Raw genomic sequence first — 286,971 nt, forward strand, 5'->3', positions numbered from 1 at the left:
TGACCCCAGAGGTGGTACAAGTGATGAAATCCCGAATACCAAATTCATTTGTCCCATTAACAATCACTGACTGTTTAGTAGTCTTCAATAATTTGCACACTTTGCAATTTCGACATGGGAAAAAGCCACATATGTGTCAGCCAATGCGCTGCCTAGGATTTTTTAACTGATTATAATAAGGTATTGATGGGGCTTTGGCATTCCCCAAATTGTGGGTTTTTCTAAAAATAAATCTGGGATTAAACGGGATTAGGTCACCGATGATTTTATCATCCCTTAGTAAATCCCAGTGTTTCCGAACAATTTTTTTAAAAATGTGTGCATTAGCGTTATATTGGACAATGATAGGGATATCATTCAAAGTATCAAATTCTTCACTGTCTTTCTTACCACCATTAATTAGGTCATTTCGTGACTTTGAAGTTGCCAACTGTCCAGCATTTAAAAGGTGATTTATATCGTACCCCTTATTTAAAAAATTAGTGGTTAATAGATCCACCTCCACCTCAAAGTCTTTTAGGCGTGAACAGTTTCTAAATGCATGGGTAATCTGGCTATTTGGCACATTTGAAAGCCAGCTGGGAAGATGACAGCTGTCCTTGGAAATATAATTGTACGAGTCAGTAGGCTTCCGGTACGTACAACTATGAATGATATCGTCTTTTATAAAAATTTCCAAATCAAGAAAATTAACGCTCTCGGGATTTTTAATTTCTTACATATTGTTTTTTCCTTCCCTTATTCCTAGAGTCATAACTTTTTACTTTTCTGTCAACATAGCAATATGAAGACTTGTTTTTTTGCAGGAATTTTTAGCTTTTAATTTCTCATTAATTTTAACATTCAATCTACTGAAAAACTGAAAAACAAATCCAAAGCTTAAAAATTGTGACAATAATGCAATTTCTCCATTTTGTTGTGTGTTATGATTTCACAGACTTTATTCTGTGATTACAATTAGTGTAATTCTTCAAATCACTCTAATTACAGTGATGTCAAAGTAGCATAGGATTTTCTTTCATTTAAATGAAGAAAACAATATTAAGGTTTTTAAAAAAAGGGTTTTCATTGCCATTTTCAAAAACATTTTAAATTTTCAGTCTTTAGAGCTGTGCGAGGGTTTATTTCTTTTGTGGATAGCTCTTGATTTTATTCTAATCAGTTTGGGCTAGGAATGGTATTTTTATGGGATTTGTTTTAAAAAAACTGTAATTCTGTTATTTCAATTTTACAATGAACATTTACAGATGCTGCAATATCAAATATGTTTTGTTTTATTTATTTATTTTTAACTTGAAACTTGAGAAAAGTAACTTGATTCAATCTATTTATGCCTTTTTTATGTATTTTTAAGCATTTTTTATTTTTTACTTTTATATTTTTAGTCCTATTAGGGTTTACAAACCTGTGATCATCAGATCGCTCATAATGTATACGACAATGTCATTGTGTTGTAACTTATAGTGAAAATCTCAGTTTCATAGGGAGCTTTGCTGAGATTCATAGAAGGCAATGAATGGAGCCTTCAGCAGACCCTCATCTGCTATTGCAACCCATTTTTGCCTTGCCATTTTATTGTAGGGGGCTGATTGGAGTCGGCGAGCATGAGCCCTAGCAGACATTACTCTTAAATTTCACTGGCAGTGATTGACAAAGAGGAAATATTGGAGCCAAATATGTTTTATCCAAGCTGCTGTTAGGCAATGAAGATCCAGATGGAAGCAAAATAATAAAGGTTTTTCATTCTATGCATTTCAAAGTCAATCCAGACTTCTTCATCAGGACACAAAGCGCATATACAGACAGGTGAACATATTTATACACATAGGAAAGCAAGAAAAAAAAGGCACCAAAGAGACATCTGACTAGTGATGAGCGAATTTGTTCACAAAATTATTGCCAAACATTAATTCGGCACAAATATGGCACATTCACATTCATGATCGGAAACACGAGCAAAAATTTTTAAAATCGGATAAATCAGTAACATTCACTAAAAATGGATTGGATTTTGCATTGCCACAAAAGTATTTCCAGCACTTTAGTAACAATAATGGTGGTGTATCATGAGCGTTTGACATGTGTTTGACGAGGGGGGAGGATTGCAGACCTCAGAGGTGCGGCGTTCATGTAAATAGTTTTTTTTTCCTTACTTTATGTGTGCACATTGAGGTTAGCCAATTAGGGAGCTGGAAACACCAAAATTGTCCTGACATACAAATTGTGTCATTGGCTGCTAAAATCATATGTTCCTTTCCAGATAAAGAGCAGACATCTTGTTTTAGTGCCATTTTAACACTGCTCCGGACACTGGCACTGTTACCAAGATTTTAGCTAATTATTTAGGTGGATGTATATCAGTCAGATGTAGCTATCTAATGTGCAGGGTGGCTGTTAAATTTACCTTCCAGCATTTTTTGTTACTGAGGTCCACAGACAAAGCCAGCAGGGCACATGTCCTAAAAATGTGTTGTGCACTGCTTCTATTGTGCTACATGCATGAGTAGTTCTCTAACATTGATTGGAGTAATCCGTGGGATAAAACCCTATTTGCACTTTTTTGATTCCTATTATTCTACTATGCATGAGTATAGCATTCTAAGTAATATTTTTTCATTAGCTAAGTGTGAAACAGCCTGCAGTATCCCACCTTGTCATTTAGTGATGTGGTGACATGAAACTGTCTGCAGACCTAAGGCACATAAAAAATATAATTTTTCATTTGGAAAAGGTTAGACAGCCCGATGTACCACACTTTGTCATTTTGTTGGGTTGAAATTAACCTAGAGGCCCTGATCCAGAGGCCACCCAAAAATTCTAGCGTTCCAAACGTCATACAGTAGGAATCCTGACCTCAAGATAGTTTGCAGCATCTAGTGTATTATGGAGGCCAGATACAGAGGCCACAAAACATTCTTCTGTTCCTAGTGTCATACAGTAGGGGACCTGACATTAAAATAGCTTATAGCATTTACTGTGTTATAGATGTCTGACCCAGAGGAAACCAAAAAATTCTTCTGTTCCTAGTATCATACAGTAGCAGACCTGAATTTAAAATAGTTTGCAGCATCTAGTGTGTTATAGAGGACGGATCCAGAGGCCTCAAAAAATTCTTTGGCTCCTAGTGTCATACAGTAGGAGACCTGACTTTCAAATAGTTTGCAGCATCTAGTGTGTTGTAGAGGCCTTATCCAGAGGCCACCAAAAATTGTTGTATTCCTAACGCCATACAGTAAGGGACATCTGACTTTCAAATTGTTTGTAGCATATCTTCTTTGTCATACAGGCCTCATCCACACTCAAACAATTCTTTCTTCTGTGACTAACACGATACAACGCGCCATATATCACAATGGAATTTACTATTGTTGAAATTCATCTGTTTGCAGAGATGGTGTGGAGTTTAAAATCGAATTTTTTGTTGTTATTACTGTGCTCCTACCACAATATCTGAACAACATGATTGTGTACGTGTGGTAGGTAGTAATGTTTGTTAAAGCATTAGTGAACCTACGTCACATCATATGCAAAGACAACTGACAATGTCTGTTACTGGATGGGCTAATCCACTACCTTTCTTTGGCAGATGCACAGCGGTACACCTTGTTCATGAGGCCCAGAAAGAGCATGTGCTCAAGTGCATGGCAAACGCAGCTTAAAGTAGCCTCTGCTCCTCTTCCTCTACCTCAACATCACACCCAGTACACTCCAGAGGGATGGCACCCACATTCCTCTTGCTTCCTCCCGTATTCCAACTATCTAACTGTATGTAATAATCATAGGGGATAACTCAGGAGACTCTTTGCGTGGAACAAGACAACTACAGGACACAGTTTTATAAGTGGTAAAGTCTATATTATCACACAGTGATTCAAACAGGTGCAGAGAGAAACTCAAGTCCACAACACTTGGTGCAAATATCAAATGCAGCTCAGCAGTCTATAGGAAACTTCAGAGGAAAATGCAATCACACAGAATGTCTATGAAGCACAATTATTCTTGAGGATACTTGACACAAATAAGTCCTTGCTTAGTCCACAACACAGATAGATATGCTTATAAGGCAGATAAATAATATCTTAGCTCAACCAGGGAGGTCTGGGTAATAGTTTCAGGTTCTTGCAGAGCAGAAACAGCTTACATGTCCAGCAAATGCAGATGGAAGCAAACACGAGCAGCAGATGAAGGAGGATTCCAGGAACTGGTGTATTCAGCAGGAACTCAGGGTAGAGTAGCAGGATAACCCCACAGGTTCACAGGAGCAGGTATATAGCCAGGGAGTCACCAGAGGTCAGGAGCTGGATGCAAGGCAGAATACTCTAGCACAGACTGAAGGCTGGGGTGGAGTTTTATAGCAGGAAGACACAGTGCACATGAGACCAAAGACGCCATCTTGGAAAAGGGCAGTAATGCACAAAAAGGTAATGAAAAATGTTCAGAGTCCTGACACTGTACAACTGACTATGGAAAAACAGATGAGTGAGTCTGAAGAGAATCAGATATCTGAGGCCCACGTGGACTGTACAGTGCAGTCAGGGCAGGAAGCGGAGAAGGGTGACTCCAAGGGCGAGGAATGTAATAACACAGAGGATGATTATGAGGTGTTAGATCTCAGTTGGCATGAAAATAGGGGTACACAGCTGAGTAGGTCATCTGAAGAAGACAAGGTTAAGTTGTGCCATATGTTGCAGACATGTAGTGATACAGCCATAACGAGCGATGCATCCTCAGCCACAACTGTGGCTGAGACCAGCAGCATTCGTGGGTCTGCAGCTTGCAGGAGTGGCAAGGGTTGCGGAGCCCAGGCCTTTTTGACACTGCAAAGGATGAGCCAACTCACGTAATCTGACAACTTTGCAAAAAAACCTGATTAGAGGTAAAAAGTGCGATAATTTGACTACTACATGTATGAACCTTCACATGCATAATCAACATGTGTTACTCTTGGAATCCCACTGCGCTAAAATGCAGACCAGTGGACCTCAACAACGAGTTGCCCCATCAATCACATCTGCTGCTTCTTCCTTCTCCTCTGTTACCGTGCAAACTATTGAGATGCAGGTCTTCGACTACAGAAGCTCGGTTCTTTACCTGCTCCAGTCGCACCGACTGAGTGCCCACCATCACCTGTAACAGAAGCAGATATGCCTGTTGTTTTTGACTGATCTCAGAGAATGAGCACTCTATATCTTTTTCAACCCACCGTAACATTTTCAACTGCAGCTCTCTCATGGTCCAGCAGATTGTCTGGTTCACCATACTCTGCCCTTTCTCAGCACTGCAGCTAGCCCACAGTTCCTCAGTCGTGGTCATGTAAAAGATTGAGTCCTCCTACGCATGACAAAGTTAAGAGGTTTAACTCCACCATCTCCAATCTGTTGGCCACATAAATGCTGCCTTTCTGTCTGGTAGATACAGTTTCCGAAAGCTGATGAACGTCACAGTACCCCATTACCAATTGCCCAGTTGCCATTATTTTTCTAAGAAAGCTGTGCCTGCGCTACACAATCACCCGTTCCTTGACTAAGGGCATTATATCTCGCTGACTGGGCACTGGGTAATTCTGGCAGCTGTGGGGGCAGGCGCTGCTCCACAATTCTTGGAATCCCCAAGCCTCTACATTTACCATTTCCTACACTTCTTCTGCCTCCTCCTCTATCTCCTCTATGGCCTCCACCTGCACCCTTAACCTCTGCATTAATGAGGCATGCATTCCAGCAGTGCATAATAAATCCTGAACACCTCCGTATTGCACATTTAGGGCTCACCACAATCAGGTAGTATTAAAATTGATATGCCTTGGAGATCACAGTCATACAGCGGAAGAGTTGTGGACAGCTCTTCAGGCTGAGTTTGATTAATAAATAAACAATAGTCCAGAGGGCGCTGCACAAATAACTGAAACCAATTGCAGCAAATATAAGGATGAAAACCACTCAGTTCATCCGTAGAATACTGTAAACAATATAGAAATAAATATAAAAATATTTGCGCTAAAAATTCCAGTAAAATAAAATGAATAGGGACATAACACCGTGTAGAACTTAAAAAAATCCTGCCATAGGTGCAGAAAAAGTATTACCTCCGTCTTTAGTGCTGTATATGGGTGATATCTCCTGAATCACCCATATACAGCACTAAAGACGGAGGTAATACTTTTTCTGCACCTATGGCAGGATTTTTTAAGTTCTATACGGTGTTATGTCTCTATTCATTTTATTTTACTGGAATTTTTAGCGCAAATATTTTTATATTTATTTCTATACTGAGTTTGATTAATGGCTGTCTCCATTGAACCTGCATCAAGGGAAAGCCATGTCCGATAATGGTGTGAACCTGCTGGCAGCCCTACGGCGAGGCAAGCTCACACACGTGCCTTGCATTCCTCACATCCTCAACCTGGTACGGGGTTTTCTCCACCACTATTCTGGCCTAGGTGAGCTGCTCCAGAAAGTACATTAGCTGTGTGCTCATTTCTGCCATTTGCAGCCCTTAGGTCATCGACTTGCATCGATACAGAGGTCTTTGTCCATGCCAGTTAACAGGTTGATATCCGATGTGCTGACAACGTGGAATTCCACTCTGCACATGTTGAAACGACTGTGGCAGGAGCAACGAGCCCTGATTCAATATATCATGTTGTATGGCCTGAGCCAACGCAGTACGGACGTGGTGCAGATCATGTTTACAGAGTGGGCACAGATAAAGGACCTCTGCACCCTTCTGCACAGTTTTGAAATGGCTACTAAGATGGTTAGTGCTGATGATGCCATCATCAGCATCACTATTTGGGTCATCTATATGCTGAAGCAGTCTTTGAATAGCCGGCAGAAGGACATAGCGGTCCTATAAGAAGAGGAGGAAGCAGAGGAGGATGAGGAGAAGATAACATTGTCTCTATGTTCCAGACTGTTGTCATGCAGGTGGGCGCCAAGGGTGGGTGGAGTACTGCGATCAATGGAGGCTGGTGATGCTGTTGATAACAGACAAACTGTTATCAAAGGCGCAAGATCCGAGGAACAAATGGAGGAAGAGGTTATGGGTAAGCAACTGTCAGATGAAGAGGATAATCCTCCACTCTCTGCTGTTCATGGTTGACGGTAGGGGAGGGAAGAAACAAGCCTAAGGCTACGTTCACATTAGCGTTAAGCTAATGTGCGTCGGGTTTGCGTCGGCGACGCAGCGGCGACGCATGCGTCATGCGCCCCCTATACTTAACATGGGGGACGCATGCGTTTTTTTTTGTTGCGTTGTGCCACACATGCGTCTTTTTTGCCGCAAGCGTCGGACCAAGAAAACGCAACAAGTTGCATTTTTCTTGCGTCCGATTTTCGGCAAAAACCGACGCATGCGTCGCAAAACGCAGCGTTTTTGCGTGCGTTTTGCCGCGTTTTTGCGTGCGTTGTGCGTTGCGTCGCCGACGCAGCGGCGCACAACGCTAGTGTGAACTTAGCCTAATTGTTACCCAGCCACCAACACAGCATGGGCTTGGACCTCATGGTAGCAGCAGCAGTGGTGGAAGTGGAAGAAGCTATTTCTGAGTCCTTTGACACTTTTTTTAGACCAGCTCATCGCTCATGCACCAGCACAACAGAAGTCCAAGTCTTACATGCGGTGAATGAATGGAGAGGATGGTATAGGAGTATCTAGAACTGAATATCAATACCATCAGGGAGGGTTGGACCCTTTCACATTTTGGTCTTCCAAAATGGATGAGTGGCCTGAGCTCACCTCACACGCCTTGGAAGTTTTATCGTTCCCAGCAGCCTGAGTTCTCTCGGAACGTATCTTCAGGGCTGCTGGTGGTGTCCCCTGAAAGTGTAGACCACCTAACTTTCATTAAGATGAAAAGTCATGGATCTCGAAGGACTTTTGCATCCCAATCGCAGACTGTACAGATATTGCATTTTTTTGTGTGATGCATTAATGTCACATAACTGCACTCTGTAATATCTTTAGTGTGGCTTCTGTGCCTGCTGTGGCTGCTGCTGATGTTAACACAAATTTGTGGAAATATGAACAATCATGATTGGTCTACATCTGTCGGGTTGGCTGTAGTTGAAAGACGTGTTGGTCCCAATCATACTATTTTTCTTCTTGTGACAGTTAGTCCACTTTGGTGGTGTCAGGCCCTCATTTTTTAAAACGTGAACACTGCTGGTTGGATTTCCATCTGCTGGATTGGGTGAAGTGGAAGACCTGTTGATTCCTATTATACTAACTATAAAGTGGTGAAATTGATTCCACTTTGGCATTGTCTGCCAATAATGTTTGGAAATGTGAACACTCCTGGATGGGAGACCATCTGATGGACTGGGTGTAGTGGAATACCTGTCCATCCCTATCATACTATTTCTAATGTGGTAAAATTGATGCCACTTTGGTATTGTCTGCCAATAATTTTTGGAAATGTGAACACTCCTGGTTGGGTATCCATCTGCTGGATTGGGTGTAGTGGAAGACCTGTTGATCCCTATTATTCTATCTATACTGTGCTGAAATTGATTCCACTTTGGCATTGTCTGCCAATAATTTTTGGAAATTTTAATACTCCTGGTTGGGTGTCCAACTGCTGCATTGTGTGTAATGGAAGACCTGTCGGTCCCTATCATACTATTTTTACTGTGGTGAAATTGATACCACTTTGGTATTGTCTGCCAAAAATTTTTGGAAATGTGAATACTCTTGGTTGGCATCCATCTGATGGATTGGGCATAGTGGAAGACCTGTCAGTCCCTATTATACTATTTCTACTGTAGTGAAATTGATACCACGTTTGTGGTGTCTGCCAGTAATTTTTGGACATGTGAACACTCCTGGTTGGGTGTTCATATGCTGGAGTAGGTGTGGTGGAAGACCTGTCTGTCCCTATTATACTATTTCTACTGTGGTGAAATTGATGCAACTTTTGAGGTGTAAGGCCATCATTTGTTTAAATATGAACACTCCTGGTTGGGTATCAATCTGCTGGATTGGGTGTAGTGGAAGACCTGTCGGTCCCTATTATACTATTTTTACTGTGGTGAAATTGATCCCACTTTGGCATTGTCTGCCAATAATTTTTGGAAATGTGAACACTCCTAGTTGGGTGTCCATCTGCTGGATTGAGTGTAGAGGAAGACCCATCAGTCCATATTATGCTATCTATACTGTGGTGAAATTGATGCTATTTTGATATTGTCTGTGAAAAATATTTGTAAATGTAACACTCCTGGCTGTGTCTCCTTCATGAGTGTTGCTTGTAGCAGTGGGCCTCCTGAGACTGTCAGACCTCCATTTCCTTGGACTCAACTACCCTAAAATTACTCTGACAATGGTAGTCTATAAAACTGATATTTGTGCCACCTGAGGGTGACTCAGCATGAAAGCAGGTAGAGGTGTTACAATTGATATCATGGCTCCTAGCAAAGGAGGCCTACACCGATCCCCTCACCCACCTGTTATGGTCTGGTGATTAAGGAGTGACATGCGACTAGCTCTGGGCAGGTGGTAACTATACCGACCGCAGTTCCTGATCTTAACACAGACACTAGCAGTAGCCGTGGGATGTTCCTGTCACTCCCTGGACACCTCGTCACAGCCGAAGATCTAGCTACCCCTAAAGGTAGAAGCAGGAAAGCTATCTTGCCTCAGAGAAAATCCCCAAAGGATAGGACAGCCCCCCACAAATAATGACTGTGAGAGGAGAAGGAAATGACGTACGTAGTATGAAACAAGATTTAGCAAAGGAGGCCACTACTAGCTAGAAAGAATTAGTACAGGACAGAACACTGTGCGGTCAGTAATAAAAACTAGAAAAAGTCCACTGCAGAGAAATGCAAAAATCTCCACACCTGACTAAAGGTGTGGAGGGCAAACTCTGCTGCCCAGAGCTTCCAGCTTAGTTGACTAGATACATACTGATAAGCTGGACAAATGAGAAAAACATAGAAAGTGCTAAACCACAAAGTCCACAACAAGTGAACTGCAAGAAGACAAGCAAGGACTTAGCTTTGCTGAAATGGTCAGAGTGACAAAGAAATCCTCAGAGAGCCATGACTCCAAGCTCAACAATTGACAACTGGCATTGAATTAGGGAAAAGGCCAGACTAATATAGCACAGCCAGAAAGACGATCAGTGAAAACAGCTGCTGATGCTAAATCCAAGAAGCAGCCATACCACTCAAAACCACAGGAGGGAGCCCAAGAGCAGAACTCACAAAAATGCTACTTATAACCACCGGAGGGAGCCCAAGAGCGGAATTCACAACAGTACCCCCCCCTTGAGGAGGGGTCACCGAACCCTCACCAGAGCCCCCAGGCCGATCAGGACGAGCCAAATGAAAAGCACGAACCAAATCGGCGGCATGGACATCGGAGGCAACCACCCAGGAATTATCCTCCTGGCCATAACCCTTCCACTTGACAAGATACTGAAGCCTCCACCTCAACCAACACCGGGGCAGGAGGATCAACAGATGGAACGGGTACCACATATCTCCGCAACAAAGATCTATGGAAAACATTGTGGATGGCAAAAGAGGCTGGAAGGGCCAAACGAAAAGACACTGGATTGATAATCTCAGAAATCTTATAAGGACCAATAAACCAAGGCTTGAACTTAGGGGAAGAAACCTTCATAGGAACATGACGAGAGGATAACCAGACCAAATCCCCCACACGAAGCCGAGGACCAACACACCGACGGCGGTTAGCAAAACGCTGAGCCTTTTCCTGAGACAACGTCAAATTGTCTACCACATGAGTGTAAATCTGCTGCAACCTGTCCATCACAGAATCCACACCAGGACAATCAGAAGGCTCAACCTGCCCTGAAGAAAAACGAGGATGGAAACCAAAATTACAAAAGAAAGGCGAAACCAAAGTAGCCGAACTGGCCCGATTATTAAGGGCAAACTCGGCCAACGGCAAGAAAGCCACCCAATCATCCTGATCAGCAGACACAAAGCATCTCAAATAGGTTTCCAAGGTTTGGTTAGTTCGCTCAGTTTGGCCATTTGTCTGAGGATGGAACGCCTAAGAAAAAGACAAATTAATGCCCATCTTAGCACAAAAGGCCCGCCAAAACCTGGAAACAAACTGGGAACCTTTGTCAGACACAATATTCTCTGGAATGCCATGCAAACGAACCACATGCTGAAAAAATAATGGAACCAAATCAGAGGAGGAAGGCAATTTAGGCAAAGGTACCAAATGGACCATTTTAGAAAACCGGTCACAAACCACCCAGATAACAGACATCCTCTGGGACACAGGTAGATCCGAAATAAAATCCATGGAAATATGCGTCCAAGGCCTCTCCGGGACAGGCAAAGGCAAAAGCAACCCACTAGCGCGGGGACAGCAAGGCTTAGCCCGGGCACAAGTCCCACAGGACTGCACAAAAGAATGCACATCCCGCAACAAGGAAGGCCACCAAAAGGACCTAGCAACCAAATCTCTGGTACCAAAAATCCCAGGATGACCAGCCAACACAGAACAATGGACCTCAGAAATTACCTTACTTGTCCATCTATCAGGAACAAACAGCTTCCCCACAGGACAGCGGTCAGGTTTATCAGCCTGAAATTCCTGAAGCGCCCGCCGCAAATCAGGGGAGATGGCAGACAGAATCACCCCTTCCCTAAGAATGCCAACCGGCTCAAGGACTCCAGGAGAATCAGGCAAAAAACTCCTAGAGAGGGCATCCGCTTTAACATTCTTAGATCCTGGAAGATATGAGACCACAAAATCAAAATGGGAGAAAAACAGGGACCACCGAGCCTGTCTAGGGTTCAGCCACTTGGCCGACTCGAGGTAAATCAGATTCTTATGATCGGTCAAGACCACAATGCGGTGCTTGGGTCCCTCAAGCCAATGTCGCCACTCCTCAAATGCCCACTTCATAGCCAACAACTCCCGATTGCCGACATCATAATTGCGTTCCGCAGGCGAAAACTTTCGGGAAAAGAAGGCACATGGCTTCATCAAGGAACCATCAGAATTCTTCTGTGACAAAACGGCCCCTGCCCCAATCTCAGAAGCGTCAACCTCAACCTGAAAAGGAAGAGAAACATCCGGCTGACGCAAGACAGGGGCAGAAGTAAATCGGCATTTAAGCTCCTGAAAGGCCTCAACAGCCTCAGAGGACCAATTAGTCACATCAGTGCCTTTCTTCGTCAAATCGGTCAGGGGTTTAACCACACTAGAGAAGTTGGCAATGAATTGGCGATAAAAATTAGCAAAGCCCAAAAATTTCTGAAGGCTCTTCACAGATGTGGGTTGAATCCAGTCATGAATGGCTTGGACCTTAACAGGATCCATTTCTATAGACGACGGAGAAAAAATAAACCCCAAAAAAGAGACCTTCTGAACTCCAAATAGGCACTTAGACCCCTTCACAAATAGAGCATTATCACGAAGGATCTGGAATACCATCCTGATCTGCTTCACATGAGACTCCCAATCATTGGAAAAAATCAAAATATCATCCAAATACACAATCAAGAATTTATCAAGATAATTGCGGAAAATATCATGCATAAAGGACTGAAATACAGAAGGAGCATTAGAAAGCCCGAAAGGCATCACCAGGTATTCAAAATGGCCTTCGGGCGTATTAAATGCAGTTTTCCATTCGTCACCCTGTTTAATACGAACAAGATTATATGCCCCTCGAAGGTCAATCTTGGTAAACCAACTAGCCTCATTAATCCGAGCAAACAAATGAGAGAGCAAAGGTAAAGGGTATTGGAATTTGACCGTGATCTTATTAAGAAGGCGATAATCAATACAGGGTCTCAAGGAGCCATCCTTCTTGGCAACTAAAAAGAATCCCGCTCCCAATGGTGACGAAGACGGACGAATATGCCCCTTCTCTAAAGACTCCTTTACATAGCTCTGCATGGCGGTATGTTCAGGCACAGACAGGTTGAAAAGTCGGCCCTTAGGGAACTTACAGCCAGGAATCAAGTCAATAGCACAATCACAGTCCCTATGTGGAGGAAGGGAACTGGACTTGGGCTCATCAAATACATCCTGGAAATCTGACAAAAATTCAGGAACATCAGAAGAGGGGGAAGTGGAAATTGACATTAAAGGAACGTCACTATGTACCCCTTGACAACCCCAACTAGTCACAGACATGGATTTCCAATCCAGCACTGGATTGTGTACTTGTAACCATGGAAAACCCAGTACAACAACATCATGTAAATTATGCAACACCAGAAAACGGCAAACTTCCTAATGTGCTGGAGCCATGCACATAGTCAGCTGAGTCCAATACTGAGGTTTATTCTTGGCCAGCGGTGTAGCATCAATACCCCTTAAGGGTATGGGACTCTGCAAAGGCTGCAAAGAAAAACCACAGCGCCTAGCGAATTCTAAGTCCATTAAGTTCAGAGCAGCGCCCGAATCCACAAATGCCATGACAGAAAAAGATGACAATGAGCAAATCAGGGTCACAGACAGGGGAAACTTAGGCTGCACAGTACTAATGGTAACAGATCTAGCGACCCTCTTAATACGCTTAGGGCAATCAGAAATAGCATGAGCAGAATCCCCACAGTAAAAACACAGCCCATTCTGACGTCTGTATCCCCTCTGTTCCGCTCTAGTCAAAATCCTATCACATTGCATGGGCTCAGGACTCTGCTCCGAGGACGCTGCCATATGGTGCACCACTTTGCGTTCGCGCAGGCGCCGATCAATCTGAATGGCCAGAGACATAGATTCGCTCAAACCAACAGGCGTGGGAAACCCCACCATAACATCTTTAAGGGCTTCAGAAAGACCCTTTTTGAAAATTGCTGCCAGAGTGTCCTCATTCCATTTAGTGAGCACAGACCATTTTCTAAATTTCTGGCAGTATAATTCTGCCGCTTCCTGACCCTGACACAGGGCCAACAGTGTTTTCTCAGCATGCTCTACAGAGTTAGGTTCGTCATACAATAATCCAAGCGATTGAAAAAATGCATCTACATTAAGCAATGCCGGATCCCCTGACTCAAGGGAGAATGCCCAGTCCTGAGGGTCACCACGTAGCAGAGAAATAACTATTTTTACTTGCTGAATGGGGTCACCAGAGGAACGGGGGTTCAGAGCAAAAAACAATTTGCAGTTATTTTTAAAGTTCAAAAACTTAGATCTATCCCCGTAAAACAAATCTGGAGTAGGAATTCTAGGCTCTAAGGCCAGAGTCTGAACAACATAATCTTGAATACTCTGTACTCTTGCAGCAAGCTGATCCACATGAGAAAACAACCCCTGAACATCCATGCCCGCATCCAAATCCTGAATCACCCAGAGATTAAGAGGAAGGAAAAAGACAAAACAGACTAAATAAAAAAATGGCTCAGAACTCTTTTTCTTTTCCTTCTTTTGAGATGCATTCAGCTCATTTTTGGCCAGTTGTACTGTTATGGTCTGGTGATTAAGGAGCGACATGCGACTAGCTCTGGCCAGGTGGTAACTATACCGACCGCAGTTCCTGATCTTAACACAGACACTAGCAGTAGCCGTGGGATGCTCCTGTCACTCCCTGGACACCTCGTCACAGCCGGAGATCTAGCTACCCCTAAAGGTAGAAGCAGGAAAGCTATCTTGCCTCAGAGAAAATCCCCAAAGGATAGGACAGACCCCCACAAATAATGACTGTGAGAGGAGAAGGAAATGACATACGTAGTATGAAACAAGATTTAGCAAAGGAGGCCACTACTAGCTAGAAAGAATTAGTACAGGACAGAACACTGTGCGGTCAGTAATAAAAACTAGAAAAAGTCCACTGCAGAGAAATGCAAAAATCTCCACACCTGACTAAAGGTGTGGAGGGCAAACTCTGCTGCCCAGAGCTTCCAGTTTAGCTGACTAGATACATACTGATAAGCTGGACAAATGAGCAAAACATAGAAAGTGCTAAACAACAAAGTCCACAACAAGTGAACTGCAAAAAGACAAGCAAGGACTTAGCTTTGCTGAAATGGTCAGAGTGACAGGGAAATCCTCAGAGAGCCATGACTCCAAGCTCAACAATTGACAACTGGCATTGAATTAGGGAAAAGGCCAGACTAATATAGCAGAGCCAGAAAGACGATCAGTGAAAACAGCTGCTGATGCTAAATCCAAGAAGCAGCCATACCACTCAAAACCACAGGAGGGAGCCCAAGAGCAGAACTCACAAAAATGCTACTTATAACCACCGGAGGGAGCCCAAGAGCGGAATTCACAACACCCACCCTGCTTTACTGTGAAGTTCAATTGAAAGCTGTAAATGCTGCTGACCAATGACCTTTTGAGAGCAAAATGTAACAGTGACCAATCTCTGCTCATTCTTCTCAACCTCTATGCAGCTTTTGACGCTGTTGATCACCATCTCCTACTCTCTATGCTCCAATCAATAGGCAGTAAGGACACTGCTCTCCTGGTTTTCTTCCTATCTTTCTGTCCACTTCTTCAGCGTGTCATTTGCTGGCTCTATTTCTTCTCTTCTTCCTATCTCTGTAGTGGTCCCTCAGGGCTCAGTCCTTGGCTCTTCTCTTCTCTCTCTACACAGCCCCAATTGGTCAGAACATCAGCAGATTTGGCTTTCAGTATAATCTTTAAGCTGATAACACAACTATACCTGTCTTCCCCTGACCTTACCCCCAGTGTACTACAGAACACCAGTGACGGTCTGCAGTTCCCAAACATCATGTCTATCTGAAACTCAACCTTTCCAAAACTGAATTTCTTCTGCTCCCACCATCTATTGATCTTTCTAAATCTGACATCTCCCTCTATTTGGGTGGCACCACAATAATTCCCTGGCAGCAGGCTCGCTGTCTCGTTGCTATGTTTGACACCAATCTCTCCTTCATCTCCTACATAAAATCTCTCACCTACTCTTGTAGCTTGCACCTAAAGAACATCTATAGAATTTGCCTCTTTTTCACAATGGAAACATCAAAAATCCTCACTGTTGTCCGGATCCACTCCCACCTTCACTACTGCAATCGTCTATTAATTGGCCTCTCCCTCACCTGATTTATCCCTCTCCAGTCCATACTTAATGCAGCAGCCAGGGTAATCTATCTGGCTAATCGGTATTCTTACACATTCACTCTGTCCAGTCATTGCACTGGTGGCCCATACATTATAGGATCCAATTTAAACTTCTTGTTTCCACTTACAAAGCTCTCCACAGTGCGGCACCCCCTTACATCTCTTTCCTCATTTCGGTTTATCAGCTGACCCACTCGTTGCACTCTGCAAGTGACTTTCGACTAACATCCGCACAAATCCGTACCTCCCACTCCCTACTGAACAACTTCTACCGAGTTGCACCAATACTTTGGAATGCTCTACCCCTAACCACAACTTATAAAGTTTTAGGCACTCCATAAAATGCTCACTATCTCATGCAGGCTTTATCTATCTCCCATTCTCTCGAGATGGTTGGACCATCATTATAAATACACAGATACATAGGTTGAAAAATAAACCTAGGCCTATCAAGCTCAACCTTTCTCCACCAATTGTACATTTTGTCACTAATTTAACTATAACCATGCAACGTTTTAAAAAGCTGATATAGTGTCTGCCATTACTACCTCTAGTGGTAGGGCATTCTACAGTCTGACTGCTCTAACTGTAAAGAACCCTTTCCAATTTAGCTGCCGTAATCGCCTTTCTTCCACCAGCAATGAGCGCCCCCTATTTGTCAGTATGGTGTTTGAAAGTGATGTATAATAAGTCTTGTGCCAGTTTTTTGTACTGGCCACACATATATTTATACATATAAATGATATCTCCTCTGAGGTGTGTTTTTTCTAAGCTAAATGTGGATACACAGCATTGTATCTTAATTAAACAGATGCCTTTTTTTAGCAAACCAAGAAAAATAGACTGTTATCTGTATGTAGGCTTTTGAATTTATGTGTTAGGGTACTGTCACACAGTGGCACTTTGGTCGCTACGACGGCACGATCTAAGACGTTGCAGAGTTGCTTGATTATCGCTCCAGTGTCGTATACTGCGGTCACACGTTGCAATACACGGCGCTGGAGCGATAATTTCATGACATATTTGCGATGTAGAAGCCATTGGTTACTGTGCGCACATCGTATACAACCTTTGTCACACGATGCAATCATGCCGCCACAGCGGGACGCTTGACGACGAAAGAAAGTTTCAAACGATCTGCTACGAAGTACGATTCTCAGCGGGGTCCCTGATCGCAGTAGCGTGTCAGACACTGTGATATCGTATGGATATCGCTGGAACGTCACGGATCGTGCCGTCATAGCGACCAAAGTGCCACTGTGTGACAGTACCCTTAGTCAAGAAAACAGACTTTTACTTATGTAAGCCTGTACTATTGACATTTCATTATATGGAGTGCCTAATAAAAAAATCTCCAAGTATACAATAAAGGTGTCAGAACAGGCAAGATCTATTAATGGCACAAAGTCACAAAATAAATGGTCAATTATATTATCTCCACATAACATTGTACTCCCATCCTTGATGAATAGTGATGTTTACCAATATGATAATTATGCATTGTGTAGGCTAGATAGTTTGTTGACTTTAAAAACAGAGGAGGAAAAACCATGAGAATAGATTAAATAAGCAAGTAATGCTACTTGACCTCATCTCCATTCTTACCTTTTATGTCAATACTGAATGAATAACACTTTTTAAGTATAAAAAAAGGTTACATGCCTCTACAGAAAGAGAGAGATTCTTCCAAGACACTCAAACACTCAGGGGACCTCGGCCCTGATTGGAAATATACAAATCTGTTCCACTGACTATTGCTGAATCATGGATTCATTTGGAGAAAGCCAAGATTGAGACCGGCCGGTCACCTGGCTCCATGGAGATCTTTGAAGAAGCCAGGTTGTCACCCTTGGGTCAATTGGCCTTGTACCTGAATGGACTGTCATCTTCCTATGCTTGTCACAGGTGGGGTAGTCAACCCTGGGAGCTCTGAAGTATCAGCTGCCATTATCCTGGCAAATCAGCAGAAATGTAAGACTCTGTAATGTTCACCGTCTTGGAGTAATGTTTTGGGACTGTTCTATGTGTTACCTGCTTGTTTTGTGGTTTAATAAAGCATTGCCACACTGTTTTACCGTCACTCTGTGTTGCCTGAGTAGCATTATGCCTATGTTAACCCCTTTCCGACCTTTGACGCAGCGTATGCGTCATGAAAACCTGTGCCAATCCGACCTGAGACGCAGCATATGCGTTATGGTCGGATCGCGTCCCTGCAGGCCGGGTGAAAGGGTTAACTCCAATTTCACCTGACATGCAGGGACAGGGAGAGTGGTACTACAGCCCAGGGGGGTGGCTTCACCCCCCCCCCGTGGCTACGATCGCTCTGATTGGCTGTTGAAAGTGAAACAGCCAATCAGAGCAATCTGTAATATTCCACCTATGAAAATTGGTGAAATATTACAATCCAGCCATGGCCGATGCTGCAATAGCATCGGCCATGGCTGGAGACCCCGATCTGGCCCCCCCACGACTGACGGCTGCGATCTGCAGCCGCCGTCAGTGTTCCGTACCCCTCCGTCCTGTCCTAAGCACCTTCCTCTCCCCTCCGCCTCCCGCTGTCCGATCGCACCCCCCCATACTTACCTAGTCCCGGTGTCCCTCCCGGTGTCCTCGGTCTTCTCGCATGGGTGCCGCCATCTTGGAAAATGGCGGGCGCATGCGCAGTGTTCCTGCCGAATCTGTCGGCCGGCAGATTCGTTCCCTGTACATTTTGATTGCTGTGATAAGTTCTATCACAGCGATCAAAATAAAAAAACAGCAAATAACCCCCCCCCTTTATCACCCCCATAGTTAGGGACAATAATAAAATACAGAAAATATATTTATTTTTGTTTTTCCGTTAGGGTTAGGGTTGCACTTAGGGTTAGGGTTGCACTTAGGGATAGGGTTGCACTTAGGGATAGGGTTGCATTTAGGGCTAGGGTTGCACTTAGGGCTAGGGTTGCACTTAGGGCTAGGGTTGCACTTAGGGTTGCACTTAGCGTTAGGGTTGTACTTAGGGATAGGGTTGCACTTATGGTTGCACTTAGGGTTGCACTTAGGGTTAGGGTTGCACTTAGGGCTAGGGTTGCACTTAGGGTTAGAATTAGGGTTTGAATTAGGGTTAGAATTAGGGTTAGGGTTGCAATTAGGGTTAGGGTTACAATTGGGGTTAGGGTGAGCACGGTGCGGATTTGGCTGCTGATTCACAGTGGATTGGTCGCTGCGGATTTGTAGCAGTTTTCCATCACGTTTACAGTACAACGTAAACCTATGGAAAACCAAATCCGCTGTGCCCACGGTGCGGAAAATACAGCGCGGAAACTCTGCGTTGTATTTTCCACAGCATGTCAATTCTTTGTGCGGATTTCGCAGCGTTTTACACCTGCTCCATAATAGGAATCCGCAGGTGAAATCCACACAAAAAATACTGGAAATCCGCGGTAAATCCGCAGGTAAAGCGCAGTGCGTTTTACCTGCAGATTTTTCAAAAACGGTTCGAAAAATCCGCACACAAATCCGCAACCTGGGCACATAGCCTTAGGGTTTGGGTTGGAATTAGAGTTAGGGATGGAATTAGGGTTAAGACTAGGGTTAGGGGTGTGTTGGGGTTAGGGTTGTGGTTAGGGTTGGGATTAGGGTTAGGGGTGTGTTGGGGTTAGTGTTGGAGTTAGAATTGAGGGGTTTTCACTGTTTAGGCACATCAGGGGGTCTCCAAACGCGACATGACGCCACCATTGATTCCAGCCAATCTTGCGTTGAAAAAGTCAAATGGTGCTCTCTCCCTTCCTAGACCCGACGTGTGCCCAAACAGTGGTTTACCCACACATATGGGGTACCAGCATACTCAGGAGAAACTGGACAACAAATATTGGGGTCCAATTTCTCCTGTAACCCTTGGGAAAAATACAAAATTGCAGGCTAAAAAATAATTTTTGAGGAAAGAAAAATGATTTTTTATTTTCACGGCTCTGCGTTATAAACTTCTGTGAAGCACTTGGGGATTCAAAGTGCTCACCACACATCTAGATAAGTTCCTTTGGGGGTCTAGTTTCCAAAATAGGGTCACTTGTGGGGGGTTTCTACTGTTTAGGCACATCAGGGGCTCTGCAAACGCAACGTGACTCCCGCAGAGCATTCCATCAAAGTCTGCATTTCAAAACGTCACTACTTCACTTCCGAGCCCCGGCATGTGCCCAAACAGTGGTTTACCCCCACATGTGGGGTATCAGCATACTCAAGAGAAACTGGACAACAACTCTTGGGGTCAAATTTATCCTGTTACCCTTGGGAAAATAAAAAATTCTGGGCTAAAAAATTATTTTTGAGGAAAGAAAACTTAATTTTTATTTTCATGGCTCTGCATTATAAACTTCTGTGAAGCACTTGGGGGTTCAAAGTGCTCACCACACATCTAGATTAGTTCCTTGGGAGGTCTAGTTTCCAAAATGGTGTCACTTGTAGGGGAGCTCCAATGTTTAGGCACACAGGGGCTCTCCAAACGCGACATGGTGTCCGCTAACGATTGGAGATAATTTTCCATTCAAAAAGTCAAATGGTGCACCTTCCCTTCAGAGCCTTGCCGTGCGCCCAAACAGTGGTTTACCCCCACATATGAGGTATCTGCGTACTCAGGAGAAATTGCCCAACAAATTTTAGGATCCATTTTATCCTGTTACCCATGTGAAAATGAAAAAATTGAGGCTAAAAGAATTTTTTTTGTGAAAAAAAATTACTTTTTCATTTTAACGGATTAATTTGTGAAGCACCTGAGGATTTAAAGTGAGCACTGTGCATCTAGATAAGTTCCTTGGGGGGTCTAGTTTCCAAAATGGGGTCAATTGTGGGGGAGCTCCAATGTTTAGGCACACGGGGGCTCTCCAAACGTGACATGGTGTCCGCTAAAGATTGGAGCCAATTTTTCATTCAAGAATTCAAATGGCGCTCCTTCCCTTCTGAGCCCTGCCGTGCACCCAAACTGTGGTTTACCCCAACATAAGAGGTATCAGCGTACTCAGGACAAATTGGACAACTTTCGTGGTCCAGTTTCTCCTTTTACCCTTGGGAAAATAAAAAAATTGTTGCTAATAATCATTTTTGTGACTAAAAAGTTAAATGTTCATTTTTTCCTTCCATGTTGCTTCTGCTGCTGTGAAGCACCTGAAGGGTTACTAAACTTCTTGAATGTGGTTTTGAGCACCTTGAGGGGTGCAGTTTTTAGAATGGTGTCACTTTTGGGTATTTTCAGCCATATAGAACCCTCAAACTGACTTAAAATGTGAGGTGGTCCCTAAAAAAATGGTTTTGTAAATTTTGTTGTAAAAATGAGAAATCACTGATCAAATTTTAACCCTTATAACTTCCGGGCAAAAAAAAATTTGTTTCCAAAATTTTGCTGATGTAAAGTAGACATGTGGGAAATGTTATTTATTAACTATTTTGTGACACATAACTCTATGGTTTAACAATAAAAATTCAAAATGTGAAAATTGCGAAATTTTCAAAATTTTCGACAAATGTCTGTTTTTTTCACAAATAAACGCAGACATTATCGACCTAAATTTACCACTATCATGAAGCCCAATATGCCGCGAAAAAACAATCTCAGAATCGCTAGGATCCGTTTAAGCGTTCCTGAGTTATTACCTCATAAATGGACACTGGTCAGAATTGCAAAAAACGGCCAGGTCATTAAGGTCAAAATAGGCTGGGTCATTAAAGGGTTAAAACGAGAGCTGGCATTCATTGGGATGATACCTGATCCATGCAATTTCAGCTAAAGGACTGGGGCACCCACTGAGCCCCAAGTCTCCTCATTATGGTGGCAGCAGTGGGATGCTACACAACCCGGTGGAACCAGGGGAGCTGCTGGGGACTGGTGTTCTCACATACCGTCCAAGGGTCCACAACAAGGGAGGTATACAGACAGACCCAGTAGAAGATTGATGAAGTATGCACAGAAGGTTTTGGATGCTACTATGTTCAACACCATTAACTTGGTCTTAGGAAGAAGACCTGAGTGGATGTATAGCAGCAACAGGAAATGTAAACTACTGAAGCTGTGCCAGCTTGGACGAATTGAATGGCATTTAATCCAGGAAGTACGGAATGCAGAGGAAGCCATGTGTAGACAAAATGGATACCAGTTGATTCTCAAAAATGATGTGTGAAGGAGGACACGGAAGGAGGTTAGAACAATAAGATCTTTATATCATATAATGAGTGGCTCAAGCTCACTATGTGAACCAGAATTACTAAAGAGATGATATATACAAGCACTTTGGATAAATTACTGGAAATGATTTAACTGTATAGTAGATTGTGAATGATTTTCTAGATGACAAGCTTATGAACTGTTCCTTGTACTGCTTTTTTAATGTCCTTATTTCTCAGACTGTATATAATGGGGTTAATAAAAGGAGTAAACACTGTATATAGCAATGAGAGGATCTTACTTACGGTGAGTGTGAGACCCTTTGATGGGACAACATAAATGCTAAACAGAGTCCCGTAGAATATGAAGACCACAGTGAGATGGGAGCTACAGGTGGAGAAGGCTTTCTGTCTACCGGTACTAGAAGGAATCCGTAAGACTGTTACAACTATATAAGCATAAGACACTACAAAGATGGTGGCTGGAATACAGACAGATGGAGTGCCTAATAAAAAAATCTCCAAGTGTATAATAAAGGTGTCAGAACAGGCAAGATCTATCAATGGCATAAAGTCACAAAATAAATGGTCAATGATATTATCTCCACAAAAGCTAAAATTTGCTATTGTTATGGTATAAATCAAAATCGGAGAAAATCCGAACAAAAAACAAAAGATGGTCAATATCACACAATGTCCACTTGTCATGATAGATGTATAACGGAGGGGGTTACAGATGGCCACATATCGATCATAAGACATTGCAGCAAGAAGAAAGCACTCAAATGTTTCTAAGACACCAAAAATATGAGATTGAGTGATACAGTCATCAAATGTCATGATCCCCCCATTATTTAGAAGAATATGGAGCAGATTGGGGACAATATCTGAGGTCAACAGAATGTCACTAATGGACAGTTGTGAGATGAAGAAGTACATTGGAGTGTGGAGGTTCTTGCTGGTGGACACCAAGATGATGATCAGGAGATTCCCAAATATTATCATAATATAAACCATGAGGAACAAGCAGAAGAGGAAAAGTCTTTTACCATGACTAACTTGAAATCCTAAAAGTAAAAACTCTGTAACAAACGTCTTGTTGTTCTCCTGATTTTAGACCAAAAAAAGAAATGATGACAGATGTTAAAAACCAAAAAGAAATAACTTTTGTTAATAATACTAATGCTTGTCTCAATATATGATTCAGGGAAAACAATGTTACATTCAGTGTATTTTGTACTATACTTTCAGTTAACAACATTGCATTATCAAAAAGTGATGCAAAGATGTAGAATTAATCAATGAAACCTAAAATAGGAATAAATAAGTGTAACAATGTTGTACGCATGGAACGGGGTTAATTCAAGAATTCTTGTTGCTGAAAATAATTGACATAATTCTGAATGAGGTCATTTTTGCATTGTGCAAATTTCCTTTGAGATCCGCAGGAAAATAACAGAAATGTCCACAACAAAGCTGAATCTGAACGTTCCTTAAATTATACTTCTCACTATACTCATCAGCCTACTTCACAACCCTCATATCTTCCCTATCCTACAACCCCAAACAGTTAATCAAACCTTTAACTCCCTCCTCCGCCCCCCACTGCCCCCTCCAACCTCCCTCATCTCTACTGAGGACTTTGCCACACACTTTCAAAATAAGATCGACCAGACAAGGCAAGTCTTTATTGTTCAACCACCACAACCCCTTGGTATACCAGACCAATGCCCAAACCCCATAACCTCCCTATCCAACATCACTGAAGGGGGGCTTAATTGTCTCCACTCCAAATCGCACCTCACCACCTCTGTGCTCGACCCCATCCCACCTCCTCCCCAACCTCACCACCACACTTATCCCATCCCTAACCCACCTCTTCAACCTATCACTAACTTGTGGCACCTTCCCTTCTGCTTTCCAACATTCCACAATCACGCCTATCCTTAAAAAGCCAACCCTCGATCCAACTCCTATGTCCAGCTATCGCCCAATATCGCTGCTCCCATTCGCTTCCAAACTCCTGGAGCAGCATGTCCACGCTGAACTTTCCTCCCACCTCTCATTTAACTTGCTCTTTGACAATCTACAATCTGGTTTCCACCCCCATTACTCAACTGAGACAGCCCTGACCAAAATCACTAACAACCTACTTACAGTCAAAGCTAACGGACAATACTCTGTACTCCTCCTTCTAGATATGTCCTCTGCTTTCGACACAGTTGACTACTGCCTCCTACTACAGATCCTGTCCTCCTTTGGCATCAAAGACCTCGCCCTATCCTGGATCTCCTCGTACCTTTCCAACCGCACATTCAGCGTCTCCCACACTACCTTCTCATCCCACCCTCTCTCTGTTGGGAGTCCCCCAAGGCTCTGTTCTAGGACCCCTACTCTTCTCAATCTATACACTTGGCCTGGGACAACTCTAAGCCTCATGGTTTCAAGTACCACCTTTATGCTGATGACACTGAGATCTACCTTTCTGGCCCAGACGTCACCGCTTTGCTGTCCAGTATTCCTGAGTGTCTATCAGCTATATCGTCCTTCTTCTCCTCTCACTTTGTGGACAAATCTGAACGCATCATCTTTCCTCCATCCCATAGATCTTCCTTACCTATCTATCGCAATTAACGACATCACGCTTTCCTCCATACCGGAAGTCCGCTGACTCAGAGTAACCTTTGACTCTGCCCTGTCCTTCAAACCACACATCCAAGCTCTGTCCACCTCCTGTCACCTCCAGCTCAAAAATATCTCCAGAATCCATCCTTTCCTCAACTGTCAATCTACTAAAATGCTTGTGCATGCCTTCATCTTCTGCCTTGACTACTGCAACATCCTTTTCTGTGGCCTCCCTGGTAACACCCTTGCACCTCTCCAGTCCATCCTTAACTCTGCTGCCCGACTAATTCATCTCTCTCCTCGCTATTCCTCTGCTTCCCCCCTCTGCAAATCTCTTCACTGGCTCCCATTCCCTCAGCGTATCCAGTTCAAATTACTAATTCTGACCTACAAAGCCATCCATAACCTGTCTCCTCCATATATCTCTGAACTAATCTCCCGATATCTTCCCTCACATAATCTCCGGTCCACCCAAGACCTCCTTCTCTCCTCCACACTTATTCGTTCCTCATCCAACTGCCTCCAGGACTTCTGCCGAATATCCCCCATCCTCTGGCATTCTTTACCCCAACACATCCGACTATCAACCACATTCGGATCCTTCAGATGGAACCTGAAAACCCATCTCTTCAGGAAAGCCTACAGCCTGCACTGACCCCACTGCCTCCTCATCACTACCGGAGAAACTGCCTCACCAACACTGGAGCTCCTGCAACCCTCAACCTACTGTCTCCTTCCCAATAATCCTGTAGAATGTAAGCCCGCAAGGGCAGGGTCCTCACCCCTCTGTATCAGTATGTGATTGTTAGTTTGTTTACTGTAAGTGATATCTGTAACTTTTATGTAACCCCTTCTCATGTACAGCACCATGGAATCAATGGTGCTATATAAATAATAATAATAATAATAATAATAATAATAATAAAAAAGGTAACTGTACATCATTATACCCTGAGAAGGTACTTCTTCAGTAACAGTAATATATCATCTGTAGATAAAGGGTTTTTGTGTCAGATTCATGGTTTCGTAATTGCAATCATTTTTCAGATTTGTTGAACACATTTCTCTTCTTGGTCTGTTCATCTGAATCAGGTTCACAGAAATCAATGTTCAGCCATAACTGATAATCCTTTTTATATGTCTGGGAAGATTTTCAGTTGAAAAATGTTGGTCGCCAATCTGTGACTCTTATAGGTTTTTTTTTCGATCATAAAGTGCAATAAAGAATAAATTAGAAATTATCATGTAAAACAAGAGATGATAAACCTACACTGATAAGTTACCATAGCTATACATAAATAAATTGTATATGCAACCTAAATCTTATCAGATATTCATCAAATGTCATGGCCACAGATACATATTTTATCTTCTATACAGAAATTTGTCCATTTCTGCATATCTTGAATTTTGATTATCAGACACTTTTATTTCTTAAGTCTTTTCTTGATTTAATAATAAGAATAATATTTTATTTCCATATCACAAACATATTCTGCAGCACTGTACATCTAGAGGGGACTTGTACAGAGAACAAAAGACATTACAGAATAACAATAATCACATAATCAACCGATACCAAGAGGAATGAAGTTAATCTCAGGTCATTATAGCAGAGTGGAGGGCACGGGTAGGGTGGTAGGGTGAGGGGGATATAGGGTGGTGCTGAAACATCGAGTGCTTTGTCGGTGAGAGTGATACGTTTATATGAATTCTGGAGTGGATGGGTAACCATTTTGATTTTATTACACATTTGTTACTCACATTCGATATTTCTTTGTTCTTGACTTTCATCTTCACATTATTTTCCTCTAGATGCTCTAGGGAGATTGATAATAATGATAGGTAGCAGCTTACTCAGCTTCCATGTGAACCAGACACAGAAAATTGAGGATAATCTGAGAATATTTATGCATAAAATGAAGACAAGGTGCCAGGTGGAATAACTCCCTGGAGATGACTTTGTGCATGACTTATGAATCTCTAGTGTCCTGCTCAATGGAGGAATATAATAATACATTTTTAAGTCATCAGCAACTTATTAGAACAGCTCAGCAATTTTTTTAAATAAATAAAATATAAATCATATTAATTGACTTGACACGAATCGCATTAGTGCAAAGCCTCCAGTTCCCCGAAAATAGTTTGTAACACTCTGAGGTCTCTAACCCCTATCAAATTCTTCCACACAAAAACAATCTTAGTACTGACAAAGAGACCTCATAAAAGAAATGGCTGTTAATTAGGTATTAACCAACATATTTAATAACAGAGCATACTGACAGATTTCTCATGTTTAAAATTAGCAAAACAATCCAAAAAATATCCCTTAGTCTTTTGTGATCAGGCAGATCATTCTGTATTGAATGCTGACCCAAGCTGATCGTGTTGCTGTCAGAGGTAACATCATCCTGCTGTGATTGAGAGGAGTGCTGTGCTACAAATTCCAAAAATGACCTGTAGTTCTTCTCTACTACTAAATTTGCCATAAGCAGAGGTGAATTGTGAGCTGAGTTTGGTAGTAATTCGGCACAGATCGCTTTTTAATGAAAGAAGGACAAGAACAAGCTAGTTTGCTTTTCGCATGTGAGAAGGTGTTGCCACTTCACGTGCTGATAGTGAGCTGTACCCCCTATTTGTGTTGAGAGATCTGTGGCTTATTTTCTTTGCATTGCAAAAAAAATGTGCTGGCTAGACATGTGGAAAATAATTCACACACCCTATATGACTGCACATTGGACTCGCTCCACCATGACAAGAGTTTTCAGGGCCTGCAGAGCCTTCCCAACAAAAAGCAGTTATGACTTCTCCTTTCCCGATCTGACTACAGAGGTAGTAGACCTGTCTTTGCAAAAATTTTTAGATGGATATCAGCTCCACTCTTTATTGATAACATTACCAACCTTGTCCAATGATGACTTCACCTGCTTATCACCCCAATCTGCTTCTCATGTCCTGTCTTCCACAAAATCATTATCAACATGATCTCTGACTCAGCGCACAGTTGTTTCAGTGGAGGGAATATCTTTAACTCCTTCCTCTGGATTCTAACATACAGACTTTCCCTGAATGAGTGTCTCTACTAACAGAGCAGCTGCCACTAACCGGCTACTAGTGCAACGTAAAACTGCATGCATGTGGACAAAAATTGAATTAAAAGTGTGATAGGCATTGGAAAACTTCCTCTGCACAGAATGGATCTCAAGCCCTATCTTCCTCTGCGGTCTCCCACTCAGTCCAGACAGCAGTGGATGCTGTTCAGCAAAGACGTCTCGGCGTCTTGGTCAGACTCAGTCTGTGCGCATGGTCGAGCGATCTCTCCTGAAACCAAGTCCAGGATTTTCTCTACTGAGCATTGTCATGAGGCGACTTCTCATTGGTGGTCAGTCATCACATGCTCAGGTCCTGGTCTGGCTTCAGATTGGCCCGTGAGCAAGGTCCGGTCTGATTGGTAAAATCTATAAATGGATCTTTGGTGCACCCATCGGTGCACTAAGATCATTTATGTTCTGTGAGAGTGTGGAACCTAACGGTAGTGTGGACTTGTTTGCATGTGCACAGGGCAGGCCTAGAGCCTTTAGAATTCCAGCACCTCAGGAGAGGAGTTCTGTGTGTGCATGTGCTGTGTTTGAGTACACTACGGTTCACTTGCTTCAGTTAGGTAGCGAACACCTGTGAAGCTAAGGCTACTTTTACACTAGCGTTATCAGGCGTACGTCGCAATGCATCGTTTTGGAGAAAAAAAAGCATCCTGCAAAGTTGCCCGCAGGATGCATTTTTTCTCCATACACGTGCATTAGCGACGCATTGCCACACGTCGCATCCGTCGTGCGACGGATGCGTCGTGTTTTGGCGGACCGTCGGCTCAAAAAAACGTTACATGTAACTTTTTTTTGTGCGTCATGTCCGCCATTTTCGAACGTGCATGCACAGCCGAAACTCCGCCCCCTCCTCCCCGAACATTACAATGGGACAGCGGATGTGTTGAACAACTGCATCCACTGCCTCCATTGTGCATTTATTTCACAGCATGCGTCAGTACGTACCGACGCTAGTGTGAAAGTAGTCTAACAGGGTTCGTGTTTAGCATCTAAACAACTGTAGCTGTGTACTTATAACACAGCTCTGCTGCAGAGTATCTTAACTATGTGTACTTTTATTGTTTGTTGTTTTTTTTTTAGATAAAGAAATGTATTTATGGGAACAATATATTTTTTTTCTTTATTTAGGATTTTTTTTTTTTTACATATGTGAATATTTTTTTTTTACTTTACAATATTGCCCCTGGGGGGGTGGGGGGGGAGGGTGCTGAGGTCATCATGTTTTAGGGTCAGATTGCTGATCTGACACTTTGCAGAGCACTGTGTCAGATCAGCAATCTGACAGGCACTGCAGGAAGGCTTGCCGGCACTTGCTCTGAGCAGGCGCTTGCAAGCCACCTCCCTGCAGGACCGGGATACAGCCCCACGGCCATATTGGATCCAGGGCCAGAGGGAGGAGGAGGTAGGAGACCCTCGGAGCAACGCGATCACATCACGTTGCTCCAAGGGTCTCAGGGAAGCCTGCAGGGAGCCCCCTCCCTGCGCAATGCTTCCCTATACCGCAGGAACACTGTGATCATGTTTGATCGCAGTGTGCCGGGGGTTAATGTGCCGGGGCAGTCCGTGACCGCTCCTGGCACATAGTGCTGGATGTCAGCTGCAATAGTCAGCTGACACTCAGCCGTGATCGGCCGCGCTCCCCCCGTGAGCGCGGCCGATCACATATGACGTACTATCCCATCACTGGGAATTAAGTCCCAGGTCACCTCGGCGGGATAGTACATCATATGGGATTAAGGGGTTAAATACCACCATAATGTAACACTAAGCAATGTGTTAAAGTCTATGAATGACCATTTGAATCCACAGAAAATGTCTGAAGTCTTTTTTGAGTTTTAATTACCACCAAAATGTAACAGATAGCACATAACACACCATGGATGAGTATTTGAATTCAGACAAATGTTTGGGTGACAATATAGGAAATGTTTTCAAACCAACCCCTCTCCCCCCCAAAAAAAAAAAACTGGTCATTTTCAGCAGCTATATTTTTTGCAATGGACTGTGAAGATCCCAGCCCTGCCTTGAGTCTTTATTCTACCACTCTCCCTGCAACTGTCCCTAGGGTAAATGCACAATGTATCTTATAGAAACAGCAAAGCACTGGATTAGCCCTTAGGGTACCGTCTCACTATACGATTTACCAACGATCACGACCTGCGATACGACCTGGCCGTGATTGTTGGTAAGTCGTTGTGTGGTCGCTGGGGAGCTGTCACACAGACCGCTCTTCAGCGACCAACGATGCCGAGGTTCGCTGGTAACCAGGGTAAACATCGGGTTACTAAGCGCAGGGCCGCGCTTAGTAACCCGATGTTTACCGTGGTTACCAGCGTAAAAGTAAAAAAAAAAAAACGTACATACTCACCATCTGATGTCCGTCAGGTCCCTTGCCGTCTGCTTCCCGCTCTGACTGAGCCGCCGTACAGTGAGAGCAGAGTGCAGCGGTGACGTCACCGCTGTGATCTGCTCTCACTTTCCGGCCGGCAGACAGTCAGAGCGGGAAGCAGACGGCAAGGGACCTGACGGACATCAGATGGTGAGTATGTACGTTTTTTTTTTTTTTACTTTTACGCTGGTAACCACGGTAAACATCAGGTTACTAAGCGCGGCCCTGCGCTTAGTAACCCGATGTTTACCCTGGTTACAAGTGAACGCATCGCTGGATCGCTGTCACACACAACGATCCAGCGATGACAGCGGGAGATCCAGCGACGAAAGAAAGTTTCAAACGATCTGCTACGACGTACGATTCTCAGCAGGGTCCCTGATCGCTGCTGCGTGTCAGACACAGCGAGATCGTAACTATATCGCTAGAACGTCACGGATCGTGCCGTCGTAGCGATTAAAATGCCACTGTGTGACGGTACCCTTAGAAGGATTGTTAAAATGATGGTTCAGTATCAGCACCAGTATCAACGCTGGAGGACTCTGATAAGTTCAAATGTCCACACAAAGCACTAGACAAACACTCTCTCCCTCCCATACAAACTGTCCCTGAACTGTACAATGGCATCGGTTTCTGTCATTTTATAACCTCTGATGAGGTTACAGTGACAAGCAGGCAATCCCTGCATGGTTATTAGCTGTGTAAAAGGCACCAGACATGCGGGGCAGGGATTTCAGCATTACAGCGAACAGGAGGTCTGCGTTATAGCATCTAGATGGAGCCAAGCCTAGTGTTAGGTCTGGCCGTCTTTGTTCATCCATCCACCCCCTGTTTTGTTGACCAGCTGCTAATTCATCCTAAACAAGGTCTCACAATCCCTCTCACTTGACCCTCATCTGGCTGTACCTCACTACAATGACACTCTCAGAAGCCCCCTGGACCAAGTAACACCTGTTATACTCAGAAACTCCAAACACAGAGTAATAGAGCCCTGGCTCACATCGCAAACTCAATTTCTCCAGTGATGCTCTAGGAGTGCTGAACGCCTATGGAGGAAAACTCACACAGCAGAAAACTTAATTCACTTAAAATTTATGTTAAAGGGCCACTGTCACCCCCTCCAGCCGTTATAAACTAAAAGAGCCACCTTGTGCAGCAGTAATGCTGTAGTCTAACAAGGTGGCTATTTTAGTTTTTGTTTCTGTTATTCCCACAATAAATTTATTTATAATTTCGCTGAAATACCTCTCTTTGTACCTGCAGGCGGGTCTGAAGCCTCCTCTTAGAAGCGCCCAACTGCCGTCACTCATCTCTTGTGTAGATTTTTGCTGCCCCCTCAGCGCTGTTATTGTGTGAATTCCGGCGCCTGCGCTCTGCTCTTCTGCCTTGTGCAGGCGCATAGAGCATTTGCCGTCCTAGCGCTGGTGCCGGGTTCCGTTCTGCGCCTGTGCGGGCAGTGCGGCCACCCTGTTACTGAATCCCCGCCCCGCACTGTGTTATGCATTATGCACAGTGCGGGGCTGGGGTTCCTGGGCATGCGCACTGCGCTTGTCAGACGCTCCACAGGTCCCCCGCCTACCAGCGTTGTTCTTTGCGGCTGTTCCAAACGCCGGCAACGATACCTGTATATTCCTGCAACGCTGAAAGACGGGGGACCTGTGGAGCGTCTGACAAGCGCAGTGCGCATGCCCAGGAATCCCAGCCTCGCACTGTGCATAATGCATAACACAGTGCAGGGTGGGGATTCAGTAACAGGGTGGCCGCACTGCCCGCACAGGCGCAGAACGGAACCCGGCACCAGCGCTAGGACGGCAAATGCTCTATGTGCCTGCACAAGGCAGAAGAGCAGAGCGCAGGCGCCGGAATTCACACAATAATAGCGCTGAGGGGGCAGCAAAAATCTACACAAGAGATGACTGACGGCAGTTGGGCGCTTCTAAGAGGAGGCTTCAGACCCGCCTGCAGGTACAATGAGAGGTATTTCAGCGAAATTATAAATAAATTTATTGTGGGAATAACAGAAACAAAAACTAAAAGAGCCACCGTGTTAGACTGCAGCATTACTGCTGCACAAGGTGGCTCTTTTAGTTTATAACGGCTGGAGGGGGTGACAGTGGCCCTTTAAGGACCTATAACTCTGCCCTTCACCTTGCCAAACAGACCTACTACACCACCCTGACCTCCTCACTATAAAAAAAAACAAAAAAACTCTTTGAAACCTCTCACTCCCTCTTCAGTCGTAACGTGCAAGCCCCTATCACAGACATTTGTTCTGATGATCTGGCCTCACAATTTAGAGAAAATAGAGAATATCAATCAGGAAATCCGCTCTTTGCCACCAAGTGCCATGACTCCCATCCCTCCCCACATCTCCTCTGGCTGACTCTTCACATTTGATCCTGTCACAGAAGAAGTCTCCAAGCTCCTCTCTTCCTACTATATGCACTACTGACCCTATTCTCTCACACCTACTCCAATCTCTCTCTCCAGTCATCACTACTAACCTAACTAAAATTTTCAATCTCTTCCAGTATCTTCCCTTCTTCCTTCAAAAACTCAATCATTACTCCATTATTAAAAAAAAGCCTGCACATATATTTACAGACCAGTCTCAAATCTCCCCCTCATCTCTAAACTCTTGGAGTGCCTAGTCTACTCCCGCCTTACCCGTTACCTCTCCACTTGCTCTCTCAGGTCCATCACAGTCTGGTTTCTGCCCTCTACATTCTACGGAAACTGCACTCAAATTGACCAATTACCTTTTAACAGCAAAACGTAACAGTGACCGTTCTCTGCAGCTTTTAACACTGACACTGTTGACCACCATCTCCTACTCTCTATGCTCCAATCAATAGGCATTAAGGACTCTGCTCTCTCCTGGTTCTCTTCCTATCTTTCTGTCCGCTCCTTCAACATGTCATTTGCTGGCTCTATTTCTTCTCTTCTTCCTCTTACTGTAGGGGTCCCTCAGGGCTCAGTCCTTGGCTCTCTTCTTTTCTCTATCTACATGGCCCCAATTGGTCAGATCAGCAGATTTGGCTTTTAGTATAATCTTCATGCTGATGACACACAACTATACACATCATCCCCTGACATTACCCCTGCTGTACTACAGAACACCGGTGACTTTCTGCAGCTCCCAACATCATGTACACGCTCTGAAACTCCACCTTTCCAAAACTGAATTTCTTCTGCTCCCGCCATCTACTGACCTCCCTAAATCTGACATCTACCTCTATTTGGGTGGCACAATAATGGCGTAAGCTGATCCCTAATCACCGTGGCATCGCATGGAAGCTTCCCAAATGTGATGCCACGGCTATTAGGGATCAACTGATGCCGCACAGTCTGAAGAAGGCAGAAGGAGATGAGCGAGAGGCGAAGATATGCACTGTGCATGCCCAGGAATCCCACCCCGCAGGGTGAATAAATCAGAAGACACTGCGGGGCGGGATCTCAGGCAGCACAGCCGCAAAGGCGCAGTCAGCTAGACATCAAATGATGTCAGAAGACGGGCAGCGCTAACTGCGCATGCCCAAGGCATAACATAACAGCGCAGACGCCGGGACAGTTCAAAACAATACTGAGGAGGCGGTGCCTTGCGCCAAGAGGGTATGAGTGATGGCGGTGCTGCGTCTGCATTAGGAGATGAAAGACCTGCCCCCAGGACTGCTTCAAGGTATTTTGGACAAATTGCAAAATCGATTATTTCTGCAGTTACAGCACCAAGAACTAAAAGAGCCACCTTGTCAGAATGCAGCATTAGTGCTGCACAAGGTGGCTCTTTTAGTTACAAATGCCTGGGGGGTGACAGGTTCCTTTTAAGTATGAAAAAGGCTACATGCCTCTTTAGAAAGAGAGATACAGACACAAATTCTGCCAAGACACTCAAACGCCCAGGGGACCTAGGCCCTGGTTGGAAATATACAGATCTGCTCCATTGTCCATCGCTGAACCATGGACACACTTGGAGAAAGCCAGGATTAGGACCAGCTGGTCACTTGGCTCCATGATGTTTGGAGAAGCCAGGTTGTGACCCTCGGGTCAACTGGCCTTGTATCTGAATGGACTGTCATCTTCTTACGCTTGTCATTACCTCCTCTCTATGTGCGTGCCACAGGTGGGGTAGTCATCCCTGGGAGCTCTGAAGTAACAGCTGCCATTATCCTGGCAAGTCAGTGGAAATGTGAGACTCTGCATTGTGCACCATCTTGGGGTAATGTGCTGGGTCTGTTCTATGTGTTATCTGCTTGTTTTGTAGTTCAATAAAGCATTGCCACACTATTTTACTCTCCCTCTGTGTTGTCTGAGTAGCGTTATGCTCAAGTTAAATGGAGAGCGGGCATTCATTGGGACTATCTCTGATCCTTGCGATTTCAGTTAAAGGACTGGGGTGCCCACCGACCCCCTATGTCTGCTCATTGTGGTGGCAGCAGTGGGATACTGCTCAGCCAGGCGGAACCAGGGGAGCTGCAGGGGACTGGTGTTCTCACATACCGTCCAGGGCTCCACAACCAGGGAGGTATACAGACAGACCCAACAGAAGATTGATGAGGCATGCACAGCAGGTTTTTGATGCTACTATGTTGAACCCCACCAACTCAGCCTTGGGAAGAAGACCTGAGTGGATGTATAGCCACAACAGGAAATGTAAACTACCGGACCTGTGCCAGCATCCATGGATTGAATGGGATTTAATCCAGGAAGTACCGAATGTGGAGGAAGCCATGTGTGGACACAATGGGTATCAGTTGGTTCTCATCAATGATGTGTGGAATTTATTTTCACAAGGAGTACATGGAATATGGTCTGAGGAAACTGGGTGATAGAGAGTTTTGTGTCATATTGGTGAGACCTCTTACATTTGTGACTGTGTCTAAAGACATCAAGACACAAGAAAAAAAGGGTAGCATGCATTTCAAAAGGGATCACCACTCAGAATTATCAAGAAATAGTACAAATTTATTAAGTCACACTTTTAACACTGTAAAAAGAGTTAAAAACATTTAAAATTGCAAACCACAGCAAATATAGAAACAAAGACCTGTAATAAGTTCATACCACAGTCCCACCATAGACAAAAATAGATGTATCAGATGCTATCATTAATTCATAAGTAGCTATAGACAACAACATGTTGGTATGATACAGAAAAAATCTACATATAGGAGTCAAATGTCAGGGGTCATAGGTGCAAAGACATGTTGTAGACTGTTCCTCACAAGTGAAGAAGGATGATCAGAATCCTATCACATCTGGCTAATTAAGATGGGGAGAAATATGGAGACACAGGATTGTATCTTAATTAACCAGACAACTAGTTTTAGCAAACCAATAAGAATAGACTGTTATCTTTAAGTTGGCATTTGAATTTATGCGTTGGTCAAAAAAACAAACTTTTGCTTGTGTAAGCCTGTAATATTGACATTTCATATAACATATTGTACTGTTATCCTAGATGACTTGTGATGTTTACTGATATGATAATTATGCATTGTAGAAATCAAATAGTAACCCTCAGCAGAGAAGGATGTGTGTATACAATAATTAGTAACCATCAACTACAGCCATGTATAACGTCCAAAATATCTAGGACTAAACGTATGTTCAACGCTATATATCAATATAATCCTATAAAGAAACGCGTATAAGAACAAAGATAATATAATAAACTTTATTGAAGAAAAAACATAAACAAAATCGGGGGATACAATCCCAATAAAAACACTTTAAAAACTGGTAGCCACAAGTGTATCATATAGATGAGCCAAAAAATTAAAGTGGCACCAAAACTGAGTGAATGTTTATAATAAACAAATCAAAAAGGAGTATACATGCAACCTATCATAGTAATAATATCTCAAACCTGGTACCAAGTGATACAAATCAGGCTACGTTCCCATAGTAAGGGGTCACTGTCTCTATATTACCATCGTGATCTTCTATAGTATATATACACATATGCTGCATAGAACGCCAAGCAATATAATAATAACTGTATGATGGCAAATAGCAGACAGCAGATAGGATATAAAAAATGTACGTAATGAATACTATACCTAAACACTCAGACAGTGGTGCCACTGCCCCTACGCGCGTTTCGGCGGCGTGCCTTCGTCAGGGGGAGTCTGCCTGTAATATTGACATTTCATATAACATATTGTACTGTTATCCTAGATGACTTGTGATGTTTACTGATATGATAATTATGCATTGTGTAGGCCAGAAAGTTTGGTGACTTTGAAAGCAGGAGGAAAAACTATGCAAATAGATTAAATAATCAAGAAACACTACTTGATCTAATCTCCATTTTTACCCTTTTATGTCAATACTTTATGAAGGATATTTGTCAAGTGTAAAAAGACGTTACATGCCTCTATAGAGAGAGACAGAGAGCGATAACTAGGAATTCTGCTAAGACACACAAACATCCAGGGGACTTCGGCCCCGGTTGGAAGAATACAGATCTGTTCCATTGACCATCACTGAACCATGGATACATTTGAAGAAAGCCATGATTGGGACCTGCTAGATGCCTGGCTCCATTCAGAAGTTCGGAGAAGCAAGGCTGTGAGCCTCGACTCAACTGGCTTTGGACCTAAAAGGACTGTCATCTTCCTACACATGCCGTTACCTCCTCTAAGTGTGCATGCCACAGGTTGGGTAGTCGATCCTGGGAGCTCTGAAGAAATAGCTGCCATTATCCAGGCAAGTTAGTGGAAGGGTGATACTCTGTAATGTGCATGATCTTGGGGTACTATGCTGGGACTGTTCTGCATTATATCTGCCTGTTTTTTGGTTCAATAAAGCATTGCCACACTATTTAATCCTCACCCTGTGTTGTTTGAGTAGCATTATGCCCACGTTAAAAGGAGAGAGTGCGTTCAGTGGGATGATCCCTGTTCCATGCGGTTTCAGCTAGTAGACGGGGGCATCACTCGATGCCCCGTGCCTCCACACTAAACAAGCCCAACTTTTCCAATCTTTCATCATATGAGAGGCCTCCATCCCTTGTAATAATCTAGTTGCCCGTTAGTGAACTGATTCTAACTTCTCAATATCCTTTTTAAAATGTGGAGCCCAAAACTGGATCCTGTATTCTAGATATGGCCTCACCAGTGATTTATATAGGGGTAATAATATGTGGGGATCACAGGATTTTATCTCTCTTTTTATACATCCTTAAATTTTGCTTAACTTTGTGGCTGCTGCTTGACAGTTAATGCTGCTGCTCAGTTTACTTGTAACGAGAATACTCAATCCTCCTGTTCTGTAGTCCCAAGTATACTCCCATTTAATGCATATGCAGCAATAGGATTACTCCATACTAGGTGCATTACTTTACACTTATGTACATTAAATCTCATTTGCCAAGTGTTTCCATTCAGTTATCTTACGCACCTGTATTTTGTGTCTCCTCCTCCTCCTTGTAGATTGTAAGCTCTTACCAGCAGGATCATCATTATTTTGCTTTATTACCTTATATTTAACATTGTTACTTATACTGTTGTATATGAACTGTTAAAATGTAAAGCGCTGCGGAATATGTTGGTGCTACGTAAAGATTATTATATTATTACATCCAAGCACCAGCCAATGCTCATCGAATGCCAATGACATCCAAGTACCGATATACTTGAGTAATATACAAGTATCACCGAGCACGCTGGCTCATCCCTATTCACCACCCCTACTGACCCAAAAGCACAACAAAACCATATAAACAAGCCACAGATGTTTTGGGATCTGATTTCTGGAGCGATGAAACAAAAATGAGCATTTCAGGAGGTTAGAATATCAAGATCTTTATGTCATATAATGAGTGGTTAAGAGGTTCAACCTCTTTATGTGTACCAGAATTACTAAAGGGAAGATTTATTCAAGCACTTTGGATTAATTACTGAAAATGATTTATCTGTGTAGCATATTGTGAATGATTTTCTAGATGACAAGCTTATGAACTGTTCCTTGTACGGCTTTTTTAATGTCCTCATTTCTCAGACTGTATATAATGGGGTTAATAAAAGGAGTAAACACAGTGTATAGCAATGAGAGGATCTTACTCACAGTGAGTGTGAGACCCTTTGATGGAACAACATAAATGCTAAACAGAGTCCCATAGAATATGGAGACCACAGTGAGGTGGGAGCTACAGGTGGAGAAGGCTTTCTGTCTACCGGTACTGGAAGGAATCCGTAAAACTGTCACAACTATATAAGCATAAGACACTACAATGATTGTGACAGGAATAAACACAGATGGAGTTCCTAATAAATAAATCTCCAAGTGTATAATAAAGGTGTCAGAACAGGCAAGATCTATCAATGGCATCAAGTCACAAAATAAGTGGTCAATGACATTAGCTCCACAAAAGCTTAGATTTGCTATTGTTATGGTGTAAATAAAAATCGGAGAAAATCCGCACAAAAAACAAAAGATGGTCAATATCACACAATGTCCACTTGTCATGATAGATGTATAACGGAGGGGGTTACAGATGGCCACATATCGGTCATAAGACATTGCAGCAAGAAGAAAGCACTCAAATGTTTCTAAGACACCAAAAATATGACATTGAGTGATACAGTCAACAAACATCATGATCCCCCCATTATTTAGAAGAATATGGAGCAGATTTGGGACAAGATCTGAGGTCAACAAAATGTCACTAATGGACAGCTGTGAGATGAAGAAGTACATTGGAGTGTGGAGGTTCTTGCTGGTGGACACCAAGATGATGATCAGGAGATTCCCACAGATTGTCATAAAATAAACCAGAAGGAACAAGCAGAAGAGGAAAAGTCTTTTACCATGACTAACTTGAAATCCTAAAAGTAAAAACTCTGTAACAAACGTCTTGTTGTTCTCCTGATTTTAGACCAATAAAAGAAATGATGACAGATGTTAAAAACCAAAAAGAAATAACTTTTGTTAATAATACTAGGACTTGTCTCAATATATGATTCAGGGAAAACATTAGTCTGTTACATTCAGTGAACTTTGAACTATACGGTCAGTTAACAACATTATCAAAAAGTGATATAAAAGTGTAGAATTAATCAATGAAACCTAAAATAGGAATAAATAAGTGTAACAATGTTGTACACATGGAACGGGTTTAATTCAGGAATTCTTGTTGCTGAAAACAATTGATAAAATTCTGAATCAGGTCATTTTTGCATTGTGCAATTTCCTTTGAGATCTGCAGGAAAATAACAGAAATGTCTACAACAAATCTGAATCCGAGCGTTCCTTAAATTATACTTCTCACTATACTCATCCGCTACGGAGGTAACTGTACATCATTATACGCTGAGACGGTGCCTATTCAGTAACAGTAATTTATCATCTGTAGATAAAGGGTTTTTGTGTCAGATTCATGGCTTCGTAATTGCAATCATTTTTCTGATTTGATGAACACATTTCTCTTCTTGGTCTGTTCATCTGAATCAGGTTCACAGAAATCAATGTTCAGCCATAACTGATAATCCTTTTTAGAAGTCTGGGAAGATTTTCAGTTGAAAAATGTTTGTCTGTGACTCTTATAGTTTTTTTTTTTTCGATCATAAAGTTCAACAAAGAATAAATTAGAAATTATCATGTAAAACAAGAGATAATAAATCTACACTGATAACTTACCATAGTTATACATAAAAAAAATTGTATATGGAACCTAAATCTTATCAGATATTCATCAAATGTCATGGCCACAGATACAGATTTTGTCTTCTATACAGAAATTCGTCCATTTCTGCATATCTTGCATTTTGATTATCAGACACTTTTAATCGTTAAGTCTTTTCTTGATTTAATAATAAGAATAATTTATTTCAATATCGCAAACATATTCCCCAGCACTGTACATCTAGAGGGGACTTGTACGGAGAACAAAAGACATTACAGAATAACAATAATCACATAATCAACCGATACCAAGAGGAATGAGGACCCTGCCCGCAAGCTGACAATCTTTGAGGAAATAGGGGAGACACAAAAGGTGGATGGTAACAATTGCTTGTATTGTTCTGACCAGCCATAGTGTAAGGCTCGGGTGTTCATGTAATGCTGCATGAACCAGTTATCAGACAGAATATGTAAAAGTACAGACACAGAGGACTATTAAATGCATAAAGTGTATGAGAACATGATACGAGGAACCTGATATAGTGAAAATTTTGAATGGACAACACAAGGATAGTTAAATAAATGTGTTGAGGCGGTAGGCCAGTCTGAAAAAATGCGTTTTTAGGGCACGCTTAAAACTGTAGGTATTGGGCATTAATCAAATTATCCTGAGTAGTGCATTCCAAAGAATTGGCGAAGCACGTGAGAAGTCTTGGAGACGGGAGTGGGAGGTTCTGATTATTGAGGATGTTAATCTCAGGTCATTAGCAGAATGGAGGGCACGGGTAGGGTGGTAGACTGAGGTGAGGGGGGACATGTAGGGTGGTGCTGAAACATCAAGTGCATTGTGGGTGAGAGTGATACGTTTAGATTGAATTCTGGAGTGGATGGGTAACCAGTTTGATTTTATTACACATGTTACTCACATTCGATATTTCTTTGTTCTTGACATTCATCTTCACATTATTTTCCTCTAGTTGCTCTAGGGAGATTGATAATAATGTTAGGTAGCAGCTTACTCAGCTTCCATGTGAACCAGACACAGAAAAGTGAGGAATAATCTGAGAATATTTATGCATAAAATTAAGACAAGGTGCCAGGTGGAATAACTCCCTGGAGATGACTTTGTGCATGACTTATGAATCTCTAGTGTCCTGCTCAATGGAGGAATACAATAATATATTTTGAAGTCATAAGCAACTTCTTAGAAAACCTCAGAAGTTTTTTTTATAAATATGCTGTCAGAGGTAACATCATCCTGCTGTGATTGAGAGGAGTGCTGTGCTACAAATTCCAAAATGACCTGTAGTTCTTCTCTACTACTAAATTTGCCATAAGCAGAGGTGAATTGTGAGCTGAGTTTGGTAGTAATTCGGCACAGATCGCTTTTTAATGAAAGAAGGACAAGAACAAGCTAGTTTGCTTTTCGCATGTGAGAAGGCGTTGCCACTTCACGTGCTGATAGTGAGCTGTACCTCCTATTTGTGTTGAGAGATCTGTAGCTTATTTTCTTTGCATTGCAAAAAAAATGTGCGGCTAGACATGTGGAAAATAATTCACACACCCTATATGACTGCACATTGGACTCGCTCCACCATGACAAGAGTTTTCAGGGCCTGCAGAGCCTTCTCAACAAAAAGCAGTTATGACTTCTCCTTTCCCGATCTGAATACAGAGGTAGTAGACCTGTCTTTGGAAACATTTTTGGATGGATATCAGCTCCACTCTTTATTGATAACATTACCAACCTTGTCCAATGATGACTTCACTGACTTATTACCCCAATCTGCTTCTCATGTCCTGTCTTCCACAAAATCATTATCAACATGATCTCAGCACACAGTTGATTCAGTGGAGGGGATATCTTTAAGGGTATGTGCACACGTCAGGATTTCTTGCAGAAATTTCCTGAAGAAAACCGGAAATTTTCTGCAAGAAATCCGCATTTTTTTTTTGCGTTTTTTTTGTGTTTTTTTTTAGCATTTTGCAAGCGTAATTAGCTTGCAGAATGCTAAAGTTTTCCAAGCGGTCTGTAGCTTCGCTTGGAAAACTGACTGACAGGTTGGTCACACTTGTCAAACATACTGTTTGACAAGTGTGACCAACTTTTTACTATAGATGCTGCTTATGCAGCATCAATAGTAAAAAGATATCATGTTAAAAATAATAAAAAATTTTTTAAAAAATGGTTATACTCACCTGCAAACAGCCGACATCCTCAGCGGCGTCCGTTCCTATAGATGGTGTGGTTCAGGACCTTCGATGACGTCACGGTCACGTGAGCGGTCACATGAGCGGTCACGCGACCAATCACAAGACAGCGACGTCATCGCAGTTCCTGAACCACACCATCTATAGGAACGGAAGAGAGAGCATGCACCGCTGAGAGGCGGGAACACTCCGGGGCCATCAGAGGATGAGTATATGACTATTTTTTATTTTAATTCTTTTTTTTTGACCAATTATATGGTGCCCAGTCCGTGGAGGAGAGTCTCCTCTCCTCCACCCTGGGTACCAACCGCACATGATCTGCTTACTTCCCGCATGGTGTGCACAGCCACATGCGGAAAGTAAGCAAATCAATGCATTCCTAGTTGTGCGGAATCCCCGCAATTCCGCAAATTTAATGAACATGTTGCTTTTTTTTCCGTGATGCGATTTTTTCGCGGAAAAAAATGCAGCATGTGCACAAAAAATGCGGAATACACTGAAAATAATGGGAGGCATATGTAAGCTTTTTTTCGCGTTTTTTTCGTGTTTTATCACGTTTTTATAGCGAAAAAAACGCGAAAAATTCTGAACGTGTGCACATGGCCAAACTCCTTCCCTTTTGATTCTAACATGTAGACTTTCTCTGAAGGAGTGTCTCTACTAACAGAGCAGCCACCACTAACAGACTAGTAGTGCACCAAAAACTGCATGTATGTGGGCAAAAATTGAATTAAAAATCTGATAGGCTTTGGGATTCTTCCACTGCACAAGATGGATCCCAAGATCTATCTTCCTCTGCAATCTCGCCTTTCAGTCCCGACCGCAATGGATACTGCTCAGCAAAGACATCGGTCTCGACATCTTGCTCAGAATCAGTCTGTGTGCATGGTTACCACTGCCTCTCCAGGTTCAGCTATGGTAACTAATAAGAGACAGCAGCGAGTGATCTCTCCTGAGACTAAGTCCAGGATCCGCTCTACTGAGCATACTCTTGAGGCAATTTCTCATTGGTGGTCGGCTGTCACATGCTCAGGTCCTGGTCTGGCTTCGGATTGGCCCGTGAGCAAGGTCCGGTCTGATTGGCAAAATCTATAAAAGGATCTTTGGCACGCCCGTCGGTGCGCTAAGATCATTTATGTTCTGTGAGGGTGGAACCTAACAGTAGTGTGGACTTGTTTGCATGTGCACAGGGCAGGCCTAGAGCCTTTAGAATTCCGGCACCTCCAGAGAGGAGTTCTGTGTGTGCATGCGTTGTGTTTGAGACCACTTGCTCAAGTTAGGTAGCAAACACCTCTGAAGTTAACAGGGTTCGCGTTTAGCATCTAAACAGCTGTGTCTGTGTGCTTAAAACACAGCTCTGCTGCAGAGTATGTTTCCGTCGCTGGGTGCGATTGGCACAGCATGTATTTCAGCACTGAATGACATTTAGTTCAGTGCTGGCAAACTAAATGTTTGCTGCTTTGTTTCCCCCTTTTCCTTACTAGCTGCAGTTTACGATCCCTACATGGTGGACCCCGGGTGGCGAACGCACTTATTATATTTTATTTAGTGCATTCCGTCAACCCTAACAGTATCTTAGCGCCAAGGTCTGGCTAACAATGGTGGACGAACAGCGGCTATGGCAGTACATTCAGCAGCTGGAGGGCAGGTTGTCTGCTCTTGAGTATTCAACCTCAGCTGTGGATGTTGCCGCAGTAGCAGCTCATGGAGCCTCTGAAGCTGCGTCTCATATGTCCACTGCAACCTCTGTCCAATCCCTCTCTCTTCTCCCTCTGTCTGACAAATTCACAAGTGACAGCAAAGCCTGTAGGGGTTTCATGAACCAGTGTGCTATACATTTGGAGCTACTGGCGTCACATTTCCCATCTGAGCGGGCCAAGGTGGGATTCATGATCTCCCTGTTGTCGGACAGAATGTTAGAGTGGGCAACGCCGCTGTGGGAGCGCAATGATCTGGTGGTGCATAGCGGCTCATCCTTCCTGAGTGCTCTGAAGGTCTTTTTAGGGCCTCATTCACTCACAATACCACACTCCAATTGCTGGCTTTAACCCAGGACTCGTCCATGGTCAGTCACTACGCCATCCATTTCCGGACTCTTGCCTCTGAGTTAGAGTGGGAGGATAAAGCTTTAATCCCTGTCTTTTGAAAAGGGTTGGCTGACCATGTAAAAGATGCCCTTGCTATTAGGGAGATTCCTTCCACACTGGATGAGATAATTTCTGTCTCACTTGTATCGATCTTCGTCATTCTGAGTGAAGGTTGAAGCGAGCCCAGTGTTGGCAGAGGATTTGGCTGACGCCAAACTTTGCCAAGCCTCTGGAATCTCCTGTCCAGGCTATGGAGTCGCAGGACGTCATAGAGGTCTATCAAGGGGTACATAAGTCTCGCTCTGCTCGAGCAACTCCCATCTGCCATGCTTGTAGGCAATCTGGTCATTTTGCCAGCAAATGTCCCCAGTGGCAGAGGAAACAACCATGTTCAGTAGCCATAGGGGCAGGCTCACTGGTCACGGTGAATTTGTCCTCCAAAATAACATTTAAAGGGACAATGTCCTATGGCTCAAAATCCCTATCTGCACAGGCTTGCGTGGATTCCAGAGCAGAGGGTAATTTTATGTCCTCTTCCTTCGCGCTCCGGCATGCAATACCTTTGGTCATGCTCTCCAATCCCTTTATCGTCAGAGTGGTTAATGGTTCTACTCTACCCTCTCAGATTACCCATCAAACCATACTCCTTTCCCTAAAAATGTCTCCTAACCATCAGGAGTTAATCTCCTTGATCGTCATCCACGAGGGTATCAATGTGGTCTTGCTGGGTATGCCCTGGTTGCGCCACCATTCACCTCATATCGCTTGGGCCACAGGGAGGATACTGGGTTGGAGTAAGGCATGTAAGGGACAGAGTCTCAAGTCACAGGTTAAGGTTCGCTCATCACAACTCCCTGCTGATCTAACCCCTCTCCCAAAACATTTTTGGCAGTATGCAGACGTGTTCTCCAAAAAAGCAGCGGAGACTCTTCCGCTGCATAGCCCATATGACTGTCCTATAGACCTATTGCCGGGTGCTGAGCCTCCCCAGGGACATGTTTACCCTCTATTTCTCCTGGAGACTGAGGCTATGCCTCAATATATCAAAGAGAATCTGGCGACGTTTATTAGGATGTCGGTGTCTCCTGCAGGGGCTGGGTGGTTCTTTGTTCAGAAGACAAGGGGCCTGTGTCCAAGTACAGATTACAGTGCATTGAATGCAATTACCATAAAAAACAAATACCCTCTACCCCTTATCTTGGGAGCTCTTTGACAGGCTTTGAGGGGCTAGGGTATTTACTAAGTTAGATCTGCGTGGCACATATAATTTGATACATATTCGTGAGGAGGATGAATGGAAGACCACATTTAATACACGGGACGGAAACTATGAATATTTGGTGATGCCCTTCGGTCTGTGTAACGCCCCTGCTGTCTTCCAAGACTTTGTCAATGACATATTCAGGGAGCTGTTGTCCACTTCCGTGGTTGTCCATCTGGATGATATCCTTATCTTCTCCCCAGATATAGAAAAACCCACCGGAGGAATGTTTGCAAAGTCTTTGAACTCTGCGAGCCAATTCTCTGTTTGCTAAATTAGAGAACTTTGTGTTTTAGCAGAAATATTTACCCTTCCTAGGATATATTATCTCGGCCAAGGGTTTGGCCATGGATCCTGGCAAACTAGAGTCCGACAATAGCAGCAGGGTAGGTAATTAAAATATAACCTTTAATATATCATATCTAAAATGTCCAAAGCCATAATGCATAGACAAAAACAATGATAAAGTGTAAGTGCTCCAAGCAAACGGTGGTCAAAATAGATAAATTTCCATAGGGTCAAAGGATCCATTTCTCCCAGATAATCCAATAATAGGGGGAGGGAAAGAAAAAATCATGCAAACTGGGGGGATATATCTATTATTACCACTCATTGTTGTGCCCCTGCATGGCTGCCGTCCTGACAAGGATGGTCCCCTAGTGTAAAGCTAGTTAATGCCCCTAGGGTTATTTTATTAGTGTGACTTGTTTGCAAGTGCACAAGGCAGGCCTAGAACCTTTAGCATTCCGGCACCTCCAGAGAGGAAATTGTTTGTGTGGGTTCAGGGCTGGCGTTTAGCCTTTAGAATTCCGGCTTCTCCAGAGAGTTCTGTGTATGCATGAGCTGTGTGAGTCCACTACCGGATCACTTACCTCAGTTAGGTAGCAAACACCTGTGAAGTTAACAGGGTTTGCGTTTAGCATGTAAACAACTCTGTTGTGGCTGTGTTCTTATAACACAGCTTTGCTGCAGAATATCTTTCTGTCGCTGTGTGTGATTGGCACAGTACATGTTTCAGAACTGAATGACATTTAATTAAGTGTTGGCAAACTATACATTCGCCGCTTTGTTTCGCCATTGTCCTTATTAGCTGCAGTTTACAATCCCTTCACGGTGGACCCTGGGTGGTGAACACACTTCATTATTATATTTTATTTAGTGCGTTACGCCAACCCTAACAAAGGGTGAAGTACTAGAGGGCACTGTCGATTGCAGGGTAAAGACTGAATGCCCCGAGTAAAGTCAGCCACAGCATTGTGAACGCAATCTGAAAGCATGATGGAGCTTGTTAAGCAATTATTCCATGTGTAGCAACAGCAGCAGATAAAGCAGCACCAGCCACAGACCTAACAGGAAACCAATAAACTTCTGTTTCAGCAGTATCAACAGCTGCATCACCTTCTGCAGCAGTAGTTTTATCAACAGCAGCATCAGCAGCAGTTACAGCAGATTTAGCATCAACATCAAATGGCTCTCCTGGCAGAATTGTAAGGGCCATGGCATTCAAAGTGAAGGTATAAGGTGAGACAAATGAGACAGAAGATAACTCTGGAAGATGACATCAAGAATTTCCTGATTGTATTTGAGAGGGTGACAAACAGAGATAAACTACCCCCAGAGCAATAAGCAGAGGTCCTAGCTCCATACCTTACGGAGGACCACAGAAATCATACTACGACCTTGCCGTGCAGGATGCCAAGGAGTAAGACAAGTTGAAGGTGGATAATATGGCTTGTTTGGGCTTCACACTGGCAGTCTCAGAATAATAAGTTCACCCGTGTTGCTATCAATTGGGGAAACCTTCCCGGTACCAGATATTTGAGCTGTTACACATGATGCAAAAATGCCTGCAGTCAAAGATCTGTTCTCCAGCACAAATGGTGTGAAGAAAGCTGGGTTGCCGAAGGAAATCACCAGAATGCAGATGATCTTGTGAGCCTTTTAGAAAGATACTTGGCCATAAAGAACTCCCTGTGCAATCAAAAGGAGCCTAAGTTCACATTTCTGGAAGACCCAGAAGAAGGGGTCCAAAAAACCCAGGAGGGGTGAGAGCCGAGTTCAAAGTCCTGGGTCATATATAGCCATTTCTTCCTTGACCTGGCAGCCAATGGACAGCATCATAGGCCAGCACTATTCTTACTTCACCTATCCAGCCTGCAGACCTGTTCTTCATCCTGGCAAAGGGCCGCAGGAATGCCAGGTGACTGAACGGTGTCCTAGTCATGGCACTTCTGAACTCAGGGAGTTTGCGGACCTTGGTGAGGGATACACTTTCACATATGCTAGTCCCTCAGAAAAGGGTGGAGGCAAGGTGTATCCATAGAGATGTCAAGAACTATCCCATGGCTTAGGTCACCATAAACACAGACTGCGTTTCCATGTCCCGCCAAGTGTATTTGGTCAAGGACTTTGTTAGTAGTAGAGATTTTACTTTGTTCTGGGATTAGTGGGCTAAAGCTATAGCACCCAGTAGTCCAGTATGCCACAAGGAGTAGGCTATAGTAACAAAGGCACATGAGGTAAATAGTGAATTTCCATTCACTGCACTGGCTTGAAAGTAGGATGAGGAACCATCTGTGGAAGCCCATATCCTTGAACTGGAGGAGTCCCAGGACACCATTGGGACTGCCCAGCTCAGAAACTTAACAAGAAAAGGTACTCTGAAAAATGTAAATGGGGTTCCCCAGGAGACAGAGGATGATAGTCGGTTTCCACAAGGGGCCAGGTATGATTTGTTGTGTTGTGGGAACAAATTGAAGGAGCAGGTAAAAGAGTGCCTCCTGAAGTTCCAAGAATATATCATGCAGCTGCATCGACATAAACTAAATCTCTTAGTATGCTGAAATACTCAGAGACCATCCGAGCATGCTCAGAGAAACTCGAGTAATGAGCACACTCACTCATCACTAGAGTGAAGCGTCTGAGGAAACTCTGGATGGATACAAGATCTGAATGTCCACTGTCTGAGAAACAACTAGTCACCCAATGTTTCAATATCATAAAAATAAAGCTATTATCACAACTTAAGATGGATCAACTGCACTGCAGATCCACCCCACATGAAGAGCTGGAAGAACAACATATGCAACCCCCTGAAGACGTTGATCCAATCCTGCAACTAGAGAGCACTGCAGATGATCTGAAACAGAAGATCTTAAACTAAATACCATCAATACCAGAGATCGATTGCCAAGGCTCAGTAAAGAAACACCACCAGACAGTATGCTAGAAGATGCCAATAGAGCACTCGCATCAATACCTATCACCACTATAACTCAAACTAATAAACTAATTGTTATCTCTCCTTCCTTCCCGGGCTCCCTGCTTGCTGCCCTTGGGTCCGTGTCTGCTGCCGCCCATGCTGCTTCTTCCTCTCTGCCCCGGTCTAGTGCCTGCGCTCCCCGCCGGGACTCTGCACGGGTGTCCCGGCGCGCTCCTTCCTCCCTGACCGCACGCGCTCTCCTCAGTCTTCTCTTCCTGAGTGACCTGACCCAGCAGTGTTTCCTGTCCAATGAAGGACAGGCGTCAGGTACTTCATGCCGCCCTCCCTTAGTGGAGGCACCTGATTATCAAGTTCCCTTGCCATAGTTAGGCTGCCTTGTTGCCACTTGCTTTGCCTGCTTTGTTTGCTAATTAACCCTTATTTGTCCTGTGTTTCCTTGGTCCCTGCCTTCATTTTCCCTTCAGTCCAGTTTTCATCTCCTCATCTGCTCTTCTCAGTCAGTTACCTGTTCCAGTCTCCCTGTCCTCAGGCCCATTACCCCTTTTCAAGGTTCTCCTCAGTCTCCTTCCTCCCTGGCTCCTTGCTCTGTTCTCCTCTGTTTCTTCCCTCTTAGTTCCCTCTCCATTTCTCTCATTGGTTTTTCCCTGGTCCTGGCATCCGTGGTTCTAGAGGTCCCTGAGCTTGCTCCCAAATGATCCCTGTATAGGGGTTGGTCTATTCTGGTGTGCTCACTTGGGGGAGGGTCGGTTCCACGGTACAGTGGGTCCACTCTTGGAACTTGCGACCTTTGGAGTAACACTAATGTATGCTACTGCTTCTGGAATCATGGAAATGCTTGGCTATACAAACAGCAAGAACTACAGAAGTATGTGCCCCCTTGGAAAATAACACTGGAGACCAAGATCAAGGTGACATGAAGGGAAGTCAGACAACTAACAGAAATACAGAAGGGTGTAAAGATCAAGAATAAGACCAAGTCAGACAAGTACAAAGGCCTGACCCCAACTGAAGCCCTAGAAACTGCTAAACAAAGGCTCACAGCACTCGCTGCAAGAATAGGGAGATACACTAGAGAAGCTAAAGCAAAGAAGTGAAAAGCCCTGTTCTCCAAAGAACCATTAAAGGTGTACTCCCAACTACAGAGTAACAGGACAAATACAGCAACTCCACCAATAGCAAAGACTGAACAATACTACAGGAACATATGGGAGAAGGAAAAAACTCAACATCAGTGCAATGTGGCTGCAAGATCTGAGAATAAAACACAGCAACAACCTAGAGCAAGAACCAGTCACCATTACAGAAGCAGACATCCAACAGTGGGTCAAGACCATGAAGAGCTGGACAGCACTTGGCCCAGACATGATCCACACCTACTGGCTAAAGTAATTTACAGAGGTATATGAACACATGGCAAAGCAGATGAACCAACTTCTAGAAGCAGGCCACCACCCAGATTGGCTAACACAAGTAAGAACAGTGCTAATCATGAGGGATCCTCACAAAGGAACAGTTGAATCCAACTACCGCCCAATAACTTGCCTTACAACAACGTGGAAACTCCTGTCAGACATCATAGCCACCAAGCTACAGAACCATATGAACCAGCACATGAATCCAGCTCAGAAAGGCATTGGGACCGACACCAGAGGCTCCAAGCACCAGCTCCTAGTAGATAGAGCAGTTGCTCAAGACTCAAGATCCAGACAGACCAATCTCAGCACAGCCTGGCTTGACTACAGGAAAGCCTATGACTCAATGCCACACACATGGATCTGTGAATGCTTGGCTATCTACCATGTCAACAGGAAATTAAGAACCTTCCTCAGAAACTCAATGGGGCAATGGAGAACAACATTGGAAGTCAACTCAAGACAACTAGCACAAGTGACCTTCAAATGTGGCATATACCAAGGTGATGCACTGTCTCCACTGCTGTTCTGCATAGATTTGAACCCCGTCAGACAGATAACTACAGAGTCTGGCTATGGATACAAGTTCAAGAGTGGAAGCACCAACAGCCACCTCCTGTACATGGATGACATTAAGCTCTATGCGAAAAATGAATGATACATCAAGAAGGATCTACAGTGAAGATATTGGGATGTCCTTAGGACCGGAGAAGTGTGGGCAGTTGGTAATAAAGAGTGTCAAGGTAGTCAAGACTGATGGAGTGGAATTACCAGCAGGACACATAGCAGATGTACAGACATGCTACAAGTACCTTGGCATCCCACAGGGACACGGTAACCATGGTGAGGAGGCAAGGAAAGCAGCAACATCCTAATGCCATCAAAGGGTAAGATAGGTAATGAAGAGCCTGCTCAATGGGAAGAATAAAATCCTCGCCATCAATACATATGCCCTGTCAGTTATCAGATACCCTGTTGGCATAGTGTGCTTGTCAAAAGAAGAGATGGAAGCTGCAGATGTGAATACATGAAAGCTCCTCCCAATGCATAGAGGTCTCCACCCTAAGTCTGACACCCAAAGATTGTATACCAACAGAAAGGAGGGTGTTCAAGGCTTGATAAGCATCCAAGCCACCATCATGGATGAAACAAGGAGTATCCAGGAATACATCAGAAAAATGGCACCAAAAGATGAGATGCTGAGAGAAAGCCTAAGGCAGCAACAACAACAGATCTGGAAGGAAGAACAGGAACAAGAAGCGCCATGGCAAGACAAGCCGCTGCATGGGATGTACCATGGACACATAATGGAGGTGGCTGACATGGAGAAATCCTACCAATGGCTGGAGAAAGCTAGACTCCGAGACAGCACAGTGGCACTAATCATAGCGGCACAAGAGCAAGCACTAAGTACCAGATTCATAGAAGCAGGAATCTACCACACAAGACAAGACCTAAGGTGCAGACTATGCAGAGAAATCTCAGAAACAGTCCAACACATAGTGTCAGGATGTGAAATACAAGCAGGAACAGCGTATCCTGAATGCCACAACCAAGTAGCAGGAATTGTATACAGGAACATCTGCACAGCATATGGGCCAAGTCCCCCTAAGTCCAGGTGGGACACTGTTATGACCCCAATGGCGAGGGTCTCAGAGATATCAGCAAGTCTGCAAAGTACAAAAACCCAGCTCATAGGGCAGTGGTAACTGGGTTGACCATATATCTACTCCTAACGCCAACCCTAGAAGTAGCCGGGGAACATGCCTACGTTGGTCGCTAGATGTCTCGCGCCAGCCGGAGAGCTAACTACCCCTAGAAGAGGAAAACAAAGACCTCTCTTGCCTCCAGAGAAAAGACCCCAAAAGTAGGATACAAGCCCCCCACAAATAATAACGGTGAGGTAAGAGGAAATGACAAACACAGAGATGAACTAGGTTTAGCACAGAGAGGCCCACTTACTAATAGCAGAATATAGTAAGATAACTTATATGGTCAACAAAAACCCTATCAAAAAATCCACGCTGGAGATTCAAGAACCCCCGAACCGTCTAACGGCCCGGGGGGAGAACACCAGCCGCCCTAGAGCTTCCAGCAAGGTCAGGATACAGATTATATACAAGCTGGACAGAAAATGCAAACAAAAACGAATTGCAAAAAGCAAAAAAGCAGACTTAACTTAATCAAGCAGGAACCAGGATCAGTAGACAAGAGCACTACAGATTAGCTCTGATATCAACGTTGCCAGGCATTGAACTGAAGGTCCAGGGAGCTTATATAGCAACACCCCTGACCTAACGACCCAGGTGAGCATAAAAGGAATGACTGACATATCCAGAGTCAAATCACTAGTAGCCACTAGAGGGAGCCAAAAAGTAAATTCACAACAGTACCCCCCCTTAGTGAGGGGTCACCGAACCCTCACCAAGACCACCAGGGCGATCAGGATGAGCGGCGTAAAAGGCACAAACTAAATCGGCCGCATGCACATCAGAGGCGACCACCCAGGAATTATCCTCCTGACCATAGCCCTTCCACTTGACCAGGTACTGAAGCCTCCGCCTGGAGAGACGAGAGTCTAAGATCTTCTCCACCACGTACTCCAACTCGCCCTCAACCAACACCGGAGCAGGAGGCTCAGCAGAAGGAACCACAGGCACAACGTACCGCCGCAACAAGGACCTATGAAATACGTTGTGAATGGCAAACGACACCGGAAGATCCAGGCGAAAAGATACAGGATTAAGGATCTCCAATATCTTGTAAGGACCAATAAATCGAGGCTTAAATTTGGGAGAGGAGACCTTCATAGGAACAAATCGAGAAGACAGCCATACCAAATCCCCAACGCGAAGTCGGGGACCCACACCGCGGCGGCGGTTGGCAAAACGCTGAGCCTTCTCCTGTGACAACTTCAAGTTGTCAACCACATGATTCCAGATCCGCTGCAACCTATCCACCACAGAATCCACCCCAGGACAGTCAGAAGGCTCCACATGTCCCGAGGAAAAACGAGGGTGGAAACCAGAGTTGCAGAAAAATGGCGAAACCAAGGTGGCAGAACTAGCCCGATTATTAAGGGCAAATTCAGCCAACGGCAAGAAGGTCACCCAATCATCCTGATCAGAAGACACAAAACACCTCAAATACGCCTCCAGAGTCTGATTAGTTCGTTCCGTTTGACCGTTAGTCTGTGGATGAAAAGCGGACGAAAACGACAAATCTATGCCCATCCTACCACAAAAGGATCGCCAGAACCTGGAAACAAACTGGGATCCTCTGTCCGACACAATATTCTCAGGAATGCCGTGCAAACGAACCACGTTCTGGAAGAACACAGGAACCAGATCAGAAGAGGAAGGCAGTTTGGGCAAAGGAACCAGATGGACCATCTTGGAGAAACGATCACATATCACCCAGATGACAGACATGCCCTGAGACACCGGAAGATCCGAAATGAAATCCATAGAGATGTGTGTCCAAGGTCTCTTCGGGACAGGCAAGGGCAAGAGCAACCCGCTGGCACGAGAACAGCAAGGCTTAGCTCGAGCACAAGTACCACAGGACTGCACAAATGACCGCACATCTCTTGACAAGGAAGGCCACCAAAAGGACCTGGCCACCAGATCTCTAGTGCCAAAAATTCCCGGGTGCCCTGCCAACACAGAGGAATGAACCTCGGAAATGACTCTGCTGGTCCATTTAGCAGGCACAAACAATCTGTCAGGTGGACAAGAGTCAGGCCTACCAGCCTGAAATCTCTGCAACACACGTCGCAGATCTGGAGAAATAGCTGACAGGATAACTCCTTCCTTAAGAATACCCACAGGTTCAGCGACTCCAGGAGCATCAGGCACAAAGCTCCTAGACAGAGCATCGGCCTTCACATTCTTAGAACCTGGTAAATATGAAACCACAAAGTCAAAACGGGAGAAAAACAATGACCAGCGGGCCTGTCTAGGATTCAGGCGTTTAGCACACTCGAGGTACATCAGATTTTTGTGATCAGTCAAGACCACCACACGATGCTTAGCACCCTCGAGCCAATGACGCCACTCCTCAAATGCCCACTTCATGGCCAACAACTCCCGATTGCCCACATCATAATTTCGCTCTGCCGGCGAAAACTTCCTAGAGAAAAAGGCACAAGGTCTCATAGTAGCACAACCAGGGCTTCTCTGCGACAAAACGGCCCCTGCCCCAATCTCCGAAGCATCCACTTCAACCTGAAAGGGAAGCGAGACATCAGGCTGGCACAAAACAGGCGCTGAAGTAAACCGGCGCTTCAACTCCTGGAAAGCCTCCACGGCAGCAGGAGCCCAGTTAGCCACATCAGAGCCTTTCTTGGTCATATCCGTCAATGATTTAACAACGCTAGAAAAATTAGCGATAAAACGACGGTAGAAGTTAGCAAAACCCAAGAACTTCTGAAGACTCTTAACTGACGAGGGTTGAGTCCAATCATGAATAGCTCGAACCTTGACTGGGTCCATCTCCACAACAGAAGGGGAAAAGATGAACCCTAAAAAGGGAACCTTCTGTACACCAAAGAGACACTTTGAGCCTTTAACAAACAAAGAATTTTCACGCAAAATCTTGAAAACCATCCTGACCTGCTCCACATGCGAGTCCCAATCATCAGAAAAAAACAGAATATCATCCAGATAAACGATCAAAAATTTATCCAGATACTTCCGGAAAATGTCATGCATAAAGGACTGAAAAACTGAAGGTGCATTAGAGAGCCCAAATGGCATCACCAAGTACTCAAAATGACCTTCGGGCGTATTGAATGCGGTTTTCCATTCATCTCCTTGCTTAATGCGCACAAGGTTGTACGCACCGCGAAGGTCTATCTTGGTGAACCACTTGGCACCTTTAATCCGGGCAAACAAGTCTGACAACAACGGCAAAGGATACTGGAATTTGACAGTGATCTTATTTAAAAGCCGATAGTCAATACAAGGCCTCAAAGATCCGTCTTTTTTAGCCACAAAAAAGAATCCCGCACCAAGAGGGGAAGAAGAAGGACGGATATGCCCCTTCTCCAGAGAATCCTTGATATATGAACGCATCGCGGTATGTTCAGGTACCGACAGATTAAACAGTCTTCCCTTAGGAAACTTACTGCCTGGAATCAAATCTATTGCACAGTCACATTCCCTATGAGGAGGCAATGCACTTGACCTAGACTCGCTGAAGACATCCTGATAATCAGACAAATACGCCGGAACTTCCGAAGGCGTAGAAGTAGCAATAGACACGGGCAGGGAATCTCCATGAATTCCATGACAGCCCCAACTTGACACTGACATTGCCTTCCAGTCTAAGACTGGATTATGGGTCTGTAACCATGGCAACCCCAAAACAACCAAATCATGCATTTTATGCAGAACAAGAAAACGTATCACCTCCTGATGTTCAGGAGTCATGCACATGGTAACCTGTGTCCAAAACTGCGGTTTATTTTCTGCCAATGGCGCAGCGTCAATACCCCTAAGAGGGATAGGATTTTCTAATGGCTCAAGAACAAAACCGCAGCGCTTGGCAAATGACAGATCCATAAGACTCAGGGCAGCACCTGAATCTACAAACGCCATGACAGGATACGATGACAGTGAGCAAATCAAAGTTACAGATAGAATGAACTTAGGTTGCAAATTACCAATAGCGACAGGACTAACAACCTTAGTAAGGCGCTTAGAGCATGCTGAGATAACATGTGCAGAATCACCACAGTAGTAACACAAGCCATTCTGGCGTCTATGAATTTTCCGCTCATTTCTAGCCAGGATTCTATCACATTGCATTAAATCAGGTGCCTGTTCAGATAACACCATGAGGGAATTTGCGGTTTTGCGCTCCCGCAACCGCCGGTCAATTTGAATAGCCAGGGCCATGGAATCATTCAGACCTGTGGGAATGGGAAAACCCACCATCACATTCTTAATGGCTTCAGAAAGGCCATTTCTAAAATTTGCAGCCAATGCACACTCGTTCCACTGGGTCAGCACGGACCATTTCCGAAATTTTTGGCAATACACCTCAGCCTCGTCCTGGCCCTGAGACATAGCCAGCAAGGCTTTTTCTGCCTGAATCTCAAGATTGGGTTCCTCATAAAGCAAACCGAGCGCCAGAAAAAACGCATCAATATCAGCCAATGCCGGATCTCCTGGCGCCAGCGAGAAAGCCCAATCCTGAGGGTCGCCCCGTAAAAAATAAATAACAATTTTCACTTGCTGAGCGGAGTCTCCAGAGGAACAGGGTCTCAGGGACAAAAACAATTTACAATTATTCCTGAAATTTCTAAACTTAAATCGATCTCCGGAAAACAGTTCAGGAATCGGTATCTTAGGTTCTGACATAGGACTTCTGAAAACATAATCTTGTATGCCCTGCACACGAGCAGCAAGCTGGTCCACACTTGTAATCAAGGTCTGGACATTCATGTCTGCAGCAATCACAAGCCACTCAAAGGTAAAGGGGAAAAGAAAAAAAAATGAGAGAGAGAAAAAAAAACTCAGAGCTTTCTTTCTTATAATCCCACTTCTGCAATGCATTTAACATTTAATACTGGCCTGGCAAACTGTTATGACCCCAATGGCGAGGGTCTCAGAGATATCAGCAAGTCTGCAAAGTACAAAAATCCAGCTCATAGGGCAGTGGTAACTGGGTTGACCATATATCTACTCCTAACGCCAACCCTAGAAGTAGCCGGGGAACATGCCTACGTTGGTCGCTAGATGTCTCGCGCCAGCCGGAGAGCTAACGACCCCTAGAAGAGGAAAACAAAGACCTCTCTTGCCTCCAGAGAAAAGACCCCAAAAGTAGGATACAAGCCCCCCACAAATAATAACGGTGAGGTAAGAGGAAATGACAAACACAGAGATGAACTAGGTTTAGCACAGAGAGGCCCACTTACTAATAGCAGAATATAGTAAGATAACTTATATGGTCAACAAAAACCCTATCAAAAAATCCACGCTGGAGATTCAAGAACCCCCGAACCGTCTAACGGCCCGGGGGGAGAACACCAGCCGCCCTAGAGCTTCCAGCAAGGTCAGGATACAGATTATATACAAGCTGGACAGAAAATGCAAACAAAAACGAATTGTAAAAAGCAAAAAAGCAGACTTAACTTAATCAAGCAGGAACCAGGATCAGTAGACAAGATCACTACAGATTAGCTCTGATATCAACGTTGCCAGGCATTGAACTGAAGGTCCAGGGAGCTTATATAGCAACACCCCTGACCTAACGACCCAGGTGAGCATAAAAGGAATGACTGACATATCCAGAGTCAAATCACTAGTAGCCACTAGAGGGAGCCAAAAAGTAAATTCACAACAGGACACCCCAGAAAAAGTGGTGGAGAATGAAAGAGCTAAAATCCTGTGGGACTTCAATATCCAGATGGATAAGCAGGTGTTGTCGAACCAACCAGACATTGTGATAGTAGACAAGGATCAGAAGACAGAAAATGATAATAGATGTGGCAGTGCCAAGTGACAGCAACATTAGAAAGAAGAAATATGAGAAGCTGGAGAAATACCAGTTCAAAGGAGAACTGGAGAAGATGTGGAAGGTGAAGGCAACAGTGATTCCAGTAGTGATAGGATCACTTGGAGCAGTGACTCCTAACTTGGAAGAATGGCTACAAAAGATACCAGGAGCAACATCTGAGCTCTCTGCCCAGAAAAGCGCAATGCTGGGAACAACTAAGATCCTATGTCTAACCCTCAAACTACCAGGCCTCTGATAGAGGACACGAGAATGAGAAAGGACAACAAAGCCTACCCCCACTGGGGGTGTGAGGCTGTGACTGGTGTCACATGTAGGAGTTGATATTTGTTCTCCTCAGGATGTGCACGGAGGCATAGTGAGGCCATGAGGGGGCATTGCAGTCACAGATGTAGCTGTGATTGCAATGGTGAAGCAGTGACCGACATCACTGGTAGTGGTCACTGTGTGTGCTCCCCAGGTTGTGCACAGAGGTGTATGAAGGTCATAGGAGTGCATGGCAGTCACGGATGTAGCGATGGCTGCAATGCAGACTAGAAATAATAAAATTAAGTGTTCATTTTGAAAATGCTATTCGATTAATCCTCCACATAGAAAAATAAAGAGAATGAATGGCACCAGGTGTCTGGCTAATTCAAGTAATATAGAGTTAGATCCGTATTGAGCTTTAAAAATGGTTTTCTGCTGCTGGGAAGCTGGTGCTCTGCATCATATAACAATCGGTATAGCAAAGCAAATTCAGAAAAGCAGATGCGGCACTCACCCAGTTGCAGTGAAGTAAATGTCCTTTTTTTATTCACCATCCAATGGTTACAGACATTTTACTCGAAGGCGGCAGGTGTGCATGAGGGTGCGAGGAGGGAGAAGTGGACGACAGCCGTTTCGCACGTGTAGCGCTTCTACGGGTCCAGGTGAACAATTAACAATGATGTAATGTCCTTTATAGGGAATACAGACTATCGCATATATCAAAAAATTATTAAAATTCGTGCAATTCACATTTTACAATAGATTAAAAACATCACCACATCATAATTGTAGATTGAAATGTACAGGGTTTGTAGAAATAGTATGTTTATAGAAAAACTGCGAGGTCCAACCTGTCATTTAATCCGATTGGACCTTGAGCATTTGCTCTAATTATCCACCTAGCTTCATTTTGTAAGAGTATTTTATTATGGTTACCTCCCTGAGCAGGAAATGTAACTATCTCAAGGCCAGCGAAGCGTAATAGTTCAGGATTAGAACTATGCTTCTCCTGCATATGTTTGATTAATCTTAGTGAACCTTTGCTGAGGTTATGGAGTTGTAATGCTCCCGGAATCTTGTGGCCATTGGATGAATAGTTTTCCCAATATAATAAAATAAACATGGACAGAATATTATGTACTCGACAAACTTACTCTTACACGAGATGAAATCACGTACCCTATGTTTAACTGGACCAATATGCAGAAGTTTTTCTTCTGTATGCAAATTGCAAAAATTGCAGTGTCCACATTTAAAGTTTCCTTGGGGAGAAGGTTTTTTTAGCCAGTTGTTTTTTCCTCTGGTAAGCGGTGATTATGTACCAACAAATCAGTCACATTTTTTGTTCGTTTACATGCGAACTGCGGACAATTAATACTTACGTTTGATAAGTCCTTATAGTTTTGTAACACATGCCAATTTTTTCGAATAGCTGTATAGATCTCCCGGTCCATTGGACTATGTTTAAAACTAAATATAAATTTCTGACCACAGTTTCATTAGAATATTGTTTTTTCCATTTTTTCTTTTTACGATTTTGCATAACATCCATTTGTGACAGATTTTGCGCATGACTCTCAGCTTTTCTTAATAGAGGTAAAGGATATCCTCTATTTAGGAAGCGTGTCTTCAATTCTGCTATTTGCTTTCGATAGATATCCTCATTGTTATTAATTTTTCGAAGTCTTACCATTTGACTATAGGGTATACTATTTTTAGAATGTATTGGATGTGCGCTATCATAATGCAGCATTTTATTGGTTGCTGTGGATTTTCTATGCACTCAAGTATTAATTCTACCATCTATGTTGTCCAATTTCACGTCCAGAAATTCCAAACTATCTTGTCCGAAACAGGAAGTAAACTGCATATTCTCGGTATTCACATCATTCAGATGAGCTACAAAATGATCAAATTCCTGTTTGGAACCATCCCAAATGATGAACATGTCATCGACAAATCTTAAATACATCCGCATGTGTTTCAAAAAGGGGTTTGTGATGTCCGTTATATATTTTTTCTCAAAATCTGCAAGGAACAAATTTGCAAATACACATGCAAACGGCGTACCCATTGCGGTCCCAGTTTTCTTGTAAGTACCATCTATCGATGAAATAGAACGCATTATGGGATAACACAAATTCTAATCCTTCCAGAATGAAGAAAATACAATCAGAATCTTTATCCGAATTTGTTAGAATTTTCTGTATAGCCTCTATACCCTTCTTTTGTGGAATTCTAGTATATAAGTTGACAACATCAATAGATGCTAATGAAAAAATAGTCTGCCAGTCAATTTCTTTCAAGGCCACTAAAAAATCCCCTGAATCTTTTATAAAACAGGGTATTCGCAATAATAATGGTTTCAGTAGCCAATCTAAGCACTGGGACAAGGGCTCTGTTAGTGAATCTATCCCAGATATGATGGGACGCCCTGGGGGCTTAGTGATAGATTTATGTATTTTGGGTATGCTATACCAATGTGGAATGTTGGGACATTCAGGCAGTAACTTCTCTGCCCTTCCCTTTGTTAGAGTACCCATATTTTGTTTAGCAATCTTCTCAATTTTTCCTTATATTTTCCGGTAGGATTGCTATCTAGCGGTAAATAGGTATTAAGGTCATTCAATTGTGACAAAGCTTCTTCCATATAATAATTTACATCAAGTAATACCAAGTTTCCTCCTTTGTCCGCCTTTCTAAAAACTATATCGTCCCATTTTTGCATTTCTCGAAGTGCCCTATGCTCATTTTTTGACAAATTTCTGTTAGGAGACCTGTATAATACAGCCTCAACATCATTTACCACTAAGTCATGAAATAGGTCTATAACATTGCCTGGTGATATTGGCGGCATATAGTTGGAACGACCCCCCCTTTAAACGGTTCAGTACTGGGATCACTGATGTTAACATTTATATACACATTTAAAGATGTTTCTACAGCAGTATCATTATCACTAAGATTTGCCAGCATCATCGTGTCTTCAATGTCTTTTATATCTGTCAGTGGATAAGCCATGAATCCCAGAGTTCCTATGGAAACTGGACTATCGATAGCAGAGGTGGCACTACCATCTAAGGTTTTATTTTTAATATTTGCAAAATGTTTATGGAGGTGAATTTTTCTCACACTTTTAAAAAAGTCAATTTTAAATTTGGTTAGATCAAAATTATCTGGTATGCAAAAGTTCAGTCTTCTTGATAGTACTGAGATCTGATCTGCTGTTAATGTTTTCTTAGACAAGTTCAAGATTTGAATGTCATTGCTGGGTGGTTCTATTTCATCCACAAAACCTGTTTGCGTTTTTCCTTATGTTTGTATTTTCGCCCCCCCCCCCGTCGGGTTTTACTCCTAAAGAGGCTGCTGATCTTTTAGCAGTTGTAGCAATATCCCGTTCCTCTGACGCGCTGGATTCTGAGTCCATGACCCACCCATCTTTATAAGATTTCAGCTTTTTTATTGTTTTAAAAAAGTCCGGTTTTTAAAAAATGTTTGTTTTTTATTTTTGCTTCACGTAAAAATATGACCCATTTCAAAAACATTCTTATCTCTCAGAAATTTTTATTTTTTCTTTTGTTTGGTTTCTATTTGAATCAAAATTAATTTCTTCTCCAGTTTTTTCAAAAAGGTTTTATTCTGGATCTCTGTGATTCGAGAGGACAGTTCTATTTTAGATTTCTCAAGTTGTTCACATAAAATTTCGTATTTTTCTCATTCTGTGTTACGACCAGCTGAAGTAAATTTTGAGAGCATTGTAGATGAATGTGCTCCCATTCTTTTTGAAAAACAGGGTCATCTTTGAATTGAGAAATTTCTTTAAAGACTCTAAGTCCTCCTCATCCACTTATCCTCCCCCCGCACCCTCATGCACACCTGCCACCTTCGAGTAAAATGTCTGTAACCGTTGGATGGTGAATAAAAAAGGACATTTACTTCACTGCAATTGGATGAGAGCCGCATCTTCTTTTCTGAATTTGCTTTGAACATGCTAGTGTCCAAGGCATATGTAGGGGAAACCTGCTCTGGAATGTTGTGTTGTGAAACAGACTGCAGGATGTTAGTCGTGCAGTCCATGTAATTTCAGGCTGAAGGCCACAGGATTCTTTGTTAAAAGTCCTGCTGTAAAGGGTTAAGGTGTTTCAGGGCCAGAGTCAGTTTTGGTGTAGGTGAGAGGGCAGAGTAGAGGATCTGCAGAGCTTTGTGTGAAGAGAAAGAGTGGATCGAATAGGCCAGGCACCCACAGCGTACACAGCGGTGCTGCCATCTATGGTAACTGGTCTCGGAGGTGGACTGTCTTGTGCCCGAAGGTGAAACGGAGGTAGAACATGCTGTTATCGAAGGAGGATTGGCATGTGTAATGACTGCAAACAGGAGGATATCAAGGACTGTGTACGGTTGTAAGATACACTGACATGGTGGTGCAGTCGCCCACGGCTACGGGTCAAAGAGAAGGCCAGCGTGTTTAGTGACTGTAAATGGATAAATGCCATGTAGCATGTAGTGTGGTGAAATGGACACATACTATGCACTGCGATTAGATGAACTTGTGTGATTAGGGACATTTAATGCTGTGAAGAAACACATTAAAGGAGTTTTGTGAACTTTGTGTGGGTCACTGCATAAGTGTGCTACCGCGGCACTACAGGGAGGAGAATGAAGTTTTGCTTTATATATGTAATATGAAGTTCGAGGTTTAGTAATGAACATGTCAGCCAGATACCTTCATTAATAAAACGGTACATAAAGAGTTAAATAAAGACACACGCACACACACAGTCACCAGCCTATGTAGGAGCATTAACATAATTAACCTATATATGCTATAACAAAACAGCAACTGTCAGAAATCTGGGTGAAATACAATATCTGTTTAAAAATTGCGTTGGGTCCCGCATAATTTTCATAACCAGCAGATGGAAAGCTGATAGCTGATGTAAATATTCTGGGAAGGAGTCAATAGCCATAAAGTTTCCCAGGCTATTAATATAAGCTCACAGCTGTTTGGTTAGCCTTTACTGGCTAGTTTACAGGAGAACCTCAGAAAAAAATGTGGTATTTGCACCGAGATCTCGGGAGATGAGATTTCAGCGCTGAAATCTCATCTCCCAAGATCATGAGACTGCCGGGGCTCTGGCCTTTAACAAAATGTCGGCAGAGCCCCGGCAGCAATGGAGACCGCTGCAGCAGCACCGTCCAGGCACCCACAGCAACAGAGACACCAGCAGAGCAGCGGGCAACAGCGCCGGACACCCGCAGCAGGAGCGCCGGACATCCGCAGCAGGACCACCGGACACCCACGCAGTGCAGCCAGGCACCGGAGACACCCGTAAAGCACCGGGCAGCAGCGCCAGACACCAGCAGCACTGCCGGACACCCCTTCATTCCGGCCTGAGGCCTGCAGCATCACCCCACTCCTGCCTCCTCCAGCAGCGTCCCTGGGACCCCGCTTCACCACAGCCACCACCCCCCGTAACGGTAAGCAATAAGATGCATGGATTATAAGAAGCACCACCATTCTATTAAAAAAAAATTCTATTTTTCTCCTCAAAATTTGGGGTGCGTCTTATAATCTGGAGCATCTTATACAGCGAAAAATACGGTACTTATTTTCTCCCCTGTATATATCATCCACCGTTATTTGTTAATGCCGATCACCTCTGCTGATTTAATGCTGCGTCCTGAGACAATCAGGCTAAAGATGGACTGCGGCGACTTGGGGACCACTGCTTTGGGATTGCCAACCAAGCTGAATTTGCAAACAATAATACACAAAAGTCAATTTCAAATGGTTTTTATTAAGTTTTCATATAATAAAAAAATACAAAATAAATAAATATCTGCAAAGGACATATCTGAATTTTAATTGAATTTTTTTAAAAAATTAGTAGTTTAATAATTAACAAAAATAGAGATAAAGTAGAAACATAATATATTGTGCATTTATATATAAAAGAGTGTTTATAATAATCACAGGGAATATGATTGAATTGTGAAGAATATTAACTAAAAAGAGGCAGATGCTGAGATTTCCTTAGCACCAACTGTGCATTACCGGACAGATTCTGTGACACCAAATGTGTTTTTATTATTTGATACTCTTCGGACTCACTAACAATGCATAAGAAAGTACACTGTCTGTTGCTGGCTGCAGAATGAGTTCACAGGTCAGCCACATTATCTTTATTTTAACACATGTGTTGGGACATGATTTAGTGGCACTTACTATTTTACAGGTAGGACAGGTTCTCCTCCTGCTCTCGTTAGTAGAGCTTTCCTCAAAGACTGCACAATAGCTACTGGTGGAGGGGCATGTAACCAGACCTGTCCACCAGTCTCCTCCAATAGAAAACATCATATAAGTAAACTGCTTTTCTATTGGAGGAGAGAGATGGACAGTTCTGCTCACATGCTCCACCACCAGAAGCCATTTTAGGGACTGTGGAGCTTTGTACAGACTATAGTGGGTGAAATAAGTATTGAACACGTCACCAATTTTCTTATGTAAATCTATTTCTAAAGATGCTTTTGACATAAAATTCTAACCAGATTTCGTAACAACACAAGAAATAACACAAGAAAATAGTATTAAACACATGAACAAAGAGGAGCAAAAAGCCCAGGAAAGTGTCACCATCTGATATCTATCAGTAATTAGAAAGCAATCCTGCCACTTAGTCACAAATAATATCAGCTGGTTCAACTGATGGCCTATAAAAAGTTGTCTCATTACCAATGTTCCACATAAGAAAAATCTCATGATGGATAAAACCAATAAGCTGTGTCAAGCCTTCTGCAACCTTATTGTTTCAAAACATACTGATGGAATTGGTTACAGAAGAATTTCTAAACTACTGAAGGATCCAGCGAGCACTGTTAGGGCCATAATCTAAAAGTGGGAAGAACATAATTTCACCATAAACTGGCAATGACCAGATGCTCCTCACAAGATTTCAGACAGGGGAGTGAATATACTTATCAGAAAAGCTGTCCAAGAGCCAAGGACCACCTGTGCAGAACTACTATAAGCCCTGGAATCATCAGGTACAATTGTTTCAAAGAAAAATATAAGTAATGCACTCAACCTCCATGGCCCTTATGCACATTCACCACACAAGACTCCATTGCTGAACAAAAATCATGTTCAATTGCATTTACATTTTGCTCAACAACATTTAGACAACTCTGTGAAATACTGGGAGAATACAGTCTGGTCAGATGAGACCAAAATTGAACTCTTTGGATGCCATAATAAACACCATGTTTGGAGGTCAAAAGCACTACATATCACCCCAGAAACATTATACCATCAGTGAAGCTTCATTGGAACATCGTAGTGCTGTGCTGTTTTATTAGCATTTGGTACTATCAAACTTCATATAATTGAAATAAGAATGACTGGGCAAATATACTCAGATATTCTTCATAGAAATCTGCTGCAATCTACCAGGATGATGAAGATGAAACAAGGGTGGACATATCAGCAAGACAATGATCCCAAACTTACAGCCAAGGGAACTCTCAACTGATTTCAGAGAAAGAAAATTAAGCTGCTAGAATGGACCAGCCAATCACCTTACTTGAATTGAATAGAAAATGTATGGAAGGAACTAAAGATCGGAGTTCATAGAAGGAGCCGTGGAAGCTTCAGGAAGAAGAGTGTTTGTGTGGAAGAATGGGACAAGATCAGACCTGAGAAATGCCTGCAACTAGTTTCTCCATACAGGAAGCATCTTGTAGCTGTCATCACCAACAAAGACTTGTGTATGAAGTATTAATTACTATTCAGTATGCATATTCAATACTTTTTCCTTGTGTCATTTCTCATTGTTACATAAAACCTAATATATGGACAGCTATGGTTTGATATCTCTGCCTGTGTGGATTCTTACCGACATCCGGTTGAGAATTTCATGTCAATAAAATATTTAGATATATCTTTACTTGATGATGAAAATTGATGGGATGATCAATATTATTTCCCCCGCTGTATCTATATACAGTGAAGGGCAAAAGGGTAACAATGTTTTGACCTTTTGACTTCCATGCTCCATATCTCATTATCTACCTCTGATTTTAACTTGACACTGCCATCATTTTATAGACAATCACCTTGGATATCTCATGCTTACATTTGACTATTTAGCATATGATTAGTTATGCAGATTCTTGTTATGTCACTGCATTGTTACTATTTTCTTCCTAAAGATCTCAATTTTAAATTTTTATTATGTATTTTGTAAATCCACCTTTGGCTTTCAACACTGCCTTAGTCCTTCTTGGCTGTTCTCGATCAGGTTCAAACATGTGTCGACCGAAATTTGATCTCAGGTCTCTTCTACATGCATCCAAAGTTGGTGTATACTAATGAACTCATTTGGGCATGTACAGCTGAAACTAGAAGTTTCCATACACTACATAAAAAGGCATCTGCATGTTTTTCTCAATATCTGACATGAACTCAGAATAAAACTTTCCCGTTTTAGGTCAATTAGGATTACCATAATTATTCATATTTGCCAAATGCCAGAATAATGAGAGAGTGAGAATATTTTAAGGCATTTTTTTACTTACTGCAAAGTCAAAAGTTTACATACATTAAGATTACTATGCCTTTGAACAATTCTGGACTGCCCATATGATGGTGTCATGTGTTTGCAAGCTTTGATAGGTTCTTAGGCAACATCTGAGTTGATTAGAGACACACCTGTGGATTTATTTTAACGCACACCTGAAACACACTGTTACTTTCTGTAGCATCATGGGAAAGTCTCAAGAAATCAGCCAAGATATCAGGAAGAGAACTGTGGACTTGCACAACTCTGGCTCATCCTTTTTCAGAATTTCAAGATACCTGAAGGTGTCTCGTTCATCTGTGCAAACAATTATACGTAAGTTCAAACAAGATGGGAATGTCCAGCCATCATACCGCTTAGGAAGGAGACAAGTTCTGTGTCCCAGAGATAAATGTTCTTTAGTCCGACATGTTCATATCAACCCAAAACAAAAGCAAGACCTTATGAAGATGATGGCAGAAGCTGGTAAGATTGTGTCAATATCCACAGTGAAACGAGTACTGTATCAACATGGGCTGAAAATACACTCTGCCAGGAAGAAGCATTTACTCCAAAAGAAACATAAAAAAGCCAGAATAATGTTTGCAAATGCACACAGGAACAAAAACCTTAATTTTTGAAGACATGTCTTATGGTCTGATGAGACTAAAATTTTATTGTTGGGGCGTAATGACCATCGTTATGTTTGGAGGAAAAAGGGAGAAGCTTGGAAGCCTAAGAACACCATCCCAACTGTGAAACATGGGGGAGGCAGCATCATGTTGTGGGGTTGTTTTGCTGCAGGAGGGACTGTTGCACGTCACAAAATAGATGGCTTCATGAGAAAAGAAGATTATGTGACAATACTGAAGCAAGAACTAAATACATCAGCCAGGAAGTTAAATATTAGGTGGAAATGGGTCTTCAAAACGGACAATGACCAGATGAATACTGCCAAAATGGTATCAAAGCGACTTAAGAATAACAAAGATAATGTTTTGGAGAGGCCATCTCAAAGTCCTGATCTCAATACTACTGAAAATTTATGGGTAAAGGTGAAAAGGCCGGTGTGAGCAAAGCGACTTACAAACCTGGATCAGTTACACAAGTTTGTCAGGAAGAATGGGTCCAAAGTCCGACCAATTATTGTGAGAAGCTTGTAGAAGGAGATCCCAAAGGTTTGACCCAAGTCATTCAGTTTAAGGGCAATGGTACCAAATACTAATGAAATGTATGTAAACTTTTGGCTTTGCAGCAAGTAATAAAAATGTCTTAAAACATTCTCTCTCATTATTCTTGCAATTGGCAAATATTAATAATTATGGTAACCCTAATTGACCTTAAACGGGAAAGGTTTATTCTGATTTCAGGTCAGATATTGAGAAAAACATGCAGATGTGTCTTTTTGTACAGTGTATGTAAACTTCTGTTTTTAACTGTATGCATTTTTTCTTCAATTTTACCCACAAATGTTTGATTGGATTGAGGTCTGGGGACTGTGCGGGCCATTCCAGCACTTCTACTGCATTGTCATTGAACAATTTCTTCCACCAATCTCCATGTATGCTTTGTGTTGTTGTCATGTTGGAGCACTAGGTCATCCTCTTCATACCCATAGTATTTGAGTGTATGAAGTAACTCATATTGTAGATACTCACATATAGCTCAGCATTGAGAACACCATCAATCCCGGAAACAACCCCATATCATCAGGTTTCCTTTACCAAACTTAACATTTTCATCAATTTCTCAAACCTTCAGCCCCTTTTTCCCTTGTTTCTTTCAGACCCATTTGCACCTATCAGAGCATAGTCTATTGACTTTTGTGTAATCGCACCAAATCACCCATTTTAAATCTTTAAATGTCCACTTTTAGTACTTGTCTGCAAACTTGAACCAATGCTTTTTATGACGATATTGAAGTTGAAGCTTCTTCCTCTTTTTTCATGCCACCATTTCAGACTTGTGCAATGTGTGTTGCACGAAGCATATGAGCCACCTCCACTGCCGTGTTTGTAACGCCAGAACTGATAGACCGTCTGATGAGCCGACGTGTTGACTCTGATATTTTACTATTTGGCTTCTGAATGGATGGACAGACTTCATTTCAAATTCTTCCCTTCCAAATGTCATGGCATTTACATGATGCAATTTGCCAATTTTCTTGGCCAAGAGACCATTATTGATGAGCTTAATGATGTTGTTTCTCTTTTCTTGGAAAATCAACTTCATGGCTGGTCCTCAATTCGATAACATTTCACTTGGGAATCAACCTAATAATACACTGACCTATTAGAGAATGTGAGGACAGGTTGTAATTTGTAGTATTCTGGAAGAAAAATATTTTTCCACCACCAGGAGCAAAACAGTAACAATGCAGTGACAGGACAAGAATCTGCATAACTAATCATAAGTTAAATAGCTGCAAGTCAAATTTATTTATAACATAGCCAATATGATTGTCTATAAATTGATGGCAGTCACACGATCAAAGCAGTAGTGGATGGTGAGATATTGAGCCTGAAAGTCAAAAGTTCAAAATATTGCTAGTTGACTTTGTGGAACTTTCTCTCATCTCCCTACTGCAGCTCAGCCACAGTGATATTGTGGTTCTTCTTTACCTCTCTCACCAAGGCTCTTCTCCCACGATTGCTCAATTTGGCTGGACGGCCAGGTCTAGGAACACTTCTGGTGGTCCCAAACGTCTTCCATTTAATGATTATGGAGGCCACTGTGCTCTTAAGAACCTTGAGTACTGCAGAAATTGTGTTGCAACCTTGGCCAGATCTGTGCCTTGCCACAATTCTGTCTCTGAGCTCCTTGGCCAGTTCCTTTGGCCTCATGATTCTCATTTGGTCTGACATGCACTGTGAGCTGTGAGGTCTTATATAGACAGGTGTGCGCCTCTCCGAATCAAGTCCAATCAGTTTAATTAAACACAGCTGGACTCCAATGATGGAGTAGAACCATCTCAAGGAGGATCACAAGGAAATGGTAGCATGTGACTTAAATAGGAGTGTCTGAGCAAAGGCTCTGGATACTTATGACCAAGTAATATTTCAGTTTTTCTTTTTTAATAAATATGCCAAAAGTTCTACATTTCTGTTTTTTTCAGTCAAGATGATGTGCAGAGTGAACATTATTGAAAAAAATGAACTGTTTTGCATTCACCAAATGGCTGCAATGAAACAAAGAGTGTAAAATTAAAAGGGGTCTGAATACTTTCCGTACCATATATATATATATATATATATATATATATATATATATATATATATATATATATATATATATATATATATATATATATATATATATATATATATATATATGTGTAATATATGCTCCAGACCTACACCTGATGACTTATGTTCTTGGGTTCTTTACCATCTTACTGCTTACAGCTAATATTTTATGTGCTCTAAATACACCTAATGAACAAATAAGGGGTTTTCAATTTTCATCTTTATTTTACAAGTGTGTCAAGGACATCATTTAATATAAGGTAATGGTTAATATCTAAGCATTTCAGGTTCTCCTGCTTCCTCACAGACTGTACGGCTCTTCTGCCGATGCTGATGGTGGTGCATGACCAGACTTGTCATTTAGCTTTATCCAATTGAAAAACAATTTACAGGGGAAATATGTGTTTATATTTGAAAAGACAAGTCTGATGATGTGCTCCTCTATCAGCAGACATTTTGTGGACAGGAGAACCTTGAAGTCTGTGAGGAAGGAGAAGAACCTGAGACAGGGACAAGGGGGCATCCTCTACGTCTGGAGGAAAGAAGGTTTAAGCATAATAACAGACGCGGATTCTTTACTGTAAGAGCAGTGAGACTATGGAACTCTCTGCCGTATGATGTTGTAATGAGTGAGTCATTAATTAAATTTAAGAGGGGACTGGATACCTTTCTGGAAAAGTATAATGTTACAGGGTATATACACTAGATTCCTTGATAAGGCGTTGATCCAGGGAACTAGTCTGATTGCCGTATGTGGAGTCGGGAAGGAATTTTTTTCCCCATGGTGGAGCTTACTCTTACCACATAGGGTTTTTTTGCCTTCCCCTGGATCAACATGTTAGGGCATGTTAGGTTAGGCTATGGGTTGAACTAGATGGACTTACAGTCTTCCTTCAACCTTAATAACTATGTAACTATGTAACCTGCAATCTAAGTAAGTTACAAAATTATGTCCCCAACACACCTAGTAACACACCTAGATTAAGTGGACAACCCTGTTAATGAGAAATTGACCATCAGAATAATTGGCTTACAGATCCTACAACATTCGATTCTAGCATTTTTAGGGTTCTATTTTCTCCTCGTTTGAGTTTTTGTGGTTTGTGATTTTGTTCCCATTTGGAATGAAATACATCATATTATGTCAGATGAAATTACACCATGCATATAAGCCAGTTCTTCAATAGTCAGCAGAAACACTTCTTTTTAACCTCTTGATAATGCCAGGGTTATGTGTTTCCAGAGCCCTGTAGACCTTATCCTTATCATCATCGCCCCAGTAACTAATATAGTCATAGAGCTGTCTCATCTTCTCCTGGGTGGTGGGTTGGCTTCGCACAATGTTATATTGCTCAAAAATTAATAGTTTTTGTGAGCGAAGATCATCTAAAACGGGGTTCACCATGTTAATCATGAGGATCAGATCTCTACGATGATAATCCAAAAAGTGGTCGTTGGGATGTCGGGAAGGTCCAGAGGCTTCTGCAGTGGAAAGATCATTTTATCAAAACACTAATTATTATGTGTACATTTAATCAGATTTATTCTGTAATATATCCTAACTGTAAAAGTTAAGCAAAAACTGAACTGGCCCTGCTGGCACCTCGAATAAGTCCATGTATCCTAGAAACATCTCCATCAGTCTCAGCTCCATCTTTAACAGTGATGATTAGCTAATAAAGATACAAACGGTAAATTCAAGCGTGTAACAAAGAAATGGCGCCACTCACCAAAGATAATTATTCTTAAAGAATGGTCATAGGAAATGTTAAAAACTAGCTACAGCTGACAGGCCATTTCTAGAACTCTCCTTAACCCCTTCATGACAACAGACATATCCATATGTTCGGGTTGAAAGGACCGCCCTATCTTGGACGAATAGATTTTGTGTCCGGATGATTTTGTGAGAACAAGAGCTGTGCACGCGACTGACAGGAGTGGTGCTGCACTGCTCCCAGCAGTTTAACCCACTAAATGCTGCCATGGATATCAATCACAGCATTTAGAAGGCAGGTAGAGGGACAGTTATAATGCATTGCAATGCATTATAACAGTGATCAAAGTTATGAAAGTCCCATAAAGGGACTAAGTAAAATATAAACAAATAAAAAAATAAAAACATTGTAAAAATAATAGAAGAAGAAGTTCATTAACTCTTCAGGTGCTTCACAGGAATTGAAGCAATGTGGAAGGAAAAAATCAACATGTAACTTTTTTTCACACAAATTTTACTTTGGACACAATTTTTTTTATTTTCTCAAGGGTCTCAGGAGAAAATTAACCACAATATTAGTTGGCAATTTCTCCTGAGTATACAGATACCTCATGTTTGGAAGAACACCACTCTTTAGGTGCACAGCAGGGCTCGGAAGGAAAGGAGCGCCACTTGAGGTTTTGAACGTAAAATTGGCTGAAATCAAGAGCGGATGCCATGTCGCGTTTGGAGAGCTCCTGATGTGTCTAAACAGAGGAAACCCCCACGAGTGACACCATTTTGGAAACTAGACCCCTCAAAGGACTTATGTAGATGTTTGGTGAACACCTAGAACCCCCATGTGCTTCACAGAAGTTTGAAACGTAGAGCCATGAAAATTAAAAATCTTATTTTTTCCACAAAAATCTTTTAGCACCAAATTTTTTATTTTAGCAAAGGTAGCAGGAGAAAATGTACCCCGAAAATTGTTGTGCAAATTCTCCTGAGTACGCCGACACCTCATGTGTGGAGGAAGACAACTGTTTGGACGACCAGCAGGACCCATTAGGGAAGGACAAAGATTTGACTTTTTGAACACAAAATTGGCTGGAATTGAGAACGGATGCTATGTCACTTTTGGGGGCCCCTGATGTGTCTAAGCAGGGGAAACCCCCCACAAGTGATACCATTTAGGAAATTATACCCCTGCCAAATGTGAACGCTAAAGGTGGCTTATTCACACTGGGGCTCAGAAGGGAGGGAGGCATATGGATTTGGGAGCGCAGAATTCGCTGAATTTCTTTTTGGGGGCAAGGAGCCATTTTGCTTTTCCAGAGCCTTTGTGCTACCAGTAACATGGAAGCCCCCTATATTTTTGTTAACAGATGATGGACTTGAGTGGGGACTTGCTTTCTTTGTGGATTGAGTTGAAGCTTTTATTGGGAATATTTTTCATAACATTTGGGATCAGTTGTCCGGTGCTCTACGCGGAGCACATACTTTGGGATTTCCATCTCCGAGCTATGTGACAGATGAAACCCCCAATGGATCCATTCACTATAATGAGAGAGCAGAGTTACTCTGGACTCCGTCTGGCCTCTGTTCAGCATTGTCCTTCCTTTTAGAGGTGCAGAAAACTAAGAACTGCAATTTTATGAACGGCTAAAAAGACAAACACCACCGGATCACAGGTACTATGGCATCCACAGTGATTCCATCTTACTCAATATAGGGAATCTTCAGCTTGTGGTTCTGTCTGAATCACGTATTTCAGATATTTACACGGCAACCCGGTGTAAGCTTTCAGTGTAGGATGCAGGATAAATGTGCGCCGAGCCTTACTGCGATCTTTGGGAGGCAGAATGAGCAAATCCACAGCAAGTGAAGAATTGTTTTTTTTTTTTTCATGCAGTTGCTCGTGCGGTATAAGTGATTAGGTGACGTTATTCTTTGGGTTGGTGCAATTACAGTGACACCAGATACATATCCTTTTTTATGTTTGGATGCTGTTGCACACTAAAAGATGCTTTTTTTGTAAGAAGAAGTCTTTGCATCGCCATAATTTGAGAGCTATAATTTTACCATATTTCGGCCCACAGAATCATGTGACGGCTTGCTTTTTGTGGAACAAGCTGACTTTTTTTATTGGTACCATTTTTGGACATAGGACATTTTTTGATCGCTTTCTATTTACATTTTTGTGGTGGCAGAATGAACAAAAACCAGCAATTCAGGAATTGTTTTTCTTTGTTTTTTTTTTTCTCCGATCTGCGCGTGGTAATATTGATAAAGCAGTTATATTCTTCAGTTCAGTACGATTACAGTGAAGCCACATTTGTATTTGTTTTTTTATGCTTTGTCGCTTTCACACAATAAAAAAACTTTTATAGAAAAAAATAATTATTTTATTCTTTATTCTGAGAACTATAACTTTTTTTTTATCTTTCTGCTGATGGAGCTGTATGACGGCTTGATTTTTGTGGGACAAGATGGCGTTTTCAGTGGTACCATGTTTATTTATATCCGTCTTTTTGAGCGCGTGTTATAGCACTTTTTCCAAGCGGTATGATGATAAACAAAAAGTAGCAGACTATGCTTTGTTTTGTTATGGCGTTCACTGAAGGGGTTAACTAGTGTGACACTTTTATAGACCTGATTGTTCCAGACGCGGTGATGTTGATTAAATGTAATAATAAGTTTAGTTTTTACAGAGGTGGGGATGGGGTGCTGCTTTATTCAGATGGAGTGTGTATCTGTGCGTGTGTGTAAATATTTGCTGATAGGTAGTGTGTGTATACAGCTCTGGAAAAATTAAGAGACCACCACATCAATAAAAATATTGGAGAAAAATAAACCAATCACAAACTAAAATGTTTCTATACTAATGCACAAAGCATGGGCAACAAACAAGGAGAATTGGAGCAGGAAAATATATATGTCATTTGCATCACTGCAACTTGGTGGGAGGATAACACATGATTGGAATACAAGGCTAGAAGGATACAACTTATTTGCAAGAAACAGACTTGATAAACGAGGAGGAGGTGTCGCATTATATGTTAAAAATGCGTATATCTGCACAGAGATCCAAGCTTCAGAGACTGGGAGCTCTGTGGAAACTGTTTGGGTAAAAATACAAGGAAAGAATGGAAAGGACACCATAGTAGGCATTTACTACAGGTCGCCTGTGCAAGCTAAAGATATGGATGAACTCTTTATGCATCAAATAGCCAAGTTCTCCAAAAAATATGACATAGTGGTCATGGGAGATTTCAACTATCCAGACATTTGTTAGGAATCTCTCTCAGGCATAAGTAACAAGTCAAGCAAATTCTTATCCTCTCCACCTGACAATTTTATCTTTAAAAAAGTAGAAGAGAGAACAAAGTGAACTTCTACTTTGGATCTATTCCTAATAAACAAGGAGGAAATAGTTGAGGAGGTAAAGGTGGCTGGGACCCTAGGAGGCAGCGACCATGCTACAACATAATTTTGGATCACAAGAGGAGGATTCCTGTGAAAGACTCAGATTTTAAGGTTGGATTTCAGAAAGGTAGATTTTAAGGGATTCAGAAAAAGGATGGGAGAGATCCAATGGCTGGATATCCTTAATGATGGGAAATTTTAAAAAATTAGACTCTCAAAGCACAATCGTTAACAATCCTTTAAAGAGGGAAGAATAGGAAGCATTTAAGGAAATCAGGATGGATGCGCACAGAACTTAATCACTAGTTAAAAAGGAAGAAAGGTTGATGAAATGGAAAGAGTTGGGGCATATCTAAAGAATATAATGCTGTCTGCAGAACTTGCAGGGCACGAATCAGACTACTAAAGCTGGTAAAGAATTAAGGCTTGCAAGAGATGTTCGATAAAAAAAGGATTTGGGGGATATGTCAAAAGTAAAAGAAAAGTCAACGATGCTATAGGATTTTTACAGGATGAATATGGTGAAGTGGTAAAAAAATGATGATTTTGCATCTGTTTTCTCTCAGAAAGAAAATGTAACATCAACTGATCTTCACTGTCCTATTAAAGGAACAGAAGAACCCAGGTTATCTATAAACAGAAAGATAGTGAGGAGACACTTAGCTAACATAAATTAATTCAAGTCTCTAGGTCCCGATGAATTACACCCCAGAGTACTGAAGGAGATAGCAGAAGAAATTTTTGAACCGCTCTCCAAAATCTTTGAAAATTATTGTTACAGGAGAAGTCCCAGAAGACTGGAGAAGTCCTATTTTTGTTCCTATCTTCAAAAATGGGAAGAAGGTGGACCCAGGGAACTATAGGCCGGTGAACCTGACTTCTATACCAGGAAAGAGCAGCAAAAAAATTAATAAACATTCATGCAAGTACCTGGATGAGAATTAAGTGATTGATCACAGTCAGCATGGGTTTGTAACGAATATGTCATGTCAGACTAACTTAATTTCCTTCTATGACAGAATCACTGACTGGGTGGATCAGGGAAACACAGTAGATATTGTATATCTGGACTTCTGCAAAGCATTTTACACTGTCTATCTCACACCATCCTTATTGAAAAAATAACTAAGTATGGAATGGACAAGACAACTGTTAGGTGGATTCATAACTGGCTTAGTGATTGAACCCAAATAGTGATCACAAATGGCTGCACATCCAGTTGGAAGAATGTCTCACGTGGGGTGCCACAGGGCTCTGTCCTGGGTCCTGAGTTGTTCAACATCTTTATCAATGATTTAGATGAAGGAATTGAGGGTAAACTGATTAAATTTGATGATGACACAAACTAGGAGGGATAGCTAATACTAGAGGAGAGGGGATTAAAAAAAGATCTAAACATATTTGAATGGTGGGCAGCAACTAACAGAATGGTTTTTAACAGGAAGAAATGCCAAGTACTACATCTGAGTACGAAAAATGAAATAAGCATATACAGAATGGGAGGAATAGGTCTAAGCAACAGCACGTGAATAAAAACCTGTAGTAATAGATCTCAGACTGAACATGAGTCAAAAGTGTGATGCAGCAGCAAAAAAGGAAAACACAGTTCTAGGATGTATTAAGAGAAGCATAGAGTCTAGCTCACGTGAAGTCATTATTGCCCTCTACTCTTCCTTGGTCAGACCTCATCTGGAATACTGTGTCCAGTTCTGGGCACCACATTTTAAAACAGACATGAACAAACTGGAGCAAGTTTAAAGAAGAGCAACCAGAATGGTGACCGGTCTGCAAACCATGTCCTATGAGGAACGGTTACAGCATTTGTGAATTTTTAGATTGCAAAAAAGAAGAATGAGAGGAGACTTAATAGCTGTCTACGAATATCTGAAGGGCTGTCACAGTGTAGAGGGATCATCACTATTCTCATTTACACATGGAAACATGAGAAGCAATGGGATGAAACTGAATGGGAGGAGATACAGATTAGATATTAGAAAAAACTATTTGACAGTGAGGGTGATCAATGAGTGGAACAGGCGGCCACGAGAAGTAGTGAGTTCTCCTGCAATGGAAGTCTTCAAACAGAGGCTGGACAGACATCTGTCAGAGATGTTTTATTGACTCCTGCATTGAGCAGGGCGATGGACACGATGACCCAGGAGGTCCCTTCCAACTCTACCATTCTATGATTGTACATGTGACATTGTCATACTCAGGAGAAATTGCACAAAAAATGGTACAGTGCATTTTGTCCTGTTATACTTGTGAAAATGCAAAATTTGGGGTGAAAAGTACATTTTTGTGGGAAAATGTGATCTTTTTATTTTCATGGCTCTATGCTATAAACATCTCTGAAGGACCTGGGGGTTCAAGGTGCTGAGAACACATATAGACACATACCATGAAAAGGCTAGTTTCCAAAATGGGGTCACTTGTGGGGTGTTCCTACTGATTAGGTTCATCAGGGGTTCTGCAAGCATGACTTTGCATCTTCTAATGAGCAAATTTTGCATTAAAAAAAATCAAATGGCACTCCTTCCCTTCCAAACACCCAAACAGTATTTTTCCTTCCTGTATGGAGCATCAGCGTATTCAGGAAAAATTGCAAAACAAATTGTACCGTGCATTTTCTCCAGTTACACATATTAAAATAAAAAGTTTGTGAAAAAAAGTAAAATGTTCATTTTTCCTTCCTTATTCCATTAATTCGCGTGAAGCACCTGAAGGGTTGATAAACTTCTTAAATGTGTTTTTAGGACTTTGAGGGGTGCAGTTTTAAGAATTATGTAACTTTTGGGTATTTTCTGTCATATAGGCCCCTCCAAGTCACTTCAAATGTGATATGGTCCCTAGAAAAATGGTTTTGTAAATTTTGCTTGAAAAATGAGAAATTGTTGATAAACTTTTAACCCTTCTAACTTTCAAACAAAAAAAATGATGTTTCAGAAATGATTCAGATCTATTTCAAGTGACATAAGGGCATAAGAATTTAAAGTTTGAAAATTGTAACATTTTTTAATTTTTGGCCAAATTAGTGATATATTCACAAGTAAAGGAGTCATATTGAACAAATGTTACTACTATCATGAAGTCCAATATGTCTTGATAAAACAGTCTCAGAATCACTGGGATCCATTTAAGTTTTCCAGAGATATAACCTCATAAAGTGACACTGGTCAGAATTACAAAATTTGGCCTGGTCAAGAAGGTGAAAATTGACTTATTGGGAGAAGTAAAAGTAAAGTTAAAGTAAGTTAAGTAAGGAGTTAAAGTAAAAATTGCCTAATGACCATGAGCATCAGTTAATGATTTCCGAACTATGCCTCTGTCTCTTTGGATTTGCCATCATCTGTTTGTTTCTTTGGCTTGATTTCTGACGTGGACCAGTAAATTTGTTTCCCTTATTGACTTTCCAGTTTTGAACTTTGGCTGCTGAATACTCGTCTGTGACTCAGTGCTTATGCATCACACTGCAAACCAACAACTTTTGCGAAGACCTTAAACTGGATATCTGGTGAAACGTAGTGGAAGTCCATGGTGATGAACAAGAGCACCTCACTTTAGTCACTACTCAATCAATTGTAGTGCAAAGTTCCATTCTGTTTTGGAAAGCCACCTAACAGTTTGTTTGGTTGACATTTTTATGCATAGCCTTTTTCCCTGGATTTCATTGGCTATACTTGATCTGATAGGAGACCATTTTGAATTTCAGGACTAGACACACAGTTCCCACTATCAATAAAAAAATTAGAATGTATTCTTCAATACCTTGTAGCAATTCAAAACACTAAAGTAAATCTGGTCTACTGTGAACTCCATATGGACTTGTCTGTCATTGTTGTCCCGAGGCCTTAATATAATATCAGGATATAACTACATATGCTGGAAAGGCCGGTAGAGTGCTGACAGTCTTGTAGTAATTAGAATTCTGCTTAGTTATGTTTTGTAGAGGTTTCAGTTAAAAGGTAGAAGTTAGTGAAGAATGTGTTAGGGGTCGAGTTCCCGACACTGCACAGGGGGAATTTCGAAACATCTCCGCTGCGGTCTCCCATTCTACTCCAGCCGCAGTAGAGCCTGCTCAGCAGAGACGTCGGTCCCAGCATCTGGCTCAGGCAGATGCTGTGCGCTTGGTTACTGCTGTCCTTCCAGGCTCCACCATCGTAATCAGTACTGATCAGAGGCGAGGAGGCGTCCCTGGGACTAAGTCCTGCTTTTCTTCTACTGAGCATGCCCAAGGGACGACCTCTCATTGGAGGTCAGGGGTCACATGCTCAGGTCCTGTAGCAGCTCCTATTGGTCCATTAGGAAGGTCCCGCACGGCCATGAGCTAGTATAAACCTAATATCGTGTGTGTGTGGATGTATGCTTATTCTGGTAAATGTTCCTAATCATACCCCTTCCTAGTGATGTTGAATGGTCACGAATGATGGAGCAATCTAGTGCCAGACAGTGCTATCCAGCATAGGAGCACAATACTACTGCATCAACCAGCAGCGACCGCCAGTGCGGCGCCTTGCGCAATTAGTGCACTTTCCTGACCCTAGTTAGGGTGGTTAGCGGCGTCCGCCAGTGCGGTACATCATTAGTTAGCAGCAGGTATCATCTCTGCACGATGGACCTCGGGCTGCGAACGCACCTTATTCCATCTTTATAATTATTTGGTGCATTCCGCCAGCCCTAACAGAATGAATTTATTTATGGTGAATGGTCAGAACCCAATATTTTGCGCAACAAATACACATCAAGCACATTGATGGACTTCTGGCTAATATTTTGCTTGATTCTTTTTAAGGTCCAGAAGGCTTAATAAGAAAACAAAAACATTTTACTCACCTTGCTGCGCCTGTTTTGTTGTCCCAGCTTCCTGCTTGGTCCTCCATTTGTTTGCTTTCTTCTTCTGACTCTGGGTCTCTCTTCTGTCTTTCCTCTTAGGAGCCTGTAAAACTGACTAGGCCTGATTGATGTAATTACATCACTTGAGATCTAGTGAGCACCAGAGGCACCTATGAGTGAAGAAGGCTATAAAATGAGAAGACTGTAGCATGTGGGAAGAACTGAGCCAGTAGAGGACCAAGAGGATTGCTGCATTGCCAGGTGAGGGATGAGGTGAGTATAAGTTATGTCTATACTTGGGTGGTAAGTCGAAGGACACTAGATAAAAGTCATTGCATACCTGACTGAATTGTAAGTCTTGATATAGCAGATGGCAAAATCAGCATTTCCTCTGAGAAAAAAAATAAAACATTTTTAAATATATGTAGGAAAGGTAGAAAATAAACTAATTGAAGTAAAAATTAAGAACATAATTGCACCAATTCAATAGCAAGATATTATGCAAGTGAAAAATCTTGCAGCTATGAGACTTCTGTGTTTCTTGAGAAAATATAGGCCTGATTTGGCAGCAAGATATATTTTTTATTCAAAAGCAAATGAGAATTCAATCGACAAAACACCGTGCATAAAGGCCCCCATACAGACACGACTCAAGCCAGCCAAACCCACAGATATCGGTGGGATCAATGTAATCTGTATTGGGGCCTCCCAAGTCTCAGATGATGTCAAAGGGGGAGAAGGATCCAACAATTTGGTTTTCCAACAACCAATCCTTTTGCTCTCCATGGAGATAAACGACTATCAGAGGAGTGTGGCAGCATTACTCAGAGTTCACTTCACAAAAAGAATGAGGTTGTACTTTCAACTGTTTCGCCTGTACCTGAGGGCCTATGTACTGTCACTAATCTTCTTCATGCCTCCAACCGCATTTTCTGTCATGGTCAAAGGTACGCTAGCCTCCATGTTGTATCCGACGAAAAAGCCAGTAGGCTATTGTCCTCTCATCCCATCACAAAATCTCTCATGTAGGTCCATACCAGCTTCTCTTGGCCAGGTAAAAGGGGTTGAGGTATTAGAGGGTTTTGGGTATTCTCACATGGCTGCCCGAATGCAGTGAAAATATACCAGTGATTTGTCTCGCTTCAAGAACAGCTCTGCCAGTCTATCACCAATTAAATCATTGTGTTGGCCAAAATGCTCAATAGCTTACAAGGAGCTAACCACTTTGTTGCCTATCATGATTGGATTGACGGGAGGCCATCAACTGTGGCCTCCTCTCTATTGCTTCAATACCCACAATATGCTTCTCAGTTTGACCAGGGGACTACTCAATTGGCAATCTGTGCAAACCTATACCGTAGGATCCATAGATGGGTAAATTAATTGGAAACAGGTCCAAGGAGTTTCATCGGGATGATGCATTGGACTATTAAAACCATCAAGATGACAGGGAGTAAGTAATGGCTCCACTGAAACTTGTAATCGTCTACAGCTGTGACAGAGGCTCTATGTACAGTCATGGCTGAGAGTGTTGGCACCCTTGAAATTGCTCCATAAAATAAAGTATTTCTCCCAGAACATTATTGCAGTTACACACGTTTTGTTATACACGTTTATTTCCTTTGTGTGTATTGGAACAGCACAAAATTAGCAGAGAGAAAAAAGGCAAATTGGACAATTCCACACAAAACCCAAAAATGGGCCCAACAAAATTGTTGGCACCTTCGACTTAATATTTGATTGCACACCCTATGGAATAAATAACTGATCAATCCCTTCCTAAAAGCTTCAGCAAGCTTCTTACACCTCTCACCTGGAATTTTAGACCACTCTTCTTTTACAAACGGCTCCAGGTCTCTCATATTTTCTCATCGCAGAAAAAGAAACAATCTTACCAAAAGGAATTGGTAGGTTTGCAAGTGGATGGGTGCATGCACATAGCCTAAGCACATTTGTTGTTTCCTTTTACCTGCAGACACCACAGAACTCCAGACTGTGTCATCATCATCCTCCAGAAGTACTGATACATTCACCTCCGTGTACATCTCACCCCTAATTTTAATTTCTGTGTAGGGATATATATTTGAAGGACGACTGTCAAACGTCAATGTCTGCAATAAAGAGTAATAAATAGTGATGAGCGAGAATACTCGTTACTCGAGATTTCCCGAGCATGCTCGGGTGTTCTCAGAGTATTTCGATGTGCTCGGAGATTTAATTTATGTCGACGCAGCTGCATGATTTGCGGCTACTAGACAGCTTGAATTCATGTGGGGATTGCCTGTTTGTTAGGGAATCCCCACATGTATTCAGGCTGTCTAGCAGCCACAAATCATGCAGTAGGCGGCGACGAAAACTACATCTCCGAGCAGTCACAAATACTCGGGACCACCCGAGCGTGCTCGAGGAAACCTGAGTAATGAGTTTATTCGCTCATCACTAGTAATAAACAGTTTAGTTTTGAACATTTTAACAAAATTTTGTGGGGCAAATTTATAACAAAAATCTCAGATTTCAAAACCGAAATTATTTTCACATATACTGTTTTTTTGGAAAATACACTTTTTCATATATATATATATATATATATATATTTATTTTACTATGTTTTCCATATCTCAAGCACTGTGTATCTAAATTACATATAATTTTCCCACTTTACACCAGTAGAGATTTCGCTCTCAGGGTACTTCACCTTGTACCAGCATGACGTCCAGGAATCACCCCCATAACACAGATCCTGGGACACACTGATAGGACTGACATGACCCCCCTGCTTAGGATAGAGCAATAGATGTGGGCCCGCATCTATTCCTCACTATATCCTTCTCAGGAGGCTGTGACTGTGTCCAAGCTCCTTTTCATGCCATGCACATTGTCCTAGGCAGCTTAACACTCAAGCCAGCCCTCATTATGCTACGTATTCACACTGACGAAGTCCTAAACTATATACACACACCTCTCAGTGATACGTAGCTGGATAAGAAGGACTTTGCTTCAGGACACAACCTGAGTTAAGTGGGTGGAGAAAGGGCGGACCTGCATGACACTGGCTCATGCGTGTCTCCCAGGTAATGAAGCTTGTGACGAGAGAATAGTCACATGTCAGTAACCATGGCCCCCGGCACAACTTCCGGGTGACTCCTTCCGTCCCTGCATAGTGGGATGGCTGAGGTGTGAAACAATGCAGACTTATGTTCTAGCACCACATGGACTCACACTTCCTGTTGTGTCGGCGTGTCTTATTCAATCTCAAGCAGTGACATCTCTCAGTATTTCCCATTAAAATGCCTCCATTCCACTCGGTTCCCCATGCACCCCTTCTGAGGAAGAATTGCCAAAACTAACTTTGCCATTGGTGCCATGTGCACCATGACCACTTAATCCTCACCAGCCTCTTCAAGTAATCTGTCAACCTGATCAGCGATGTGCCAACCTTGAGGGCCAGGAAGACAATACACCGTTGGGTGATTCATTTCTTTGTGACAGGTTACCTGCCCAGACGGCCTCCCTCACTTTTACTGGAGTAGACACTCCCCGGCTAACTTAGCAAACTTGGTGTGCCAGATCAGCACTAGTCTCCCGAACAATCTTCCATCTACCAACCTTCTGTCACTTAAGGAAGCAGCCTCAGTGTCTTGAAGATCCATACTATGACCCCCTCCACAACTACTCCAGTGAGCACCTGCTCAGTGATACGCAAAGTTATTCCCTTATTTTCAGTGGATCTCAGTGTTGCCAGATTTTCATTTAGATCCAGTACCTGGGCTTCCAAACACAGTAATGGCCAAAAGTGTCAGCACTCTTGATAGAAGTTCTGTTCTCCTCTTACTGTTCTTCACGCTTAGTGTGGCACACAGATAGACAATGCACAGATGGAGTCAAACTTTCCCCTTTTATCTGGTTTCGGGTGTGATTTTTATATTGCCCACATCTATTACTTACCACAGGTGACTTTGAACAACAATCACATATTTGATACCATGTTGTTTATCCACAATTATGGAAAGGTGCCAATAATTTTTGTCTGGCTCATATTGGGGATTTTGTGTGAAATTATGTTCAAATTGTGTTTTTTTTCCTCAGTTTTTTTGTGTTGTTCCAATACACACAAAGGAAACTAACATGTGTATAGTAAAACGTGCAATTTAAATCATTTTCATAGAGAAATGCTTCATTCTCTGTAGCAATTTCAAGAGTGCCAACACTTTCGGTCATGACTATGTACAAAAACCACATATGTTGCCCAGTAGTATGAATCTCACAGCTGCTCAAGGATTGCATAGATTCGTCAAGATGTATACTGAACAGCATTACTAATGGACAACATTTTCCTAATGGAGATTGCACAAGACAGATTTATTAACAAGTAAGCAAGAAAATACAAACAGTGAATTAAGACAAGTTACTCACTTCTAAACTCACTGAATCCCTAGTCACTGAATCCAAAGTCACACGCTAAGACAAATTACACTTAGGAGTAAATCACTCGCAAGCTCTTTCGCACTCGCTGTAGAGGATTATTTAAATACAGTTACTTTTCCCTTAGCTGCAAAATAATCAGCAATGGTTGGTACAGTAAGGCACAGGTTAAAACTGCTATTCTGCCCCTTCTCATCAGGCCTTGAGGAAGTGTAATTAATGATATTTGTGTGTACACCTTCTCCTGCTAGTGTCATCTAAATAAAAAAAGAAAAATATATATTTGTACTTATATTTCCACATGGATTTTTTCTATAGGAACTTACCGGTGGATCTACAATTGCATTCTGAGATCCTATGACTTTGTAATTCTTCTTAGAATACATATTTTTTGTCTGTGGGGGCTTGGGAACTCTCTGGAATGAAGATTCTCTCTCCACATTCACAACAGCCTGAGTCAAAAGAGAATGAGAATGATTGACAGTTAAAGTACACCAGATAATTATCACAGAATAAATGGTCTGTGTTTCCAAATTTACATACTTAGTAATGCTCATCTTTACAAGCCTTCGTAGTTTGTGCCCATTTTTGTCTGATACAAAACTCTATATATTTTGTAATGCCATGAAATAAAATGATAAAACACCATGTACAAAGTAAGCTTTACAGTGGCATGTAAAAGTTTGGGCACCCCTGGTCAAAATTACTGTTATTGTGAACAGTTAAGCAAGTTGAAGATGAAATAATCTCCAAAAGGCCTAAAGTTAAAGACGACACATTTCCTTTGTATTGTCGGCAGAAATAAAAAAAAATATAATGCTATTTTTAACATTTTAAAAATGATAAAAAGTTAGTCAGATGCAAATGTTTGTGCACCCTGCATGGTTAGTATCTAGTAGCGCCGCCTTTTGAAAGCATCACAGCTTGCAAACACTTTTTGTTTCCAGACAAGACTCTTTCAATTCTTCAAAGGATTTTCATCCATGATTCCTTGGAGAATTCTTCCAGGTCTGTGAGATTCCTGGGGCGTCTTGAATCCTCTGCTATTTTGAGGTCTAGCCAGATTTCCAATGATGTTGAGATCAGGGGACTGTGAGGGCCAATGTAAAACCTTCAGCTTGCTCCTTTTGAGGTCATCTATTGTGAATTTTGACGTGTGTTTAGGAACATTCTCCATTTGTAGAAGCCATCCTCTTCCTCTTTTCACTTTCAGCTTTTTTACAGATGGTGTTATGTTTGCATCAAGAATTTGTTGAAATTTCATTGAATCCATTCTTCCCTCTACCCGTAAAATGATCCCGGTGCCATTGGCTGCAACACAACCGCAAAACATGATTGATCCACCCCATGATTAATGATTGGAGAGATGTTCTTTTCCTGAAATTCTGTGCCTTTTTTTCTCTAGACATACCTTTGATCATTGTGGCCAAAGAGTTATTTTTTAACCTCATAGGTCCACAGGACTTGTTTCTAAAATGCATTAGGCTTGTTTTGATGCAAGTAAGGATGCAGGAGAGGTTTTCTTCTGATGTTTCTACCATGAAGCCATATTTGGGCAGGTGTCTCTGCTAAATCCTTCTGAAGGTCTTTTGCAGTCAAGCCTAAGTTCTGATTTGCATCTCCAGCAATCCTGCATTTTGCTTGGTCTTCCAGACCTTATCTTGACCTCCACTGCTCCTGGTGACTGCCTTTTCTTAATTACATTGCAAACTGAGGAAATAACTTGAAAACGCTTTGTTTTCTTCTCATAGCCTTCTCCTGCCTTGTGGGCCTCTATCATTTTAATTTTCAGAGTACTAGGCAGCTGCTTAGAAGAATCCATGGCTGCTGTTTCTTGGCAAAAGGTTAAAGGAGGCTGAGTTTTTATAAAGCTGGGAAATTTGTGTCACCTGGCCTTTCCTATCGATGCTAGTGAACAAGCAATAACCTTACAGGCTAATTGAAGTCTGAAAACTTGCTGAAAGTTACCTGAGCACACACATCTCCAAGGGTGCCCAAACATTTGCATCACCCCATTTTTATTTTTGTAATTTTTAAAATGTAAAAGATGACAATATATATATATTTTTTGGGGGGATGGTGCAGAAATACAAAGGAAAAGTGTGATCTTTAACTTTAGGCCTTTTATTGATCATTTTAACTGTTTACAATAACAGTAATTTTGACAAGGGGTGCCCAAACTTTTACCAGCCACTGTAGGTGTAGGCCAGATTAATCAGGCGTAGATAAAAATATCCCATATTTCCCGAAAAAATATGGAAATTTATCATTTATTTTGTCATCCACGTGACATCTGTTCTTAAGCATCAGGAGTTACTAAAATTTACAAGAAAGAATACAGTTGTTATGGTGAAGAATTGCAATCTGACTATTCATTTTTTTCTGTGCTTTTATTGATTTGAGTAAATGAATCTAATCTGAAATGACAGGAATACTAGTGTAGTATACTAGCATGCTATATATTTTTTTTTATCCATGGGATAACATTTTTCCTTGTGGAGAGTGACATGCCTAGCCTGGCAAGCCAATGTGAGAAGTCTTCTAAGCCCTGCAATGCTTATCTGGGAAATTAAACATGTAAATTGCCTCTCCAGAGAGGGAGAGGACTAGAACTATAGCGCCACCTATTGGAATTAGCAATCCTAATTATCGACCCTTGACCGCGCCACATGACGGGATAGTTTGGCTTTTATCCTCAGTCATGTGACAAGGCTCATTAGAGGGTCAATATTGGATTCTAGAATTACTACATTCAATAGGTGGCGCTAGAGTTCTTGTTCTTTCCTCTCTGAAGAGGCAATTTGCACTTTTTTTCTCATGGATTTTTCGATTTGTAAAGAAAGTGGTCGACTGTACAGTCCTAATGAATAACATTTGTCTGAGAGCTGTCAGGATTGTTTTTACAGACAGTACTCAGAATTAATATATTCGGTGACCCTTGTCGTGAACAGAATACGCAGCAGATGGTAGCACGATGTGAACAGACTAGCACCAGCTTGTTACGCTACATCATATGATGGATACCCCAGATCACACACGCCGTATATGCAAGTGAATAATCCACAGCAGATTGCAATGTAATCTGAACAGAGTTTAATAACATGAAAACGAATATCATTTCCTCACAAAAAATGAAGAAAGATCCCTCCACAGTAAGGATACAAACCTACGGCGACCGGGTGTCTCTACTTTACTGGGTTTTGGACTAATTTTTGTAACTTGGCACTTTTTTTAATCTTTGTCTATAATAAAATTCCACAGATGGTTGCAAATCATTCCATTAGAGGGTGCGGTGAATTTTTCGCTATTTATTTCAGGGACCACCACGGTCCGTTCTACCAGCACCTCGCTTCTACAGTGACCTTGAGTGCACACCAATACTTACTGAAATTGTAGAACTCACCGAAGTCTGAGGAGGTGATAGAAACAGAAGAAACTGAGTGGTGGAAAACTGCAAACTAATGGCCACTGAACACATCACAGTTTCAAGACTCATACACAGGGATGTATTGACGTGGCTCTAAAAGGTCTCCAGAGATCATGTTATTGAGAAACTTCAGGCCACTTGTAAATACAGACATTGACCACAACAACGAGCGCTGACCTTAGGGGAAGAGAGTTGATTCAGTCTTAGAAGACAAAGCAGGTGGGTGACTTTTGTTTGATTTATAGCTATTAACCAGCTTTCGGCAGCGTTCTTGAGAACTCTTTGCCCATTCCCCATAGTCTATGGCCTCCAAGTCACATATCTTCTGGAGTTTGCATGCAGCAACCAACTTTTTCAAATCCACCACAGTTTATCTAAGCGACTCAATTCGGGTAACTAACAACTACTCCAGAATCTTTCAGTACTTCTTCTGAAGCCAAGCCAAGGCTCACTTTGAGGATTGCATTGGAACACTGATCTGTTGGAAGGTGCAATGACAACCAAGCCTAAGCCTCCTCACAGAAAGCACGTTGTTTTTTCCTAGGGTTTCCTGATACTTGTTTAAATTTATCTTACCCTCAACATGTTGCATGTTTCCAGCCCCAGAGCATCACCAAGAAACAACCATGTTTCAGCGCAGACATCACCAAGTCCTCACCATGCTTCACTGTTGACATCACTGAACCACCTCTGTGCTTCACGCCAGGCAAAACTGAGGTATTACCATACTTCACTGCAGGCATCACTGAGGCACAGCCATGTTTCACTGTATGTATCACCAAGCCACCACCATTATTCAAGGTATTCCTGAGCCACTTCTATGCTTCACTGGAGATATCATTGAGCCACAGTCCTCCTATACTATAGACAAGCCACCACCATTCTTCTCTATAGGCATCACTGAGCCACTGCCACACTTCACTAAATAAATTATTGCTATGATTCACTGTAGGCAGGGTGTTCTTCTCAACAAAACCTTCATTTTTTCTCCTGTAGACATGCTGCTAATTCATAAGCCGAAATGTTCCAGGTTTTTTTTTTTTTTGAGTGCTCCACAATATAAAAACCCTAAGCTTCTGCTAGTTCCGTAGAAATATTTTTAGCATATAGTAGCCCACTTTTCTTGTGTTTTTTTGGAGGGATCAGTAAAGATGTATTATTTGGAGTTCAGGCCTTCAACATTTAATATCATTCTTGCTGTGCAAACCGAAACAAATTCTCTGATGCCACCAAATCTTGCTACGTTTTTTGCAGTCATTTGAAAGTTTTTGATCACAGCTCGCTCAGGTATCTGGTGGCAGAAGGTAATACCTTCCCGTGTATGCTGTGTCCAGGTTGTGTTATTGGTGTTTCATTACTTCTGAACTTGTGAAATACAATTCCAGCGGCATCAGTAAGGCAGCATGGTGGCTCAGTGGTTAGCACCGTAATATCTATAGGACAGCACAACAGCACGGTGGCTCAGTGGTTAGCACTACAGTCTTGCAATGCTGTGGTCCAGGGTTCAAATCCCAACAAGGACAACATCTGCAAGGAGTTTGTATGTTCTCCCGTGTTTCCATGGGTTTCCTTCCACACTGTAAAGACACACTGATAGGGAATGTAGATTATGAGCCCCATTGGGAATAGTGATCGTAATTAGTGAGGAGCGAACATGCTCGGACAAGTGCTAAGAGTGCCTTCGTTGTGCTTGAAAAATATGTTCCAGTCCCCAGGGCTGCATGTCTCACGGCTATTCGACATCCGAAACACATGCAGGGATTGCCTAAAAACAGCCGCGAGACATGCAGCTCCGAAGACTCAAACATATTTTTTGGCCATGCCGAAGACTCAGCACACGAGCATGCTCAGATAACATGTTCTTCGCTCATCACTAATGGTGAGGTCTGTAAAGCAGTGAGGAAAATGATGGTAATATTATAAGCTATGAAATGGAACTATGATGGTGCTATATAAGCAAATAATAACATTCAATGTCACTTTATCGTTTTGTATCTTTATTCCAAGGCATTTATTGCAAGGTCTTCCAAGCAATCCAATTTACATTCAGGTTTCAATGATCCATAATGACTTGTTTGGCCAAGTCTGATCCACGTACACAGATCAGAATAGGACCTGCTCGTATTATCATGGATCTCACATTTGGATCTGCGATTTTCATACGTGCATATACATCCACAAAACTCCAGCCAAGGAAAAATGGGACGGCACACAGACGATTCACATAGATGTGTAAATGTAGCCTTAAATTACACAGAGCTGTTTCTGATATAGCCAAGTTCACATAAACAATTTTAAAAAATTGTCCAATTTTTATCCAAAAAATAATAAATGTTTCAATTTTATTGTCATTCATATGGCAATTGACTAAAAAAAGTTTCCTATGTCAAGAATTACAATGTGTCCATAGAAACTGGACACTAAATCATTATTGATCCACTTAGGATTGCATTTTTTTTGCATACCCATAGACTTAAATATGTGAACGAGAAGCAATCAGCTCACCTGCCCGGGTGTGGGGTAAAGTACTCTACTATTCACAACAGAAGATAAATATCTACTGTGCTCCCAAGCAACATGCTTCAGGCCTACATGGTCCTTGGTCTGAAACATGTCGCCTCAGAGCGCAGCAGATATTTCTTTTCTGCCTTTTAAGTTTTGGGTTTAAATATTTTTTTGCACCTTTTATATGTAGGAAAAATAAATCATGCAGAGAACATAATTTTGTGTAAATAGTTTATTGAGTATAGATTTGACAAGTGGGTTTGCTTTAATGATTCTTTTGTTTATCTTGCAAACAAGATAGTGTGCGGGGTACAGCTCGAAATGTATCCAGCTGAGTCACAGCCGGAAACAGGTCGGAGGAAGACCAAAATCACTGATGGCCTGAGACACAGAGAGAACTACTATTTCTTATGGCTTTAACTGGATATTTTAATATGAGGAGGAAAAGAGGTAAATTGATAATTGTGGCAGGATTACTCAGATTTTCGTTTTTTTTTTTATTTCAATGTTTATTATTTTTATAAAAATTACCTTCAACTCGAACTCAAACCATGACGACTTGATGGATGAACTTTCAGTAGGAAGATTGCTCTTGTGCCAGCCTAGATAGGTCCTCCAAGGTCTTCTCTTTGTGGCAAGCCATCGGGTTGCTGGTCTTCCTCTTTGCCTTGTGCCTTCTATTCTTCGGACCATGATATCCTTGATATGCGGTGTCCAAAGTAGGCAAGGTGTAGCTTGTGATTCTCGCATCAAGTGACATATCTGGCTTGATTGGTTCCAACATTGATTTGTTTGTTCTTCTTGCCATCCATGGTATTGATAACATCCTCCTCCAACATCACATTCTGAAGGAGTCAATACTTCTTCTGTCTCTCTTCTTTATTGCCAAGGTTTCGAATCCATGTTACCACAGAAAAGACCAGACTATGTACCAGTTGTGTTTTTGTCACCAGTGAAAAGTTCCTCGATTTGAAGACCTTGTCCAGTGACTTTCTTGTTGGTTTTCCCATAAATATTCTCCTATTGCCTTCCGGTGTCATCGCTGCCTCTTGAGTCATCATTGATCCGAGTAAGTTAAAGTCTTTTACAACTTCCAGTCCATCTTATATGTATTCCTGTTGAACCTGGTACTAGTCAATATCTTTGTGTTGGGTAGCAGTCCTATGTTCGAGTATTCCATCTTGACACTCCACTGGGGGATTACATTTACATCACAAATTAATAAAGAAAAAATGGTATTTCTTGATTTAGAGATCAGCCATAGTGGGAAAAAAATCATCACGAAATCCCACTTCAAAAAAGTGGATTCAAATGGCTTTTTAGATTTCAATAGTGCACATTACAAGAAGTGGAAGGTAAATATACCCCACAGCCAATTTTATCGCATCAGAAAGAATTGTACGAGAGAATCTGATTATGTAGCTCAGTCTAAAATTTTAAAAAGAAAATTTAAGGAAAAAAGATACCCGAAAAATTTGATAAATGGTGCATATAGGGACAACAAAATAAAAACACAGGAGGAATGTTTAAAAGGAAAAACCAGGAAGGTGGATACTTTGATTACTGGTAAGGAAAAAAGTGATGATCGCTGGAAATTGAATTTTGTGACAACATTCAATAGGGGAAATAAAGTCATAAGAACTGTGCTTTCTAAATATTGGTATATCTTGAAGCGTGACCCTGTCTTGGGAAAACATCTCCCTGATAAACCAGGGATTACATATAGAAGGGGGAAAACTTTGAAAAATTTGCTGGCCCCCAGTAAATTAAAAAAACAGTCGGATTCAAAAAGAAAAAACATTTATAAAAATAAGGATCAAACTTTATGTGGAGTTCTTCAAGGCACCGGAGTTTTCAAATGTAACTCCAAAAAATGTTGTACCTGTGGGATCCTAGATCATGGGGCTAAAACTATCAAATGCAATAATACTGGTGGTGATGTCTGTGAAATCCCACAAAGACTCACCTGTAGTAGTGGTCATGTTGTATATGTCATCACATGCAGCTGTGGTTTGCAATATGTGGGACGCACTGTACAGACACTGCGCTCCCGAATTAACGGCCACAGAAATAGAGCAAAAAACGGCTTTTTAAAACCTAGTCTCTCAAGGCATCTGCTACTTAAACATAATAAAATTTTTAACACAAAAATAACTCCAGTGGAGCAGATACCATCTGGAGCTGCAAACAGGAATGCTCTTTTAAACAGGAAAGAAACGTTTTGGATATATCGTTTGGGAACATTATTTCCAAATGGATTCAATGATATCATAGAGAGAATTTAAAGGGTGTGTGTTTGTTTTTTTCCTCTCGCATCAATGTTAACAAGGCTGTATCAATCAGTGGGTGTGTTCCTGAACTTGGTCCACACCCCAAATCAAGTTTCTGAGGCTGGGATAAAAGGTTTGATACTGTATATAAGTGTAATTGAATTTTATACTAGTAGGATTTGTATTGTGTTTTTATGATACCTGAAGAAGGATATATACTGTATCCGAAACGCATTGTATCTCTTCTATTTTAAGTTATGAAATAAAAAAATATGAAATATCATCTTTGAATGTGAGTCCTGGGAAGCGCTGCCATTCATGGGCTGGATGGGCTTTTCTTGAAATATCTTGACACTCCGTAATTAATCCTTCATTCCATCTACACTTGTTGCTATCAATGTTGCATTGTCTGAGCATCCAACATTGTTGATGATTATCCCAGCAATTTTGATTCCTAAACATCTAAATACTTTGTGAATGTAAAAACCAAGCAAAAGGAATCCTGGGCCTACGCAAATAAAACATTAATTGGTTCTGATTCCTTTGTTCTTTGTAAACAGAAAACTGAAATTATACTCATCTATATAAAGGAAGAATGAGGGAGATACCTTTTCCGCTGTCCGGATCCTCGGCAGTAGATATAGATGAAGTCTATACATGTGATTTCGATGATCCCTGACGATAGTGTTACAGAATAACAGGACCATTCCATGACATCGGATTTTCTTTCTCTTCAAAGACGAAAAAATTACTCCAAAACGGGAGAATGTGGGATTTTCCAGCACAGCGTACATTGCTTCTAATCTGGATGGCGTTTCCAAAGTCATGTCATTGTCCTTGTAGTGGAAACATTTTATCATTGATTTATTTTCTTTAAGACCTAAAAAAAAAGTATAAAAAATACAATTAATTGAATCAAAAATTGTATGGCAAAGCCAGAGTATAACTTCCAATCAACTATTTTTGAGTCTAAAATTTTAGTTTGTAAAATAGCTGTATCATTCTCCTGTGAGGAGATATTCGATTATGATATACAGAAATAACATTCTGACATTTTAGGTCTATAAGTCATGACATGTAACAATTCAGAGCGTTACCTCCTACACATAAGCAATGCGGGAGGTAGATTGCCGACACAACATTAGGTTTTATGGCCGATTTTATGTTGTAGAGAGGTCCAATGATCTGGTGTCTACCAGGCAGAGTCTGCAGGATCTCTGTGTAGTTGTGCCATGAATCCACCTCATATTCCAGAGTCACCGGTTGTGTAACCAGGAACTGTATTCCAGACTCCGAGCAGCGGAACAGTCCTGGAGAGTCCATTGTTAGACTGAAAAACAGGAGGAAGGTCTGTCAGTTCTTTGTACATCAACTTTACAATGCAGCATCGAAAATCTGTCTCGTGGAAATCATCCAACAGTGAATTCTTGTTGATACTTGAGGACTTCAAAAACAGAGAAGTTGCCAAATACGTTGCAAAGTCGTTCCCTGACTTCAGGTTCACTATAAACTTATTTGTTTTCAAGCACAATTGCTTCACTTAGAAATGCATATCATGGAACCTGCAGACCCTGGTTCACATAGGGATGTTCAGATACTCCATGGGTTGTCCATTAATGATGAGCAAACTTGCAGGGATAAAACATTTTCCGAGCTGGCTCTTTTACTATCCGAATGTCTTCGGCGTGCTCAAAAACTACGTTCAAGTCTCGGAGGATGAATGTCTCACTGCTGATTGTTAGGCAATCCCTGCCTGTGTTGCAGGTGTTGAATATCCGCGATACGTGAAACTGTGGAGATTTGAACATATATTTCATGAACGTCGAAGACACTTGGTTAGCACACGAGCATGCTCAGATAATGGAGAAAGCAGAAAAATCCAGCTCACAGATGAAATCCAAAAAAAGTGCATTTTATTATTCAAGGTACATTAAGCAAAAATTAAAATTGTGTGTTCACAAAAAAAGAATACAGGCATCTTTTTACGCGTTGAGCGACATGCGTTCTTTGTCAAAGATCTTGACAAAGTGCATGTCCCTCGAAAAGCGTCAAAAGATGCCTGTATTCTTCATGTACCTTGGATAATAAAATGCACTTTTTTGGACTTCATCTGTTAGCTGGATTTTTCTGCTTTCTACATTAGATGTTGCACCCTGCCCAGGTGCTATCCGTGCTCCAGAAGTGTGGAATCGCAGGTGGTGAGCTGGATTTTTTTCTGTGATGGTCAGATAATACCTTATCTGAGCATGATCATTCATCACTGCTGTCCATCTTTGGAGGCATTTTTTTTTCTTTAATATATTTATGTCAGACAAAGTCATTTTTACAATAGAGTTTTATTAAGAATTTTGCACCACTCGCTTCTGTAGCCTGTAAGTTGTACTGTTGGAATCAGTTTCCAAGTTTTTGCCTTCTAATCTGAAAACAGCATAATGTTAAGGCAGAGACCCCGATTACGGTGATGGATTACATACTGGGCTGCTTGCTGAAGTTTATATTAAAAAAAAATATATATAAAAAAAATGTTTTATTTTCTATAGATACACCAGTTCTCTGAAAACTATATCTTTTCTAAAATGATATTAATAAAAATCTCGTCTCAAGGAGTAAAATAATCGAGCCATCGCACCGCTCCATCAACCAAAAAATGAGATCGGTACAAGACTCAGAACTTTCCCTTAAGGGCTGTCCCACACGTCCAGATAATTCCGGTACCGGAATAAATCGGTACCGGAGTTATCCGTGTCCGTGTGCCTGGGAACTCACGGAGGCCATACGTGCGGCACACGTGTGCCGCCCGTATGGCGAGTGGGTACCACACGGAGCGTGTGGTACCCACTTTGCATCATGCTGAAGCCGCGATTCATATGTTCCCTGCAGCAGCGTTTGCTGCAGAGAAAATATGAATAATAGTGTTTAAAATAAAGATCTATGTGTCCGCCGCCCTCCCATCCCCTGTGCGCCCCCCGCTGGTCAGAAAATACTTACCCGGGTCCCCCGTCGGCTGTCGCTCCTTCCTGGTCTGGCCGCAGCTTCTAGTGTATGCGGTCACGTGGGCCCGATCATTTACAGTCATGAATATGTGGCTCCACCTCCCATAGGGGCGGAGCCGACTATTCATGATTGTAAATGATCGGCCCCACGTGACCGCATACAGTAAGCCGCGGCCAGACCAGGAAGGAGCGACAGCCAACGGGGGACCCGGGTAAGTATTTTCTGACCAGCGGGGGGGCGCACAGGGGGTGGGGGGGCGGCGGACACATAGATCTTTATTTTAAACACTATTATTCATATTTTCTCTGCAGCAAACGCTGCTGCAGGGAACATATGAATCGCGGCTTCAGCACTATGTGGGGGGGACAGCGCTTACTGTAGCGCTGTCTCCTGCACGCACACGGACCCCAGACGGAGAATGTCCGTGTGAGGTCCGTGTTTTACACGGACCCATTGACTCTATTGGGTCCGTGTAATACGTGCGCTCCCACGAACACTGACATGTCTCCGTGTTTGGCACACGGAGACACGGTCCGCAAAAAATCAATGACATCTGAACAGATGCATTGATTTTTATGGGTCTACGTGTGTCAGTGTCTCCGGTACGTGAGGAAACTGTCACCTCACGTACCGGAGCCACTGACGTGTGAAACCGGCCTAACACAGTATTGGGAGATCAGGGCACAAAAAAGTGGTGTTTGAAGTCAAACCCGACGTCGGTCAATGGTTGGAGCGATGTTGGTTTATCTTCACACTCTTCTGTGTGAAGTTATCATGATGATTTGTTATTTGTCCTGTGTTTGGTATCGTAGTAATTGTAAGGACCAGGAGAACCATATTGTACAATCATTTTTACAACACAATGAACAACATAACAAAACTTAAGAAAAATTGAGAATTGCATCATGTGTACTATTAAACTGCCTTTGGAATATTTCTCCCCATTTTACAGTATATTAAATAGTTAATTGAATAGTGCCATTCAAAACTACAACAAGGAAAAAAAGAAGCCTTTTATAAACACATCAACGCCAAAAAGAAAAAAAATATATGTTATCAGCCCCTTAAAAGATGACAACAACAAGATAATCACAGAGGATAAAGAAAAGGCTGAGAAATTAAACAGGCACTTTTCATCTGTGTTCACCAATGAACTGTCTGTTACAGGGATCATTCAACAAGGCAAAAATCAAAATTCACAGCCTGATATAACTACTTTAAGGCTGTGTGCACACAGAATTTTCTGCACAAAATCTGCATCTCCTGGCAGAAAATGCAGCTGCGTTTTTTGCGCAGTTTTGATGCGTTTTTTGCACGGATTTTCTGCAGTTTTCACCACTGCGGATTTCTATTAATGGAGGGGTGCAGAAACGCTGCAGAAACACACAAAAGAAGTGACATGCACTTCTTTGAAATCTGCAGTTTCTGCACGGATTTTTCTGCACAGCTTTTTTTTCACATTGATTTACATTGTACTGTAAATTACAGTGCAGATCTGCACTAAATCTGCATCGTGTGCACACAGTCTAACACAATAAAAAGTGCATCTTCATCTGAGCAATTTAAACATTGAAAAATCCCCCGACCCAGATGGCATTCATCCACGGACACTGAGGGAATTGAGCTCAATAATTGACAGACCACTGTATCTCATATTCTTAGACTCTCTTGTAACAGAGGTGGTGCCATAAGATTGGAGGAGGCTTATGTGTTACCAATATTTCAGAAAGGTAAGAAGGTGGATCCAGGCAACTACCATCTGGTAAGCCTGAAATCAGTAGTGTGCAAAATTTTTGAGGGCATTACAGTATAAGGTGTGACCTGCAGAAATATATTGCAGAGAATAATATAATAACTGACAACCAGCATGGATTCATGAAGAATAAGTTGTGTCTAACTAACTTGTTGGGTTTCTACGAGGAGGTGAGTGCAGATCTGGATGTAGGTAATGCGGCTGATGGGATTTATCTGGATCTTGCAAAGTCATTTGATACAGTTCCACATAATAGCCTTATAGTGAATCTACAGAATCAAGGACTGCGGGAAACTATATGCAGATGGGTAAGAAATTGGCTAAATGACAGGAAACAAAGATTTGTCATAAATGGTACATTCTCTAAATGGATATAGTCAGCAGTTGGGACCACAGGGATCTGCACTAGGACCAATTCTTTTTAACCTCTTTATTAATGACCTTGTGGATGGGATTGAGAGTAAAGTGTCAGTCTTTGCTGATGACACCAAACTACCGTATTTTTCGGACTATAAAATGCACTTTTTTCCCTCCATAAATGTGGAGGAAAATGGGGGTGCATCTTATAGTCTGGATGTAGTGGCTCTGGCTGTGGTGGGGAGGTGGAGGAGCGGCATCGGCTGAGCAGCGGGTCACAGGAGGCAGGAGCCGACTACAGCTAACTCCTGCGCCCGCTGCTAAAGAGAAATGAATATTCACTGCATTCCACACCCATAGGCACAGAAGGCAATGAATATTCATTTCTCGTTAGCATCCTAGTCTGATTGACCGCCATCCCAGTCCTGGTATACATGGCCCCATCCTTATTCTGCTATGATTGGCCCCATCCTGGTATGCATGACACCATCAGAAAACATAGAAAAAAAACCGAACCATGACACTTACCTTCCTGGCGATCCCTCACAGTGTCTTGTTCCGATGCCAGCAGCTGCTTTATGCTTGTAAGCAGCGCGTGGCAGGGACATCATGCACTGCTCGCAAGCCAAAGGGAAGCTTCCAGAATACTCACTGCTGTGCACACCGGGACTGTGCGCTCAGAGAGCAGTGAGTATTCATTGCTCTTCAGTAGCGAACAATGTCAGACGCCGGCTTCCTGCTGCTGCCGGATGGTCCCGTGTGCCGCTACTTAGGAGAAATTAATATTCACCTCTCTGGGCATGGCGAGAGGTGAATATTCATTGCTCTTAAGTAGCGGCACACGTGACCGCCGACAGCAGGAAGCCAGCAGCTGACACTGACGCTACTGAAGAGCAATGAAATGCTCTCTGAGCGCACAGTCCCGGTGTGCACAGCAGTGAGTATTCCGGCAGCTGTGCTCTGCTTGTGAGCAGCAAATGATGTCCCTGCCATGCGCTGCTTGCAAGCATAAAGCAGCTACTGGCAACGGAGCAGGAAGCTGCGAGGGAGCACAGGGAAGGTAAGTGTAATATTTTGGTTTTTTTAATGTTTTCTGATGGGGTCATGCATACTAAGATAGGGATGGGGGCCAATTATAATGATGGGGCCATGCATACAAGGAATAGGGATGGGGCAATGCATACCAGGATAGGGATAGGGCCATGCATACCACAATAAAGATGAGGGCCATGCATTCTAGGATGAGACGGGGGCCATGCATACCAGGATAAGGATGTGGGCCATACATACTAGGACAAGATGGGGGCCCTGCATTCCAGGATAGGGATGAGGCCATGCATCCTAGGATGAGAGGGGGACCCTGCATACTAGGATAGGGATGAAGGTGATCATTCCTACCAGGATAGGGATAAGGGGACCATGCATACCTAGATAGGGATAAGGGGGCCATGCATACCAGGGAAGGGATGAGGGGGCCATGTGTACCAGGATAGGGGATATTAAGTACAGAATTGACCACATTTTTTGCTTCAATTTCTTTTTCCCAATTTCCTTCTGTAAAACCTAGGTGCATCTCATTGTCTGCTGCGTCTTATAGTCTGAAAAATATGGTATGTAGGATATTAAAATCTGACCTTGATATTACAGTATTGCAAAACGATCTGAATAGGAAGGCCGAATGGTCAAACACTTGAGATTTAATGTAGATACATGTAAAGTAATGCATCTAGGACATAGTAATCCTATTGCTGCATATACATTAAAAGGGAGAATACTCGGGACTACAGAACAGGAGAAGGACAGGGGATTCTCATTAAAAGTAAGCTGAGCAGCAGCACTCAATGTCAAGCAGCAGCCGCAAAAGCAAACAAGATTTAAGGATGTATAAAAACAGAGATAAAATCCTGCGATCCCAATGTATTATCAGTATTACCCCTTTTATAAATCGCTGGTGAGGCCACATCTAGTATATGGGATCCAGTTTTGGGCTCCACATTTTAAAAAGGATATTCAGAAGTTAGAATCAGTTGAACAACGGGAAACTAGATTATAAGAAGGATGGAGGCCTCTCATATGAGGAGAGGTTGGAAAAGTTGGGCTTGTTTAGCTTAGAAAAAAGATGCCTCAGAGGGGATCTCATTTACATGTAGAAATATGTGTGTGGCCAGTACAAAACACTGGCACATGACTTGTTCCTTCGAAAGACCGCACTGAGGACTAGGGGGCACTCTTTATTGGTGGAAGAAAGGCGATTTGGGCAGCTAAACAGGAAAGGGTTCTTTACAGTTAGAGCAGTCAGACTGTGGAATGACGACCACAGGAGGTAGTAATGGCCGACACTAGAACGGCTTTTAAAGGGCTGGACGATTTCCTTAATACACATAACATTGTGGGTCATATCTAGATTAGTGACAAAATGTACATTTTGCGGAGAAAGGTTGAACTTGATGGACCATGGTCTTTTTTCAACCTACATAACTATGTAAATGAATGACTACATGGCAGGAAAACTAGAAAATGCATAGTACTTAGAAGAAGTGGAGGAAAAACTGAAACCTAAAAATGAAAAAATCATCATGTTAGAAAGGGATTAAAAAATCTGCAGAGGTTTCCTTCCTTAGAATTAGTCTGGATTATTTAAGATGCGCAATTTTCAGATTGAAAAGAAAACTTGGTCTCTGATATTCTGTCATGAGATGTCTACACGTTTTGGTTGTAATTTGGTTCTCAGACCATTGAGAGTTTTTCTAACAAGTAGAAATAATTTATCATAAAACATTTATTATAGTAACTAAATTTAGAAAAAGGTAAGCATGGAGACGTGTCCAGCTGAACCAGTAAGTCATTATACAATGGTCACCGAGAGCGACTTACCAGTATGTTCTGCCCATCAGAGTGGGGGTAATGACACTTGAAGTATTTACTTTTACTAACTGTTGGGGGAAAAGAAAAATAAAGGAGAAGTAACAATAACATTTATTAGCTTACATAAAAAGTGATTTGATCAAATAGGGGTCGGAATAACATGTGCATCATACAAGGTAGGAGGTCACCAACACTTCCACCAACAATGACACCACATTTAATGAGGAGTATTAGAAATACATTTGAGTGGAATTTAATTGTACTTGAATTTGGTAAAAAATCTTAATCTGCGAAAAGCCTTATTTGTAATTCAGGAATAGGGCAGCCATTGGCCTCCATTCTTCTGAACTGTAACGGGCCATCAAAAGATTAGAAAAAAAATGTAAATTGCCTATACTGACCTCACCACTACAGACCCTCCACTACTCACCATCTCCTATCCAGTTCTCACCGCATTTCCTGATCCCCACTGATGCTCGCAATGGGATCTTTGGGCCTCTCACATTGTGCCAATCATCCAGGTGTGGTGGCTCCTGTGATGGTCCTGTGCAGGTCACGAAGCCATTGACCGCTCGCTCACTTGTGCAGAACTCGGTCAGGGGCCATGACACCTGGAAGTCCATCGCACGAAGATTCCAGCACAAACCGTGTGGGATCAGAAAATGCGGTGAGGACCAAATTGATGTTTGTGAGTAGCGTAGGGGTCAGAATCGTGAGCGGTGAGCAAAATTATTTTTTTATTATGATTATTATGCTTTAGGACTTAGAGGGATACAAGAGCATATTAAGGGACATTAAATTTGGGGTAGATAACTTCCTAGATAAATTTCCCAGGAAAACCACGTACACGGGTGAATTTGAAATTTGCCCGATCCGCTCCTATCCTATCGTTTTCTGAGCACCCTAGATTACTGAGGGTCAGGACATCCCCATGCTTGTTACCTCATCGCACAATGTACAGCTCATTTCATCTTCTGTGATCTCAGAATAACTCGGGTCGGACATCTTGGATTTGTAAAGTGTTTCTGTAAATAGTGAATAAACCTTAGTCAGCCATACTACACAGTACAGTGTGAAAATGGTCATCTCACGGCTACACTAGGTCACAGATGTTTTACTGACCACTAACAGCGTCTCACGCATAAATTAACAGATTAATGACCGTGCCTGCCTGGGCCATAATATGTGGCATTTTTTTTTCATGAAAAGAGCAGAATGCCCTGATTTTTTTCTATCTAAATAGGTTATCAACGACTGGACAACTTCTTATTAAATTATAAAACAATTAAATTGATTCAATGGAAATTCAACTTATGTGGAATGTTCTGATTTTCACAGGTCCTGGACAATTTTACCGCTTTGCGATTTGATTCCTGTAAATCGCAAGTCGCCAAATTACACATTGCTTCAACCTGAACCCATAACCTCAGGCATAAGCACGCAGGCATCCCCATAATGCTCTGTAGCTATCACATCTTGTGGTAAAAAGCAGGAGAAACTATCATAGCCTATGTAAAAGCTGAAGCAGGGAATGAAGCATACAGCCTTAAGAGAGAACCTCGGAGCACACTGGTATTTTTAGGAGGATGTCCTTTTTAAGCATCAGGATTTAAGTTTGTTAAAACAAATTAAACTAAAATAAAATAAATGTATTCATTTAACTATGCATGCCTGCTTAGTCAACTTTGAGACCTGTAGATGAAGGACACACCAAAACTATGGGTAAGCTGTTTGCCACAATTTCACCATTTAGTGTTTCTGGAATGCAGTTACTGAAGGCTCAGCCATCCAATCTGGTACAGGGGCATGCTAAAGCAGTCAGTGCTTTGATTGACAGCTCAGTGTCCATTTTGATGAAGGGGCGTGCAAGAGCTGCTGGTGCTGGAAGTCTACAGATGTTCATTGTCCCAAATTATCGCCCTGCTACTTAGCTGGGCTGTTAGTCCCAGACCTCTGCCAGACACAGCTTCAACTAAGCGTGACTAGTTTTCTCTGTGTGTAGTGTTTTGCTTGATGATCTTTCGTTGCCTGACCTTGGACCTCGTTCTGACCCTCCGTCTGTTTAACCCCTTTGTTCTGATCCACTATCTTCCTGATATTTTGACCTTGCAACATTACCTGACTATGCCTTTGTGTCTTTACTCGGTTCATAACGTAATTTCATGGCTGCTGACCTCAGAACTCCTTAACTATCCCGACTCAGAGTTTGTCCATGAGAAGTGAATCAGCGTCACAGCGTTATTTCATTTGATGTTCTGGGTGCTGTATGTACCTAACATTTCAAAATGCAATGGATATGGTACTGGGAAAGAAAAAAACACAGCTAAGAATGTGGAAACTGCTAGCAGCAGCACCACTGCAATCACTGGAATGGGTATTACCCAATGCGAGTCAGAATGTCCCTCATTCGATAAAGCATAGTAGTGGGAAGGAAGTAGAGGTATACTGTGCCATCTTTCATCTCAGTTACAATAGTAGGATGTTACCTCTGACAGCAACATCAGTAGTTTGAGTCAGTTTTCTGCACAGTTCACATCTTCTGCATTGGTAACATGTATTCTTTTACATAGTTGACTTTCAATTGTGTTAATTACATCTTTATCCTTTCAGCTTTTTAGTCTCCATCCCGCAGCCACCTGGGAGCTAAGGAGAATATTTCAGAAGAACAACTTCTTTTGGTTGAGATGTGACATCAGTAGTTTTATTCAGATTACAGTACACTAGAGGTGATGGAGGATATGACTAAACTGCGTAGTGGTGGTGCTGACTTTGCCTGCCTTGGTGGTCATTCTCAGGGTTAGTGGTACTCTGTGTCAGTGCAAATATAGAGGAGAGGATTCATGCTGTAGGACAAGGAGGTCTATACATTGCCCATAATGAAGAAATTGTCAGCCGAGCAAAGTATGATGATCTGCACCCATCAAAATATTCAAATCCACATTCGGGAAGTTTATTAACCTCACAGGTTCTTCATAGGAGTTTAAAGAAAAAAATGAAAAGTTGCTTTTTTTACTATTTTTTTTAATGCATCCACATTTTCATTTTCCCAAAGAGTAGTTGTGAGGGACCAGGGGGACTCCATTTTGAATTTATTAATTCAGGCCCAATATATTATCCAGAGATCTCCTCCTGCTCCCGAAACTGTGGCCCCCACCTATGGGATAAATACAAAAATTCCCAAAAGAACAAGAACATGCCATATGGCCATAGAATTAGAGGCCATGTGTTAACTATGGCGAGGAGGAACAGAGCTGGGACCACCTGCTGTATATTGTGCAAGGCGGCCAACATCAATCAGTTATCAATATAAGGGCACCGACACCTAGAGATGAATAATGAGAGTACCATGCATCTCAGGGTTAAGAGCAATATACCACCAGAATCCCCACACACACCTGGGTCTCATCCTTCTCAAACTGTCCCAGATACCAAGCTATCGAGACTGGCTCTCCAGAACCACTTAGCCGACCCATGTTTGGACTCTCCATATCGGACTTGCCCCAATGAATCCATTGAGATGTCAGTCATCCCGTTTGGACCTCCCGCTAGAAAGTTATGACTCATCCTAGATATTAGGAATTATTTCAGCTAGGGGGTCAAGGGAGGGGATTTCAGTCTAATCCAGAAGGTCGGTGGCAAATATGGGAGGGGGCGCACTAAGGGTTAAAAGCTGGCTACACACTTTTAGCCAATGTCATTGTTCTGCCATGGAAGCCACGTCATGTCACGTGTGGAGACGGAACAGAAACTAAGAAAGTACCTGTGGACTCGAGCACTTCCCTGGGTCCACATGTTATAAGGAACGATAACGTGACACATACAGCTAACTGCAATACCATACGTGCACCCTACCTTTATCTGTACTTCTGGCTACAATATCCGTATTTTACTCTGTATATATTTGTATTATCTAATGAGCCTTTCGGCAATTAAAATGCCAATTAAGTTTGGGCTGCTCTTTTATCTCGAATCCTGATTTCCAACGTCCATGAGTCCGGCTAGTATTTATACGCTACCTGGGGTTGGTTTCAGACCGGATTTAAGCTTATGAACGGACCGGGCTTATATCTAACGAGGAACTGGTGGAAGCATACTGTTCTGGTGTTATTGGGGGATCCTGATAGTAACGGATCGGAGGTTTAAGGCTATAAGCAGTGGTAAGTGACTCGATCTGCCTCCTTATTATGAAGAATTCCACTTGGGATTTTGTTTGCAAACTGTATTTTTCAGAGAATTAGACAGAAAACGTTAAAGGGAATCTGTCACTCCAAAATCAACGGTGAGCTTAGCCCACCAGCAACAGGGGCTTATCTCCAGCATTCTGCAATGCATTCTGTAATGCTGTAGATATGCCCCCGATGTAACCTGAAAGATGAGAAAAAGACGTTAGATTATACTCACCCAGGGGCGTTACCGCTGCTGGTCCGGTCCAGTGCCTCCCATCTTCTTACGATCACGTCCTCTTCTGGTCTTCACGCTGCGGCTCCGGCGCAGGCGTACTTTGTCCTGTTGAGGGCAGAGCAAAGTACTGCAGTGCGCTGGCGCCGGGAAAGGTCAGAGAGGCCCAGCACCTGCGCACTGCAGTACTTTGCTCTGCCCTCAACAGGACAAAGTACGCCTGCGCCGGAGCCTGAAGACAAGAAGAGGATGTCATCTGATGAAGATGGGAGGCCCCGGACTGGACCCGAGATGCCCATTGGATCGGACCAGCAGTGGGACCGCCCCTGGGTGAGTATAATCTAACCTCTTTTTCTCATCTTTCAGGATACAGAATGCATTTCAGAATGTTGATTTTGGGGGTGACAGGTTCCCTTTAATACCTGAAACTGCGCCTTACGAAGATTTTCAGGAAATAGAATGAATAAATAAGTATTTAAAGCAGCGCTCCAGCTTTTTTCTTTTTAAACTCCACCTCTGTAGTGGGTTTTTTGGAGAATGAGTTGAAGTTTCTCTCGGTGCCATTTTGAGGCATATTTTATGAGCACATTCTATTCCGATATTTGGCTGGAGAAATGAACAAGTATTATCTATTCAGAAATTGTTTTAATCTATTTATTGCGATTTTTTGGGTCATTTCGATCACAATGATACCATACTTATACAGTAGTGTTCAAAATAATAGCAGTGTGTCCAAAAACATGAGTTAATCATCACAACATTTTTCTCCTAGTCTTTATTTCCAGCATTGGGAACATTTCACACTGTTTCTAATTCAGAACATTTACAGAAATGTAGATAATTTAACTACTAGTGATGAGCAAATATACTCGTTATTCGAGATTTCCCGAGCATGCTCGGGGGTCCTCCGAGTATTTTTTAGTGCTCGGATATTTAGTTTTCATCGCCGCAGCTGAATGATTTACATCTGTTAGCCAGCATAAGGATTCCCTAGCAACCAGGCAACCCCCACATTTACTTATGCTGGCTAACAGATGTAAACTATTCAGCTGCGGCAATAAAAACTAAATCTCCGAACACTAAAAAATACTTGGAGGACACCCGAGCATGCTCGAGAAATGTAGAGTAACGAGTATATTCGCTCATCACTATTAACTACTTTACAACAAAAAAAAATCACATCTATGTCACCCAACTTCAGGCCGCTGTCACCTGTTATTTCAGCCCAGGATGCTTGGATTGCATCAAACAATTTTTGGGCATTTCTTCGCTTTTCCTCAGAAACGCCATTTTTTATGTCACCCCACAAGTGTCCCATCGGATTAAGGTCCAGGGATTGGGACGGCTGCTCCATAACCTCAATTTTGTGGGACTGGAACCAAGATTTTGCTTGTTTACTGATGTGAATGTGAAGGACACCTGGTTTCTCCCACGTCACCAATGTGAAGGAAACCCAGTTCCTCCCACGTCACCATTCTGTAACCTAACTACACAGGCACAGCTCTCCGGCGCCCCCTTTGTCTCTCAGGTCAATAAGGGAACTGCACCTGAACAAATGGCCGCCGGTGAGAGTGCCCTGTTACCCACGCTGGGTATTCTAAGATTTGCAATCAGAGTAAAAGGATCAGCCCAAAATTAATTTATGATTTAATTGCCTTTAGGGTGCACTAGGTAATTACAAGAAATATACAGTAAAAATATATCAAGAGTTACAGTCAGAGTAAAATATAACAATCATAAGACAAGGCTTAAAGGTATAAAAGCTGGAGGTCAATTTACCAGGTTGAAGGTCGCTTGTGGAAGCCGGGGGGCTCAGCGTTCCGCAGGTCCAAGACTTAGTTGCCGGGCAGCCCCCAGAAAGCGTGTGCTTGCTCCCCTCTAGCTGGCATACCCTCTCCCTTAGTTCCTTAGTTAGTAATCTTCCTCTGTTCAGTGTGTGTCATTCTCCAAGTGTCCTTAGCTCTTAAACCTTCCGTGTCCCTACCTCCTGTAACTGGGTGGGCTAGCAATGAGGTTTGTTCTGCCAGTCGTATAAGGATCAAACCTGGATCCATTCGGTCAATGTGGGAGGCTGATCTCTATATCTCAGTTTCCAGAACTCCCATGGACCCGGGAGTTGCATTGTCAGATGCGCAATTTCTTCAGGGCCATGAGGATATTTTTTATGAGCCTGTACCTCGGACGACACGTCTATAATTCATAATTTCATGGCGGAGACGGTCCGGCTGGGCAGATAATAGACTTAGGCTCCTGGAGCCACCTGACATGCATGCTTTAATTGAGCCCCCAAGCACTTCCAAGTCCCCTGCTGGTGTGGCTTCCTCACTCAAGCTCTGAAGTGCCATCTGCCTGCTACACTGCGCTCAGTTCATTACCATACTAAAAGGAACTTTATTCAGCTAGGGGAAAAGGGTGGGCGCCAGGAGCGCTCATCCCTGCAGATGTGTGACCAGGTGAATTGATAAGAGACAAAATGGAGTCACGTCAATCTCTGTTAGTATGCCCTTATCCAAGATGGCGGCTGCTCCCTCATAACACCTTCCTGCTTTAGAGGGCGCTAGGGGGCATCACATTCCTGTGTTCCCCATGCGCCTTTCTGCACCTTCTCCTTGCTGGGACAACCCATCAGTGTTACCATGGTCTCTGCCTCTCCTGTGCCGAATGGTGAAGTGATACTGCTGGAGAGCGAGGCTCCAGCGTAGCAACCTCCCACTCGTCCCAGAGACCGAGTGTAACCAGCTGAGGGGGTTGTGGTGTTTCCAAGGTGAAGTGGTGTCCGTACAAGTATGGCTGCAGATGCTGCAGGGCCCATACAATTGCCAGACATTCCTTGTCCATCGTGGAATAGGCCACGTCCCTCAGCAGGAGCTTCCGGTTCAGGTACAAAAAAAGGGGTGTTCATGTCCCGTAGTGTCGACCTGGCTGAGCACAGCACCGAGGCCAAAGTCGCTGGCGTCGGTCTGTACTACGAACGGCCGTGTGAAGTCGGCTGCCTGTAGTACGGGAGAGCTAGAAAGGGTGCTTTGAGCGCCTGGAAGGCTGTCTCACAGGCGACTGTCCAGTCGACTGCGACAGGCAGCTTCTTCTTGGTGAGGTCCGTCAGGGGCTTGGCCAGGGTGCTATTGTGTGGAACAAACCTCCTATAGTACCCGGCAGTCCCCAAGAAGGACATCACCTGCTTCTTGGTCCTGGGGGAGGGCCAGGAGGTGATGGCATCCACCTTCCCGGGCTCTGGCTTCAGAGTTCCCCCACCTACCCGGTGTCCCAGGTAGTGGACTTCACTCATACCCAGCTGGCACTTTTCCGGCTTAATTGTCAACACTTCTCTCTGGATCCGCCCTAACACTTGCACCAGGTGCTGTAGGCAATTCTCCCAAGTGGGACTGAAGATGCCAATGTCATCCAGGTATGCGGTTGCATACCCTTCCAGTGTCATGTCGGACGCTGTTCAGACCAGGTCGTTCAACAGACAGCGGTAATTCCGCTTTTGACCACTATGCGCTCATTGGCGTCGGCTAGATTTTATCTAGCTGGTCCGGGGTTAATTTACCTGGTGCTCAGATTGGAAGCTAGGCCACGCCCACTACCTTTAAATAGTTCCCCTGAACATTGGGCGTCGCCGATTATAGCTTCTGTCTTGTGCTTGGTTATCTCGGTCTGCAGTGGTGAGCTAGGAGTTGGAGTATTGTATCTGGTGGTGTATTTCCCTTTGTTTTATTTACTCCTTCCTATATTTGTATTTATTTTGCCCTGTGCATTTATAGTGTATTCCTGACTGACTGCGGCATGGTGTATATTTTCCGTTATCCTTGTCTGTGCTAACTGTGGGTATTGGTGTATGATCTCTTCACTGGGTGGTGGTTTCAGCCTAGGGTTGAAACAGGAGACAGGGAGAGGGTGGAGGCCTAGACATGCACACCATCAGTGTAAACTCTAGGTAGAGGGTCAGTCAGGATTTCCCTAGTCTGAGGGAAATTGCAGGGGCCCGGGTTATTAGCTCTTGCCCACCTAGGCTTCCCGTGACATTGACATTATAATCGGCCTTAAATAATTAAAAAAAAAAAGGGGGGTTTCCTTTTTTTGTTTTGTCATGGATCCCATGACTTCCAAAACCCACCAGTTGGAGGCGCTGTCCCTACAGGTCACTGAGTTGAGGGGGGCAGTGCAGCAACAGGGACTAGCAGTATCTAATGTGCAAGCTGGAGGGACAGGTAGAGTTGCTGAGCCTAAGTTTCCTTTGCCTGAAAAATTTGCTTGGGAACGCAGTAAATTTTTCTTTTCGTGAAGCTTGCAAACTATATTTCCGTATGCGACCAATCTCCTCGGGTAATGAGGCTCAGCGTGTGGGCCTGGTGTTGTCATTGTTAAGCGGGGATCCCCAAGCATGGGCACTTTCTTTGCCATCTGATTCTGCTGCATTTGACTCTGGAGAGTTTTTTTTCCTTTCTTGGAAACATTTACAATGAGCCAGACAGAATGGCTCTAGCAGAATCTAAGATATGCACTATTCGCCAGGGGGAGCGAGTTACAGAGGATTACTGTTCTGAATTTCGCCGCTGGGCGGTCGATACACAGTGGAATGATCCAGCGCTGCGGAGTCAGTTTATTCATGGGGTTTCTGGAAGGGTTAAAAAAGCCCTTCTGACGTACGAGACTCCTGCTTCTCTAGATTCCGCTATGAGTCTGGTTGTCCGCATTGATCGCCGTTTGCGTCAGGGGGAGCATGAGACACCGCCTATGGGAGAGGGTTTAGGTTCACGTGAGGTTGCTGCAGGTGAGCCCGCGGAGCCTATGCAAATCGCAGGGGTGTCACATGTGAAGCATCGAGCCCCTGAGCTCAGGAAGCAGGGAGCCTGTTTTTACTGCGGTAAAACTGGTCATTTTATTAACATCTGTCCTCTGCTGTCTAAGAAAAATGCAACGGCGGAAAACTTCTAAGCTCAGAGGGTGTGGAGGAGGCCAATCTGAGCTTATGTATATACTCCATGGTGGTTTCTCAATGCATGCTCCCTGCTAAGGTTATTATCGCTGGCAGTGAGCTGTCAATTACTGTTTTTGATGAGGAGTTTGCGCGCACAGCAGGTTTTAGGATTGAAAAACTGCCTCATCCTATCAGCGTTGTCACCATCAATGCTGCTCCTCTCTCACAGGGGGAGATTACCGAGTTTGTGGCTGAGGTGAAACTCCACATTGGGGTTCTACATTCCAAGCAGGTTACATGTAAGGTGCTCAGGAATCTTCCTGCTCAGGTGGTTTTGGGTTTTCCATGGTTGTCTATGCACAACCCGGTAACTGACTGGAAAACTCAGGACATAATTCAGTGGAGCGAATTCTGCCAGGCCTGGCCACATGTGTGTCTGCTGTGACTTCATGCGTTCCGGAGTCACTTCTGGATTTTGCGGATGTGTTCTCTGAGAAGGGTTGTTCAGAATTGCCACCACATCGCTCCTATGACTGTACTATCAGGTTTAAACCAGGGGCCAAATTGCCTAAAGCAAGGATGTTTAACATCTCCGGTCCGGAGAGACAAGCGTTAAAGAATTACATTGCTGAAAGTTTGAGCAAAGGGCACATCAGGCCTTCATCCTCGCCTGTGGCTGCAGGGTTCTTCTTCGTGAAGAAGAAAGATGGCGGATTACGTCCGTGTCTGGATTTCAGGGAGTTGAACCAGATTACGGTTCGTGATCCATACCCTATGCCATTGATACCGGATTTGTTCAATCAGGTGGCAGGTGCTAAATGGTTTACCAAGCTTGACCTCATAAGAGTCCGTCAAGGTGATGAGAGGAAGACGGCTTTTAATACCCCTGAGGGTCATTTTGAAAATTTGGTGATGCCATTTGGGTTGACTAACGCACCTGCAGTGTTCCAACATTTCATTAATGATGTGTTCTCGCATGTTTTGGGGAAATTCGTTATCGTGTACCTAGATGACATTCTCATATATTCTTGCGACCGTGATACTCATTTAGATCATGTCAGGCAGGTGTTACAGCTTCTCAGAGAGAATAAGCTGTATGCTAAACTTGAGCAATGTGTATTTTCTGTTCAAGAGTTGTCTTTCTTGGGTTATATTGTGTCTGCTTCTGGATTTAAAATGGACGCCGCTAAGGTGCAAGCGGTGCAGCATTGGGAACGGCCTGATAACCTGAAAGCACTTCAGCGGTTCCTTGGGTTTTCTAACTACTATAGGAAATTTATCAAGGATTTTTCCATCATTGCTAAACCGCTAACTGACATGACTAAAAAGGGTACCAATTTCTCCGTTTGGCCTGAGGCCGCTGTAAGCGCATTTGAATTTCTTAAGAACAGTTTTGTTTCAGCCCCCATTCTTGTGCAGCCAGACGTATCAAAACCTTTTGTTGTGGAAGTCGATGCGTCTGAGGTTGGTGTGGGGGCAGTACTATCACAAGGCTCATCTTTGAGTGATTTGCGTCCATGCGCCTATTTTTCCAAGAAACTGTCGCCCGACGAACGTAACTACGACATCGGCAACAGGGAGTTGTTGGCAATCAAGTTGGCCTTTGAGGAATGGCGACACTACTTGGAGGGGTCGCTTCATCAGGTTACTGTTATTATTGACCATAAGAATTTGCTTTATTTGGAGTCTGCCAAGCGTCTGTCTCCCAGGCAGGCTCGCTGGGCATTGTTTTTCACGCGGTTCAACTTTGTTGTCCCTTACAGACCAGGGTCTAAAAACTCTAAGGCGGATGCCCTGTCCAGGTGTTTTCCAGGGGGAGAACCTCGTGAGGATCCAGTACCCATCCTCCAAAAGGGTGTTGTGGTTTCGGCTCTCACTACCGAGGTTGAGGCTGAAATTGCCGAGGCTCAGGAGGAGGTACCATCTGAGCTTCCCATCAACAAATCTTTTGTACCGCTTCATCTCCGCTTACAGGTTTTGGCGGAGCATCATGATGCTGTCCTGGCTGGCCACCCAGGGGTTAGAGGTACCTTGGAGTTGGTGTCACGTCGGTTTTGGTGGCCCAAGATCCGAAAGGATGTGGTATCATACGTGTCAGCTTGTACCACGTGCGCTAGGGCTAAGACGCCCCGCTCCCGACCTGTTGGCACACTACTTCCTCTTGAGGTACCTAGTAAGCCATGGACGGAAATCTCCATGGATTTCATCACTGATTTGCCCTCCTCAGCTGGGAACACGGTCATCTTGGTGAATGTTTATCGGTTTTCAAAAATGTCGCACTTTGTGTCTTTGTCTTCATTGCCTAACGCTAAGACTTTGGCTCAGGTATTTGTGCAGGAAGTGGTCAGACTTCATGGGGTTCCGTCTGACATCATGTCTGATAGGGGTACTCAGTTTGTGGCAAAATTTTGGAAAGCATTTTGCTCACGGCTGGGGATCAAGTTGTCTCATTCTTCGACGTTTCATCCTCAGTCAAATGGTCAGACTGAGCGTATGAACCAAAATTTGGAACAGTACTTACGCTGCTTTGTCTCTGATAACCAAGAGTGGTCAACGTTCCTTCCTTTGGCTGAGTTTGCCATCAATAATCACCGCCAGGAGTCGTCTGGGGAGTCTCCATTTTTTTGTGTTTACGGGCTACATCCTCAATTTTGTACTTTGAGTCAGATGGGCTCTTCCGGCGTTCCGGAGGAAGACCAGTTAGGAGCACAATAGTCATCTGTCTGGAGGAGAGTTAAACAGTGCCTGTTGAGTGTGGGTGCTAGGTACAAACGTGTGGCTGACAGTAGGCGTGTGCCAGGTCCGGACCTGTGTGCGGATGACTGGGTGTGGTTATCCACAAAAAACATAAGACTCAAGATACCATCCCTTAATTTGGGTCCAAGGTTTATTGGTCCGTTTAGGGTCGCCGCCGTCATTAACCCTGTAGCGTACCGATTGGAGCTTCCTACGGTGTATAAGATACACAAAGTGTTCCACAGATCGTTGCTAAAAAGACTGTGGGTCTTGTGGACGTGACACCTATGCCTTCTCCATTCTTGGTGGATGGTAATTTGGAATTCGAAGTCTCAAAGGTGGTTGACTCTCGTTTAGTGCGCCGCACTTTACAGTACTTGGTACACTGGCGTGGTTATGGGCCTGAGGAAAGGTCCTGGGTACCAGCCTCGGACGTTCATGCGGACCGGATGGTCAGTATGTTTCACCACCGACATCCAGACAAGCCGGGTCCTATAAGCCGTGAGGGCCCTGGGGTCCCTCGTAGAAGGCGGGGTACTGTCATGTCGGACGCTGTTCATACCAGGGCGTTCGACAGACAGCGGTAATTCCGCTTTTGTCCACTATGTCCTCAGTGGCGTCGGCTAGATTTTATCTAGCTGGTCCGGGGTTAATTTAGCTGGTGCTCGGATTGGAAGCTGGGCCACGCCCACTGCCTTTAAATAGTTCTTCTGAACATTGGGCGTCACAGATTATAGCTTCTGTCTAGTGCTTGGTTATCTCGGTCTGGAGTGGTGAGGTAGGAGTTGGAGTATCGTATCTGGTGGTGTATTTTTCTTTGTCTTATTTACTCCTTCCTATATTTGTATTTATTTTGCCCTGTGCATTTATAGTGTATTCCTGACTGACTGCGGCGTGGTGTATATTTTCCGTTATCCTTGACTGTGCTAACTGTTGTGAACTGTATTTCTTGGCTCCCTCTTGTGATCACTAGCGGTATGACACTTGGATTGTCTTTCTCCAGGTTGGTACCCACCTGGTTCGTTAGGCCTTGGGTGTTCCTATTTAGACTTCCTGGAAACTCAGTCTAGTGCCTGGAATCGATGTAGTCAGTCTATGTCTGTTTGCTCCTGACTCCTGGTCTCCTGCTTTTGCAAGATAAGCTAAGTCCTGCTTTCTTATTTTTGATTATTCGCATTTCTGCTATTTTGTTCCAGCTTGCTACAATGTGATTCCTGATTTTTGCTGGAAGCTCTAGGGGGCTGATATTCTCCCCCCACACCGTTAGTCGGTGCGGGGGTTCTTGGATATTCAGCGTGGATATTTTTGTAGGGTTTTTGCTGACCGCATAAGTTCTCTTCCTATTTTCTGCTATTAATTAGTGGGCCTCTCTTTGCTAAATCTGGTTCATACTTACGTTTGTCTTTTCTTCTTACCTCACCGTTATTTGTTGGGGGCTTGTATCATAACTTTGGGGTCCTTTCTCTTGAGGCAAGTGAGGTCTTATTTTCTCTGAAAGGGTTAGTTAGTTCTCCGGCTGGTGCGAGACGTCTAGAATCAACGTAGGTACGTTCCCCGGCTACTTCTAGTTGTTGCGCTAGGATCAGATATACGGTCAGCCAAGTTACCACCTCCCTATGAGCTGGTTTTTGTGTTTGCGGACTTAGCTTGAACTTCTGAGATCCTCTACCACTAGGATCATAACAGTATTCCAGGCCGAAAGTGAATATTTAATGCATTGCAGAAGCGGGATTAAAAGAAAAGAAGTTCAGAGTTTTTTTTTTTTTTTTCTTTTCTTCTTTCCCCTTTTTCCTCTGAGTGGCTTGAAGCTCTGCTGCAGACATGAATGTTCAGACTCTGATTACTAGTGTGGATCAGCTTGCTGCACGAGTGCAGGGCATTCAGGATTTTGTTACTAGTACTCCTATGTCAGAGCCTAAGATACCTATTCCTGAGCTTTTCTCTGGTGATCGATTTAAATTTAGGAATTTTAGGAATAATTGTAAATTGTTTCTATCTTTGAGACTGCGTTCGTCTGGAGACTCAGCTCAGCAAGTTAAAATTGTTATCTCTTTCTTGCGTGGCGACCCTCAGGATTGGGCTTTTTCATTGGCGCCAGGAGATCCGGCATTGGCAAATATTGATGCGTTTTTTCTGGCGCTCGGATTGCTTTATGAGGAGCCCAATCTTGAAATTCAGGCAGAAAAAGCGTTGCTGACTATCTCTCAGGGCCAGGATGAGGCTGAAGTGTATTGCCAAAAATTTCGGAAATGGTCCGTGCTCACTCAATGGAATGAGTGTGCTCTGGCCACAAATTTCAGAAATGGCCTTTCTGAAGCCATTAAGAATGTGATGGTGGGTTTTACCATTCCTACGAGTCTGAGTGATTCTATGGCTCTGGCCATTCAGATAGATCGGCGTTTGCGGGAGCGCAAATCTGCTAATCCTCTGGCAGTGTTGTCTGAACAGACACCTGACTCAATGTTATGTGATAGAATTCAGACTAGAACTGAACGACAAAATCATAGACGTCAGAATGTGTTGTGTTTTTACTGTGGTGATTCTACACATGTTATCTCAGCATGCTCTAAACGCCTAACAAAGATGGTTAGTCCTGTCACCATTGGTAATTTGCATCCTAAGTTTATTTTGTCTGTAACTCTAATTTGCTCATTGTCTTCCTACCCTGTTATGGAATTTGTGGATTCAGGTGCAGACCTGAGTCTTATGGACTTGTCGTTTGCCAAGCGCTGTGGTTTTGTCCTGGAGCCTTTAAAAAATCCCATTCCTCTTAGAGGAATTGATGCTACGCCATTGGCGGAGAATAAACCGCAGTATTGGACACAAGTGACCATGTGCATGACTCCTGAACATCGGGAGGTGATTCGTTTTCTTGTTCTGCATAAAATGCATGATTTGGTCGTTTTAGGTCTGCCATGGTTACAGACCCATAATCCAGTCTTGGATTGGAAGGCAATGTCTGTGTCAAGTTGGGGTTGTCAGGGAATTCATTGCGATTCCCCGTCGGTGTCTATTGCTTCTTCTACTCCTTCTGAAGTTCCGGAGTATTTGTTGGACTATCAGGATGTATTTAGTGAGTCCAGTTCCAGTGCCCTTCCTCCTCATAGGGACTGTGACTGCGCTATAGATTTGATTCCTGGTAGTAAATTTCCTAAGGGACGATTATTTAATCTATCTGTACCTGAACATGCCGCAATGCGTTCTTATATAAAGGAGTCTTTGGAGAAAGGACATATTCGTCCATCCTCTTCCCCTCTTGGTGCGGGATTCTTTTTTGTAGCCAAAAAAGACGGGTCTTTGAGACCTTGTATAGACTATCGGCTTCTGAATAAAATCACGGTCAAATTTCAGTATCCTTTGCCACTATTGTCGGACTTGTTTGCTCGTATTAAGGGTGCCAAGTGGTTCACCAGGATAGATCTTCGTGGTGCGTACAACCTTGTGCGCATTAAGCAGGGAGATGAATGGAAAACTGCGTTTAATATGCCCGAAGGTCATTTTGAGTACTTGGTGATGCCTTTTGGGCTCTCTAATGCTCCTTCAGTGTTTCAGTCTTTTATGCATGACATCTTCCGGAAGTATCTAGATAAATTTATGATTGTTTATCTGGATGATATTCTGGTTTTTTCTGATGATTGGGATTCTCATGTAAAGCAAGTCAGGATGGTGTTTCAGGTTTTGCGTGATAATGCTTTGTTTGTGAAGGGCTCAAAGTGTCTCTTTGGAGTGCAGAAGGTTTCCTTTCTGGGTTTCATTTTCTCCCCTTCTACAGTGGAGATGGACCCAGTCAAGGTCCGAGCTATTCATGATTGGACTCAACCCACTTCTGTTAAGAGTCTTCAGAAGTTCTTGGGTTTTGCTAATTTCTACCGTCGTTTTATTGCTAATTTCTCTAGCGTTGTTAAACCTTTGACGGATATGACCAAGAAAGGTTCTGATGTGGCTAATTGGGCTCTGGCAGCCGTGGAGGCTTTCCGGGAGCTGAAGCGCCGGTTTACTTCGGCGCCTGTTTTGTGCCAGCCTGATGTCTCACTTCCCTTTCAGGTTGAAGTGGACGCTTCTGAGATCGGTGCAGGGGCTGTTTTTTCGCAGAGAGGCCCTGGTTGCTCTTTGATGAGACCTTGTGCTTTTTTTTCTAGGAAATTTTCGCCTGCGGAGCGGAACTATGATGTCGGTAATCGGGAGTTGTTGGCCATGAAGTGGGCATTTGAGGAGTGGCGTCATTGGCTCGAGGGAGCTAAGCATCGTGTGGTGGTCTTGACTGATCACAAAAATTTGATGTATCTCGAGTCTGCTAAGCGCTTGAATCCTAGACAGGCTCGTTGGTCGCTGTTTTTCTCCCGTTTTGACTTTATGGTCTCATACCTGCCTGGTTCGAAGAATGTGAAGGCTGATGCTCTTTCTAGGAGTTTTGTGCCTGACTCTCCGGGAGTCTCAGAGCCAGCTGGTATTCTTAAAGAGGGAGTAATCTTGTCGGCCATCTCTCCTGATTTGCGACGTGTGTTGCAGAGATTTCAGGCTGGTAGACCTGACCCTTGACCACCTGATAGACTGTTTGTTCCTGATAAATGGACCAGCAGAGTTATCTCCGAGGTTCATTCCTCAGTGTTGGCAGGGCATCCTGGGATTTTTGGTACCAGAGATTTGGTAGCTAGGTCCTTTTGGTGGCCTTCCTTGTCGCGGGATGTGCGTTCTTTTGTGCAGTCCTGTGGGATTTGTGCTCGGGCTAAGCCTTGCTGTTCTCGTGCCAGCGGGTTGCTTTTGCCCTTGCCCGTCCCGAAGAGGCCATGGACACACATTTCCATGGATTTCATTTCAGATCTTCCGGTGTCCCAAGGAATGTCTGTCATCTGGGTGGTGTGTGCTCGCTTTTCCAAGATGGTCCATTTGGTGCCCTTGCCTAAGTTGCCTTCCTCTTCCGATCTGGTTCCGTTGTTCTTTCAGAATGTGGTTCGTTTGCATGGCATTCCTGAGAATATCGTGTCTGACAGAGGATCCCAGTTTGTGTCCAGGTTCTGGCGATCTTTTTGTATTAAGATGGGCATTGATTTGTCGTTCTCATCTGCCTTTCATCCTCAGACTAATGGCCAAACTGAGCGAACTAATCAGACGCTGGAGGCTTATTTGAGATGTTTTGTTTCTGCGGATCAGGACGATTGGGTGACCTTCTTGCCATTGGCTGAGTTTGCCCTCAATAATCGGGCTAGTTCCGCTACTTTGGTTTCGCCATTTTTCTGCAACTCTGGTTTTCATCCTCGTTTTTCCTCGGGTCATGTTGAGTCGTCTGACTGTCCTGGGGTGGATTCCGTGGTGGATAGGTTGCAGCAGATTTGGAATCATGTGGTGGACAACTTGAAATTGTCACAGGAGAAGGCTCAGCGTTTTGCCAACCGCCGCCGCGGTGTGGGTCCCCGACTTCGTGTTGGGGATTTGGTTTGGTTGTCTTCTCGGTATGTCCCTCTGAAGGTTTTCTCTCCTAAGTTTAAGCCTCGCTTTATTGGTCCTTATAAAATTTTGGAAGTCCTTAATCCGGTGTCTTTTTGTTTGGATCTTCCGGTGTCGTTTGCCATTCACAATGTGTTCCATAGGTCTTTGTTGCGGCGGTACGTTGTGCCTGTGGTTCCTGCTGTTGACCCTCCTGCTCCGGTCTTGGTTGAGGGCGAGTTGGAGTACGTGGTGAAGATCTTGGATTCTCGTCTCTCTAGACGGAGGCTTCAGTATCTGGTCAAATGGAAGGGCTATGGTCAGGAGGACAATTCCTGGGTGGTCGCCTCTGATGTTCATGCGGCCGATTTGGTTCGTGCCTTTCACGCTGCTCATCCTGATCGCCCTGGTGGTCTTGGTGAGGGTTCGGTGACCCCTCCTTAAAGGGGGGGTACTGTTGTGAACTGTATTTCTTGGCTCCCTCTTGTGATCACTAGCGGTATGACACTTGGATTGTCTTTCTCCAGGTTGGTACCCACCTGGTTCGTTAGGCCTTGGGTGTTCCTATTTAGACTTCCTGGAAACTCAGTCTAGTGCCTGGAATCGATGTAGTCAGTCTATGTCTGTTTGCTCCTGACTCCTGGTCTCCTGCTTTTGCAAGATAAGCTAAGTCCTGCTTTCTTATTTTTGATTATTCGCATTTCTGCTATTTTGTTCCAGCTTGTTACAATGTGATTCCTGATTTTTGCTGGAAGCTCTAGGGGGCTGATATTCTCCCCCCACACCGTTAGTCGGTGCGGGGGTTCTTGGATATTCAGCGTGGATATTTTTGTAGGGTTTTTGCTGACCGCATAAGTTCTCTTCCTATTTTCTGCTATTAATTAGTGGGCCTCTCTTTGCTAAATCTAGTTCATACTTACGTTTGTCTTTTCTTCTTACCTCACCGTTATTATTTGTTGGGGGCTTGTATCATAACTTTAGGGTCCTTTCTCTTGAGGCAAGTGAGGTCTTATTTTCTCTGAAAGGGTTAGTTAGTTCTCCGGCTGGTGCGAGACGTCTAGAATCAACGTAGGTACGTTCCCCGGCTACTTCTAGTTGTTGCGCTAGGATCAGATATACGGTCAGCCAAGTTACCACCTCCCTATGAGCTGGTTTTTGTGTTTGCGGACTTAGCTTGAACTTCTGAGATCCTCTACCACTAGGATCATAACAGCTAACTGTGGGTATTGGTGTATGATCTCTTCACTGGGTGGTGGTTTCAGCCTAGGGTTGAAACAGGAGACAGGGAGAGGGTGGAGGCCTAGACATGCACACCAGTGTAAACTCTAGTTAGAGGGTCAGTCAGGATTTCCCTAGTCTGAGGGAAATTGCAGGGGCCCGGGTTATTAGCTCTTGCCCACCTAGGCTTCCCGTGACAATCTCTTGGCGCATGTGCTGCTGCACCTCGAGAGAGACCCGATATGCTGAACTCCGGATTGGGGGGTGATTGCCGGTGTCCACATCATGGACGGCTGCCTCAGTCCTTCCGGGCAGGCTGCTGAACAGCTTCCGAAAGGGGTGTAGGGTGACCCCCAGCTGGGAATGTTGGTCCTCCGAGAGCTGGTGGCCAACCCCCATATCCTCGATGGATTCATCCGCCTTGGCTGAGCAGATCCAGGAGGGTTTCTACCTCACCTTCCTCTGGGAGGTTGCACACTGGGTGGGCACAAGCCTCCCGCTCATGATGTGCCTTCATCATGTTCACGTGGAAGGCCTTCCTCCTTCCACGGGCGTGGCCCAGGGTGACCAGATAGGTGACGGCGTTGAGCAGCTGGTGCACGAGGTATGGACCCTCCCATGCCACCTGAAGCTTGTTTTGTGGGACGGGGACCAGTACCCATACTTTTTGACCCACCTGGTAGATCCTCTCACAAGCATTCTGGTCATACCACCGCTTCTGGTCAGCTTGGGCCTGGGCCATAATGTCATTCACCAGCCACATCAAGGCAGTCATTCTGTCCTGGAAGTGCACAACATACTCAATGGCCGACACTCCAGGGGTGGTCAAATCTCCTTCCCACGCTTCCTTCACCAGGGCAAGGGGCCCCCATACACGTCGCCCATACAGGAGCTCAAAGGGGGAGAACCCCGTTGAGGCCTGTGTTACCTCCCGGTAGGCAAATAGGTGTGGGAGATACCGCTCCCAGTCTCTCCCGTGGGAGTCGACCAACATCTTAAGCATCTGCTTTAAGGTGCCATTGAACCACTCACACAGGCCATTGGTCTGTGGGTGATACAGGCTGGCTACCAGATGTTGCACATGTATCTGCTTACAGAGAGACTCCATCAGCTGGGACATGAACTGGGTCCCTTAGTCGGTCAGCATTTCCTGGGGAAACCCCACTCTGGAGAAGATCTCCAGTAAGGCAGTGGCCACTTTGTCAGCCCGAATGGATGACAAAGCTACCGCCTCCAGGTATTGAGTGGCATAGTCCACTACCGTTAATATGAAGAATTTTCCAGAGCTGCTGGGAGTAGACAGAGGTCCAATAAGATCCACAGCCATCCTCGAGAAAGGCTCTTCAATGATGGGCAGAGTTAACAGTGGGGCTTTGGGGCGCCGCCCCGCCTTCCCCACCCTCTGACAGGTGTCACATGAACGGCAGTAGGCAATTACCTCAGTCCTCATTCCAGGCCAGTAGAAATGCTGCGCTAGCCAGGCCCTGGTTTTAGCGATCCCTAGGTGTCCGGCCATGGGAATCTTGTGTGCTATCCGCATCAATTCCGCCCTGAATGGATAGGGTACCACTAACTGTCGGTCCCTGGGCCACACCTCCGGTGAACACTGCTGGACCGTTACCTGGTACAGCCTTCCCTGGTCCCAGACCACCCGCTCATGGTCTGACTCCCCGGGAGGCTGTGCCGCCTGCTCCTTGAGAGCTTTCAGGCTAGCGTCAGCTTCCAACGCTGCCTGAAATCCCTGACTCGATGTGGCGAGAATGGACGACACTGCCACATCCGCTGTCAGCTCCCTGGGATCTGTCTCCTGGCCGCTGTTTGACTCGGCAGCCACTTGGTCAGAGAGAGGGAAGCAGTCGGACCTCTGCGAGGCTCCTTGGGCTCCGGCGCTCCAACTCCTGGTTACAGCGGCCACGACTGCTGTGCCCACGGGTAGCACCTGCTTCCCCCCGGCTCCTGACCAAGTCGTTGGGTCAGGCAGACTTCCCTGCACTCCTGACATCCCAGGTGTGGGAAACTCCTGCCCTGGGGTCTTACCTGGTGGCTCCTTTCCCGGAACGCCCCCTCCCCCCATGGCCTGTTCCTCTTCCTGCAGGGGCCCTAGACTCAGCAGGCTGGATTTACTCAGGGGCCCTACACTGCCCATAGCAGCCCCTCCCTCCACCTCTGAGCTCTCCCCTACAGTCTCCTCACCTGTCCTCCCTGTGTGCCCTGTGTGTGTGGTGTCATTGCATGGATTGTCTTGTGGAAACCGGGGGGCTCAGTGTTCCGCAGGTCCAAGACTTAGTTGCCGGGCAGCCCCCAGAAAGCGTGTGCTTGCTCCCCTCTGGCTGGAATACCCTCTCCCTTAGTTAATTAGTTAGTCATCTTCCTCTGTTCAGTGTGTGTCACTCTCCAAGTGTCCTCAGCTCTTAAACCTTCCGTGTCCCTCCCCCTTGTAACTGGGTGGGCTAGCAATGAGGTTTGTTCTGCCAGTCGTATAGGGATCAAACCTGGACCCATTCGGTCGCTGTGGGAGGCTGATCTCTATATCTCAGGTTCCAGAACTCCCATGGACCCGGGAGTTGCATTGTCAGATGCACAATTTCTTCAGAGCCATGAGGATATTTTTTATGAGCCTCTACCTCGGACGACGCATCTATAATTCATAATTTCATGGTGGAGACGGTCCGGCTGGGCAGATAATAGACTTAGGCTCCTGGAGCCACCTGACATGCATGCTTTAATTGAGCCCCCAAGCACTTCCAAGTCCCCTGCTGGTGTGGCTTCCTCACTCAAGCTCTGAAGTGCCATCTGCCTGCTACACTGCGCTCAGTTCATTACCATACTAAAAGGAACTTTATTCAGCTAGGGGAAAAGGGTGGGGGCCAGGAGCGCTCATCCCTGCAGATGTGTGAACAGGTGAATTGATAGGAGACAAAATGGAGTCACGCCAATCTCTGTTAGTATGCCCCTATCCAAGATGGCGGCTGCTCCCTTATCACAACTGCTGTGTTTAGAGTCGTGGTCTTGTTGAAACCCCCATTTCAAGGGAATATCCTCTTCAGTGTAAGGCATCATGACCTCTTCAGGTATTGTGATATCTGCAGACTGGTCCACGATCCCTGGTGGGTGGTGAATAGGTCGGCACCACAGTAAGAGAAACCTGCCCACATCCTGATGCTTCACCATCAGGCTTCACTGTGTGCAGAGGGTACGATAGCTTGCATGAGGCGTTTTAGGGTCATCTGACAAATTGTCTGCGGCCTTTGGGCCCAAAAAGAAAAATTTTACTTTCATCAGTCCACAAAATGTTTCTCCATTTCTATTTACACTAGTGGTCAAAATTGTTGGTGCAATACAACTTTTTGCTTGCTTTTTCTTCCATCTTTTGTGCAGCAGTATGGTGAAAACAATATTGTTGCTTTCTTGTTTTCATGCTCTCTATAGAGGTGAAATAGTGTGATAGTTTAGGTCATTCCATTTGAGTGATACCAGATGTGTTTTCGGTTTTCATTTTTACATAAAAATTCTATCGCAGTAACATTTCTCCTAGCATTTTTGTACATTTAAAATTTTGTTTTATTTACAATTTTTAAACCTTTTTTTCTTTTTGCTTTCATTGAACTTGAACACTGAATTATGGGATTCCTGGATTATACCCTGCAATATGTAGTTATTGCAGGGTATTAGAACTGTCAGTCTTCCATGGACACTGTATTTGACTGGGTCTTAAAGGCCTGACTACCTACCAGACTCGAAGGACATTCTTAGACCTCCAGTTGTTATGAAAACCACTGGGACCATGCAGTGATGTAATGGCGGGCAGAAGAAACGAGAGGCCACATCTCCTCCCTCTCACAACATCTCGATTCTGTGTTCACTATTGACCACGACATCTGGAGTGTGAAACAACCCTTTGCAGCAACTACTTGTATGTATTGGAGTGTTCCATGTCAGGAAGGGGTCATTATAAGACGCTAGAGTTGGCCATAAACATTAGCCTTTTACTGATCGATCACTTGCATCCAATTATCTCACAACTCCACTATACACAGGAATGCTTGGCTAAGCTGTGAGCCCCCATGTTTTCTATCAGTCTCTTCCGGCAGGGTCATGTCTGTTTTATAGAATGATCGGCTGTTGAAATTCCAGAGGATGGATCTTTCTCTACTCGAGGTCGGGGTAACAAGACCTTATTTTCGCTCATCTGAGAAACTCATTCTGATTATGCCAATTAGACTCTGCACAGAATTTGGTCTGAGTGTCAGAACAGTGGGATTCTCAATCTCCATTCTTTCTGTTCACGGAAATCAGACCGCACTCGCAGATGTCATCTGAGTGCAGTCCAAGGTTTCCCAAAAATTCATTGACTTGACGGCCAAGCGTGATCCGAATATTGGATGCAAATCATGCAAGCTGTGATTTTTTTTCATTGGACAGACTCAGTCCGAGGAAAAATTGTAAATGTGTGAGGCTCCATAGACTAACATTGGTCTGAGGGCTATCTGATCATGCTTGGACCCAAAATACGATTATGTCCACAAGCCCTTTCCATCTTCTGTAAAGTGAGAGTCAGGAGGCCCAAACCTGTAAAAATTGGTGACTTGATTATGATATGTATAGTGGCCTTAATTATTGGGATTTCTCATGTGTCATACTGAAGCTCGGCAGTCCGGCTAGCAGTTAGAAGTAATAACTATTTAGCACCCAGTCAGTTTTTATTTCTGCTTCTTTTAGAGGTGGCCTGGAGAAAATGAATGCTTTCTCTAAGTAAAGTAGTAATAAACTCATTAACAGCGACCTACTGACAGCCACATGAAGGGCAGGCCACTCTATGGTCTACTACAGCACAGGAAGAGGATATGACACCACTCATGACTGGGCGGTGATTGGCTGCAGCAGTCAGTAGATGTTTCTCTGAAGACATGCTCCTCAAAGTCTCCTGATTAGTGCAGTCAATCACATCACATCGGTCCGACGCCTGGAAGAACGGTGACGCTTCTGCTTCCTGTTCTGTTGCGAACCACTAGTACATTATAGAGTCACTATGAATTGTCCATATGTTACAGGATTATTTATTGCTTAGAGTAATAAGATTGTTGTTAGACGTAAGAAGAAGAGCAATCCTTACCATCTTTGAAAGTGACAGATTTCGTATGAAAGTCAGACGAAAAAGGAAACTCCCTGCAAAAAAATAAAAATAAAAAATTATTGCATTTACTTCTTTTTATCTGAAACAATTAAGATTTGATGTTGCTGAACAAAGTATTTTACTTTGGGAAAATTCAGATAAATGTGGAGAGGTTCTTCTTTTCTGTTAGTTTCAATCATTGACAAGAAATAAGCTACAAGAACACACACACTCCTCTAGAACAATTTAATCATGAATATGATTTGTATTCTCTTTTCTTGAATATTTGAGAATGTATTTCTAATAAAAAAATATTGAACTAAATTATATTATATTTTTTAATCTTTTTATGATTTTCATCTTCCAACCCTTTCAAGCCATATTGGTAGTCAAGAGATCCGGGGTCAGATACCAAGAGGTCTTGTCATATAGAAAAGGGTAAAGCAAAAGGCATAGTCAAGTCACAGCCCAGTCAGAATTCCAAAATCACAAATCCAAAGGCAAATCCAGGGTCCGGCAACAGAAGATCAGAATGTCAGCATTCACAGCACAACGCACAGAGGATAAGCCACACAGAGCTGAAACCTATGACTGGCAGCTATATGGAGCAGAAAACTTTGTTAAGTAGCTGAGTAGTTGCTTGGAACAGGGATAGGACAACCGAGCTGTCACTCCTAATATTGATAGGTGAGCACGCCTCTGCACTAGACTGGACGACTGAGCTGTCAGTCACTGCGTCTAACAGACAATGCACGGTGGAATCGTGTCACCATGTCAGTGGATATTCATTTTTATTACGGTATTTCTATTTTTTTAGTCATTGGGATAAAACTGGATGATTCCATACTAGACTGTATAATAATAACGTATAAGTTTTCCCAAGGAAAGACCGACATTTTTTTTCTTATTATGCAGAGATGAAAATTGATTAAAAAAAATTTGCTCTTTTAGACCCCCCAACTACAGTTATCTTCTGACCCTTCAACTAGCTCCACTTTCTTCCCTTTTATGTTCTGTGTTCAGCACTTCTATTCTTCTCTAGGCTTTGCGCCAATCCGTTGGGTCTCACGTAGGTTACTGACATTAATGGGATTGATTGAGCTTAAAGCGATCTTGTGGGGCACGATATGTTGATTACTATCAATGACTCATGTCATATTGAAGGTCATGGCTCGGAGCCTAGTGAAGCATGGCTGCAGCCATAAAAAGCCTTAAAATAAAAAAAGAGGATAGAATACAGAAAAGGCGACTGGAGGACCAAAGACAGTAAAGAGTTATGAGGAGGGCCAAAGAGAGGTGATTTTAACATTTTTTTTTTCTTTTAAGCCATTCCCAGAACTCAGAATGCAGCTATACAGTCATCATCTTTTTGGAAACTCTTCAAATCGATACTTGAAACATCTGAATTTTGCCAAATCCCAATTTCTGGACGAGTTTATGGACTACTTAAAGGATTAACAACCCCTTCTTAAATAAAATGTTTGGTCCCGATAAAATAATAAAGCCTATATTCACCTCTCGTGCCGGCGCTGTTCCCACGGTGTCCGCACTCTCTTTCCCCGGGCTGTGATGCGGTGTTGTGACACGTGACGCCCGGCACCCAATCAGCATTGGCGTCACTGTCTCCGAATTTAAACAAACAGAACATAAAGAGGGAGTCATGGCTTCAACTCAACCTGGACTTCCTCTTCATGTTCAGCTTGTCTGAAGCCGGAGACCGTGATGCCAGCACTGATTGGACACCGGCCATTATGCATCATTTCACCGCATCACAGCCCCAGATCCGCGAGTGCTTTATTATTATAGCCTTTATTATTTTATCAGGGCCGAACATTTAGTTCAAGAAGGGGATATCCTACTAGTGGACAACCTCCTTTAAACCATTCATATTAAACATTGTCAGCAAACTTTAGAATACAACTTTCTTTTTAACCCTTTACAACAAAAGGCAGTTTTGACCCCCCCCGGGACACGGCCCCATTTTTACTAATCATATATGTGCCACTTAATGCAAGAATCATTTTGGAACACTTTTACCTATTCAAGTGATTTCAAGACTGTTTCAAACGACACATTGTACTTTATGTTACAGTAAACTTCGGTTACAATAATGTGAGATTATAGATAGTAGATAATCAGGCAAAAAGCAAACACAAAAGAAAAAGGTAATTGATGCAGTACTTCTAAGCAAAAATAATAGATCGTTATTCAACTATTTGAGTTGTTTTGGCTCTGCTCAGAGTCTTACTGAGGTGCCTGGATAGAATCGTTACCCTGTCTATCTTTAATTGCTTTACAATAAAACCTGGGGTGCCATCTTTTTTTTGTGCGTGATGATTATTATTATTTAGAGAAAAATTTAAAAAACTTGAAATTTTGAAAAATGTTCATTTTTTTCTTTTTTTATGGAAAATTAACTTTTTAGCACGAAATAACAGTTGAAAACATGTACGTCAATTTGTAGGTGACGTAATTGTCAATTTGTATCTTTAGTATTAAATATGCAAACTGTCTCTGAGAACACCATGCGTGGCTTATAAGTCTCCTCACTCTGACATGCCACGCTTGGCATGACACTCTCCACAAGGAGAAACATTACCTTTAGCATTCAAATCCATTGCTGCATTTGGTAGAAATTGTTCTTTATTCAAATATGCTAATGTTAAAATTGTAAATATGCTATTATCATTGTTCAAATATGCTAATATGAAAATAGATTTTTCGCAATTCGCTCTCATGCATACAGGAACTGCAGAGCGCCAGGAAAATGGTTAAAAGAAAAAAAAAGTTATGATAATTCCTCACCGCTCGCCTGTCTGACTGTCTCTGCAGTTTGCTCTGGTCCTCCACATCTCTTCTTTTCCCCTTTGACTATCACACACACATTCTCTACATTGGCTGAACTTCAGGAAGGGTCTTCTGGGTTGACTAAGCCTTGGTGGGCATATGCAGTGACTGCTGAGGCCTAGTCAGCCCAGGAAATTCATCCTGGAGTGAAGACACTAGAGAAAATGCATGCTACAAGGGAGGGGAAAAAGAATGGATCCCCGGAAAGAGGACTGCGGTGATGGCAGGACAGGTGACTGATGACGTATCCTGTAGATGGTTTTTTTCATCCTTTTTAATGCTCTGGGGCCTAGAGAAACCCAGAGCAAAGTAAGGAACATTCATTCAATTTGATGATACTAACTTTGTGGTCAATAAAATTTAAATAGAAAATCTTCGTAATTTGATGAATTGTATCTTGCCTGATCCGATGATCTCTAGTAATAAAAGCTAAACAAGAAGCAGCTTGAGAGAAATCTCATACTATAGGACTTCCAGACCACACAAATCCTCCTCGTATGTACTGTGTCAGACTTTGATAGGGATATTGGCAGATATTTGCCTTCTCGTATTTCTAGTTGAATATAAGGAAGATGGAGCATAAAGAGATAAGAACACTTTCACTTTGATCCTTCTTCTCATGAGCACTTTAGCTGGACAGATCACTTCTTATTGTCTACACCCTACACTCCAACACAATCGGAGACAACTCATTTAAGCCACGTTTTACAAATAGTTGGTAACCAGCTCTCTGTTATAATTCTACAACCTGAAGGGCTTCACTCACATACAGTGGGTACGGAAAGTATTCAGACCCCTTGAAATGTTTCACTCTGTTTCATTGCAGCCATTTGGAGAATTCAAAAAAGTAATTTTTTTTCACATTAATGTGCACTCTGCACCCCATCTTGACTGAAAAAAAACAGAAACGTTGAAACTTTAGCAAATTTAATAAAGAAAAACTGAAACATCACATGGTCATAAGTATTCAGACCCTTTGCTCAGACACTCCTATTTAAGTCACATGTTGTGCATTTCCTTGTGATCCTCCTTGAGATGGTTCTACTCCTTCACTGGAGTCCAGCTGTGTTTAATTAAACTGATAGGACTTGATTTGGAAAGGCGCACACCTGTCTATATAAGACAGCAGAGTGGCCCGACGGAAGCCCCTCCTCAGTGCAAGACATAAGAAAGCCCACATAGAGTTTGCTAAAAAACACATGAAGCACTCCCAGACTATGAGAAATAAGATTCTCTGGTCTGATGAGATGAAGATAGACCTTTTGGGGATAATTCTAACTAGTATGTGTGGAGAAAACCAGGCACTGCTCATCACCTGCCCAATACAATCCCTACAGTGAAACATGGTGGTGGCAGCATCATGCTATGGGGGTGTTTGTCAGCTGGAGGGACAGGATGACTGGTTATCATTGAACAAAACATGAATGCGGCAAGTACAGAGATATCCTGGATGAAAGCCTCTCCAAAGAGTACTCTGGACCTCAGACTTGTCCGAAGGTTCACCTTCCAATAAGACAATGACCCAAAGCACACAGCTAAATCAACAAAGGAGTGGCTTCAGAACAACTCTGACCATTCTTGACTGGCCCAGCCAGAGCCCTGACCTAAACCAAATTGAGCATCTCTGGAGAGACCTGGAAATGGCTGTCCACCAACGTTCACCATCCAACCTAACGGAACTGGAGAGGATCTGCAAGGAAGAATGGCCGAGGATCCCCAAATCCAGGTGTGAAAAACCTGGTGCATCATTCCCAAGAAGACTCATGGCTGTACTAGCTCAAAAGGTGATTCTACTCAGTACTGAACAAAGGGGCTGAAGACTTAGGATCATGGGATATTTCATTTTTATTTTTTTAATAAATTTGCAAACATTTCTACATTTCTGTTGATTTTTCAGTCAAGATGGGGTGCAGAGTGAACATTAATGAGAAAAAAATGAACTTTTTTGAATTTACCAAATGGCTGCAATGAAACAAAGAGTGAAAAATGTTAAGGGGTCTGAACACTTTTTCTGTAGCCACTGTACAAAACCTGAGTACAGCCTCCTCTGAGTTTGAGCCAACGACTCCTACGCAACTCGGCCAAGTTGATCGCTCACAATGGCCGATGTAAACTTTTGGGGTTAAGTCAGGACAACAACCTTCGCTCAAGACTGTGCTCCAGAAGCACCTCATTCCATTATCCAATTGCATTCAACTACCCATAGATGTCGTAAAGCACCTGCAGGCCCAAGAAAACAAAAGCTGAGCATGTATCGTGAGATACATAAAGTATAATTAAATGAAAAAATTAGAAAACAAGCTAGTCCCTAATCGTTTTCCAACATCTTTTGCGCACAAAAGGTGATATCTAGATGGTCTTTCCTCACACTAAAGGGTTACAAAATGTTCGCTAAACTTATTGGCTTTCCAATTTCTTAAGACAACTATTCAACATTGAAAAAACTATTAGGCTATGTGCACACTTTGCGGCGTGCTCTGCGGGTTCTCCCGCAGCGGAATTGATAAATCTGCAGGGCAAAACCGCTGCGGTTATCCCTGCAGATTTATCGCGGTTTGTTTCGCGATTTCCGCTGCGGGATTACTCCTGTACTATTGATGCTGCATATGCAGCAATATGCAGCATCAATAGTAATGGTAAAAATAATAAAAATTGGTTATACTCACCCTCTGATGTCCGGATCTCCTCGGTGCTGCACGCGGCGCTCCCGCGGCGCTCTGGTTCCAAAGATGCTGTGCCGAGAAGGACCTTCGTGACGTCACAGTCATGTGACCGCGGCGTCATCACGGTCATGTGACCGCGACGTCACCGCAGGTCCTGCTCGCACAACAACCAGACCGGACGGCCACGGGCAGCGCTGAGAGGTGAGTATAGCATCATTTTTTTATTTTAATTCTTTTTTTTACACTATTTATGCTTCCCAGGGCCTGGAGGAGAGTCTCCTCTCCTCCACCTCGGGTACCACCCGCACATTAACCGCTTACTTCCCGCATCGTGGGCACAGCCGTTAGCGGTTCAATGCATTCCTATGGGTGCAGAATCGCAGCGATTCTGCAAAAAAGAAGTGACATGCTGCGGGTTGTAAACCGCTGCGTTTCTGCGCAGTTTTTCCCACAGCATGTGCACTGCGGTTTGCGGTTTCCATAGGGTTTACATGTTAATGTAAACGCTATGGAAACTGCTGCGGACCCGCAGCATCAAAATCGCCGCGGATCCGCGGTAAAAACCGCGAAGTGTGAACATGGCCTTACAATATAAAGGAGGCATATATAAATGTTCATTAATAACACATTTATATGATACAACCATCTGAATGGAGGTCGGAAAAGCTGAACATTTCTACATTTTCTGAGAACTTAGTCTACATTTTATAGAAATAAACAGAAATAATATTGACCTGAATTTACCAGCAACATAAAGTAAAACATGTCACAAAAAAACAGCAGACATCACTTGTGAAAGTCGACGCGTTTTGAGTCATTATCCCATAATAAACTAGGATGTTGGATATGACAAATGCTACCATGTCAGGAAGGTAAGAAGACCAGACATGGCTTAGACCAGGTGGCGTTCTTATCATTAGCTTGTCCCTCTCTTTTGTCCCCAAATATATCAGTAGGTTCTATATTATAAGAATTTACATTTCAACGCCGTCTTTACTTCGTAGATCTCTGATGAGAGACATATTGTGTATGGACAGAGCTCCAATAAACTTCTCCTTGTCACGGTTACTCCAGGATTGCATATACACATAGAGCTGCCTCAGCGCCTCTTGGGAAGATTTTATATGGCACAGGGTGTGGTATTGCTCCAAGGTCAGTAGTCTCGCTGTCGATAGATGTTCAAAGAATGGAATGATGTCCAGTGTTTGGTTTATGATAGCGTCTCTGTGTCTGTCTACAAAGCGCCCCGGTAGTAAAAAGTCACCTGCAACCACAGAATACATACTGTACATGAGATTGAGTTGTATGTACTATCATTTACTAGATTAATAATTTATTAAAATATAATGTGCAGCACAGACACAAGTGATGGCTCCTCCACCTACTTACAGTGGGTACGGAAAGTATTCAGACCCCTTTAAATTGTTCACTCTTGGTTTCATTGCAGCCATTTGATAAATTCAAAAAAGTTCATTTTTTCTCATTAATGTACACTCTACTCACCATCTTGACAGAAAAAAAACAAATGTAGAAATTTTTGCACATTTATTAAAAAAGAAAAGCTGAAATATCACATGGTCCTAAGTCTTCAGCCCCTTTGTTCAGTATTGAGTAGAAAAGCCATAAGTCTTCTTGGGAATGATGCACCAAGTTTCTCACCCCTGGATTTGGGGATCCTCGGCCATTCTTCCTTGCAGATCCTCTCAAGTTCCATCAGGTTGGATGGTGAATGTTGGTGGACAGCCATTTTCAGGTTTCACCAGAGATGCTCCATTGGGTTTAGGTCCGGGCTCTGGCTGGGCCGGTCAAGAATGGTCACAGAGTTGTTCTGAAGCCGCTCCTTTCATATTTTAGCTGTGTGCTTAGGGCCACCACTTTTCACTGTTGGGATTGTATTGGGCAGGTGATGAGCAGTGCCAGGTTTTCTCCACACATACTGCTTAGAATTATCACCAGAAAGGTCTATCTTTGTCTCATCAGACCAGAGAATCTTATTTATTATAGTCTGGGAGTCCTTCATGTGTTTTTTTAGCTCTATGCGGGCTTTCATATGTCTTGCACTGAGGAAAGGCTTTCGTCGGGCCACTGTGCAATAAAGGCCCAACTGGTGGAGGGCTGCAGTGATAGTTGACTTTGTGGAACTTTCCCCCATCTCCCTACTGCATCTGTGGAGCTCAGCCACAGTGATCTTGGGGTTTTTCGTTACCTCTCTCACCAAGGCTCTTCTCCTCTGATTGCTCAGTTTGGCTGGATGGCCAGGCAGGTCTAGGAAGACTTCTGGTGGTCTCAAACTTCTTCCATTTAAGGATTATGGAGGCCACTGTGCTGTTAGGAACCTTGAGTACTGCAGAAATTCTGTTGTAACCTTGGCCAGATCTGAGCCTTGCCGCAGTTCTGTCTCTGAGCTCCTTGGCCAGTTTCTTTGACCTTATAATTCTCTTTTGGTCTGACATGCACTGTGAGCTGTGAGGTCTTATATAAACAGGTGTGCGCCTTTACAAATCAAGTCCTATCAGTTTAATTTACACAAAGCTGGACTCCTGTGATGGAGTAGAACAATCTCCCGGAGGATCACAAGGAAATGGATAGCATGGGACTTAAATATGAGTGTCTGAGCAAAGGGGCTGAATACGTATGACCATGTGATATTTCAGTTTTATTTTTTTTAACAAATTTGCAAAAATTACTACATTTCTGTTTTTTTCAGTCAAGATGGGGTACAGAGTGTACATTAATGTGAAACAGATACATATTTTTTAATTTACCAAATGGCTGCAATGAAACTAAAAGTGAAAAATGTAAAGGGGTCTGAATACTTTCCGTACTCACTGTAGGTAACGGGTTCCCCCAATCATGTGTCCCAATGATTTTTATTGTTTAAACGGTGATATACATTGTGAAAACCATTTAGTGAGGGAGGTGGGGTAGGTAGGAGAGGGAAAGGAGGATAGGGACAGGGTACAGGGATAATATTATCGGGGGACCAAAAGATGGGGAAGCTGGGGCGTAGATGTTGAGGGTGAGGAGAAACATTAATTAGAAGGTCATGTAGGCAATTTGCGTACTAATTATATCAAATAATGATCCAAAATATATCATGTGCTTCTTAAGCTTAGAAATTCCCTTCTGTAACACTCTAATCCTTATATAAAAAAGGAAGTGAACAAAAATAGCACAAATCCAAAGAATTCAAATAAATAGACAATGTTTATTTAGATCAAAACACAAACAATAAGAACCAACCTGTAACAACCGCAGATGTGAGGGACACAAAAAGGCTACTGGCTCCTTTAAACACACTGTTGAGTGAAAATCCGTAATAATGAGGAAAACTAACCAAATGATTCAAATAAAGTGCTCAGTGCTAATACCAGAAGATTTGTCATTCCAAATTACAAATATGACAATAATCAGACAATAAACATAAGTCTATGTCACGTATTAATGGGTATGACCTCTCTCTGAGCTATAGCCAATAGTCCTTTAGGACCAAAACTGAACTAAAATATATCCTCATAAATATACTATGTGTGTGGAGTCCTGTGCCGTGTCCCTCCACCCCGATGCACATTTCATCAACACTTCCTCAGGGGGCGCCCACACGCGACGTGGCTTCCCTTTCAGAACAATGACAAAGGCTAAAGGTGTGTAGTTAGCTTTTATCCCTTAGCTCGCCCCCTCCCATATTTGTCACTGCCACTCTGGGTTGGACTGAATTCTCCTCCTCTGACCTCCTTGCTGAAATAATTCCCATTATCTAGGATGGGTAATAACTTCCTAGCGGAAGGTCCAAATGGGGTGACTGATGCCTTAATGGGTTTGTTGGGGCTGGACCGATACGGAGAGTCCAAACTTGGGTCGGCTAAGTGGTTCTGGAGAGCCTGTCTCGACAGCTCGTTATCCGGGACAGCTAGAGAAATATGAGGCACAGGTGCGTGCGGAGGGCTCCAAGGGTTCTGGTGATATATTAACTCTGAGATGCATGGTACTGTTATAATTCATCTCTAGGTGTCAATGCCCAAGTGTCAGAGTTTCATGGTACTCTCATAATCCATCTCTAGGTGTCAGTGATGCTCGGTCTAGAGCTTCCTTTGATGATGTCCGCCTTGCACAAAAGAAAGCAGGAGTTACTAGGTCTGCTACTCCTTGCCTTCATTAACACGTGGCCTCTAATTCTCTGGCCAAATGGCAAAGGTCTGTTCTTTTGAGGATTTGTGTATATCTCCCAAGGGAGGGGACCACTTCAGAATTGGGAGAGGAGATCTCTGGATAATATATTGGGCCTGAATTAATAAATCCAAAATGGAGTCTACCTCATCCCTCACAGGCTGTTTTTCAAAATTTTGCTAACAAAATTTTTGACATCTTCAGAGATACAAGTAGTCAACATGTGATGGACTACTTGAATGACATTTTGGTTTATTGATCTCATATCAAATCACACATTCTACATGTATTTATGGTATTTCAAAGACTCACGCTGTTCAGGAATGGGTACAACCCAGGTCTCTGAAGGTCTTGCAGCATTTCCTACGTTTGCCAAATACTACCGTAAATGTATTAACACACAGCACTCAACTATTTGGAAGCCATCATTGCCATTTCAGAGTTAAAAGAGCATTTCTCATCTGACCCTGTATTGGTCCAGCCTGACCTAGAACATTCTTATGTAGCACTAAGGTTAGAATGCATAAAAGGCAAATGGGGTAAATAAACAGAGTAGTAAAAAATGCAAATCCAAGGTCTGGCAATAAAGATCAGAAAATCAGAATACAGAGCACAAACACACAACTGAGATAAAAGCCACAACTGGCAAGGTCTGATAATAGCCAGCAAATACACAGGTAGTCACAAAGTATGGATGACAGCTGTTAGACAGTGCAGGCCCGGTCACATTGTCAGCTAAGCTGTGAATCACAGGATCTACAGCATGCTCCTGCCTCAGATTGGGCGATTGAGGTGTCACTTACAATACTGACAGCTCATCATGCCCCTATTCTATAAAGTAGCTGACAGATGGTGGAATCACGACAGGAGGTTGAAGCTTCAGAGATTGGAGTGCGAGATGTGTTGTCAGAGGGAACACAATCTCTCACTCAAATTCTTCTCCGTGCCTTCTTTTCACAAAAATTTTGTTGAGCCGAAATTCTGAAAACAACTACAATATAAGCATTTGTTGGCAAGCAAATGGGCCTTCAAGGAATGACACCACTTCCTTGAAGGTGCAAAATATAAAAACTCTTGTCACAGACCACAAAAATCTGACGTATGCCGAGTCAGTCAAAAGACTAAATCCTAGGCAAGCTAGATGGACTTTGTTCTTCTCTAGGTTTAATTTTGTAGTGACTTTTAGACCTGGTACAAAAAAAAAAAAAAAAAAAAAGAGTGGCCTGGGAACCAGTGGCATTTTATAAGCAGGAGTTATTAAACGAAAATCAAGGTCTGGAATTAATGTTTCCCTATCGTTTATAATTTTTTATTGTTTCTTTGGGGTTTGTTATTGGATAATGAATAGCATGATTATAAGTTTCCTTCATTGCACAGGCTGCAACATATGTGCACAACTGGAGGAGTTCCAGGGTGAATACCGCTGTGGCAGATGTTAGCATGTTAGCACCCTGAAGCTCGAGTTAGAGATCTGGAGGAGAAAAACTTAAAATATGCATATGAGGACAATTTATAATCTAGGGAGGCGGTTGTAACAGAGTGTCACCCCAGCCTGTACACATGGACCATACTGTAATCAGGCTTACATTAGCATTCCTTGCCCTGTATCTGGTGGGGGTATGCTTGTCTTTGTTTCCCTCTGCAGGGGGCGTCTACAGTACACAAACCTGTAGAGAGACTGCAGACAGGGTTTCTGGAATTTTCTTATTCCTTGGAGCTATGTTTAATGGGGTGGGTGTTGGGATCAGCCCCTTTGTTGGGCATAGATACTAAGAGTGGTAGGACACCAAGACACATGTTCTGTTAGTCGATGCTGTGTGCTTTGAAGGACAAGGATCTGCAGCTGCAGCTGGATCCTGGTATCATGTATGGAGATTGGAGATCATTCTGCCACATGGAATTGTGATGTCTCACCACCCTACTGGATTTAAGGACTGAATCTGAAGACTGTTGTTGTGAGATGACTTGCAAAGGGCTGGGATCTTAGGCTGAGGCGAGATCCCAGTGACCGTGTGTATTGTTGGAAGCTGCCACGTGGGACTGTGTTGTGCCCCTCATCTGCTGGATCTATTGAATTCACTCAAGGACTATTGCTATTTCCCTGGCGTCGGATTGCCGGGTGGCGCCCCAGGATCTACTCCCCTTCTGTGGACTCATTGTGGACGCTGCAGAATTACTTTCATTTGCGTTGTCCCAGTTTCCTGTTCTAATAAATCTTGTTGGATTGTTTATCAGTCTGGTGTCTCTTTCTGCTCTGTCGAATACCCTGTCACAAACTGGTGGCAAGCAGCGGGATCAGAGCAGAGAGAATGGAGATCAGCGGCCCAGCAACAAATGGAACCAGAACCTCAGGATACAGGAACTGGACTGTGATGAACCTACAGACAAAGGCCCGTGAATTAGGGGTCAGTTACAAAGGACTGTACAAGGATCAGCTGATTGAGGCTTTGGAAGGAGCTAGCCTTCAAGATGGTACTGGAGAGGGACTCCTAGAGCAATTGGAGGAAAGACGGGACCTGGAGGTAAATACTCTGAAAAGCCAGTGGGTTGTGTGGTATGAGGAGGAGATGGCCTTGCTGGGAGAAGAAGCCACCATAGAAGATAAACGGGAGGCTATTCGGAGAGCTCATGAAAGGCAGCTCTCTGAGGAAGCAGCTAGAGCCTACAGGCAGACCTCCACCATAACTCCCACCATGAGGGAACCTCCAAGAGTGTCCAGCAAGGACTTTAAGCCATTTAACGAGGCTGCAGGGGACATTGAGGGATTCTTCCAGGACTTTGAACATCAATGTCAATTAATGGAAGACCCGAGTCAGACATCTAGTGGGGCTTTTAGATGGTGAAGCTGCCGAAGCCTATAGATCTATGGACCCTCAGTGGAGCAGTGAGTATGACAAGGTAAAAGAGGCCATTCTTGAACATTATGCTGTAACTCCAGACACTTACAGAGCGCAGTTCCGCTCCTTAGCCAGTGAGGGGGAAGTGTATTTCAAGATATATGCCCACAGGCTCAAACAAGTGTGTCACCGCTGGCTGGAGGGAGAGGGGGCCTTGACTTGGGAGGCCTTCCTCCAGGTCATCTTAAAAGAACAGTTCTACACCAAATGCCCAGCTGAGATCTGGGAATGGGTGCGTGAGAGGAGACCAGCGACAGTGGAGCAAGCTGCTGCTTTAGCTGATGAGGTTCTCACTATCAAGCCTCATTGGAAAAATTTACTAGTGGATGGAGTAAAAACTACCAACACCCCACCACCAGTGGTCTCTTGTCCTTCAGTCCCCAAAGTTTGCTGTCCCACTAGACCACCACCTCATGTTGATACCCATGTGACCCACCTTCCAGCTAGTCCTGCCCCTTCCTCAGAAATGCTACAAGGAGAGAAAGTAGTAGAGTGCAGGTGTTATGGATGTGGGCATCCTGGGCATCTGCAGGCCACCTGCCCAGCTATACAGTGGAGAAATGGGGTTCAACCCCAACAACCACTGCATGCACAGTCACATAGATATCAGCCTCCAGGTTCCCTTATCTCCGTCCCCAGAGTGCACATGGGAAGGAGTGCGATACAGCGCAGATGTTACCGATGTGGGCAGGTTGGGCATCTGCAAGACGCCTGCCCTCAGGGTCAATTGAGGAATGACCCTGCACCAAATCGGCCTATCAATAATATACAGCCAAATACAATGGAGGAAGAGGTGCCACCGCTACAAATTGATTTGCCTAATGGCTCAGAAACCCATGTTCGACCATTAGGGGTTTATGGGGTGGGGGCCACAGCCACGAGTTCCTTTAATCCTCAAAGAAAGCATGTACAGGAGGTCATGCTGGACGGTCGGAGAGTTATTGGCTTTTGTGACTCAGGGGCATTTCTCACCATAGCGGATCCCAGAGTGGTTCGGCCAGAGGCAATACAGCATGGACCTGGGATTACCATTGAATTAGCTGGAGGCCAATGGAAGAATATCCCAAAAGCAAGCGTAGAACTGGACTTTGGCTTTGGGGTCAAGCAATGCGTGGTTGGGGTGATGAGGGGCCTGCCTGCAGATATTGTCTTAGGAAATGATGTGGGAGAGCTACAATGTCGATTTGTGGGTGCCAGAAGCAGAGTTTAAGTCAAAGAGGATGTAAAATGGAGCCCGCCTTTAAGCCTACAGCTGCACCATACAATAAAGATGAGGCAGTCGACACAAACGCTAATGGATTGTCCAGACAGGAGCCATGAGTTATGTCGGCCATGTTTACGTGTACTTGACAAGCGACCTGTTGAGGTCACTAGTATGTACACTACTTGAACGGGGAAGGGGTGGTAACAGAGTGTCACCCCAGCCTGTACACATGGACCATACTGTAATCAGGCTTACATTAGCATTCCTTGCCCTGTATCTGGTGGGGGTATGCTTGTCTTTGTTTCCCTCTGCAGGGGGCGTCTACAGTACACAAACCTGTAGAGAGACTGCAGACAGGGTTTCTGGAACTTTCTTATTCCTTGGAGCTATGTTTAATGGGGTGGGTGTTGGGATCAGCCCCTTTGTTGGGCATAGATACTAAGAGTGGTAGGACACTGTTATGGACCTGGTGGTTAGGAGCACCTGGAATGACCTGATGGTTAAACTAGACGACAGGACAAGCTCTGGGAAGTGGGATCTCTGCTGACCGCAAACTCTAATCCTATCACACACACTAGAAATAGCCGTGGAGCATACCTAACTCTCCCTAGACGCCTCTTCACAGCATAAGAGCTAACTACCCCTAAAGATAGGAAATAAAGCCTTACCTTGCCTCAGAGAAATTCTCCAAAGGAAAAGGCAGCCCCCCACAAATATTGACGGTGAGTTAAGAGGAAAGTCACAAACACAGGAATGAAACAGGTTTCAGCAAAGGAGGCCAGACTTACTAAATAGACTGAGGATAGGAAAGGAATCTATGCGGTCAGCACAAAAATCTACAAAAAGCCACGCAGAGTGTGCAAAAAGACCCCCGCACCGACTCTGCACCCAGAGCTTCCAGCTAGCAAGGCAATATCATGTTAGCAAGCTGGACTAGAACTTAGCAAGTACTAAGGAATATATTCAGTACACAATGAACAACAAATGAACTAGCAGGGACTTAGGTTCTGCTGGAGTAGACAGGTCATCAGAAAGATCCGAGAGAGATCTGGACCAGTACTGATACACTGACAGCTGGCATGAAGTAACGATCTGAGTGGAGTTAAATAGAGAAGCCAGCCTAGCCGCAAACGAGGGCAGCTGAGGAAGTAATCTCAAGGACCAGCAGTTCCACTCACAGCCACCAGAGGGAGTCCACAGACAGAACTCGCCGAAGTACCATTCATGACCACAGGAGGGAGTTCGAGAACGGAATTCACAACAGTACCCCCCCCCTTGAGGAGGGGTCACCGAACCCTCACCAGAGCCCCCAGGCTGATCAGGACGAGCCAAATGAAAGGCACGAACCAAATCGGCAGCATGGATATCGGAGGCAACAACCCAGGAATTATCCTCCTGACCATAGCCCTTCCATTTGACCAGGTACTGAAGTTTCCGTCTCGAAATACGAGAATCTAAAATCTTCACCACATATTCCAACTCCCCCTCGACCAACACCGGAGCAGGAGGGTCAACGGAGGGAACCATAGGCGCCACATATCTCCGCAACAATGACCTATGGAACACATTATGGATGGCAAAAGAAGCTGGAAGGGCCAAACGAAACGACACAGGATTGAGAATTTCAGAAATCTTATAAGGACCAATGAAACGAGGTTTAAACTTAGGAGAAGAAACCTTCATAGGGACATGACGAGACGACAACCAAACCAAATCCCCAACACAAAGTCGGGGACCAACACAGCGACGGCGGTTGGCAAAACGTTGAGCCTTCTCCTGGGACAATGTCAAATTGTCCACTACATGAGTCCAAATTTGCTGCAACCTGTTCACCACAGAATCTACACCAGGACAGTCCGAAGGCTCAACCTGCCCTGAAGAAAAACGAGGATGAAAACTAGAATTACAAAAAAAAGGCAAAACCAAAGTAGCCGAACTGGCCCGATTATTTAGGGCGTTCTCAGCCAATGACAAGAAGGTCACCCAATCATCCTGATCAGCCGAAACAAAGCATCTCAGAAAGGTCTCCAAAGTCTGATTAGTTCGTTCGGTTTGGCCATTTGTCTGAGGGTGGAAAGCCGAAGAAAAAGACAAATCAATGCCCATCTTAGCACAAAAGGACCGCCAAAACCTTGAAACAAACTGGGAACCTCTGTCCGACACGATGTTCTCCGGAATGCCATGCAAACGAACCACATGCTGGAAAAATAATGGAACCAAATCAGAGGAGGAAGGTAATTTAGGCAAGGGTACCAAATGGACCATCTTAGAGAAGCGATCACAAACCACCCAGATGACCGACATCCTTTGAGAAACAGGGAGATCTGAAATAAAATCCATGGAAACATGCGTCCAAGGCCTTTTCGGGACTGGCAAAGGCAAAAGTAACCCACTGGCACGAGAACAGCAGGGCTTGGCCCGAGCACAAGTCCCACAGGACTGCACAAAAGAACGCACATCCCGTGACAAGGACGGCCACCAAAAGGACCTAGCCACCAAATCTCTGGTACCAAAAATCCCAGGATGACCAGCCAACACCGAACAATGGACCTCAGAGATAACTCTACTAGTCCATCTATCAGGGACAAAAAGTTTAACCGCTGGACAACGGTCAGGTCTATCAGCCTGAAACTCCTGCAGCGCCCGCCGCAAATCAGGTGAGATGGCAGACAGAATTACCCCCTCTTTGAGAATACCAGCCGGCTCAGGAACTCCCGGAGAATCAGGCACAAAACTCCTTGAAAGGGCATAGGCCTTCACATTCTTAGAACCCGGAAGGTATGAAACCACAAAATCGAAACGGGAGAAAAACAGCGACCATCGAGCCTGTCTAGGATTCAACCGCTTGGCAGACTCGAGATAAGTCAGATTCTTCTGATCCGTTAAGACCACCACGCGATGCTTGGCTCCCTCAAGCCAATGTCGCTACTCCTCGAATGCCCACTTCATAGCCAACAACTCCCGATTGCCAACATCATAATTACGCTCAGCAGGCGAAAACTTTCTAGAAAAGAAAGCACATGGCTTCATCACAGAGCCATCAGAACTTCTTTGAGACAAAACAGCCCCTGCTCCAATCTCAGAAGCATCAACCTCGACCTGAAAAGGGAGCGAAACATCTGGCTGACACAACACAGGGGCCGAAGAGAAACGACGTTTCAACTCCCGAAAAGCCTCAATGGCCGCAGAGGACCAATTCACCACATCAGCACCTTTCTTGGTCAAAATCAGTCAACGGTTTAACAACACTAGAAAAATTAGCGATGAAGCGACGATAAAAATTAGCAAAGCCCAGGAATTTCTGAAGGCTCTTCAAAGATGTAGGCTGAGTCCAATCATAAATGGCCTGAACTTTAACAGGATCCATATCGATAGTAGAAGGGGAAAAAATGAAGCCCAAAAATGAAACCTTCTGAACTCCGAAGAGACATTTAGACCCCTTCACAAACAAAGAATTAGCACGAAGGACCTGGAATACCATTCTGACCTGCGTCACATGAGACTCCCAATCATCTGAAAAGACCAAAATATCATCCAAATATACAATCATGAATCTATCCAAATACTTTCGGAAGATGTCATGCATAAAAGGACTGAAACACAGATGGAGCATTAGAGAGCCCGAATGGCATCACCAGGTACTCAAAATGGCCCTCGGGCGTATTAAATGCTGTTTTCCATTCATCGCCCTGTTTAATACGCACAAGATTATACGCCCCTCGAAGATCTATCTTGGTGAACCAACTAGCCCCCTTAATCCGAGCAAACAAATCAGACAGTAGAGGCAAAGGGTACTGAAATTTGACCGTGATTTTATTGAGAAGGCGGTAATCTATACAAGGTCTCAGAGAACCATCCTTCTTGGCCACAAAAAAGAACCCTGCTCCCAACGGTGATGACGACGGGCGAATATGCCGTTTCTCCAAGGACTCCTTTATATAACTCCGCATAGCGGCGTGTTCCGGCACAGATAAATTGAAAAGTCGTCCCTTAGGAAATTTACTACCAGGAATCAAATTAATAGCACAATCACAATCCCTATGAGGAGGTAGGGCACTGGACTTGGGCTCATCAAATACATCGCGGTAATCCAACAAAAACTCAGGGACTTCAGAAGGAGTAGAAGGAGAAATTGACAACAACGGAACATCACCATGCACCCCTTGGCAACCCCAACTGGACACAGACATTGATTTCCAATCCAATACTGGATTATGGACCTGTAGCCATGGCAAACCCAACACGACCACATCATGCAAATTATGCAACACCAAAAAGCGAATATCTTCCTGATGTGCAGGAGCCATGCACATGGTCAACTGAGTCCAGTACTGAGGTTTATTCTTGGCCAAAGGCGTACCATTAATTTCCCTTAATGGAATAGGGTACTGCAAGGGCTCCAAGAAAAAACCACAGCGCCTGGCAAACTCCAAGTCCATCAAATTCAGGGCAATGCCCGAATCCACAAATGCCATAACAGAGTAGGACGACAAAGAGCAAATCAGAGTAACGGACAAAAGAAACTTAGGCTGTACAGTACCAATGGTGACAGACTTAGCGAACCGCTTAGTGCGCTTAGGACAATCAGAGATAGCATGAGTGGAGTCACCACAGTAGAAACACAGCCCATTCTGACATCTGTGTTCTTGCCGTTCAGCTCTGGTCAAAGTCCTATCACATTGCATAGGCTCAGGCCTCTGCTCAGAGGATACCGCCAAATGGCGCACAACCTTGCGCTCACGCAAGCGCCGATCGATCTGAATGGCCAAGGACATTGATTCATTCAGACCAGCAGGCGTGGGGAACCCCACCATAACATCCTTAAGGGTTTCAGAAAGACCCTTTCTGAAAATTGCTGCAAGGGCACACTCATTCCATTGAGTAAGCACAGACCACTTTCTAAACTTCTGGCAATATACCTCCGCTTCATCCTGACCCTGACACAAAGCCAGCAAGATTTTCTCTGCCTGATCCACAGAATTAGGTTCATCATAAAGTAATCCAAGCGCCAGAAAAAACGCATCTACATTAAGCAATGCAGGATCTCCTGGCGCAAGGGAGAATGCCCAGTCTTGAGGGTCGCCACGTAGCAAAGAAATAATGATTTTTACTTGCTGAATGGGATCACCAGAGGAGCGGGGTTTCAAAGCAAGAAACAGTGTACAATTATTTTTGAAATTCAGAAATTTAGATCTATCCCCAGAAAACATCAGGAATTGGAATTCTAGGCTCTAACATCGGATTCTGAACTACATAATCTTGAATGCTTTGTACCCTTGCAGCGAGTTGATCAACACAAGAGGACAGACCTTGAATGTCCATATCTACACCTGAGTCCTGAACCACCCAGAGATTAAGGGGAAAAGAAAGACAAAACACACTGCAGAGAAAAAAAATGGTCTCAGAACTTCTCTTATCCCTCTATTGAGATGCATTAACACTTTGTGGGCCAGCTATACTGTTATGGACCTGGTGGTTAGGAGCACCTGGAATGACCTGATGGTTAAACTAGACGACAGGACAAGCTCTGGGAAGTGGGATCTCTGCTGACTGCAAACTCTAATCCTATCACACACACTAGAAATAGCCGTGGAGCGTACCTAACTCTCCCTAGACGCCTCTTCACAGCCTAAGAGCTAACTACCCCTAAAGATAGGAAATAAAGCCTTACCTTGCCTCAGAGAAATTCCCCAAAGGAAAAGGCAGCCCCCCACAAATATTGACGGTGAGTTAAGAGGAAAGTCACAAACACAGGAATGAAACAGGTTTTAGCAAAGGAGGCCAGACTTACTAAATAGACTGAGGATAGGAAAGGAATCTATGCGGTCAGCACAAAAATCTACAAAAAGCCACGCAGAGTGTGCAAAAAGACCCCCGCACCGACTCACGGTGCGGAGGTGCCACTCTGCACCCAGAGCTTCCAGCTAGCAAGGCAATATCATGTTAGCAAGTTGGACTAGAACTTAGCAAGTACTAAGAAATATATTCAGTACACAATGAACAACAAATTAACTAGCAGGGACTTAGCTTCTGCTGGAGTAGACAGGTCATCAGAAAGATCCGAGAGAGATCTGGACCAGTACTGATACATTGACAGCTGGCATGAAGTAACGATCTGAGTGGAGTTAAATAGAGAAGCCAGGATAGCTGCAAACGAGGGCAGCTGTGGAAGTAATCTCAAGGACCAGCAGTTCCACTCACAGCCACCAGAGGGAGTCCACGGACAGAACTCGCCGAAGTACCATTCATGACCACAGGAGAGCGTTCGAGAACGGAATTCACAACAGGACACCAAGACACATGTTCTGTTAGTCGATGCTGTGTGCTTTGAAGGACAAGGATCTGCAGCTGCAGCTGGATCCTGGTATCATGTATGGAGATTGGAGATCATTCTGCCACACAGAATTGTGATGTCTCACCACCCTACTGGATTTAAGGACTGAATCTGAAGACTGTTGTTGTGAGGTGACTTGCAAAGGGCTGGGATCTTAGGCTGAGGCGAGATCTTTGTGACGGTGTGTATTGTTGGAAGCTGCCACGTAGAAATGTGTTGTGCCCCTCATCTGGTGGGTCTATTGAATTCACTCAAGGACTATTGCTATTTCCCTGGCGTCGGATTGCCGGGTGGCACCCCTGGATCTACTCCCTTTCTGTGGATTCATTGTGGACGCTGCATAATTACTTTCATTTGCATTGTCCCAGTTTCTTGTTCTAATAAATCTTGTTGGATTGTTTATCGGCCTGGTGTCTCTTTCTGCTCTGTCGAATACCCCGTCACAGCGTATGCTGGTTACTGAGCAAGCAATTAGTTGTGAAGATATGGAAGGTGGACAAGTGGGTCAGAACAAGCATGCCAGAAGATGGGTAATGTAGTAATGGAAAGAAGGCCACTACCATTTCTGTACACAAAAAGCAAAATTGCTATGTTTGGTGATTATGCAGGGGCTCAAAATGGACAACCCAAGACTATAAGGATACTGTTCTCCCTAATATCTGGAAGAAAAGCAGAGCTGGTAGCAGAGAGATTAATGAAGGCTTGGTTAGACAATTTGTGGTTATAGGCTATTCTATAATTTGAAAGACAAAATCATTTTTAGCCTTAACCAAATGGTTTGCTGTCTCTCTGGTGCAGGGATAGGCATGAAGTGGAAGGGAAAAATACATTTACTGTGGGGGCTGGTGATGATCCCGGGACCATGGTCCATGTGGGAAATAATGACAAAATAATTGGTAGATGAAGTATTACATTGCAAGTTGAAGAGAAGAACCCCCGAACTAGTAGTCTCTAGAAAATTGACTGTGCCATGTGCATCGCAGTAGAGACAGAGGGAAGATAGGGAGTTAAATTCAGGTCTTAAATCTTGGGTTCTTGGAATTCTGGTCTAACTTCTCATTGGAATACAGTCAGTATTCTGCAGATAAATTGCTTCTGAATGGAAAAGCGTCTGCTGATCTGGGGAGAGAATTCTAGCAAGGGTAGCAGATCATTTCAAATAGGGATAAGGAGGAGAAGACAAAAGAAGATAAAAGGGTAGATGAGTAAAAGAGGGGTCTGATTTCGTTGGAGAGTGAAGGAATGGACAGTGTGTGTAGGGGGATTAAATCAGAAGCTGAGGAGATCCATGGTTTCAAACAGTGAAGAAAAATGTGACCATAATATTTCAGGAATTGGCATTTCTTAAAGTAAATGTGGGAAAATGGATGGAACCATAATATGTTTGTAGTGTAGAGTTCTTATGGAATGTAGCTCAGTTCTTGCTCTGCCTCTATGCATGAATGATACCGTTTCAAGCGACTGGTGAAAAGCTAATGTGGTGCTCATTGTCTAAAAGGTTTCCAGGTCTTTATACCAATAAGGTTAACAAACATCTACAGTATTGTGGAAAAAATGTTAGAGATTATATAAAGGAATATGTAATTGTCAGAGAAAATTATAAATCAACAAGGTCTCTCCTGGGAGGGAGCATTCACCTCACTCCTCTCCTCACTCATATAAAATCTCCAGGAGAGGTACCTGACAATAAAAACCTCTTTTGGGTAAAAGAACCACATGTTTAAAAAGAGAGGAAATTTTGTATAGCCAAGAAGTGACCAAACTAAAATTAAAAACCCCTTTGAGGCCAAAATTAGCTACGATGACCAAATGGTTGAAGAAGGTTATCCATTCTGGGAAACAGAGTCTAGGGTTTGAGGTTTGAAGAGGGATAAATGGCTAAGATGAAAAAACCTCCTCAGACTTTGCTTCTCCAATGTACAGTTATGAATATTGGGGTGTCTGATACTGATGGAACATACATTTTGAGCTTCAGGACTAATAGAAAAAGAAGATGCATATTTTTTCATAACTGTGTAAGTAACTTATATTTTTCCTTTCACCTATGACAGCACCAGCTGAGAGATTTATATAGAATAACAATCCACCTTTGGGAGGGAGCATCATTTGTAGAATCCTTCTGCCAAAAGTTAGATCAGTCGTGGATTCCAGCCTGTAATGTCCATAGAAGGTTGAAGAAGAGGACAAAGTTATATATCTGGTCGATAGGTACCTCCACCTTATCTACCCAAGAAGTTGCAATCTCTCGAGTGAAATGAGCTTTAATGCCTTCTGTTATGGACACACTACTGGTCGAAAAAGCTGTACTGATGGCACCACTAATCCACCTTGTTAAGGTACTCTTTGAGACTTTAAGCCTTTTCCTATCCCCCTGAAAGGACACGAACAATGATAGGGTTTTCCTCCACACTTTAGTTGCTTCTATACCTATAATTAATGCTTTTCTGACATCTACTGTATGGAACTGCTCTGCTTGGGTTTTTTTGTTGTTGTACTAAAAAAAGAGTGAAGAACAATCTCCTGAGTCCTATGGAATCTCTTAGCCACCTTTTTGGTGGGTAGGCCTAGTCAAGTCTCGAGATTAGACCACTCTGTCTTCCATCACATGAGTGTATGGGGGATTTACCGATAAAGCCTGAATATGACTGACTCTACGAGCGGATGTCAGTGCTACAACTATTATGATCTTAGGAGTGAGATTCCTTTTGGAGACTTACTGTAGGGGCTAAAAGGGGTTTTTAGTTAGCACTTCTAGAACTAGATTCACATCCCAATTATTAATCTTTGGACAAGGGATCAGTCTATGACAGGATTTAATAAAGCAAACAATCCAACTATTGGCTGCTAGTTAACACCACCATTAAGCTGCAGAACAATGGAATAGAGATATCCCTGTGTCAGAAGCCAATCGACCGTCCGACATACCTTAAATGGGACAGTTTCCATCAAAAACACAAACTCTATTGTCTACAGCCAAGCCATCAGATACAATTGTATATGTTCCAACCCCATGGATAGAGATGAACACCTTGGTCACCTCAGAAAGGCCTTTTTCAATCAGGGCTACCATCCAAGAACAATTGAAAACCAGATCACAAGATTCACCAGAATATCAAGGAATCACCTGCTACATTACAAAGCTAAAGAAGAAAATAACCGGGTGCCTCTAGTAGTTACCTACAATCAAAATCTGGAAGTGCTAAGGGGAGGTGTAAAAAGATGCCCGATCACAATCCATTTTTCCAGACCTCCCACTACTGTATTTTAGGCAGCCCCCAAATCTAAGAAGTATCATTGTCAGAAGCTCCCTGTCCTCTCCAACAGCTGCAGGTACCTTTCCTTGCAACCAGAAAAAATGTAAAACCTGTCCATTTATAATGACCACAAACAAGATAAAGATCCTCAATTCACATCAGGACTATAAGATACCAGGTACATTCAGCTGCGTCACTTCTAATGTGGTGTACCTAATTATTTGCACTAAGTGTCCAACCGGGGGTCTGTATGTAGGGGAGACAGGGCATAAACCGAGAACAAGGATGAACTCTCATCACCACACATTAAGAGAAAAAAAGAATGGATATACCTGTGGCAATACATTTTTGTATGCCTGATCATAGCACCATGGACCTAAAATTACTTGTATTGAAAGGTAACTTCAAATCTCAGAGAGACAGGAGAATCTGGGAGTATAAATTTCTGACAACCTTTGACACACTTAGTGCAGGAATGAATGTGTCGCATTTATTTATGTCTTTTTACATCAATTAAGGAATTTGCACTTCAGACCTTATGGGGCATCATAACACAGAACTAGACCCCAATCAGAGAACAATAAAAAATTCACTTCTTATCTAGGTACTGTTCCAATATTTATGGACACAACTGTTTATCACTCTCCCATAATGGCAGTTCTGTGCTGTGTTGTGTATAACTATATGATTCTTCAGAATTTGTTTTAGTCTTTGCCTGATGAAGAGACGTATGTAGTCTCGAAAGCTTGCAATTTGTTACCATCTTTTCAGTTAGCCATTAAAAGGTATCAACCACTGAGGACTCTCAATTCTAAATATTTTTCTATCTACTGGCTAACACGGTACAAAGATATATATCTTTCATGTATCTTAAAATCCTGGAAGTCAACATCAATGAATGGGAAGAGCTTGCCATGGATCGTCCAGGTTGGCAGGGCAGGATCACCTCAGGAGCACGTGCAGCTGAAGATAGTAAAATCTTGGATGCAAAAAGAAAGCGTGCTGTCCGTAAGGCACAAGCAGAATCTAGTGTACTGACCACATCTACTTCCTTGTGTCAAGTATGTGGGTGAACTTTCAGGGCCTGGATTGGCCTCATCAGCCACCTCCGGACCCATAACTGAATTCCCTTCTAATCCTGAAGTCATGGTCATTTTCGACTATGAAGGACTATTATATATATGTGTGTGTATCGTATATACTCGAGTATAAGCCGAGATTTTCAGACCATTTTTTTTAGGCTGAAAGTGCCCCTCTCGGCTTATACTAGAGTCATTGTTCCAGGAGGTGGGCGGGGAGGTGGAGCAGCAGCTGTCTATCACACTCACCTGCTCCCAGCGTGTCTCTGCACGCCCCTGCTTCTCTGGCACCCGCAGCCCTTCCGGTGTTCAGCGGTCACGTGGTACTGCTCATTAAAGTGATGAATATGGATGCAACTCCACATATTCATTACTTTAATGAGCGGTACCAGTGACAGCTGCACACCGGAACAAGCTGTCGGCGCTGGAGAGACCATCAGAGAAGCAGGGACGAGCAAACCGTGCCAGGAGGGTGAGTATAACGGGGAAGGGTGAGCCGTGCGATATTCACCTGTCCCCGTTCCACTGCCGCGCGCCACGCCATCTTCCGCATCCTCTGGCTGTGACGTTCAGGTCAGAGGGCGCGATGACGTGTTTAGTGCGCAGCAGTGGAACGGGGACAGGTGAATATCGCAAGTGCCGGTGTCCCGTCCTGCTCAGGACAAGAGGTGAGTATGTCATTTTTTTTTTTTATCGCAGCAGCAGCATATGGGGCAAATGTTTCTATGGAGCACCTTATGGGGCCATAATCAACCTTTGTGCGGCATTATATGGGGCATATTTTTGTACAAAGCATCTTATGGGGCCCATTATGAACTGTATAGAGCATTATATGTGGCACAGCTTTATATGGAGCAACTATGGGGCAATAATGAACAGTATGGAGAATTATATGGGGCTCCTGATTCAATATGGATATTCAAAAAAACTTAACCTACTGATGTCTCAATTAATTTTACTTTTATTGGTAACCATTTTTATTTTTGAAATTTACCAGTAGCTGCTGCATTTCCCACCCTAGGCTTATACTCGAGTCATTAAGTTTTTCCATTGTTTGTGGCAAAATTAGGGGTCCCGGCTTATACTCAGGTCGGCTTATACTCGCTTATATACGGTATATTTTTTTAATAAATAAGTTTCAAAGAAATAAAATATTTCTCATTTCCTTATGCAGTGGAGGGAGTAATAGATTTGATCATGTTTACTTACTTGATTTCTGAAATTTCGATGAGTTTTCCCTCATTTTCAGGTCATAAATAACATCGGGATTAGAATTGTAGAACACTTGACAAACAGTGTCCTTGTCTTCGTCATCCCAATCTCTGATCACATCATACAGAAGTCTCATCATGACCTTGGCGTTTGGTCTACTCTGTCTGTAATCAAAGCCTTCACTTATCAGCAGATCTTCATGGCACAGATGATTTATAACTGGATGGACGTACATTATTCTTTTAATCAGATACTCTTTGTATTTCTCCAGAATTTGACTTCCAGCTGTAGAGAGACAAAATTAAAAAATTCACCAGGATTGGGACAAACCAGATCACACATTGAGGCTGCTCAAAGCCCATTTTATCATCCTCCGATTGACCTTTTGGGACATTAATTATGTAATTCCTGTATGTTACAATGAGATATCAGTGTAGGATTTTCTTACACTTTGCCTGTGTATGTTGACAATAGAGAGGGGGAATTATTATTTTTTTTTTATCTGAATTTGACTTCTTCAAAAAATTTGAATTGCGGAGAATAAATTTGCTGTAAATCTGAAAACTGCGTAAACCAAAAAAGAAAACAACCCTTAAAATGTAACTTTTAATACTCAATGTTGTTAAGAACAATACATTCACAATTTTTTAGAAAAATAGACATAAAAGTAGCACCTCCCAGGCCCTTGAGATAGGGGAATATTGTATGAATATCAGACAAGGGATTAAACACAGTGTGGTGCAGCAATGCTATACTGGCACCAAGGGGTCCCTTATACACGGATGGCCTACCTAGCAGTGGAGGTTGGCACCCTAAAATCAATGTACAATCCCATAAAGTCCCTGCATGCCCCTAACAATAACCCAACATGCACACAGTATACAGCTTGTTGTCTATGATGCCGATAGGCTGTGTCTATAAAAGAAAATGTCTCTGTAGAGGCCAGGGAGCCCGAGGTTAATATGGCTGAAGGTGGCGCCTCTGCTAATTAGCCAATACCCCCGGAGCTAGATCACAGCTTCCTTAGTAAAGTGCATGTGTGCTCAAGATAGATCCATAGATATATAGTGCATTTTATGCAAATGTATATAGGTCACCATTATACGCAATTTAAGGCGTTCTATGCAAAGAAGACAATTTAGAAAGCCAATTGAATTAAAAAACGATCACAATGGATCACTTAGCTGGTTGCAGTAACTTCCAGTATTGATGTCCCTTGTCCCTAAGCATTTCGCCCCCTCCTGTAATTGGGGCTCATCAGGGAACCAAAAGTAGGAGTATGCCATACTAGGACAAAAGAAAGAAACGGGCATGGGTGCCTCAATTTATTATGAGGCTACTGTAGTTACCTCTTCCGGTTTTCGGAGGAAAGAGGGGGAGGAAAAGATGGTGCCCATTAGCACGCAGATAATCATACTGTAATATTTTGCAAGTAAAGTTACAAGTGAAACAAACCAGTATATGATTTAAACCTTAGATTTATCAAAGTAAAGCCTCTTTTAACTTATACAGTAAAGTACACCCCCCAAAGTTTCTCTCCAGTATGTTGAGGGGTTAATCGGCCATGACAGGGTTGGGATTTTTGTGAGTGGTTTTAAGAGCTGGGTGGGACAGCCACTCGCCATATCTCCCTCCCAAGGGTGCGGTTGGGGACGTTCACTGTCCAGCTCCTTTTTTTCCTCTGCGGTGTGTTTGGAGACAGGGAAGTCTCCAGGCGGTAGCTCCAGTGGGAGACGAAGTGTGCTGTATCCTGGACTGTGCTGTAAGTCATCTTATGCTTTGCCATTATGCCAGAAAGGTTTATGGTGTGGATTAACCCCTTTCCGACACTGGGCATAATAGTATGCCCCAGTCAGACTCCCTCCCTTTGATGTGGGCTCCGGCGGAGAACCCACATCTTTCCCAGCAAGTGGTAGCTGTTTTGAACAGCTGACATGTGCCCGGAATAGCTGCGGTTGGAATCGCGATCCACCTGAGGCTATTAACCCATTAAATGCTGCTGTCAGCGGCATTTAACTTGCTTCTGGCCATCGGGCCTAAAACCCACCCCCCGCTGAGTCCCGTCACGCGATTGCGGGTCACCGGTTCATTGGCATGACAGCCAGAGGTCTCCTGGAAACCTCTATGGTTGTCAGTGCCGGCTTCCTGTGAGTGACACCCGGTGGTCGGCGCTCATAGCAAGCAAATAATTCTGCTATATAGAGGCGATCTGATCATTCAAAATAAAGCAAAGAAAAACATCAAACATACACATATTTGGTATCGCTGCATTCAGAATCGCCCGATCATTCAATAGAAAAAGGATTAACCTGATCGCTAAACGGCGTAGCGAGAAAAAAAGTCAAAATGCCAGCATTATGCTTTTTCGGTCGCCGAGACATTGCATTAAAATGTAATAACAGGCGATCAAAAAATCATATCTGCACCACAATGGTATCAATAAAAACGACAGTTCCGTACGCAAAAAATAAGCCCTCACCCAACCCGAGATCACAAAAAATGGAGACACTACATGTATCCGAAAATGGCGCAATTTTTTAATTTATTTTTTTAACAATGTTTGGAATTTTTTTTCACCATTTAGATTTAAAAAAAAAAAAAAAGAACCCAGACATGTTTGGTGTCTCTGGACTCGTAATGACTGGAGAATCATATTGGCAGGTCAGTTTTAGCATTTAGGGAACGTAGCAAAAAAGCCAAACAAAAATCAAGTGTGGGATTGAACTTTTTTTTGCAATTTCACCGCACTTGGAATTTTTTTCCCGTTCTCTGTTACATGACATGGTAAAATGAATGATGTCGTTCAAAAGTACAACTCGTCCCACAAAAAACAAGCCCTCACATTGCAATATTGACAGAAAAAGTAAAAAAGTTATGGCTCTGAGAAGGGGAGCAAAAAAACAAAAACCGAAAAAAACTTGATCGAGTATTGTGGGTGCTTGAGCGCCATGCACGAGTCCACCTCCCGCATGTTTTGTGGCTCTTCCCAACCAATAAACATGGGGGAATTTCTTGCCATACACAGTAATTCCGCAGCCATATTTGCTATTTGCATTACCGTGACTGGCCGGCCGCATCATGTCATCGGGTCTTATAGAAGACCCGGTGATGTGATGCTTGGCATCTCTCCACCCGCCCACCCCTCAGCACCTGAGAAGATATTTACTATCATGAACTGGTGCCGAGAGGTGAGCATGGGGAGCAGTGAACATTTACTTAATAGGGCAGCGCGTGGCCTTCACTTCTCCCGTGGTGACAGCAAGAAAACCAGAGAACTGAGAGCATCAAACGTTACATATTCTGAAAGGGCTGCCCAAACCCTATTTCAGAATATTCTTAGTATAGCACAAAAAAAGTTACCTGGCACATTCCCTTTAACGTATTAAGTAAATAAAAGGACAAGGGTTCTCTTTCATTTTTGATAACCAGCAAAGGTAAAGCAGACAGATGTGAGTTGATGTTATCAGGCTATGAAGGTCCTTGGTTATCTGGATCCTTTCAGCCAAAAAATAACAGCCCTAAAAATAATGGCATAAATAAAATTGCCTAATTGGCCCACGAAATACAAGCCACAAACTGGATTTTCTGTAAATAAAGTTACAACTCTCATCATCGTCATTGGCTCTGATGGTCGTTGCAGTCACTCCCCAGCGTCTGTGAATAGAGGTCACTTTACAGCGCCGGAGGCAGAATCGAGGAGTGAGGATTACATTGGAAATGCCTGGAAACATACTGGGTAATAAACTGATGAACAAGGGAGCGTCTCTTGTTTTTATTTCTGTCTTTTTAGGTTTTTCATGTATCCTTTTCTAGAGTACTTCTGATTCGGTGGATTACTGCAGACTTGTATGGGATTTTTTTTTTCAATACACTGGTGAACAAGATATAGTGTGGGGGAGTCTTTATTCAAATAAATAATTTTTTTCTGTGTTTTTATTTTTTTACTACCAGGTTAATAATGGGGGTGTCTGATAGACACTTCTCCATTACTAGTCCCAGGGCTTGATGCAAGATATGATTTTTGACAAATCCCAGCTGTCATCAAACCAAATCACCATTACCCCGACTGTCACCTAACCAGGGCAATGGTCCAGAATAGGTGCATCAGTTTAGATGGTGGGGCGGTTGCAGGGTGCATTTTTTTAGGCTGCTAAGGGTCCAATAACCATGGACCTTCTGAGCCTGATAATCTAAGCCCGCAGTTTGCCTGCTTTACCTTGGCTGGTTATCAAAAATAGGGGGGACCCAAAGTCATTGTAAATAATTATTTATTAAGATAAGGATAAAAACTCCTGCATAAACATACTTATAACACATTTGCTTTTTTAACTGCGGATTTACCACATCTAATATTAGTCTATGGGGTAATTTTGCACAGAACATACATAATTCCCACAAGAGAAATTGACATGATGTGGCTCAGAAACCCACTCTGCAGGTGATTTTCCGCAGCGCAAAAAAAAAAAAACACAGTAGTCATGGGATTTCTATTAATCTCATGAACTGTCTTTGCATTCTACAGCGCAGCGTTTTGGACGCAGTGAATATATGCTGCTTCCAGAATGCTAGTATTACTGATTGTGGACACGCAGCCCAATAGTCCTTTTATTGGTATCCTGCTGCTGTAATCTAAAAACAAAAGTCCTTTTCAGGGCTAAATATTTTATTTTCCCCATTAATACTGGAAAGTTTGCAGGCAGATATTATATACCTAATTTAATATGGACAAGACACATGGTAAGGGACAGGGAAGTGGACATGCTGCTGATGGCGCACGCAGAGACCGAGGCAGAGGGCCAGGTTAAAATGTGCCTGCTGTGGGAGCACAACAAACACACTCATCCACGAGACACAGCTTCCTGTCCCACTTTGCAGGGGAGCGCGGGACTCCACTATTGAAGCCAGAACAGTGCAAACAGGTGGTTGGTTGATTGAATTCTTCTTCCTCCCACCATGGCAAGTCCGAGGAGACAAGTGATCCCACACTCTGACACCGAGGAGCTTGTACATTTCCATGTATTGATTCTGGCCTCTCGCCCTGCACATTTCAAGAGATACATGAAGAGATCAAGTGTAGTGATAAGGCATGAGAGAAGCCGAACAGGAAAGTTTGAGGTCCCTACCAAACACCTAGGGTCCGTTACGGAATCTCATACATGGACTTTTTACAGTACGTCAAGTATCTTGTTTGGGTTCGCCAGTCTAATATAGCATGTTCAAGGGCTCTTCCGGAGCCATGTCAAGTATTGGCATGGCTATTATTGGTCGATGCAGCACATGTGTCACAGGGATACTAGGTAGGCTAAGGCTGAGTACCCGGGCCCCTGTGATAATGTTAACATTGTTACCTATGACTGTTGTGTTTGAAACTGTTAATCTGTAAAGCGCTGCGGAATATGTTGGAGCTATATAAATAAAGATTATTATTATTATTATTAGATTATTATTATATCCCTCAGGCTAGGGAAACACTGTCTGTCCCTTTCCCAGAAGTTACACTAAAGGTGTGCATGTCTTGGCCGCCAGGCCTGACCCTGTCTCCTGTTTCAGCCCTAAGCTGAAACCACCACCCGCCACCCAGTGAAGAGACCACACAGCAATCCCCACAGACAGGAAAAACCGAAAAACGCACCACACCGCAGACACACAGGAATACACTATTATGTGCACAGGGCAAAACAAATACAAATATAGGAAGGAGGAATATGACAAAAGGATAATACACCACCAGATACGATATTCCTACAAGGACCACCACTCCAGACCAGTTTCACTAGGCACAAAGCAAAAGCTATAATCGGCGACGCCCCAAAGTCCAGCACAACTATTTAAAGGCCGTGGGCGTGACCCAGCCTCCAACCAAATTACCAGCTAGATTAACCCAGAGCAAGCTGGATAAAGTCTAGCCGACGCTACTGAGCGTGTAGTGGACGTATGTGGAATTACCGCTGTCTGTCGGACGCCCTAATGTGAACAGCGTCCAACATGACAACATGACTCCCCCTGTAAAAAGGCCGAATAATGAGTGCCGCCAACCACTATGCTCTCATTAGTATATGGATAGGATGCAGCTAGAGCGAGGGATTCTGACTGCGCACTCTGAAAAAAATGCTGTGTACTCTGTAACCCATCTCTATGGTAGTACTGTGCTAAAAGCCGATGTGTGTACTCTGCAACTCCCAGCAAGTGGGAGTAGTCCTTTATCCCACTGTGTGTACTCTGTACCCCCAGCCAGTGGGAGTAATGTCCTTTTAGCCAGTTTGTGTACTCTGCACCTATGTCTGTGGAAATACTGTCATAAAATCATAGAATATTAGAGTTGGAAGAGACGTAAAGGGTCAAAGTGTCCAACCCCCTGTTCAATTGAGCACAAAATTGACTAAACCATCTCAGACAGATGTCTGTCGAGCCTACTACTACTACTACTTACTTACTTACTATCTAGTCTCTAGGCTTCACTTAATACATCCTAGAACTGTATTTGAATTTTTGCTGCTGCATCACACTGTTGACTCATGTGCAGTCTGTAATCTATTTGTATACCCAAGTCTTTTTCACACGAACAGTTGCTTAGTTCTATTCCTCCAATTTTGTTTTTCTTGCCCAGGTGTAGAATCTTGCATTTCTCTCTATTAAATATCATTATTTTAGATGCTGATTATTGTTCAAGATTATCTAGATCCTTCTGAATCCTTTCTCTGTCTTCTTTAGTGTTAGTTATTCATCCTAGCTTTGCATCATCTTTTGGTACCCCACTTGAAACATTTTTCGAATTTGATGTGCAATCATTTACTACCCCTCTGAGTACGATCACTGAGCCAGTTATGAATCCACCTAACTGTTGCCTAGTCAATCCCATACTTGGTCATTGATTCAATAAGGATAGTAGATATTTTATCAAATGCTTTGCTCAGGTTGAGATATAACATTTTTCAGATTATAAGACGCACTTTTATGATCTCCAAAATTAGGGAGAATATGGGAATGCATCTTATAAACCGAACACACTGTTCTTAGCTATGCTTCAGGCCCAGCGCTGGGGGTGTTGCGGTTGGTGGTGTGGCAGTCCTGCGGTGAGCGGTGGTGGTACGGTGGTGAGCGGTAGCGGCATATGGCGGCCGCCATTCTTCTTCCAGGGTCCGGCTTCTCAGTCAGCGCAGGCGCAGATGGAAAGCCGAGATCTCCATCAGCGCTTGCCTCTACGCGATGTCTCAAAAAAAAATGGCCGCGGATGCGGCACAGATGGAGATTTCGACCCAGCCTCTATAATGTCACCGCTGGTGAATGATGCTGCGCTCAAAGCAGCTCATTCACCAGTGGCTTTCAGCCTGGACGGTCGCATCTTGGCAAAGTCCAGGTTGAAAATTATTTCTCCCCTAGACATGGATTAAGGCGTGGGACAGAACGACAGCCAGGTATGGCATGTTGTTTTTTTATTTCACCTTTATTACAGGAGATCGTCATAAGTATATTAAGAATATTAAAGAAGTCTGTCATTTTTTCAATTAAATTACTTTTTTCTGGCTGTTTCTTTATTTACAATACAACTATAGGATTAGTAATGGAGAGGTGTCTAATAGACACCTCTCCGTTACTAAGCCGTGAGCTTGATGTCACCTGAAAATACAAAGGTGACATTAACACCACAAATATGAACCCCACTTGCCACCGCTACAGGCAAGTGGGTTTTTCATTTATTTAGTTATATCGCAGGCAGCAGGGGGAATATCCCCATCATCTGCTCCTGCTGTCACTGTTATTAGCGGCAGCAGGTGTAGGTTGATGGAAGTAATAGTAATAGTCCAAAAAGCCCCCACCTGCTGACATTGTTCTGACTTGAATATAGATGATCTCATTCTCCTCTGCTCTTGCCGTTCACCGGCAGAGCAGGGGAGAATGATGACAGCCGTCTTCAGCACCAGAAGCCGGGGAACAGCGTTTTGCCGCCCATGCTGACAGTAAAAAAAGGACATGTCTATGTGTGGGGCACACGGTCCGTGGAAACACACTGACATGTACACAGACCAATTAATTCGAATGGGTCTACGTGTGACAGTTTCTCCTGTACGTATGAAAACGGTCACCACACGTACTGGAGACACGAATGTGTGAAAGAGGACTAAAGCTGAGGAGGGAGAGAAGACCGATTCTCCTCCGCTGCAGGGATGGATAGTGATTGGTGGAGGGAAGTGTTGCTGAGCTGCCTCCACCCATGACATATCTGTTCCTGCACACTATTGAATGTTGCAACTACGGTACTCACAAGTCCGAGATCCTTTTAGGAAAGATGAGCAAACAACCCCCATCATCCTTCAGAATATACTGCATCAATGGGTATATTTCAGAATACATCCATGTATACAGTAAGTGGGTATATTCCTGAGGATGAGGGGGTGGTAGTGACAATATTTGGTACTTCAGGCACTGTACTGTAATTGACAGATCCCCATAACAGAGTGTCATCCACAGATAATATTTTTGTATTTTTATTAAAGGTTTTTGCACACTATTTGGCTCAAAATATTTTTTTTCTTATTTTCCTCTCTAAAATCTAGGTGCGTCTTATAATCAGGTGAGTCTTATAAAGCAAAAAATATGGTACTATATCTGCTGCACTTCCCTGATCCACCCAGTCAGTGATTCCATCACAGAAGGAAATTAGATTAGTCTGGCATGAATTGTTTGCCACAAACCCATGCTGGCTCTGGTTAATTCCAACAAAAAGGAAAAAACGAGAGACTATTTGTCAAGAAATAGTAACATGCAGGCTCTGGTTAATTACTGTATTCTTATCCAAGCACTTACATACATGCTGTTAATAATTTGTTCACAGATCTTTCTTGGTATAGATGTAAGGCTCACCAGCCTGCAATTTTCTGGCTCCATATTCTTTCCTTTTTTGAAGATAGGGACAACATTTACCCTTCTCCAATCTTCTGGGACTTCTTCTGTTCTCCAGGATTTTTCAAAGATTCTGGCTAGTGGTTCTGCAATTTTCTCTGCTAACTCTTTCAGTACGCTAGAATATAATTAATCTGGACCAGGAAATTTAAATTCATTTAAATTAGCTAAGTGTTACCTCGCAGTCTCTCGGTTTATGGATAGTGTGGATTCTTTTGTTCCTTCGATGGCACTGTGAAGATCAGTTGATGTTACAATTGTTTTCTTAGAGAACACAGACACAAAATAAGAATTTAAAAGTTTGTCCTTCTCAACAATTTTTGACCACTTCACCCATTTCATCCTGTAAAAATCCTTGAGCACCTTTGAATTTTCTCTTGCTTTTGACATACCCCCCAAAATTATTTTTTACTACTTCTGGTCTCCCTTGCAAGCCTCACTTCATCACTGGTTTTAGCTCTTCTAACACTTGCCCTGCATTCCCCGGAGACAGCATAAGATTCTTCTTTCCATTTAATATATATTTTTTTTTTTTCATTTTAAGAAGTGATTTAAGTCCTGTGTTCATCCATCCTGGTGTCTTTAAATGTTTCCAATGCTTCCTTCTTCTGTGGATTATTACCAATTGTGCAGTCATACAGTTATATGAAAAAGTTTGGGCACCCCTATTAATCTTAAGCTTAATGTTTTATAAAAATTGGGTTTTTTGCACCAGCTATTTCAGTATCATATATCTAATAACTGTTGGACACAGTAATGTTTCTGCCTTGAAATGAGGTTTATTGTACTAACAGAAAATGTGCAATCTGCATTCAAACAAAATTTGACAGTTGTAAAAGTATGGGCACCCTTATCATTTTCTTGTTTTAAATACTCCTACCTACTTTTTACTGACTTACTAAAGCACTTTTTTTGGTTTTGTAACCTCATTGAGCTTTGAACTTCATAGCCAGGTGTATGCAATAATGAGAAAAGCTACTTAAAGTGGCCACTTGCAAGTTGTTCTCCTGTTTGAATCTCCTCTGAAGAGTGGCATCATGGGCTCCTCAAAACAACTGTCAAATCATCTGAAAACAAAGATTATTCAACATAGTTGTTCAGGGGAGGATACAAAAAGCTGTCTCAGAGATTTAACCTGTCAATTTCCACTGTGAGGAACATAGTACATAGTACATGACAATAATGTTCATGAATCAGTGACAAAGTTGAAGTTACGCAGGGGATGGATCTTTCAGCAAGACAATGATCCAAAACACCGCTCCAAATCTACTCAGGCATTCATGCAGAGGAACAATTACACTGTTCTGGAATGGCCATCCCAGTCCCCAGACCTGAATATCATTGAACATCTGTGGGATCATTTGAAGAGGGTTGTCCATGCTCGGCGACCATCAAACTTAACTGAACTGGAATTGTTTTATAAAGAGGAATGGTCAAAAATACCTTCATCCAGGATCCAGGAACTCATTAAAAGCTACAGGAAGCGACTAGAGGCTGTTATTTTTGCAAAAGGAGGATCTACTAAATATTAATGTCACCTTTCTGGTGAGGTGCCCATACTTATGCACCTGTCAAATTTTGTTTGAATGCAGATTGCACATTTTCTGTTAGTACAATAAACCTCATTTCAAGGCAGAAACATTACTGTGTCCAACAGTTATTACATATATGAAACTGAAATAGCTGTTGCAAAAAAAACCAATTTTTATAAAACATTAAGCTTAAGATTAATAGGGGTGCCCAAACTTTTTCATATAACTGTAATTTCATTTAGCAAAATGTCCCATCCTCCTTGGACACTTGTGTCCAACATCCAACCATTGATGCTTTCCTACCCTTTTTCTGAATCCATTAAAATCTGCCTTTCTGAAGTCCAACCTTAAAGTCTGAGTCCTTGCTGGTCTTCCTGCTCTTGCAATCCAAAATTTGAGGATAGCATGATTGCTGCCTCCTAAATTCCCAGTCATCTTTACTTCCTCAACCATTTCATCCCTGTTGGTAAGAATTAGGTCCAAGATTGCAGATCCTCTTGTTCTCTCTTCTTCTTTTGCTGACTACTTTATCTTTCAAAAGGTAGATCAGAATATTCTGAACTCATTACTTTTGCCTGAGACAGATTTCCATCAAATATCTGGATAGTTAAAATCTCCCATGATCACTATGTCGTACTTTTTTGAGAACAGAAACATCTGATGTTTTTTTTTTTTAAATTCGTTTATTAACAACAAAATAAGTAATGTTACAAACATTTTGCATCTAAGATTGTTGAATATAATACATGGTACATATAAACTGTGAAATATTAAGCATAAAATAAAATACAACTGTCGTCTATAACCAACGTTATATTTTGATTATTAAAGCTGTTGGATCGATTGTAACATATGAAGTATATAAATGGAGAACCTCAGAAAACCAGAACACTTGAATTAGAACTGTATCTACTCTAACTACAAATTCGCCACCGTACCTCGTACCTGACCCTCCATGCGATATCCCCAATCCACAACAAGTCTACAGAGTAAGATGGGATGAATTCCACCTACCTCAGATTTTTTTCAAATTTACCCGGGCACCCTCTGTTCTGATATAGCGTGCGTTCATATGGAATAATCGAGTTGACCAACTCAATCCACGCTCTCATGGATGGACCAGTGTTCCCCATCCACCGCAAAGCCAGTACCTTCCGTACCATAAAGAGCGTCTCACGTAAGAAAGTATCGATGTAATGATCCCAAGTCTCCTCCTCCCATACTCCAAATATACAAACTAGTGGGTCAAGGGGAACTGGAATTGATAGCAGTGATTTTAGTAGCGATGTTACCTCCCTCCAGTATTGAAGAACAACGGGACAACTCCATATCATGTGAATAAAGTCTGCATCTAAGGAGTGACATCGCATATACTCTGACGTTTGAAACCGACCCATCTTAAAAAGCCTTGTTGGAGTTCACTACGATTGATGTATTATGTATAGTTGAGTCATCCTGTTATTAACTGACGGGGATACTTTAATCGGGGATTCAAGAATGTTTTCCCATTCCTCCACCTGCATATCAGAAAGAAGTCCCCCCCACTTCCCCTTGATAGAGTTAACAGTAGACGCATCTCCCGAAGATAGCATATAGGTATATAGGGAGGAGATAAGACCTTGGGGGCCCTGCAATTTAAGAATTCCTATCAGGGGTAGAGAGGATATAGCACGACCTGCACTCACCTGTCTCATATATGATTGTACGGCTGACCTTAGCTGTAGATATCGGAAAAATTGGGATCTCGGTATATCATGCTTGGTTCGCAATTGTTCAAAAGACATGAAGACATCATACAAATCACCTATTGAGGAGACGCCAAGTCCAATCCAGAAGTCAGCGGACGGGTGATTCAATAAAATTGAAAAATAGCCATTTTTCCACAGGGGCATCTCGGCCACAATATCTTTGAATCCTACAGTTTTTTTTAATTTGCCTCCAAACCAACCGCGCCAAGCGAAGCAAAGGTAACATACGAGGAACATTGATTTTTTTCAAATTCTAGAAAGCCTAGTGGACAGTCCATTTGAGCCGCTTGAAGAAGATGACTTTCAGAGTTAGGAAGGTAATTATTGGGTATCCATTTATTAAGAGCTCTGGCCTGACCAGCCAAATAATATAAATAGAAATCTGGCAACGCCGCCCCACCCCCTTGCTTTGATCTCTGTAGCGTAGATATCTTAAGTTTGGGCCTAGATTCCCCCCATATAAAAGTTGTGATTTGAGAATTCAGACTTGTAAAAAAGAATTTTGGGATCAGCACAGCACTGTGTTGAAGACAGTAACTGAGCTTAGGGAGCAATATCATTTTGATTAAGTTGACACGGCCGGCTACAGATAACGGAAGTTTGCTCCAAGCTGCAAATTTAAGTTTGACTAATTCTAACAACGGGAGTATATTAAGTTGTAGATCAGATCTACTACCTTGAGAGATATGTATACCCAAGTATTTAAAACTGGGTACAATAGGGAGGGAGGAAAGGGTCCCAAGGCCAGGCAATGGATTATGGGAGAGGGGCATCAACGCCGATTTATCCCAATTTCTATAAAGGCCCGAGTGTCTACTAAATTTATCTACAATGGCAATTACCACCGGTAATGTCACCTCCGCCTCATCCATAAATATCACCATATCATCAGCATATAGACCAATAGTGTCCACACGACCAGCTATATTTATACCTTTAATATGAAGAGGACGTTATACGTATCGCCAGGGCCTCTTTCGCAAGGACGAAGAGGACCGGGGAGAGGGGGCACCCCTGGCGAGTCCCTCTATACAGTGAGAAGGATTTAGAGATGGAGCCGTTAACAATTATACGGGCCTTGGGTTTCATATACAATAGACCCACCCATTTCAAAAATTTATCCCCAAAGCCATATTTTTTCAAACATGCTGATAGGAAGGGCCACTCAAGAGAGTCAAAGGCTTTGGCCGCATCCAGCGATGCCAATGCCCAGGAGTTATCTGGTACCAATGAGCTATACTGGACTACTGATTGGACCCGTCTAATATTGATAGAGGTATTTTTGCCCGGCATAAAACCCGTTTGGTCTGGATGTATAAGGTCGAGTATGATCGAATTCAATCTTGTAGCTAGGATTTTGGTAAAGATTTTATAATCTACATTTACCAGTGAGATAGGCCAGTAAGATCCACATTCCAATGGGTCCTTCCCTTCCTTTTTTAGTATAATGATGTTTGCTTCGTAAAATGTGTCCGGCATAGAACCCTCCTCCCACACCCCCCGGAACACTTTCAACAAGAGTGGTGCCAATATATTGTGATACTTCCAGTATAATTCAATGGGAAACCCGTCTGGACCAGGGGCCTTCCCAGAGGCCATATCCATCAACACATTCTCAACCTCCTCCAAAGTAAACTCCGCGTCCATAAAGGCTCGCTGAGCTGGGGTCAATAGGGGAAATGTTATATCCGATAAATAATTCAGGTTCTCAGAAACATCAAAGTCACACTTAGAAGTATATAGCGACTTATAATAATCGTGAAAACAGCAAAGTATCTCCTCATTAGAGGACACTAATGACCCGTCTGGTGTTCGAATCTGTAATATAGTATTGGAGACATTGTGTTGGCGTACCAAGAAAGCCAAAAATTTGCTAGCCTGGTTTCCCAATTCAAAATAGGATTGGCGGTTAAAAAATAGTTTACGTTTAGATTTAGTGTCTTTATACTGAACATATAGCCTCTGGGACGTTAGCTACTGAAGTCTATTACCATTAGTTGGGTCAGATATATATGCGGACTCCGAATCTTTTAGTCGTTGCTCCATATCGTCATCCTCCCTCGAGGTCACCCTTTTTATGAAAGATATTGTAGAGGATAAACACCCCCTTAGATATGCCTTAAGGGCATCCAAAAATATATATATATTCTGGGGCTCCGAGTGAGATAAAATGAAGTCTTTCAGCTGGCTCACAGTTCTATCATTGGAATTTATCAACTTGAGCCAAAATGGATTCAATTTCCATACTATGCCGCCATTTGATTGCCCAAATTTGAGTTTAAGAACGACCGGACTATGGTCCGATATTCCCCTGTTGCCATGTTCAACACTATCCACCCATGTTGCCAATCCTACGGATCCAAATATATAATCTAGGAGAGAGAGACCGTCTGGTAGACGAATGACATGTATAGCCTTTTACCCCCAGATGACGCGTTCTCCACAAATCCAACCAACCACTTCCCTCCATAAATGAAGCCAATTGGGATGGAGCCTGAGAGGAGGGCTCCCCCACCACATCGTCATCTAGTCTCAGCCTGTCCAAGCGGGTATCCATGACCAGATTAAAATCTCCCATGCAGATGATGTTTGCGTCGGGAAAGCTTAAGGCAAAGCTCATTGCCATCCGAAGTATTGATAAATTAGCTGGAGGAGGGTTGTAAATACACAATATGACATATTCACGAGAGTTGATTAGCGCATGTACAAATACAAACCGACCTTCAGAATCTCTCCTAGCCTCCCTCATCTCCCATCTAACGTCTCTGTGGATTAACAGTGAGACCCCTCTCGAGTAACTAGTGTGAAACGCATGTATGGACCATTGCACCCACGGTTTCTAAACACACCGTGTCCCTAGTCACATGTGTCTCGACCAACGCTACAATGTGTGGGTGGTATGTGTGTGTGGTAACGCTTGATCTGTCGGAATACCTTAATTTTTTTCCGAGGAGATTTGATGCCACGCACATTCCAGGTCATGTATGTTATTTCAGACCCCATTCTCACTCATCACAATATAGTAAGCAGTATTGTCCGGGCAAAACCTAGGGATTACACATAGATGCCGAGAGATCCGTTGGCGGCGATTTTTACCTATGAAACAAACATAGAAAAAAGAACAAACCAAAAACCAAACATTGTAGGAGCTTAGTCCCATGGTCCTATTATCAGATGAAAACGGGGATACCCTCGCTAAATTAAGCGTTCGGTATTGTTGGTAGGTTAGACGCTCACACAGAAAGCTTCATTATATAATCATCCACTCAAGTATATTAGGATGTCTTTACATTGGACACCCCGTGGACCCGTAACCACTCAGCCGCCTCCTCCGGATCAGTGAAGAATATAGAGGAACCCTCATGAACGATCCGCAGGCAAGCGGGATAAAGCATGGAGTATACAACATTCCAATCTCTGAGTTGTTTTTTAATTTCCAGAAACCGTGCCCGCTGCTTCTTTAGCTCCATGGAGAAGTCTGGAAAGATCGAAATTGTGGAATTGTGGAACTTGATAGGGCTCTTTTGCCGTGCCATACGTAGGATAGCAACTCTATCTTTGCAGTTGAGAATACGCGCCAAAAAAGGTCTCGGAGGAGCTCCAGGGGGGAGGGGCTTCGTGGGGACCCTATGGGACCTCTCCACAGAGAAAGTTGAGGAGAATTCGCCTTCCAGAGAGGTTTTGAGCCAGTTCTCCAAGAATTCTTCAGGTCGTTGGCCCTCCGAGCGCTCCGGTAGACCAATAATACGAATGTTATTCCGACGCAGTCTGTTTTCCAAGTCATCCGCTTTTTGTTTCCAGGCATTTATGGAGCCAGCCACCTTTGTCAGTTTAGCCTCCATGGGCGTAATGGTATCTTCTATTTGTGACACTCTTGTTTCCACCTCCGTGATGCGTCCTCCCATAGCCTGCATATCTAGTCTCAGACAGCCCACCTCAGTGTGTACATCTTCTATCTTTTCAGTAAGAGAGGATCTGGTTAAGGAGATAGCCTGCATTAGTTGTTCAGAGGCCTGTTTAAGAGTTAACTCGTCCTGTTCCCCCTCCTCATTACTATCAGAAGAACGGCCATTACGCTGAACCTGCGAGGGGGTATTCCTGAGGGTCCGTCCACCATCCGAGCAGTCCTCTCTAGCATATTGTTTCAGTCTATCAGCCATTCCTGATCCTTTGGAGTGCTGCATATCTGATAGGAATAAGAGGCAGCAGAGTGGTCAAAGTTGTAATCTGGAATAGTGCCAAGTTCCTATCACAAGTAGCTAGCAGAGCCAGCAAAGATTATTTATGTGCTGTTATGAGACAACCATGGGAATATAGAATGTTTATAGTGGCAGGTGCATCAGCATCCAGATCTCAGCAAATTCTGTGCTCCAGCAGCGGCAAAGGCAACAGAGCAGAGGGGGGCCAGGCCCTCCAAATCACAAGCACCAGTAGGGCAGGTATCTGCAGATAAGGGAATGCAGGGCCCAATATCCCAGAGCACTCACCGCTCGTCCCATCGATATGGTGCAGGATATGTGTCCACCTCCCAAGTAGCGCTGCAAATGTGGTGCACAGCGTCACGTCTCCTCTCACCAGAGCGTGCGCCTATGTAATGGCTGCCGCCCCCACCGGTACCGCAGTCCAGAATCCCCCGGTTCTCGGAGCGCCAGAGTCCAACCACCGGCACCGCAGGCACTAAGTGGCTTCCAGGGCTTAGAGGGGAGTCCCGGGATTAATAGGAGCTGGCGCCGCTCTGTTCCTTGTCAGAGCGCGCGCTCATAAAATGGCCGCCGTCACACACCATTCTCCCTGCTCCTGTGGGCTCCGTCGGCTCTCCTCCGGTCCTCACAGTTCCTCCCGCAGCAGCCTCGCACCGCCCAGGGCCCAAGGGGGCCACAAATCACGAGCAGCTCGCACTACAAAGGGGCCTGAGTGGCAGGATATTTCCAGGATAATGGGAGCTCTCTCAGGGTACGTCTTCTCTCTTCAGCTACATAGCCACCCCCCCCAAAACATCTGATGTTTAAAGATTTCATCCATATCTTCAGTCTGCCCAGGTGTCCTATAGTAAACATCTACAATAGATGTCCTTTAATTCGAATTTGCTGTGTGTAGTCTGCACCCATATGGGAGTACTGCCATTTTAAGTTGCTGTGTGTTTTCTAGTAGTCTGTGAAATAAATAATTGGCATCAGCCATCTCGCCACAATTTCTAGGCCCAAAACATAATTTTTCTGTACTGGTGTGTGATTTTTCATAGTCTGGAAAATAAATAATTGACATCAGCCGTGTAGTTGCCATTTCTATGCCAAATAAATAATTTTTCATGACCGCCGTGTGTTTTCTAGTAATGTTGTAAATACTGTGCACTCCGCACTCATATCTGTGTGAGTACTGTCCTTTAAACCGCTGTGTGTACTCTGCACCCTCCCGCCTGTGGGTATAATGTGCTTTTAAGCCTCTGTCCATTACTAATCCTATAGTTACATGGTAAATAAAAACACAGCAATAAAGTATTTTATTATAAATAAAACAAAACACAGTTTTCCATTTTTATTTAAAAATAACAAAAACAGTTATACACAAACGCCTAATTCCACCGAAGCCCTCGTTCTCCTGTAATAAAAGTAAAATAAAAAAACAACAATATACCATACCTGTCCGTCGTTCTGTCCCACGCCGTAATCCATGTCTGGGGATAATTAGTTTTCAACCTGGACGGTGCCAAGATGTGACTATCCAAGCTGAGAACCACTGGGGTATGAGCTGCTGCAAGCGCAGCGTCAGTGACCGGGGGTGACATCATAGAGGCTACCTCCGGTCACTGAGGCTCTGTCCCAACCAGGTGAGCTGCCGTGACTATGTTGAGATCCCCGCTAGCAGCGTGAGAGCTCACCGGATCTCACCGCAGCTCAGCCTGGCTGGGAACGGAGCCTCAGTGACCGGAGGTAACCTCTATGGCGTCACCCACGTTGATAATTTTTTTTTAAACTTTTTTCTAACTTTTTTACTTTGTCCCACTATGGGACAATCATGTTTTGCAGGCTGTTCGCTTCTATAGCATATAGAAGCAGTATCTGCATGCTATAGAAACTGTCAGCTCTTCACTGACTGGGAGACTTGCTGATCATGAACTGTGCATGATCAGCAAGTGTCCTAGCTCTGGTGACCCAGATGTCATCATGACGACATTGGGTCACCATGGCAATGATTGGCATCCCACATCACACCGCGGGGTCTCTGATCCAAAGGCAGAGTGGCTGTCAGGCCTATGCCGGCTTCCGGAATGATGCAATCATATTTGATCACAGCATTTCGGGGGTTTAATTGCTGGGTGTCAGCTGTCAGAATCAGCTGACACCCGCGGCAATCGCCCACGCACCCCCTGTGTGCGCGGGAGATCGCAATGACATAATATTCCGTCCAAAGGTCAAATAGGCCAGGTCACATGGACGGAATATTACGTCCGATGTCAAAAAGGGCAAATTTCAGATATTTTCACAAAAAAAATCATATCTACTTAAATTTACTGCTAACAAAATGTACAATGTGTCACAAAAAAATCTTACTCGGAATCACTGGGATAAGTAGAAACTCCGGAGATGTTACCACGTAAGCTGACAATGGTAAGATGTGAAAATTCGGGCTTGGTCATTAAGCTTAAAATTGGCTCTGTCACTAAGGGGTTAAGGATAGATACATCCCTATTGGAAGAGAATTAGACAAGTATAAAATTTACACTTACTGGATCCTGTTAAATTTGACGACTTCTCGATCATTTTCAGGTCATTGAAGACCCACGGGTTGTATCTCTCCAGCATATGATGAACTTCCTTCTTCTCATGTTGATCCCATTCTCTCATAAGATCATACAGGAGTCTCATTAGCTCCTTGGGGTTCAGTATCTGCTCGGTGTACTCCAGTTCTCCGACTGTCAACAGATCGCGACCGTACAGATTGTCTAAAGGCACCATCTTTATCCTTTCAATCAGAACCTGCTCATGTCTGTCTATAAAGTGACGTCCAGCTGTGGAGACAAGAAAAACGGATTATACAGAGAGTAGAAAAGTAGATTTTGGGTTCTTATCGTAAAATCTCTCTTTCACGGAGCCTTCATTGGGGACACAGGAAACCATGGGTGTATGCTGCGGCCGCCAATAGGAGGCTGACACTATGCAAATAAAAAAGCTCCTCCTCGGTATTGTACACCCCAGTGACCGGAGCCAAGCTGGTCAGTTAGTGTCAAAGCAGTAGGAGAAGAAACCTAAATGGAATCATTAGAAAAAAAGGGTGGGTGCGGTTTCCCCCAACGAAGGCTTCAAGAAAGATTTTACCGTAAAATCTACTTTTCTCTATCGCTTCATTGGGGGACACAGGTAACCATGGGATATCCTAAAGCAGCACCCAGTTGTGGGAAGACTACAAGAACTTGTCAAAAACTAGGCAAAAATCGCAAGACAGAGACTGGCCTCCGTAATATGGAGAAAATATTACTACCCAGGCAAAAAAAGCAAGGAAGGCAGAAGGAAAGGCAAAAATATAACAAAACAACAGCTTAGAGAACAGCTATTAGGAACTTGAGAAAGATGTTGAAGGAGGCCATTTGTCCAGATGCCAAGAAAATTAAGAAAGACAAAAGATGATGACTGTTCAGACGCAAACAGGGAATATGAGCATCAGAAGAAGCTGTTCCTGACAGAAGGAACGCTGAGACGCCCCTGTATCCAGTTACTAAGGAATCCGAGAAAATTGCTAGAAAGACAAGAAGAATGCAGGAAAATGACAACCACCAGAGGCGGGCTACCCCAAAGACGCCCGGGAAGCCACTAAAAAGCAAGGAAGCACGCACTCCCCACAGGAAAAAAATGAACCAATGAAAAGAGAAACTGTTTTCCCTGAAAGGAAAACAGAAAAACAGCCCCAAGGGGGTTGAGTGACAACTAGGCTCCAGATCCGACCCAGGAAAGAGAGAAAAGGGCAAATAAAAGGGGGGATTCCCTGCGTAGATCGTATTTACGCCTTGTCTGGAGGAACCAGAGTTTGGATGCTGCGATTCACTAGCAGGCTGTAACTAAGGACGGGAACAGCTAAATTTAAATAACAAGGAAAAAACTTGAAAATAGGATATAAGAACATGCTGGAGAGCAAAATGCTGAGTCCGTACAGAAGGGACCCTCGTGTAGTACCTTTGATCTCTTCAGAGCGATACAGGCTCTGTTTCATCAATAAACAGCTCAGAAAAAAGAACCGTCTGAAGAGACAACCCCTTAACTGTCGAAGTAGGTAGACTACCGTGGACGACTCCGCAGACTCAGATCAATCAGGAAGCTAAACTCAAACATACTGGGATGAGGATGGTCATAAGGGACTATGGAAATAGTTGTCTAGATGGCATTAGAAGGCACAATAGTATACGAGCAGTCGAACCCGAACAGAGAGATGGATACCACCCTAGTCCGAACAGGGAAACCGGAGATAAATTAAGAGCAAAAGTCCCTAAAGAACTGGAGTATGCCACGCCACACGTGGGAGGACACCAGCCAAATCCATGGAAAGTTGTCCATGGGAATGAGTACATAGCATCTCAGAAGAAAACCAGACTGACGAAAGGAACAACCTTCACTATGACATCATGGGCAACCTTATCGGTCCTGGACTATCTGGTACAGGGCAAAGATTCTCACCGAAGATAATGGTGAAAATGTAATTGTCAAAATACTGCTAAGGATATGATTCTTGCAGAAGGAAGAAACCTGTTATCGCAATGCTCCTCATTGGATCCAGGCCTCAAGCAGCCTTCATACCCTGGTCGATGCTTGTGCAGAGTAAGATCCAATTCCTGTCAGAGGGGGGAACTTGTTCCTGCAACGTTCAGAAATCAAATCCCGGAGTTTATACACTCTTGTGCTCAAGGCTTTAACCGGTGCCTGTACAAAAGAAGAGGTAAGTACTGACAAACAGATAAGGAGCTTAGGTACTGAGATAGCTCAAAGGCCTCTAGGATCGTATTGTGAACAGTCATGAGAATCATGGTATATGTAGGATCTGACTCCATAAGAATTAGTCAGAAAGTATAAACTGCAATTGGTAATTCATGTATGGTAGGTGTAACGCATAGTGAAGACAGCCTGAGGACAGCACGGTAAACTGACCTACTGGATAGTTAGCGGTAGGCCCGAATAACCAGATGGTGAGAAAAGGCACCTGGGGAGCAAACGCAATCAGGGCACAGTGCATGGCCGAAAGAAAACTGCTGATCATCCGGTACTTGATTGCGTGTCTGACCTACCTGAAAGTGGACTGGCCACTTATGCTGCTGTTGTTAACAACCGTGTGGTACAAGGTAGAATGTCTGTCTCACTGTAAAAGACCACAGATGTTAATGACCATGAGACAGGTAGTAGAAGGTGTGCATGACTAACCTGCAAGTGGAACCAGAAGTGATGAATACCGGGCACCTCTGAATCACTGAGTGGTGAATAGAAGGGAGCAGAGGCAGATGCTGCAAATGATCCTGAGGTACATGATAGAGGGAGCTTCTGACTCACCTGACTATGGAACAGAATACCAGGACCAATGTGGCAATCAACCCCAGGCACGTCTTAATCACTGGAGGACAGCAGAAATTGACTAAATGTACCTGGTAGGTGCAGCTTCTAAATCCTGGTTAGCGGATAGAGTACTGCCGCAATCGAACGTGAGGAACGTGAAGGAGAATGCTTCTGACTCACCTCAATACAGGACAGAATACCAGTACCACTGTCAACCCAAGACACGTCTAATGCACTGAAAAGACGACAGCTTCAATCGACCGTACTGTACCTGGTAGGTGTGCTGCAATCGGCTCACAGAATGCTGTGACTGGCACATCGTGGAGAGAACCCTGGAGAAGGGTATAGGAGAGAGCAGATTCTGTGTGGCAGTCTAGGTCTGGGTACCTGACGGCGTTAGGCAGAATAACAGTCTCATGTCCGGCTGTGTAGTAAGCCGCACCACAAAATCTGTCCTGAAGCATTTCCTGTCATCTCTCCTGAAGGCAGAACAGCAGCTCAGGATCAGATGGAGACTAAACTCTACTCTCCGTCATGCTCCTGGGTTCGAACCCTTGAGCCCGAGTTTTGTGGTCAGCTTCTTTGTCCACTGAGCCACAGCAGACACTGCTGGAGGATAGTCTTTCCTCAGCAGGAAGTCGGTCCCTAACACTGCGGTAGTGAAGGGGTAGGAGAGTTCACCTCTCTGCCTAGAGCAATGTAATGCTGGCCCCAGGAGAGGGGCTGAGGGGAGATGCAGAAGGAAAGTGCCACCTTCTGGGTCCAGGTGCCAGCAGATGGCGACCGCAGGGAGGGAGAGGAGGACCTTCAAACTGAAAAAGTAGGTGCAGCTTTAGTGCCACTGAAGGAGGAAGGTGGGTGTGCCTGCAACAGGCGGGAGAAAAGCCCACTCAAAAAAGCCAGGAAGGAGGGGGTGGAGCTAGCTGCTATAACTAGGACGCACAGAAGCGGGGGCCTAAATTAGTAAAAGAAGCCGACTAACTAGACGTGGGGAAGGCACTGAGCCTAAAAATGCTGTGAAAAAAGCCCTGTGCCCACCGATCCTACCTCAAGTAACTCCCACAAAGGCACCTATAGACCAATATGTCTAAACTACCCCTTTGGGACCCTGCTACAAGGAAAACCCCACCCAGAGTTATAAGACAAAAAGGCCTAATCTAACTCTCAGATTCTATAAAGAAAAGACAGAGGGGGAAAAAACAGAAAACCTTAACTTATTCTCAGCACTTCAGGAACGGAGAGGTACGTCTTTTTCTTAATTTCCTGAAGTAGTCAGGAACATCCTTAGACGTCCGAGCCTCCTGGGGTTGTGGGACGTCTGAGCCTCCTGAAACCGACAGGCTCTGGTGGGCGAGTGGACAGGAGACGGAGGGCCAGCACCGATATTCGGATCGCCTATACACTCTTCATGTGTTAGGGGTTGGGGTCCTGTCGGCTAGACACATGAGGATACGGGGTGGCAGTACACGCTGTACTCATAGTCTCTACGTGGGAGTACAATGTGATTATTCACACTGTATCCCTCCAGAGGTAAGAAGATCCATCTGAAAGCAAAACGACAAAAACTGAGGTAGACATTTATCCAGTAAAAGACCCATGTCCACCTCCTACTGACACTAAATTAAACTGACCCCGGTCGGTGGGATGTACACTACTGAAAAGTTAACACTTTTATCTGTATAGTGTCAGCCTCCTACTGGGGACAGCAGCGTATACCCATGGTTTCCTGTGTCCCCCAAGGAAGTGACAGAGAAAGAAAGTTATGCAGGGATTATACACAGAAAGAAGAAAGAAAGTTATACAGGGATTATACACATAGAGAAGAAAGAAAGTTATACAGGGATTATACACAGAGAGAAGAAAGAAAGTTATACAGGGAGTATACAGAGAGAAAGTTATACAGGGATTATACAGAGAGAAGAAAAAGTTATACAGGGATTATACACAGAAAGAAGAAAGTTATTCAGAGATTATACAGAGAGAAGAAAGAAAGTTATATTGGGATTATACACAGAGAGAAGAAAGAAAGTTATACAGGGATTATACACAGAGAGAAGAAAGAAAGTTATACAGGGATTATACAGAGAGAAAGTTATACAGGGATTATACAGAGAGAAGAAAAAGTTATACAGGGATTATACACAGAAAGAAGAAAGAAAGTTATATTGAGAGTATACAGAGAGAATAAAGAAAGTTATATAGGGATTATACAGAGAGAAGAAAGAAAGTTATACAGGGATTATACAGAGAGAAGAAAGAAAGTTATACAGGGATTATACAGAGAGAAGAAAGAAAGTTATACAGGGATTATACAGAGAGAAGAAAAATTTATATAAGGATTATACAGAGAGAGAAGAAAAACTTATACAGGGATTATACAGAGAGAAGAAAAAGTTATACAAGGATGATACACAGAGAGAAGAAAGAAAAGTTATACAGGGATTATACACAGAGAGAAGAAAGTTATAGAGGGATTATACACAGAGAGAAGAAAGAAAGTTATATTGAGAGTATACAGAGAGAAGAAAGAAAGTTATATAGGGATTATACAGAGAGAAGAAAGAAAGTTATACAGGGATTATACAGAGAGAAGAAAGAAAGTTATACATGGATTATACAGAGAGAAGAAAAATTTATACAAGGATTATACAGAGAAGAAAAATTTATACAAGGATTATACAGAGAGAGAAGAAAAAGTTATACAGGGATTATACAGAGAGAGAAGAAAGAAAGTTATATTGGGAGTATACACAGAGAAGAAAGTTATACAGGGATTATACACAGAGAAGAAAGTTATACAGGGATTATACACAGAGAGAAGAAAGTTATACAGGAATTATACAGATAAAGAAGAAAAAATTATACAGGGATTATACACAGAGAGAAGAGAAAAAAGAAAAGTTATACAGGGATTATACACAGAGAGAACAAAGTTATACAGGGATTATACACAGATAAAGTTATACAGAGATTATACACAGAGAGAAGAAAGAAAGTTATACAGGGATTATACATGGAAAAAAATAGAAGGAGAAAACCGGACAAGAATTAGTTTGACAACACTAATATCTCGGACTGTGCTCTGTACTATTGTTGTCTGTGTGATTACTGATCTTACATCTGCTGTAACATAACAATACATCTCTGAGAGATTCTATAAATTGATGTACAGATTATTTACTTTCCATAGATTATTAAATTCCAAACAAACTGATTTAAAAGACAAAAATGATGATATTTTGCTGAGTCCCATGTAGAGATGGGCGAACCCGAATAGTAAAGCTCGGCATCCATACCGCACATCTACTGTTTGGGCACGAACATGGACTTCAGCAGAAAGTCCATGTTACCGTTTGGGTTCGGCCCCATGAACACCGGGTGTTTGTCACGCTGTCATGCACATGCAGTTCACTGTTTCTGATCGGCGGTAAAATCATTACCAATGGTCAGACAGCCGCGGTTCCCATGTTGCCAAATGACAGCATGAGCCCGCAGTTGTGATCGGAGGTATACAGTTCACCTCTGGTCACTGGTGTCAGATGATGGGACTACTGCTCTCATCAAGTGATGCCTGCTGCTGCTAATAACAGAAACAGCAGGAGCGGCTAATGGGAGTATTCATTAGCCGGCGTCTGCCTTGTAAATAAATAATTTAAAAAAAAAATCCGGTGTGGACTCCCCTGGATTTTTGATAACCAGCCAGGCAAAACTCACAACTGGGGGATGCAACCCTCAGCAGTCAGCTTCAGCAAGGCTGGTTATCAATAATTACTTGATTGGATTCTGATTTTGTTAAATTATGTAATAAATAATTTTTAAAAAGGCATGTGGACCCCCCCATTTTTGACAACCGGCCAAGATAAAGCAGACAGCTGGGGTCTGTTATTCTCTGTCTGGTAAGGAGCCATGGATATTGACCCCCCTCAGCCTAAAAATAGAAGTTGGCAAGTGGGGTTCACATTTATAGGGTTGATGTCACCTCTGTATTGTCCGGTGACATCAAGCTCACGGATTAGTAATGGAGAGTAGGGTTGATCGATCACCCTAAAAATCAGATCGGAAAGGATCGGTCCGATCACACTTGAAAATCGGCAATCGGGAATTCCGATTTCCGATCCTCACTGAAGTCAATGGGGATAAAAAAATCGGAATGCCTAAAACACCTATTTTACATTGTGGTGTTTTCTAAATGACTAAAAATCTATGTATTTAAAATCTATGTATCTATAGATATATCTATCTATAAATATATCTATAGATCGATATATCTATAGATATATAATAGAAAGGCCGATGTTTCTTAATGAGCGTTTAATTAAAAAAAAACGGAAAAAAATGGCATGGGCTCCCGCGCAATTTTCTGCGCCAGAGGGGGGAAAGCCGACGGCCGGGGGCCAATATTTGTAGCCTGGGAAGGGGGTAATACCCATGGCCCCTCCCAGGCTCTGAATATCAGCCCGCAGGTGTCTTTGTAGCCTTTACTGGCTATTAAAATAGGGGGACCCCACCAAAAAAATGACGTGGGGTCCCCCTATATTTTATAGCCAGAAAGGCCACGCAGACAGCTGCAGACTGATATTCATAGCCTAGAGAGGGGCCATGGATATTGCCCCCCCCGGCTACAAGTACCAGTCCGCAGCCGCCCCAGAAGTGGCGCATCTGTGAGATGCGCAAATTCCGGCACTTAACCCCTCTCTTCCCAAGGTCAATGTATGCAAGGTATTAGTTAATATTGGGGCCTTAATACGTAAGCTGAGCTGGCAAAACGCGTCAAGGGTCCTTACATTTTGCCAGTCCTAACGCTAAACATTGAGTAAAAGCTCACAGACACAAAAAGAGGACTTAAAAATCCTCCAAAAAATTGAAAAAAGTCACAGAGAAAAAAGCAGAGATGATTACAGGCGGGCCGCCCAGTGCTACAAAATGCATGCTGTGTGAATAGAGGCCTACAGTTTACAGAGCCATCTTGATCCGAGTGCACCCTGCTAGATAAAGTGCAACAAAAACATATCAATGTATGCAAGGTAATCCTTGTTTGGAGGCTTCAGCAGGTAATCATCTCTGCTTTTTTCTCTGTGACTTTTTTCAATTTTTTGGAGGATTTGTAAGTCCTCTTTTTGTGTCTGTGAGCTTTTACTCAATGTTTAGCGTTAGGACCGGCAAAATGTAATGACCCTTGACGTGGGTTGCCGGCTTACGTATTGAGGCCCCAATATAAACTAATACCTTACATACATTTTTTTTTTTGCACTTTATCTAGCAGGGCGCAGTCGGGCCAAGATGGCTCTGTAGACTGTAGGCCTCTATTCACACAGCACACATTTTGTAGCACTGGGCGGCCCGCCTGTATGTGCGTTAGCAATAGGCTGTACACCAGATGCTCTGCAATGCCACATACAGACTATTATCGCTTATCTTTTTGTGCATTAATGCCAAACAGCCAACACTGGATTGAAAGTGGTTGTTTCATCGGTATTTTGTGCACCTGTGTTTTTGCCATCATTAATCGGGTCTTCTGCACCCTGATAGACCGTGATCTTGATGTCACCTGACAATACAATGGTGACATCAACCCCACAAATATGAACTCCACATGCCACCGCTACAAGGCAAGTGTAATGAGCCGGGCTAAGTGCTAAAATTGGAGCTTCTAATAGATGCTCCTTTTCTGGGCGGTTGCGGCCTGCGATTTTTAGGCGGGGGTGGCAATAGCCATGGCCTTTAACCAACCCCCAGCTATCTGCTTAAACAAGGCTGGTTGCCAAAAATGGGGGAACCCCACGCCCTGATTTTAAATTATTTAAATAACTAAAAAACTCGGAGTGGGGACCCCTCTATTCTTGATAACCAGCCTTGCTGAAGCTGACAGCTGAGGGTTGCAGCCCGCAGCTGAGAGTTTTGCCTGGCTGGTTATAAAAAATACAAGGAGACCCACACCATTTAAAAAAAAAAAAAATACGTATTTACATCGCGGGCATCGGCTGACGAAAACTCCCATCAGCCGCTGCCTGCTCTCACTGTTATTAGCGGCAGCAGTAATCGGCTGATGGGAGAAGTAGTCCTATCAGCTGACACCAGCGACAGGAGGTCAAAGCTGTGCTCTCATGCTGTCTTTTGGCAGTGTGGGAGCTGCGGCTGTCTGACCAGTGGTGATTCTTTTACCACCGATCAGAAGCGGTGTTTGCAGTGCTGTCATGCACATGACAGTGTGGCAAACACTGGATGTTCGGGCCCCCCATTCAAGTGAATAGGGTCCGGGTTCAGGTCCGGGGACTGTTCCGATACCCGGTCCCGAAATTTTTGTAACTGTTCAGCAGAACCCAAACAGCCAGGTGTCTGTCAATCTCTAGTCCCATAAAAACATCCCTCTAGGTCATCTCGTCTGTGACTTTTTATATAAAACTGTAGATCGATAGATTTTCCATCAGTGACACTTAATGTTTTATATGAATGTTTTTAGCTTAGTTTTACTTGTGCTCTTTGTTGTTTAGTGTCCCAAGCCGGCCATAACAAAATGATAACTAAATATTGCTTCCAAAAGGCTTTAAACACTACCACTGCCCACACTGGGGACCACTAATATAATAATAATAGTAATAATAATAATAATAATAATAATAATAATAATAAGTCTGATATAATACGGTTATGTAGAATTTTACCCTCTGATTTGTAACGTTTCGGTTCCTTATCAGATGTTTCCAAGCTGTTGATGACCGCGTAGTTGTGTCTCCAGAGACAGATGTAGAATTGGTCCTTCACTCGGTCCGGCTGAATCCTGAATATGTAACTAATCAGTTTTATCTGGTCTTCAGGCCGGGTCCTCGCTCTTACATCCCTGCACTCCGCCCGGTTCAGCAGGTTATTGTTCTGCAGATCTCGTACAATGGGATTCACGTCCTCTATGTTACAAATCAGATGATATCGGTGTCTATCGACGAAGTGATCGGCACCTACAGAGAGCACGTGACAGTTGTGAGAATACTGCCGAACCCGACATATTGTAAAGTAATGATCTCTAATGTATCATTCATTCATTGGAAAAACAAGTCAGAAACTTCCCTTCTAACAGGTAAAAGGATCCTAAACCGTAGATATAAATTCTGTGCAATCTACACCTGGAAACCGCTGTACGCCAAAGAGAGGGAAATCCAGACAATCACATCTTCGACCCTTCACCGAGCCCAAGTTTTACTTTCATTGTTACTCGCCTTCTTCCAAGAGCTACAACTCTTTATTTTTCTCAACAAAAGAGTGGAATGAGGTCTTATTGTATAAACGGACGGCTGCTCCGAACACCGGTGACATGTAGATAGCCAGCCGGGGACCAGCAACCTCAGACATTAGTCTCTCAGAGCGGAAGAGGCTGGTTTACAAAGTAATGACACAGTGGATCAGAGCCGATCAGGGCCATCACCCCAACAGCCTGCTACAAAGATTAATCAGTAGCATCTAGGTGGTAGGAAAGGGAGAAGTCTCTCTCTATGTCCCCTTTACACATTCACTTAAGAAAAGTACACGTGAGACGGTTCGTTTTTCCCATTCGTGTGGTTTTCTGAGCCTGTCAGTGGCTACGCGTGTGCCATCCGTGTGCCATGTACCAGAATAGAAATGACTGATGTTTAGGTGTGAAAGAAATGCAAAGATTGAAATAGGTAGATATCCGGGAGATGTATATTAGTGCCTTGCGTGTGTTATTTACTGTACATGCATTAACCTAATAAATAAAAAAATGAAAAAAAAAATTACATGGGATCCCCCTATTTTTGATAGCCAGCAAAGGTAAAGAAGACAGCTGAGAGCTGAGATTATCAGGCTGGGAATGTCCTTTGTTATTGGCCCCTTCCCAGCCTAAATACAAGCACAAAGCCTCCCTAAAAGTAGCGCATCACAAGGGATGCCCAAATTCTGGCATTCTGCCCAGCTCTTCCAGGTTGCCCTGGTGTGGTGACAATTGGCTAATGGTAGATGGGTTGATGTCAGCTGTAAATTATCCAAAAACAGATCTGCCATCAAGCCTTGATGTTAGCAATGGAGAGGTGTCTATCAGAATCCCCCATTACCAACCCAGTATGGATAAAAAATATATATATATTTAAATTGACACTCCCCGACACCATCTCTGGTTCACCGCTTTATAAAAAAAAGAAAGAAAAAACTCACGCAGGTCTGCCGTAGTCCACCGAGTCCGACATAGTCCAATTGAATCCAGAGAAATCAATCGAATCCTCTATATAAAGAGAATGAAGCATCTTTCTGAGGCTCCATAATCTTTGCAAACAGCGGGGTCACACTGCGCTGTGCGAGACCAGGTGGCTCTGAGCAGCGGTGACATCAGTAACGTTACCGCTCTTCAGAGTCGCTGGGTCAAGTTGCCCTCTGTGAAGGGGTCTTATCCCGATTGCAGGGTCCTTATGGTATTACAGTTTATCAGACCATTAATAAAACTGAAAAAATGCTGAAGTCTCTAGTGGATCTAAAACTATAAAAATGTACGGAATTTGTAAAAATGTAAAGCTAAAAATCCACAAAAAAATGCCAAATAAGTTTTGCCACGTAAAAAAGCATGTTTGCAAAGGAAGCCGCCAGCAGCGGATCTCAAGGACTTGCCCACGTGCATTTGGTGTAGTAGAACGATCCTCAAACAACCATTCATAACCTCATTTATAGCAGCCACAGCTGTAAGTGAGGGGATTTTTGAGCATAGCCTCACACTTAATATTGAAAATATGGAGGTTTTGTTTCCAGTTTTTCATCATTTGTATAAGTCCCTCCCTGAACGTCATGACCCGATGCCTCTACAGCAGAGCTGACAACATTATGCACGGAGGATAACGGCAGCTAACATGTACAGTATTTGTAATAAGACAAAGCTCAGCTCTGCTGTACTGTCAGACATTAAGTGTCTAATACTTCTTATACCTCCTCTTATTTAAAGTAAACTATAGAGGCAAATTCTCCGAGATACCTATAATTGGCCTATAAATCTTAACAGCTCATTTGTACATTTTAAAAAAAATGTAGATTTATCTGGAATAAAACATCTCATCACAAATAGCAAGATGTCATTTCATTCAACTTTATACGGCTTACACGATTATAGAACAAAATCAAAAGAAAAAAGGAGAAGAGTGGCACTGCCTGTGTCTTAACGACTTCTCATAGGCTCTAGTCAAGGTGCATTTGTGCAGACTTCGGATGGACAAACCATACAGTGGTGACTTGGTGGTGCACCTCAATGAAAATGTGTCCATAAATATGTAGCAATGAAAAAGAAGAAAATGAGGGCACTCACCAATCTTTCACGTTCTTAGTCCTTTATTGCAACACGATCCAGTTAAAACACATGGCCGGGGAAGAGAGAGAGCCGAAGCCCGTGTGAGCAGGCGAGAGACGACAGCTGTTTCGCTCTGTGCTTTGCGCTTCTACAGGTCCCTGTAGAAGCGCAAAGCACAGCGCGAAACAGCTGTCGTCTCTCGCCTGCTCACACGGGCTTTGGCTCTCTCTCTTCCCCGGCCATGTGTTTTAACTGGATCGTGTTGCAATAAAGGACTAAGAACGTGAAAGATTGGTGAGTGCCCTCATTTTCTTCTTTTTCATTGCTACACGTTTATAGAACAGCAGTTACTATCTTCGATAAGGTCCATGATCCTCAGCACTGCAGCTATAATCCTCTCTGATGACCATGTTCCTCAGAACTGCATTTATAATGATCTCTGAAGACAATGCTCCTCAACAATGCAGTTATCATCATCTCTGAAGACCTTGCCCATTAATGCTGCAGTTCCTTTCTGAAGGCCACTGCAGTTATAATCCTCTCTGAAGACCATGCGCTTCAGCAGTACAGTTATAATCGTGTTTTAGACCATGCCCCTCAGCACAGCAGTTATAATCCTCTCTGAAAACCATGCTCCTCAGCACTGCAGTTATTGTGAAGGAGAGAATGGCTAATGAAATCAATTATTAACCTTATATAAGCAAGTTCAGATGCAGTATGGCAACATGGCGTCTATATCCTGGAACAACGCCCTGGAAAGAATCTTTGGAATGTGAAGTGAATACACCAAGACACCATATATGAAGTGAAGTTGGCATGGACCTATCACAGACTGACACCATGGTTGAGAAGAATGTGCAACACCCACTTCCTTCCCTTTTACACAATTGTCTGTTCTACTAATAAAGTTCAGTTGTGTACCAACTTTTGCTGGGAGAAGAGCATGCATCTGATTCTGTATCCGATGTCTATCTTCTAAACATGCACCCGGCTCATATTTAACAGGCAATCACTAAAGGTTTCACCTTAAGAGATCACCCCAACCTTATTATCCTCTTTGAATACCATGCTCATCAGCACTGCACTTAAAATCCTTTCTGAAGACCATGATCCTCAACACTGCAATTATGCTGAAGTCCATGCTCCTCAGCACTGCAGTTATCCTTTCTTAACACCATGTTCCTCAGTTCTGTAGTTCTTATCCTCTCTGAAGACCATGCTCCTCAGCACTGCAGTTATCCTTTCTGAACACCATGTTCCTCAGTTCTGTAGTTCTTATCCTCTCTGAAGACCATGCTCCTCAACTCTGCAATTATCCTTTCTGAAGACCATGCTCCTCAGCATTGCTTCTAATAGCCTTTCTGAAAGTTATGTTTCCAAGTTTGCAAGTGCAAGTAAAGGGTTCAGCAGATCACAGGAATGCAGAAGAAGATGCCGTCAGCCTTAAATCCAGAAACCCTTCATAATGATTCTCTTTTTGCTTTACAGATGTGCAGCAGAAAATTTATCAGCCCTTTGTTTACATGTAGCACAATGAGATATAAAGATATAGTGCAAAGAATGTTCTAGACTTACCCCAGACATGTGACCATGCATTTATCCATACCATGTCCTTTACTTCCAAACTTCTCATGATGTATTGATTGTGTCTTCTGAGAACTTTATAAGCCGTGTACATCCCAATACGATCCCACTGACTGATAATATCACACAGTTTTCTCATCTTCTCCTGGGTTGACATCTCCTTCATCAAATCTTTGTACTGTTCCACAGTCAGTAGGTTCCGGTCCAGGAGATCATGTACAACGGGATCCACAATCGTTATCCTTGTAATGAGATCAGATTGATGCCAGACTATGAAATGTGCCTTGTCTGTGTGGTATGAGCAGAAATGAAAGGGAACACATTATTAGAACACATCTGGGGATGTTCTCCATTTCTTATTTACCAGCTCACTATAAAAAGATGGATCCAGATTGTGAGAAATGGGAAATTTCGGAAAAGCCTCAAATTGCCCAGAAGCAATGTGTACAACAGTCGGAGTTCCCGTTACTGTCAACTGAACCCAGTTTGAGCTCTGTAATGCAATCACAGTGATCTCAGCCTATCTGCTCGGGAAAAATGGATGGTAACCAGCAGAACACTCAGCCAGAAAAGACAGTTTCATACTTTGTAGGCGTCTTTCAATGTGGAAACGGTCCAAAAATTATTCCTTTTTGTTGACAAATGCTGGTGTTTATAAAAAAGTGGTGCAAAGCTATAGAGTTATCATACGGGGGTGCCGAAATAATCCTTGTTTGGGGAGTATCTGCAACAGGCTGCTGTATTCAATTGGCCTGTGTGCGAGTCCAATATTGGACTATTACAACAATAAAGTGGGAAAAAATATTTTTACAATGCACAATGTGAGGGTTTAAATTTTAGGTTTATGGAGATTTTTCTCTTTGATGTAAAAAACAAAACAAAAACAAAACATATATCACTTGCCCATCGTACATTGTAGAAATCACAGTTTCTCAGACACACAAGCCTTGGTTTCAGGATTTTCTTTCAGTAACACTAGCACTATGTGAAAAATAAAAAACGCTGCTATTAAAGAGAATCGTTTAACTTTTTTTGCTATGTTATGTGATTGCAGCATGCTGCAGGAAGAGTCCTACATCACCCTGATTGCAGGGATGCATCATTTGGTTTACAGGGTGAATCGTATGTAATGAAATCACAGTTTTCTCTGCTGCAGATCTAGCAGGGCCCATAATGTTGATCCCTGTGTAACCCCAGCCACACACACGATTGACAGCTTACTATGTACATTGCCAAACAGCTGCTAATCAGTGGGGGGAGTGGTTGGACCAGCAGGCACGAGGGCATTTGTCCTGTAGTAAAGATATAATTCTGATAAAACAATGATTTTATTGAAAAAGCAAAGCGCAGCTCAATAAGTGACATCGCTGGAATCAGAGGCTCTGGTATACATCTCGGTGATATTACATACATGGCTAAAACCTTCTGATAGATTCTCTTTAAGGTGCTGTAACTACTGTATATATCAGATCAATAAATTCACGGACACGCTGACTATGCAGGTCCAGCACTTTCCTATGTCGGTCTTGAATCTTTGGATTCGTTTTCACAGATTAAGACTATCACTCTCATTTTCAATCTACTTCAGGTCTAACAATGGTACAATACAACAATCAGCTCAGGTCTTTTTGTAGCCATAGCTCTGTGCTCTTACCTCCTAGCCCTACACTCTACGAGCATAACATGGCGCTCCTCGGCCACACATCTTTTATACTGGTTAAGACAGTCACCTATGAATGGTCGAGCTCGACCATGGGATGTGATAACTGCAGGGCATTATTAGGAATCCAACAGTCACACCTGACACCATCAGTCTTAACACTGTGGGAAATGGCACCGGGCATTCTTTTTTTTTTTTTTACAAACCTAAAGAATCTGACTTTCTAAAGCTTTAACCTTCTGTACAGTAGAAGATTATATAGAGAAATATGTAGAGATTTTAATGGAGAATTTCTTAAACACTCAGGACATCAAACTGCAAAATGTTATTACTTAGGGTGAACCTGTCACCTGGAGAAATGCCATTTCTCTGCATATACAGTATAGGGTTAATTTTCAGAGCGATGGAGCAGCGGCAGCAGGGAGGAAATGAAGTACTCTTCTTCCTGCAGCTGCTGGCTTTCAGGAAGACTGGGTAGGGAGTGATTACCGTCATTGCTTACTTCACAGGGAGTAATCCACGCGTGTTCAGGAAGAGCAAGGTAAAGATGAAGACGGACTCTTCAGATCACAGAGGTCAGGACCCCACACAATGTTACATATATATTATATACATTTCTGCAGTATGGAAAGATCATCAGCCTAACGGTGAAACATAAAGTGTCCATGTTCTAGACTTACCCAAAAGACTTCTTCTCATCCAGTCTTCTTCTAACCGTTTAAAGAAAAACTCATTGTTCTCTTTGATGGCCGTATAAGCCACGTACTTCCCAGTGTCCTCCCAGTGACTGATAAGGGAACACAGTTCTTCCATCTTCTCCTTCGATGCCATCTTCTTGATCACATCACAGTACTGTTCCTTGGTCAGCAGGTTTTGGTCTCGGAGACTACATAGGACCGGCTCAACGTCCTCTACGGCGGTAAAGAGACCTGGTCTGAGATGTTCTAGAAAATTGACCCGGTCTGTAGTGCGAGGAAAGAAAGGTGGAAGAAAGACACATCATTCCGTATCTGGTGTGTTCTCCATGGTTTGTATACTAGATAAATGGAAGAATATGCAGCTTGAACTGTAGATGGACTGGGTTGTTCAAATCAAGTCGCACCAATTCTACTCTCTATAGAAAAGAAAAAATCTAAAAACTTAAGTTTTTACAGTGACCATTAATTGTCTTCAGAGACACGCAAGTCCTGTGTGGTACAGAGCACTTCTACTGGTGGGTTGCTGATATCGGTGCTACACATGCACAATTTATCTGTAACGTGCCCATGGTAAAGTATTAGCCAGAATGCTGAACATTTTTAGGACTATGATCTTCTTACCTGTAAACATCATAGTTCCAAGGCCATGTCCTGAAGTGTCCACTGTAGGTTTAAAGACAGAAAATTCACATGTTAGTCTAAAGAATCTGAGTTCCCACATCTGACAACAGCCCGTTGTTGAATGTTATTTGGTCTACACACAGTGGGTAATATGGGCTACCAGTACATAGAGAAACGGGCTTGAAAGAAGAGAAAACACGGCACGTCCTGGTGCAATAACTTCACAATGGGTTTGTAACCACTTGCCAGTGGAAACGCACCTTAGGAGGTTGTGCAGGCGTAACACTGGGGGTCAGCATACGGAGTAGATCTGAGTGTACAATGTCTAACGGACCACCATAGCTGGCTAACCTCAGGGTGATTATTTGTTCTCTAGATGCCATGAAAATGATCGGCTTCCTGCGACCGCATCGCAGGGGTGCCGATGGAATGAGAGAGGAAGCCTCTTTCTACTTACAATCCAATAAATGCTGCAATCAGAAACTCCTAGAAATAGTAGAAAAATGATTATACAAATTATGCTGAATATTTTCTCACAAAACTATACATCAACTTCTCATGCTCAATAACATGATGCCCACACAATGGACTGCATTTAAATGGAGACAGGTTCTCTTCAAACCCTTCTTCTAGTATTACTTTGGAGGTGGTTCCCACAAATTGATATACATTTATATGTCATGGGGATTAAGCTGTACTCGCATGATTCCTTCTGTCTGATCAGCTTCAGTGATAGCTGAGCTCTGGTTACAACAGCCAGGGACTGTGCCGGCACCGCTCTCTGGCTGTTTAATCCCTAAATGTCGCAATGAATGGTGATCTTAGATGGGTTGTGAAAGGCAGGGGGCTCCTTCCCTCAGATGATTGGCACCCCGCGATGCGGATATGGGGAGCTGATTGTTGTCATGTCAGTTGGAGGTCAAATAATGACCACTTGGTCAGACAGCTATGATGGCCTGTTAGACCACGCCATAAGCAGGGTCTCAATGATGTTCTGTCAGTGTCACCCTGAGAGCTCCAATGCAATGCAGTGCAACACCTTAGAGCAGTGATCACAGAAATAAACGGTGAAGGCCCATAAAGGGAAAAAAGAAAGAGAGAAAGTAATAAAAACATAAAAAAGAAAAACAAAAAAATTGTTAAAAATATTACAACAAAAAGTATGTATTTTTATAGGAAGAAGAAGAGCAAAGACGGCACACACAAGTATTAACGGAAATGTATTTGTGCCAAAATATCTACATGGAACTTATAAATAGAATTTGGTACAAAAAAGAACAAAATCCAACAAAAAGATATGCACCATGGTAAAAGGTAAGGCTTTATTAAAAAATAACATACAAATGTGAAAAAGGAAGCAATCAGCTCACCTGTCCGGGTGCACGAGAAAACACTCCAGTAATAGCAACACTCCAAACAAAAGCCAGCAGTCACAGACACTTAAAAAATTGCTTTATTGTTCGAGTAGTACAAAAGGCCTGACAAAGGGCCATGTAGGCCTGAAACATGCGGCCTGGGAGCGCAGCACATAGGTCTTATCTGCCTTTATCACTTTTGTTCTCTTGTGTTCAACCATTTGGCACGGACCCTGAACACGGACTTCTCAAGGAAGTTCGTGTTACTGCTCAGGTTCAGGCCCCCGAACACCGGGTGTTTCTCGCTGTCATCTGCATGAGAAACACTGGTGGCTCTGATCGTCAGTAAGATCACTACCGTCGGTCAGGAAGCTGCAGTTCCCACTGTGACGGAAGGTGAACAGGCATCGGCTAGTGGGACTACTACTCCCATCATCCTACACCTGATACAGCCAATAACAGCTAGAGCAGGCGCCGGCTGATGAGAGTATTCATCACCAGGTACCTGCACTAGAAAAAAAAAAATAGCGAAAAAATAAAATGATGTGGGTTCTCCTGTATTTTTGATAACAAGCATGGCAAAACTGACAGCTGCATCATGCTTCTAGTTATTAACCCCTTCACCCCCGGAGCTTTTTCCGTTTTTCCGTTTTCGTTTTTCGCTACCCTCCTTCCCAGAGCCATAACTTTTTTATTTTTCCGTCAATTTGGCCGTGTGAGGGCTTATTTTTTGCGGGACGAGTTGTACTTTTGAACGACATCATTGGTTTTAGCATGTCGTGTACTAGAAAACGGGAAAAAAATTCCAAGTGCAGTGAAATTGCAAAAAAAGTGCAATCCCACACTTGTTTTTTGCTTGGCTTTTTTGCTAGGTTCACTAAATGCTAAAACTGACCTGCCATTATGATTCTCCAGGTCACTACGAGTTCATAGACACCTAACATGACTAGGTTATTTTTCACCTAAGTGGTGAAAAAAAATTCCAAACTTTGCAAAAAACAAAACAAAACAAAATTGCGCCATTTTCCGATACTCGTAGCGTCTCCATTTTTCGTGATCTGGGGTCAGGTGAGGGCTTATTTTTTGCGTGCCGAGCTGGCGTTTTTAATGATAGCATTTTGGTGTAGATACGTTCTTTTGATCGCCCGTTATTGCATTGTAATGCAATGTCGTGGCGACCAAAAAAACGTAAATCTGGCGTTTCGAATTTTTTTCTCATTACGCCATTTAGCGATCAGGTTAATGCTTTTTTTTTATTGATAGATCGGGCGATTCTGAACGCGGCGATACCAAATATGTGTAGGTTGGGGGTTTTTTTTATTGATTTATTTTGATTGGGGCGAAAGGGGGGTGATTTAAACTTTTATATTTTTTTTATTTTTTTCACATTTTTAAAAACTTTTTTTTTTTACTTTTGCCATGCTTCTATAGCCTCCATGGGAGGCTAGAAGCAGGCACAGCCCGATCGGCTCTGCTATGCAGCAGTGATCATAAGATCGCTGCTACACAGCAGATTTGCAGGTGTGCTGTGAGCGCCGACCACAGGGGGGCGCTCACAGCCACCGGCAATCAGTAACCATAGAGGTCTCAAGGACCTCTATGGTTACCTTCCTGACTCATCGCCGACCCCCGATCATGTGACGGGGGTCGGCGATGCGCTCATATCCGGCCGCACGGCCGGATGCGGTAGTTAAATGCCGCTGTCTGCGTTTGACAGCGGCATTTAACTAGTTAATAGCGGCGGGTGATCGCGATTTCACCCGCCGCTATTGCGCGCACATGTCAGCTGTAAAAAACAGCTGACATGTCGCGACTTTGATGTGCGCTCACCGCCGGAGCGCACATCAAAGCGGGGGTCCCGACATGTGACGTACTATACCGTCACATGTCGGGAAGGGGTTAAGAATAGGGGGATCACCACACCATTTTTTTTTATTATTTAAAGATATAATGAATAAAAACATTGTGGGGTTCACCAATTTTTAACAACCAGCCATGCTAAAACAGACTGCTGGGGCTGGTATACTCAGACTGGTAAGAGACCATGGATATTGCCCCCCAGTCTAAAAATAGCAGCCAAACTTTTAAATTCCTATTTTGCATCTGTGTTCTCAAAGAAAGCAATCGCAACATCCACTGATCTTCACGGTGCCATCGAAGGAAGAAAGAAATCCACACGATCCATAAACCGAGAGATGGTGATGGGACACTTAGCTAATTTAACTTAAACCTCCTGGTCCTGATGAATTACATCCTAGGGTACTATCATCCAAGAAGTATCGTTTCTCCTTGTGGAGATCAACATGCTAAGCATGCCGAGATTAGGAGACTTAAAACCGTAATGCTCCTCTGGGTAATGTGCTAATTATTATTATTATTCCTCGTCAGAGAGGAAGAGAGCTAGAACTCTACTGCCACCTATTGGAAGGTAGCAATCCTACGAGTCAATGTTGACCCTCTAACGAGCCTTGTCACATGACTTAGGATAATAGCCAAATCAGAATCTCAATTTGCACACACTGTGTTTCGGGGTACTGCCCCTCGTCAGTGCAAAGCGAAGATCTGGCTTGGCTGTGAGAGGCGTCTGACCGATATCCAAGAAGTATCCTTTCTCCTTGCAGAGATCGAGACTTAAAGCCACAATGCTCCTCTGGGAAATATGCTAATTATGCAAATTGTCTCTTCAGAGAGGAAGAGAGCTAGAACTCTAGTGCCACCTATTGTTGTGCAATTTGTCCTGAGTATGCCGATACCCTATATGTGGGGGTAAACCACTGCTTGGGCGCATGGCAGGGCTCAGAAGGGAGGGAGAACAGTTTGACTTATGGAACGTAAAACAGGCTGGAATCAATGGTGGAGCCATGTCACATTTGGAGACCCCTGATGTGCCTAAACAGGGGAAACAATCAATTCTAACTCCAACCCTAACCCCAACACACTCCTGACCCTAATCCCAACCCTAACCGTAATCCCTAGCCCTAACCACAACACCAACCCACCTCTAACCGTAATCCCAACCCCAATCCACACTTTAGCCCAACCCTAATGGAAATATATATATTTTTATTTTATTATTTTTACCTAACTAAGGGGATGATATAAGGGGGAGGTTTATTTACAATTTTTTTTTTTACTTTGATCACTGTGATATGTCTATCACAGTGATCAAAATTAACCAATAGGAAAAATTTCCTATTGTTTACAGATGCAGGCCGGCAGATTCTCCCGGAAGAAGACGACGGTGGTCCAGGGGGTAATCGGGGGACCCTATTTCTCTCTCCTCTGATGTGCGATCACATTAGAGAGAGAAATTTAAATGGAAAATCTGACTTTTTTTTTTCGGTCGCCGTTATATCGTTAATAACGGCGATCGTAACCCCGGGGTCGGTAACAACTGACCCGAATCATCTTCTCTGGGGTTTCATGCGGTATAAGTGATTAGGCGACTTTATTCTTCGGCTCGGTGCAATTACAGTGATACCAGATTTATGGCGGGTTTTTATGTTTGGCAGCTGTAACACACTAAAAGACGCTTTTTATTGCGAAAACTAGTTTTTGCATCACCATACTTTGACAGCAATGATTTTTTTCAGATTTTGATAAGTTGATATTTTTATATTGGTAACATTTTCAGGCACATGACTTTTTTTTATCGTTTATTCCAATTTTTGGGAGGCAGAATGAACAAAAACCAGCAATTCATGAATTGTCCTATGGAATTTTTTTTATACCATTCCACGCATGGTAAATATGATTAGGTGGCTTTTATTTTTGGGTCAGTACGATTACAGCAATACCACAGTATAACATTTTTTTTGTTTTGGTGCTTTTACACAAAAACTATTCTATAGAAAAAAGAATAATTTTTGCATCGCTTTATTCTGAGAGCTTTTTTTGTCAGAGCTGTAGGATGGCTTTTTTTTGTGGGACAAGATAACGCTTTCAGGAATTCCATTTTTATTTACATTTGTCTTTTTGATCGCGTTTCATTGCACTTTATATTTGGCAGTATGATGGTAAAGCATTGTTTTTTTCTTTCTTTCTTTACAGTGTTCACTGAAGGGGTTAACTAGTGGGACGATATTATAGATCTGGTCGTTCCGGACGTGGCAATACCAAATATGTGCTTTTTTTTGTACATAAATTTATTGGAATAACATTTTTTCATTTTTCTTTTGTTCTTTATTGGATTTTTTTAAATATTATTATTATTATTATTATTTATTATTATTATTTTTATACATTTTTATAGCGCCATTTATTCCATGGCGCTTTACATGTGAAAAGGGGCAAATATAGACAAGTACAATAAACATTAGCAAAAAGAAGGCACTAACAGGTACAGGAGGAGGGAGGACCCTGCCCGTGAGGGCTCACAGTCTGCAGGGGATGGGTGAGGATACACTAGGAGAGGGCAGAGCTGGTTGTGCGACGGTTCAGTAGGTTGAGGATCACTGCAGGCTGTAGGCTTGTCGGAAGAGGTGGGTCTTCAGGTTCCTTTTGAAGGTTTCTATGGTAGGTGAGAGTCTGATGTTCTGGGGTAGAGAGTTCCAGAGTATGGGGGAAGCACGGGAGAAGTCTTGGATGCGGTTGTGGGAAGAAGAGATGAGAGGGGAGTAGAGAAGGAGATCTTGTGAGGATCGAAGGTTGCGTGTAGGTAAGTACCGGGAGACGAGGTCACAGATGTATGGAGGAGACAGGTTGTGGATGGCTTTGTATGTCATGGTTAGGGTTTTGTATTGGAGTCTCTGGGTGATAGGTAGCCAGTGAAGGGCTTGGCAGAGGGGAGAGGCTGGGGAAAAGAGGGGAGACAGGTAGATTAGTCGGGCAGCAGAGTGTAGGATGGATTGGAGAGGTGCCAGAGTGCTAGCGGGGAGGCCAGAGAGTAGGAGGTTGCAGTAGTCGAGGCGGGAGATAAGGGCATGCACTAGTGTTTTTGTGGTGTCGCGGTCAAGGAATGCACGGATCCGGGAGATATTTTTGAGTTAGAGAAGGCAGGAGGAGGTAAGGGCTTGGATATGTGGCTTCAAAGAGAGGGCAGAGTCGAGGATCACCCCGAGGCACCGTGCGTGTGGGACTGGGGAAAGTGAGCAGCCATTGACCTTGATGGATAGGTCTGGTGGAGGGGCAGAGTGAGATGGGGGAAAGATGATGAATTCTGTTTTGTCCATGTTCAGTTTTATAAAGCGAGCGGAAAAGAAAGATGAAATAGCGGACAGACAGTGTGGGATCATATATATTCTTACACTTTTTAATACCTTTTTTTACGTTTTCCATGGTCCCGCTATGGGGCATCATCTTTACACTGACAGATTGTTGATCTGATACTCGGCAATGCTTCTGCACTGCAGAGCATCAGAGCAGTGTCTGAGAGGCAGTGGAGAGGCACTACTCTTAGCAGGCGCTCACAGGCCACCTTCCCTGCAGGACCCTGGGACCCCGATTCACCATAGAGACCATCAGCACAACGGAATCACATCAAGTTGTGCCGATCGGAGCAGACAGGGAGCCCACTCCCTGTGCGATGTTCCTCGATGTCGCTGTCACTATTGACAGCAGGATCAGAGGAGTTAAACATCCACGAGTGGTGCCTGAGTGATGGAGAAGAATCATATGTACGGTGGTCTGCGGGGACGCAGCTTCTGCAGTGACATAGAAACATTAATATTTATGGAAATCCTAATTGACCTAAAACGGGAAAGGTTTATTCCGATTTCATGTCAGATATTGAGAAAAACCTGCAGATGTGTCTTTTTACAGTGGATGGAAACTTCTGGTTTCAACTGTACATTATATACATATCATATATTCTGTTTGTTTTAGGTGTTTACAATAAAATTGTATTCTTTAATAGACTTTACAGTTTTTTTTTGCTTTTTTTCTGCTTATTTTATTTTATGCAGAGTGCAGCAGTGAAGATGAGATTATCATTGGCTGCTGCTCTCTGTAAAGGCAGTGACTGAGATGAAGCTTTCGATAAAATGAAGAGAGCATTGATCTCAGTCCCCGCTGATGCTCCCGACAGCAGATGATGAAAACTCATCTTCACTAATTTGTTCTGCATATAAATTAGTATCAGGGGACTAAGGAGCTGCTGACTGTTTTGCTCCTTTAGATTGCCTCTCTTCCCCACTGTGCCACCTCACCAATGCTGATCCTCTGGGATGATTTGATAGTAGAGGTGGGGGGTGAAATTTTGCGCTCTGATATAATTTGTATACCTCTGTGTGTTACTTTCTAAGGGTGTCTTTTGGCATAGAGAATGTGGCATCTTGTGACATCATGGCAGGATGCTGCCATCAGTGGTGCCCAACATCTGGTGAGACGAAGAGCTTTGGCCACCTTTAACTACACTTCTGTAAGCTCTTAGATCCTCATTTCGTTTGGCAGATGGTGGCATCCTTAGATGACTTCACATCCATTTTTGGGGGCACCTGATATGGCTGCCCTTGTGCCTGAGGTACTGGAAGAGGAGTCAGGCTTTGTATCATCCATGTTACGAATGGGGCGGAGAAGACTTATATAATCATTATTTTGACTATGACCGTATTATGATTTCTTACCTTCTCTCAGGTCATTCTGGAGTTCCTGTCGGACTTTCGTCTCATCTAGGTCTTCTAGAACAGCCAGGGTGACCTCGGCCCCATAGGCATCCCTGTAGTTTTTAGTAATCAGATGAGCAATAGTTTCTGGATTTTTCCCACGCAGTACGTCTTCTGGAATACTTTTATATTCTTCTCTTATTTTCCAGCCACTCAGTTTATCTGTAAATCTCTGAAAATCTGAGTCCTTCAGTTTCTCCAAAGTCCTCACCAGCACCTTGTGTAATGTCCGCTCCATCTTCTTCACACATGGAGCTGGTCCTTGGCTCAGGCAGGTTATACTCTTGTAGACTTATTCTATACTTGTTTCATAACCTAGGACTTCACAAGATCTTTACTACAACTTGTTCCAAGCAATGAGGTCTGGCTTGGGTGAAGGGAACATGCTCAGTGTTGGTTGGATGTATTACACATGACAAAATCTCTGCAGATTATAAAAGTCTTTTCTGAGTAATTATCATTAAATGTGAGAAATGAACTTCAATAAATAACGCATGATTAACAATGTTATACTCTTAGTCACATCATCGGGTGCAGCGGCTCCTCTTACCTTGGAGGAGACATCACTTCTGGAGCCAGAGCAGACCTCTAAAGCCACCTGAATCGGGGTCTCAGATGAAGCCCCTTCAGACTGCTTGGGACATGTGGATGAATGATTATCTGGAGAAGAGAAGGTGAGAGCTACCATGAGTTCTCTGCCGTGCCAAGAAGAAAGCCTCCTGAGACCACTCATGTGGTGGCTTCTCCTAAAATGTCAAAACCAAAACATGTCATTCTCAAAAATGTTGGACTTGAATAAATATTATTATGCTTTGGAGTCTTCCCTCAGTTCACAAAATACAGTATACTACAAGCATATATAAAACACTGCCCGTACTATATACTGTGAGTACCGGGGGGCAGTTATGCACATTTATTCTAAGCACATTTATCAAAGTACTGGCAGTTATAACATGGATGAATCTAACATCTCTATTCTCTTTATACAGGTATTTCATTCCAGCTACTGCACACAACCCCTGCATGTGTCCTGCAAATGCATAGATAATGGTATGCTCATCCACTCAGCTTTCCTGCTTTGTCTGTCTATATGCAGTGCATATAATCCCCACCTGGTATGCTTTGCTTACCCATTATTTTCTATCTTCATTCCTCTTGTATCTCCCTTGCATACCTGAGTGGTCAATCTAACCCCACCCCCTCTTTATGACCTGGCTTAACTGTGAACATGTGCTCTGGACACACATGCCCACATCCCCTCTCAGCTGCGAGCCCTTAGGTGCACATAAATCCAAAGCCATGAGTCTGACCTGACGTGTGTGTCCATCTTTCAAATTACAGATTTCTAATTACTCTGAATTAGACTAGAATTGGACTGGAAGGTAAAGGAATAGAAAACTACTATAATGTTTAGGTTTCTTCTTACACTCACCCCCAAACTACTTTATTCCTTCCTATCTCCTGTAATCCCTCCACCCAGTAAGGAACTAGTCATATCTTAATCCATCCTCCTCAGCCACCTCACCTCCTCCACAGAACTGTTCCTCCACATACAATCCTTTTTCTCCCGACACACATGTATGTCTGTAAGAGGGAGAAGGGACTCAGAGAGTGAGTGTAAATTTAGGTGTTTGAGATTTCTGCGAGAGTGAGTGAGTTTGTGGAGTGGGGGTTGAACAGTAGGAGAGGAGAGAGAAGAGAATGTCAGTAGGATGTGGTCAGACGGGGAGGGGTGAGTTAGTGAGATAATTTTTTGAGAAGGACCTGTATATTCTTGTACATAGGGGGCAGTATTATAGTAGTTATATTCTTGTACATAGGAGCAGTATTATAGTAGTTATATTCTTGTATATAGGAGCAGTATTACAGTAGTTATATTCTTGTACATAGGAGCAGTATTATAGTAGTTATATTCTTGTACATAGGAGCAGTATTATAGTAGTTATATTCTTGTACATAGGGGCAGTATTATAGTAGTTATATTCTTGTACATAGGAGCAGTATTATAGTAGTTATATTCTTGTACATAGGAGCAGTATTATAGTAGTTATATTCTTGTACATAGGAGCAGTATTATAGTAGTTATATTCTTGTACATAGGAGCAGTATTATAGTAGTTATATTCTTGTACATAGGAGCAGTATTATAGTAGTTATATTCTTGTACATGGGGGCAGTATTATAGTAGTTATATTCTTGTACATAGGAGCAGTATTATAGTAGTTATATTCTTGTACATAGGAGCAGTATTATAGTAGTTATATTCTTGTACATAGGAGCAGTATTATAGTAGTTATATTCTTGTACATAGGAGCAGTATTATAGTAGTTATATTCTTGTATATAGGAGCAGTATTATAGTAGTTATATTCTTGTACATGGGGGCAGTATTATAGTAGTTATATTCTTGTCATAGGGGCAGTATTATAGTAGTTATATTCTTGTACATAGGAGCCGTATTATAGTAATTATATTCTTGTACATAGGTCCTTCTCAAAAAATTAGCATATAGTGTAAAATTTCATTATTTACCATAATGTAATGATTACAATTAAACTTTCATATACTATAGATTCATTATCCACCAACTGAAATTTGTCAGGTCTTTTATTGTTTTAATACTGATGATTTTGGCATACAACTCCTGATAACCCAAAAAACAAATGTCTCAATAAATTAGCATATCAAGAAAAGGTTCTCTAAACGACCTATTACCCTAATCTTCTGAATCAACTAATTAACTCTAAACACATGCAAAAGATACCTGAGGCTTTTAAAAACTCCCTGCCTGGTTCATTATTCTAAAGCATCGGGTATTCTAGAATATACATGTCCCCGTAGTATGTGATTCGCGGCAGATTGTGCCCGTCGCTGATTGGTTGAGGCAACCTTTATGACATCATCGTCGCCATGGCAACCATTATGACATCTACGTCGATACTGTGCCCGTCGCTGATTGGTCGAGGCCTGGCGGCCTCGACCAATCAGAGACGCGGGATTTCCAGGACAGACAGACAGACAGACAGACAGACAGACAGACAGACGGAAAAAACCTTAGACAATTATATATATAGATAGGGTACAGAGGCACATTATTACATAGTGTGGAGCTGTGTATATACTATATAGGGTACAGAGGCACAATATTATACAGTGTGGAGCTGTGTATATACTATATAGGGTACAGAGGCACATTATTACATAGTGTAGAGCTGTGTATATACTATATAGGGTACAGAGGCACATTATTATATAGTGTGGAGCTGTGTATATACTATATAGGGTACAGAGGCACATTATTATACAGTGTGGAGCTGAGTATATACTATATAGGGTACAGAGGCACATTATTACATAGTGTAGAGCTGTGTATATACTATATAGGATACAGAGGCACATTATTATACAGTGTGGAGCTGAGTATATACTATATAGGGTACAGAGGCACATTATTATATAGTGTGGAGCTGTGTATATACTATATAGTGTACAGAGGCACAATATTATACAGTGTGGAGCTGAGTATATACTATATAGGGTACAGAGGCACATTATTACATAGTGTAGAGCTGTGTATATACTATATAGGATACAGAGGCACATTATTATACAGTGTGGAGCTGAGTATATACTATATAGGGTACAGAGGCACATTATTACATAGTGTAGAGCTGTGTATATACTATATAGGGTACAGAGGCACATTATTATATAGTGTGGAGCTGTGTATATACTATATAGTGTACAGAGGCACATTATTATACAGTGTGGAGCTGTGTATATACTATATAGGGTACAGAGGCACATTATTATACAGTGTGGAGCTGTGTATATACTATATAGGGTACAGAGGCACATTATTACATAGTGTAGAGCTGTGTATATACTATATAGGATACAGAGGCTCATTATTACATAGTGTGGAGCTGTGTATATACTATATAGGGTACAGAGGCACATTATTATACAGTGTGGAGCTGTGTATATACTATATAGGGTACAGAGGCACATTATTATACAGTGTGGAGCTGTGTATATACTATATAGTGTACAGAGGCACATTATTATATAGTGTGGAGATGAGTATATACTATATAGGGTACAGAGGCACATTATTATACAGTGTGGAGCTGTGTATATACTATATAGGGTACAGAGGCACATTATTATACAGTGTGGAGCTGTGTATATACTATATAGTGTACAGAGGCACATTATTATATAGTGTGGAGCTGTGTATATACTATATAGGGTACAGAGGCTCATTATTACATAGTGTGGAGCTGAGTATATACTATATAGTGTACAGAGGCACATTATTATATAGTGTGGAGCTGTGTATATACTATATAGGGTACAGAGGCTCATTATTACATAGTGTGGAGCTGAGTATATACTATATAGTGTACAGAGGCACATTATTATATAGTGTGGAGCTGTGTATATACTATATAGGGTACAGAGGCACATTATTATACAGTGTGGAGCTGTGTATATACTATATAGGGTACAGAGGCACATTATTATACAGTGTGGAGCTGTGTATATACTATATAGGGTACAGAGGCACATTATTATACAGTGTGGAGCTGTGTATATACTATATAGGGTACAGAGGCACATTATTATACAGTGTGGAGCTGTGTATATACTATATAGGGTACAGAGGCACATTATTATACAGTGTGGAGCTGTGTATATACTATATAGGGTACAGAGGCACATTATTATATAGTGTGGAGCTGTGTATATACTATATAGGGTACAGAGGCACATTATTATACAGTGTGGAGCTGTGTATATACTATATAGTGTATAGAGGCACATTATTATATAGTGTGGAGCTGTGTATATACTATATAGGGTACAGAGGCACATTATTACATAGTGTGAAGCTGTGTATATACTACATAGGGTACAGAGGCACATTATTACATAGTGTGGAGCTGTTTATATATACTATATAGTGTACAGAGGCACATTATTATACAGTGTGGAGCTGTGTATATACTATATAGAGAACAGAGGCACATTATTATATAGTGCGGAGATGTGTATATACTATATAGGGTCCAGAGGCACATTATTATAAAGTGTGGAGCTGTGTATATACTATATAGAGAACAGAGGCACATTATTATATACTGTGGAGCTGTGTATATACTATATAGGGTAGAGAGGCACATTATTATACAGTGTGGAGCTGTGTATATACTATATAGTGTACAGAGGCACATTATTATACAGTGTGGAGCTGTGTATATACTATATAGTGTACAGAGGCACATTATTATATAGTGTAGAGCTGTGTATATACCATATAGAGAACAGAGGTACATTATTATATACTATGGAGCTGTGTATATACTATATAGGGTACCGAGGTACATTATATAGTGTGGAGCTGAGTATATACTATATAGGGTACAGAGGCACATTATTATATAGTGTGGAGCTGTTTATATATACTATATAGTGTACAGAGGCACATTATTATATAGTGTAGAGCTGTGTATATACCATATAGAGAACAGAGGTACATTATTATATACTATGGAGCTGTGTATATACTATATAGGGTACAGAGGCACATTATTATACAGTGTGGAGCTGTGTATATACTATATAGGGTACAGAGGTACATTATATAGTGTGGAGCTGAGTATATACTATATAGGGTACAGAGGCACATTATTATACAGTGTGGAGCTGTGTATATACTATATAGGGTACAGAGGCACATTATTATATAGTGTGGAGCTGTGTATATACTATATAGGGTACAGAGGCTCATTATTACATAGTGTGGAGCTGAGTATATACTATATAGTGTACAGAGGCACATTATTATATAGTGTGGAGCTGTGTATATACTATATAGGGTACAGAGGCACATTATTATACAGTGTGGAGCTGTGTATATACTATATAGGGTACAGAGGCACATTATTACATAGTGTGGAGCTGTGTATATACTATATAGGGTACAGAGGCACATTATTACATAGTGTGGAGCTGTGTATATACTACATAGGGTACAGAGGCACATTATTATACAGTGTGGAGCTGAGTATATACTACATAGGGTACAGAGGCACATTATTACATAGTGTGGAGATGTGTATATACTACATAGGGTACAGAGGCACATTATTATATAGTGCGGAGCTGTGTATATACTATATAGGGTACAGAGGCACATTATTATATAGTGCGGAGCTGTGTATATACTATATAGGGTACAGAGGCACATTATTATACAGTGTGGAGCTGTGTATATACTATATAGGGTACAGAGGCACATTATTACATAGTGTGGAGATGTGTACACTGTGTTCCAAATTATTATGCAAATTGGATTTTAGTGTGATAAACATTTAATCGTTTTGTTTTTCAAATAAACTCGTGGATGGTATTGTGTCTCAGGGCTCAATGGATCACTGAAATCAATCTTAAACACATGTGATAATTAGTTTTCCAGGTGATTCTAATTAAAGGAAAACTACTTAAAAATGATGTTCCACATTATTAAGCAGGTCACAGGTTTCAAGCAATATGGAAAATAAAAAGGATCTCTCTGCTGCTGAAAAGCATCAAATAGTGCAATGCCTTGGTGAAGGGATGAAAACATTAGAAATTTCCCGAAAATTAAAGTGTGATCATCGTACTGTTAAGAGATTCGTGGCTGTATCTGAGCACAGATGTGTTTGTGCTGATAAAGGCATAATGAGGAAGATTTCTGCCAGGCAAGTTTATCGGATAGAGAGCAGCTGCTAAAATACCATTACAAAGCAGCAAACAGATATTTGAAGCTGCTGGTGCCTCTGGAGTCCCTCGAACCTCAAGGTGTAGGCTCCTTCAAAGGCTTGCTGTGGTGCATAAACCTACTATTCGGCCACCCCTAAACAGTGTTCACAAGCAGAAATGGTTGTATTGGGCCCACACATACATGAAGACTAATTTCCAAACATTTTTGTTTACTGGTAAGTGTTGAGCAACCCTGGATGGTCCAGATGGATGGAGTAGTGGATGGTTGGTGGATGGCCACCATGTCCCAACAAGGATGCAACAACAGCAAGGAGGTGGAGGACTCATGTTTTGGGCCGGAATCATGGGGAAACAGCTGGTGGGGCCCTTTAAGGTTCCTGAAGATGTGAAAATGACCTCTGCAAAGTATATGCACTCACTGGCCACTTTATTAGGTCCACCTGTCCAACTTCTTGTTAACACTTAATTTCTAATCAGCCAATCACATGGCGGCAACTCAGTGCATTTAGGCATGTAGACATGGTCAAGACAATCTCCTGCAGTTCAAACCGAGCATCAGTATGGGGAAGAAAGGTGATTTGAGTGCCTTTGAACGTGGCATGGTTGTTGGTGCCAGAAGGGCTGGTCTGAGTATTTCAGAAACTGCTGATCTACTGGGATTTTCACGCACAACCATCTCTAGGGTTTACAGAGAATGGTCCGAAAAAGAAAAAAAATCCAGTGAGCGGCAGTTCTGTGGGCGGAAATGCCTTGTTGATGCCAAAGGTCAGAGGAGAATGGGCAGACTGGTTCGAGCTGATAGAAAGGCAACAGTGACTCAAATCGCCACCCGTTACAACCAAGGTAGGCCTAAGAGCATCTCTGAACGCACAGTGCGTCGAACTTTGAGGCAGATGGGCTACAGCAGCAGAAGACCACACCGGGTACCACTCCTTTCAGCTAAGAACAGGAAACTGAGGCTACAATTTGTACAAGCTCATCGAAATTGGACAGTAGAAGATTGGAAAAACGTTGCTTGGTCTGATGAGTCTCGATTTCTGCTGCGACATTCGGATGGTAGGGTCAGAATTTGGCGTAAACAACATGAAAGCATGGATCCATCCTGCCTTGTATGGAGCATCTTTGGGATGTGCAGCCGACAAATCTGCGGCAACTGTGTGATGCCATCATGTCAATATGGACCAAAATCTCTGAGGAATGCTTCCAGCACCTTGTTGAATCTATGCCACGAAGAATTGAGGCAGTTCTGAAGGCAAAAGGGGGTCCAACCCGTTACTAGCATGGTGTACCTAATAAAGTGGCCGGTGAGTGTAGTTTCTGACTGACAACTTTCTTCCATGGTATAAAAAGCAGAAATGTGCCTTCAGGAGCAAAATCATCTTCATGCTGACAATGCCCCATCTCATGCTGCAAAGAAAACCTCTGAGTCATTGGCTGCTATGGGCATAAAAGGAGATAAACTCATGGTGTGGCCACCATCTTCCCCTGACCTCAACCCTAGAGAGAACCTTTGGAGGATCATTAAGCAAAAGATCTATGAGGGTGGGAGGCAGTTCACATCAAAACAGCAGCTCTGGGAGGGAAGAAATACAAGCAGAAACTCAATGGATGCAGGAATTGTGAAGGTGATATCAAAGAAGGCTCCTATGTTACCATGTAACTTGGCCTGTTAGGATGTTTTGGAGTTAGTCTACGTTCACATTTGCGGTCTGCGCCGCAGCGTCGGGCGCCGCAGCGTTGCCGCATGCGTCATGCGCCCCTATATTTACCATGGGGGCGCATGGACATGCGTCGCATGCGTCACTGCGGCACACGCGTCCGGGCACAGAGGACGCAGCAAGTTGCATTTTTGCTGCGTCCAAAATCAATCAAAAAAAGGACGCATGCGGCGCAAAACGCAGCGTTGTGCATGCGTTTTGCTGCGTTTTTGTTTGCGTTGTGCATTGCGGCGCCGACGCTGCGGCGCACAACGCAAATGTGAACGTAGCCTAAAAGAGCTTTTTTGTTCAGTGAATGTGACCTCCTAATGCTGCAAATTCCACAAATGAGACTTTACAGTTCTTTATATCAAATGTTTAGAAATTCTACTGTGCCTAATAATTTGGAACAGCGCATTTTAAGTTTTTATTCATTTTGGAGATTATACTGTTATCATTGGGAGGTTTCTTCAATAAAATTCGATGTATACTCTAACAGGTGATGACTTTTATTAGACTGACTGTCATTTGCACCGACCATTTAGGACAATCAGAGGAAAATGTAATCTGCATAATAATTTGGAACATGGTGTAGTGATGAGCGAGTATTTCGGTGTGCTTGGAGATTTAGTTTATGTGGACGCAGCTGCATGATCTGTGGCTGCTACACAACTTGAATACATCAGCAAGGAGTTTGTATGTTCTCTCCGTGTTTGCGTGGGTTTCAGGCCGTCCCGTGGAGCGCAGCGGGGGGTGACCGGCCGTCCCGTGGAGCGCAGCGGGGGGTGACCGGCCGTCCCGTGGAGCGCAGCGGGGGGTGACCGGCCATCCCGTGGAGCGCAGCGGGGGGTGACCGGCCGTCCCGTGGAGCGCAGCGGGGGGTGACCGGCCGTCCCGTGGAGCGCAGCGGGGGGTGACCGGCCGTCCCGTGGAGCGCAGCGGGGGGTGACCGGCCGTCCCGTGGAGCGCAGCGGGGGGTGACCGGCCGTCCCGTGGAGCGCAGCGGGGGGTGACCGGCCATCCCGTGGAGCGCAGCGGGGGGTGACCGGCCGTCCCGTGGAGCGCAGCGGGGGGTGACCGGCCGTCCCGTGGAGCGCAGCGGGGGGTGACCGGCCGTCCCGTGGAGCGCAGCGGGGGGTGACCGGCCGTCCAGTGGAGCGCAGCTGGGGGTGAACGGCCGTCCCGTGGAGCGCAGCGGGGGGTGACCGGCCGTCCCGTGGAGCGCAGCGGGGGGTGACCGGCCGTCCAGTGGAGCGCAGCTGGGGGTGAACGGCCGTCCCGTGGAGCGCAGCGGGGGGTGACCGGCCGTCCCGTGGAGCGCAGCGGGGGGTGACCGGCCGTCCCGTGGAGCGCAGCGGGGGGTGACCGGCCGTCCCGTGGAGCGCAGCAGGACGTGACCGGCCGTCCCGTGGAGCGCAGCAGGGGGTGACCGGCCGTCCCGTGGAGCACAGCAGGGGGTGACCGGCCGTCCCGTGGAGCGCAGCAGGGGGTGACCGGCCGTCCCGTGGAGCGCAGCAGGAGGTGACCGGCCGTCCCGTGGAGCGCAGCAGGAGGTGACCGGCCGTCCCGTGGAGCGCAGCAGGAGGTGACCGGCCGTCCCGTGGAGCGCAGCAGGACGTGACCGGCCGTCCCGTGGAGCACAGCAGACAGAAGAGGACGCGTTTGTGAGGCCGCGGATCCGGGTCCGCCTGCTGCCGCCTCCGCACGGGCTTCCAGTCTCCTGAGACTTGTGATCTCACCGTGTCCCTCAGTGTGAGGAGCCGCACAGCCTTATTACTGGAGGCGGCTGTGTCTCGGCGCCGTGTGACAGATCCCGCTCCGGAATCCACCGAAAGTGAAAGTGAAAGTGTCAGGAAGGACACAGCCTCACAGCGCGGCAGCGACCAGAGCGGAGGCAGTGACGTCACTGGAAGGGGCGGGGCCTCCTACAGTCCAGGTATAACCCCGGAGCGGGCAGCAGCAGCGATGTGCTGAGGGGCTGTGCAGAGCCCTAACATTGTAGCGTCCACCTGTGCGGAGGGAAATGCTGCAGATCCGTGTACAGATGGGGGGGAGGACACAGGACTCAGCGTGAGGCTCCGAGGATGGATTGTGGAAAGGGTGATGTCACTGATGTGTGATTGGGGCTATGTGGAAGAGGGTGATGATGAGGGGCTGTGTGCAGGAGGGGGATGATGAGGGGCTGTGTGCAGGAGGGGGATGATGAGGGGCTGTGTGCAGGAGGGGGATGATGAGGGGCTGTGTGCAGGAGGGGGATGATGAGGGGCTGTGTGCAGGAGGGGGATGATGAGGGGCTGTGTGCAGGAGGGGGATGGGCTGTGTGCAGGAGGGGGATGATGGGCTGTGTGCAGGAGGAGGATGATGAGGGGCTGTGTGCAGGAGGGGGATGATGAGGGGCTGTGTGCAGGAGGGTGATGAGGGGCTGTGTGCAGGAGGGTGATGAGGGGCTGTGTGCAGGAGGGGGATGATGAGGGGCTGTGTGCAGGAGGGGGATGATGAAGGGCTGTGTGCAGGAGGGGGATGATGAGGGGCTGTTTGCAGGAGGGCGATGATGAGGGGCTGTGTGCAGGAGGGGGATGATGAGGGGCTGTGTGCAGGAGGGGGATGATGAGGGGCTGTGTGCAGGAGGGGGATGACGAGGAGCTGTGTACAGGAGGGGGATGAGGAGGAGCTGTGTACAGGAGGGGGATGATGTGCTGTGTACAGGAGGGGGATGATGTGCTGTGTGCAGGAGGGGGATGATGGGCTGTGTGCAGGAGGACGATGATGAGGGGCTGTGTGGAGGAGGGGGATGATGAGGGGCTGTGTGCAGGGGGGGGGATGAGGGGCTGTGTGCAGGAGGGGGATGATGGGCTGTGTGCAGGAGGGTGATGATGGGCTGTGTGCAGGAGGGGGATGATGAGGGGCTGTGTGCAGGAGGGGGATGATGAGGGGCTGTGTGCAGGAGGGGGATGATGAGGGGCTGTGTGCAGGAGGGGGATGATGAGGGGCTGTTTGCAGGAGGGCGATGACGAGGGGCTGTGTGCAGGAGGGGGATGACGAGGGGCTGTGTGCAGGAGGGGGATGACGAGGGGCTGTGTGCAGGAGGGGGATGACGAGGAGCTGTGTACAGGAGGGGGATGAGGAGGAGCTGTGTACAGGAGGGGGATGATGTGCTGTGTGCAGGAGGGGGATGATGTGCTGTGTGCAGGAGGGGGATGATGGGCTGTGTGCAGGAGGACGATGATGAGGGGCTGTGTGGAGGAGGGGGATGATGAGGGGCTGTGTGCAGGGGGGGGATGAGGGGCTGTGTGCAGGAGGGGGATGATGGGCTGTGTGCAGGAGGGGGATGATGGGCTGTGTGCAGGAGGGGGATGATGGGCTGTGTGCAGGAGGGGGATGATGAGGGTCTGTGTGCAGGAGGGGGATGATGAGGGTCTGTGTGCAGGAGGGGGATGATGAGGGGCTGTTTGCAGGAGGGCGATGATGAGGGGCTGTGTGCAGGAGGGGGATGATGAGGGGCTGTCTGCAGGAGGGGGATGATGAGGGGCTGTGTGCAGGAGGGGGATGATGAGGGGCTGTGTGCAGGAGGGGGATGATGAGGGGCTGTGTGCAGGAGGGGGATGATGGGCTGTGTGCAGGAGGACGATGATGAGGGGCTGTGTGCAGGAGGGGGATGATGAGGGGCTGTGTGCAGGAGGGGGATGATGAGGGGCTGTTTGCAGGAGGGCGATGATGAGGGGCTGTGTGGAGGAGGAGGGTGATGAGGGGCTGTGTGCAGGAGGAGGGTGATGAGGGGCTGTGTGCAGGAGGGGGTGATGAGGGGCTGTGTGCAGGAGGGGGTGATGAGGGGCTGTGTGCAGGAGGGGGATGATGAGGGGCTGTGTGCAGGAGGGGGATGATGAGGGGCTGTGTGCAGGAGGGGGATGATGAGGGGCTGTGTGCAGGAGGGGGATGATGGGCTGTGTGCAGGAGGGGGATGATGGGCTGTGTGCAGGAGGAAGATGATGAGGGGCTGTGTGCAGGAGGGGGATGATGAGGGGCTGTGTGCAGGAGGGTGATGAGGGGCTGTGTGCAGGAGGGTGATGAGGGGCTGTGTGCAGGAGGGGGATGATGAGGGGCTGTGTGCAGGAGGGGGATGATGAGGGGCTGTGTGCAGGAGGGGGATGATGAGGGGCTGTTTGCAGGAGGGCGATGATGAGGGGCTGTGTGCAAGAGGGGGATGATGAGGGGCTGTGTGCAGGAGGGGGATGACGAGGGGCTGTGTGCAGGAGGGGGATGACGAGGAGCTGTGTACAGGAGGGGGATGAGGAGGAGCTGTGTACAGGAGGGGGATGATGTGCTGTGTACAGGAGGGGGATGATGTGCTGTGTGCAGGAGGGGGATGATGGGCTGTGTGCAGGAGGACGATGATGAGGGGCTGTGTGGAGGAGGGGGATGATGAGGGGCTGTGTGCAGGGGGGGATGAGGGGCTGTGTGCAGGAGGGGGATGATGGGCTGTGTGCAGGAGGGGGATGATGGGCTGTGTGCAGGAGGGTGATGATGGGCTGTGTGCAGGAGGGGGATGATGAGGGGCTGTGTGCAGGAGGGGGATGATGAGGGGCTGTGTGCAGGAGGGGGATGATGAGGGGCTGTGTGCAGGAGGGGGATGATGAGGGGCTGTTTGCAGGAGGGCGATGATGAGGGGCTGTGTGCAGGAGGGGGATGATGAGGGGCTGTGTGCAGGAGGGGGATGACGAGGGGCTGTGTGCAGGAGGGGGATGACGAGGAGCTGTGTACAGGAGGGGGATGAGGAGGAGCTGTGTACAGGAGGGGGATGATGTGCTGTGTACAGGAGGGGGATGATGTGCTGTGTGCAGGAGGGGGATGATGGGCTGTGTGCAGGAGGACGATGATGAGGGGCTGTGTGGAGGAGGGGGATGATGAGGGGCTGTGTGCAGGGGGGGGATGAGGGGCTGTGTGCAGGAGGGGGATGATGGGCTGTGTGCAGGAGGGGGATGATGGGCTGTGTGCAGGAGGGGGATGATGGGCTGTGTGCAGGAGGGGGATGATGGGCTGTGTGCAGGAGGGGGATGATGAGGGTCTGTGTGCAGGAGGGGGATGATGAGGGTCTGTGTGCAGGAGGGGGATGATGAGGGGCTGTTTGCAGGAGGGCGATGATGAGGGGCTGTGTGCAGGAGGGGGATGATGAGGGGCTGTCTGCAGGAGGGGGATGATGAGGGGCTGTGTGCAGGAGGGGGATGATGAGGGGCTGTGTGCAGGAGGGGGATGATGAGGGGCTGTGTGCAGGAGGGGGATGATGGGCTGTGTGCAGGAGGACGATGATGAGGGGCTGTGTGCAGGAGGGGGATGATGAGGGGCTGTGTGCAGGAGGGGGATGATGAGGGGCTGTTTGCAGGAGGGCGATGATGAGGGGCTGTGTGGAGGAGGAGGGTGATGAGGGGCTGTGTGCAGGAGGAGGGTGATGAGGGGCTGTGTGCAGGAGGGGGTGATGAGGGGCTGTGTGCAGGAGGGGGGTGATGAGGGGCTGTGTGCAGGAGGGGGATGATGAGGGGCTGTGTGCAGGAGGGGGATGATGAGGGGCTGTGTGCAGGAGGGGGATGATGATGGGCTGTGTGCAGGAGGGGGATGATGGGCTGTGTGCAGGAGGGGGATGATGGGCTGTGTGCAGGAGGAGGATGATGAGGGGCTGTGTGCAGGAGGGGGATGATGAGGGGCTGTGTGCAGGAGGGTGATGAGGGGCTGTGTGCAGGAGGGTGATGAGGGGCTGTGTGCAGGAGGGGGATGATGAGGGGCTGTGTGCAGGAGGGGGATGATGAGGGGCTGTGTGCAGGAGGGGGATGATGAGGGGCTGTTTGCAGGAGGGCGATGATGAGGGGCTGTGTGCAGGAGGGGGATGATGAGGGGCTGTGTGCAGGAGTGGGATGACGAGGGGCTGTGTGCAGGAGGGGGATGACGAGGAGCTGTGTACAGGAGGGGGATGAGGAGGAGCTGTGTACAGGAGGGGGATGATGTGCTGTGTACAGGAGGGGGATGATGTGCTGTGTGCAGGAGGGGGATGATGGGCTGTGTGCAGGAGGACGATGATGAAGGGCTGTGTGGAGGAGGGGGATGATGAGGGGCTGTGTGCAGGGGGGGGATGAGGGGCTGTGTGCAGGAGGGGGATGATGGGCTGTGTGCAGGAGGGGGATGATGGGCTGTGTGCAGGAGGGTGATGAGGGTCTGTGTGCAGGAGGGGGATGATGAGGGTCTGTGTGCAGGAGGGGGATGATGAGGGGCTGTTTGCAGGAGGGCGATGATGAGGGGCTGTGTGCAGGAGGGGGATGATGAGGGGCTGTCTGCAGGAGGGGGATGATGAGGGGCTGTGTGCAGGAGGGGGATGATGAGGGGCTGTGTGCAGGAGGGGGATGATGGGCTGTGTGCAGGAGGACGATGATGAGGGGCTGTGTGCAGGAGGGGGATGATGAGGGGCTGTGTGCAGGAGGGGGATGATGAGGGGCTGTTTGCAGGAGGGCGATGATGAGGGGCTGTGTGGAGGAGGAGGGTGATGAGGGGCTGTGTGCAGGAGGAGGGTGATGAGGGGCTGTGTGCAGGAGGGGGTGATGAGGGGCTGTGTGCAGGAGGGGGGTGATGAGGGGCTGTGTGCAGGAGGGGGGTGATGAGGGGCTGTGTGGAGGAGGGGGATGATGAGGGGATTTGTGGAGAAGGGAGGATGATGAGAGGCTTTGTGGAAGAGGAGGGGATGATGAGGGGCTGTGTGGAGGAGGAGGGTTATGTGGGGCTGTGTGCAGGAGGGCGATGATAAGGGGCTGTGTGCAGGAGGGGGATGATGAAGGGCTGTGTGCAGGAGGGGGATGATGAGGGGCTGTGTGCAGGAGGGGGATGATGAGGGGCTGTGTGCAGGAGGGGGATGATGAGGGGCTGTGTGCAGGAGGGGGATGATGAGGGTCTGTGTGGAGGAGGAGGGTGATGAGGGTCTGTGTGGAGGAGGGTGATGAGGGTCTGTGTGGAGGAGGAGGGTGATGAGGGTCTGTGTGCAGGAGGAGGGTGATGAGGGTCTGTGTGCAGGAGGAGGGTGATGAGGGGCTGTGTGGAGGAGGAGGGTGATGAGGGGCTGTGTGCAGGTGGGGGGTGATGAGGGGCTGTGGAGGAGGGGATTTGTGGAGAAGGGAGGATGATGAGAGGCTTTGTTGAAAAGGAGGGGGATGATGAGGGGCTGTGTGGAGGAGGAGGGTAATGAGGGGCTGTGTGCTGGAGGGGGGGGTCATGAGGGGCTTTGTGGAAAAGGGGGATGATGAGGGGCTGTGTGCGCAGGAGGAAGATGATGAGGGGCTGTGTGCAGGAGGGGGATGATGAGGGGCTGTGTGCAGGAGGGTGATGAGGGGCTGTGTGCAGGAGGGTGATGAGGGGCTGTGTGCAGGAGGGGGATGATGAGGGGCTGTGTGCAGGAGGGGGATGATGAGGGGCTGTGTGCAGGAGGGGGATGATGAGGGGCTGTTTGCAGGAGGGCGATGATGAGGGGCTGTGTGCAGGAGGGGGATGATGAGGGGCTGTGTGCAGGAGGGGGATGACGAGGGGCTGTGTGCAGGAGGGGGATGACGAGGAGCTGTGTACAGGAGGGGGATGAGGAGGAGCTGTGTACAGGAGGGGGATGATGTGCTGTGTACAGGAGGGGGATGATGTGCTGTGTGCAGGAGGGGGATGATGGGCTGTGTGCAGGAGGACGATGATGAGGGGCTGTGTGGAGGAGGGGGATGATGAGGGGCTGTGTGCAGGGGGGGATGAGGGGCTGTGTGCAGGAGGGGGATGATGGGCTGTGTGCAGGAGGGGGATGATGGGCTGTGTGCAGGAGGGTGATGATGGGCTGTGTGCAGGAGGGGGATGATGAGGGGCTGTGTGCAGGAGGGGGATGATGAGGGGCTGTGTGCAGGAGGGGGATGATGAGGGGCTGTGTGCAGGAGGGGGATGATGAGGGGCTGTTTGCAGGAGGGCGATGATGAGGGGCTGTGTGCAGGAGGGGGATGATGAGGGGCTGTGTGCAGGAGGGGGATGACGAGGGGCTGTGTGCAGGAGGGGGATGACGAGGAGCTGTGTACAGGAGGGGGATGAGGAGGAGCTGTGTACAGGAGGGGGATGATGTGCTGTGTACAGGAGGGGGATGATGTGCTGTGTGCAGGAGGGGGATGATGGGCTGTGTGCAGGAGGACGATGATGAGGGGCTGTGTGGAGGAGGGGGATGATGAGGGGCTGTGTGCAGGGGGGGGATGAGGGGCTGTGTGCAGGAGGGGGATGATGGGCTGTGTGCAGGAGGGGGATGATGGGCTGTGTGCAGGAGGGGGATGATGGGCTGTGTGCAGGAGGGGGATGATGGGCTGTGTGCAGGAGGGGGATGATGAGGGTCTGTGTGCAGGAGGGGGATGATGAGGGTCTGTGTGCAGGAGGGGGATGATGAGGGGCTGTTTGCAGGAGGGCGATGATGAGGGGCTGTGTGCAGGAGGGGGATGATGAGGGGCTGTCTGCAGGAGGGGGATGATGAGGGGCTGTGTGCAGGAGGGGGATGATGAGGGGCTGTGTGCAGGAGGGGGATGATGAGGGGCTGTGTGCAGGAGGGGGATGATGGGCTGTGTGCAGGAGGACGATGATGAGGGGCTGTGTGCAGGAGGGGGATGATGAGGGGCTGTGTGCAGGAGGGGGATGATGAGGGGCTGTTTGCAGGAGGGCGATGATGAGGGGCTGTGTGGAGGAGGAGGGTGATGAGGGGCTGTGTGCAGGAGGAGGGTGATGAGGGGCTGTGTGCAGGAGGGGGTGATGAGGGGCTGTGTGCAGGAGGGGGGTGATGAGGGGCTGTGTGCAGGAGGGGGATGATGAGGGGCTGTGTGCAGGAGGGGGATGATGAGGGGCTGTGTGCAGGAGGGGGATGATGATGGGCTGTGTGCAGGAGGGGGATGATGGGCTGTGTGCAGGAGGGGGATGATGGGCTGTGTGCAGGAGGAGGATGATGAGGGGCTGTGTGCAGGAGGGGGATGATGAGGGGCTGTGTGCAGGAGGGTGATGAGGGGCTGTGTGCAGGAGGGTGATGAGGGGCTGTGTGCAGGAGGGGGATGATGAGGGGCTGTGTGCAGGAGGGGGATGATGAGGGGCTGTGTGCAGGAGGGGGATGATGAGGGGCTGTTTGCAGGAGGGCGATGATGAGGGGCTGTGTGCAGGAGGGGGATGATGAGGGGCTGTGTGCAGGAGGGGGATGACGAGGGGCTGTGTGCAGGAGGGGGATGACGAGGAGCTGTGTACAGGAGGGGGATGAGGAGGAGCTGTGTACAGGAGGGGGATGATGTGCTGTGTACAGGAGGGGGATGATGTGCTGTGTGCAGGAGGGGGATGATGGGCTGTGTGCAGGAGGACGATGATGAGGGGCTGTGTGGAGGAGGGGGATGATGAGGGGCTGTGTGCAGGGGGGGGATGAGGGGCTGTGTGCAGGAGGGGGATGATGGGCTGTGTGCAGGAGGGGGATGATGGGCTGTGTGCAGGAGGGTGATGATGGGCTGTGTGCAGGAGGGGGATGATGAGGGGCTGTGTGCAGGAGGGGGATGATGAGGGGCTGTATGCAGGAGGGGGATGATGAGGGGCTGTGTGCAGGAGGGGGATGATGAGGGGCTGTTTGCAGGAGGGCGATGATGAGGGGCTGTGTGCAGGAGGGGGATGATGAGGGGCTGTGTGCAGGAGGGGGATGACGAGGGGCTGTGTGCAGGAGGGGGATGACGAGGAGCTGTGTACAGGAGGGGGATGAGGAGGAGCTGTGTACAGGAGGGGGATGATGTGCTGTGTGCAGGAGGGGGATGATGGGCTGTGTGCAGGAGGACGATGATGAGGGGCTGTGTGGAGGAGGGGGATGATGAGGGGCTGTGTGCAGGGGGGGGATGAGGGGCTGTGTGCAGGAGGGGGATGATGGGCTGTGTGCAGGAGGGGGATGATGGGCTGTGTGCAGGAGGGGGATGATGGGCTGTGTGCAGGAGGGGGATGATGAGGGTCTGTGTGCAGGAGGGGGATGATGAGGGTCTGTGTGCAGGAGGGGGATGATGAGGGGCTGTTTGCAGGAGGGCGATGATGAGGGGCTGTGTGCAGGAGGGGGATGATGAGGGGCTGTCTGCAGGAGGGGGATGATGAGGGGCTGTGTGCAGGAGGGGGATGATGAGGGGCTGTGTGCAGGAGGGGGATGATGGGCTGTGTGCAGGAGGACGATGATGAGGGGCTGTGTGCAGGAGGGGGATGATGAGGGGCTGTGTGCAGGAGGGGGATGATGAGGGGCTGTTTGCAGGAGGGCGATGATGAGGGGCTGTGTGGAGGAGGAGGGTGATGAGGGGCTGTGTGCAGGAGGAGGGTGATGAGGGGCTGTGTGCAGGAGGGGGTGATGAGGGGCTGTGTGCAGGAGGGGGGTGATGAGGGGCTGTGTGCAGGAGGGGGGTGATGAGGGGCTGTGTGGAGGAGGGGGATGATGAGGGGATTTGTGGAGAAGGGAGGATGATGAGAGGCTTTGTGGAAGAGGAGGGGATGATGAGGGGCTGTGTGGAGGAGGAGGGTTATGTGGGGCTGTGTGCAGGAGGGCGATGATAAGGGGCTGTGTGCAGGAGGGGGATGATGAAGGGCTGTGTGCAGGAGGGGGATGATGAGGGGCTGTGTGCAGGAGGGGGATGATGAGGGGCTGTGTGCAGGAGGGGGATGATGAGGGGCTGTGTGCAGGAGGGGGATGATGAGGGTCTGTGTGGAGGAGGAGGGTGATGAGGGTCTGTGTGGAGGAGGGTGATGAGGGTCTGTGTGGAGGAGGAGGGTGATGAGGGTCTGTGTGCAGGAGGAGGGTGATGAGGGTCTGTGTGCAGGAGGAGGGTGATGAGGGGCTGTGTGGAGGAGGAGGGTGATGAGGGGCTGTGTGCAGGTGGGGGGTGATGAGGGGCTGTGGAGGAGGGGATTTGTGGAGAAGGGAGGATGATGAGAGGCTTTGTTGAAAAGGAGGGGGATGATGAGGGGCTGTGTGGAGGAGGAGGGTAATGAGGGGCTGTGTGCTGGAGGGGGGGTCATGGGGGGCTTTGTGGAAAAGGGGGATGATGAGGGGCTGTGTGCAGGAGGGGGATGATGAGAGGCTGTGTGCAGGAGGGGGATGATGAGGGGCTGTGTGCAGGAGGGGGATGATGAGGGGCTCTGTGCAGGAGGGGGGTGATGAGGGGCTGTGTGGAGGCTTACACTGATCCCTCACCCACCTCGTGTTACTGTAACATTCACTTGACAGCTGTAAATGCTGTCCCAGACCCCGATACCGCCTGCCTTGCTGATGGCTGCAGTTCCATGCTACAATTTGTACTGTGGGTGAATTGAGGCCACTTTCCTGACGTCTGTGCCACATTTGATGTGTTTTGGCAGCATTTGAGGCCTTTATAGGGTGGTGTGCATGCTTTTTTTTCATCTGCCATTGATTGTAGTGGCATTCAGTTATGTTCGGTGAATATTGCAAATTCAATTAACGTAATCCGAACCGAACATTGAAATATTCGCTCATCTGTAGTCACGGCCATCATATGCACAGACGGTACTGTCACACAGTGGCACTTTTGTCGCTACGACGGTACGATTCGTGACGTTCCAGCGATATCCATACGATATCGCTGTGTCTGACACGCAGCAGCGATCAGGGACCCTGCTGAGAATCGTACGTCGTAGCAGATTGTTTGGAACTTTCTTTCGTCGCTGGATCTCCCGCTGTCATCACTGGATCGTTGTGTGTGACACCGATCCAACGATGCGCTCGCTTGTAACCAGGGTAAACATCGGGTTACTAAGCGCAGGGCCGCTCTTAGTAACCCGATGTTTACCCTGGTTACCATCGTAAAAGTAAAAAAAAAAAAACCGTACATACTCACATTCCGGTGTCCATCAGGGTCCCTCGCCGTCTGCTTCCCGCACTGACTGACTGCCGGCCGGAAAGTAAGAGCAGAGCACAGCAGTGACGTCACCACTGTGCTCTGCTTTCACTTTACGGCGGCACTCAGTCAGAGCAGGAAGCAGACGGCGAGGGACCTGACGGACACCGGAATGTGAGTATGTACTGTTTGTTTTTTTTACTTTTACGATGGTAACCAGGGTAAACATCGGGTTACTAAGCGCGGCCCCGCGCTTAGTAACCCGATGTTTACCCTGGTTACCCAGGGCCCTCGGCATCGTTGGTCGCTGGAGAGCGGTCTGTGTGACAGCTCCCCAGCGACCACACAACCACTTACCAACGATCACGGCCAGGTCGTATCGCTGGTCGTGATCGTTGGAAAGTTGCAGAGTGTGACAGTACCCTAAGTATAACTGCCCAATCTACTCGTGTACTGTATGTTACGTGATTAACCCATGATTAGTCTGGAAGCTGTAATTATTCTTGCCTCTGCGCCATGATTGCTGTCCCACAGGCTCATATGAGGCAGTTCGTGCACAACGGGAGACCTCAGGGCTGGGACAGGGATTTTAATCTGAGCAAGGTTTGTGAAACTAATGTAATTCTGAAGATACAACTGCTGTGTCTGCGTAATCAGGAAACGGTATTTGTCTCTGGCTCAGCTTTATACTTTGGCCACAAAGAACGTCACAAATTCCGCCAATCTCGCCATACTCTTTATCGATTCTCCACAGGGTCATCTTCCAGTTTTCGAGCTTTTTGCGTTTTCCTCCCCTCCTTCCATAACTTTAAGCTGATGTCCACGAAGCCGTTTAATGACATTTTTAATTGTGAGATGAGTTTTTTGTTTTGAAAGTCACAGTCCATTTTATGATGTGATGATGAACTGGAAAATGGGGGAAAAAAATGTTAATGTTACTAAATTGAAAAAGAAAAGCGCAATTACACAACACATTTTTGGAATTTGTTTTTACAACATTTATTTTATTTATAAGGTAAAACCTCAATATGATTCAACATGGCAATTAGTTATTATAATTGTGGCCTATTATAGCCTTTATAAAAGCTGAGGCAGGGAATGTAGCAGTAGTTTTCGGGTGACTCTGCATAGTGAGAAGACGTCACAGGTAATAGCTTAGCCTTAGACTAGATGAAGACGCCCATAAAACACTGAACAATATTAAAGGTAGTGTTACCAAACCGCAGTGTAGAATCATTACTACTATTAACCCATATGTTTGTAAGACACATTTACATTACTAGGGGTTTCTCTGTATGAAATAGTTCAATAAATTCAGTCCTGGGAGACATCCAAATGTGACACACGTTTCTTAAGGTAACTGGAAACTTCTGAATACTTTCTGATTCATGAAGAATCAATGAAATATTATGGAAAATCCACAAATCTCCAAATATCAAAACATTCACCAATCTCTAATCCCGATATTTTTTCCTAATTCATAATCTCTAACTTTTCAAAATGCCACAAAAATGTGTGTAACACTAATGCCGGCGCCCCTGCATGGTGCCTCTTCCTCACTGCATGCAGGGACGCCGACATACCTCCCCAGCTGAGTGGTTCACTCCCCATCTCCTGCTTCCTGTCGCTGCTGTCTGTGTACACCACACAGACTTCCAACTGGCGTGACTAGTGCGCACATGTGCTCCCATGTTCTTAAAGGGGCAGCACACGTACACTGAAAATGCCGCAGCCAATAGCAGGGAGGCATGAAGTATAAAAGGCACCCTCCCCAATAGGGAGGTGCCTGAGCAATGTTCTTCCCTGTAGTTCCCTTCATAGAATAAGTACAACTGTATGTTACCAAGCCCCTTGCTAGAATCTTGTATATTTAGGTCCTTGTCTAGCCAGGGCATGAACCTCATACCACACCCATGGTATGTGAACCCTGACACCACTCCTGTTGGCACATGTGCCTGAACCTGCACCCACGATACGTGACACTGCTCTTGGGGGTACCTGTGCCGGAAACCACATTCGCAATGCGTGAAGCCTGATATCGCTCCCAGCGGTACCTGTGTCCAAAACCACACCCATGGTAAGTTAACCTTGACACCGTTCACACGCGTTATCTGTGCGTAAAACCGCACACGCAGAACATGAAGCCTGACATCGCTCAGTGCGGTACGTGTCCCTGAAACCACAACGGCGGTACCCAAACCCTGTAAAGCTGCACTGGTGGCACCTGAACACTGAAGCTGTATTGGCGGTACCTGAACCCTGTGAAGCCGCACCAGTCTCACCTGAATCCTGAAGATACACCAGCAGTACACAAATCCTGTGAAGCAGCAATGGTGGTACCTGAACCCTGAAGCCGCACTGATGGTGCCTGAACCCTGAAGCAGCAAAGGCAGTACCAGAACCCTGTAGCCGCACTGATGGTAACAACCCTGTGAAGCAGCACCAGTGGTACCTGAACCCTGTGAAGCCGCACCAGTCTCACCTGAATCCTGGAGATGCACCAGCAGTACACAAATCCTATGAAGCAGCAGTGGTGGCACCTGAACCCTGAAGCCGCACTGATGGTACCCGAACCAGCAAAGGCAGTATCTGAACCCTGTAGCCGCACTGATGGTACCTGAACCCTGTAGCTGCACTGATGGTACCTGAACCCTGTAGCCGCACTGATGGTACCTGGACCCTGTGAAGCAGCACCGGTGGTACCTGAGCCCCGTGAAGCCGCACTGATGGTACCTGGACCCTGTGAAGCCGCACTGGTGGTACCTGAACCCTGAAGCAGCAAAGGCAGTACCTGAACCCTGTGAAGCCGCACTGATGGTACCTGAACCCTGTAGCCGCACTGATGGTACCTGAACCCTGTAGCCGCACTGATGATACCTGAACCCTGAAGCAGCAAAGGCAGTACCTGAACCCTGTAGCCGCACTGATGGTACTTGAACCCTGTGGCCGCACTGATGGTACCTGAACCCTGTAGCCACACTGATGGTACCTGGACCCTGTGAAGCAGCACTGGTGGTACCTGAACCCTGTAGCCGCACTGATGGTACCTGAACCCTGTAGCTTCACTGATGGTACCTGAACCCTGTAGCCGCACTGATGGTACCTGAACCCTGTAGCCGCACTGATGGTACCTGAACCCTGAAGCAGCAAAGGCAGTACCTGAACCCTGTAGCCGCACTGATGGTACCTGAACCCTGTAGCTGCACTGATGGTACCTGAACCCTGTAGCCGCACTGATGGTACCTAAACCCTGTAGCCGCACTGATGGTACCTGGACCCTGTGAAGCAGCACCAGTGGTACCTGAGCCCCGTGAAGCTGCACTGATGGTACCTGGACCCTGTGAAGCCGCACTGGTGGTACCTGAACCCTGAAGCAGCAAAGGCAGTACCTGAACCCTGTGAAGCCGCACTGATGGTACCTGAACCCTGTAGCCGCACTGATGGTACCTGAACCCTGTAGCCGCACTGATGGTACCTGAACCCTGAAGCAGCAAAGGCAGTACCTGAACCCTGTAGCCGCACTGATGGTACCTGAACCCTGTAGCTGCACTGATGGTACCTGAACCCTGTAGCCGCACTGATGGTACCTGGACCCTGTGAAGCAGCACCGGTGGTACCTGAGCCCCGTGAAGCCGCACTGATGGTACCTGGACCCTGTGAAGCCGCACTGGTGGTACCTGAACCCTGAAGCAGCAAAGGCAGTACCTGAACCCTGTGAAGCCGCACTGATGGTACCTGAACCCTGTAGCCGCACTGATGGTACCTGAACCCTGTAGCCGCACTGATGGTACCTGAACCCTGAAGCAGCAAAGGCAGTACCTGAACCCTGTAGCCGCACTGATGGTACTTGAACCCTGTAGCCGCACTGATGGTACCTGAACCCTGTAGCCACACTGATGGTACCTGGACTCTGTGAAGCAGCACTGGTGGTACCTGAACCCTGTAGCTTCACTGATGGTGCCTGAACCCTGTAGCCGCACTGATGGTACCTGAACCCTGTAGCCGCACTGATGGTACCTGAACCCTGAAGCAGCAAAGGCAGTACCTGAACCCTGTAGCTGCACTGATGATACTTGAACCCTGTAGCCGCACTGATGGTACCTGGACCCTGTGAAGCCGCACTGATGGTACCTGGACCCTGTGAAGCCGCACTGATGGTACCTGGACCCTGTGAAGCCGCACTGGTGGTACCTGAACCCTGAAGCAGCAAAGGCAGTACCTGAACCCTGTGAAGCCGCACTGATGGTACCTGAACCCTGTAGCCGCACTGATGGTACCTGGACCCTGTGAAGCCGCACTGGCAATACCTGAACCCTAAATCCACATCCGCAGTACCTGAACTCTGAAGCCGTTCTGTCAGTACTCATACTTGCACTAATGTCAGCCTGAGTCAGTATCCATTCTGCCTGAAGATGTGTATTCTGAATAAAGTGTGAACCCTGTCTTGCCTGTTACTCCAAGACCAGTCTGGTTCTGTGAGTCTGAGCCTGCTGTCACACTATCAGTATTTGGTCAGTATTTTACATCAGTATTTGTAAGCCAAAACCAGGAGTGGGTGATAAATACAGAAGTGGAGCATATGTCTATATTATACTTTTCCTCTAATTGTTCCACTCCTGGTTTTGACTTACAAATACTGATGTAAAATACTGACCAAATACTGCTAGTGTGTCTGCAGCCTGACTTGTGAAGTCAGCAGCTGCAACTGCCCAAGAGAGATACCTGCTGGATACCTGCATCTGACGCCTGACTCCATCATCAGGAGCTCCAGTGAAAACTAACCACTTAGCTGCACCCTTACTAGTTAAGCCTGTCCAGATGGCAGAGCGGGTCCACGAACCACGTGCACCACCTGTGTGCGTGACAATGTTGGTGCAATTTTACTCCAGTACCCTTCCTGAGTTCAAGATCTGTTAATTTTTTCTTCTGCGCAGCTTAAGGCTATTGTGCCCTGTTTTAATGGTTACTGAAAGGATCATGCATTTTTTACTCTACAAAAATGCTAAAAACCAAAAGAGCCCAAAAATAAGTATCTTTTTACTTGCACCCATCTGTCAAACCCTGGGCACTAATTTTTAATTATTTTGACACACAATTCACCAGTATAAAAAGAAAGTCGAGATGAAAAATAGCGCTTTAAAAAAAAGGCAATTAAAGGGCCACTGTCACCCCCTCCAGCCGTTATAAACTAAAAGAGCCACCTTGTGCAGCAGTAATGCAGCATTCTAACAAGTTGGCTCTTTTAGTTTTTGGTTCAAGTATTTCCAAAATAAAGTGTTTTGAAACTTATCCAAAATACCTGTCTTTAGCCCGGGAGGCGGGTCATCACTCCCCAGCTTGAACCGCTACTCTGCCGTCACTCACATCTTCAGGGGCTTTCGGCGCCGCCCCCTCAGCGCTGTTTACGCTTCAAAACCGGCGCCTGCACTGTGTACTACTGTGCTGCGCAGGCGCAGTAAGCTCTGGCCGTCTGACGTCCCAGCCAGGCTTGCACACTGCGCCTGTGCGGGCAGTGCGACCACCCACCTTTGGAATCCCAGCCCCGCAGTGTGTTATGCATTATGCACAGTGCGGGGCTGGGATTCCAAAGGTGGGTGGCCGCACTGCCCGCACAGGCGCAGTCTGCAAGCCTGGCTGTGACGTCAGACCGCCAGAGTTTACTGCGCCTGCGCAGCACAGTAGTACACAGTGCAGGCACCGGTTTTGAAGCGTAAACAGCGCTGAGGGGACGGCGCCGAAAGCCCCTGAAGATTGGAGTGACGGCAGAGTAGCGGTTCAAGCTGGGGAGTGAGGACCCGCCTCCCTGGCTAAAGTCAGGTATTTTGGATAAGTTTCAAAACGCTTTATTTTGGGAATACTTGAACCAAAAACTAAAAGATCCACCTTGTTAGAATGCAGCATTACTGCTGCACAAGGTGGCTCTTTTAGTTTATAACGGCTGGAGGGGGTGACAGTGGCCCTTTAAGACCAAATTATTTTGGAGAGTTGCAGAACTTTTCTTTATTTTGCTATTAAACTTTATATAAAACTGAATATCTGTGTTAGGTGTCGAGATCCTGCCTCTGCACAGGGTGAATCTCAAACCATCTCCGCTGTGGTCTCCCATTCTTCTCCAGCCACAGTGGAGTCTGCTCAGCGAAGACATCGGTCCCAGTGTCTAGCTCAGGTTGATACTGGACGACTGGTTACTGCTGCCTTTCCAGCTTCTGCCATTGTAGCCAGTACTGGGCAGTGGCGAGCTCACATGTTTGGGACGAAGTCCTGCTTTTCCCTTTCTGAGCATGCCCAGGGCAAGATCTCTCGTTGAAGATCAAGGGTCACATGCTTAGATACTGCAACAAATCCCATTGGTCCTTTAGGAAGGTCCTGAAGGTGTTCTTCTGTGGCTGACTCCCATTGGTCTTTCAGGAAAGGTCCTGTTCTTGCTGCAGCTATAAAAGGTTTGCATGGCCGCACGGCCATGCGCTAGTGTACATTTAGAATCACGTGAGTGTTGATGAGTGCAAGTCGTTCTTTAAAATCCCCTCCCTTGTGTATGACTGCTCGCGAAAGGTGGATGCTTGCTGTCTAGCGCCTGACTAAGCTGTCAACATAAAGACACACGATACAGCGTCTATTGCTGTAACCGCCAGTGCGGCACCGTGTGCTTATAGAGCGCTTTCCTATCCCAAGTCTGGGTGGTTAGTGGCGTCCGCCAAAGCGGCACAACACGCACTGTTGTGCTTTAAGTTATGTTTTCTGTTACTTTGACACCCCAGTTGCGGTGTCGAGCGCAAGTGGTCTGAACGTACTCTAATTCTTTGTCTTGGGATAGAGTCCTGAGACTCCTTGCTTGCGCTCTTGGTGCGGTACCGCGGCCCTGTGATGCAACAGGGTTTGCTTCCTTCACACTGGGTAAAGTTAACCCATGTGTGTATCCACATTGTACCGCCATATAGTCGTCATTACTCAGCAGCAGGTTCCATCTCTGGACGGTGGACCCCGGGCTGCGAACGCACCTTATACAATCTCTCTTATAATTTGGTGCGTTCCGCTAGCCCTAACATTACACTAGTGCCAGGGTCTGGCTAGTAAATGGCGGACATACAGCAATCCTTGCTGTACATCCAGCAGCTGGAGGGCAGGTTGGTGGCTCTCGAGCGCACAACCTCAGCTGTGGATGTAACCGCAGTTGCTGTTCTGGCTGCTAGCGTGGCTGCAGCAACCTTGTCCACTGCCACCCCTGTACCAACTCTATCTCGCCTCCCGATGCCAGAAAAATTTTCTGGCGATAGTAAGTCTTGTAGGGGTTTCGTGAGCCAGTGCGGTATACATCTCGAGCTTCTGGCCGCACGTTGTTATGTTGAGCTGGTGGTTAGGAGCACTAGAAATGACCAGATGAGCAAACTAGCAATACAGGACGAGCTCTGGGAAGTGGGAGCTCTGCTGAACGCAACCCCTAATCCTATCACAACAACTAGAAATAGCCGTGTAGCGTTCCTGACTCTGCCTAGACGCCTCTTCACAGCCTAAGAGCTAACTACCCCTAAAGATAGAAAATACAGCCTACCTTGCCTCAGAGAAATTCCCCAAAGAAATAGGCAGCCCCCACATATATTGACTGTGAGTTAAAATGGAAGTCACAAACACAGGAATGAAATAGGTTTCAGCATAGGAGGCCAGACTTAACTAAACAGACTGAAGATAGAAAAGGTATCTTTGCGGTCAGCATAAAAAACTAACAAAAAAACACGCAGAGTGTGCAAAAGAAACCACCGCACCGACTCACGGCGCGGTGGTGCCACTCTGCATCCCAGAGCTTCCAGCTAACAAGATAAAATCATAATAGCAAGCTGGACAAAAACACAGTGGTAACAAATAAGCTAGCAGGGACTTAGCTTTTGCTGAAGTAGACAGGTCATCTGAAAGATCCAAGAGAACTGAACCAGTACTAGGATATTGACAGCTGGCATCAAGTAACGATCTGAGTGGAGTTAAATAGAGCAGCCAGCCAAGACCTGAACGAGATCAGCTGGAGAAGGAATCTCAGAAACAGCAGCTCCACTCACAGCCACCAGAGGGAGTCCATGAACAGAACTCGCCGAAGTAACATTCATAACCACAGGAGGGAGCTCAGGAACAGAATTCACAACAGTACCCCCCCCCTTGAGGAGGGGTCACCGAACCCTCACCAGAGCCTCCAGGCCGCTCCGGACGAGCCAAATGAAAGGCACGAACAAGATCGGCAGCATGAACATCAGAGGCAACCACCCAGGAATTATCCTCCTGACCATAACCTTTCCACTTGACTAGGTACTGAAGTTTCCATCTCGAAATACGAGAATCCAAAATCTTCTCCACCACATACTCCAACTCCCCCTCAACCAACACCGGGGCAGGAGGATCAACGGAGGGAACCATAGGAGCCACATATCTCCGCAACAACGACCTATGGAACACATTATGGATGGCGAAAGAAGCTGGAAGGTCCAAACGAAACGACACAGGATTAATAATTTCAGAAATCTTATAAGGACCAATGAAATGAGGCTTAAACTTAGGAACAAAACGAGACGACAACCAAACCAAATCCCCAACACGAAGTCGGGGACCAACACAGCGACGGCGGTTAGCGAAACGTTGAGCCTTCTCCTGGGACAATGTCAAATTGTCCACTACGTGAGTCCAAATTTGCTGCAACCTGTTCACCACAGAATCCACACCAGGACAGTCCGAAGGCTCAACCTGCCCTGAAGAAAAACGAGGGTGGAACCAGAATTACAGAAAAAAGGCGAAACCAAAGTGGCCGAGCTGGCCTGATTATTAAGGGTGAACTCAGCCAAAGGCAAGAAGGACACCCAATCATCCTGATCAGCTGAAACAAAGCATCTCAGATATGTTTCCAAAGTCTGATTGGTTCGTTCGGTTTGGCCATTTGTCTGAGGATGGAAAGCTGAAAAAAAAGACAAATCAATGCCCATCTTAGCACAAAAAGACCGCCAAAATCTTGAAACAAACTGGGAACCTCTGTCCGACACGATGTTCTCCGGAATGCCATGTAAACGAACCACATGCTGGAAAAACAATGGAACCAAATCAGAGGAGGAAGGCAATTTAGGCAAAGGTACCAAATGGACCATCTTAGAGAAGCGATCACAAACCACCCAGATAACTGACCCTCTGAGAGACAGGGAGATCTGAAATAAAATCCATGGAAATATGCGTCTAGGGCCTTTTCGGGACCGGCAAGGGCAAAAGCAACCCACTGGCACGAGAACAGCAGGGCTTAGCCCGAGCACAAGTCCCACAAGACTGCACAAAAGAACGCACATCTCGTGACAAGGAAGGCCACCAAAAGGATCTAGCCACCAAATCTCTGGTACCAAAGATTCCAGGATGACCAGCCAACACCGAACAATGAACCTCAGAGGTAACTCTACTAGTCCATCTATCAGGGACAAACAGCTTCTCCGCTGGGCAACAGTCAGGTCTATCAGCCTGAAACTCCTGCAGCACCCGCCGCAAATCAGGGGAGATGGCAGACAAAATTACCCCCTCTTTGAGAATACCAGCCGGCTCAGGAACTCCCGGAGAATCAGGCACAAAACTCCTTGAAAGGGCATCAGCCTTCACATTCTTAGAACCCGGAAGGTACGAAACCACAAAATTGAAGCGGGAGAAAAACAGCGACCATCGAGCCTGTCTAGGATTCAACCGCTTGGCAGACTCGAGATAAGTCAGATTCTTGTGATCCGTCAAGACGACCACGCGATGTTTGGCTCCCTCAAGCCAATGTCGCCACTCCTCAAACGCCCACTTCATAGCCAACAACTCTCGATTACCCACATCATAATTGCGCTACACAGGCGAAAACTTTCTAGAAAAGAAAGCACATGGTTTCATCACAGAGCCATCAGAACCTCTGTGAGACAAAACAGCCCCTGCTCCAATCTCAGAAGCATCCACCTCGACCTGAAACGGGAGCGAAACATCTGGCTGACACAACACAGGGGCAGAAGAAAAATGACGCTTCAGCTCCTGAAAAGCCTCAGCGGCCGCAGAGGACCAATTGACCACATCTGCACCTTTCTTGGTTAAATCAGTCAATGGTTTAACAACACTAGAAAAATTAGCGATGAAGCGACGGTAAAAATTAGCAAAGCCCAGAAATTTCTGATGGCTCTTCACAGAAGTAGGTTGAGTCCAATCATAAATGGCCTGAACTTTAACAGGGTCCATCTCGATAGTAGAAGGGGAAAAAATGAAGCCCAAAAATGAAACCTTCTGAACTCCAAAGAGACATTTAGACCCTTCACAAACAAGGAATGAGCATGAAGGACCTGGAACACCATTCTGACCTGCTTCACATGAGACTCCCAATCGTCCGAAAAGACCAAAATATCATCCAAATATACAATCATGAATCTATCCAGGTACTTTCGGAAGATGTCATGCATAAAGGACTGAAACACAGATGGAGCATTAGAAAGCCCGAATGGCATCACCAAGTACTCAAAATGGCCCTTGGGCGTATTAAATGCTGTTTTCCATTCATCGCCCCGTTTAATACGCACAAGATTATACGCCCCTCGAAGATCTATCTTGGTGAACCAGCTAGCTCCCTTAATCCGAGCAAACAAATCAGACAGTAGCGGCAAAGGGTACTGAAATTTGACGGTGATTTTATTAAGAAGGCGGTAATCTATACAAGGTCTCAGAGAACCATCCTTCTTGGCCACAAAAAAGAATCCCGCTCCCAACGGCGACGACGACGGGCGAATATGCCCTTTCTCCAAGGACTCCTTTATATAACTCCGCATTGCAGCGTGTTCTGGCACAGATAAATTGAACAGTCGGCCCTTTGGAAACTTACTACCAGGAATCAAATTAATAGCACAATCGCAATCCCTATGAGGAGTGTAAGGTTTCTCTTACTGAGTGTGTTGGGGGACACTCGCTTGTCCACAATATTCAAGCACACGGCACGGGTTTATAAACAAAGCAGTCCATACGGTTTATTAAAGTGCCATAAACCGGGTTACGCACAGTTCATTACTTGTATCACATAGAACACAACAGGCACCAACAGTCTCTTTGGTACCTGACGGGAGCCACTGCTCCACCTTGCCGACTCTTCCAACAGCCTTTGGGTAAGCTGCCTAACGGGGATCACCAACTCGCCTGGTCAATACACAGTAGTCAGTCCAGACCTCACCGAAGGACTGCAGCTTCCCCACACTCTGTTAACACTCTTCCGGGTAAGCTGCCTAACGGGGATCACCAACTTGCCTGTCCGGCACACAGTAGTCAGTCCAGACCTCACCGAAGGACTCCAGCTTCCCCACACAGTAACTGTCCCTGGCCCCGCAGATCCCGGTCCTCACCTCGTGCTATTCAGGGATCCGGTCCTCGTCGCAGGACCTCCCAACACCCAGGTAGCCAGGACCCTGTCTGGTGGCCTAGTCCGGGTATTCTTCAGGACGTCCTTCCCCAGCCGGGAACGTCCAATACCCAGGCCACCCGAAGCCAAGTCTCACGGTCTCAGGTGCTTGCAGGACCCTAGTCATTCCTAGGACAATCCAGCACCATCCGTCTCAGGTGCTTGCAGGACCCTAGTCATTCCTAGGACAATCCAGCACCTTCACCGGTCAGGTCCATACACAGGTTCCACACAGGAACCACACAGGACCTACCGGACACACCTCTCAGCTCCACACACAGGGAGCTCACATCCAACATTGACCCACACCCTGGTCACATTACATACTGGTAACCACTCCCCTGGGTGGGAGTATGTGTGGCTAGTCTGACCCTCCCATCTCTCATGACTAGCCTAGTAAGTCACCCAAACTTAACTAAACACATTACACAAACTCTTGAGGGACTACAGGTCCCAGCATAACCACAATACATCAGACTTACCACGCAGACTCCCTCTGCGACACATATCGACCATTCACAACACTGCCGATTACAGGTTCACCACTATTACCACAACAGATACGCCTCCATGCATATCTCACAGAGCGCACAGAGTGCCCCCTAGCTGCCACAGGTGTCACTACACCACATATCCCCCCCTTCTGTTCACACCTGTAGGGTTGAACACCTGTCAAACACCTGGAATCTCGAGACAGGTCACACACACTCCTTTGTCCTACCAGTCGAGAAGACCGTCTCAGTCGGTTCTGAGCAACATTCATAATCATACCCTTGTTGGGTTTACCCCACCCCCAGCGGTCAACACGTAGGCCTTGAGCTTTGGCCCTTAAGTCACAGTCTGCCTGTGTCACCAAACCCTTAGTCAGCACATTTTCTCTACCAGGTCTCGCACCTAGGTCACTCAACACTGAGGAGTTACTGCCTCCAACTCTTCCTTGGCGATCAGCCATTCCACTATTTGGAGGTTCCCTTCTGTTCCCTTTTCCAGACCCCTGGTCAAGATGGGCATTAGCAGATGTGAGTCTTCGACCAGCATCTTCTTCTCTTGTAGAAGACCACTTAATGCTTCTCTGAGCCCTTTCACATCTTCCCTTAAGGCTTTGTTCACACCTTGCCAGGTTAACAGGTGACCTCTGAGCTCCGAGACTTCCTTCTCCAGCTCATTCACCCTGTGCTCAGCCTCTTGTCTCAGGACCCTTTCTCGTTCGGCATGTTCTTTCACTGTCACTTTAATCAGCTCTATTTCAGAGGGGCCAGTTTGCTCACCCACACTCTGCCTTTTCAGAGATCTTCCTATCTCCTCACTAACAGGTTCAACCCTCTCTAGGGCTTCAGTAGTGACAACCTTAGCCTCGTCCTGATTCACAGGGACTTCAGAGTACTTTACACACTCCAGGTCTTCCGTATCTCCTATCAAATCTTCACAAGGTGCAACTGGTTCAGCCCCTTTGCCTCTGTTACGTCTTCGGCGACGGGAGGAAGTTTTGCTACTTATACCAGAGTCAGTCTTACTGCGCTCTTTTCCGCCTTCGTCACCGTCTGAATGGGAGTCACCACCACCCGATCTGTCAACCTGGAACCAACCGTCCCTTTCTGTCTGGGTGTCAGCTCCACTTATTTTATTCACCAGACCACTACCAGTCACACTGTGGCACACTTCAGGTGGCATGTCCGTAAGTTGGGCACGTTTATCACCTTCTTTAGTCACGCCCACCTTAAGACTGTCAACTCTAGGGGGCGCATTCTCACTAATACTACCACCCTTACACATAACAACCACAAACACTTCACCCTTTTTCCACCAGTCCCATAGTGTTATCAAATCTTGTCCTATTACCATAGGACACGGCAAACTCGGGGCTACAACCACCTCATGGCATGTGGAAACATTAGCTGCGGTAATGGAGAGAGTGGCTGCCTGACAACATTTAGCGTCCCCAGGTGACCCAGCACTCCCTGGAAGGGTTCTCAGCAAAGACGCCTCTCTCCCCGGGTCTAACAACCCCTGCACACACTCTCCATTCAGCCAAAAAGGACACAGACGTGGCTCCTCACTGATTGCCACCCCTTTTTTGGCTCCGCCCCCTTTTTGGATAAGTGCTCTGTTTTTTGACACCACCCCTGTTCGGGATATAGCCTCCCTTCGGGAATCCACCCCTTTTTGGTCCATTACCCCTATTTGGGTTACCGCCCCTTTTTGGGACTCCGCCCCCTTTTGGGCAACCATCTCCATTTGGGGTCCCCGCTCACTCTTAGGGACACTCCCCTCCCTGGGACACACCCAGTGGACTTCCCCACGGCACTCAGGCCCCAGTTCACACAGTACACCCCTTTGTCTCTGGGCTTGTAGTGGCCCTTTAAGAGTCAACACAACCTGAAAGGGAAAACATTTTTTTTTTTTCTCTATGTCACTTCACCAGCTCCCGCTGCAGTCACACACACACAGCACGTCCAGGTGCGGCCAACCATAAGCCACTGCAGCTCCGGCTACTGTGGAACCTCTCGCTGCAACCGCGGCTACTCTCCACACGGCTCTGCACGGCTCCACCGCTGCCGCTTGTCACTTTCGTAACCCCGCCGAGTTACAGCTAGACGCTTGTCACCTTCGTGGCCCTGCCACAGCAATTAACTCCACGTGTGCTAGCGGGATCGTTGCCAAAATTCTCCACCAATTGTAAGGTTTCTCTTACTGAGTGTGTTGGGGGACACTCGCTTGGCCGCAATATTCAAGCACACGGCACGGGTTTATAAACAAAGCAGTCCATACGGTTTATTAAAGTGCCATAAACCGGGTTACGCACAGTTCATTACTTGTATCACATAGAACACAACAGGCACCAACAGTCTCTTTGGTACCTGACGGGAGCCACTGCTCCACCTTGCCGACTCTTCCAACAGCCTTTGGGTAAGCTGCCTAACGGGGATCACCAACTCGCCTGGTCAATACACAGTAGTCAGTCCAGACCTCACCGAAGGACTGCAGCTTCCCCACACTCTGTTAACACTCTTCCGGGTAAGCTGCCTAACGGGGATCACCAACTTGCCTGTCCGGCACACAGTAGTCAGTCCAGACCTCACCGAAGGACTCCAGCTTCCCCACACAGTAACTGTCCCTGGCCCCGCAGATCCCGGTCCTCACCTCGTGCTATTCAGGGATCCAGTCCTCGTCGCAGGACCTCCCAACACCCAAGTAGCCAGGACCCTGCCTGGTGGCCTAGTCCGGGTATTCTTCAGGACGTCCTTCCCCAGCCGGGAACATCCAATACCCAGGCCACCCGAAGCCAAGTCTCACGGTCTCAGGTGCTTGCAGGACCCTAGTCATTCCTAGGACAATCCAGCACCATCCGTCTCAGGTGCTTGCAGGACCCTAGTCATTCCTAGGACAGTCCAGCACCGACCATCTCAGGTGCTTGCAGGACCCTAGTCATTCCTAGGACAATCCAGCACCTTCACCGGTCAGGTCCATACACAGGTACCACACAGGACCTACCGGACACACCTCTCAGCTCCACACACAGGGAGCTCACATCCAACATTGACCCACACCCTGGTCACGTTACATACTGGTAACCACTCCCCTGGGTGGGAGTGTATGTGTGGCTAGTCTGACCCTCCCATCTCTCATGACTAGCCTAGTAAGTCACCCAAACTTAACTAAACACATTACACAAACTCTTGAGGGACTACAGGTCCCAGCATAACCACAATACATCAGACTTACCACGCAGACTCCCTCTGCGACACATATCGACCATTCACAACACTGCCGATTACAGGTTCACCACTATTACCACAACAGATACGCCTCCATGCATATCTCACAGAGCGCACAGAGAGCCCCCTAGCTGCCACAGGGGTCACTACACCACAGGAGGTAGGGCACTGGATTTGGGCTCATCAAATACATCCCGGTAATCTGACAAGAACTCAGGGACTTCAGAAGGATGGGAAGACGAAATAGACAACGATGGGACATCCCCATGTACCCCTTGACAACCCCAACTGGATACAGACATTGATTTCCAATCCAATACAGGATTATGGACCTGTAGCCATGGCAAACCCAAAACGACCACATCATGCAGATTATGCAACACCAAACAGCGAATATCCTCCTGATGTTCAGGAGCCATGCACATGGTCAATTGAGTCCAGTACTGAGGCTTATTCTTGGCCAAAGGTGTAGCATCAATTCCTCTCAATGGAATAGGATACTGCAAGGGCTCCAAGAAAAAACCACAGCGCCTGGCAAACTCCAAGTCCATCAAATTCAGGGCAGCGCCCGAATCCACAAATGCCATAACAGAATAGGACGACAAAGAGCAAATCAGAGTAACGGACAAAAGAAATTTTGGCTGTACCGTACCAATGGTGACAGACCTTGCGAACCGTTTAGTGCGCTTAGGACAATCAGAGATAGCATGAGTGGAGTCACCACAGTAAAAACACAGCCCATTCTGACGTCTGTATTCTTGCCGTTCAGCTCTGGTCAAGGTCCTATCACATTGCATAGGCTCAGGCTTCTGCTCAGAAAACACCGCCAAATGGTGCACATTTTTGCACTCACGTAAGCGTCGATCGATCTGAATGGCCAAGGACATAGACTCATTCAGACCAACAGGCGTGGGGAATCCCACCATAACATCCTTAAGGGCTTTAGACAGACCCTTTCTGAAAATTGCCGCCAGGGCACACTCATTCCACTGAGTAAGCACAGACCACTTTCTGAACTTCTGACAATATACCTCCGCTTCATCCTGACCCTGACACAAAGCCAGCAAAATTTTCTCTGCCTGATCCACTGAATCTGGTTCATCATAAAGCAATCCAAGCGCCAGAAAAAACGCATCTACATTACGCAAGGCAGGATCTCCTGGCGCAAGGGAAAATGCCCAGTCTTGAGGGTCGCCACGTAGAAAAGAAATAATGATTTTTACTTGCTGAATGGGGTCACCAGAGGAGCGGGGTTTCAAAGCTAAAAACAGTCTACAATTATTTTTGAAATTCAGGAACTTAGATCTATCCCCAGAAAACAAATCAGGAATTGGAATTCTGGGTTCTAACATCGGGTTCTGAACTACATAATCTTGAATGCTTTGTACCCTTGCAGTAAGTTGATCCACACAAGAGGACAGACATTGAATATCCATATCTACAACTGAGTCCTGAACCACCCAGAGGTTAAGGGGAAAAAACATACAAAACACACTGCAGAGAAAAAAAAATGGTCTCAGAACTTCTCTTATCCCTCTATTGAGATGCATTAACACTTTGTGGGTCAGCTGTACTGTTATGTTGAGCTGGTGGTTAGGAGCACTAGAAATGACCAGATGAGCAAACTAGCAATACAGGACGAGCTCTGGGAAGTGGGAGCTCTGCTGACCGCAACCCCTAATCCTGTCACAACAACTAGAAATAGCCGTGGAGCGTTCCTGACTCTGCCTAGACGCCTCTTCACAGCCTAAGAGCTAACTACCCCTAAAGATAGAAAATACAGCCTACCTTGCCTCAGAGAAATTCCCCAAAGAAATAGGCAGCCCCACATATATTGTATATTGACTGTGAGTTAAGATGGAAGTCACAAACACAGGAATGAAATAGGTTTCAGCATAGGAGGCCAGACTTAACTAAACAGACTGAAGATAGAAAAGGTATCTTTGCGGTCAGCATAAAAAACTAACAAAAAACCACGCAGAGTGTGCAAAAGAAACCACCGCACCGACTCACGGCGCGGTGGTGCCACTCTGCATCCCAGAGCTTCCAGCTAACAAGATAAAATCATAATAGTAAGCTGGACAAAAACACAGTGGTAACAAATAAGCTAGCAGGGACTTAGCTTTTGCTGAAGTAGACAGGTCATCTGAAAGATCCAAGAGAACTGAACCAGTACTAGGACATTGACAGCTGGCATCAAGTAACGATCTGAGTGGAGTTAAATAGAGCAGCCAGCCAAGACCTGAACGAGATCAGCTGGAGAAGGAATCTCAGAACCAGCAGCTCCACTCACAGCCACCAGAGGGAGTCCATGAACAGAACTCGCCGAAGTACCATTCATAACCACAGGAGGGAGCTCGAGAACAGAATTCACAACAGCACGTTTCCCCACAGAGCGGGCTAAGGTGGGATTTATTGTGTCTCTCCTGTCGGACAGGGCGTTGGAGTGGGCTACGCCACTGTGGGAGCGTGGCGATCATGTGGTGCAGAGTGTATCGCTGTTCCTGAGCACTCTGAAACAGGTCTTTTTAGGACCTCGTGTCACCCATGATACGGCGCTCCAACTGTTGGCATTGACTTAGGGCTCGTCCTTGGTCAGCCATTTTGCCGTCCAATTTCGCACCCTAGCATCTGAGCTGGAGTGGTCGGATAAAGCCCTTATTCCGATATTTTGGAGGGGGCTGGCTGACCTCGTGAAGGACGCTCTGGCCACTAGGGAGATTCCCACCACACTGGAGGAGTTAATAGCGGTGTCCACTCATATTGACCTCCGTTTTCATGAGCGGAGGTTAGAGCGAGCCCAGTGTAGGCAGAGGTTTTGTCTGGCTCCTACCTTCACCAAACCTTTGGAATCTCCAGTCCAGGCCTCTGAGTCACATGAAGCCATGGAAGTGTCACAAGAAGGGATCTAAGTCCCGGACCGCTCGTGCACTCCAGGTTTGTCATGTTTGCCAGCGTCAGGACATCTTGCCACCAGATGTCCCCAGCGGTCGAGGAAACGTCAGCGTCTAGTGGTAGTAGGTGGAGGTACACTAGACACGGCAATGTTTGCCTCCAAATTGTCCTTTAAGGGGACAATTACTATAGGCCCATTTTCCCACTCAGTAGAGCTCAGCGTGGATTCTGGGGCAGAGGGCAATTTTATATCATCTGCCTTCGCCCAACGTCACGCAATTCCCCTGGTAATGTTAGCTCAACCAGTTACCGTACGAGTAGTAAATGGGACGACACTGCCCTCACAGATAACACCAGACCATCCCTTTCACTCTGTCCATGTCGCCATCTCATCAGGAGATTATATCTCTGCTCGTCATTCCTGAGGGAACTAACGAGGTCCTGTTAGGGATGCCTTGGCTACGGTACCATTCTCATATTGAGTGGTCCACAGGCAGAATTTTGGGATGGGGTGAATCTTGTGGGGGTAGCTGTCAGAGGGAATGTGTTCAGGTTGCTACTGCTGAGGTACCTGCAGATCTATCCTCTCTCCCTAAGCAATATTGGCCCTATGCGGACGTGTTCTCCAAAAGAGCTGCGGAGACCCTTCTGCCTCACCGCCCCTATGACTGTCCTATTGACCTCTTGCCTGGTGCTGAGCCTCCCCGGGGTCGAGTCTATCCAATATCTCTCCTGGAGAAGGAGGCAATGTCACAGTACGTCCAGGAAAATCTGGCTAGAGGATTCATTAGGAAGTCAGTGTCACCTGCAGAGGCTGGGTTCTTCTTCGTGCAGAAGAAGAATGGGGAACTACATCCATGCATAGATTACAGAAGTCTTAACGCCTTCACGGTTAAGAATAAGTATCCTTTGCCCCTGATATCTGAGCTCTTTGATAGGCTTCGGGAGCAAGGGTATTTACAAAATTAGATCTGCGGGCTGCTTACAACCTGATTCGCATCCGTGAGGGGGACGAATGGAAAATGGCTTTTAACACCAGGGATGGGCACTGTGAATATCTGTTGATGCCCTTCAGGCTCTGTAATGCCCCAGCCTTTTTCCAAGACTTTGTGAACGACATCTTCCAGGATATGCTCTCCACCTCAGTCGTAGTCTATCTGGATGATATTCTCATCTACTCTCCAGATACTGACTCCCACCGGAGAGATGTTTGCAGAGTCTTCGACCTCTTATGGGCAAATTCTCTACGCAAAGTTGGAGAAATGTTTGTTTGAGCAGGAGTCCTTACCTTTCCTGGGCTATATCATCTCCACCCAGGGATTGGCTATGGATCCTGCCAAACTACAGGCCGTGATGGACTGGCAGGAACCTCATTCTCTTAACCCTTGTCAGGCTGCATAATTTTACAACCTTAACAGGCTGCATAGGTACAATTGTACCTTCACATATACCTCCACTGTGGGAAGACTTTACTTGGTTTCAGAAACTAAAGTTCATTCAGCTACAAATGTTATGCTGATATCTATTGTTCAGTGTTGTTACTGGTCACTTATGTTGCTGTCAATTAAGTTAATTCAAACTGGGAGTGGCTTCTACTTGTCTTCCTGCCTCCCTCCTCTCATTAGCCATTTTGCTGTTCATCTCATTGCTGTGAGCACACATTTCTAGGCTTGTGAAGTCTTCAATTTCTTGGAAACGAAGGTAGGAAAGTCTCACAGCATCTAACAGCCAGTTATACCTTTATTCTCATTATGTGGGGACAGAACAGTCAAATTGTCTTTCAGCCTGGACTTGGCTTACATATATTTTGTATGAAACTTATCACTATAGGTATAATTTTTATACGAAAAATGGATAATAATTAGTATCTACATATTGTTTTACGATGTTTTATTTATATTCAGCACAAAATACGAAGCCAAAATTCATCTAGCAAGTCATCATGAGTGATAGTAATGCTGGATCTAGTTTCCGCCATAATCCAAGAAAACGTGTTTGCAGGTTAGTATAATTTTGTGAAAAGCCAATAATGTAGTATTTCGGAAAATTATTTATTTTACATTTTTTCATATTTACAGATTTACGTCTGACGAAATAATGCGAATGCTAGAAGAATCTGATTCTGAGCATGAGGATGAACCATATGTTGCATCTGATGATGAAAACTATGTACTACAAGTGGATGTTACTGAAGAAGATTCAGACATTGAACAAGAAATGGTCATAGAGCATGAAAATGAATACGAATCAGACGAAAGTGTTGAGGATGATTCTGTGCCTCAAAGTGCAGGCGACATTTGGACTGCTAAGGATGAAACTCAATGGTGCAGTAATCCACTGCCAAATGCACAAACAAAATCTCGTAATGTCCTACGACAAAGAGGTGGCCCTGCAGCAATCAGCAACCTATATACAGCAAAAGAGCTATTCAAGTCCATCATGACTCCCGAGATGTGTGACATCATATTACGGGAAACGAATCGAAAGGCCAAGAGAGTTTGTGATGCTTACAACAACGAACTGGTACAACGTTTTCCTGATTCTTCCAAACGGCCACCACAAAAAACATTCAAGCAATTTACTGAAACTGAACTTCATGCATTTTTGGGCATACTGATTGCTGCTGGTGTGCACAGAGCCAACAAAGAGAATCTGGAGGAAATGTGGAATGTTGCTGCTCTGCCTCTTATACGTGCAGCCATGTCTCGTGACCGCTTCAAGATGATACTCAGATTTATCAGGTTTGACAACGAAAATACACGTGCAGAACGTGTGCAAACAGATAAAGCTGCACCAATACGGGACATCTGGACAATGCTGAACAGTAATCTGGAGAGAGCCTACAAGCCATATCATTGTATCACCGTCGACGAGCAATTATTTCCATTTAGAGGTCATACTAAATTTACCCAGTATATACCTTCAAAACCAGCTAAATATGGCATAAAGATTTTCTGGGCTTGTGACTCATCAAATGCCTACCCTTTACAAGGTCAGCTCTACACTGGGAAACCAACTGATGGTCCTCGACAAGTAAACATTGGAGAACGAACAGTATTGGACCTAGTGAGCTCGTATAAAGGCTCTGGAAGAAATGTCACCACCGATAACTTCTTTACAACCATGGAACTAGCTAAGGTATTGAACTCCTGGAACATGACACTAGTTGGTACAGTGAGAAAAAACAAAAGGTTCCTACCTAACAACATGCAGCCTGCCAAAGAAAGGCCTGTAAACTCGACAAATTTTGCCTACAATCATGATGCAACAGTCTGTTCATATGTACCAAAGAAGAACAAATCAGTCGTGCTTCTATCATCTATGCACATGACGGGAGAAGTTGAAGAGACACTAGCAGCCAAGCCAGAGATAATAAAATACTACAACATAACAAAAGGTGGCGTTGATGTTATGGATAAAATGTTGGGAGAGTACACTGTGAAACGACGAACATCACGTTGGACTTTGGCATTTTTCTACAATATGATTGATGTCAGTGGGTTAGCATCCTACATCATCTACAGAGAACACAATCCAAGCTTCAGGGCAAAGGATCAACGAAGAAAGTTCCTGAAAGATCTCGCAAATCAGCTGTGTATGATTGCAATTGAAGATCGTAGTACAAACAAAATGATAATGAGAAACCATTTTCTTCGAGGTGCAGTAGAAATGGTGCTTGGACGATGCATTGTGGTAGCATCGCAGCCAGCAGCTGGCCCCAACATACCTCATGGTAGTCGTGGACCCTCCCCTGTTGTTGGTAGTTGCTATGTCTGCAGAGACCTGAGGCGAAAACAACGCAAGACTAGAAAGTCTTGTGTGGTTTGTGTGAAACCCATTTGCGATGAACACTCTGTAGCAAAGCCAACATGCATTACTTGCAAAGAAAATCAATAAAAAAAAGTTTCTTACATTTTCTTTTATAATGTAAATGAACAGTTTTTTACTTGTTTATAATAGTTAAATAGCATTATCATTAAAAAAAAATTTATGCTTTTTCCCTTGCATTATCTTCATTCAAAATATATGAGGTACATTTGTACCTATGCAGCTTGTTATGGATGCAAAAAGATCTCGACCCCTTATCTCGAAAGCGGGTGGAGATATTTTATTGAAATTTGGCCAATATATTCTGGACCAAAAATGTAGAGATGTCACGAAATTTCAGCCCTCTACGTCTTTTCAAAAAAAAGTTATTGCAATTTTAAAACGGAATAGTTACAATTGTACCTATTCAGCCGGATAAGGGTTAAAGAGGTGCAGCACTTTATGGGGTTCATTAATTCCTATCGCCAGTTCATTCCACACTTCTCAACTTTGGTAGCTCCCTTGGTTTCCCTCAACAAGAAGGAAGCAAATCCCAAATTGTGGTCTGAGGAGGTCTCCTAGGCCTTTCACTCCATTAAGTCACGCTTCGCTAGCGCTCCCATCCTACATCGCCCCGATGTAGATAAGCCATTTATAATGGAGGTGGATGCCTCATCTGTTGGTGGTGGAGCACTCCATATCCAAAAGGATGCTCAAGGTCGGAAGCATCCTTGCTTCTTTTCTTCTTTTCTAAGACCTTCTCACCAGCAGAGAAGAATTATTTCATCGGGGACAGGGAGTTGCTAGCCATGAAGTTGGCCTTCTCGGAGTGGAGACATCTCTTGGAGGGAGCTCGTTTTCCCTTCCAAGTCTTCACAGATCACAAGAATTTTGTGTACCTGCAGACAGCCCAGCGGTTAAATTCTCGCCAGGCAAGATGGTCCTTGTTCTTCTCCCGGTTCTATTTCACCCTCCATTTTCTTTCCGAGGAGAAGAACATTCGTGCCGATGCTCTCTTGCTTTGTTGTGTCATCTGAGGAGGAAGAGGAGCCTCGGCTTATTGTCCCCACCGAGAGCCTGAGAACTGTGGCCCCGGTTTCGCTCTAGTCTGTGCCTCCGGGCAAGACTTTTGTAGCATCCAATCTGCATCCAGAGGTTCTCTCTTGGGCTCACTCATCCAGGGTGGGTGAACATTTTGGGTCCAAAAGGACATGTGAGCTACTGGCGAGGACATATTGGTGGCCGCATATGGCTCGTGACGTTGCAGACTATGTTCGGGCATGTGTCTCTTGCGCCAAGAACAAGTCTCCTCAGCAATGTCCAGCTGGGCTGCTTTACCCCCTGCCGGTGGCTCACAGGCCCTGGGAGATGGTCGGGATGGACTTTGTGGTGGGCTTACCTAAGTCTCGTAGCTACACCATTATCTGGGTAATCACCGACCATTTTTCCAAAATGGTGCACTTGGTGCCTCTTCCACAGCTACCTTCTGCACGGGCTCTGGCAGCGTTGTTCATCAAGCATATCTTTCGCCTACATGGTATGCCGGACAAAATTGTCAGTGACCGGGGTCCCCAGTTTGTGTCTTGATTCTGGAGAGAGCTTTGTCATCTACTCAGTATTGAGTTGAATCTCTCCTCGGCATATCATCCCGAGACAAATGGGTTGGTTGAGAGGGCCAACCAGACCCTGGTCACATATTTACGACATTTTGTTTCTGCCAGGCAGGATGACTGGGCATCCTTGCTACCATGGGCAGAGTGCGCTTAACAGCGCTGTAGCCGACTCCACCGGTCAAACTCCATTCCTCCTAAATTACAGCCAGCATTCGCGTGTCTCTGTGCCCATGCCCATGTCTTCTGCTGACTCCAGGGTGGCAGACTGGGCTGTGGAGGCACGGGACATTTGGGACTGCACTCAGGATATCATTCGGGCCTCCTCCGATACTCATCAGCGCCCCGCACCGACCTTTGTTCCTGGCGACTTGGTGTGGCTCTCCGCCGTAACATCAGGCTGCAAGTTGAGTCCACTAAGTTTGCACCTCGCTACTAGGGTCCCTTCAAGGTCCTCGAACAGGTTAACCCTGTGGTCTACCGTCTGGCCCTTCCTTCATGCCTGGGTATCACGACACCTTTCATGTGTCCCTCTTGAAGCCCGTATACATGTCCCGGTTTTCTGAGTCATCTGCCGGGACATCGGGTTCTTCTACGGACGATTACGAGGTGAACGCTATTTTGGGTGCAAGGTGGTACGTGGCAAAAAATTCTATTTGGTGGATTGGAAGGGTTATGGCCCAAAGAACAGGTCCTGGGAGCCTGCTGAACACATTCGAGCTCCAAAGTTCATTGCTGCCTTCGAGCGCAGCGAGGCCCAAGGAGGGGGAGTTATGTTTTTTAGGTGTCGAGATCCCACTTCTGCACAGGGGGAATCTCGAACCATCTCCGCTGTGGTCTCCCATTCTTCTCCAGCTGCAGTGGAGTCTGCTCAGCGAAGACATCGGTCCCAGTGTCTAGCTCAGGTTGATACTGGACGACTGGTTACTGCTGCCTTTCCAGCTTCTGCCATTGTAGCCAGTACTGGGCAGCGGCTAGCAGACGTGTTTGGGACTAAGTCCTGCTCTTCCCTTTCTGAGAATTCCCAGGGCAATATCTCACATTGGAGATCAAGGGTCACATGCTTAGATACTGCAACAAATCCCATTGGTCCTTCAGGAAGGTCCTGAAGGTGTTTTTCTTCTGTGGCTGACTCCCATTGGTCCTTCTGGGAAGGTCCTGTTCTTGCTGCAGCTATAAAAGGTTTGCATGGCCGCACGGCCATGCGCTAGTGTACATTTGGAATCGTGTGTGTGTTGATGAGTGCAAGTCGTTCTTTAAAATCCCCTCCCTTGTGTATGACTGTTTGCAAAAGGTGGATGCTTGCTGTCTAGCGCCCGACTAAGCTGTCAACATAAAGACACACGATACAGCGTCTATTGCTGTAACCGCCAGTGCGGCACCATGTGCTTATAGGGCGCTTTCCTATCCCAAGTCTGGGTGGTTAGTGGTGACCTGCAAAGCGGCACAGCATGCAATATTGTGCTTTAAGTTATATTTTCAGTTGCTCTGATACTCCAGTTGCGGTGTCGAGCGCAAGTGGTCTGAACGTACTCTAATCCTGTGTGTTGGGATAGAGTCCTGAGACTCCTTGCTTGCTCACTTGGTGCGGTACCACGGCCCTGTGATGCAACAGGGTTTGCTTCCTTTGCACAGGGTGAAGTTAACCAGTGTGTGAATCCATATTGTACCACCATACAGTCCATCATTACTCAGCAGCAGGTTCCATCTCTGCACGGTGGACCCCACATTTGTGATTGTTTACCAGAGGTTGTAGCAGAGCTGGAATTGTCAGGTGGCACGTATGTAGTAATATAACAGAGCCTAGGGATTGTACCAGAGCTGCCCTTCTCAGGATATATGCATGAAAGGAAAGCGGTCCTGGCATCAAACATCAAACTGCCTGAATACTCAGGTGGCCTGTAGCTGCCCGAACAAGCTATAAAGCCTTGAGGTGTGAAATCAGAGGTGGTGAGTCAGTGTACAGGAAAGCAGAAGGAGATTTGCACTGGGGTCGGAGGATGTAGTACTCGTCACAGTACTGGACAAAGGTCTGTAGCTGTGTATCAGTAAAGTCCATTCATATGAACACATTTCGGGTGTGACTGCTGTGTAAATAATGGATCTCACACAGACAGCACTTGGACTGATGCTAGCTTATCTGCTAGTGCACGTGGACCCGAGATTCATGTGAAAACATTATAGCAAGTTCTAGTCTGATCCCGTTTACAGACCAGATTAGTACATGTAGAAACCAACAACTCCGGGACTCGTCCGCTATGCAGAGCTGCGCACAGAACAAGTCACATCCGCAATCCGCGGACATGACTGCTCCAATAAATCCTGCGTCCATGTGATTTTAGCCTCAGATGGAGATCAGAAAGAAAGCATAAAATACAAAAAAATATTAAGTAGCCAAACAAAATTAAAAAATACTTAAAAGCCTTTATTTTACTCTGCTACTTTAACATTTTTCCTCCTTTTTTGGTAGATGTTCTCTACAACAAATGAATAGGTTCCCATTTTGTCAAATTAGAATCCTAGGAGACTCTAGAGACAAAGACAAAACATTTCCCAAGACGTGTAATACCTGACTCCTTTAGATAAATATCTGCTATAGCTCAGACGCATGTTGATATCGGGCACACAACACCGCTACATTTCCCTCTGTAGAATTTCTGCAGAACACAATTGACTTTGATGAAGAAATGTATCCTAAAAAAACGAGGAATCAAGGGAAAAGGTCAGCTCCCAAATGTGAAGGGTCAACGCATGGAACCTTGTGGTGCCGCAGGAAAGACACGGGAAAAGGAGGGAAATGTCAGCATCAAAGAAACGTTTCAATAGTAAATAACTAAACCTTTACAATTCCAATGCCAACTGCACTTACAAACGCGTTTCGCGTGTCTATAGCCCACATGTGATGACTGAAGACAGCGGTCTGACCTACGTTTACTAGCTACAGTCGGCATAGGAGTTGTCAATATTTAGTTATTTTCTATTGTAAAGTGTTTTTAATGGAGATTATGATGCTGGAATTTCCTTACTTTTACTTTACAAAGGAATCTTTTGTGAGTCAATAGATGAAAAATGTCAATTTAATTCACCTCTAAAATTATCTGAACTGAAAAGTAATTAAAAAAAGAAGCAACAAAAATCAGATAAATGTTTTCGAAACTATCGGCTTAAATAAGAGTTTGATAATTCAATTCTTTAATTGAGAATCTGATATTTAATGTAAAACCAAAATAACTGTAGAGTCAAATAAAAATAATAAATTATATCTTTAATTGCTATAAGCAGAGCGGTGACATTGTACTTTTTTATGTTGCTGTGTTTTATGTCTTTGATCAATTTTGAGAAAGCAGGTAAAATGTGTATTTCATGCTGCGTCACTGCTGTATTTTGCTTTCTTAGGTTAGGGTTACTCTTTCTATTTAGATCCTAAATGACAAGCAATGCATTCCAATAAAAGAAATACTTAATTAAAAGGATACTTTTTGCTTTTATTTTTGTTTACCAATGCAAGTTTCAATATTAATATTTTTGTATATAGAAACATAGAATGTTAAAGTTGGAAGGGACCTCCAGGGTCCTCAATGCAGGATTCACTAAACCATATTGTACAGAAGTCTGTCCAGCCTCTGTGTGAAGACTTCCATTGAAGGAGAACTCGCCATAACAATTATTTCATTAGAAGTGCTATGCTCATTCATTGGTCTTGAATAAAAGTCTAACAAAGTGACCTTGTCAATTTGAATATGTTTCGCTTGGACTTGTGCTGTCGCAATTGTTTTGGAAATAATTGAGGTCAATGTGTTTTGTAAATTATTTATTTTAACTTTTCTACATGTTCTTCCCCTAAGATAATGAGCGTTTCACTATCTATCTACAGTATATAGTCCACTCTAGCTCTTAGTTATTATTATTATGATGAAAATAAATACATTGTTGTTTTTGGCTGTTATAATTTGATTGTGACTTGTTCCACATGTTGGGGAACAATCTGACCATTGTCACCGAGTTTATCCTTTCAGGATTTCAAGGCAGCCAAGGTTTCAGAATTTCACTGTTCTGTCTTTTCTTTGTGGTTTATTGTGGGACAATATGTGGGAACCTCCTGATCATCACCCTGGTGTCCACCAGCAAGAACCTCCACACTCCAATGTACTTCTTCATCTCACAACTGTCCGTCAGTGACATCTTGGTGATCTCAGATATTGTTCCTAAAATGCTTCACATACTACTTAATAATGGGGGGAGCATTACTTTTACCAATTGCATCACCCAATTATATTTCTTCTGTGCCTTAGAAACCTTTGAGTGTCTTCCTCTCGCTGTAATGTCTTATGACCGATATGTGGCCGTCTGTAATCCTCTTCGTTACACCTCTATTATGACATGAGCGCAATGTGTGACATTGACCATCATCTGTTGGATGTTTGGTTTTTCAATGGTTTTGATCTACATCATTACAACAACAAATCTAAACTTTTGTGGCCCAAATATCATTGACCATTTATTCTGTGACATGGTCCCCATACTAGAACTTGCCTGTTCTGATACCTTCATTGTTCACTTGGAAATTGATGTAATAGGCATTTCAATTGTCTTCTTTCCAACCACAATTATTTTAACATCTTATGCTTTTTGTGTTTTAACAGTCTTAAAGATCCCATCGAGCACCGGTAGACATAAAGCCTTCTCCACCTGTGGCTCCCACCTCACTGTGGTCTCCATATTTTACTGGTCTATGTTGAGTGTTTATATTTTTCCAACAAAAGGACAATCTCCAATCCTGACCAAAGTTCTATCCCTGCTGTATACAGTGTTTACTCCTTTAGTCAACCCCATCATATACAGTCTGAGAAATGAGGACATTAGAAAGGCCGTACAACAAGTGGTTCACAAGTGCACAGTCTAGTAAGTTATCCAGAACATGATATAGTCTACTGAAGATATTGTTTATTTTTTATTTTGTGTGTCAATATCAAAAGTTTACAATGGACAGTCTTGACATCACATTCTACAGGTCTGAAGATCTGCAAGCTTTTTTGTAACGTTCCCTGGGTTGCATCCATAAAGTAGATAGCTAGTGGCTGATTGGTCAAGCAGAAAAGATGTGAGAAAGATAAGTCACAATCAAAGAATGGTTAACTGATAACCAGGATCAAGTCCAATGGATAAGACAAAGACATTTTGCAAAGAAAGTAAACAGTCGAGGGTCAAGTCTTTGTTCTTCCAAGCATTGGGTGCTGGAACAGAAGCTGGTCAGTTGCCAGTATCATCTTATCATTGGTCCACTGAGCAAAGAGGAAACTTTATAGATCTGATTATGTGGATGAAATGTAATAATGCTTTTTGCAATCTGTTGCCACTTACAGTATTTCCATTAATTTGGTTTCTACTCTGGTCCAGACTTTATTCCCCCTGGACAGTACCCCATTCTATCTTGTTTCTGTTTGATACGTTTCTTTCTAGTGAACTTTATAAGGGGTCAAAAATATTGTATTTGTCCTCATTCTGCCCTGTACTTCTTATTGGTCTCCCATTTAAATCAAGTTTTCTACTTCTGTTTCTAAAAAATTCCAACAAAATAGTGTTTCTGCACTTCCGGAAAATTATCTCCATAACCAACTACAGCTAAGTCGTGTGAACCAATTCGAACTGCAGTGAGTTAAAGAACAGCTAAAACCGAGGTGAAACATCTGCTTCTGACAGTCTAACCCTTAGATCCTGCAGATTATATTGACAGTAGCAATTAAGTGGCAAGAGGTATGGATTTCCCTTTGACATCTCCTCCTCCTCCTCCTCACAGATCACAATCGTACTTACTACCTCAGTACACTGTACTTCAAAAGTATTGTAATCTACTATATGAGTAATCAAGCAGAAAAGTTCAGATAAAGAAAAAATAGTACAGATGAGTGAGCACGAAAATACTTGGATGCCCATTATTACTCGAAACAACCAATTCCTAATGCTCGGATGCTCGTTTTAAGCATTGAGAATAATGGCAGTCACCTGAAATCCAAACATTTTTCCAGCAGACCCTACAAAGAGGTCTGGGGGCTAGTGAAAATGTTGATATGGATGGAAAAAAATCAGAATGGAACGAGAAGAGGATGGGGAAGGCTCTTGGAAGCATCTCTGACTTCCAGATTGCTGCTGAGAACCATAATGTCACACTTTTATTCCACTTTAATGACTAACAAAAAAATATTCATTTTGTTTAGCATTTGAGCATATGGGTGGGTTCCTGGAAACTTTCTCTTTCATTCCAAGACCTGTAATAGGGACACCTGTGCTGGATCAAGGATTTTGAAGTGTCTGATGATGGTGCATTAGATTGTGCAAGGACAGGTGCGAGGCAGGAGGCATCTGTGCCAGTGTCATGGACAAGGGTAGCACCTTGGTTCTCCTGTCCTGACTTGATGACTTAACAACAACTTGGCTTATTGGCAACTGTTTCTCATCATCATCTTCCTCTCTTGACAAAATTTGCCGTTCATCAACATCATGTACTTGTGGCCATGGTTGCTGTAAGTTCTGTGCATCACTTAACAGAATCTTCTCCTGTCCCTCTTGGAACATGCAGGGTAAAAGGCCATAATAAAGAAGTGATGTTGTAAAGAGTTCCTCGGAGTGTGGGATCACTAGTCTCCTGAGTCTCAGCCTGGTGGGAGGAAAAGGGTAAGGATTAATTGATTCAGACTGTTGGCTGGTGAGATTAGACCAAGTGGAAGACTGGATGGTGCTGCCAAACATGCTGGAATCATCTGCTTTATAGACATGGGGGGTCAGTGACTGCCCCGGTCCGTTAGCTGCAACTACATGGACCAAGTATCGTCCCTCCAAACTCCCGCTCTCCTTTCACCATGGGTATAATGTTACACAGACAACACAAGGTGAGGGTAAAACAGTGTAGCAATACGTTTTTGAAACATGCAGATAACACATAGAACTGTCCCAGCAAAATACCACAAGATGGCGACATTACAGAGTCTCACCCTTTCACTGACTCATTGGGATAAAAGCAGCTGTGACTTCAGAATTTTTAAGGCCAACTACCCCACCTGTGACGTGCACACAGAAAGGAGGTAACGACAAGCTTAGGAAGATGACAGTCCATTACGGTAAAAGGCCAGTTGACAGAAGGGTCAAAACCTGGCTTCATCTTCCAGGGCCGACTACACCAACTGTGGCATGCACAGAGATGATGTAATGACAAGCTTAGGAAGATGACAGTCCATTCAGGAGGGTCAAAACCTGGCTTTTAACATCTCCATGGAGCAAGGCAACTGGCAGGATCCAATACTGACTTTCTCCAAACATGTCCATGGATTCGCGATGGTCAATGGAGCAGATCTGTATCCTTCCAGCTGGGGCCAAGGGCCCCTAAGCTGGCATCCTGTAGAATAATAATGTAACAACTCTGCTGGCATCACGGCATGGCCTCTCATCTCTCACACTATCTTACCCACTGCTCCAGGTCATGTTGTGGTTTCTGTTTCTTGCCAGCACCATGTTCTATGTCTCTGCTCTCTGCATGCTTCATGGCTGTGTGTGTATAGGGGGCCGGCACCTGAACTCTCTGGTTCTTATAGGAATCAGGTGCATCTGTCTAATCCGTTCCTGACCAATTGCCAGGAGGCCTCCAGTATTTAGTGCAGTTCCACCCAGTGGACTGGGCCTGTGCAATGTGTTTGCTCAGTTAGTGTCTAGCTGCTGAGTTTGCCAGGCCTTGCTCTATGTTACTCCCTCGCTGGAGGCTCTACTCTGTATTCTTGCCTTGTTCTTGTTGTCCGCCCTCCAGGAGGCAGAATATCCTGGTCCCTGTGTCTTTGTCCTTGTGTCTTGTTCCATGGCCTTGTCTGTACTTAGTCTTATCTCCATCTCCTTGTCTGTGGCTTCCTTCTCTGCTGTGTCTTTCCTTGTGTTCTCAGTCTGCTTATGCTCTGCACTCTTGCAGCTCTGCCTGCTCTGTACCTTTGTGGCTTTTACCTCTGATCCACACTCCTGCGGTTCTGCTCCGTTCATCTCTGCTCCGCTCCCGTTGCTGTAAGAATCTCTTTCTGCAGCTCCTCTCTGCATTCCTTGCGGTTCTGCTCTGTTCATCTCTGCTCCGCTCCCATTGCTGTAAGAATCTCTTTCTGCAGCTCCTCTCCGCATTCCTTGCGGTTCTGCTCCGTTCATCTCTGCTCCGCTCCCGTTTCTGTAAGAATCTCCTTCTGCAGCTCCTCTCCGCATTCCTTGCGGTTCTGCTCCGTTCATCTCTGCTCCGCTCCCATTGCTGTAAGAATCTCTTTCTGCAGCTCCTCTCCGCATTCCTTGCGGTTCTGCTCCATTCATCTCTGCTCCGCTCCCGTTGCTGTAAGAATCTCTTGATGCAGCTCTTCTCCACATTCCTTGTGGTTCTGCTCTGCTTTGCTTTTATTGCTGCGCTATCTCTTGCTGCTCTACTGCTCCTATCCGCAGCCTTGCGGTTCTCTTCCAGTGTGAACAGGCCCCAACCTGTTTCTCCATACTACATATCCATTCCTGCATCTCCAGTGTGAACAGGTCCCTACCTGTTCCTTCATACACCACATCAACCTGTCCTGTGTTCTCTGCCATGCCTTCCAATCCAGTGTTCCTGCCAGTCCTGCCGTACCTTCCAGTCCTGTGTTTCCTGCCGTCCCTGCCAGTCCTGTGTTTCCTGCCATCCCTGCCAGTCCTGTGTTCCTGCCAGCCCTGTGTTCTCTGCCGTGTCTCTGCCAGCCCGGTGTTCTCTGCCGTGTCTCTGCCAGCCCTGTGTCTCAGCCGTGCCAGCCTACTGTGTCTCAGCCGTGCTCTTCTGCCAGTCCTGCCTGATGCCCGCACCAATCCTTGTGTCCCTGTCTCTCAAGTGGGATCAGCAGCCACAGCCAGACACCACCCTGGAGTAGCACCTGGCAGCTGCCTGCTGCACAAGCCTGACCTCACCATCAGAGGCTCCAGTGAAAACCCAGGCAGCTGTCATAGTCACGCCCCTTCCAGGGTAGTCTGGTTTGTGTCCCTCGTGATGGAGCCATGATGTCTTGGGTGCTGTATGGTCTTTGGTTCTTTGGATGTTTTGATGTTTTGGCTAAATCTCTGGCTCATAATACAGAGGTATATAATCTATTTTTATAGTTAACAAGTGTCCTTTAATCCAGCATTCATTGATAAGGGGAAAAATAGTGACGAGATCAAGTCACATTATTTGATTATTTAATCGATTTGCATAGATATTCCTCCTCTATTTTAATAGTCGATAAACTAGCTGTCCTAGACAATGTGTAATCAGCATATCAGCAAATATCATAGTCTAGTGACCATGCATGAAAGAATAGTCAACATTTCAGACTTCTGACCACCTGAAGAAAAAAAGCATAAAGTTAAAAGTCAACATATAGATAACAGTCTATTCTTTTTTGCTTGTAGACATCGGGTTAATTAAGATACAATGCTGTGTCCTCACATCTATATTAATCTTTATTTTATATAGTGCTAACATAGTCTGCAGCGCTTTACAGTTTGCACACATTATCACTGCTGTCCCCTATGGGGCTCACAATCTAAATTCCTTATCAGTAGGTCTTTGGAGTGTGGGAGGAAACCAGAGTAACATGAGGAAACCCACGCAAACACAGAGAGAACTCCTTGCAGATGTTGTCCTTGGTGGGATTTGAACCCAGGACTCCAGCACTGCAAGGCTGCAGTGCTATCCACTGAGTCACCGTGTTGCCCACATCTACTGTCTAACATACCACCTGTTCGAACTGCTCTTGCCTCAGAAGTAGTGCGCCGTGCCTCCCTGAAAAGTTAAATTTTCAGATTTTTTTCTCAGTCCCAATGACTCATTCAGAAAGTCATACCCAGAGCCCTGGAAGCGTCCTCGGTACAGCCTCAGAGCTGTCCCCCGCCTGGAAGTATGACACATGTAAAGCATTTTCTAAGTCCAAAAATTACTTTAAAAAAAAAAATGTGTATAGGCATGTTTCTTATGCTCCAGCAACAGGTGTAATTGCACCTGCCCCACATCCTCAGAGTCTGTGTACACCATCATCATCACTTGCACTTCCCCATTCCTTACCGCTCACCTTACGCATTTTCTAATTGCTAGTTTTCTTGAAGCCAAGTTTATTTTTAATTTTAAAAAATTGGTCACCTGCATTTTTTTAGCTTAATGTCACATAAAACTCTGTGGATAACTAATTGAATCCAAACAAATTTTTCAAAGGTTTTTTTGAGTGTTATGTAGCGCCCCCACTGCCGCAGGGCCGAGGGGTACCCCGTACCGGGCCTCTGAGTCTCTGCTCTGGGGTTGTCACGGTGGCTAGGCCCGGTCCGTGACCCTGCCGAGGGGCGCACAGTCCGTGGTGGAAGTGGATAGTGGTGCGGTGCAGTAAATAACGAGGACAACAAGTTGCTGTCTCTTTACCTCTTTACTGAAGATCTCTGGGTCCTCAGTCCGGAATCCGGATCACCAGGCTGCGCAAGTCCGGCCGGTCCAATGGCACCTCTGGAGTTCTCTTTGCAGGTGGAAATCTGTGCCTTCCTGCTAGCGCTATGTGTTGTGTTCCTTCCCTGCTGTGCTTACGGAAAGTCCCCACAACTGTTGTGTCTGTTTCTTAAGTTCCCTCACAACTCGATTAGATGATGTTCTGCTAATCCTCCGTCCCTCCCTGATGTTACGGTTGGGACGGCACCCGTTTGACGGGTAGGCTCGGAGCTCTTCCGGGACCCTAGAGTCGCCCCTCTCCACAAGTTGCCCCCCAAGACTGCATAGGTGATTTAAGTGAGACAGCCCGCCTTAGACTGACTGTCCTGCCGCTGTTAAGAGTATTGCTTGAAGCTGAGTATGGTAATACTCCCTCGGCGTTCCGGCCGCCGGTCGTGCGCCTCAGTAGGATGTTGCCTCGGTCTTACAGCACGACTCCTACTGGTATTCTCCTCTTGCGTTGATCTCGTTTCTCACTCAGCACAATCTATCTCGCTTCTGATCCTTCCTTGGGCACCGCCGCTATCCTGAGCAGGCACGGTCCCGTTACGTTCGCTCAAGCTGCCAAGCCTCTGTCAGGATCCCACCCCTGACAGAGACCCTACTGAATCTTCCCCCTACAACACCCTCTGCCACAAGGTGTTGCCTGGTTCTCACCCAGTCAGCTTTCTGATCTAACTTCCTGCCTGACCCCCAGTTTACCCACAATGGTGGGGAGTGGCCTAGTGAATAGAACCCTTAGCTCCCCCTGAAGGCCCGACTGTGAAATGTATTGGTGTCTGTGATACCTGATCAGATGAACTCCTTCAGTGCCATCAGACGTACCATAGCTCCCCTTAGTGGCGGAGCCACAGTACTGCAACGACCAGGACTCTGGGGCGCTGCACTCCCCCCTGGTTAAATCCAGTACTCCGGGACTGGGAAGAAAACAACAATACAAGTTAGCAAAAAGACATACAATTTTGTTGAGTGCAATAACAATAAGTATATTTGAACAGAGCTTCCCTTTAGGGGAGGTGAGGACACTTGAACGTTACAAACATGGTTAAATATCATAGCAACATGCTATAAATAACTTTTCTTACCCAACCGGGTATTCTACTTTGTACAACTTCTTGAACAAGAACTTAACATCGCCTTTAAGGATGTACACTCTGAATCCGCTAAAGACCTTCTTATAATCACATTATAAGGCAATTTAACTTTTACATTCTCCTTCTTTAAATCTGCAGGACCGCCTGTCCTAACGGCACCAGACCTACTGCCTCTCCTTTCTTACAGGACCGCTCCCTTCAGCCCGAGCCTTCTGTCTTTTCAGCTACTATACATAGTATAGAACATAACATCACTTTCAGTTTAAGAGCATTGAGCCATCTCTCTATGGCTCCTAGGAGGACTCAGGGTTTACCTTCTGTCCTCGTTGCCTATCAACATTATCAAACATTTTCTATCAAACTTTAAACTTTCTCACTATTTCTTTACTAACATATATGCTGGACGCTACGTCTACCCCTACGGGCCCACTGCATCCTTCTTCTAGCTTTCACTCTCTTTCAGGGAACATTATCAGCATTTCTTTACAATTAACTATTTGGATACATATAACTTTCTCATGCAAACATTATCATCACTTTCTCTTTATCAAAACATTATGTCAAAACCAGAAAAGATAGACTCATATGGTGTGCACACTCACAAGAATAAAAAACATATATGTAAATGTATCAAAAAGAACACCTTTATTACATCTCAGCACACATATTAAAAACATCTAAAACATAACACACATCATACCCCAAAATTGCAATGAAAAAACCCCATCAATATGCCAGCGACGTCGTATGAATGCATACAGATGAATATCCCCTATAGGGTTGAGCGAAACGGGTCGATCATTTTCAAAAGTCGCCGACTTTTGGCTAAGTCGGCGTCTCATGAAACCCGATCCGACCCCTGTGCTTGTCGGCCATGCGGTACGCGACTTTCGCGCCAAAGTCGCGTTTCAATGACGCGAAAAGCGCCATTTCTCAGCCAATGAAGGTGAACGCAGAGTGTGGGCAGCGTGATGACATAGATCCTGGTCCCCACCATCTTAGAGAAGGGCATTGCAGTGATTGGCTTGCTGTCTGCGGCATCACAGGGGCTATAAAGGGGCGTTCCCGCCGACCGCCATCTTACTGCTGCTGATCTGAGCTTAGGGACAGGTTGCTGCCGCTTCATCAGAAGCAGGGAGAGCGTTAGGCAGGGTCCACTAACCACCAAACCGCTTGTGCTGCAGCGATTTCCACTGTCCAACACCACCTTCGGTGTGCAGGAACAGTGGAAGCTATTTTTTTTTTTTTTTCCCCTCAGCGCTGTAGCTCATTGGGCTGCCCTAGAAGGCTCCGTGATAGCTGTATTGCTGTGTGTACGCCACTGTGGAAACCAACTGCTTTTTTCAAAGCACATATCCTCTTGTTCCTTCCTTTCTGCACAGCTATCTTTTTTGTTTGTCCACACTTTTTATTTAATTTGTGCATCAGTCCACTCCTATTGCTGCCTGCCATACCTGGCTTACATTACTGCAGGGAGATAGTAATTGTAGGACAGTTTTTTTTTTTTTTTGTTTTTTTTTTGTGGGAGATTAAGATTGGCATTTCTGCTACAGTGCCATCCCTGTGTGTGCCATCTCTCACTGAGTGGGCCATAGAAAGCCTATTTATTTTTTCCGTGATTTGTGTTCTAAAATCTACCTCAACACAGAAACACTACATCAATCAGTGGGAGAAAAATATTGGCCTCAGTCAGGGCTTGTGTGCCACTGCTGTGTGTGCGCTATCTCTCATTCAGTGGGCTATAGCAAGCCTATATTTTTTTTTTTTTTTTTTTTTAATATTATTTGGTTTCAAAAGTCTCCCTGAAAAAAAAAAAAAACCTAAAAAAACAGTGGGAGAGTAATATTGCCCTTTCAGCTTGTGTGCCAGTCTTGACTCCTGGGTGTGCCACCTCTCTCCCTCTCATTCAGTGGGCCATAGAAAGCCTATTTATTTTTTTTTTAAAATATTATTGGGTTTCTAAAGTCTCCCTGAAAAAAACAAAAAATACATAAAAAAACAGTGGGAGAGTAATATTGCCCTTTCAGCTTGTGTGCCAGTCTTGACTCCTGGGTGTGCCACCTCTCTCCCTCTCATTCAGTGGGCCATAGAAAGCCTATTTATTTTTTTTTTAAAATATTATTGGGTTTCTAAAGTCTCCCTGAAAAAAACAAAAAATACATAAAAAAACAGTGGGAGAGTAATATTGCCCTTTCAGCTTGTGTGCCAGTCTTGACTCCTGGGTGTGCCACCTCTCTCCCTTTCATTCAGTGGGCCATAGAAAGCCTATTTTTTTTTTTTTAATATTATTTGGTTTCTAATTCTCCCTGAAAAAAAAAAAAAAACCTAAAAAAACAGTGGGAGAGTAATATTGCCCTTTCAGCTTGTGTGCCAGTCTTGACTCCTGGGTGTGCCACCTCTCTCCCTCTCATTCAGTGGGCCATAGAAAGCCTATTTATTTTTTTTTTAAAATATTATTGGGTTTCTAAAGTCTCCCTGAAAAAAACAAAAAATACATAAAAAAACAGTGGGAGAGTAATATTGCCCTTTCAGCTTGTGTGCCAGTCTTGACTCCTGGGTGTGCCACCTCTCTCCCTTTCATTCAGTGGGCCATAGAAAGCCTATTTTTTTTTTTTTAATATTATTTGGTTTCTAATTCTCCCTGAAAAAAAAAAAAAAACCTAAAAAAACAGTGGGAGAGTAATATTGCCCTTTCAGCTTGTGTGCCAGTCTTGACTCCTGGGTGTGCCACCTCTCTCCCTCTCATTCAGTGGGCCATAGAAAGCCTATTTATTTTTTTTTTTAAATATTATTGGGTTTCTAAAGTCTCCCTGAAAAAACAAAAAATACATAAAAAAACAGTGGGAGAGTAATATTGCCCTTTCAGCTTGTGTGCCAGTCTTGACTCCTGGGTGTGCCACCTCTCTCCCTTTCATTCAGTGGGCCATAGAAAGCCTATTTATTTTTTCCGTGATTTGTGTTCTAAATTCTACCTCAACACAAAAACACTACATCAATCAGTGGGAGAAAAATATTGGCCTCAGTAAGGGCTTGTGTGCCACTGCTGTGTGTGCTATCTCTCATTCAGTGGGCTATAGCAAGCCTATTTTTTTTTTTTTTTTTTTTTTTTTAATATTATTTGGTTTCTAAAGTCTCCCTGAAAAAAAAAAAAAACCTAAAAAAACAGTGGGAGAGTAATATTGCCCTTTCAGCTTGTGTGCCAGTCTTGACTCCTGGGTGTGCCACCTCTCTCCCTCTCATTCAGTGGGCCATAGAAAGCCTATTTATTTTTTTTTTTAAATATTATTGGGTTTCTAAAGTCTCCCTGAAAAAACAAAAAATACATAAAAAAACAGTGGGAGAGTAATATTGCCCTTTCAGCTTGTGTGCCAGTCTTGACTCCTGGGTGTGCCACCTCTCTCCCTTTCATTCAGTGGGCCATAGAAAGCCTATTTTTTTTTTTTTTAATATTATTTGGTTTCTAATTCTCCCTGAAAAAAAAAAAAAAACCTAAAAAAACAGTGGGAGAGTAATATTGCCCTTTCAGCTTGTGTGCCAGTCTTGACTCCTGGGTGTGCCACCTCTCTCCCTCTCATTCAGTGGGCCATAGAAAGCCTATTTATTTTTTTTTTTAAATATTATTGGGTTTCTAAAGTCTCCCTGAAAAAACAAAAAATACATAAAAAAACAGTGGGAGAGTAATATTGCCCTTTCAGCTTGTGTGCCAGTCTTGACTCCTGGGTGTGCCACCTCTCTCCCTTTCATTCAGTGGGCCATAGAAAGCCTATTTATTTTTTCCGTGATTTGTGTTCTAAATTCTACCTCAACACAAAAACACTACATCAATCAGTGGGAGAAAAATATTGGCCTCAGTAAGGGCTTGTGTGCCACTGCTGTGTGTGCTATCTCTCATTCAGTGGGCTATAGCAAGCCTATTTTTTTTTTTTTTTTTTTTTTTTAATATTATTTGGTTTCTAAAGTCTCCCTGAAAAAAAAAAAAAACCTAAAAAAACAGTGGGAGAGTAATATTGCCCTTTCAGCTTGTGTGCCAGTCTTGACTCCTGGGTGTGCCACCTCTCTCCCTCTCATTCAGTGGGCCATAGAAAGCCTATTTATTTTTTTTTTTAAATATTATTGGGTTTCTAAAGTCTCCCTGAAAAAACAAAAAATACATAAAAAAACAGTGGGAGAGTAATATTGCCCTTTCAGCTTGTGTGCCAGTCTTGACTCCTGGGTGTGCCACCTCTCTCCCTTTCATTCAGTGGGCCATAGAAAGCCTATTTTTTTTTTTTTTAATATTATTTGGTTTCTAATTCTCCCTGAAAAAAAAAAAAAAACCTAAAAAAACAGTGGGAGAGTAATATTGCCCTTTCAGCTTGTGTGCCAGTCTTGACTCCTGGGTGTGCCACCTCTCTCCCTCTCATTCAGTGGGCCATAGAAAGCCTATTTATTTTTTTTTTTAAATATTATTGGGTTTCTAAAGTCTCCCTGAAAAAACAAAAAATACATAAAAAAACAGTGGGAGAGTAATATTGCCCTTTCAGCTTGTGTGCCAGTCTTGACTCCTGGGTGTGCCACCTCTCTCCCTTTCATTCAGTGGGCCATAGAAAGCCTATTTTTTTTTTTTTTTTAATATTATTTGGTTTCTAATTCTCCCTGAAAAAAAAAAAAAAACCTAAAAAAACAGTGGGAGAGTAATATTGCCCTTTCAGCTTGTGTGCCAGTCTTGACTCCTGGGTGTGTCACCTCTCTCCCTCTCATTCAGTGGGCCATAGAAAGCCTATTTATTTTTTTTTTTAAATATTATTGGGTTTCTAAAGTCTCCCTGAAAAAACAAAAAATACATAAAAAAACAGTGGGAGAGTAATATTGCCCTTTCAGCTTGTGTGCCAGTCTTGACTCCTGGGTGTGCCACCTCTCTCCCTTTCATTCAGTGGGCCATAGAAAGCCTATTTTTTTTTTTTTTAATATTATTTGGTTTCTAATTCTCCCTGAAAAAAAAAAAAAAACCTAAAAAAACAGTGGGAGAGTAATATTGCCCTTTCAGCTTGTGTGCCAGTCTTGACTCCTGGGTGTGCCACCTCTCTCCCTCTCATTCAGTGGGCCATAGAAAGCCTATTTATTTTTTTTTTTAAATATTATTGGGTTTCTAAAGTCTCCCTGAAAAAACAAAAAATACATAAAAAAACAGTGGGAGAGTAATATTGCCCTTTCAGCTTGTGTGCCAGTCTTGACTCCTGGGTGTGCCACCTCTCTCCCTCTCATTCAGTGGGCCATAGAAAGCCTTTTTTTTTTTTGGTTTTTTTAATATTATTTGGTTTCTAAAGTCTCCCTGAAAAAAACAAAAAAAACATAAAAAACAGTGGGAGAGTAATATTGCCCTTTCAGCTTGTGCGCCAGTCTTGACTCCTGGTTGTGCCACCTCTCTCTCTCTAATTGTGGGCCATAGAAAGCCTTTTTTTTTTTTTTTTTAATATTATTTGGTTTCTAAAGTCTCCCTGAGAAAAAAAAATAAATAAATTAGGTGGGAGATTAATATTGACATTAGTGCTTGAGTGACAGTCCTGCGTGTGTGTCATCTCTGTGATTTTGTGCCACAGAAAACAGAGTGTGTAACATTGTGCCTGATTTTCCTTGTGGTCTCACCAACCTGTTAAGGGATATTGAAATCATACTGAAGTTATAGCTCACCGTGTAAGTTGTTTGATAGCAACAAATAAAGTTACTTTGGTTAAGATTTTAAAACAATGAGGAAGTCTGGTGCAAGAGGTCGTCGTGGGCGTTCATTGTCAGCTGGTAATGATGGTAGTGGTAGTGGAGCATCAGGTGGTCGTGGGGATAAAAATATTCCACCTAAGTCTGGAGCTGTGGAGCCAGTTTCGTCGTCAGGCTACACAAGGCCTCGAACGCTCTCTTTTCTGGGAGTAGGAAAACCGCTTTTAAAGGCGGAGCAGCAACAGCAAGTTTTGGCTTACATTGCAGACTCAGCCTCTAGCTCTTTTGCCTCCTCTTCCGAAACTGGTAAATGTAAAAGCAGCGCGTCGCTTGTGGATGTTCACGGTCAGGGACAAGTCGCTTCCTTGTCCTCCTCAGCAAAAACTACAACAAGAGAGAAGGATGCAGCAGGCGACACAACGGGTCACTCCATGGAGCTCTTTACACATACCGTCCCTGGCTTAGAAAGTGAAACATTTAACAGGCCATGCCCATTACAAGTATATTCTGACATGGAGTGCACTGATGCACAGCCACAGCCAGAGTACTATGCTGCTCCTTTGACTCAGACCACCACATTGCCCTCTCAGGGTACAGATCCACAATCAGACCCTGATGAGACTATGTTGCCCCGCCACGAACGCTATACCACCGACCGACACAGTGACACAGACGAAGTTGCACACGAGCTCGAAGAGGAGGTAATAGATGACCCAGTTATTGACCCCGATTGGCAGCCATTGGGGGAACAGGGTGCAGGCGGCAGTAGTTCAGAAGCGGAGGTGGAGGAGGGGCCGCAGCAGGCATCAACATCGCAACAGGTTCCATCTGCCGGGCCCGTATCTGGACCAAAACGCGTGTCAAAGCCAAAACCTGTTGGAGCACAGCGTTGCCATCCGGTTAAAGCTCAGTCTGCAATCCCTGAAAAGGGATCAGAGTCTAGGAAGAGTGCAGTCTGGCATTTTTTTAAACAACATCCAACTGATCAGCGCAAAGTCATCTGTCAAAAATGTTCAACTAGCTTAAGCAGAGGTCAGAATCTGAAAAGTCTAAATACTAGTTGCATGCATAGACACTTAACCACCATGCATTCTCAAGCCTGGACTAACTACCAAACGTCCCTCAAGGTTGTAGCACCCTCGGCCAATGAAGCTAGTCAGCAACGCAACATCCCTTCCGTCACTGTAAGGCCACCATTTTCCGCACCACCGGCAGTATCTGTGCAGGTTTCTTTGCCAGCCAAAAGCAGTCAGGGTCAGGGAATCACCAGTTTTGTAGGAGGAAATATTGCATGTAGGGCACCGGCGGAAACAATACCGTCTCCAACCGTCTCTCAGTCTGCCATGTCCACCGGCACACCCGAAAGTTCCACGATCTACAGCTCTCCAGTCCAGCTCACCCTACATGAGACTCTGGTTAGAAAAAGGAAGTACTTATCCTCGCATCCGCGTACACAGGGTTTTAACGCCCACATAGCTAGACTAATCTCGTTAGAGATGATGCCCTACCGGTTAGTTGAAAGCGAAGCTTTCAAAGCCCTGATGGAGTACGCTGAACCACGATACGAGCTACCCAGTCGACACTTTTTTTCCAGAAAAGCCATCCCAGCCCTGCACCAGCATGTTAAACAGCGCATCGTCCATGCACTCAGGCAATCTGTGAGTACAAAGGTGCACCTGACTACAGATGCATGGACCAGTAGGCATGGCCAGGGACGTTATGTGTCCATCACGGCACACTGGGTGAATGTGGTGGATGCAGGGTCCACAGGCGACATCAATTTAGGGACAGTTGTGCCTAGCCCACGGTCTAGGAAACAGTTGGCTGTAGGCGTTCGCACCCCCTCCTCCTCCTCCTCGTCCTCCTGCAGAAGCTACAGCTCTTCCACAGAACGCAGTCGGCCAACCACTCCATCGGCAGATGACACTGTTGCACACCAGTTGTCCCATTATGGGCCAGCTACTGCCAAGCGTCAGCAGGCTGTATTGGCTATGAAGTGTTTGGGCGACAACAGACACACCGCGGAAGTTCTGTCCGAGTTCTTGCAACAAGAAACGCAGTCGTGGCTGGGCACAGTAGATCTTGAGGCAGGCAAGGTAGTGAGTGATAACGGAAGGAATTTCATGGCTGCCATCTCCCTTTCCCAACTGAAACACATTCCTTGCCTGGCTCACACCTTAAACCTGGTGGTGCAGTGCTTATTGAAAACTTATCCTGGGTTCTCCGACCTGCTCCTCAAAGTGCGTGCACTTTGCTCACATATCCGACGTTCGCCTGTACACGCCAGCCGTATGCAGACCTATCAGCGGTCTTTGAACCTTCCCCAGCATCGCCTAATCATAGACGTTGCAACAAGGTGGAACTCAACACTGCACATGCTTCAGAGACTGTGCGAACAGAGGCGTGCTGTTATTTATTTGTGGGAGGATACACGGGCAGGCAGTAGGATGGCAGACATGGAGTTGTCAGGTGTGCAGTGGTCGAAGATACAAGACATGTGTCAAGTCCTTCAGTGTTTTGAGGAATGCACACGGCTGGTTAGTGCAGACAACGCCGTAATAAGCATGAGCATCCCCCTAATGCGTCTGCTGATGCAAAGTTTGACGCACATAAAGGAGCAGGCGTCTGCACCAGAGGAAGAGGGAAGCCTTGATGACAGTCAGCCATTGTCTGGTCAGGGCAGTGTACAGGATGAGGTAGCGGGCGAAGAGGAGGTGGAGGACGAGGAGGATGATGGGGATGAGTATATTTTTAATGCGGAAACTTTCACGGGGGCACAGGAAATTGGTTGCGTGTCACGGCCGGGTTCTGGTTTTTTGAGGGACACAAGTGACGTAGATTTGCCTGCAACTGCCCCTCAACCAATCACAACCGGAGATTTGACAAGTGGAACTTTGGCCCACATGGCGGATTATGCCTTACGTATCCTACAAAGGGACACACGCATTACGAAAATGATGAACGATGACGATTACTGGTTGGCCTGCCTCCTTGATCCACGCTATAAAGGCAAATTGCAAAATATTATGCCACATGAGAACTTGGAACTAATATTAGCAACCAAACAATCAACTCTTGTTGACCGTTTGCTTCAGGCATTCCCAGCACACAGCGCACGTGATCGTTCTCACACGAGCTCCAGGGGGCAGCAGACTAGGAGTGTTAGGGGTGCACACATCAGAAGTGGCGTTGGACAGAGGGGTTTTCTGACCAGGTTGTGGAGTGATTTTGCTATGACCGCAGACAGGACAGGTACTGCTGCATCAATTGAAAGTGACAGGAGACAACATTTGTCCAGTATGGTTACTAACTATTTTTCATCCCTTATCGATGTTCTCCCTCAACCGTCATTCCCATTTGATTACTGGGCCTCCAAATTAGACACCTGGCCAGAATTGGCAGAATATGCATTGCAGGAGCTTGCTTGCCCGGCAGCAAGTGTCCTATCAGAAAGAGTATTCAGTGCTGCAGGGTCAATATTAACCGAAAAAAGGACTCGTCTGGCTACCCAAAATGTTGACGATCTAACATTCATTAAAATGAACCACAACTGGATTTCAAAATCTTTTGCCCCACCTTGCCCGGCCGACACCTAGCTTTCCTATGAAAAGCTCTTGCCTGTGAATTACTTTTCTAATGTCTAATTTGCTGCTGCAGATTGTACAGCATACGACATGTTTACACCTCCCTAAATGGCCAAACTCCCCACACGGGGCCGTGGTATCGCGACTTGGCGCAAGCACCCGTGAGACTGCTGTTTGTCTGAAGAGGTGGGTGTGCTCGCTTTTGGTTGACGGCATTGCTACTGGGTCCCTCATAGTACAATGTAGTGTCTCTGGCGGTGGTGGTGCGCACCCAACGTCAGACACACCGTTGTAACATGAGTGGCCCTGGGGCGGTCCCGCCGGCCTCAAGAGAGTTCCCCCCTACCCCAGCTCAAACTGGGCTCTACTACGTGCAAAATTATGTCGCACAGCTCCACCAATCTTTAGTCTATTCGCTGACATCATTCAATGTCTGGCACTGACAATACAAATTTGTAGACATCTATGATGCAACTTAAAGTAGTCTGTGTCTGTGTCCTATATTGGCACCATTAAATAGTTACTGCCAAATTACTATGTCAGAAACACAGCAGATGAGCCCACCCCTGTACCTAAGTATGCCATCTTTTTTTTTGTTTTGGTTGTTTTGCGAGACATTAACATCTATTTATATTTTGGGAGTACTGGGACAGACACTCCTTGCACTACTCCTCCACTCAGCACCAAGCTGCCTGCCCGTGTATCCATGTAACCGCTGTAAAACTGCCATGAGCCTATTGTTTGTTATTTTAGGCCTTTGATAGCCTGTCTGCGGTCCCTACTCCTCCACTGACCACCAAGCTGCCTGCCCGTGTATCCATGTAACCGCTGTAAAACTGCCATGAGCCTATTGTTTGTTATTTTAGGCCTTTGAAGCCTTTCTGCGCTCCCTCCTTCCACTAGTCCTCCACTGACCAGACCACTGCTGCCCGTGTACCCCTGGAACCAATTTTAAAGTGCCTACAGCCAGCCCATTTTATTGTGTTAGGCCTTCGAAGCCTGTCTGCGGTCCCTCCTTCCACTAGGCCTCCACTGACCAGACCACTGCTGCCCGTGTACCCCTGGAACCAATTTTAAAGTGCCTACAGCCAGCCCATTTTATTGTGTTAGGCCTTCGAAGCCTGTCTGCGGTCCCTCCTTCCACTAGGCCTCCACTGACCAGACCACTGCTGCCCGTGTACCCCTGGAACCAATTTTAAAGTGCCTACAGCCAGCCCATTTTATTGTGTTAGGCCTTCGAAGCCTGTCTGCGGTCCATACTTCCACTAGTCCTCCACTGACCAGACCACTGCTGCCCGTGTACCCCTGGAACCAATTTTAAAGTGCCTACAGCCAGCCCATTTTATTGTGTTAGGCCTTCGAAGCCTGTCTGCGGTCCCTCCTTCCACTAGGCCTCCACTGACCAGACCACTGCTGCCCGTGTACCCCTGGAACCAATTTTAAAGTGCCTACAGCCAGCCCATTTTATTGTGTTAGGCCTTCGAAGCCTGTCTGCGGTCCATACTTCCACTAGGCCTCCACTGACCAGACCACTGCTGCCCGTGTACCCCTGGAACCAATTTTAAAGTGCCTACAGCCAGCCCATTTTATTGTGTTAGGCCTTCGAAGCCTGTCTGCGGTCCATACTTCCACTAGTCCTCCACTGACCAGACCACTGCTGCCCGTGTACCCCTGGAACCAATTTTAAAGTGCCTACAGTCAGCCCATTTTATTGTGTTAGGCCTTCGAAGCCTGTCTGCGGTCCATACTTCCACTAGGCCTCCACTGACCAGACCACTGCTGCCCGTGTACCCCTGGAACCAATTTTAAAGTGCCTACAGCCAGCCCATTTTATTGTGTTAGGCCTTCGAAGCCTGTCTGCGGTCCATACTTCCACTAGGCCTCCACTGACCAGACCACTGCTGCCCGTGTACCCCTGGAACCAATTTTAAAGTGCCTACAGCCAGCCCATTTTATTGTGTTAGGCCTTCGAAGCCTGTCTGCGGTCCATACTTCCACTAGTCCTCCACTGACCAGACCACTGCTGCCCGTGTACCCCTGGAACCAATTTTAAAGTGCCTACAGTCAGCCCATTTTATTGTGTTAGGCCTTCGAAGCCTGTCTGCGGTCCATACTTCCACTAGGCCTCCACTGACCAGACCACTGCTGCCCGTGTACCCCTGGAACCAATTTTAAAGTGCCTACAGCCAGCCCATTTTATTGTGTTAGGCCTTCGAAGCCTGTCTGCGGTCCATACTTTAAATACTCCTCCACTCACCACCAAGCTGCCTGCCCGTGTATCCATGTAACCGCTGTAAAACTGCCATGAGCCTATTGTTTGTTATGTTAGGCCTTTGATAGCCTGTCTGCGGTCCTTACTTTAAATACTCCTCCACTCACCACCTAGCTGCCTGTGTATCCATGTAACCGATGTAAAACTGCCATGACTGCCTACTGTTTGTTATTTTAGGCCTTTGATAGCCTGTCTGCGGCCCCTACTTGCAATACTCCTCCACTGAGCACAATGCTGCCTGGAGTGCCTGCCTGTGTATCCATGTAACCGATGTAAAACTGCCATGACTGCCTACTGTTTGTTATTTTAGGCCTTTGATAGCCTGTCTGCAGCCCCTACTTGCAATACTCCTCCACTGACCACACCAATGCTGCCCGTGTACCCCTGGAACCTATTTAAAAGTTCATAGAGCCTAGTTATATATTTTATTTACTATTAATAAGGCCATGATGGACTACGCTGTACCACGCTACAAGCTAACCAGTCGACACTTCTTTTGCGAGAAAAGCCATCCCAACCCTCCACCAGCATGTAGAAGACCGCATTGTCCATGCACTCTGGCAATCTGTGAGTACAAAGGTGCACCTGACAACAGACGCATGGACCTGTAGGCATGGCCACGGAAGATTACGTGTCCATTACGGCGCAATGGGTTAATGTGGTGGATGCATGGTCCACAGGGGACAGCCTACTAAGTCTGTCTGCAGTCCCTAATTCAAATTGTCCTCCACTGTCTAAATCGGAACTTCCACCTTCTGGCTTTCGGCCTATAGTATCAGAAATTAAACTGCATTTGGCCTTCAACTTTGGTTAGGGCCTACTAACGGCTTCTGCCCCTCCCTGGTGTTGTCCTCAACTAAATAAAGCTGAGCTTCAACCTTCCGGCTCTCATTAAGTGGTTTTAAAAAAAAAAAAAATGGTGGTTAGGGCCTACTAACGGCTTCTGCCCCTCCCTGGTGTTGTCCTCAACTAAATAAAGCTGAGCTTCAACCTTCCGGCTCTCATTATGTGGTTTTAAAAAAAAAAATGGTGGTTAGGGCCTACTAACGGCTTCTGCCCCTCCCTGGTGTTGTCCTCAACTAAATAAAGCTGAGCTTCAACCTTCCGGCTCTCATTAAGTGGTTTTAAAAAAAAAATGGTGGTTAGGGCCTACTAACGGCTTCTGCCCCTCCCTGGTGTTGTCCTCAACTAAATAAAGCTGAGCTTCAACCTTCCGGCTCTCATTAAGTGGTTTTAAAAAAAAAAAAAATGGTGGTTAGGGCCTACTAACGGCTTCTGCCCCTCCCTGGTGTTGTCCTCAACTAAATAAAGCTGAGCTTCAACCTTCCGGCTCTCATTATGTGGTTTAAAAAAAAAAAATGGTGGTTAGGGCCTACTAACGGCTTCTGCCCCTCCCTGGTGTTGTCCTCAACTAAATAAAGCTGAGCTTCAACCTTCCGGCTCTCATTAAGTGGTTTTAAAAAAAAAATGGTGGTTAGGGCCTACTAACGGCTTCTGCCCCTCCCTGGTGTTGTCCTCAACTAAATAAAGCTGAGCTTCAACCTTCCGGCTCTCATTAAGTGGTTTTAAAAAAAAAATGGTGGTTAGGGCCTACTAACGGCTTCTGCCCCTCCCTGGTGTTGTCCTCAACTAAATAAAGCTGAGCTTCAACCTTCCGGCTCTCATTATGTGGTTTAAAAAAAAAAAATGGTGGTTAGGGCCTACTAACGGCTTCTGCCCCTCCCTGGTGTTGTCCTCAACTAAATAAAGCTGAGCTTCAACCTTCCGGCTCTCATTAAGTGGTTTTTAAAAAAAAATGGTGGTTAGGGCCTACTAACGGCTTCTGCCCCTCCCTGGTGTTGTCCTCAACTAAATAAAGCTGAGCTTCAACCTTCCGGCTCTCATTAAGTGGTTTTAAAAAAAAAATGGTGGTTAGGGCCTACTAACGGCTTCTGCCCCTCCCTGGTGTTGTCCTCAACTAAATAAAGCTGAGCTTCAACCTTCCGGCTCTCATTATGTGGTTTTAAAAAAAAAATGGTGGTTAGGGCCTACTAACGGCTTCTGCCCCTCCCTGGTGTTGTCCTCAACTAAATAAAGCTGAGCTTCAACCTTCCGGCTCTCATTAAGTGGTTTTAAAAAAAAAAAAAATGGTGGTTAGGGCCTACTAACGGCTTCTGCCCCTCCCTGGTGTTGCCCTCAACTAAATAAAGCTGAGCTTCAACCTTCTGCTCCAAATTACCATTTTAAAAAATGCAATAGGCTTTTCCGGCCTACTAAAGGTGTCTGCCCCTCCCTGGTGTTGTCCTCAACTGAACAAAGCTGAGCTTCCACATTCTGGCTTTCGCCCTATACTATCAGATATTAAACTGCATTTGGCCTACTAGTGTGGCTAGGCCCTTGAAACAGTGTCTGCTGCTCTTGGGTTTGCTACTCCACTGAACAAAGCAATGCCGCCTGTTTAGTCCTGTTACCAATTTTGAACTGCATGTAGCCTACTTTATTCTTTGGCCCTATATCTGTTTCCTCCTCATCCTGCCCATTGCCCAGCCACTGCTAAATGAGTCTGCTGGTACATTGACCTAGACCACTACATTCCCCTTGTACTCTACACAGCCAGAATCTGTCCCTGCTGAAAGTAAGGTTCCCCTTCCCGCATGTTATACCACCTTACACAGGGACAAAGAGGAAGGTGCAGATGAAAGTGCAGGTTCCTTCATCAGGTGGGGGGGCATACTCGTTGGCGACGTCACTGGCACAGGGCCCCTCAGAGTACGCAAAAGTGTCGCTGCTGGTGGGAGGCGCCCCCGCCATGCAAACACACCGCCGTACTTTGAGGGGCCCTGTGCCAGTGGCAATGCGAACGAGTGGGCCCCCCCTGCTTGCTCAGGATCACAGCACTTGCAACTTTTAAATACTTACCTTTCCCTGCAACACCGCCGTGACGTAGTCCGCATTTCCTGGGCCCACGAAAAACTTGAGCCAGCCCTACTCCCCCCACAACTTTCCCCCAATTCCCTATGCCCAACTATTATTATACAGTTAATTAAGATTGGCAAGCTTCAGAAACAAGAATGGATGTTTTTGGCATTAAAATGGGCACTGTAGGTGTTTTCCTGGCCTCCACTCACTGCCGACTATGCTTCCCCATTGACTTGCATTGGGTTTCGTGTTTCGGTCGATCCCCGACTTTTAGCGATAATCGGCCGACTGCACTCGACTCGACTCTGGACAAAATCGGGTTTCCCAAAACCCTACTCGATCTTAAAAAAATGAAAGTCGCTCAACCCTAATCCCCTATACTCAAGTCAGCACCTCCTGATATAAGGTGCCTCTAGTACTAGCTGTCCTGACCTCAATGAGATAAGTGTGTATACTGACAATGCATACATATACACCATGGATGAAAGTCAAGATATGCAGAGTCATCCAAAGGAATACTACCTGTTGATGGTCAAAGGGCAGTAGGGCAGAGCTGTCAGCAATGCAGCAAACCTAGGAGGGCCAGAGCTTTGAGCAAGGATAAAATCCCCGTACAGCCAGTAGGGGAATGGGCATAATAACCTGAACAAATACCGGGGGTATGGTGCGAAGAGGCCCCACGCGTATCGCTGACGCAGCAGCTTCGTCAGGGGAAGTGGCTGAGAGCATACCAGGTGAGTTTAAATAGTAACTCAAATGTAAAAGATTACATACCGCTGTGTGTGGCGCGTCATGTGCGAGGGGGAGGCGGGGGGAGCGGGAGACGCCAGGTACATCACATAAAGGTAGACGGCATGATGCTGGAGCAAAGGCAGCGTCCATTGGATACAGTGCGCATGCGCACACCGCGACTCCTGATAGGGTCGCGTTGCGCAAGCGCCGTCCCAGGCCGGCCGGACACTGCATAGCAAAATCACCAGGAGTAGGGAGAAGAATGAGAGCACAGATGGAGGGGCTGTATCGGAGTTGCATGAAAGGAACCGTAGTAGTCAACAGGAAACATCAATATTCATGAAAGCAGTAATAAGCTATTCGTATGGATGGCAAGTGAACTGATGTATCAGAACACTTAGGGTGATAACTAAATCCTCCTCTGAACCACTGTGGAGAAAAGGTTATCTATTAAGGATAGATGGTCCATAACATAAAGAAGCACTATATGAGTGCATTTTTTGTTGTTAGGCGGGGGGCCCATAGATGCTTAGAGCAGCCAGTAAGACCTGGAATAAAAGCTGGTTATCAAACAGAGTACAACATCAGGTGCAGATGCCCCAAACCAAAACAAAAACAAAAACAAAACAAAACACCATACATGGGCACAAAAATAGAATATTACTCCATGCAAATATACACCCATGTGTTGATTTGCATTAATATGTCTTCCATTGATGGTGCAACTCCGAGGTATGGTACAGTTCATATCCGAACCTCTAAGTCCGAGCAGGCCTCTCCTATGAAAATCTTCCATCCAGCTGACTCGGCCTTATGTCCTTCTCATGATAGTGGGTAAAGTCCGCCATATCCCTATCCAGGAGAAGGATAGGACCAACCAAGCTTGCCACCACCTGGTGGTTGAAGATAATTCTGTCAATGTATGTTGTGTTGCCATTCTCTTCAGTAACTGTCTACATCCACCCTCCATCCATTTTGCGTCCAGAATTCCATAAGGCGACACGGGTCCAGGAATAATTTTCAGAATTTGTCAACGTCCAGTGTATCCACCTGGTCCCATTTTATACGATATCAGCGTCCCTGAAGAAAATAATATGCAGAGAAAAATGAGAGACGGGGCGGCTGAGACATCTCACTATAAATCTACCCCAGGAACCCCGTAAAGAGAAGCTCTTCGTTGAGCCCCAGGGGGGTGACTGCCTGGAGTTCAAAAATCCACCTGGATTCTGCACGCAAAAGAAGGTTATGTATATTGCCGCCCCTCTCACCACAACAGATCTTCTGTAGCCCCACAATTTTGAGATTTGTGGGGGAACCTCTGTGCATGGACAGAAAGTGTGCCGCCACAGGGGTAAGAATTTTACCTTTTGCTTGATCCGTGATTGCCAGGCGGATGGTAGATATATGCTTCTGTGATCGTTTCCGCAACTCCTGGGACGTCTGCCCCACATAGACCCTATTGCAAGGGCACACAAGAGCATAAATCACGTTCTTAGTCTTACAGTTTATGTAAGTTTTTAGAGCGTGTCTACTTGAATTGTTTGGATGTATAAATAAATCTTGCGTGGGTGTCATGAAAGGGCAGACATTACATTCCCCACAGGGGAATGACCCCTTAAGTACAATGCCCCTGTTTAGTTTGACCGTGGGCCTAGAAAAGTGGCTCTTAGTGAGCAGCTGTCTCAGATTAGGGGCTCTTCTGGAAGTCAGGAGTGGCCTGCTACTGACTATCTCCGTCGTTTGAATGTCAGTTTGTAATATGGGCCAATGTCTGGTTTTTAGTATGTGTGCTGAGATGTAATAAAGGTGTTCTTTTTGATACATTTACATATATGTTTTTTATTCTTGTGAGTGTGCACACCATATGAGTCTATCTTTTCTGGTTTTGACAAATTGCTATTTTTAGACTCTGTGTTGCACCTGGCTACGACTAATCATATATTGGTTGATATTAGTGCGCCCCCCTTTCTTTCTTTATCAAAACATTATTGCTATCTATTAGTTTTAAAGCAATACCATTCTTTAAATGCAACAAGTGAACATCCCCTTTAAGAGGGGACCAAGTCTCTATGAGGTAGCATATCTTCTCGAGCTACCAGTTCGTACTCAGCAAAGGTTCCAGTGTGGTATCTTCACAAAGAGTCCTTTTTGAAGTAAAACCAGTAGGGAGCACCTTTAATAAGGTGCAAACTATTTACAGAGAGTTTGTATCATGCACTGTTCATGATTGCGGCAGTTCTGGAAACTTGTGCAAAACTTAGAAAAACAAACAAAAGAATAGGGATCCCGGGTCAACAAAGATCCCTTTAAGAGTTAACCCAGGACGGGTTTTAGCAGCAAAACAGTAGTAACAGTTAACTATTTACAGTTTCAGGTTTCCGATGTTTATCCTCATAGTAGGTTACAAGGCATCAGTTGGTAGCGAACACTCCCTGGCCTGGGGAGATCTGTATTCGCCTTCTCATCCGATGCGGCATCGAAGTCACTAGTCGGTCTTTCAGGTATAATCTGGGGTCGAATGTCAATTTTGGTAGTAAGTAAGTTCAGTGGTAGAGATAATGCACTCTGTAGTAGTAGTGCTGGAACTCGTCGGTTCAAAGGTAGTCTTAGTCAGGGCAGCAGGTAGCGCTGCTGCAAGATCAGTCACTGGAACGGAGTCAGTAGCGGTGGCACTAGCAGTCACTGGAGTGGTGTCAATCATCAGGGCAACGAACGACCCGTTCTTCCTACCTGCTTCAGATGCGGTTCCTCCGGTGCCGGTCTGCTCTTCCTCTGCTGGGGTCTGGAATGCTGGCTGCAGGGCCTCGTGCTGCGACGTTGTCATCTCTGCTTGCAGCATCTCGCTTCCTGGCAGGGCCTTGCTTTCTGGCTTCGGAGCGCTGGAACTTCTTTCTTGCTCCAGACCAGACAAGGCTGCCGACAGACGTCTGGCGAGGCTCCCGACGATGGTCTTCTTCCACCCGGCCTTAGTGCTCAGCTGCGTCTGCAGGAGTTGGTGGATCAGCTCGTCCGCTCCGGTCTGCAGGAGGTCAGCATCAACTGTGGAGGTCTGGCTGCGGTGCCTCTCCGGGTAGCTGGGGGAGTCCTCGGCTCCGACCCCACGCTCTGGCTCCGCGCGGCTGGCCATGGCGTCCTCCATGTCGCTGACTTCTTCTTCCTCGTCCTTTTCCCGCTCTCTCCTTCGTGGGCAGTTTCGCTTTCTCTGTCTCCACCCACCATTGAGGATCAGGAGGCGGATCTCGGCTGCTGACGGACACGTCCTCAAGGGGCCGACATATTTAGACTGGGCGGCCATTGTCTTTCGCGCTCTTCAGCTTGTTCACGCCCACCTCCACGCCCTTCTTCTTCTCCTGCGCTCTCCTTAGCGCTGTAATGGCGGCGGTTTTGGCGGGAACTTCTGGCGGCAAGTGGCAATACACAGTCTTTGTAATAAAGTACAGTCCAAGCACAATAAATCACAGTTCCAAGGCACACATGACCTGATTCTTCAGGCTTAAGTAGATCCTGTTCGTGATGCCAAAAATTGTAGCGCCCCCACTGCCGCAGGGCCGAGGGGTACCCGGTACCGGGCCTCTGAGTCTCTGCTCTGGGGTTGTCACGGTGGCAAGGCCCGGTCCGTGACCCTGCCGAGGGGCGCACAGTCCGTGGTGGAAGTGGATAGTGGTGCGGTGCAGTAAATAACGAGGACACCAAGTTGCTGTCTCTTTACCTCTTTACTGAAGATCTCTGGGTCCTGGTATCCGGATCACCAGGCTGCGCAAGTCCGGCCGGTCCAATGGCACCTCTGGAGTTCTCTTTGCAGGTGGAAATCTGTGCCTTCCTGCTAGCGCTATGTGTTGTGTTCCTTCCCTGCTGTGCTTACGGAAAGTCCCCACAACTGTTGTGTCTGTTTCTTAAGTTCCCTCACAACTCGATTAGATGATGTTCTGCTAATCCTCCGTCCCTCCCTGATGTTACGGTTGGGACGGCACCCGTTTGACGGGTAGGCTCGGAGCTCTTCCGGGACCCTAGAGTCGCCCCTCTCCACAAGTTGCCCCCCAAGACTGCATAGGTGATTTAAGTGAGACAGCCCGCCTTAGACTGACTGTCCTGCCGCTGTTAAGAGTATTGCTTGAAGCTGAGTATGGTAATACTCCCTCGGCGTTCCGGCCGCCGGTCGTGCGCCTCAGTAGGATGTTGCCTCGGTCTTACAGCACGACTCCTACTGGTATTCTCCTCTTGCGTTGATCTCGTTTCTCACTCAGCACAATCTATCTCGCTTCTGATCCTTCCTTGGGCACCGCCGCTATCCTGAGCAGGCACGGTCCCGTTACGTTCGCTCAAGTTGCCAAGCCTCTGTCAGGATCCCACCCCTGACAGAGACCCTACTGAATCTTCCCCCTACAACACCCTCTGCCACAAGGTGTTGCCTGGTTCTCACCCAGTCAGCTTTCTGATCTAACTTCCTGCCTGACCCCCAGTTTACCCACAATGGTGGGGAGTGGCCTAGTGAATAGAACCCTTAGCTCCCCCTGAAGGCCCGACTGTGAAATGTATTGGTGTCTGTGATACCTGATCAGATGAACTCCTTCAGTGCCATCAGACGTACCATAGCTCCCCTTAGTGGCGGAGCCACAGTACTGCAACGACCAGGACTCTGGGGCGCTGCAGTTACATACCACCAAAATGTACCACAATTCACGTGTTGCTCTATGGATGAGTAATTAAATCCAGAAAAAATTATCAACACTTTGTTGCAGTGATATTAACAACCGAAATGTAGCATAGGCCATGCAATACTCTATGAGTAAGTTATCGAATCCAGAAAAAAAATTACAATGCTTTTTTGGATTGTTATATACTAAAAAAATGCACAACAAAGCATGTAATACTTAGCAATGAGAGAGTGTGCTTGACACTGCTTGTTACTCACTCGAGTATCAGGGTGCTCGAGATGCTCTTTACTAGGTGAGTATTTTTGAATGCTTGCGTGCCAGCTCGAGTCCACGTCATGCATGTTTAGTGCCTGTTAAGTAACCACTAAACATACGGGAATTGCCTGCCAATCACTGTAATGCCACAGCCATCTTGGTTGTGGTATTGTGATTGGCTGGCCGCATAGCATCATCTGGTCTATATAAGACCTTGGACTCTGTGCTCGCAGAGTGTACCCATGGAATCAGGAGGCAGAGTTGCTGCTGAACTAAGGACAGAGTTTTACCTGTGTATAGGCAGGTATTAGTATTAATTATTATTATTAATATTTATTTCAACTGCAACAACAGCCCTTATTAGGACTAACTATAATCAATATTAATACTGCTGATAGCAGCACCTAGAGATTGTGCCTACAGGGATAGCGTAGGACAGGATAGGGTTAATTGCACATCCTTTCTGCTGCAACGCTTATCAAAAGCCCTTCTTAGAGCTAATAATATTCTTTTTGCTCTTAATGCTGCCAACTGTTCTGAGCAGGGAAATATACGCCTTTTACACTGTGTCGGTTGTGCGTCAAAATCATACAGCCAGACTTGGTTGGGTAACAATAGCATGGCTACATTGCTACTGCAGTTTAGCAAGTCCATCTGAAGAGGGAAAATTTGCCTGAGACACTAATCCTGCAAAGTTTTTTCAGCAGGGAAATATTATACACCATTTATAATGCGGCAATATTATTACTGCAGTGTAACAAGTCCATTTGAGGTGTGTAAATTTTCCTGCAATGCTAATCCTGCAAAGTTTTTTCGCCGGTGATATATCGTATGTAATTTAAAATGGGCAAGACTTGTGGTAAGGAACAGGGAAGTGGACGTGATGCTGATGGTGAGTGCAGAGGCCAAAGATGTGGACAAGGTGAAACTGTGCCTCCTGCGGGAGCACAACAAACAGGCACATCATGTCGACCCAGCTTCCTCTCCCACTTGGTAGGGGGCACCGAACACCAATCTTGAATCCAGACCAGTGTGAAAAGATAGTTGGATGGATAGCAGATAATGCTTCTAGTCACTTCACAAGCTCCACCCTGTCATCCACATGGTCCAGTCTCAGTAGCTGACATTCTGGAGCACAAAATCCTCACCCTGATCCTCCTTCCTCCCACTATGCCAAGTGCCTGGAGACAAATGATCCCACACTTGGAGATTCCGAAGAGCTGTTCATATTTCCATGTATAAATTCTGGCCAATCACCAAAGCTGGACATGAGGAGATTGCCCAAACATTTGAACAGCCACGATCACGAGAAGGAGACGGTGGGAAAATGCAATTACTGATGAAAGAGGTAGATGATGAGGAGATACAATTGCCAATAAGTGATGTTAAGTCAGCAAGTCAGGAGGAGGAACAGGGTTCAGAAGTGGAAAATGAGAAGATGGACCATGAAGTCACTGACCCAACCTGGGAAGGTAACATGAAGAGTGAGGACAGCAGCACAGAGGGATGGGGATCCACAGCACCCCAACAATCAGGAAGAGGCAGTGGGGTTGCCAGAGACACAAGTCGGACCACTGATCCCCAGAGCAGCAACACGGGTTAAGTTTCACGTCAATCTGGTTCAATCAGGGTTTCCTCCAACTTCTACAGCAGTTCCTGCACCTCTTTCTTCTCCTCACGCTCCACCTCCAAAATGTCAACATCAGTCACAAGCTAGAAGCACTGCAGCACTGCCTCAGTCAAGAGGCAACATGTTCTTCTGAAGCTGACCTACTTAGGTGACAAACCGCACTCTGCCGCAGAGTTGTTGAAAGGTCTAACAGACCAGACTGATCTGTGGCTCTCACCCCTGAACCTAAACCCAGGCATGGTTGCATTTGACACTGGCCGTAACCTTGTAACGGCTCTGAAGCTTAACTTGCTTACGTACCAAGTCTGGCGTCTGGCCCACATGCTCAATTTAGGGTTGCTGCTGTTTCTCAAAACCTACCTAGATCTGCCTGAACTACTTGTGAAAGTGTGTGGGCCAATTTCCACAAGTAAGCTACAAATGCCGCAGCCCTGGCAGTGCTGCAGCAGTGTTTAAAACTTCCAGCTCACTGACTGGTGTGCGATGTCACCATGCATTGGAACTCAATGTTACATGTGTTGGCAAGACTTTGTGAGAAACAGAGGGCAATAGTTGAATACTAGCTACAAAATACCCATCGGTATTCCGGTCAGACTCCGCACATAAGATCTGATGAGTGGGCAAGTATGTCTGACATCTGTGCGGTTCTCCAAAACTTTGAGGACTTGACCAAGATGGTGAGTGGCGATGATGCCATAATCAGCATAACTATACCGCTTCTCTGCTTACTGAAATGTTCGCTGCTCACAATTAAAGAGGAGGCTTTGCAAGTGGACCAAGTTCATATGGAGCAAGAAACAGTATAGTATGATGGTAGACAGCCCAGCCTCATCTCATCTTCTCCAGGTGGATTGGGTGAGAATGAAGAGGAAGAGGAGTAACAGAAACTGGTTGTCTGTGCTACAGATGGTACTACCCACATCACCTTCATCTCTTGCACTCAGTGCTAACACTTTACCAGTGTAGGAGACACACTCTTAGTAATGAGAAAAATGCTTTTCTGAGGCCCCACCTTCTAGTTGAAGGAACTTTTTTGGAAACCAAAAGAACCAGTAGGTTCTCTTAGTATATGATCCTGTACGAGCTGTTCTTGAGGCAGAAGAGCTCATTCATCAGCCGTCTAATCCTACTAAGGTGTAAGAAGGAGAAATTCAGGTAATCGTTTGTACCTACTGCTATGGGGATGTATAATAATTTCCTAAGGGTGGTAGACAACAATCACTGGTTGCAGGTGTACTAATGTCAATTAACAGTGACTTACTGTATATACCTGAACTACCCACATTTATTTGTTATGTAATGTTGGTATACTTGTGCGAGATTTGTGTCCTAATATTTTACGTACTGCTGTTTGTATTGCTGCTGTAATACCGTAATTCTCCCCAGGATCAATAAAGTGTATCGTATCCTATCGTATGATCCACTGCTTTGTTGTGGGTTTTCAGGATGTCATCACATAGGGAGTAGAGATCAGCGAACTTATATTTGGCATGAATATTACACATTTGGATTCAGATCCCAAAGCATTTTTCCTAACAATCGACAAAATTCGTCCAAACCTCGGTAAATCATTGAGTTCCCACTAATACTTTTGTTAGCACTTCGACTAGGATAGAAGTGCTGTATGATGAGAGGGGGAGGATGGCGGATGTGTTTGATGAGGGGACTGGTGGGAAGTAGTGATGAGCAAGTATACTCGTTGTTTGGGTTTTCCCGAGCACGCTTGGGTGATCTCTGAGTAGTTGTTAGTGTCCGGAGATTAAGTTTTTATCTCCGCAGTTGAATGATTTCCAGCTATTAGCCAACTTGATTACTTGTGGGGATTCCCTAGCAACCAGGCAACCCCCACATGTATTCAGCCTGGCTAATAGCTGAAAACCCAAACAACAAGTATACCCGCTCATCACTAGTGGGGAGAAATCAGAGAAGTGGTGGACTGTATTTTTTTGTATTAACTTAATGTGTGGAGATTCCGGCAGCCAATCAGGGTACAGAAACCATCCATAACATTCAGACTCAAGGGCTTCTGTGATTGGCTGCCAAAGTCACATGATCTTCTCCATATAAAAGCAGACATGAGGTTTTATCACCATTTTGTCAGTGTAACAGCAAAGAGAAGATGGTCCTGCTGCTGCTACAAGTAGGCAGAGAATTCAGATAGATAGTACCCTGTGTGAAATCGACATTTCAGCATCTAAATTGTGTGTGATAATAGTGTAGGCCAAACACTAGGCCACATTTCAGAATCTAAATCTATTCTTCAAATAGTGCGGGCCATCCACCTAGCCACATTTCATAATCTAAATTGTATGTGCTAATAGTGTGAACCAGATACCAGGCCACAATCCAAAATGTAAATCCATTCTGGTAATAGTGTGGGCCATACACCAGGCCACATTTCATAATCTATATTGTTTGTACTAATAGTGTGGGACAGACACCAGGCCATATTTCAGTATCTATGTCCTTTGTGCTAATAGTGTAAACCATACACCAGGCCACATTTCATAATCTATATTGTTTGTACTAATAGTGTGGTCCAGACACACTATCTCAGCAAATACATACTGATTGTTAATTTAGTCACAGGTGACTGGCAGGTCTGGACCTAGGGTTGTGAAACAGTTGGTTAAACGATGGGACAAGTATATCCAATATGTAAAAAATGAGGTCGTGGTGGAAGGGGGAATAGGCTTGGTGTTCAAGTTGTACGTGTGTTTGAAGCCAATGGTAGTGAAAGCGCTACTGAACAAACACTGTCTCGTCCTATCCAAAGACAACTGCCTACATCTGTTACTGGACAGGCTACTTGACTCCCTTTCTTTGGGAGCCACACAGTGGTATGCCTTGTAGGTGAGGGTCAGAAAGAGCATGTGCTCCAGTGGATGGCAAGCTCTGCATCAAGTGGCTTCTTCTGCTCTTCCTTTGCCTTAACATCACACACAGGCACTGGAATGACCCTTGTTTCCCCCGCATGACAACTCTCCAACTGCCCAGCTGACTGTGAGGAACTACAGATGGGCGAGTCTGCAGTGCTGTTCACACATTCTATTCCATGGGCATCAGAGGTCTGCTCCCAAAATTCACAGACTCAAGAGGAGGAAAGCATCTGCACCTATGCCCAAATTTTTTTTCAGTTAGATCCAGGGCAGGACAAAGTATGGGCCAAGCAGAATCCAGACCCTCGTCACGAGACGTTAATCCCCGAAGGTGAAGGTGATCCTGATGAGACTCAGATATCTCAAGGCAAGGAGTGGGAGAACTGAATGGATGTTAATGAGAAAGTAGATTGCACTTGGTGTGAACCCAGAGGTACGCAGCTGTGTAGCTCCGCAGAGGAGGTGGAGGAGGAGGAAGATGAAGAAATTACATTGCAGCTTCCCTCACAGACATGAAGTGATGCAACTATGAGAAGCATTGCACCCTCAGTCACAACTCTGGTTGTGGTCAGCAGCAGTTGCGGGTCTGCAGTTCGCATGGGCAGCAAGGACTGCCTAGCCTGGGGCTTATTTGAGACCCAAATGGATGACGCAACTCACCTTATGTACCACTGTTGCAGAAAAAAACTCGGTAGAGGAAAAAAATCCAATAATTCAACTACTATATGCATGAATAAGCACATGCGCGATCAACATGCTTTAGTCTGGGAATCTCACTGTGCTAATATCCGGCCTATTTGGCCTTGCCAACCACTGGTCACGCCATCAACCACATCTGCAGCCTCAGAGACTAAAATTACATCATGAAGGTTTCTGCCAGTCACTGAGGCTACATTCCCAGCTGGGCCATTGAACTGCAGTGACCTCGGTAAGATCGCTGCTAGCACAGTGAGGAATAGTCTAATGGTGCTGTGCTGATCTCACTAAGGTCACCGCAGTTCAGGGGCTCAACTGGGAAATGTAGCCTCAGCCTGTAGTAACCTCAGTGATGTCACTAGTCACTGACGCTGCGCTCGCAGTAGGTCACTCATCAGTGGTTCTCAACCTGGACGGTCGCATCTAGGAACCATCCAGGTTAAAAACAATTTATCCCCTGACATGGATTACAGTGTGGGATAGAACAATGGACAGGTGAGGTATATTGTTGCTTTTTAGAGGAACAGCCTGCTGTCCCTCTATAAATTGTGAGGGCCACCTGCTGGACCTCCAAGTGTCCAACTTTACAGTATTAATATGAAAAAGAAAATTTGCCTCCCTCAGATGTTTAACTTATATTGCAGTAGCAATATACAGCAGTGCAAAGCATAGCCGGCTGCTAGCCATCCAAAAATGGTTAGTGAAGGCTGTCTGCTGGCCCTCTAACATTAGGTTGAGGACTGCCTGATGGCCCTCTGACAATAAGGCGGGCCACCTGCTGGCACTCTAACAATAGTGATAGCCGATTACTGGTCCTCTAACAATAGTGAGGGCCGCCTGATGGCCCTGAAAAAAAAAACTTTGTGACTTTCAGAGTCCCTCCTTCACAAATTAAACAGGATTTGCCTGATCATGTCTCACACACCACATGGTCAGATAAGGTAGTGAAATGTTAAAATTACATTTCCACTGAAAGCAATGCAAATGTACACAACACAATGTGTGGACATGGCCAAAGTGTGGAGGAGCATTTTTCATTTTATATATTTTACTTTATGTGCAAGTCATTGTCCTGAAAATAATTTTTGTTAACATTTTTTACAGTAAAATCCATTTTATCTTCTATTTTGTATGTTTTATTGTCAGTCCATAAAAGTGGTGTTATAATCTAACAACATTGTTTTCAGCAGCGACCTGGGATCCAGAGCTCCTTCCAGGCGTCTTCCACATGCTGCTCTTATGCCATTTCAGTTTCCATTGATTTGAGCAATTTTTGGACCCTCTCTAGAAATCCGGGGGGAGGGGGGCTGCCGGAAAATTGCTTGAGTTTCCCTTTGACTTTGATTATGCTTGTAACTTGGGTAGAGTACCCGAGTATTTCGATTTTCTCGCCTCTAGCAATGACTACATGAGCATTTTAGTGCTCTCTCCTCACTAGGAGCTACCAATCTTTACTTTGCACAGAAGGCTATACTGTCCATGTTTTCCAAACTCACCTGGACCCATTGAAACGTTGTTACACGAAACGGTCGTCATCCACTCTGCCTCTCCTTGCATGCCACTGTAACCTGCACATCATGTTTTAGTCCTTATCCCAAGGAATGAAATAAAATTTTCTTCAATATTGCACATTTAAGGACTTTATGCAGAGCACCAAACACCGTTCGATTAGTCACTGTACCTCTATATATATGGGATGTCTATTCATGCTTCCATGGAATTTTTATATGTTGACTGTTGCCAGTATTTTATTCTTTGAACATGGCATGAATACCATCACCTTGACAATGCTACAGGCTGCTGATGCAAACTCGTTTCAGTTCATGCACCTATCTACCACTAACAGCTTTCTTGGTTTTGGCTTTTTTTGTGTCATGGGGGGAGAAAATTGTGTTGAAAAAGAAAAATAGCAAATTAAAAAACATTTATGTTTGAATTTTTGCGTAGTTGTTTTGCTAATCCAGTTTGGGCAACGAGAAGAGATGTGAACCTTCCTGGCATTTGAAGCCAAGTGATTTAACTTACTTAGCAAAATATACGCAAAGAAATTACACCAAATCAAAACATTTGCATGTGCAGACATGTTTGGGGTCAATCTCGAATGAGAAAACTCAGCGATAGTAGTCATGATGGATAAAAATCTGCATGCATTTTTCAGCAATGAAGACACCATAATCATTATCAAATCCTCAACTCCATTTGCTGAAATGCAGCCACAAACTTGTAAGGAACCTCCCCTTTCTTCACTGTTACCTGCAGAAACTCCTTATTGTGCCGATCCCAGGCAATCTGTGGACAAACTGTCTTTTGCTACCAATAAATATGTCAAGTTTTGACTCCACATCACTTGCTGAAATTTTTCTAAACCTCACCTCCTATATTTTTGTTCCTAGTTCAGCCTCTTGGCCATGTTTCCAAGTTAACGGCATAGTATTTTGTTGTAATTCTTCCATGAAGACAACTTCTGGCCAGACCTCTCCAGAAACTAAAAGGATGCAGCTGAGTCCCACTGTTTGCTATGAGTTCAGAGCAGGTGGCTCTGCTGGACAGCTTCTAATTTTGAGGAGAATAAAACAAAATGTGTGTTTCTTCTGCTGCACTAATTTTCTTTGGCTGAACACTGTGTACACCGACCAACAATCTATTATCAGGTAGATTACTCTTTTCCTCTTCAAATCACACCTCACCACTTGTGCATTTGACGCCATCCCACCTCCTCCCCAATCTCACCACCACACTTATCCCATCCCTAACCCATCTCTTCAATCTATCACTAACTTCTGGTATCTTCCCCTCTCCTTTCAAACATGCCACAATCACACCTATGTCCAGCTATTGCCCCATATCGTTGCTCCAATTTGCTTCCAAAGCAGCACACCCACGCTGAACTTTCCTCTCACTTTGCATCTACCTCACTCTTCGACAACCTACAATCTGGCTTTCATCACCACCACTGAAACTGCCGTGAAAGAAATTAATAACGACTTACTTACAGCCAAAGCTAACAGACAATTCTCTATTAATGTGGAAGAAGACCAGAGCAGCACAACCTCAAAAGTACCGAGATTCAACAACGTGGAATAGTCCGGAGATTGCAGAGTGTACGGCAAAGACTGGAGGTGCTAGCGTGAAGCAATAAAATCCATGGCAACGACAAAAATAGGAAGAATTTTTGTCATTGCCATGGACAATTCTCTATACTCCTCCTTCTTGACCTGTATTCTTCCTTCAACATAGTCGACCACTACCTCCTACTACAGATCCTCTTTTCCTTTGGTATTAAAGACCTTGCCCTATTCTGGATCTCCTCATACCTCACCAACCGCACATTTAGTGTTTTCTATACCCACACTACCTCCTCATCTCATCCTCTCTGTTGGTATCCCTCAAGGCTCTATCATAGGACCCCTGCTCTTCTCCATCTGCAGCGCCCCAGAGTCCTGGTCGTTGCAGTACTGATGCTCCGCCGCTAAGGGGGGCTATGGTACGTCTGATGGCACTGAAGGAGTTCACCTGACCAGGTATCACAGACACCAATACACTTCACAGTCTGGCCTCCAGGGGGAGCTAAGTGCGCTATGTATTAGGCCACTCCTCACAATCTGGTAAAACTGGGGGTTAGATAGGAAGTTAGTCAGAAGCTGACTGGGTTGGAACCAGGCAACATCCTGTGGCAGAGGGTGTTGCAGGGGAAGATTCAGGAGGGTCCCTGTCAGGGGTGGGATCCTGACAGAGGCCTAGCGAACAGAGAGAACGTTACGGGACCGCGCCTGCACCTGATCGCAGCGGTATCCTAAGAAAGGACAAGAAGCGAGGTATATTGTGCTGAGTGAGAAACGAGATCAACGCAACAAGGAGAAACACCAGTAGGAGTCGTGCTGTAAGACGAGGCAACATCCTACTGAGGCGCGCAGCTGGTGGCCGGAAAGCAGAGGAAGTATTGAGCTCTAGGCCTAACTTCAAACCTATGGCAGGACAGTCAGTTATAGGCAGTCTGTCTCACCCAAATCCCCTAAGAAGACATAGGGGGCAACAACAGGAGAGGGGCGACACTAAGGTCCAGGAACAGTTCCGAGCCTACCCATCATACGGGTGCGTCCTAGCCATATCATCTGGGGGACGAAGAAGAACATCATAATCGAGTTGTGAGGGAACTTCAGAAACAGACACAACAGTTGTGGGGACTATTCCATAAGCACAGCAGGGGGGGACCACAACACACAAGCGCTAGAAGGTAGGCACAGATTTCCACCTGCAAAGGGAAATCTGGAGGTGCCATCGGATCGGCCGGACTTGCGCAGCCCGGTTAACCGTATTCCGGACTGAGGATCCTGAAGCCTTCAGTAAAGAGGTAAAGAGACTGCAACCTGGTGTCCTCGTTATTTACTGCGACCTGCACCGCACCATAACATCATCACCACCCACACCTTTCATTGGGCACCCCTCAGCAGGGTCACGGACTGGGTCTAGCCACCGTGACAACCCCAGGACAGAGACTCAGTGGCCCGGTACCGGGTACCCCTCGGCCCTGCGGCAGTGGGGGCGCTACACATCTATACCTTTGACCTGGGTCATCTCATAAAGTTCTATGGCTTCCAGTACCATATATGCTGATGACACTTAGATCTACCTCTCTGGCCCAAACGTCACCTCTCTGCTTTCCCGAATCCCGCATTGTCTATCAACCACATCCACCTCCTGTCTCCTCCAGCTCAAAAATATAGACAGAATCCATCCTTTTCTCAACCCTCACTCTATCAAAATGCTTGTGCATGCTCTAATCATCTCCCACCTCAACTACTGCAACATCCTCCTCCGTGTCCTTCCCTCTGACACTCTCGCACCCCTCCAGTCCATCCTTAACTCTGCTGCCCGACTTGTTCATTTCTCTCCTCGCTATGCCTCCACTTCTCCCCTTTGCAAATCCCTTAACTGGCTTCCAACTTCCCAGAGTATCCAGTTCAAACTACTAACACTAACCTACAACGCCCTCCATATAGAAAATTAAATATAATAAATATAAAAAATCAAAGACCCTCAGCAAAAATAAGACAATTTCACAGAAATATTTTTTCACTTCTGAAAATTTCAACAATGAATATAATCTTATGAAGGATGTTTCCATTTTTCAGCACAACTAACGTTCTATTAATGAGAATTGTGTAGCATTCTCCATTGGTACAATTGAGGTACGCTATCAAAACTCTCAGCAGACAGAAAACCTTATTGCAGCCATTGAGGGAAAACACATAGACATTAGAGATGTTACGGAACTGCAACACAGAACTAGGATAGAAGGGGGAAAACTGACCCATTTCTTGTGATTAGACCCACTGACGATCATAGGTTAATCTCAAGCGAAGACTTATAGATAGGGGGAAGGAGGTCTCTAAAAGATCTAAGGACTGTGCATAAAAAACAGGTCACCTAATAGAAAATATAGAGAAGGCTGCAGAAACCAAGCAAAAACAGAAACTAAGGATAGCAGAACTGGGGGTCCCAGAACTGCACAATATCAAACACAGAAAGCTACCAAAGCACCTAGCCAGATTAACACTGTTGTCCAGCTAGGACTGGGATGCAGGTGCTGGGTAATAAAGGGTGATACAATCACCTGACCTAAGACAACCCAGCACCAGGGGAAAAAGACCAGCAGCCAGAAACCACAACAAGATGGCGGATGGTCAAAAGCAAAACAGATACTAACAGTACCTCCCCTTTTACGAGGATCCTCCGAATCCTCTTGGCCGAGCCTTATTCAGAAATCTCCTCTGAAAAGCCTTGATCAGCATTGAGGCCGAGACTTCCTCAGCTTTCACCCAGGAATTATCCTCGGGACCGAAACTCTTCCAGGATACAACATACTGCAACCTTCCTCTGTGCCACCTGGAATCTAAGATGCGTGAAATCTCAAGCTCACCATTCTCATTAACTGGAGGAACAGTCAGCATCGCCTCCTAATCTGTTGTGTCAACTTTCTTCAGTAAAGATACATGAAAAACTGAATTAATTCTTCAGGACGAGGGGATTTCTAATCTCACCGTTGCCAAGTTGACAACCTGAACCACTTTGAAGAGTCCTACAAACTTAGGCCCCAGTTTTTTAGAAGGGATCTTCAAATGCAGATTCCTAGAAGACAACCAGACCATGTCCCCAACTGCAAACAACGCCTCCCTTCTTTTCTTGTCAAAATATTTCTTTGACTTCCTATTTAAGATTATGGCGTACATTGGTCCAAACCCTGTCCAAGTTTCCAAAAAATCTCTGTTCCTCAGGCAACGCTGCCCCAATCTTTGAAAATGGACCAAAAGATGGATGCCTCCCTGTACAGCAAAAAAAAGAACACCCAGCCGAGGAAGACATATGATTATTAGGAGCAAACTCAGCTAGTGGCAGATATTCCGACCACATCTCCTGATTGTCTGCTACAAAACATCTCAAAAACTGCTCGACGTCCTGGTTTTACTTTTCGGTCTGTCCATTGGACTCTGGATGATAACCTGATGAAAATGACAAATGAACCTTTAATCTGTCACAAAAAGCACGCCAAAAGCGAGTCACAAACTGTGGTCCTCTATCGGAAGCGATGTCCATGGGAACTCCATGGAGCCTGACAATCTCTTTCACAAATACCTTAGCTAGAGTCTTGGCGCAGGGTAATTTATCGAACAGGACCAGAGGACACATCTTACTAAATCGGTCCACAACAACTCAGATGACAGAAAAACCCTCAGAGACCGGCAGATCGGTGATAAAATCCATAGCAAGATGTGACCATGGCGAACTAGGAACCTCCAAAGGGCACAGCAACCCTGCAGCCGGGGCATGTGAGGCCTTCGACCTAGCACACACAGTACACTGATACATCAACTTGATGATTTCTCTTTGCCACCGTGGCCACCAGAAACGTTGACCGACTGACTTTCTAGTTTCTGAAATCCCTGGATGACCAGCCAACCGAGACTCATGACATTCAGCAAACAAAGCTCTCCGCGAGGTTCTAGGCACATATAATTTACCATACAGAGTATTAGTTGGTGCAGAATTCTGGGCCTCTAGGATGCTACTCTCCAACTCAGAAGCCAATGCTGCCACCACCACCTCTTTCTACGAAATACATTCCTCCTTCTCAGTATTAACTGCTGGAGAGAAACTATGAGACAAAGCATCCGCTTTAACACTCTTCATCCCAGGGATATATGTTACGGAGAATTGAAACCGGGCAAAAAACAGTGCCCACCTAGCTTGACGGGCATTCAAACGTTTAGCAGCAGCCAGATATGTCAGATTCTTATGACCAGTAAAAACCTGTATCGGATGTCTAGCCCTCTCCAAAAAATGTCGCCACGGCTCAAACGCGAGTTTAATAGCCAGCAACTCTATGTTCCCAACACCATAGTTGAGCTCAGTCTCTGAAATTTTTTTCGAAAAGAAAGCACAGGGATGCACCCCATCCTCTCCCTCCTGGGAAAGAACTGTCCCCACCCCTACTGAAGAGGCATCAATCTCTACCAGAAATGGCTTGGTCTCATCAGTCTGGATCAACACAGGAGCAGAGCTAAACCTCTCCTTGAGATGCTCAAAAGCCTTAATAGCCTCAGAGGACCATTGAACAGTATTAGAACCCTTCTTGGTGAGATCAGTTATACCGTAGGTTTAGCGATCACAGAAAAATTCTTTATGAATTTTCTGTAAAAATTAGCAAACCCTTAAAATCTCTGAACCGACTTCAAATATTCAGGCCCAGGCCACTCCAGAGTTTTCACACAAAATCTGTAGAACTTCGCGGACTCTCTACCAATGCGACTCCAGATCTGGTGTATAGATTAAAATATCGTCCAAATAAACACTAACACTCCTACCAATCAACCAACTCAGAATGTCATTAATCAAATTTTGAGAAAACGCAGGCGCATTGGTAAGGCCAAAAGGCATCATCAGACACTCAAAATGACCTTCCGGGGTATTTAAGGCTGTCTTCCATTCATCGCACTCCTTCACCCGCAGCAAATTATATGCCCCATGAAGGTCAATCTTAGAGAACCACTTTGCTCCGGTTAGTTGGTTAAACAAATCCAGAATTAGCGGCAATGGGTAAGGATTGCTCAGTGATCTTATTAATCTCTGAAAATCCAGACACGGCTTTAGGTCCCCATCCTTCTTTTTGACAAAAAAGAATCCTACAGCCACAGGGGACTTAGAGGATCTTATATGACCTGCATTTAAACTAAACAAAAAATGTCGTTAAACCGCACCCTTAAATGTCCAAGTCTTTAAAGACCAAGAGGCGCACATGAAAACCAGGGAGTCCATCCCAGAGCGTGTTACATATCCAGATAAATAAAAAAACAATGCCTCAAAATGTAGTGAAGATTAAATCTTACATTTTATTCTGCCTCCTGTGGCGACGTTTCGGTCCTGAGACCTTTTTCAAGCACAGTACACAGTGTTTAACTACCATTATATACACAAAGTTACACCCACTAATTAACAAAACACCAATAGGCTATGCACTTAATTGTGAACACAATCCCATCACATCAAAAAAGCACATATACAGAGAAAAACAATCCCACCAGAGCATCTACTATATTACCGCCTGATCTAACATCAAACCTCTATCTCTGATCGTTTATATGCATATAATTTAAAGCATAATACCACAAAAAGAGTAAAATGTAAACAAACAATCCCCCACCTATCACTGCAAAGCATTTCCAGTCGTCATAGATACAGCCACTCCCATAGGCGTGTATCTACAATCCCCAGTCCAATCATAGTGAAGCACAATGTCACATGACGGCGCTCTCCTGATACACAGAGCTGTGCATGTCATAGTTCTCCTGCAGCTTCTACAGGGGTCGCAAGGTTCCATGCTGCGTCATCCATCCATACTGCGCAGGTCATAGTGTCCGGTATCCATCCTTCCTGCGCAGGTCAATGTCCGGCAAGAGTAGTTCTCATTTATTTCTCTATTACTCCATCCTGAGTGTTGTCACGATTATGAAGATCCAGGTATCACATAACACTCCCGGAACCCTCTCTATGGTCGCATAGATTATATCAAACTCCAACCATTAGCGTTACCGCTTCCATGTGCCATAATCCAGACACTATATTATGACTGCACAGGCAGAGACATCATTACGGGGGATAGCAGAAAAACGACCTAATATACAGACAGGAGGGTATCTGTGAAGGATATACAAATCTAATACAGACCATCAAAAAGGATCCTTAACATTACTATCCATGGGACCCCACAAAATATATATTACAATATCCAACATGGACACAATCCCTGGCTTATACAGGGGATTGTTTTTCTCTGTATATGTGTTTTTTTGATGTGATGGGATTGTGTTCACAATTATGTGCATAGCCTATTGGTGTTTTGTTAATTAGTTGGTGTAACTTTGTGTATACAATGGTGGTTAGAACACTGTGTACTGTGCTTGAAAAAGGTCTCTGGACCGAAACGTTGCCACAGGAGGCAGAACAAAATGTAAGATTTAATCTTCACTACATTTTGAGGCGCTGGTTTTTTGACTTATCTGGATCTGCAGCTAAACTTGTCTGTAGGTATTCCTTTAAGGCCTCCCTCTCAGGAATCGTCAGAGTAAATAAATGACTCTTAGGAAGTGTGGCACCTGGGACGAACTCAATAGCACAGTCGTAATCTCTATGGGGTGGTAGAGCTTTCGACTCAACCTCCGAAAATACCCTCTAGAAATCCTGAATGGCTTCAGGTAGGTCCTTCTTCACAACAGCAGTAATGTGAACATTACAACAATTACCATAACACCACTGACCCCAGGACCTTATAGTACTAGACGACCAGTCCAGCAAAGGATTGTGCATTTTTAACCAGGGTAAACCCAGGATGACTGGGCAAGGTACATTAGCAAGGACAAACAAGTCTATACACTCCTGATGTTCCATATTCACAATAAGTGGCAACCCGGTAACCTTTCGAGAAATACACCCATGTTCCACACGGATAGCTAACTGCATAGCAGTTTCCAAAGTATCAGGTGCAGGATATGCAATGAGCAAATCTTTAACTCTTTCACTCAAACCTGCTAAAAACTGACTCTTGAGCACTGATTAATTCCACCTGACATCTGCGGACCATCGTCTGAACTGGGTGCAATACCTCTCAGCATCAACCGAACCCTGTTTAAGCCATCTGAGCTCTGCCTCAGCTGATGTGACCTGATCAGGATCATCATATAACAACCCCATAGCAGAAAAAATGCTTCTACTGATGTCAAACAAGGATCATCAGGATGTAATGAAAATGCCCAGATGTGGGGTTCACTTCGCAATAAAGACATAATAATCCCTACACGCTGTAATTCACTCCCTGAGGATCTGGGTCTAAAATATAGTAAACATGCATTTTTAAACTTAAAAAATTCCTGCCGTTTACCAGAAAAAACTCAGGTAATCCTACCTTGGGTTCTTCAGCGCATGCTCCAGGGCAATTACTCACATGTTTTTGCAGGTCGGCAACTTCCAAAGTTAACCCTTGCAAGCGTTGAGCAAGTTCTTGGACGCTGCACATATTGAAGGAATCCGGGAAAATATATATTTTTTTATATATGTGGCTGGACAAACTGTTGCGGAACTGCAACACAGAACTAGGATAGAAGGGGGAAAACTGACCCTGCACTGAGACTGGGCTGATACCCTACGATGGTGTGGGGGACACATTCATTGCGAATAGACCCACCGATGATCCTAGGTTAATCTCAAGCAAAGACCTATAGATAGGGGGAAGGAGGTCCCTAAAAGATCTAAGGACTGGGTATGAAAAATAGGTCACCTCCTAATAGAAAATACAGAGAAGGCTGCAGAAACCAAACAAAAACAGAAACTAAGGATAGCAGAAGTGGGGGTCCCAGAACTGCACAATATCAAACACAGAAAGCTATCAAAGCACATAGCCAGAACTCTAGCGGATTAACACTGTTGTCCAGCAAGGACTGGGAGGCAGGTGCTGGGTAATAAAGGGTGATACAATCACCTGACCTAAGACAACCCAGCACCAGGGGAAAAAGACCAGCAGCCAGAAAACCACAACAAGATTACGGATGGTCAAAAACAAAACAGATTCTTACACTTGAACCCAACAGAAGAGACAGAGGACCCCTCTTATAATAAGAGCTTACACTCCACTGGAGAGAGAGGACCCCAATGACCATAAGAGCCTACACTCTACAAAATAAAGAGAATCCCGCTGACCATAAGAGCTTACACTCTACAGGAGAGAGAGGACCTCACTGACCATAAGAGCTTACACTCTACAGGAGAGAGGACCCCACTGACCATAAGAGCTTACACTCTACAGGAGAGAGAGAGCCCCCACTGACCATAAGAGCTTACACTCTAAAAGAGAGAGAGGACCCCACTGACCGTAAGAGCTTACACTCTACAGGAGAGAGAGGACCCTACTGACCATAAGAGCTTACACTCTACAGGATAGAGAGGACCCCACTGACCATAAGAGCTTACACTCTACAGGAGAGAGAGGATCCCACTGACCATAAGAGCTTACACCCTACAGGAGAGAGAGGACCCTACTGACCATAAGAGCTTACACCCTACAGGAGAGAGAGGACCCTACTGACCATAAGAGCTTACACTGTACAGGAGAGAGAGAGCCCCCACTGACCATAAGAGCTTACACTCTACAGGAGAGAGAGGACCCCACTGACCATAAGAGCTTACACTCTACAGGAGAGAGAGGACCCCACTGACCATAAGAGCTTACACTCTACAGGAGAGAGAGGACCCCACTGACCATAAGAGCTTACACTCTAAAGGAGAGAGAGGATCCCACTGACCATAAGAGCTTACACTCTACAGGAGAGAGAGGATCCCACTGACCATAAGAGCTTACACCCTACAGGAGAGAGAGGACCCTACTGACCATAAGAGCTTAAACTCTACAGGAGAGAGAGGACCCCACTGTCCATAAGAGCTTACACTATACAGGAGAGAGAGGACCCTACTGACCATAAGAACTTAAACTCTACTAAGAGACAGGAGAGAAAGATAGAATCTTCTTGATCATATGAGCTTACATTCTACAAGCAAGAGAGAAGACCCACTAACCATAACAGTTAAACTAAAGAAGAGAGAGATTAATCCAGTGACTCTGCCATACAACCTGTGCTCCACTGGGAACTGCTGATCTGTGATGGCCTAAGTACTGAACACCACTGTACAAAGTATGTTAATTCATAAGATGTCATAGTTGCAGGGCATTAGGAGGAGGCCCCTGCAGAAACATAAAAAGACATTAGTCTGCTCTCTGATGCTTCAAACTTTGGCCAAGTTTTTAATTTGCAAAACTCAAATTGAAGTGTTCGAAATGTGCATGATACCACAAATTTCATGAAATTTGTCTCAAACTTGATCGTCCATGGATTGATCCGCTCAACTCAAATAGAAATGTATAGTATGTAGCACATGAATATAACAAAATCTTTTTTTTATTGAAAAGTTGATCATCTTGCACCAGATTGCATAGGAAATGCTGAATTAAGAGCAATGTAAAAGAGGACACGACTGTATTATAAACACATCCAGCTTTTCTAAGCTCTCATTCATCTTTATGCAGTAAAAAAAAAAATTAGAAGAAATTAATTGCAAAATTTTTCTAAACTTTTTACCATTCCCTCAATATTTACAAGTTCCATGCAACATGTGAAAAAAATCTATAGATAATATGAAAATGAAAACATGTGTCACATGAACACATTATAGGAAAAAGAACCTTTAAAAGTTCATAGCTAGTGATGAGCGAGTGTACTCGTTACTCGAGATTTCCCGAGCACGCTCGGGTGTCCTCCGAGTATTTTTTAGTACTTGGAGATTTCGTTTTCTTTGCCGCAGCTACTAGCCAGCTTGATTATATGTGGGGATTCCCTAGCAACCAGGCAACCCCCACATGCACTTAGCCTGGCTAATAGCTGTAAATCATTCAGCTGCTGCGATGAAAACTAAATCTCCAAGCACCAAAAAAATACTCAGGGGACACTCGAGCGTGCTCGAGAAATCTCGAGTAACGAGTATATTTACTCATCACTATTCATAGCATATAAATAAGGAGCAGAGT

At 44.6% G+C, this 286,971-nt stretch overlaps 3 protein-coding genes and 1 pseudogene across 4 annotated transcripts; 1 reads left to right on the forward strand and 3 right to left on the reverse strand.

Moving 5' to 3' along the window:
- Positions 1-22,297: 22,297 nt before the first annotated feature.
- On the reverse strand, positions 22,298-26,571 carry LOC143774649 (olfactory receptor 1496-like). The gene is made up of 2 exons (XM_077262400.1): positions 26,542-26,571; positions 22,298-23,259 (listed from the first exon to the last, which is right to left on the reverse strand). Exons 1-2 carry the CDS (start codon positions 26,569-26,571, stop codon positions 22,333-22,335), a joined length of 957 nt encoding a protein of 318 aa, XP_077118515.1. The 3' UTR covers positions 22,298-22,332.
- Positions 26,572-38,208: 11,637 nt separating this feature from the next.
- Positions 38,209-46,948, reverse strand: LOC143774650 (olfactory receptor 1496-like). Its single transcript, XM_077262401.1, has 3 exons — positions 46,849-46,948; positions 40,818-40,873; positions 38,209-39,135 (listed from the first exon to the last, which is right to left on the reverse strand). Exons 1-3 carry the CDS (start codon positions 46,946-46,948, stop codon positions 38,209-38,211), a joined length of 1,083 nt encoding a protein of 360 aa, XP_077118516.1.
- Positions 46,949-70,687: 23,739 nt separating this feature from the next.
- Positions 70,688-203,549, reverse strand: LOC143774202 (uncharacterized). Of its 2 annotated transcripts, XM_077261578.1 has the most exons (18): positions 203,381-203,549; positions 193,729-193,838; positions 193,140-193,602; positions 185,222-185,263; positions 184,583-184,864; positions 182,234-182,530; positions 178,044-178,334; positions 168,576-168,857; positions 149,665-149,952; positions 130,499-130,784; positions 124,011-124,063; positions 101,143-101,225; positions 100,210-100,268; positions 93,329-93,561; positions 92,840-93,111; positions 84,356-84,481; positions 79,948-79,998; positions 70,706-71,137 (listed from the first exon to the last, which is right to left on the reverse strand). In XM_077261578.1, exons 3-17 carry the CDS (start codon positions 193,414-193,416, stop codon positions 79,987-79,989), a joined length of 2,883 nt encoding a protein of 960 aa, XP_077117693.1. In that variant the 5' UTR covers positions 193,417-193,602; positions 193,729-193,838; positions 203,381-203,549; the 3' UTR covers positions 70,706-71,137; positions 79,948-79,986. The 2 variants fall into 2 exon arrangements, with proteins under 2 accessions (XP_077117692.1, XP_077117693.1); XM_077261577.1 differs by lacking the exons at positions 193,729-193,838; positions 203,381-203,549 and adding an exon at positions 81,577-81,718 and having other exon boundaries at positions 70,688-71,137; positions 193,140-193,539.
- A 37,394-nt stretch (positions 203,550-240,943) lies between these two features.
- On the forward strand, positions 240,944-243,164 carry LOC143774651 (olfactory receptor 6B1-like; annotated as a pseudogene).
- Positions 243,165-286,971: the final 43,807 nt, after the last annotated feature.

This window comes from Ranitomeya variabilis, chromosome 5 (assembly GCF_051348905.1).
Source record: "Ranitomeya variabilis isolate aRanVar5 chromosome 5, aRanVar5.hap1, whole genome shotgun sequence".
NCBI classification, from domain to species: domain Eukaryota; kingdom Metazoa; phylum Chordata; class Amphibia; order Anura; family Dendrobatidae; genus Ranitomeya; species Ranitomeya variabilis.

Excerpts from the sequence above, each read along its gene's own strand:
- LOC143774649 (XM_077262400.1), bottom strand. The coding sequence starts at position 26,571 with ATGAAAGTCAAGAACAAAGAAATATCGAAT. Across the intron at positions 23,260-26,541 it reads AGAACAAAGAAATATCGAAT|GAGAACAACAAGACGTTTGT; the intron begins GTGAGTAACAAA and ends GTCTAAAATCAG.
- LOC143774650 (XM_077262401.1), bottom strand. The coding sequence starts at position 46,948 with ATGGCCCTTACAATTCTGCCAGGAGAGCCATTTGATGTTGATGCTAAA. Across the intron at positions 40,874-46,848 it reads TAAAACTACTGCTGCAGAAG|AGCAACTAGAGGAAAATAAT; the intron begins GTGATGCAGCTG and ends CAATCTCCCTAG. Across the intron at positions 39,136-40,817 it reads AGAACAAAGAAATATCGAAT|GAGAACAACAAGACGTTTGT; the intron begins GTGAGTAACATG and ends GTCTAAAATCAG.
- LOC143774202 (XM_077261577.1), bottom strand. The coding sequence starts at position 193,416 with ATGGAGCGGACATTACACAAGGTGCTGGTGAGGACTTTGGAGAAACTG. Across the intron at positions 182,531-184,582 it reads GATGAGAAGAAGTCTTTTGG|ACAAGGCACATTTCATAGTC; the intron begins GTAAGTCTAGAA and ends CATACCACACAG. Across the intron at positions 93,112-93,328 it reads GCATTGCTTATGTGTAGGAG|GTCTTAAAGAAAATAAATCA; the intron begins GTAACGCTCTGA and ends CTTTTTTTTTAG.